A 288,358-nucleotide genomic window follows, 5' to 3' on the forward strand; every position below is an offset into this window, starting at 1 on the left:
AGGAAATGGCAGCCAAGCAGATCCTGCAGGGTGTCAACTGGGTGGAAGCCCACCGAGAGGGGGTACCGCCAGTCCAGGGGTCCAGGGCCTAAGGTGGTGGACCCAGACCAGCTAGTGCCCAATGCATAAATGACCCTGAGGGGAGTGCTTGCTCCCCCCCCCCGTCAAGGTGCCTGTAGCGAGGATACACCTGAAATGGGGGGCTAAGGAGGTTGGGGTGCACAATCACCTGCCTACCAAGGTGCTAATGGGTAATGACTTGGAGAACTGGCCGGATGGCACTCAGAGCGCCCTGGTCCTTACCCGGAGCCAGAGCCAGCAAGGGACGCAGGACCTCCTGAAGGGGGGAGGGGAGCGAAGCACCGAGGGTGGGACTCGACAGAGCTGGGCCGGAGCCTCTGTCCCAAGGTGGGGAAACTGAGGGGCACTGCCAACCAGGCCTGTAGCGTCAAACTCAGCAGCTGAATTCCAGAAGTAGCTGCAGGAGGATTCCTCCTTAGAGAATCTGAGGGCTCTTGCTGGCCAGAGCGGTACACAATCCCAGGGGAAGGACCGCCGGGAGACATTCCTGTGGGAGAAGGGATTCCTGTACCGGGAATGGGCTGGTTCGGGGCAAACTGAACCTTGGAAGGCCAGAAGGCAGTTGGTGGTCCCCCAGAGGTACCACCGCAGACTGTTGTACTTGGCCCACGATAGTCCCCTTTCAGGGCATCAGGGCCTCCGGCGCACCAGACAGAGGCTGCTGCAGAACTTTTATTGGCCCAGGGTCTTTGACGCTGTCCAACAGTATTACAGGTCCTGTGACTCCTGCCAGAGAGTGCTTTGAGCAGGAGATTGGACTAGATGACCTCTTCAGGTCTCTTCTAACCCTAATATTCTATAATTCTATGATTCTATAAACGTCCGGGATAAGTGTAAAGCAGCTCTGAATGGCCAGGATAAGTGTAAAGCAGCTCTGAATGCCCGGGATAAGTGTAAAACAGCTCTGAGACCTTTGCCCATCATAGAGGAGCCTTTCCAGAAGGTGGCTATGGACATAGTGGGGTCCCTCAGTAGGGCAACATGGTCAGGGAAGAAATACATTCTGGTGGTGGTAGATTTCACTATGCGCTACCCCGAGGCGGTGGCATTGTACTCTATCGAGGCAGACACCGTGGCAGATGCGCTGCTGACCATTTTCAGCAGAGTGGGGTTCCCCAAGGAGGCCCTTACAGACCATGGGTCCAACTTCATGTCAACCCTGCTCCAGTGCTTGTGGGAAAAGTGTAGGGTACGCCACACCTGGGCCTTGGCATATCACACTCAGTCCAAAGGGCTGGTGGAGAGGTTCAATGGGACCCTAAAGATTATGCTGAAAACATTTATGGACCAGCACCTGCAGGACTGGGACAAGTATTTACCCCACCTGTGGGAAAAGCTCGCAGAGCTCATGGGTTTGGCCAGGGGAAACCTAGCCAGGGCACAGAGGAAGCAGAAGGTCTGGTATGACCACTCAGCACGTGCCTGCTCCTATGCTACTGGGGATGAGGTGATGATGCTTCTCATCCCCATGAGGAAGAACAAGCTGCAAGCTGCCTGGGGTGGCCCCTTCAAGGTCATTAGACAAGTAAACAAGGTGAACTATGTAGTGGAAATGTCGAACTGGGAACACAGCCACCAGGTGTACCATGTCAACATGATGAAGCCATACTGGGACAGGGAGAAGTTGGTGCTGGCTGTGTGGGGGCATTGGGAGGAGAAGGGAGAGGATCCCCTGGTGGAACTCCTCCCTGAGGCGGCGTACTGATCCCTTGCTGGAATCAATTCCCTTCTCAGACAAGCTAATCCCTGCCCAGCAGGCTGAGATCAGAGGTGCTGCATTCATACTGGTAGCTGTTCTCCAACTGGCCTGGGCTCACTAACCTGGCTGTTCACCGGGTGGAGATGGGAGTCAACCTTCCCATCAGGTGTTCCCCATTCAGGGTCACTGGGAAAACAGCCCAGGACCTGGAGAGAGAGGTCGGAGACATGCTGGCTTTAGGGGTGATCCAGCAGTCCTCCAGTCCCTGGGCCTCTCCCATGGTGCTGGTCCCCAAGAAGGACGGGTAGATCCGCTTCTGTATGGACAATCGGAAGCTCAATGCCATCACCGTGTCCGATGTCTACCCCATGCCTAGGACTGATGAGAACCTAGACAAGTTGGAGGGCACCCGGTACCTCACTACCATGGATCTCACCAAAGGCTACTGGCAGGTGCCTTTGGACCCAGAGGCCAGGGCTAAGTCTGCCTTCACCACCCCAACAGGGCTCTACAAGTTCCTGGTCCTGCCTTTTGGCCTCAAGGGGGCACCTGCCACCTTCCAGCGCCTGGCGGACCAGTTACTAAGGGGGATGGAGGATTTTGCTCTAATGTATATTGATATATACATCAAAAGGCTCCTCTATGATGGGCAAAGGTCTCAGAGCTGCTTTACACTTATCCCGGGCATTCAGAGCTGCTTTACACTTATCCCGGACCTTTATAGAATCATAGAATCATAGAATATTAGGGTTGGAAGAGACCTCAAGAGGTCATCTAGTCCAAACTCCTCTCAAAGCACTCTCTGGCAGGAGTCACAGGACCTGCAATCTGTCTTTAGCCAGACTTGGGAAGAACATGTGTCCTGTGAAGAGGGTGCTGGATCACTCCAGGATGCAGGACTGACCATAAAATCTGAAAGTGCAGAGGTGTCATACATGGTCCAAAAGGTGGGGAGTGGCCACCTGAAGCTGGAGCCAGCCAAAGTGAAAGCAATCAAGGATTGGCCCGTTCCCCAGACTAAGAAGCAGGTCCAGGCTTTCATTCGGATGCAAGGGTACTACCAGAGGATTGTGCCACACTTTAGATCCCTAGCAGCTCCCCTCACAGAGCTTTGTAGGAAAGAAAAGCTGGACAAGGTGGTCTGGACCAAGCAGTGCCAGAGGGCTCTCTGTGCTCTGAAGGAGACACTCATCCAAATAGGGGTGGCTCCAGGCACCAGCGCACAAAGCGCATGCCTGGGGCGGCAAGCCATTGGGGGCGGCCTGCCGGTTGCTGTGAGGACGGCAGTCAGGCTGCCTTCGGCGGTGTGCCTGTGGGAGGTCTGCTGGTCCCGCGGTTTCGGCGGCAATTCGATGGCAGGTATGGCGTGCCGCCAAAAGCCACCTGACTGCCATGCTTGGGGCGGCAAAATACATAGAGCTGCCCCTGCATCCAAAGCCTGGTGCTGGTAAACCCAGATTTTAACAAACCCTTTCTGGTTTTCACCAAGGCCTCAGCGACCAGGCTGGGTGCGGTGCTGATGCAAACTGATACTAAGGGGGGAGAGATACCCCGTTGTGTACCTGAGCAAGAAGTTGCTGCCCCGGGAGCAGCGCTATGTGGCCACAGAGAAGAAATGCCTGGCCATAGTGTGGGCCCTTAAAAAGCTGCAGCCATATCTATTTGGGCGGTGCCTCACTGTGTACACTGACCATTCGCCAAGACGTGGCTGCACCAAATGAAAGGGGCTAAGGCCAACCTCCTGAGATGGAGCCTGCTCCTCCAGGATTATGACATGGAGGTGGTCCATGTGAGGGGGAGTGCCAATGTTATAGCCGATGCTTTATCACGGGGCAGGGGCCCTGAACTTCCCCAGGTCACTGGGTAAGTGACCCCACTCGGTTCAGACTTAAAGGGGGGAGAGATGTTACGAAGTGGGGTGTTTTTTTTGTTTTTTCCTTGTTTTTTTTCAATGCTTTGCATGCAGAGGGGTGAGACACTGTTTCCCTGGGTTAACGAGGTGATGAGAGAAGGAGTTTGTTGTTACAGAGGACCAGGATGGAACTTGGGACCCCGGCCAATGGCCTGGAGAATGGATACCCCAGTGACTGGTGATCTGGTGACTGGGAGGCCCAACTCAGGAGTCACAGCCAATTCTGGCCAGTGGGAGAACAATGGGCTGCTAAGAGAGGACCCCGGTGACCTGACCAACCGGTTCCATCCAGAGGGGTACAAAGGACAGCTGAGAGGAGAGGAGGCCCAAGCGACCCTGTTTACCTGGGTAGAAGACAATGGACAGAGGCGGGGCTTGGTGGCAGGTGATATCAGATGCCCAGCTGGAAAGCGGGGTGGAAGGGAGCTCAGGACTGGCAGGGCCGGCTCTACCATTTTTGCTGCCCCAAGCAAAAAAAAAAAGCCCCGACTGTGCTACCCTGAGAATGGACGGAATGCCGCCCCTTAGCATGTGCCGCCCCAGGCACGTGCTTCCTCTGCTGGTGCCTGGAGCCGGCCCTGGGGACTGGAGAGAGAGAGCAGGCAGAGCCCACCTGGATGCAGGAGAGACTTAGTGGGGAGGGATAGCTCAGTGGTTTGAGCATTAGCCTCCTAAACCTAGAGTTGTGAGTTCAATCCTTGAGGGGGGTGGTTTGGGGCAAAAATTTGTCTGGGGATTGGTTCTGCTTTGAGCAGCAGGTTAGACTAGATGACCTCCTGAGGTTTCTTCCAACTCTGATATTCTGGGATTCTAGTTGTACAGTGCTGAGGGAGGCCAGGCCTGAGAGTTTCCTGTGCTGTGTTCAGATGCTCAATAAACCCTCCTGTTTTATGCTAGCTGAGAGTCACTCTGGTCTAGAGAACAGGGATGCATTATTCCCTCTGGGTGTGGAGGCCCCAGGGGTCCAGAGCAAGTGGACTCCCCGAGGGAGCCCACGGCTAGAGACAGGTGTGCTAAGGCTCAGAGCGGTGCAGTCCCAGGAGGTGGAGAGGCTTAACCCCTGAGAAAAAGTGGACCCCCAAGAAGGGCGGTAACACTGAAGGGGGTTCCCCCCAGGGACCGTATGGGGCCAAGAGTGGGCACAACCTGTGAGTCCGTGACACTGCCCTATATCCCCAGCTCCCCCTTGCAACACACTGCCAATCATGCACTATACCCTCCCTCCCACCTCCCCAGAACACACTGCCCATCGTACCCTATATCCCCAGTTCTCCCTTTCTCCCCAGAACACACTGTCCATCATGCTATATACCCCCCGGCTTCTGCTCCTCCCCCGAACTTAATTCCCATCTTGCCCTGTATCCCCGGCTCCCCTCCCGCCCCTGGAGCACACTGCCCATCGTGCCCTATACCCCCAGCTCCACCCTCTCCCACCAGAACACACTTCCCATCATGCCCTATACCTCCCCCGCTCCCTCCTCCCCCCCAGAACACACTTCCCATCATGCCCTATACCCTGGGCTTCCCCCTTCCCCCAGAACACACTGCCCATCATGCCCTACGCCCCCTGCTCCCCCCACCCCCATGGAACACACTGCCCATCGTGCCCTATACCCCTAGGCTCCTCTCCCCCGGAACACACTGCCCATGGTGCCCTTTACTCTCCAGCTCCCCCCTCCCACTCTGAACATGCTGGCCATCCTGCTGTATACTCCCCACTCCCCCCGCCCCAGAACACACTTCCCATCCTGTCTTATACCGCTGGCTTGGCTAGCCCCCCTTCTTTCCCCAGGCTGGGTTATTGGATAACCATAGCTGCTCAAGCCCTGGTCTCTCCCTCTGCACATGGAGATCCCTGGGGGTCAGGGGCTCAATTCACAGTACCATCCCTGAGGACATGGGGCACCTGTCACCCCACCCCCCTCCAGCAGGCAGGCTTGGCAAGGCCAGGAGGGCCAATTTCGCTACCTAAAATGGGAGCTAATTCAGTTTGTTTTTCCCAGTTGCCATGATGATTGCAGCTGCAATTACTGCTGATTGCCTGGTGGTTGCCATGGTTATTTGGAACACCCAGAGATGCCCACATGCCGGATGGTGAGTCACCTCTGGGCTGAACTGGCCCCATCTCCTAGGAGGGGCTTCCCAGCAAGCCCCCAGCTGCTGGGCCAGGGCTGGTGACAAGGTTCACGCTGCAGAGCTGCCAAAGATCCGTGTGGCCCCATCCCACCCTGGCGGATGTTGGCACAATCAAACGTGTCCCTGTCCGCTGGGCACATGGTGCTCCCATCCAGCCTGCCTGGTCCAGCAGGCAGAGCCACACTGTCCGGAGAGAGGCCTGGATCAGTGGTCAAGCCCATGGGCTGGCAGCAAGGTGATGGAGGGGGACGGGCCTCTTGGCGGGAGCACTCCCTGCTCCACCCTAGGTCAGAGCTTCCACAGCCTCTGGGCACCTCCTGCTGGCTGTTGGAAGGGGGGTGGGCAACTTCTCTGTGAGTGGGGACAGCAGGGGCCCACCAGGGAGCGAGGGATGGGCATCTCCTGCTGGGTGCTGCCATGCTGCTGATGGTGGGGACAAAGAGGAAGGTCAAGGCCTGCAGCCACAAGATCTCAGGTTTCTACCCAGGGCCCACTGGGGAGAGGGATCCTAGCCGCTCAGAGTGGGGGAGAGCGGGATGCACCCCCACAATCCCACCTCATTGGGGCATCGTTCCCCTCACGATCCTTGAGACTCCTCCCACACCACTCCTTCCAGCCCCTCCACTCACCCACTGCCCCCCACTCCCACTGGCAGTTACTTGTCTGTACAGCTCCGAGCACACAGGGGCCTGATTCCTGACTGGGGACTTGGGGCTACCATACTAATGGTGAATAATCCATGCCCCTTAGAAAGTGCCTGTGAGTGTGGGCGGAGCTCCGGGGATGAGAATGATCCAACGTCTCCTCGAGAGCCACCAGTGACTCCATCTCCCTCCAGGCCATAGCTGGCACCAGCCCTGTCCGGCCAGCCTGGCACTTGGAGGTGGGGGTTGCCCCGGCCATCCTGTTTCAGCTTGTCATGGTCTATGGGAGTGCAGCCTCCAGCTGTTTCCAGTCCGCCCCTCTCCCCATTGTCACCACGGACTCCTTGGGTGCGGGGTCCTTCTAGATTCAATGCTCTCGCTGCTGAAATAAGGCAAGGAGTGGAGAGCAAGTGGCCCGGGCTCCATCCAGGGCAGATGGAGGGGATGGGGATGTGCAAAGGACCTTGGCAATGCACTGGCCCTTAGCGGAGGGCATCCGATGCCAAGGCAGCGCAGGGTCATGCTGGCTCCTGCTCACACGCACACAGCACCTGTGGGGAGCAGCACCTTCTACCACCAGGGGCTGGCCTGCAGACTAAGCCCCTCACCCCCAGACAAAGAGCCAGCCACATCTTCATCCCCTCCAGGTTAGTCCATCACAGCGCACAGGCCTGGGGGTTGAAGGCAAAGGGCACTGCACGCAACAGCCCCTATAACACTCCCCCAGCACCCTGCAGCCTCCTTACCACTTCTAGATGCTGCTCCTGCTTCCCCTGGCCCCCAGTAGGTGTCACAGACAGGGTCTGCTCCAGGCACCAGCGCACCAAGCAGGTGCTTGGGGTGGCCAACGGAATGGGGCGGCACGTCCAGCTCTTCGGCGGCAATTCAGCAGCGGGTCCCTCAGTCCCTCTCAGAGGGAAGGACATGCCACCGAATTGCCACCGAAGAATAGAATGAAGCGGCAGCGGTAGAACTGCCACTGAAGTGCCGCCAATCGCAGCTTTTTTTTTTTTTTTTTTTTTGGCCGCTTGGGGCGGCAAAAATGCTGGAGCCGGCCCTGGTCACAGAGAGCACCCTGCCATCTGTGGGGAGGTTGAGCTCCAAGCCAAGGGGACAGCATGGCCAGGCAGCCCAAGGAGCAGAATCCAGGGGGGGGCAGGCCCCGGCAGCGGGGTCAGACTGGGCTGAAGCCTGGCTGTGTGCAGAGAAGAGCCCAGGCAACCCCCCTCCCCTCCCCAGGGAGCTGTGGGGGAGGAAGGGAAGGTCACGTGGGGAGACTCCCTGCAATACAGACACCAGAATGTTCTAGCCAGGACTCCGTCGCAGGCCTAGAACAGCGGATCTGGGCAGTTGTGTCTCTGGTGTCCCTGCCTCCTCATGTCTGCTCCAGCAGCTAACAGACACTGGGGAAGTATCCAGCAATGTCAGGCGCCCGCTGATTAATTGGGAATTATGCTTGAGGTTACCAAGTAGTTCAGAGATTAATAACTGTGTATCTTGCCATGCCCAGGGTGTCTGATTAAACCTTTGATTAGAGGCTCCAATTACAGCATACTGCTGATTCTCCCATGCTTACCCAGCAGTTAATTACACACATAGGTGGTCTGCAGTTAATGTGATCACAGCTCTCAGTAGGGGGAAGGATGGCTCCCTTTCAGGACCAGCCAGAACATGCCCCGCAATCCTTCCACATTCTGCCTGCTGGGCAGCTCCGCCTTGCTACCTGGCTAGTGTCCATGAGGGGTGAAGCAGCGCCAGGTGCCTTGGCATGAGGCAGGGGCTGAGCAGTTGCTCAGCTCCTGCTCCATGCCCTGGGCCCCGCTGCGGAGATCAGGTCCATGCACAGCCTGCTGTGCTTCCCAGCGGCTGCAGAGGCCTTAGAAGCCTTAGGTGCAGCTGAACAATTAGAGTTGGAGCCAGAGAAAGAGGCTCTCCCTCCAGCTTCCCCCCAGAGAGGGATAGTGTGAGGAGAGAGCTGGATGCTGGGCGATCGGGTACCGGTTCGCTGCACATCTGCATGTAGTCAGGTTCAGAGGGAGATTGGACTGGCTGGGGTTGGTATCTCTCAGTCCCCCGCAGCCTCCTTCACTCCTACGCCACCTCCCTTTACATCCTCTGGGGATTCTGGAAGCTCCCAGAGGGGACTCACTCGGCTGCAGGGACCCTGGGGCAGGTTCTCTGGCCTGCAATACAGTCCCCAGGTTCTTTTCTGTCCCAACTAAAACTCTGAGTCTTCCTGCCTGGGGGCCAACAGCAGAGCCTGCTGAGCTCACTCTCCTTAGAATCATAGAATATTAGGGTTGGAAGAGACCTCAGGAGGTCATCTAGTCCAATCCCCTGCTCAAAGCAGGACCAATTCCCAACTAAATCATCCCAGCCAGGGCTTTGTCAAGCCGGGCCTTAAAAACCTCTAAGGATGGAGATTCCACCATCTCCCTAGGTAACGCATTCCAGTGCTTCACCACACTCCTAGTGAAATAGTGTTTCCTAATATCCAACCTAGACCTCCCCCACTGCAACTTCAGCCCATTGCTTCTTGCTCTGTCTTGTCCTTCTGCTCTGCTTACAGGTCCCTCTGTCTCCTCCCACACAGGGTCATGTGCCCACCAGATTTTTGCCAGGGTTTGCTGGCTAGGCTCCCTCCCTGTGCAGCAGCTCCTGAAGCTGGTGAGCTGCAAGCTGCAGCCATGGGGAGAGGCAGCAGCAAACAGCTGGGAGCTACAGGGAAGGGCTGCTGACTGTGAGGGGGGGCATGACTCAAGCTGTTCAGGGGGGAGCAAACTTTTAAATTGTGCCCCTTCCCCACTATCAGCAGGTACCAGTTGTTTCTGCATGATGCCATGCAGGATGCTTCTCAGAGGAACATGGACTGGCCAGATTGGATTAGAACTGAGGCCCATCCAGACCAGTATCCTAGCTCTGATAGTGAGTGGCCAGTGCCAGCCGCGGCAGAGGAACGTGTCAGAGCCCCGCAGTGTCAAATGGGGGATTATCTGCCCGCACAGCTGCAGGGTGCATTTGATTTAAACCATGATTTAAATCACTAGTCAGGAAGACTCGATTTAATCATGGATTTCTACATAAAAGTGCATTCTTGTTGGTTGTTATAACCTTAATACACATTCTTCACACCTCAGAGACAGATGTAGGTTTCATTTTTAGAAGGTACACACTATACATTTTTAAAGTGATTTATTTTGAAAACTTTTCAGATTAGTTTTACAGCTATATCAGAAAATGAATGATTATTTGGTTATTTCATTTACCAAAGGTACGTGAAACAGATATTTATGAAGTCATTGGGAGGTGAACTATCTCCAATTCAACAGGTTAATCATTAATATTTGGAGGATTTTTTGACATGCTGTATTAGGAGGAGAACATCACGAGACAGACATTTAAATTGTTTTATTTAACTAAAACAACAACGTTATGTATTCTGGATTTTTTCCTTCAACAGCAAACATATAATATTTTAACAAAACAATCATATGAATTTTTGAATTTAGTTAAACATTCAAGTTTTTTAAAATCAGGTTTGTTTTTGTTAAAATGTTTTTAACTAAAATAGTTAAATGAAATATTAAAAAAAAATTAAATCGACTATGTCAGCCAGGTCAACATGAAAAACTTAAAATATTGGCTTCTGCAGCTAACTCAGTCGTCTTCACCTTCATTTTCCTGTTTGTTCATAATCTGGAAAAGAAAAACAAGCTTTCCTGCTTTTTCAGGTCCAAACGATTTCTCAATTTTGAAAGAATTAGTCCAAAGGAAGAAAATATTATTTCTGCACCGGCTGAAGAAGCTACTGCTGTTAAAAGTGAGATTATGACTTCTACAGTCTCTGAATCCAAGTGCTTAAGTGACTTCCACCAGTTCACTGGTGTGACTTTTTTTAAAGCAGCCATATATTTCTTGAATGGTTCACCCTTAGCTCTGAAGTTTATTATAGTTGGCATTATGAAGGGATGGTTGCTGGATGTCCATGTCATAGCCAACTCCTCTTCTTCAGCAGTTAAGGTTTGACTCTGGTACTGACTATTGAGAATATTTGCAAGAAAATGAACCGGAGATAGTGCTTGTCCCATTCGTTTTTTTAATGCTTGTAATTTAACTCTGTCATTGCATATTTTTCTTTTTAATATCTCACTCTGTTCCTTCCAAATTTCAGCAGCATCAGCAATAAAACAGCTATTTCCCTGCATTTTGTTCAAGGCTACAGAAATAGGCTTCAGGGTACTCAGAATGTGTTCAACATTTCTCTTAAGCCCAATGTTGAGAACTTTGGCTGTGACAGTGCCATCTATTTTTTCATGATTTTGTTCACAAACTGTCATCAGATTAGGCCAGTTCTTGATATAGTGCTCAAAACAGTCCACTACTGAGTTCCATCACACGTCTCGTGGGAGAGTTAGCTTGGTTCTTCCCACTTTTTTCAGAGCAGCTGCTGCAAAGTGGTTGTTATGGAAGTATTTTGCAATTTCAACAACATTAGCCTTTATTTCTGGAACACTGAAGTCTTTGGCTAGGAGATGCATCAAATGAGCACTGCAACTGTATGTTATTAGCCTTGGGACTCTCTTCACTATCTTCTAAATAATTTATTTTAATCTTGTATACATTTGCAGCATTGTCTGTGACCAAGCTGCATAGTAGACATTTGAATTTTTTTTCACAGTTTGTTATAGCTTTTACTGCTACTTCTTGTAAGTATTCTGCTGTGTGTGCATTTCCTGATGTATCAGTTGTTTCTGTAAGGAAGACATTCCCTTCTTCTGTTGTCACACAAGCACATACAATAGGATCATTGTGGACATTGTTCCATCCATCAAGACTCAGGTTAACAATTTTACCCTCTAGACCTTTTGCACACTGCTCAATTTCTCTTTCATACACTTTATCCAGCAATTTGCCTGCAATTTCTGCTCTGTTGGGTGGAGTGTATCCTGCTCTTAATGACTGAACCATGTTAATGAAGTGTGGGTTCTCAATCATACGGAAAGGAGAGTTTGTTGCATAAACAAACTGGGCAATTTTTTCATCAATTACCTCTTTCTGCTGATTCTTATCACAAACTTATCTATGGTTGTTTCTGGATGATGGAGATATTTTTTTTCTTTTTGCTACAGGTGATATACTGTGGCTTTGTGACATACATGATGTGACTGAAACACTGTCATTGGCAGATAACTCTGAAACTATAGAAAATGATGGTGATTTTGAAGGTGAATAGTCTTCAGAATCCTGTATTTTGAGGATGGATTCTCCTAAACAAAATAAGTCAATGCAGTTATTTAATTATTATTACCACACTGCTCATTTAGTATTACTCACTGCATTCACTGACACTCAGTACTACTTTAAAGGTGAAATTGTAAAAGGAAGATCTGCCTATTTCAGCTATTTATTTTTTATCACAACTGCATCTAAAATTATAGTACCATAGAGTAACAACTGTATTTTTTGCTCAAACATGAGGATTCAAGAATAGTCCAGAAGGAAGACAGGCAGTTCTTAAGAAAGAAGTGTGAAATAAAAAAGTTTACTAACCTGAAGATCCTGCATATTCAGACATGTTCCTTTCAACATCTTCAACGCAGCTTCCTCCTGAGAAGGAACACTTCTCATGATGTTGTTTCATTCGGGCAAGCAGGCCTTGCATTTCTTTGTTGCATTGTTTGCATTTTGCACGCACGCCTGTCTTACCCACAGGTTGAGGGACTTCATTAAAATATTTCCAAACTGGGTCTCTTTTACAGCCTGCTGCCATTATAGGTTTTCCCTTCTAGTCAGGGCCGGCTCCAGGGTTTTGGCCGCCCCAAGCAGCCCCCCCCCAAAAAACCCCAAAAAAACCCAAAGCCGCGATCACAATCGCGATCTGCGGCGACAATTCGGCGGAAGGTCCTTCGCTCCGATCAGGAGTGAGGGACCGTCCGCCAAATTGCCACCAAATAGCTGGACCTGCCGCCCCTCTCCAGAGTGGCCGCCCCAAGCACCTGCTTGCCAAGCTGGTGCCTGGGGCCGGCCCTGCTTCTAGTGAGAGAATGGTATGGTAGATCTCAAATCAATGAAGGCTACACTCAGAAAGACCTCAAGACTTCTGGAATATGCTGCTCAAACAGTTCCACTCTTGTTTCTATTGCCTGTCCCTCCCTTCTCACATTTATCTCCAGACTTCTTCTCCTTACCCAGATCTATTCCGCCCCCAACAATCTTCTACTCATTGAACTTTTTGAAACTTTGCACTTTTAGAGATAGGTAAGGGATTAACTCTGTGTACACAATTTTGCAGAGGGACAATAGGGTTGAGGTCTGTTATTTCTCACCTCTATATATTATTTATTTATTTAAAAACATTTTTGCTGTTAACAAGCATGTTATCTCTGGAGACACAAATCCACAGTTTGAGAACTGCAAAACTAAGCATCTTTTTTGGTAAATTCTAGACTGAGCATTGAGTCCCATTGGGTAGATAGAAAGATTAACCTAAATAATCTATACAGAAGCCCCTGGAACCGCATAAGATTGGGTCCCTAATCCATGAACTAGTGGAAGTCATTTACAAAGCTTTTCTTAAACATTACATGAATATATTGTCTCATACTATAGAATTAGAATTCATAATCTCTATTCTATGATGAGATATCTTTGAGCTCTAATGTATCTTAATTAAAACTATCTTTAGATAGTTTTTTCCCTCAAAAAGCATTTTATCAAAAAATTCTGATTTAAATAAAAAAAATCCGATTTTTTAAAAAAAATCATTGATTTTTATCCACCCTGCACAGCTGTCTCATCCTGTCTAACAGCTAGAGATTGGCTCAGGCCCTGAGGTAGGGACTTCAGTGTCCCAGCCAGGATGTGTTGCCATCGGTTATGTGAAGCTGTGATGTCTGGTCAGAGAAATTTGCATTTATACAGTGTCTTTCATCCCAGTGGATCCCTCAAACCCACCTCTGGATTTCCCCATGGCCAGTCTGCCTCAGACACTGTTTGGCTAAACAACCAACAACAATCCAGGCTCTCCATGCACCCCACAAACTTAAGAGCTGCCAGACTAGGATCTCTTAGAACTGCCCTTTCTGCAGGAAAACGGTGGGTTAGAAACAGGTCTATAATTCCCCAGCACATGGCCAGCCCTGGCGTCACCCTCAGTGCCCTGATTCAGCTCCCCGATGATCAGCGCTGACAAGAGGGGGAGAAAGGACTTGAACTGGGGTGCTGAACTCAGGGCTCCCCAAAACATCTGTAACTGGGCTGAGATGGGGGGTGAGAGGCTCCAACGGACATGATGCCCTAAGGCCCCAAATTTCTCTTGACAGGCCTGACACCAGTGATACAGTTTATAGCAATATAGTTCTGTGCAAAGCAGACTCCACCTTCCTGTGTCTGGTGCTGGGATCTCCACAGCCACATCTGCACCCAGGGCCTCTTGGGCCTACTTTAAAATGCCCTCACGCTGCACTTGAGGAGACCAAGCTTATAAAAACAGGGTGGCCAATTCTCACGGGTTTACCACGAGCCTCGAGATAGTTGGGGATGTTCATAAAGCCCCAGCTCCTGGAGTCTCATGAATCTCAGCTTCCACTTTTCTCAAAAGTGTGTTTCTAACTTTCCTGGGGGTTGAGGAAAGCCGGAACAGGTGAGCGGAGTGCAATCTAAGGCTCAACCAGACGGTGAAGGAAAAGAGCACCGCATCTATTATGTTGTAAAACCCACCTGATTTTAAAGCCAACCCCCTCATTTTGAGAGCCTGGCTCCTGATTTCTGAATGCAAGGGGTGGGTCAGACTGCCGAAAGCACAGCTCCTTCTGCACCACTCTCCATTGGGTTTCTGCACCCAGCATGCGATGCTGGGAAAGGGAATTCCCTCCCAGCCTCAGTTAAAGGCACAGAGACCTTTCCCAGCCTCTGTCTCTCACTCGACAGGGTCCTGTAGTTCTAACAGATTACAAATAAAATGCTCACTAGACAGACAAATGAGCTGGCAAGGTGGGTGTCTTCCCCCTGTGAACCCTGGCCTCTCTCTCACTGGCTTCCATGGCACTTGGTGGTCAGTCCCTCACAGCTGGCTCTCAGGGCCCAAAATGCACTGGGAGCTGTCAGGGCTGAGCGCCTCTCAGGATCAGTCCCTAGAGGCACAGTCCAGTGAGGTGCCCAGCACCCTCGGCTTTGATTGGCTTCAGTGGCGGTGCAGGGCTCTCAGCACCAGGCAGGCCGGGACGATGGCTGGTGAGTGCCTCAGGACAGGAGCATGGAGGCTGCATCCATTGGTAATGCTTCCTATGAGCCTAAACAATCACCAGGAGAGAGGCTGTGATCACTTAGGGACACATGGAAGGTTCCCTCCAGAGGCCCCCCCCACCTCTCTCAAAACCTGTGGTATTAGAGACTGTGCCTTTAAGGGCTGAGCTTCCCAGACTCATCACAGAACACCACAGCCCAGCCTGTACTATTTCAACTGTCAGCACCTTGTTGGGCAGGTTCTGAGCCACAGGCCACCAGACACCTGGCCCGCCTGGCCACCAGCCAGCAGTGACTCCAAGCTCAGCTCAGCCCCTCCAGAGTCAGAAGTTATGCTGTCCATCTGCACAGCACCCATCCAGCTGTCCTATGTGTCCAAAACTCATGCCCTCAAGAAACCAGACAAGCAGATCACCTCCCTCTCCTGGCTCTGTTTGCAGTGACTACTGTCAGCCCAGATGAGCTGGGGCTGTCAACAACCTGGAGGATGCACTGAGGGCTCTGTCAGCCCTGCCAAATGAGCCAATTCCTTGGGGGGTAGCACTCCCACCCTATGGAAACACCACCCCCTGGGGGAAGCTGTGCCCGCCCCGAGATGCGCCCAGCTCTACTCACTACTATCCCAGGCTGTGTGCCTCTCAGGGAATAAAGCTTTGCCTGCTGCAGGGAGAGCCAGCATGCTAGCCACTGTGCCCTGGTACACCTGCAAGAGCCCTGTACTTGCTACTGGACAGGGGTCAGGCTAGCCAGCAGGACCTGCACATACATACACAGTGCTGGGCACCCCAGGGAACTCACTCACCGCTGTGCCAGAATCAGCTTATGCCAGAGCACTGACATGTGAGCCTCTCCTTTAGCAGCAAATGTGTCTCAGCAGATCACATGCAGGGGGTCCCATTGTAGTTGAACTTGGGCCTTGGAACATGATGGTCTGTGGTGATGTATTGCCAAGTGCACCCCTTGCTCTGGCAGCAGCCCCCATGATCCACTAAGGACTCGCAGAAAGGTCGCAGAATGAGCACAGAAGGGCTTTTGCAGCTCCAGTACTGTTTGGTAGCCCAAGTATTTCAATCCCCTTGTGATTCCTGCCATATTAGCAACCTTGATCGCATGCCCCCACGACACTACACATCACACCTGGCAACAGCAACCGATGTGGACTTCCCAGCCCCAGACAGAGTCCAACAGACCGGGCGCATCTCAGGTAGCCACTCTGTTTCCACGAGGAGCAGCGCTCTTTTCTCCCAGTCTAGTATTGCGGCCTCATGGCTTCTGCCCCAGGGGAAATGGAACATCTCCTTCCTTACTCTGCTCTGCTCCAAACAGCAGGTACTTCAGAGTGGCCCATGGCCTGTGTTACATGGGAGGTCAGACAAGGCGATCACAGGGATCCCCTCTGACCTTAGACTCTATCAACCTATAAAATGCAGCCATTGCTCCTTGGGCTAGGCCTCAAGACCCACTCACAGCTCAGCCAGCCCCTTGCCTCAGCCCTCTCCTCAAAGCATGAGATTTAAAAATAACCCTCACTGTTGGAGTTTGGGACTGAGCCAGGGCAATATGGTGCATGCCAACAGGTACGTCCGGAAGGAAACAATACCACAGCTTGGCAAACTGGCAGCTGCATTCACCATCTTAACCAAGATTTGGTCCTCACAAAGCTGCAGCTTAAAGGTCAAACGACAACTCTGCAACTCCCATGTTATTTCCCCCATAACATCTGACTGTGAAGGCTGGGACTCCACCAGAGGTGCCGCTGTCCCAATGCCTTTGCAAGCAAGTGTCTCAGGAGCATGCTAGCTCTTAAATGGAACAACCTGAAAACAAATGCTAAGATTCGTTAGAGTTCAACAATCCCTAAGGTTCTCCAGAAACGAAGGTGGAAACGTCTGGGCCATGTGATAAGAACGAAGCCAGAGTATCTGCCATGGCAGGTGAGAGGAAAGTGCCAAGGGCCAGCCAGGAGAACCCCCTCCATCAAACAGTACTCAGAGAGGGACAACTTATGGGAGTTAACACCACAGGAGATGTGCAGGGTGGCCCAGTACAGACGGGGCTGGCAGAGCCTCATTCGTGCCCTAAGCCATATCTGACGGCGTGGGAAGGATTCAGATTTAGTCTTTCTCTGTGAGTGAAATTCACCCTGCGCAAAGGGCCATTAAAAGGTCTATGAGGCATTGAAATCTTTCTTACCTGCAAAGTGGGGCTTCCGTGGGCCATCTGACAGAGGTGAATTCCAGGCTTAGTGCATAAGGATGCATTTTAAACCCAGGGAAGTCAAAGCACTCAGGTCATCTTTTCCAGCTTTTCTCTGCAGCCAGCAGGGTTGGGAACTACTGTCCCTTTTAAATGGAAGCTGAGGGTATGTCTAAACTACGGGATTACGTCGAATTTACAGAATTCGATTTTGGGCAACAGATTGTATAAAGTCGAGTGCATGTGGACACACTAAGCACATTAATTTGGCGGTGTGCGTCCATGTATCGACTTCTGGAGAGTTGCACTGTGGGTAGCTATCCCATATCTATCCCATAGTTCCTGCTGTCTCTGCTGCCCATTGGAATTCTGGGTTGAGATCCCAATGCCTGATGGGGCAAAATACATTGTCACTGGTGGTTCTGGGTACAGCCTCACCCCTCCCTCCATGAAAGAAACGGCAGACAACCGTTTTGCGCCTTTTTTCCTGGGTGAACTGTGCAGACGCCATACCATAGCATGGAGCCCGCTCAGCTCAAGACAGCAGTCATGAACATTGTAAACACCTCACGCATTATCGTGCAGTTTATGCTGAACCAGGACCTGAAAAACCAGGTGAGGAGGAGGCTGCGACTGCAGCGCGGCAACGAGAGTGATGAGGACATGAACACGGACACAGAACTATCTCAAACCGCGGGCCCCGGTGCTTTGGAGATCATGCTGTTAATGGGGCAGGTTCTAACCGTGGAACGCCAATTTTGGGCCCAGGAAACAAGCACAGACTGGTGGGACCGCATAGTGTTGCAGGTGTGGGATGATTCCCAGTGGCTGCGAAACTTTTGCATGCGTAAGGGCACTTTCATGGAACTTTGTGACTTGCTTTCCCCTGCCCTGAAGTGCAAGAATACCAAGATGAGAGCAGCCCTCACAGTTGAGAAGCGAGTGGCGATAGCCCTGTGGAAGCTTGCAACGCCAGACAGCTACCGGTCAGTCGGGAATCAATTTGGAGTGGGCAAATCTACTGTGGGGGCTGCTGTGATGCAAGTAGTCAAATCAATCACTGAGCTGCTGCTACCAAAGGTAGTGACTCTGGGAAATGTGCAGGTCATAGTGGATGGCTTTGCTGCACTGGGATTCCCTAATTGTGGTGGGGCGATAGATAGAACCCATATCCCTATCTTGGCAATGGAGCACCAGGGCAGCCAGTACATAAACTGCAAGGGGTACTTTTCAATGGTGCTGGAAGCACTGGTGGATCACAAGGGATGTTTCACCAACATCAACGTGGGATGGCCGGGAAGGGTTCATGACGCTCGCACCTTCAGGAACACTACTCTGTTTAAACGGCTGCAGCAAGGGATTTACTTCCCAGACCAGAAAATAACCATTGGGAATGTTGAAATGCCAATAGTTATCCTTGGGTACCCAGCCTATCCCTTAATGCCATGGCTCATGAACCCATGGCTCATGAAGCCATACACAGGCAGCCTGGACAGTAGTCAGGAGCTGTTCAACTACAGGCTGAGCAAGTGCAGAATGGTGGTAGAATGTGCATTTGGACGTTTAAAGGGTCGCTAGCGCACATTACTGACTCGCTCAGACTTCAGCCAAACCAATATTCCAATTGTTATTGCTGCTTGCTGTGTGCTCCGCAATCTCTGTGAGAGTAACAGGGAGACCTTTATGGTGGGATGGGAGGCTGAGGCAAATTGCCTAGCAGCTGATTACGCGCAGCCAGACACCAGGACAATTAGAAGAGCACACCAGGAAGTGCTGCGCATCAGAGAAGCTTTGAAAACCAGTTTCATTACTGGCCAGGCTACGGTGTGAAAGTTCTGTTGGTTTCTACTTGATGAAAACCCGCCCCCTTGATTGACTTGTTCTCTGTAAGCAACCCACCCACCCCCTTCGATCACAGCTTGCTTGCAAAGGAAATAAAGTCACTATCGTTTAAAAATCATGTATTCTTTATTAATTGATTATAAAAAGAGGGAGAGAACTGACAAGGTAGCCCGGGTGGGGTTTGGGAGGAGGGAAGGAAAAGGCCACTAAAAAAGTTCAATATAATGACAGCCTTTTGGTTGGCCTGTCCACTGGGGTGGAGTGGGAGGGTGCACGGAGCCTCCTCCCCCCTCCCCGTGTTCTTACACGTCTGTGTGAGGAGACTATAGAACATGGGGAGGGGGGAGGGCAGTTATACAAGGGCTGCAGCAACATTCTGTGATCCTGCTGCCATTCCTGAAGCTTCACCAGACGCTGGAGCATGTCCGTTTGCTCACGCAGCAGCAGCAGCGTTGCATCCCGCCACCTCTCATCTCGAGCGTCTCTCCTCTCCTCGCATTGGTCCCTCATGTCCTCACATTCACTGGCATCTTTCCTGTACTTTGATACCGCGTCCTTCCACTCATTCTGATGAGCTCTTTCATTGCGGGTCGATTCCATGATTTCAGAGAACATTTCATCTCACGTCCTTTTTTTCTGCCGCTTTATCTGAGATAGCCTTCGGGACGGAGGAGGGAGGCTTGAAAAATTTGCAGCTGCAGGAGGGAGGGAAAAAAGGGAGAGAAGTATTTAAAAAGATACATTTTACAGAGCAATGCTTATACTCTTTCACGGTGAACAACACTATTCACATTACATAGCACATGTGATTTCAGTACAAGGTCGCATTTTGCATCTTAATATTGAGTGCCTGCAGCTTTGGTGTTAGAGATCACAGACGCAGGTCCAGGCAACAGAATTTGGCTTGCACGCAGCCATGGTAAGCCATTGTCTTTCGGCTTCTGCAGCCTTCAGAAAAGCAGCGCCCTCCTTTCCCACATACCAAGCAAAGCCCGTTGAGTGCTGCGGTTTTCCTGTTAATGTGCAGCAGCAGAAACCAAACTAAGCCCCTCCCATCCAATTCTCTGGGATGATTGCTTTATCCCTCCCCCCACTGCATGGCTGGTATCAGGGAAGATCCCTGCAGAAACCAAACTAACCCCCCCCATCCAATTCTCTGGGATGATAGCTTTACCCCTCCCACACCGCATGGCTGGTATCAGGGAAGATCCCTGCTAGCCAAACGTGAAAAGCTCAGCACCAATCCCCCCCACCCCCCGCTTGGCTAACTGCAGGGAAGGATTTCTTTTCAGCCACAGGCAAACAGCCCAGTAGGAACGGCCACCTCTGTCCCCTTAATTAAATTCCCGTATTTCAACCAGGTTACCATGAACAATATCACTCTCCTGAGGATAACACTGCGAGATAAAGAACGGATGTTGCTTGAATGCCAGCAAACACTGGGACCATACGCTGCCAGGCTTTGTCATGCAATGATACCAGATTACTTGCTACTAGCATGGCGGGTCAAGTGTCCTACCATGGAGGACTGCACTGCCCAGAAACCTTCTGGAAAGGCTTTTGGAGTACCTCCAGGAGAGCTTCATGGAGATGTCCCTGGAGGATTTCTGCTCCATCCCCAGACACGTTAACAGACTTTTCCAGTAGCTGTACTGGCCGCAAATGCATCCCAAGCCCTCAGGGCAAATTAATCATTAAAAAAAGCTTGCTTTTAAACCATGTTTTATATTTACAAAGGTAACTCACCAGAGGTCCCTTCTATGGCTTCATGGTCTGAGATAATGCCCTGGGAGGGTTGGGAGGGTACTTCAGTCAGGCTGAGAAAAAGATCCTGGCTGTTGGGGAGAATGGAGTGCTGTGTGCTCTCCGCAAGCTCGTCGTCATCCTCCTCCTCATCTTCCCTGTCCACAGAATCCTCAGGCATGGCTGAGATTATCCCCTCCTCGGAATCCATGGTCAGGGGTGGGGTAGTGGTGGCGGCCCCCCCTAGAATTGCATGCAGCTCAGCGTAGAAGCGGCATGTCTGCGGCTCTGCCCCAGACCTTCCGTTTGCTTCTTTGGTTTTCTGGTAGGCTTGTCTGAGCTCCTTAACTTTCACGCGGCACTGTAGTGAGTCCCTATTGTGGCCTCTCTCCATCATGCCCTTGGAGATTTTTTCAAATATTTTGGCATTTCGTCTTTTGAACGTAGTTCTGCTAGCACAGAATCCTCTCCCCATACAGCGATCAGATCTAGTACCTCCTGTACAGTCCATGCTGGTGCTCGTTTTCGATTCTCGGACTGCATGGTTACCTGTGCTGATGAGCTCTGCGTGGTCACCTGTGCTCTCCACGCTGGGCAAACAGGAAATGAAATTCAAAAGTCTGTGGGGCTTTTCCTGCCTACCTGGCCAGTGCATCCGAGTTCAGATTGCTGTCCAGAGCGGTCACAATGGTGTACTGTGGGATAGCTCCCAGAGTTGAATTGCGGCCATACTAACCCTAATTCGAAATGGCAATATCGATTTTGGCACTACTCCCCTCGTCGGGGAGGAGTACAGAAATCGATTTTAAGAGCCCTTTATGTTGAAGTAAATGGCTTCGTTGTGTGGATGGGTGCAGGGTTAATTCGATTTAACGCTGCTAAATTCGAACTAAACTCATAGTGTAGACCAGGCCTGAGATTCTAGAGTTTTCACATGACTCTATGAGCTGGGGCTCTATGTAAATAAGCAAAGATCATGGCCAATAAGGTGGATAGAAAGCTGGCTAGATTGTTGGGCTCAACCGGTAGTGATCATCAGCTCGATGTCTAGTTGGCAGCCGGTATCAAGCAGAGTGCCCCAGGGGTCAGTCTTGGGGCAGGTTTTGTTCATCTTTATTAATGATCTGGATGATGGGATGAACTGCACCCTCAGCAAGTTCGCAGATGACACTAAGCTGGGGGAGAGGTAGATATGCTGGAGGGTAGAGATATGGTCCAGAGTGACCTAGACAAATTGGAGGATTGGGCCAAAAGAAATCTGATGAGGTTCAACAAGGACAAGTGCACTTAGGACGGAAGAATCCCATGCACCACTACAGGCTGGGGACTGACTGGCTAAACAGCAGTTCTGCAGAAAAGGATCTGGGGATTACAGTGGACGAGAAGCTGGATATGAATCAGCAGTGTGCCCTTGTTGCCAAGAAGGCCAACTGTATATTGGGCTATATTGGTAGGAGCATTGCCAGCAGATCAAGGGAAATGATTATTCCCCTCTATTCGGCACTAGTGAGGCCACACCTGAAGTATTGCGTCCAGCTTTGGTCCCCCCTTTACAGAAGGGATGTGGACAAATTGGAGAGAGTCCAGCAGAGGGCAACAAAAATGATTAGTGGGCTGGGGCATCTGACTTACGAGGAGAGGCCGAGGGAACTGGGGTTATTTAGTCTGCAGAAGAGAAGAGTGAGGGGGGATTTGATAGCAGCCTTCAACTACCTGAAGGGGGGTTCCAAAGAGGATGGAGCTAGGCTGTTCTCAGTGGTGGCAGATGTCAGGACAAGAAGCAATGGTCTCAAGTTGCAGTGTGGGAGGTCTAGGTTGGATATTAGGAAACACTATTTCACTAGGAGGGTGGTGAAGCACTGGAATGGGTTACCTGGGGAGGTGGTGGAGTCTCCATACTTGGAGGTTTTTAAGGCCCGGCTTGACAAAGCCCTGGCTGGGATGATTTAGTTGGTGTTGGTCCTGCTTTGAGCAGGGGATTGGACTAGATGACCTCCTGAGGTCTCTTCCAACCCTAATATTCTATGTTTCTATGAGACTGGGGATAAAATCATAAGGAGTTGACAACACGTCCCCTCCAGCTGATGGGCCATGCAGTACTCTGTGTTACTGTCTCTCATAATTTCATCTCGAGTCTCAGAATATTTGGTGATTTCCTTAAAGCCTCAGCTCCTGGAGTGATGTGAATACAAGTCACATCACCCCTCCTTGTGCCTCAGTTTCCCCATCTGTCAAAGGGGGCTAATGATACTGACCTCCTGTGTAAAGCACTTTGAGCTCTAGGGAGGAAAAGCACTATGTCCTATTACATTACACAATGAAGTGAGTTACCTTTGGGAAATGATTTTCTGTTGTCAAATGAAAGACACCATACAAGTGTAAACTATTACAATGAAGGGGCCAGTGCATCTGTATGCCACTGCTGTCCTCTGCTGGGTGGAATCCAAACTGCTCAGTTGTGACATAGGCCCAATGCTGCTAGCAGCTAGTTGAGATTCTCCTATAGCTCCAATGGCTTCTGGTGCAGGAGGATTGGAGTGCTCTCCCCACTGCCACTGTGATGTTCCAAGTGGCTGCGCGTGCAGTGGCGTGACAGCTGTGATCTCTGGAGATCATTTCTCCCAGGACATCCCACACCCACCCTGGACAGGTCGGGGAGTTTTCCTGGAAAATATGAAATCCAGCAGTTTGCCAAACTGAATCCCATGGACTTCAACCTGGATACAGGAAGGTAAAGTGCTGTGGGCGGTAGCATGGGATGGCACAGGGCCGTTCATTTCTATAATATTTCTACCATTTTTATGGGAGCATTTCCTTTGCTCCATGCCAATGCCTGGCATTATGGGGTAGCTGGGAGTGCAACGGGGGAGGCAGTGTGATCCAGTAGTCAGGAAACTAGGCTGGGAGAGACCAGCTGCACTAGCGGCTAATGCTGAGTGAATTTGGGCCTTGGCCTCCCTCCCTGCCACTTCTCCTCCTTGGCAAGGGGTGTTGAGCCCTACGGCTGGAAAGCGCCCCTGAGCCTCCTTGGTATTGCTCAGGCCAGTGTAGGTTGCTTAGCGATTGCAGCTCTTTTCCTCGTTGCCTCTAGCTGGGTCTGCAGAAGACGTTTTGCATCCTGACGCTGTCCCAAGCCTCCAGCAAACTCAGGAGCTGCCGGGACGGATTATTTTAATGCGTCAGAAGGTTGCCTCTGTGACGTTGCACTTTATATAATTTTATAAAAGTATGCTGATGAGTATAAACATAATGTAACTAAAATATGCTTTATGCAAAAGATTTTTTGTAAGGTATTATTACAAAGCTTATAATTTACTAAGTGCGGTTATTCTAAATGTATTACTTTTGTATTTAAAACTAGAAATATAAAATATAACTTTAATTATTGTAATTATGCAAAGTGTGGACCATTAATGGTCATTTAAAATTTTGATGGCTTTCATTAACCAGAACAATTAACTGTAGATGGCTCTGTTTTACTTGTAAGTCTTCCTGTATACGTTTGTGCTGGCAACTTACAGTGACACGTAATCATGTCACCTAAACTGAAATTCATCTTTAACCTGGTGCTTTTCCATTGAGGAGGAGGAGGGGTGGGAACCCAGAGAGGGACAAAGAATTTCCGCCTTATGCAAAAAATATATAAGTGGGTGGAACAAAACAAAAGAGGTGGCCATCATAAAAAATCCCCTAGCTATCACATAAGCTGAAACAAGGGCTGTACCAGGGGAAAGGATTGTGCCCAAACTAAAAAGGCGTCCAGACTGTAAAAAAACTTATTAAAACATCTCTAAGGGTAAAATTTTATCTTTATTCAGTTTTATTATTGTACTAGGCATAAACTTGCGTGGTTATTTTATTTTGCTTGGTAATTTACTTTGTTCTGTTTGTCACAACTTAAAACCACTTAAATCCTACTTTCTGTATTTAATAAAATCACTTTCTACTTATTAATTAACCCAAAGTATGTATTAATACCTGCGGGTGCAAACAGCTGAGCATATCTCTCTATCAGTGTTATAAAGGGTGAACAATTTATAAGCTTACCCTGTATAAGCTTTATACAGGGTAAAACAAATTTATTTGGGGTTTAAACCCCATTAAAAGTTAACCATCTATGGGTATGTCTACACTATGAAATTAGGTCGATTTTATAGAAGTTGATTTTTAGAAATCGATTTTATACAGTCGATTGCGTATGGCCACACTAAGCGCATTAAGTCAGCGGAGTGTGTCCTCACTACCATGGCTAGCATCGACTTACGGAGCAGTGCACTGTGGGTAGCTAGCACAGTTCCCGCAGTCTCCGCCACCCATTGGAATTCTGGGTTAAACTCCCAATGCCTGATGGGGAAAAAAACATTGTCGCGGGTGGTTTTGGGTACATGCCGTCAGTCGCCCCTCCTTCCATGAAAGCAACGGCAGACAATCATTTTGCGCCTTTTTTCCTGGGTTACCCGAGCAGACGCCATACCACAGCAAGCATGGAGCCCACTCAGCTCACCATCACTGCTGCTGTTGTGGGGGCTGCTGTGATCCAAGTAGCCAATGCAGTCATTGACATTCTGTTATCAAGGGTAGTGACTCTGGGAAATGTGCGGGCCTTTTTAGATTTTAGGTGCATCATATTCCTGTCCTTTGTCTCTGGTGAAGAAGTCTTACAGCCATACATTTCAGTCTGGTCGGCGCTGTAACACCCCATAGCATTTCTGTGGTTGACACATGTAACAGCTCCAGGGCTCTTGCTCTTTTGCCTTGGCCGAGATACCTTGCCCTACCCAGACTTCCAAGCATTCGACACAGAAACACCTGCAGCAGCTGGCATTGCTACACAGCAGCCGTTCCTTGCCTTCGCAGCAGACGGTGCAGTAGGACTGCTAACTGTCCTCATCAGACATGTAGCTTGGCCGGGGGTTCTGGGAATGTCTTCCCTGCCCGGCTCCTAGCAACCTCCAGGGCATGGTGTACGGCTCCACCACTTCTGCTGCAACTCTGCTCTCCTGCTCCTCTGTTCTCCTATTCCCCAGCGACAAGCCCAGGGGATCCCTTCTGGTCCTCCTGGGTGCTGCTGGCAGCAGACGGTGCAGTAGGACTGCTAACCATCCTCGTCCACTGCTTCCGCAGCAACTCTGCTCTCCTGCTCAGGGGATCCATTCATGAAGCCTGGACAGTAGTAAGGAGCAGTTCAACTATAGGCTGAGCAAGTGCAGAATGGTGGTAGAATGTGCCTTTGGACATTTAAAAGCTCGCTGGGGCTGTTGGTCAGACCTCAGAGCAACCAACATTCCCATTGTTATTGCTGTTCGCTGTGTACTCCATAATATCTGTGAGAGTAAGGGGGAGACGTTTATGGCGGGGTGGGAGGTTGAGGCAAATCGCCTGGCGTCAGATTTTGAGCAGCCAGACACTAGGGCGATTAGAAGAGCACAGCAAGGTGCACTGCGCATCAGAGAGGCTTTGAAAACCAGTTTCATGATTGGTCAGGCTTTGGTGTGACAGGTGTGTGTTTCTCCTTGATGCAAACCCACCCCCTTTGTTGATTTTAATTCTCTGTAAGCCAACCACCCTCCCCCCTTTGAAATAAAGTAACTATTGTTTTGAAACCATGCATTCTTTCTTAATTAATTTTTTAAAAATGAGATAACGGACAAGGTAGCCCGGGTGGGGTAGGGGAGGAGGGCAGGACAAGGCCACATTGCTTATTGTAGCCACACTAAAAATCAAACTGTTTGAATGACAGCCTTCTGTTGCTTGGGCCATTCTCTGGAGTGCAGTGGCTAGGTGCCTGGATCCTCCCCCGGCCTGCGTTCTTGGGCGTCTGGGTGAGGAGGCTATGGAACATGGGGAGGAGGGTAGGCGGTTATACAGTGGATGCAGCGAGGGTCTGTGCTCTTGTTGGCTTTCCTGCAGCTCCAACAGATGCTTCATCATGTCCGTTTGCTCCCCCATTAGCCTCAGCATCGCGTCCTGCCTCCGCTCTTCGCACTCACTTAATTCTTTCCTGGCCTCTACCACTGAATGCCTCCATGCATTAAGCTGTGCCCTATCAGTGCGGGAGGACTGCATGAGCTCGGAAAACATGTCATTGCGAGTGCGTTTTTTTCGCCTTCTAATCTGCGATAACCTCAGGGACAGATATCATAGGGGGAGCGTAGAAACATTCTACGCTCTACGATTCTGGGGGGGACTGCATGGTCACCTGTGCTGCTGAGTTCGCCATACTGATCAAACAGGAAATGAAATTCAAAAAGTTTCCGGGGCTTTTCCTGTGTACCTGGCTAGTGCATCGGAGTTCAAAGTGCTGTACAGAGCGGTCACAATGGAGCACTCTGGGATAGCTCCCAGAGGCCAATACCATCGATTTGCATCTGCACTACCCCAAATTCGACCCAGCAAAGTTGATTTTAGTGCTACTCCCCTCGACGGGGAGGAGTACAGAAGATAATTTTAAGAGCCCTTTAGGTCGACGGAACGGGGTTGGTTATGTGGACACATTCATTTTTAAATCGACCTAATGCGGATAACTTTGACCTAACCCCGTAGCGTAGACCAGACCTAAGTGTTAAAAACAAAAACACTTCTTAAGTTGCTTTCAGTTAAGTCTGCAGCTCTGGGGCACGTGGTTCAAACCCTGGGTCGGTGTTGGAGCAGACTGGCGTGTCTGGCTCAACAAAACAGGGTGCTAAAGTCCCAAGCTGGCAAAAAAGGCAGGGGCAAAAGTAGTCTTGGCACATCAGTTGGCAGCCCCAACGGGGTTTCTGTAATCCAACCCGTCACAGCCTCCTCTGCTCCAGACCAGGCACAGGGGATTTCTGCAGCTATCAACCGGCAGCATTTGGCCCAGAATGCCAGCAAGTGGCATGCAGCAATTTGAGCAGCTTTCAGCAAACTGCTGAATTTCATTATGGGAAACGTGTTCGGCACAGGCCAGCCTGCACGGGGCTGGGGGAAGAGAGTGCTGCTGATGCCAGGGGCAGAGCGGTCCACAGGAACCCAATTGGGTTGGTAGCCAAGTTGGCCCTAGACATGATGCTAGTGCCATGTCTCCAGCAGGGGTAGCTGGGGAAATACACCCCAGCCTGGCACATGGGAGATGTCTGTGTAGAACACAGCCAAGTCCAGATGCCAGGCACGAGGTACCTATGGTGTGGCTACCCACCGCCCATAACTGCAGAAGTCTGCCCCCCTTCCTGCCCAAAGCCAAAGCAGCTGGGGGGCAGGAGGAGTCACTAGCCCCACCCCTGCCCTTCCTTTCCTTCACCCCCCTGCCCATAAACATGGATGGAGAGCTCCCCAGGGCAGAAGGAACACAGACCCACCCATGGCCCACCGAACCCTCCAACAGGGAACCACATGGACCCCACTCCTGCTTTCCAGTCCCTACATGCCCACTAAGGGGCCAGGACAAAACTGATCAGCGTCCAGCTGTGTCTGAGCGGGGGGCTACTGCCCAGACTCAGGAGCAGGGCCGACGAGAGGGGGGGGAAGCCGGTACAAATTACCGGGGCGCAGCGGTCCGGAAGGGGGCCCGGCTTCCCCCCCCCTCGTCGGCCCTGTTTAGCCGGTCCGCCCTTGCTGGGGGGCCTGAAAAATTTTTTTCACCGGGGCCCGAACCCGCTCTCGGTGGCCCTGCCCAGGAGTACCAAAGTTAGTAGGTGTGGTGTGTTTCCAGGCAGTTAAGCGAGGCCACTAGGCCTGTGGCAAACAGTCAATGTCCCCCGCATCCCACTGGGGCCTCAACCTTGATCTAACAGGCCTGCTCTCCCCAACGCAGTGGTCAGAGCAGCCTCAGGGGTCAGTCCCTGCTGCATTTTGCCCACCTGGATCAGAGTCTGTAGCTCTGTGTCTCCATCACAAGGGCTGATGCTGATCCCTAGAGCATAGCATGGATCTGGGTTCCTAACCCTGCATAGGGAGCACCAGACACTGCTTGCCCAGAGCCCTGGAGCCCACTATCAATGCTGTTGTGAAAAAGGCAGAGGTGCTCAAACAATATGTTTCTTCTGTGTTTCTGACCATGTCAGACGATGCATCAGGATCACCGAATGAGGGTGAAATACTTCCTGCTCCAGCATCAATCAAGGAAGATGTGAAATGGCATCCACTAGAGGGAAATATCTTTAAATCTGCAGAGCCTGAGAATTTTCACCCAAGAGTTGTAAAGGAGTTGGCCAAGCAGCAAATTGACATGTCATGTTCATTTTTAATAAATCTTGGAAAACTAGAGAAGCTCCAAAGGACAAAGAAATCCAATCCAGTATCAATTCATAAAAAGGATAAATGGGATGACCTGGGTAACTATAAACTGGTTAATCTGGCATCACTCCTGGGCAAAATTATGGCATGGCTGGTGTTGGACTCAGTCAATAAAGGATGGTAATTTAATTAGTACCCGTCAACATCATTTCATGGAACCCTTCTCACCAAATGAACCTGACCTTGCTCTCTGATGACATTTCAGGGTCAGTTAATAAAGGTGACTGCATTGGCACCATATTCTTGGACTTCTGTAAGGTAGTCCCACATGATGTTCTCCTTAAAAAATTAGCCCTGTCCAGACTGAAAGGGCTTAAAAGCTGCTAGACCTCAAAACATGGATGGGGATTCATCCACTGGTGGGAGAGATTCTAGTGGGGTCCTCCAGCTTCTGTTCTCCTCCCAGTGCCATTCAATATCTTGCTCAATGCTCTGGAAGAATATATAAAACCCTTGCTGGTAAAGTGTGCCAGTGACACATGGACAGGCAGGGGATGTAGAGGGCTGACAGCTCGCCGATACAGAGTGATCGGGATTGCTTGGTGAGCCTCAAACATCATACAGCCCAATGCAAGGTCAGACATCTAGAATGTAGGTCACACACAGGCTGGGGTGGTAGCCAAGAAAGCGCTGCCCCTGGAAAGGGCTCAGGGGTTCTGGTGGCCACCGACTGAACACAAGCACTCAGTGCGGCGCTGTGGCTGAGGGCAGACGTGGTCCTTGGAGGTGGGAATGAGGGATACTGAGAAGCAGGGTGTCACAGACGAGTCTCTGAAAATGGGTGGCGTCAGAGGAGGTCTCTGCCCAGGCTGGAGTTTGCAGGGCTGCCTCTAGCAAGTGAGCACTGTGGGGATCATCAGATATGGCAGGAGACGCCTGGAGGAAGGCATCCTTGTCAGATAGCATCCGGCTCGCTTGTTTGAGCAGGGGCGAGGCCCAGTCCAATGCATATCCCATCAGAAGGCTTATAACGAGTCCTACTTTTGCTTGGCCGGTGGTGTGGGACTGGGGATGGAGGAGTGTAACGGGGTTGGGACTCACCACCTGGCGCCTCCTACTGGTTGTTTCTGGGAATTAGCTCTGTCCAGCAGAGCACCCCCTCCTGGTGGTGTCCCGTCCGTTGTCTCTCCCTCAGTAGCAGGGTAGCGCGGCCCAACGGCCAGAGTCCATATAACGCCCCTCAGTAGTAGGGTAGCGCAGCCCAATGGCCAGAATCCATATAACTCCCCTTAGCTGTGGGGTAGCGCGGCCCAACGGCCATAGTCCATATAACTCCCCTCAGCTGCGGGGTAGTGTGGCCCAACGGCCAGAGGCGTAGGGGGACCCGGGCCCTCCCTCTCCACTGGGTCCCGACCCAGGGCTCTCCTAATGGCAGGATTCCCCTTGCCGTTGGCTCGGCGGGGATTTGGCCGCAGCACAACGAACATCAGCGTTGCTCTAACGCGGCTCATCCCTAAAGTTCCCCTGGGTCACTTCCTACCCTCAATGTTGCAGTCTCCTCCAGAGACGTGGGTTCTGGTCTGTTCCCCTCTGGCGGGTCCTCCGTCTGAGATGCAGGGTTCAGGCCGGCTAGGCTGGCTCCTGGAGCCTGGAACGTGGGCTGTTTCTCCTCAGGAGCTGGCTGTGTGCGTCCTTCTCCTCCAGTGGTCAATCCCAACTGAGCAGCTTTGCAGGCTTTTATACCTAGCCTCCAGTTGGAGCATGCCCAGCAGAGCTTCCGGGGCGGAGCTCCCTCTGCCAGGAAGGAAGAATTAACCCCTGCTGTGCCAGTGCGGAGCTGCTCTGCCCCATCACAAGGAGGAACACATACAGCATTGGTTAATAACCCCCTGTATTTTTGGCAGTCCCCATCAAAACGTTCTGGGAGGGGGCCTGGGTCTGGGTACTTGGCCACAGTGCATGCCTGTAGTGCAGTGTTCTCGTCCTTCAACTTGGCTGCCTGCTCTCCTAGCAGCTGGTTCTCTGCGGCGTGCTGGACCTGCAGTGCCATATTTTCCTCATGGAGCTGGGTGGGGCCTGCATGGAGGTTGGCTCTCTGCTGTGAGCTGCGTGACTTGGGCTCAAATGTGGGAAGCTCCTCCTGAGAGAAGTCAGCCCGTTTAGGCATCTCCAGTGCCCTCTGGGGCATGCTGGGCAGGGAGTGACCCCCTGCCTCCATGTTCCCCCAGGCAGGCATTCACCGCAAGCCAAGGGGATCCAGGCAGACTGTCAGAATCCTGACAAGTGTAAGCGGGGGAATGGTCCCGCTATTGTGGGGAACTTTCCTGGCTTCTGCACTACCCCGGTGAAGTGGGCTAGCGAAAGGATCGGAGTCCTCGCTCCCACTTCCTTTACCCAGGGGCCTCCCTGCCCTTGAGGACTCCCCTTTCACTCTCCTGTCTGGCAGAGTCCTCATAAACCCCGACAAGGCTGGGCCCAGGATTCCCGGGGGGCTCGACCCCCAACCCTGCGGTGGTCACCCAGGACAGGGGCTAGGGTGTCCCCACTCCGGGGTACTCTCTCTGCACTGGGCACCTCCCTGACCCACTGATCATTTCATACAATTTAAAGCAAATACAAGTTGTTTAATTAACAATTAATTTTAAAAAAGAATAAGGAAAAATGGGAAAGGTTAAAGGAAAACACATCACCCTGCTCTGTGGCAGGGAACATTACAAACAGTGTCTCTGGAACGTCAGGGCAGTTCAGTCTGTTCCTTGTAGGTCCCAGGCCTGCTTCTCAGGCCCTGGCTGTGCTGCAGGGACACTGTGGGTTGGACACTTGCTCCGGTGGTGGCCACACGCTCTCAGGCTCTAGGTGGCAGGACCCTTCTTCCCAGTGTCGCCCCCGCCCGGTCGGGGTTATGATCCCCCTGCAAGTCTGGCCTGCAAGGCCTCTTGGCTGAGGCGTCTCCCTGTGCTGGGCCCACTGCCCAGGGTCCCCCTCACTCTCCCCAGCTGCTCACCGCACCCAGCTCCGGACGGCTCCAGCCCCGGCTCCAGCTCCGGCTCCAGCTCCACTCTGCCTCAGCCCGGCTGCTGCTGCTGCTCTGCCTCCAGCTCCCTGGGCTGCTTCTCTGGCCTCTCTGGCTCTGGTTGCTGCAGCTCTGCCCCCAGCACAGCTCTGCTCTGCAGGCTGCTTCTGTGACTCTGCTCCCAGCTCTGACCTGCTTCCTGGCTGCTTGTCTGGCCCCTCTGGCTCTGGTTGCTACAGCTCTGTTCCCAGGGCAGGGCTGCTCTCTCTGGGCTGTGCTCTGGCTTTGGGGCTGCAGCTCTGCTCCCCAGCTCAGCTCGGGCCCCTGCTCTCTCCTTAGCTCAGCCCCAATCTGTCTGACTCAGGCCATTCCAGTTCACATGGAGGACGGGACCCACCCTGGCCTCCTGACTCTCTGATTAGCCTGCCCGCCCTGTCAATCAGGCTGATCTGGAGCATTGGCCTCTCCCCATTGCCCCTGGGGACTGTCAGTCTCAGGCTCCTGATTTGCCATCGACCCTTCCCCTTTTAGTGCTGGGAGCTAGCAACCAAAACACCCCACTGAATGTTAGTAAGGGGGCAACAGTCCCCTTACACAAGGGCAGTTGGGAACAAGGGTCAGAGCAGGGTCAAACCAGAGGCTAAGAGAAGTATGTAGACAGGTTCCAGGCCAGGGTGAGGACCAAGGATCAGAGTCCAGGTGAGAAGGTGAGACCCAAATCAAGCCAAGGCCAAAGCCAGGAGTGCAAGAGCAGGGAGCAGGAATTATCGTGGTGGCTACCAGAGATCTGCTCTGTTGCCCGGACATTTCCTGGATCACCCCTTAGGTTTGTATAGGATGGGAGCCACTCAGGAGCTGTGAGGACCTTTTGAGGTGGAGCTTCCCTTGGGCTGTGTCTGCAGCAGATCACAGGTGGCAGTGCACAAAATGGTTATAGTGGCAGCATGGTGGCATTTGCTGCCTAGCAGCTCTTCACCCCTGAGACCCTCTGGCCCTGACAACCTAGTCATCTGAGCTGAAGGGGGGGTTAAAAAGGACTTTGATTGTCCTTGTGCCTTGCTGCCCTCCGTTCCCGCAGACACCTCTGTGTTCTCCCTAGGCACACCTTTCTGCTCCTCTCCCCATATGCTCCTGCTGTGCATGCTACCCTCAGTGCATGCCCCAGACAGCCTGGTACATGCCTGCCCCCGCCCTCCATGGGCACTGCAGCCACTTCCCAGCTCCGGCAGAGTGTGATTTTCACAGCAGGGAGTTGTCACCCAGTTATTTACAGAGTGCAAGACTCCACAGCCAGCTCGGCCTTCCCACCTGGCAGCAGTTGCGAGCTGCAGCTGGCACAGCTATTTATACCTCTGCAGAGCTAGGGGAGAGGGCCAGCACAGACAGGATAAGGGGGAGAGCATCCAAATGGCTGCCTACCCCGACGTGGGCGGGAGGTTTGAGGGAGGGGAGGTCTTCTCATCCCCTTCCAGGGCCCAGATGCTTCATGTCAGGGCTTTCAAGTTCATCTCCCTCCTCCAATAACTTTAATTCTTTATACAAAGTGAAACCCCTTCAACAGCAGAGACTCAGAAAGACCCACACCAGGCTATCCCATCATCCAGTGGCTAAGGCATGGTCCTCCCACATGGGCGATCCACGTTCTCCACACCTGACTGAGGGAGGATTGAAACAGGGCTTCCCTCACCCCAGACAGATGTTGCAATCTCTGGGCTAAAGGTTTTAAGGAGGCCCCACCCACCGTCTCTAGCCCTTCCATGGTTCCAGCCCAGAAAAATAAAAAATTCTGATTTTTTAGTCTGGTGAAAACAATTCAATGAACTTGACACAAATACCAAATAGCTTCAGGTCAACCGAAACTGTATTTTTCAGGGAATAAACTATTCGGTGATAAATTTTTGCCCAGGTCTGTTTGAAACATCGATCTAGTTATGCTGGGGAGAATGTCTCTTACACTCAGTGCAGAAGTGATCAAAAACTTTTTTTTTTCCAAAAAAAAATTGGGTTTGGGACCAAAATGAAAAATTCTATCGAAAATATGCATTTTGATCAAAATTTCCTGGATTTTTGACCAAAGACAGCTATATCATGGAAACAAAACCCAAAGTGTTTTCTGATGAAAAATGTTTTAGTTTTTGATGAAAATCAGAATTTTTACCAAAAACTATTGCTTAAAACCAAACATTTTTAGGTTTTGGTTCCATTTTTTGGTGGAAAAAAACAAAAGCGACACACCAGAAATTGATAAAACCAAATGTTTTCAAAATTTCCCATCAAATATAATTGGCATTTCTCACACAGTTCTGTTCTGCTACCTTTTGTTTAGTGTGTTCTGCCCCTTTCAGTCACTAGGAATTCTGTGGGCTGCCAAGACGGGCAGTAATTTCATGTTCGGGTCAGTGCAAACTGCTACAAAGGCAATCAGAACAATCAAGGGCCTGGAAAAACTGTGATGAAGCGAGATTGACATAATTGTGACAGTTCACTGTAGAAAGGAGCTGAGCAGATAAAACGATATACACTAAGGACTGATCTAGGGAGAGTCCCGAAGCAAAGGAATGGCAAGACTGGATCAGACCCGAGGTCCAGCCAGCCCACACACTTCAGAGGAAGGCATAAGAACCCTGCAGCAGCAGATGTGAGATGATCTGTTCCCATGAAGGTCTCATCCTGATCCTTCAGTTAGAGATGGGCTTAAACTGTGAAGGTTTTAACTCCCTTCTGACAGTGGCAGATGCTTCACAGGGATGAACAGTACAGGGCATTTAGCAAATGATTCATCGCCTGTCGTCCACTCCCAGCTTCTGGCAGTCAGAGGTTTAGGGACACCCAGAGCATGGGGTTGCATCCCTGACCATCTTGGCTAAGAGCTATTGCTGGATCTATCCTCCATGAACTTATCTATTTCTTTTTTTAACCCAGTTATACTTTTGGCCTTCAAAACATCGGCTGTTGTTGTTGTGACTGTGCACTGTGTGAAGAAATATTTCCTTATATTTGTTTTAAACCTGCTGCCTATTAATTTCATTGGGTGACCCCTGGTTCTAATATTATGTGAAGGAGTAAATGACACTTCCTTATTCACTTTCTCCACACCAGTCATGATTTTATAGACCTCTATCATATCCCACCGTAGTCGTCTCTTTTCCAAGCTGAACAGTCCCAGGCTTTTTAATCTCTCCTCATATGGAAGCTGTCCCCTATCCCTACTTATTTAGTTGCTTTCTCTGTCCTTTTTCCAATTCTATTATAGCTTTTTTGAGATGGCTTGACCACAACTGCACACAAAAGTGTGAGCAAACCATGAATTTATATCAGGGGTAGGCAAACTACGGCCCATGGGCTGCATCTGGCCCACGAGCTGTTTTAAGCCAGGCGGTGAGTTCCCGCTGGGGAGCCAGGTTGGGGGCCCCACCGTGCAGGTCGGCCCCACTCCGGCGCTGGCGCCAGATCGGGGGCTGCACCACACGGCTCAGCCCCACTTTGGCACTCTAGCCGGGGCGCCAGGTCGGGGGCCACACCAAGCGGCTCCCAGAAGCTGCTGCATGGCCCTGCTCTGAGGGTCAGGAGCCGCCCCACACCCAGGAGCCAAACAAGGGACTTGCCATTGTTTCCGGAAGATGCTTGAGGTAAGTGCCGCTCAGAGCCTGCATCCCTGAGCCTCTCCCCACACCCCAACCCCCTGCCCCAGCCCTGATCCCCCTCCTGCTCTCCAAACCCCTTGATCCCAGCATGAAGCACACTCCTGCACCCCAAACCTCTCATCCCCAGCCCCACCCGAAAGAACGCACCCTCAGCTGGAACCTGCACCCCTTCCCACACCCCTGCCCCAGTCCTGATCCCCCTCCAAACCCCTTGGTCCCAGTCCAGAGCACCCTCCCCAGAGCCTGCACCCCCAACCAGAGCCCTCACCCCCTCCTGCACCCCAATCCCAATTTTGTGAGCATTCATGGCCCGCCATACAATTTCTATTCCCCGATATGGCCCTCAGGCCAAAAAGTTTGCTCACTCCTGATTTATATAGTGGTACAGTAACTTCTCACTTAAAGTCGTCCTGGTTAACATTGTTTTGTTGTTACATTGCTGATCACTTAGAGAACATGCTCATTAAAAGTTGTGCAATGCTCCCTTATAACATTGTTTGGCAGCTGCCTGCTTTGTCCACTGCTTGCAAAAAGAACAGCCCGTTGGAGCGAGCTGGTGGGGGCTAGGAACCAGGGTGAACCAGCAGCCCCCTATCAGCTCCCCGCTCCCCTAAGTTCCCTGTGTGGCTGCCGCCCAACAGGCTATCAATTACCGGCAGTTCAGGTGTCCTTCCCCCCACGGCCATATGCTGCTCCTACCCTCTGCTTTGGAGCTGCTGCCGGGAGCCTCCTGCTTGCTGTGCCCAGGGGGGCTAATGTCAGGGTGTCCCCCTCCCCCCTGCTCCTGCCCCCCACTTACCCCATCTCCCTAGAGCGGGTGGGGAGGGGAGGACACAACAGGGCTCAGGACAGAGGGAGATGCTGGCAGCAGCTGCTATGTCAACTTGCTGATTTACTTAAAAAGTCAATGTACTTAGAATGGGGTCAGTGTACTTAAAGGGACAATGCACATTTCTCTCACACAGGGTATGTGTCTGTCTGCCATGCTGTCTCCCCACCCGCCATTTGTGCTGCCTTGTAGAGTGTGAGGCTACATTAACAACAATGTGTTAAACCTTTAGGGCTCAGGCGAGTATTAGTTCAGCATTTAGCAGTAAGAAATTCCCTGGGAAATATCCCACCCTCTGACTTTACCACCTCAAGCAAGCTTCACAATCATCATTGCTATGTACAGTATTAAATTGTTTGTTTAAAACTTATACTGTGCATATATCTATCTATATTTATATTCTTTTGTCTGGTGAAAAAAAATTCCCTGGAACCTAACCCCCCCATTTACATTAATTCTTATGGGGAAATTGGATTTGCTTAATATCATTTTGCTTAAAGTTGCATTTTTCAAGAACATAAGTGCTGCTACCCCATGGGAATGTCACATCTAGGTTTCTACATGCAAGAGCAGGTTCAACTTTGAATGCAAGTCAAGAGTTTCAGATGGTTCAATTCAATGCACATAGTACCCAACACTGCACTGTGAACTCCCTTTTTGGTAGGCGTAGGCATAGATGGCTTCCATTTGGGGTTGCCTCAACACCTGAGAGCCACTATCACATCACATCCCAGATAGCTGGGGAGCTGGTTGGGGGGGGGGCGCGGGGGAGAGAAAAGGAACTGCTGTCCAGCTGCTGATTTAGGATGAAAATGCCCAACCCCCCAAGGAGGGGCTCTGAGATGTTGTAAAAGGTGACACAGGACAGAGCCTTAAACAGGAGCAAATGCCAGATCAGGTGGTACAGGATTGGTCATATGGGTTACACACTCAGTGACAAAGAAGCTTGGCTGGAGTAGGGAGAGGGAATGGTACAGATGGAAAGATCGCAGCCCATGGAGGCCACACACAGTTTCATGGGCATGTTAACATAGCGAAGCAAATTCACCCCTCATTGCTCACAGTGAGATGTTCCTCCCAGACTGCTGCCTGGGGACAGATCGGGCCAGAGCAGCAGTGGGGTGGACAACAGGGGGACAGCTTTGGGAATTAAAAAAAGGATTAGTGACATGGTGCTGAAATATTTAGAGATTAACAAAGAGCCTAAATCTCAGTCAATGCAGGTTCCTTGGGGCCATGCTGCCTTCTGCAAGGTGATCCACCAACGGCACCTGCTTCCCAAGCACTGACTGGAACATGGCAGTGCTGGGCTCAGATCAGAGAGGACTGCAGCTGATTCCTTCTGGCAGTGGGCAGTCCCATGAATACATTTGTGGGTAGGAATCAGTTGATCCCAAATTGCTGGGAGCCAGAATACAGACACCGCTGGGTGATGCACAGGCTAAATGTCAGAAGGCAATCCTGAAATTGTAAAGGGACTTGGCACAAAGATACAATACTCAGTCAGGGGTGTCTTATAGCAGACATGCATCAAGGAGTGCCCATCAAAGGCATGAGCAGGAGCTGCAGGAAGCGGGGTTTGAAGTAAATATAGTACAGCCCATTCCTGAAATAAAATTTGACAAGATCAATTAAGAAACAGGAAATGACTCAATCTTACAGGTTCTTGAGTAAGTCATTCTACATGGGTGGGCAACTGAAAAGGCCCTGCCCCCTCCGAGCATATTGAAGGGATGGAGATGAAATTGCTAGATTCTGCACAAAGGACACCATGTCTCAGCAGCAGCCAGCACGAGGTTTGCTAAGCAGCATCCACGCTGAGCACTGAGAAGTGTCAGAGCAGAGCTTGAGGTGTCTGGCACTGACCAGGTACAAATGCAGCTATCGAAGATAAGGGGCCACATCCTCAGCTGGTGTGAACCAGCACGGCTCCATTAAAGTCCATGGACTGACACCAATGGACCCAGCTGAGGATCTGGACAAGGCACCCAAGTGTGAAGTCTGCAATCAGTCCAGGAAACAGGATGCAAAAGAGCCCCAGAACCTGAGTGAGATTCCTGCTCGCCCTTGGTCCAGGGCTGGTGGAGATCAGTGTGAGTTAGAAAGGGAGCATCATCTCTCCATAGGGGAGAATGCTGCACATCTCACATGTCAAACCCCTACCCCACTGCCAGTGGGAGAGCATGTTCAAGTGCAGAGAAACTGCCTTAGTTCCCTCTCCCCACCCCCCGAGGAAGAGTCCTGTGTGACGAACAGAGACGTCAAACTGAAACCAAGGCGCACACTGGCCCTCTGTTGCCTGGGGACACCCAGAATCTGCTGACAGACGTCACCAATCCCAGCCCAGCCCCTGAGAATGGAAATGACTGGGATCAGCAAACAGGCCCAGCCACACTAAGGAGCAAGGTAGCTACAGACTCAATTACCCGGCCCCAATCAGCTGAGATTATGAGTGTCATCAACTGAGTAGCTCTGCTCCAAAGAGGTGAAAGTCCCCAATGGCACAGTCAGCTGAAACAGGGGTTCAAGATGGTGACTGGAGCACTGACTGTGAGTAGAACATTCCTCATGTTTTACTGAATAATGTCAATTGTCGTCATTCCGCAGCTTTAACTACAACAAAGTCCATCGGTTCCCTCTGAAGAAGGGATCACAACTGACAGAAAGGGCTCAGATTTCAAAGTTTTAAAATATTTCTCTAAAAAACCTAAGGGAATTCCCTGAGGAACAAACTGTGTTACAATTCAGTTAAGGTTGTAACTTGATCTCAGTTAAATTAAAATAACAAACCATCTCTTCAGTTGGTGTAAATCAGCATAACACTAGTCAATGGAGCTACACCAGTTTACCCCAGCTGAGGATTTGGGTCAGGAAGGGGGATGGATCACTTGATGACTGCCTGTTCTGTTCATTCCCTCTGGGGCACCTGGCTGGTATCACTGTTGGAAGACAGGATACTGGGCTAGATGGACCTTTGGTATGACCCAGTATGGCCACTCTTATGTTCTTAAGGCTGTGATTTCATGTATATATACATACCTAAAAATCATCCCAAATGTCTGAAATCCTGGGAATTCAAAGTGAAGGTTAAAATTACAAAATAACTGTTTGAACACCAAGAAATTCATCATTACATTACTTCTCCTTAACTCCTTCCTCAGTCTACATACATATCTATCACTCACTCTCCTGATGGGCCATTGACCTGGGAACAGATTCTCCTCCCCCATTTACTTCAAGAATCTTGTTTCTGTGTACAGTCCAGTGGTACCTCTGTAGCCCCTCCCCTGAAGTGTGACTTTAAGTCCCCCATCTCTCTCCCTAGTGCTTTTCTGGCACCTGGTGCCTCCACTTAAGGTGACTCAGTGTGCGCACAGGAGTGGGGCAGGGTCCTCTCCAGGCTCCCACCAGGCTTGCTGGTCTGGGATTCCCTGTGGGGGTCTCAGGAGCCAGCACCCACCTGGATCCAGTCACTGCAGGGCTGCAACTGCCTGATATAGGGACTAGATCTCACAGCTGTGAAAGAATGCCCTCCAGGGGAGTGGAAGTGTAGCAGGGACGCCTGGAACTGGGCTGTCTTTCCCCCAGCTTCCAAACCAAAACTGCTTCTCCGTGTCAGTTCTCCCCTCGCTGGGGCTGAGCAGCTCTGGCTCCATGGCCTGGGTAATACAGGGGGTCATGCTACATGATCGCAATGATCCCTTCCTGCCTTGGAATCTATGAATCTGCCTACCAGCCTCAGAAGGGGTTTCTAGTTCCTTCTGTCTCCAACTCTGACTCCACGCATGCTGAGAGATGGTATCAGAGGCCTCTGGCAGCCATCTTAGTTGTAGTCCTTTCAGTAGGCCCCTCTAAAGGTTGATGTCTGGAGCTCCAAGAGCTGGCAAATTCCAAGCACAGGTTACACTGTATCACAGTCAAACCAACACCTCTGCCTTAGCCACCTTTCAAAACACACACTGATTGGATTTATCACTTTCTTGCAAACTCCTGATGCTATTAAAATAGCAGATAATTGAACAGGGGGGTGGGGTCAGAGTTAAGGTCATTTGTAGAAAAATCAAACATTTCCTGACTTCCAGAAATTCTTTCTACACAATTAGTTTCCATAACAGTCCATTGCAGGTTTTCCTGTCCTTTCCTCCCAAGCAGCCTGTTGGTTCCTATATTCCTCATCCCTAGATCTCAAAGCACTTTACAAAGGAATGCGAGTATCATCATCTACTTTTTACAGCTGGGGAAACAGAGACTCAGAAAGGTGAAATGACTTGCCTGAAGTCCCACAGCAGATCACTGATCAGAACATAGGTCTCCTGAATCCTAGACCCATGCTCTGTTAACTGGACCACACTGCCCCAGAGTGATAGTTGCCATGGTCAGACAGAACACAGGGCTAGAAGATCCATGGCTCTGCTCCTGTATGTTTTTAAATGTAAACATTAACTTTGGGGTGTTCAGGGTTACAGAAGTTTGCTTGACAGCACTCTAATAATGTTGGGATAATTTAACTGATACCTATTTACAGGTTGTATCTTGACACTTTATTTTATTTTTGCCAGGGAATAAATACCCCTGGCTCTATGTAAAGCTGAGCGCACCATCATAACCAATGATCTCTTTGACAAATGTCAGATTGCTCACCTTGCAATTCTTGCTGTGTTGGTAGGTTGCATAAACCACGTGGTAAAGTTTCCATTCCCTGACTGGACAATTTTTGTGGTGACAATGTGAACAGTAAATTTTCCAATCCTCTGTTGAAGTTGAAATTGGTTCGGGTGATTCTGGCTCTAATCCAGCAAAGCATTACACACATGTTTAACTTTGCACACTGTAAGCTGTCCCATTTAAGCCAATATTCACAGTACAGAAAGATAAGTATGTGAGTAAAAGTCTTTGCAGCATCAGGGCCTTTTGGAGCACATGGGGCCGAAAGCTGATGAAAGTCGGAGAGAGAAGAAAACTAGGAAAAAAGTAACAAGCCATGACAGCTATTATTTAACTAACAGGTTTTACCGAACAGACAGCACTGACTATTAGTCACAGCTTCGCCCCTGCCAAATTATTGGGAAAGATACATACCAACGTTGGGTTTTAAGTATTATTAGGTGGCCATCTTGGTCTGGGATAAGAACAAGGGGACCTCCATGTTGAGACAGGTTCTTGTTCCCCTACGCTGAGCAAAAGGCGGGAAAATATAAAGAGCGGGAATATGTTGTTGCTAAGCAACAGGTTCCTATAAAGACAGATAAGGGGAGGGGCCAAGAGCTCTTGAGCCTTTGGGGGCTCGGGTGTCCAATGCTCTCTCTCTCTCTGCACGGTGTGGCACACCCTGTCAAACTGGTTACTGGCCTGCAGTAACCACTCACTAAATGTTTTGGGATTTGTGTGTTATTTTCTTTTGGGAAGCAGACCTGCATGCGCAGACTTGGTCCGGTTAGTTAGCTCAGACTTACAACCTTAGACGATGCAGCGAGGGATAGGGAGGGGTCTGAGATAGGGTTACATACTTGTCTTCTACGCCTGTGATCCACCATTGGCGTTCATCGTTGATCTCGTTGATCCAGATTCTGCAGCCTCTCTGTCATCAGCTCCTGGAAAACGTAGAAGAACACCTTTGCTTTATCGAGTGTATGTGCATGCGTGTGTTTTCTATACCAAATCTCCAGAGTCCATCATCCATTCCGCCCCCCCTTTCCTTCCTTCTCCTTTAGTAAATAAAGTGTTGTTGTGAGTTTATATTCGAGTGGTGGGTCCTTTTGTTCCAGCTCTGATAGATGGACTTAAGGGGGAACCCAGTGGGATGGGATATACTGTAAGGCTCCCCAAAGTCTTCTGGTCAGGAAAAAAAATCCTTACAACTATAACAAGGTTATATGGTAGGTAACGTTTTCCAAAACATTAATAGTGATGATACAAACCCAAGGGACTCAGAGCTATGCTCTGATTTGGGGGCTGAAAGCGTTTTCTTAGCAAGCCCAGTTCATATTTTTATGTACTGTAGAGCACCATTTAAAGGGAGAGGACCAGAGATTTGCCCCCTTTGCCTGACCATCGTCTTCCTCTCTCAGGCACCCCCTCCACCACTAGCATCCTGACCCCCATAGTCGATGAGACCCAACTTGCATCCCCACATCAGTGGGCTGCCAAGAGGCCTCGTCACAGCAGTATGTGTCCTTGTCTCTAGTTCAAACGTTCCCATGGCATGAACGATGCAGGTAACAGTGGGCAGAGGGGTCCCAGCTTTACCCGAACAGCAGAGTGGTGGCGAAGGGGGGAGAATGGAGGAACGGACAGAGCGAAACAGACCAGGGATCTACGTGACCCAGGAATCTGTGTCTGAGCGGAGAGGACCCTCTGCTAGGATAGTGCGTTATGTCTGTCTCTGGTAGCTGTAAATAGTTGGTTAGTAGATAAGGTGCCAGCAGATGGCACTCAGTGTAGATCATGGGTTTTGCAGGAGCATTAACTCTTGTCATTGTGCACTGTAAATGGGTTCTTGTGTGCAGCTCTTTACATCAGCTCTCACACCAGTCGCTGCCAGACGAAGGTGCAAGACCCCCCACAGTATCCCATGGTGGATAAACTTTCATAGAATCATAGAATATCAGAGTTGGAAGGGACCTCAAGAGGTCATCTAGTCCAACCCCCTGCTCAAAGCAGGACCAATTCCCAGCTAAATCATCCCAGCCAGGGCTTTGTCAAGCCGGGCCTTAAAAACCTCTAAGGAAGGAGACTCCACCACTTCCTAGGTAACGCTCTTTCCAGTCTTTCTTTCAGCGGCACTGCTATGGGTACGCACATGGCCGCACAGTATGCCAACATTTTTATGGCTTCCTCAGCTCTCGTCCCCTAACTTGCTCTACATTGAGGACATCTTCATCATCTGGACCCATGGAAAAGAAGTTCTTGAGGAATTCCTCCATGATTTCAACAATTTCCATCCCACCATCAACTTCAGCCTGGACCAGTCCACACAAGAGATCCACTTCCTGGACACTACAGTGCTAATAAGTGATGGCCACATAAACACCACCCTATACTGGAAACCTACTGACCGCTGTACTTACCTACATGCCTCCAGCTTTCATCCAGACCACACGATCCATTGTCTACTGCCAAGCTCTAAGATACAACCGCATTTGCTCCAACCCCTCAGACAGAGACAAACACCTACAAGATCTCTATCAAGCATTCTTTCAACTACAATACCCATCTGCTGAAGTGAAGAAACAGATCGACAACTCTGTCCACGTATCTATTCATGGGACACCATCATAGGACCTAATCACATCAGCCACACTATCAGAGTCTCATTCACCTGCACATCTACCAATGTGATATATGCCATCATGTGCCAGAAATGCCCCTCTGCCATGTACATTGGCCAAACTGGACAGTCTCTACGCAAAAGAATAAATGGACACAAATCAGACGTCAAGAATTATAACATTCAAAAACCAGTCGGAGAACACTTCAACCTCCCTGGTCACTCAATTACAGTTCTCAAAGTTGCAATACTCCAACAAAAAAACTTCAAAACCAGACTCCAATGAGAAACTGCAGAATTGGAATTTGCAAACTGGACACCATTAAATTAGGCTTGAATAAAGACTGGGAGTGGATCCTCTTCTGGAACACTGTCCTCCGACAGTGTCTCTTTGTCCATTCACACCCCCTTCCAGTGGGGGGTAATCAACAGCCCCACACCTTCAAGCCCAATCCCTATAGTCCAGGATCTGGCGTGGTTCCCTATAGTCCAGGATCTGGCGTGGTTCCCTGCGGCCTATGGCTGGGTGTATGGCCCAATAGAACAAAAAGGGCGGGGGACTCAGGCCCACCCACTACTCTGAGTCCCGGTCCAGAGGCCCTCTGGCGACAGTCTCGCTGTCCTCCTTCTCCTTCCTCCTCTGGCTACTCCTCTGGACCGCTTCCCCAATGGCCCTTCTCTGTGCTAGGCCTCCTCCTTCTAGACCTGCCGGCTAGCAGGCTATGGAGTAGGGCCTTCTCCCACTCTCTAAATCTGGCCTGCACTGCACTGTCCATGGTGCTGGCCTCCCAGCTCTGGAGACAGACCTTCCCCTCTGAAGGCCTGGGACAGACCGACTGCTCTCACTCTGAACAGCCTTTTATATGGCTGAGCTGGGCCCTGATTGGCTGGCCCCAATCTGTCCTCTGATTGGCTCCCTACTGTATTTTTCACTACATGCATCCAATGAAGTGGGTTTTAGCCCACGAAAGCTTATGCTCAAATAAATTGCTCAAAGTCTCTAAGGTGCCACAAGTATTCCTCATTCTTTTTGCTGATACAGACTAACATGGCTACCACTCTGAAACCTGTTTCCAGCCTTTGTGAGTCCAAGGTTGGTTTGCCCCATGAAGCAGCCAAACTTTAGGGATTGAGATGGGGGGAGATTGGATTTTTTAATCCTTGCTATTATAACTCTAGATGTTCTCATTATCCATTGAAATGGCCAGGCCTTTTTAAGCATCCTGCTAAGCTCTTGGCCTCAGAGACATCTTGTGGCAGTGAGTTGCACAGGTTAGTTGTGTGTTGTGTGGAAAAACTGTCCTTTTCCCCTTTTTAAATGTGCTGACTTTCCTTGGAACACAACAGCAGTCAGTTAGGAGGCAGGCAGAAGAGGAGTGCCTGTTCAGTTCCACTTGTTCAGTGTGTAGCTCTTTGTCGTGTCTGCTCTCACTCCTCTCTTCTAAACGGAGCCATCCCAGTCTTTCCTGTCTCTCTTAACATGGGCATGGTTCCAGCCTTGGAGCATTTTCACTGCCCATCTCGGTACCCCCTGTATTCCTGATACATCAAGACTCCACCCCTTGTGAATTATGACCCCCTCCCTTAGTGAATGCAGTGAGGCTACAACTAGGATTTCACTTTTCACCATTACATATGTACTGTAGGGTGGATGTGGATGTGTATTTATAGGCTTGGAAGGATAAGATTTTTATCTGTAAATGTCGGTAAAGGTCAATTTTACACTGCACTCATAAACTGATGAAAAATATTTCCATCTATAATAACTGAAATTTACAGATAGGCAAAGTAAGAAACAGGCTGCTCCAGAACTTGTTACAGTTTGATTTAAGGAGATTTATTTTGTTTATTTTAGCCTGTGATGTCAACAGTTTGTGTTTTACAGGTTGTAAAAGCTTTAACTTTTGGGATCTCAATATCTACTGTCATTAGATAATTATTGTCTGACCTCGTTTCCTTGGCTGACCACCGCCACATAATTTCCCGCAACTGTAAAAATGCTTTAAACCCATAATTGTGCACAACTGTGAAAATGTAAATCAATTAAAACCTAAAAAAGCTTAAAAATAAACATTGATATTATCTGGTGAAATTATATTAAAAAAAACACAAATTCTGACAAGTCTATGTGTATATTGCCTCATATATATGTATATACATATATATGAGGCAAACCCCGTGTCTGAGATTTTCAAAGCTAGCTATCGAAACTGGATGTTTAAATTCACAGCACACAATGCGCACATGCACACACAAACACATTGCTGGCCCTGATTTTTTCTCTCACTGCAGTTTCACACCAATGTCTCTCCACTGACTTTACAGGATTTACTCCTGGTTTAAGCGAGAGGAGAATCCATCCCTCTGTGTTTCCAGTGATAAGGCTGTAGAAGAAAATGTAGGCTACTGTGTTATTTAAGGAATAGCATGTGCTCTCCTATCCTATAAGATCAGAACATATAGTTTCACACATATATTGCATTGCCACTTGGGGAGTAATGCAGCCACCCCAAATCCCTTACACCTCCCCATCCCCCATCCATCAGCCCTTATAAGCATATTCACAATCGCTGTCCAAAACAAATCAAGCCTGGCTCTGAAGGCAGGAATGAGTTAATGTTATCTGATAGTCCCTGGGATTATTACTAATCATATTTAGTGCTTGTCTTCTCTCGCTCCATACACTTTCTGCTCAGTGGATAAGCACTGCTTGAGGCGGGGGCTGCCACACAGAAAGAGGAAGTGGCATCCTCAAGGTCCCATTGCAAGACATGATAAGAGCCAAGAATAGAAGCCGGTTCCCTGACTCACAGCCTGGTGCCCTATCCCCTGGCTGTCTTTGCCTCCATACTGGCACTGCTTGTTTGCTTACCCTCTTCTTTCTTTAGCCCTGTTGAAATCTCTGCTCCCAAGGCAGGATCAGACTTTGCATAAGGTGCTAGCTCTGAGGCATAGCAAGGCAGTCTGCATGGGGAGAAGTTAGTGTGACATGACTGAGGCCAAAGAGGCCTCCTGTCTGTTCTTTCATCTCTCCCTGTTAGAAGTACATACTTGGGGACAGGGAGCATAGAACAAGTGGGACAGGCCCTTCAGGCACTCGTGGTGATGGCATCCAATATCCCAAACAAAGGAAGGCTACATCCGTGTGGACAACGGGAAGCTAGAACACAGGAACTCACTGTGCATAGACTGCCCAGATGAGGAAACACTCAAATCCCCACTTCTTAAGGTATGTCTACATTACAAGCACTACAGTAGCACAGCTACAGTATTACAGGTACACCAGGGTAGCATATGCACCTGCTAGAGCAAGAGAAGGGGGTTTTCTAGCACTATAATAAACTTACCCCTAGGGAAAGATATTGATAGAAGAATTCTCCCATCAGCCTAGCAGCATCTATACCAGGACCCAGATCAGCTTGACTGCACCTCTCTAGAGTGTAGCTAAATTAACCTAAAATGTGGACAATACCTTAAACTCTAAGCCCCACAACTAAACCATACCTGCCTCTGGAGATTTATACCTGCCTCTGGAGATTTCCATTACTTGCATCTGAAGAAGTGAGGTTCTTACCCACGAAAGCTTATGCTCCCAATACTTCTGTTAGTCTTAAAGGTGCCACAGGACCCTCTGTTGCTTTTAACTAAACCATAGTAACTGCTGAGCTTGCATTTCATCACCGAACTAAAGTTCACTACTCGTTACATCAGCATGACCTACTCACACCAGGGCATGCCCAGCACAACCCCTAGACCTTGCATGACTACAGTAATGATAATCATCTGTTCTGATGTACAGGCGAGTCGCATCATAAGTGCATTCAACTATACGTGCTCGGCAAAAATAAGAAAAACAACAAGATACCTGTAAATAGTGCGGGCGATTCCACACAATGAGTGTATGCCCCGGAGTGAGCGTGAGATGGGAGACATGAATCTGCTGTTCCCTCGGTCGGTCTCAGTTCCCGCGTGCCTCTCATAGTGTCAGCATCTCGCCGCGCTGAGTGTGATTCTAGTGTTTAAAGATACGTATTTTTCATACAACATGGCCCCTAAACGCAAGCCAACTACTTCATCTGGTGCTCAACCGAAGAAACAGCGATCTGTTCCAATGCTGGAGGAAAAATTGGCTGTGTTGGACTTATTGAGAGACGGTACGTCGGTCTCCAACGTGGCACGTAAATATGGCCGCAACAAATCTAGCATCCGTGCCATCAAGATGAGAGAGAGAGAAATTCGTCAAGCCGTGGCATCAAGTGCTCCAATAACTGCTAAGGTGATGAGCCAGGTGCGTGATAAGACTTTAGTGAAGACTGAAAAGGCATTAAACTTATGGCTGGAAGACATGAATCATAAACGTGTGCCTATCGATGGCAACACGTTGCGAGAAAAGGCTCTTAGCCTCTACGCGCTGTTCAAACCTCATGCCGAAGAGGGACAGCCTTCTGATGAGAAGGAATTCAAAGCCAGCCAAGGTTGGCTTAACAGTTTTAGAAACCGCTTCAACCTCAAAAACGTGCAGACTGCTGGTGAAGCTGCATCTGCCAATGAAGAGGCAGCAAAAGCCTACCCCGAACAATTAAAGAAAATCATAGAAGAAAAGGGTTATCTTCCGGAACAATGCTGACGAGACTGGGCTCTTCTGGAAAAAAATGCCCAACTGCACTTACATTTCGAAATCAGAAAAACAAGCCCCTGGCTTCAAAGCAGCTAAAGACCGTGTGACTGTGTTGTTTTGTGGCAATGCAGCTGGGCATTTAATAAAGCCGGGCTTGCTCTACAGGGCTGCAAATCCCCATGCCCTAAAAGGCAAGAACAAAAATATCCTGCCTGTGTTCTGGCAATCAAATAAAAAGGCTTGGGTGACGGCAGCATTATTTCTGGATTGGTTCCACAAGTGTTTCATTCCAGAGGTCAAGCGGTACCATGAAGAGAAAGGACTTGACTTTAAAGGGTTGCTGATTGTAGACAATGTTCCTGCCACCCTGCGGCACTCCGGTTTGCACACAACGACGTTGAAGTCGTCTTTCTCCCCCCCAATACCACCTCAATCCTCCAACCTCTCGAACAAGGCGTGATTTGCTCTTTCAAGGCCACGTACACAAGGCTTACGTTCTCACGGATACGTAGCACTATGGATGCTGATCCCAATCTTAATGTGATGGAGTGTTGGAAGTCCTTCAACATTGCCAATTGCATCACTTATATTAAACAGGCAATGGAAGCAATCAAGCCTGAAACAGTCAATGCATGTTGGCAAAACCTATGGAAAGAATGTGTGAATGATTTTAAGGTTTCCCGACCATTGACAAAGAAGTGAAACGCATTGTTTAGGTGGCCAGGCAAGTGGGTGGTGATGGCTTCGTTGACATCCTTGAGGAAGAAATTGAAGAATTAATTGAGAGCCATAGAGAAACATTGACTAACGAAGAGTTAGAGGAACTGATAAAATCGTCTACAGAAGACAAAGATGATGATGACGAACAGGAAGAGCCAGGAAGTTGGAATCTTCATAAATTTGCTGAAGTGTTCCAAGCAGCGAAACACTTGAATGATTTAATTTCTGAATATGATCCCTCTATGGAACAAAGCCTCAAAATCACACGTAGTATTACGGACGATTTGAGACTGTATCAAGAAATGTTTGAGCAACTCAAGAGACAATAGCGACAGTTACTGATCACCATGTTTTTCAAAGAAAAACAGCCAGCAGCAGATGAGCCTACGCAATCAACTTCTTGAGCTGAACCAGAGCCAACCACTTCGTCTGTGACTCGCTCTCCATCACCCAAGCTCCGTTTCCTGGATCGATATCAAGCCCTGACGACCCCCTGTAATTAAAAATACAGTACTGTAAAATTATATTTTGCATATGTACTCTTTATTATATACTGTACATTACTGTATACATTATACATTTATACATATTACTGTACAGGTTGTATACACAAAACCATGTACAGTATATTGTACTTTATGGGCGATTTAAGTGATTTTCAAGGGTAATTTTGACTATACGCGATTTTCGCCTTACACGCTGACTTTAGAACCTAACCTCCACATAAGATGTGACTCCACTGTATACAATCCAAACATAAACAAAGGCCAGCTAAAGCAACAAAATTCAGAAAGTGGAATTCTGAGGAAACAATATTCTAATTTATGTCAATGAGTCTAGACAGAGCTAGGTTTTCCCCATCTTACCTACAGGAGGAGCAGAGAGTTCCATTCCTCTAAATCTTCTAGCCTTGGGGCTGACATGGAAGATGGTGGGAAGTTAGAACCCAGGGGAGTTCCCTCTGAAGCACCAGGGTAGGCTGCAGGCCAGCTGGGCCCATTTTGCTTTGGGTTTTGGTGGTTTTTGAGGAGCTAGGGCAGAGCTGTTTGAGACAAGGGCTTTGGAATGGGGCGTTTCCAGGCAGAAGCCAAGACAAATGCGAGGGTGGTTTCTCTAGGCTGTGAGACATAGGGGCAGCATCCATGGGCTGACGGGTAACACAGCCTTCCTCCCTGAGAGCCCATAGGAACCCTAGCCCAGGCTGCTATTGTAGGTGTCCATGAGCCACCACTAACCTACACTATTCCACGTCTCGCAGTACAAATGAGAGCAGGTTTGCTGCCCAGAAAATGCTGTGTGAAGATGGATTTCCCCTCCTCATAAGTAGTACCTCAGTATAAAGCAGGCTTGGTACCGCTGTGTGGATTTCAGTCTGCTGCAGAGCCCAGAGTCTGTTATTCACACAACTTTATTCCTGCAACAGGCATCCATTTGGGGGAACCTTGGCTCTTTCCACATAACATAACAAGCACAATGGGGCTGTAGTCCTGACTGGGATCCCGGGACACTACTGACATAAATAACAAACAAGGCCTAAGGATGATTAAATACAGGCCCTAATTTAACAACAGGGAGCTATTCAGCATAAACTAGTGATTAGACCCCAGGGATGACTTTCAGATTCCAATCCCAGCTCTGGCAGTGAGGTAAGGTCCAGCCTTCACTGCTCAGTGCCTCAGTTTCCCTTTCTGTAAAACTAATCTGCCTCCTGGGGGTGTAAGTCAGATCACATTTGTAAGGCACTTTGCCGCTACGCAGGGCTGGTGAATGTTTCAGCACCAGAACAAGTGCCCTAGTGACACTGAAGGCAGGCTGGCGCTGCAGGTGTAGGCTGCCCCCAAAGCTCACCTGCTACAGGTCAAACTGGATGATCAGCGTAGTCCTTTCTGACCCTATGGAGCACCTTGGGTAATCTGCAGTGTCTGTGGGCCCCCCAGTGGAGTTCTGCACCCTGGGAGGGCTCTTCTCCATGGTCCGCACCTCCCGCCCCATTACAGGTGCTGGCAGGCCAGTGACGCCCCCACGCTGCCCTCCCCAGCCAGCTGACCCGTGGCTGCCCAGAGGGAGCTGGGGGCCCCCTGTCTAGGCAGCACCCGCTCCCCCATCAGTGGGAGGAGTCTAAAGTTTGCATGTGACGTCAGCGGGTCCTGGCCCCGCCCCGGGGCGGGCCCCTATCAGTCCAGTCCCTGTAACTTTCCCACGCCGAACTCTAGGGAGATGCTCCAGGTGCCCGGAGCCGGGAGCGCGCTTGGCTCTGTCTGCCCCGCCCGGCCCCCTCAGGAGCCCGCCGCCAAGTGACGTCCGGCTCCCCCAGCCCAGGCACGGCGGGGCGGGCGGCACGGGAGACCTGAGAGTCTGGGGCAGGGCTGAAGGACCCGGTAACTTCCCGCGGCTGGAGCAGGCTTGCAGGTGAGTCCGAGGGGTCGCGGGCGCGGGGCTAGGCTCGGGCGGCGAACTCGCCCGATTTGAAGGGAGGGGGCGCGCCGTGCATGCTGTGTGGCCCCCTCCCCGCAGTCAGCGCTGTGTGGAGCCAGGGGCTGTAATTCGGACAGGTGCTCGGCTGCCGGTCCTTCGCGCTGAGAGAGTGACTCTGGTATGAGTCTTTCCCTCCCCCCGGCCAGGGGACAGCAGCGCCCATGGCGCGGGAGGCAGGAAGGCTGCAAGAGGCTCGCTGCGCCTCCCGGGGGACGGTGGCGGGGCAGAGACGAGGAGCTGGAAGCGGCTGGAGCCGAGCACGGGGGGTGCCCGGACAAAGTTACCCGGGGAGGGAGCCTGTGGCGGTGCCTGGGCACTTTGCAGGAGAGCTGCCGCCGCCCCCCCCCCCCCCCCCCCCAGTCGTTAGCGGCTCCTTTTCATGCAGCTCGCTGCAGGCGCCCGGTGCAGCATGTGCGGGGGAGGGGGAATGCTCTGTTCTGCTCCGTTCTGGCCAGGAGCTGGCACCGGGCGGGAGCCATCGGGGAATAGTGCCCACAGGCCAGCACCCCGGGCTGTCAGGCGGGGCTACCCCGCAGCCGGAGCGGCGGAGTCCACCTGGCCAGGATCCGGGGGGCTGAGGACTGATCTGCGCCCAGCTCGGGCTGTTTTGCCTTCCATCCCCTCCCCCTAGCTCACCCCCTTGCGAGAGACGTGGCGCTAATTTCCATGACAACCGCTAATGTCACAAATAAAGGGAAGGCGTGGGGGGGCTGGGCTCCAGCGGGTGTTCAAGTTTTGCCAGGCAGAATGGGGGGGAGGGGGCACGCCCTGGGCGAGGGGTCTGTGTGCGTGGGCCGCGTGCTGTGCCAGCGCCGGTGTGGGGGTGGGTGCAGCATGCCTGTATCTGGGGCCATGCCCGCCTGCGCCTGCAGGGGTGTGTCTGCCTTGCTCAGCCTGCGCGGGCAGGGGGCTCGCAGGCTGCCCTCCTGGGGTGGGCAGGTGGTACCTGTGGGATCGTGCCGCTGGCAGAGCATGCAGAGCTGGAGGGGGGGCGGCGTGGAGCCATCGCTGGGCAGGAGGGGAGTATGTTATAACAAGTAGATTCTCTTCCCCTCCCCCCCACCTCCAGCAGGTGCAGCGACAGGGGGTGCTGCCCATAGTTGGTTTCCATCCACTCCAGCAGAGCCTTGCACATGCTCAGGGCTGTGACGTTAGCCACGTGTGCTGTGTTTGGCTCCTGGGTGGGGATGCACATGTGATGGCTATGTATGTAAGAAGGGGGAGGGGTTGGAGTTCTGCATCCCCCTTTCTCCCCATGACTTCCTAGCTGGAGCTATCTCACAAAGCCAGATGCCCTCACCCCTTCCTTGACCTTCGTTCGTAGGGTGTCAGGCCCTGGCTCCTGCCTCAGACCCTCAGTGGGGTTGGGTGAGATTGTTCCATCCTGCCCTCTGCATGTGGCTCTGGCTGGGCTCTGGCCTTCTGCAGAGTCATCTGGGCAAAGGCTGGAGGGTAGGGCCGGGGCAACCCTGTGGTCCTCTGCCCCCTAGCCTTTAACACAGTCTGTCAGACCTCTCTACCTCCGATGGGCTCTGACCCCCGCTGCCTCAGATCCCTCCTGCATCCTGATGCCTTCCCTTGGTCTGAGCTCCCTGCTGTAGCCCCTGGGCCAAGTGGCAAGCCAAGGGCTTGCACTGAAGTGGGGTCTGTCTTGAGGCCAGAACTCACCATCACCTGGGGCTGGAATTAAGGAATGGAAAACATACAGAGAGAGGGAATGAGGCCAAGTAATAACCTCCCATTGCCACTTGGCTTATGGATGACCTAATGCTACCTGGGACTTTGGGGGGCATGTCTGAGCTGCCCAGGATGCTGCAGAGCCAGTGCTAGTCTCCCCTCTTGCTTCCTGGGGCACCGTGTCCCAGTTCGTCTCTCACTGGGAGCAGCTGGTGGGTGGGGCTGGTGAATTCTCTCGGAGTACTGTGAGTGGTTGTTATTGGGAGCCAGCGATGGTTTGGATGTATTGTTCCTGTCAGAGTTCATGGGCTGGGTTTTCCCTCCCAGTAGCCCCAGCACTGTGCTAGACTGCAGGGAGCGGGAGTGCTCACTGAAGTCAGAGGCTGGCTGGCTGGGGCTGGTCTGTTGCTCAGCACAAGCCTTGCCCTGGTTTGGGACAGCTGCTGGAGGGGTTTGCAGAACTCCATGGGCAAAGGCAGTTGGTTTCAGGTGTGAGAGCAGGAGTCAGACTCCCTGGTACCTTGCTGAAGAGCCATCAGTGCCTACAGGCTGGGCCCCAGCCTCTGTGCTTCAGCCAATCACAGACCCATGGGCTTAGACAGGACCGTAAGGATCATCTAGTTTACCCCCCTGCCAAGATGTAGGATTTGTTGTGACTAAAAGCATCCTTGGCCCCCTTAAAATGCCTCCTAATGCACCTAGGAGGCACCGCAGTGTTACTCAGATTCCCCAAATGTCTCTGTCCCTTTAACTCCTTTTCCAGCATGTGACTCATGAGTGTCATGTGGCAGTGAGTTTCATAGGTTATCAGCTGAGCCTCCCTCCTGTTCTCCTGTTATGGATTAGGGAGGAACCATGTCATTTCCACTAGATCCTGCGGGATCCTTGCAAACCTCAGCCAAGTCCACTCGGAATAATTTGCAGTTCCAGATGCACTGACCCTAGCAACCCCCAACTCTTTTATATGTAATGTCCCCTCCCCTCTATCACCCTGACTCCCCCCTATCCCCACTGCCTTATCCTGATCTGTTCTCAACGTTCACCTTTACAAGGACAGGATGTGAGTGCAGGGTTTGAAGTGTGAACAAACCACTGATTTATAAAACAGCACTCCCCCTTCCCCATTCTTTTAATACAGCCCAGCAGCCGACTTTCCTTTTTTCTGCTGTCGTGATTGATGTTGAGGCTATTAGATTCAATAAAGGCTCTTTCGTAGGGTTTCTTTATGATCTGCAGCCATCTCACTTGAGCTCTGTTCTCCTCAGATCTCACAAGCTAAGTAGGGTTGGTCCCTGCTTGATACTTGGTTGGGAGAGCTCTGATGGGTTCCCTGCATGGAGCTCTGCCAATGCCCCTTTAGTCCCAACCTGCAGCCCCCTGCTATGCCAGCCCTGTGCTTCTATCCCATCCCAGCTCTGCCAGTGCCACTCAATCCCAACTTAGCACCCCTGTGGTCTCCATCTTACTCCTTGAACCCCCATGAACCATCCCTTTTAGGCTGTTTTGGGGACTGATATCACAGCCCCATTATTTAGGTCCATCTCGGGGGCCTGATCAGTGGCTGTTGCTCTTCCCTCTGGGTTCAGTCCCTCTCTAGTCTGACAGTGTCAGAAGAGAAGCCACTATTTCTGGAGAGGTAGCCCAAGTGTCGCCCGGAGCGAGCTGTCTCCTCCCGGATACATGTGCCCTTGAGTGAGCAAAATTGCCCTGCTTGCTGCTCCATTCTCTGGCAGCCACTTGCCTAGTTGGAAATGGAAGCAGAGCTCCAGAAAGCTCTAGGCAGAGGTGGCTGCTTATTAATCTCCAAGGTTGGGCTCAGACTGTAATGGCAGGCTGGATGGTGAAAAACGAGTCCGGTGGGGGTGAGAGCGTAACAGGCCGGGGCTATGTGTATGGGCTGTGGACAGGTGAGGGCTGGGAAGCTAATTTAAAGCCGCAGTACAGCAGCAGGGATGTTTATGTTGAATTGGGCTCCTTGGCTTGTGAAAGCTGCGTCATCTCCTCATGCCATCCACGCCCTGCCTCCCACTTCCCCAGCTATTGTCTTATGCTGTTGCGTCTTGTCTTAAATTAGATGCTAAGCAATTGGGGGCAGGGGCTTTGTGTGTGTGTGTGTGCATAGCATCCCTTCCCCAGTCTGGTTGGGGGTCTGCTGTAACAGACCGAAGAACATCAACAAACTCCTAACTTGCCTGCTCCCCTTGCCACCCCCAGGACTCTGCTGGCATCACCAGGGTGCAGATCTCTGCCACTCAGTGCCTGTGACCAGAATTATGCTCCTGCGGTGTTGGCTGCAGCTGCCCCACGGTGAATCCCCTGGCTCCTTTGAATTAGCTCTGCCTCCCCTGCTCTCCGTGACACTGCCCTGTGTGGTCTTATCTGTGTGTTCACACAGTGAGCTTCCTACAGAGCCTTAACAAGGATGTTAGCAAAACTGGACCTGCGCCCAACCCCACACAGCCCCTTTTCCCCAGCTAGGCACATGGATGGCCTGGGGCAGCAACCCACATCCATGGGGCCTGGTCGTGCTCACTGAAGTCAATGGGAGTGGAGAGCATGTGACCCCTTTTAGGGGGTGCTCAGGATGTGCAGAATCAGGCCCAGCCAAGCCATGTGAGGTGTTACTGGATGCTGTGGAATGCTGCTGTAATATCCGAGTTACCCTGCCCTGGCTCCCCTGAGCCCGTGATTATAGAAACCCAAAAGCTGTCGCGTTTCCTTGGCACAGCCTCTTCCTTTAGAATGCCAAGTGCTGCCTATTGTTCCTGGTTCCATTCTCCTCAAACAGCTGCCAGGTTCTTTCCTGGCTAGTGCCCGTTCTGCCTGGCTGAGACAGTCAGACCTAGCTGGCGATGTTCTCCTTTGCTGTGCGAGGGCCTGGCTCTACATTCACTCTTCGCCTGGCTTCTGCCTCTCTTCCTCCCCCCTGTCCCTAAAGCTGCCATTGGTGGGGCAGTGACTCTGTGCCAATTCCCTCCATATCCAAGTGCATGGGAATGCCACCTGATTTGTGGCTGTGCAAGCCCAACCTAATGTGCATGAGACTGCCCCCTGGTGGAGCAGACTGGAAATGCAGCATCCACTTAAGTAATATTAAAAACTTGAGGTCTTTGCTTTATTGCTTTTGAATTCAAGTAGTACAATGACCGACACAGCCAGGAAATACCCCTGGTGTGTCTCACTATTCTCTGAGTGGTAGCCGTGTTAGCCTGTATCAGCAAAAACAACGAGGCACCTTAGAGACTAACAATTTTATTTGGGCATAAGCTTTCGTGGACCCACTTCATCAGATACAGATGTTGTTTTCACTATTCTCTTGAATTTTACACGTCCCCCACCTTTTTAATATGGTGCAGATTGTGTTGACAATATTCACCTGCAGCGACAAAATTGTTAGGGTGTGTGCATGCGGAGAACAGTGGTGGTGTGAAGGTGGAGGGGAATTTGAGATTTTGGGATAAGCACGTTAGTTGGCCGTTTCTGCTGAACGTGTGAACTAGTAGACATTATGTTTCAGAGTTAATATCTGGTGAGCCAAAGGGGCATATGCAAACAGCTATCGCTTGGGGCTCTCTGCAAACTCTGGCAGACACCATAAGGCTGGGTCGTGTTTTAAGGGTTTTCTTTGTGACTATAAGGATTTTTTTTAAAGCAAAATGAATCAATTCTGGAACATGATTCAGTTGCAAACCTAGGTGCTGACTCTGTGGGTGCTGTGGGACTGGAGCACCCACAGGGAAAAATTAGCAGGTGCTCTGCACCCACCACCTCCTCCTTCCCCCAGCGTGCCACATCCCTGCTCTTCCCCCTCCCATCACTGCCTGCCTGCCACCTAACAGCTGTTCGGCAGTGCTTAGGACTTTCTGGGAGGGAGGGGGAGGAGTGGGGACTCGGCACACTTGGGGGAGGAGGCAGTAAAGAGGTGGGGTAGGGGCAGGGCCGGGGGTGGGGTTGAGCACCCATGGGGCAGAGGTGAAGTCAGCGCCTATGGTTGCAAAGAGTGGCTTCCAGAGCAAATTCTGTGGTCTGGGGATGCACAGGGCCCTGAAAACTAGGTTCAGATTTCCCAGTGATTTTTTTCCCCCCCCTCCTTCATTTTTGTTGTCAATGACAGTTTTAAAAGGAGGTCAGATTACTCAGGAGTCAAAAATATTTCAGTCACCAGTTCTTGTGAATTTTATTGTATGTCCCATGTTATTTGTTTTCCTTATAGCCCCAGCTCCTAGAGTCATGTTATCTCTCTGGAAAAAGTTCCTTTCATTCCCTGGCCCCCCTTGGGTGTTGTTCGTCCTTGTCTCTTCGCTATGCCACCTCAGCTGATTCTGGGTTCCATCTCAACTCCTGGGCTGGTTCTAGCATCTAGCCCCAGCTCTGAGTAGCCCCTGCTGGACCCACATGGGCTCCAGAGGAATGGTGGGGCCTTGCACTCATGGGGAAGGATAGCCCAGTGGTTAGGGTGCTCACTGGGACTTAAGACCTGGGTTTAGTTCCTGTGTCCACTGCAGACTCTGTGTGAGCTTGGGCCAGTTGTGTCGTCTCTCTCCCATGGGGACAACCCCCCCTGCCAGGGGGCTGTGGCGATACAGATGAGACAGACGGTGAGGTGCCCACCTACTAGAGTGATGGAGGCCAGAGAAGTCCCAAAGCCAGATGAGGATTACCAGGCTGCATTGTCTTGCTCCCGCTGCTGTCCCCCTCTCACTAGACTTGTGTCTTTCAGCACCTTGGCCCAGCTCAGTTCTGCCCTGTCCTGCTCTTGTCCAGTCCAGATACTCCCACGCACACCTGTTCTCTTCTGGCTCATGGCCTGCGTCCTCCCATGCCTGGGTGGGGCTCCCTTGGTGTTGCCCTGGAAGGTCGCTGCCCCAGTTCCGCCACTGCCTGGCTCCTGCAGCTTGGGCCCTGGCAAGCAGATGGTTGCCGAATCTGGGCCGCTGCTGGTGCTGCCCCTGTGACTAACCAGAGAAGGCATGCTCTGTGTGCCGGCTCAGCCCACCAGAGTGCCTGGAAAGTGGACTGGTGTTGCGCTCCCCTGCCAGGGCACGAGGGTGAGTCACTAATTCTGGCTTCCCTACTCCTTATTAGACCCATAAAGTAGCAAAGCATTTCATTACGGGCCTGCGAGCACCAGGCAATGCGAGCGAGTGCTCCATGCACGGCTCCCTCCGGTGCCATTCCAACACACTGCATCTCGCACACACCCTGCCATGTGCCCAAGCCCCTGGGGCCCCACCTCCGTGCCTAATGCCATCCCTGCTCTCCAGGGGTGTTAATGAGGCACATCCACATAACCCCCATGGAATGTGGCAGGGAGAAAAGAATCTTCTCCCCCACCCGTCCGTTCCCCCCCCCCCCCCAGCACAGGGCTCCAATGCCTTCCACACGCAGGCAGCTCAGGGCTCTGCCACCTTGCTCTTCTCTTCGTTCCTGAGGGTGGACAGGTGAATGCCAGGCAGGCCCTGATTCCCCAGAAAGGATGAGAGGGGTCCATGGGATGCTGAATGTAGCAGGCAGAAGCCAGATGGGCTGGCTTGTACTTACGGAGCAGGAAGATCCTGAGAGGGCTTGGGGCAGGCTGAGAAGAATGTGGGGGGGTGGGGGGGAAGAGAAAAGCAATTGGCCCAGGCTGAGGGGGCCCATCCTGGGTCCAGCTTTTGCTGGCGCATTGGCTGCCAACATGGCCAACACCAGGGAATTTGAGGGCTGAACACCTGAGTCTTTATGGCTTGAGCTAGAGCCAGACTCTGTAACAGCCCCACTTCCTGCATGACGTGTAACCTCCCCTCCCCATTCATCGGCCAGTGAAACCCACTGTCCCTTCCTGGGGGAGCCAGATGAGGGTATAGGCAGGGGCTGGGCAGTCTGGGCAGATTGCAAGGTGCCAGGCCGGCAGGCTTCCAGGGGACACAGCCTCCCATCCTGGGCAGGGTGCAGGGCAAGTGCCTCCTGCTCCCTGCATACCACAGCTTCCCCCAGTGCTGGGCACAGCCTTCCCCATGGCAGCTCCCTCCAGCAGGGGAGGGCAGGGCAGGATGCATGTGAATTCCAGGCCTTGCAGCTGCGCTGGGGCTTGTCCTGCTGCTTCTGAGCCTGTCTGTGAGGTGCAGCTCCCTGCCAGCCTGGCACTATGTGTCCTTTCCCCTCCTGCCCACAAGCTGTCAGCGCCCCTCCCCCAACCAGTCAACCCCTGGTGTCCCTGCTTTTCCATTGCAGGCTGTCTGTACCCCTCCTCCCCCAGCACCTGCTGAGAATGGGGCACCGAGGTAGTTTAAACTGTTTAATGGGCGCAAATCTGGTACTTCTTAGTCACTGACAAAGCAAAGGAAAAGGAAAGCTCCTCCTGCACAGTTCTGCCAGTGCCCCTCACTCCTGCCCTGCAGCCACCTGCTGGCCCAGCCCTGGGCTCGTCCCTGAGCTCTGCTGATGCCCTTCATTCCTTTCTAGCAGCTTCCCTGTTATCTGAGGCCTGGGCTCCCTGGTGTACACCCTGCCAACTGTGCCTTGGTTTGGGATGTGCCGAGATGGAACAGCAAGATCTCCTTGAGCCCCCTTTGCTTCCCAGGACAGGAGTGAGTGAGGCCATGGCCCCTGCTCCCCCAGCACCACATTCCTCCCTGTGGCCTGTCAGGGATTCACAGGACTCATGCTCTCTCTTGGCCCCGTGTGGTCCCTGGGAGGAACCCCCTTCAGTGTGACAGCCCTTCTCAGGGGACCACTGTTTCTTGGGGGTTAAGCCGTAGGCTCCTCTGCCTCCTGGAAATGCATCTCTCTGAGCCCTCAGCATGCCTGTTTTTTGCCGTGGGCCCCCTCAGGGAGTCCACTTGCTCTCGACCCCTGGGGCCTCAATGCCCAGAGGGAATAATGCAACCCTGTTCTCTAGACTGGAGCAACTCTCAGCCAGCGTAAAACAGGAGGGTTTATTGAGCATCTGAACCCAGCACAGGAAACTCTCTGGGCCCTCAGGCCTAGGGGCCATCAGGCCTAGCATCCCTCAGCACAGTACATCTAGGTCTGTCCTGCATCCAGGTGGGCTCTGCCCGCTCTCTCTCTCCAGTCCCGAGCCCTGTGCTTTCCAGCTGGGCATCTGATATCACTTCCCCCCAAGCCTTGCCTCTGTCCACTGTCTTCTATCCAGGTAAACAGGGTTGCCTGGGCCTCCTCTCAGCCATCCTTTGTACCCCTCTGACCAGCTGGTTCCAGCCAGGTCACTGGGGTCCTTTCTTAGCAGCCCATTGTCCTCCCACTGGCAGAACCAGCTGTGACTCCCAAGCGGGCCTCCTGGTCACTGGGATATTCATTCTCCCAGCCTTTGGCTGGGGTCCCAAGTACTGTTGCCGGTCCTCTGTAACAACAAACTCCCTCTCCCATCCCCTCGTTAAAGCAGTAACATGCAGGGAAACTGCGTCCCACCTCCTCTGCATGCAAACCATTGAAAGCCAAGAAACCCCCCCACTTCATCACAGCAGGAACAGAGAGGAACCGAAGGGACTCAGCTACCCCAGAGAGGAACCTGTGGCTGGTTCACGTGGCTGCACCTTCCATTCAGTCCCAGCCTCCTCACTCCACATTGGTCAGATCTTCTTCTGGATTCCCCACCTGCCCCAGAGAGTGGGAGCCTTACTGGGGAGCTTGGATCCTGCCCTAGCTAGATCCTGCACTGGATCCTTCCAGGAGCTGGAATCGCAGTTGGATTCCCACAAGTCATGGAGCCCCAGCAGAGCGGGATATGCCCTGTGAGTCTGGGTGAGCCAGGCTAGCTACCCTAGTGCCCTTTGGGGTGCCCCCGGAGGGCTGAGGGGGGACACTGCACATGCCCTCCCAGCCAGCTGCCTGTGGGGTGGTGATGTGGGCACCTGCAAACCCAGATAAGCTCCCGGCGCCCCTGACTTCCCCAAATCTGTGCTGGGGCTGGGACGGGTGAGGAGGCTTGGCCCAGCCCTGACCCTGCAAGCCCAACCCCATCCCTGCTGGGCCTGCTGCAGCCCAGCTTGGCCCTCTGAGTGGGAGTAGGGGGTTCTGGCCTCTCGCTGCTGCTCTCCCTCAGCACGAGGAGCCGGAGTGCAGGCACAAAGCCCTGTCCCCGTGGGAGAGGGGGCTGCCTGGCGCTGCCTGGATACTGCAAACAGCCCTGCCTGGGGAATTGGAGCCTCCCTGCAAGCCCTCCTCTCTGCCTTCCCTTTTCAACCCCTCCCCATCCAGCAGCCCTCACCTTCCCTCTCCTGTACCACTGGGGGGAGTCGCAGCTCCCTGGGCCAGTCATGCATGTGCCCAACCCCCTCCCCTGCAGTCTTGCTAGCTTCCCCCCCATGGCTTTGCTCTGGTGACCCACAATGCTGCTCCCCCCCAACAGCGTCTAGGGGTAAGACCCAGCTGCACTGCCTCTACAGCAGGCTGGCTGGCCAGGCCCTTTGTGCTCTGAGTCAGCCCCTGGCTCTCGGCATAGATGGGGACCAGTGCCCCACCCTCTCCCACCTCATTCTCTGTGGCACCTGGCTCTAGCTAGAGGAAGTTGGTGGGAATCTGTCTTGCAGTGCCCTCTGGTGCCTTGGTGCCACTCCCTGCGCCACCCAGATGCCCCGCCTGGGCACTGAGATGCTCACACTGCCTCACTCAGCCCAGGACTCTGGGCAGCGGCAGCTGAGGGGCGTAAGGCTTCCAGGCAGCAGGGATCTGTGCCTGGGGCCCTCCATGGGCAGGGTGGGGCGCAATGGACTTGGAGACTATCTTGCGCATTATGACCAGGGCTCTCTGCCACCAAGCCCATCTTGCTGCAGGGAAAGGCCCTGGGGCCTCTCCTGGAGCCCTGACACCGGCACCTCTCTGCCTGGCCTTTAACCATGCCACCCTACTCCCTTGCCCCAGCACCGGGTAGCCCGGGTGCCCTGCCACAGAATGGGGCAACCATTGGCTTGGCCTTGTGGGGGGTACTGATCTGGGTCGACTGCCACAGCAGTGCCTGCAGCTGTGCCTCTACCCCCTGCAGCCCAGCTGGGCGGTGGGGAGCCTCCTAGCCATGTAGCCACAGGGCAACACAGGCTGGGAACCAGAGCCCTTGAGAGAACCACAGGATCTGTCTGTGTCCAGCAGCCTCTGTAATGAATCCTGCAGCCCAGAGACCACCCCGTCCTCCCCCCCTACTCAGGCAGTGTGTTAGACCCTCCTCCTGCCCCTCTCCTGCCAACAGAGCATCTCAGACCCTGCCCCCCCCCTCCCAGTTAACAGGGTTTTCAGACTGGCCTCGCCCCTTCCTCACGGACTTGCCTTTATCCTGCTTGTACAACTCCCATTTCCATAGCAATAGGCTCAGCGCCTGGTACCCAGAGCAGCGAGCTCTGTACACTTCCCCTCCCTCCCCCCATGCCTCCACCTAATAGGTGTAGAGACCCCAGCCCAGACCCTCTGCTTCTCTCAGTTCTTGGGCCTGCTGTGTGCAGGAGAGGGGGAAGCGAGAGCACAAGGGACCCTACCCCCTTGATTAGGAGCTTTTCCCAGTGAGAGTCCCTGTCCCCAGGGGCACTCAGATTGTGCAGGGTGTGGGGTGGGCGCTGCCTCTGGACGTTGTGCATGCAGCCCTCTGCGGTGCCGCATGGCCATCCCCAGGGCAGGGTTTGGGCACGCTGCCCCTGGGGCTCACATTGGGCATGGCCATTCCAAGACCAGGGGAGGGATTGAGCACGTTGCCCCGGGGTTCATACTGGGCATGGCCGTCCACAGGGCAGGGCTTAGGCATGCTGCCCCTGGGGCTCGTACTGGGCAGAGCCATCAGCAGGGCTGGGCTCGGGCACGCCGCCCATCCCAGCAACTGGGGCAGGGCAAAATGCCCACCTAACCCTGGGCATATGATCCTGCTGCACTGTGGGCCGTTGCAACGGCTCTGCATGTAGGTGTCGGGTGGCAGCCCTCTTGCGGTGCGGGGAGCAGGGTGGAACCACAGTGTGTTGAGGGGCAGCAGAGAACTGGGGGGCTCGTGTTGGCACTGATCCCGTTGCACCACATTGGGGGGGAGCAGTGCTGCAGGGAGGGGGTAGGGGGCTCTGGTGGGTGGCGCTCTCCCCTCAGGTGGGGCTGACCCTGTTGCTGAGCAGCAGGGGGTTGCTGTTTTCCAAAACTGTGGTGTACAGGCCACATTCAATCTGGGTGATGGCGTGAATCCTGAATTCCCCCTGCCCATTGGATATGGGCTCCCCTGCCCTTCCTGGCCTGAGCTGCTGTGCTGTGTGGCTGCTGACAGTGGTATGTCCCGCCCCAGCAGTGGCTGCATTTCTGCAGCAGGCAAAGTGGTTCTTGTACAGAGAGGCTCAGTCCAGTCCCCTTGCTGATCTGCTGGGCTTTGCTGTTGGTTTCAATAGAAGCAGGAGGCAGCCCAAGCCTGGGACCCCATCCCCCTCCTCGCTCCGGTGGTGTGAGGTAGATGATAGACTGGGGGGAGGGGATCAGGTTGACCATGGCTGGAGGCAGCCCTGGGGCAGCTGCAGCCCAGCAGTAACTGCATCAACCCCCAGCTTGTGCCTCAGGGCCACAGGACAAGGGCCCCCTGCCACCAATGCATCCAGGGCTCTGGGCTGGGAATCACTGCGCCAGGAGCCTTAGGACCAGTCAGGCTGCAGGGCTGTCCCTGCCCTCCCCCTCCCCCAGCACCTCCAGAGACCCATGATGCCTGAAATCTCATTGCGTCTGTACTGCACTGTTGGTCACTTCCCTGGAGTGCAGTCCCCGTCCAATGTGCCAGCTCCGGGGTCCCGACACAGCCTGGGAACAGCTAATGGAACTGCCGCCTCACCCAGTGCAGGCCACTCTGCCCATCCTTGAGCCAGTGCTCACCGTACAGTACCCAGTGCCCATTCCAGGGGCTCGGGAATCTAGGCCTGTCCTTCCCCCCTGGGGCTGCCCCCCTGTGCCCAATCCAGGGGCTCATGAATCCAGGTCCAGTTTATATTATCCATGTTTTAAATGACTAGTTGCTGGAGCTGGACAGTCAGAGGGAAACCATGGCCTGGATTTCAGAGTCCCTCTGGACTGTAGCCCGCTCCTGGCCGGGCTGGGTCTCCTGGTGTCTGTGCAGCACCTGGCACCGTGGGGGTCTGGATCCTGGCAGGGCTCTGGTCACTCCTGCAATGTGCATATGTAAGGGTCCCCCCCGACTCAGAACTCTGGGGTACAGATGTGAGGACCCACATGAAAGACACCCCCCCCCAAGCTGATATCTTAACAGCTTAGATTAAAACTTTTCCAAGGCACAAACCCCTTTCCTTGTCCTTGGACTGGTATTGCTGCCACCACCAAGTGATTTACACAAAATATTCATGGAAGAGTCACTTGGAATTCCTATTCCCTCTAAATATACCCCCACCTTCACCCCATTTCCTGGGGAAGCTTGAGAATAATATACCAACCAATTGCCTTAGCAATGTGAGCACAGACCAGACCCTTTGTCTTCAGGACCCTGAAATCAATCAGGTCCTTAAAAGAATAACTTTGCTTTATAAATAGATAAATAAAAGAACCACACCTGCAAAATCAGGATGGAAGGTAACTTTACAGGGTAATAAAAAGATTAAAACCGAGAAGATTCCCCTCTGGGCTCAGCTTCACAGTTACAAAAAAAGGATTAAAACTACCCCTGTAGCATAGGAAAATACATACAAGCCAAAACAAAAGATAACCTAAAGCATTTCCTTGCCCTACTCAGTTTCTGTGGTTTTTAGATGGATTATTCCAGGTATATTTTCAGGAGATGTTGTACCTGCTTGGCTTCTCTCTCTGGAGAGAGAACAACAACACACTTTCAAATCTGGGGGGGAAAGATATCTTCTTTCCTCATTGGTCCTTCTGGTCAGGTGCCAACTAGGTTATTTGAACTCCTTAACCCCTTACAGGTAAGGCAATCCAGTACAGCGGCCAAGGAGGTATTTTATGCTACTGCATACATAAAGGTTGCTACCCTTCCCTCTATATTCATGACAGCATGTGACACAGCGAGAGCTGTAGCCAGTGCCTGCGTCCCAATCCCCTTGCAGCTCTGATCCCAGCCCAGCAGCAGCTCCTGGGCCCTCTACGACACAACCCAGCCCTGCCCTGCCGTGGGGCACAGTGACACGGCCCTGCTGTAGGGCCCTGCTATGGGGCACAACGGCACAGCCCAGCAGTAGGGCACTGTGCTGTGGTTTCACTCTAGGGACCAGAGGGAGTGGCCTGGAGATCCAGAGGCTGTGGAGCTCCTGGGGAGAAGAACTGATTTGGATAAGTTTCAGTCTTGCCCCTTCTGGGCCTTCCCGCCTCGTCTGTCCCTCGTTAGCCAGGGTGTTGCTGGTTTTAATCCCACATTCTCCCCAGGGCACTCAGGGAACAGCATTGTGGGAGGGTGCCCGCTGTATGCTGAGTTACCTACGCAGACTCCTATGTGGGGCAGTTGGCGCACGGTGAACAAAGACACACGGCCAGCTGCTCCTTCAGCTGTAATCCCAGAGGGGCTGCAGTCACCATAGGCCTTAGAATAGAGCCTGGGGTGCATCGGCCCCCTGGGGGTCTGTGTGGGTGACGCATCCCCCTCTGCGCCTCAGATGGAGGTGGCACAAATGCTGCCAGTTGCTTCAGTGGGATTCCTGCAGGCCCTGTCTGTGTAGTGCCAGGCAGGATCAGTGATGGGAGGCCAGGCAGGACCAAAAAACGGCATTAGGGGGTGCTGAATCCACTGGGCTGGGGCCAGGGCCGGCTCTGGCTTTTTTGCCGCCCCAGGCAAAAAAGCTGCCGGCTGCCCCCCTGCCCCTGCAGGGGGGGGGGAGGGCGGCCAGAGCGCCGGGGGGAGGGCAGCGAGCCCGGCCGTGGCCCCGCTCTCCCCGGGGGCCGGAGCGCCGCGCCGCCCCCCTCCAGGTGCCGCCCCAAGCACTAGCTTGGTGGGCTGGTGCCTGGAGCCGGCCCTGGCTGGGGCCCCCTGACAGCACTGGTAGTGGGGCCTGGCATGCTCTGGAGGCCAAAAGTCTAATCCAGGGCAGCTGGGGGGTGGAGGGTGAGGGCTGCAGAAGGCAGCGAAGCCAGAGAGCATGGGACCGGGGGTACTTCAGGGGTGTGGTATGGGTGGGAAGCTGAGAGGTCGGAGTGTGGGGGAGCAGCACTGTGCTTAAAGGGTACCATAGAAGCTTGCGTGACCAACATTCAGAGAGCAGAGGCTCATGTTGCTGGATCTGCCTGGGACACGAATCCCAGGGCTGAGAATGGAACTACAGCCACTGCCCCAAAGCTGCATTAATGCCCACTCACGGGGAGTGGCAGTGTACAGCGCCCTTCCGGATCGCTGAATGCAGCCAGCCTCAAAACCGGCGCCAGGCCAGCCCTCACTTGGCAGCACTTGCTCCACCTCCGGCCCTGAGGAGGCTGCTTTCAGAACAATCTGACTGTGTGTGGATTTTAGAGCACTGGGAAAGATCAGTCCTTAATGAAAAAGCTTTGCTCCTGAGCGAAAGAAGCCCTGTGACACCCCCCGGCCCCCATGCACACACAGATGGAACTGGCACAACTGACAAGCTCAGAAATCTGCAGAGGGCAGGACTTGAACTTCCTGCCAACATGTAGGGGCTGAGCATGGCTGTTGCCATGAGCTACTCTGTGACTCTAAGGCAGCTGTGTCCTTTGCCCCCTGCTGACCAGCAGTCCTCCTGTCCGCACTCCAACCACTCTCCTTGGCTTGTTCCGCAGGCGTGAGCTGCCTGGGGGAATCTAACTCTCACCCCACAGCACATTGGAAATGTTGCTTTCCCAAGGGGCAGGAGGTGCCAGACGCCAGCTGTGATCAATAGGAGGCAGGATCAGGGCAATAGTTTGAGCCCCAGGTGGGTGCAAAAAATGTTATAAAAACCGTAAACACTTTGCTGTAATGTGATAATTTCAGGTGTGTCTTAGAAACCCCGGGCTCAACTTTAGCCTGGATTTGGACCACCTGCCACGAGCACTGCTGAGGCACAGCACATTTCTAGGCAATCAGAGTTTGGATATGGATTTTTGAGAATTCAAAAAAATCAATTGTTACGCAGTAAGTTTAGTCTGAGCCTTAATTGTAATGATGCTAGCACCAAGAAGAGGAAATGGAGTGCACAGTGCTGAGAGAGATCAACAAGGCAGCAAAGTCTGACAAAATGGGAACAAAGAGGATCTCAGCTACCCACTTAGCAACTGGGGAAATGGAACCAAGATTAGGAAAACCATTTCTCAACATGTTAAGTAGTCACTTCGTGGACTAGCTAAAGCACACAGAGAGTGGCTGATTTCGCTAACACAGAGGAGTTAATTCAAGAAGTGACAGTAGCAGAGCCACTAAGTTACAGTGACCACACAACAGAATTAGATTTGACACCCTAAGGGGTGAGGAAGACACCAAAAAGTGACCTTGACGCTGAGCTTCAGAAAGGGAAATGTCAATGAAATAAGGCGGCTAATGCAAAGGGAGTAAATCCTTAGCGATGGCATGAATGCTACTTAAACCTGAGACTCCATCCTTGCAGCCATGTGTGTCCCTCAGTATGTCTAGAATCAGGAAGGCAAGGAGTAAAGCAACAGGGCCAAGTGGCAGGTTCACACAAAACTCCCTCAAAATACAGGAAATCTAACTCTGCCTCTTTGCCTTCCAGCACCGGACCCGGCAATGCCGTTTGGCTGCGTCACCCTGGGAGACAAGAAAGATTACAACCAGCCATCTGAGGTGACTGACAGATATGACCTGGGACAGGTCATCAAAACGTGAGTCTGGACCGGATGCTACCCGCCGTCTCCCCCGCACCTCCTGCTGTGCTCTCTCTGTCATTTACACTCTCCCATCCTTTCTGCAATGTGTGGGAAGTGGGTGGTATTCCTTTATGGCTCACCTAGATTGAGAGACTGGAATAGTAGATCATCTATAACAGTATCACTGGGGAGACAGAGGTAGCGGATTTACTAAGTGTAAAGGGGGCTAAAATGTAGGACCGGCTGTGCAGCTTACCAGCCCCTACTAACCCCATAGAGAAAGTCCAGGCAAAGAACGCACGTTACAACAAAGCTTAAACTTGTTCTTCATAATAATTTTAAAAACAATACTAGCTGCCTATTTAATTTTAAACAGCAAAAAAAAAAAAAAAAAAATCCACCTTCTATTTCTTATAAGGAGTCTTGAAGTTTAAATCTCCTCAGTGTAACAGATATGCTTGCTTTGATTTGCTTAGCTCTTGAAGTCCAGGGGCTCTGGGCTGCTGGCCTCATGCTCCCTAGGGACAGCTGTCTGCCATTAGGGAATTTTTTCCCAAGAACCCCTTGTAACATTTCACGATCCCCCCCGGGGTTCACAAACCGCAGTTTGGGAACCGCTGCTTTAAGGGCCATCCCCAAGGAGTTCAGCATTGCAGATGACAACAGGGAGTCTGGAGAATGCTGTATTAACCTTCATTGCACCACAATCCCCTTCTGACAACAAAAATTACTGCATGACCCTGGATGGGGGCCAGAGTCCAAGCCCCATCACTCTGGATGGAGTGGGGCCTGAGCCCCGCCACCCCAGCATGGGGAGTCAAAGCCCCAGCCCTGCCGCCCCAGGCTGAAGCCCTTGGAGTTAGGCTTCAGTCCCAGGCTGCAGTAAATCTAATGCTGGCTCTGGTGACCCCATTAAATGGGGTCAGGACCCACTTTGGGGTCCCAACTCACAATATGACAACCACTGCAGCATCTGTACAGTTACTTACATTTAGAAGACAATAAATGAAGGGTTATTTGGATTTCTTTCCAATGGGAAGGGTAAGATATAAAATGGAGCTGGATCGAGGCTCTGCTGTGACTGGGATTTCACAGGGTGGTTATCAGAGAGCACAAGGTCTCTGTGTTACTAGAAAATATAAGGAGAAACCCTCTCTCCCCTGGGCATTATTACAGGGAAGGTAACATCTAACTGTAACCAGCAGCTGCTAAATCTCTATGTTGTGAAGTGTGAGGGTCCTGCATTGTTTGAGAGATTCAGCTGGCCTGCCATGGCAATACACACACCCCTGCAGCGTTAAAGAACTGCGGAGCTCCGGACTGATACGCAAACGAGTGGAACTTTGGGACAAGGAAGCTGATGGCATCGGGAAACAAATGACGATGCTGGAAGAGAGCGAGTGATTTGGAAATTGTGCAAAGCTCACCCAACATCTTTGGCAACATGGCCAAAGGGAGAGGCAGAATTTCCACTCTTTGAGGGCGCTGGAGTTCCAGCCAAGGAGCCCCCGAGAGAGCCAGCAGTGAAATGAATGGGGTGTCTAGAACCAGTGTGATTTCAAGATTATCCTTCACCATCACTACATGCAGATCAGTGTCCTTGGCCTCGAATAGAGGCAGTCTTGGCCTCGTTAGCCAATGAGAAGCATTTCTTCAGGACTGACCTCATTCAAGCCTGCCTACAAATGGAGGCTGGAGGCAGTGCCGAGAAGAAACTCACAATTATCACACACAAGGGCTTATTTCAGTCTAACCGGCTGGTGTTTGCAATAATGGCTGCACCTGCTGTTTGGCAGGGAGCCCTGGAGCAGGTGCCACAGGGCACGGCTGGCACTCCATCTCATGAGGATGGGAGCGTGGGGGCCCCCCAAAGCTCCGTGTGATGCTGGCTGAGCAGAGGCTGACAGAAATGGAACCTTTCCAAGATTCAGCTGCATGGCATGGACACATCTGACAGGGAGCCAGCTGCAGCAGAGTCAGTCAAGACATTGGACACAGCAGACCCTAGCAAGGGCTGACCAGTTAACGGCCTTTCCCGACTGGTGGTTGGGTGGAGCTAGCAACTGCTTGACCCCGCTGCAGCCAGTGCTCGTGGTTGCTCAGCACCTTCCCTGCCTGCAACTGCATTTGGTCCTACCCCCTGCCCTGTCCAGCCCAGTTCCTGCCCCAGGGCCAGCCCACAACATTTTGGCACCTGAGGTGGGGAGCTCAAATGACACCCCCTGGCTTGGGCCGAAACTCCGAAAGGTCTCAATTCTGCCTTCTTCCTGTTCTACTCCTCTCATAGTACTGCTCTGCTACCTACCCCAATAAAGAAGAACTAACAACTTAAAATGGCATGTTCAAAAATTTTAAGTAACACTTACATTTGCTGTTCAGGCATTTGAAAGTTAATTTTTCTTGTCTGCATAGTAAACACTGGCATTTTTATCTGTTTGAATAATCAAAGTGGTGCTTTCCGTGCCTTCTTGGTTGCAAAGATTTGAACTGCCTCCTGAAGGTCCACGGTCTGGGCCAGCTTATGCTCTATTGAGATGGTTGCAAGGCCAACCAGCCTCTCCCGTGTCATTGTGGAGCGTAGATGTGTTTTTTATTAACTTCAGCTTGGAGAAGCTGCGTTCGCCACTGGCAACTGTTACAGGAAGTGTTAGAAGTATACGCAGTGCAACAAAAGCATTTGGAAAGAGGGTGGTCATCTTATTTGTGCACATATATTCCAGAACAGCCTTTGGAGTTGATCCTGCTGAAATGTATTTTGAAAGAACTTTCAGTTAATCACCTAAATCACTTGCATCAATACCGTGCATGTCATCATGTGTCAACACTCTCTCTAGTGCCCTGCATTGCTCGTGTAGGTCTTCTTCACATATTGTGAGGAGTTTTGGAATATCATACAACATCCCAAATATACTGCTGTGTTCCTTGAGCTGCATGAAAGATTCTTCAACTGACTGTATTGCACAATCTAGCAACTGGTTAAAGAATTCAACTTTTGAATTGTTGTTTGGAGTCTCTTATAGGATTATCCTGTGCCTCATAATCAAAATGTCTTCTTTGGTGACTCTTGAATGGGTGGGAAAATAGCTTCAGTGTGAAGTTCCTCTGCCAACTTCTGTGCACTCTTCAGAACGTTTTGAAATCCCTCATCTGACCGGTAAGACTGTAGGTATGACTTTGCTTTGTCCAGTTGTTCCATTGCTCCAGATATATCAAGGTCAACACCTTGGAGTCTCTTGCTTACAACATTTATTTCAAACAGTATGTCATGCCACAACACTAAGTCACACAGAAATTTGAAGTTATGTATGTTTCTGATGATTCCATTTCCCTCTGCCACTGTTCTCCCACGAACAGTTCCTATCATAGCATTATCCTCCATAATGGCAACTATGGCATCATCTTCCCAATTTGGTGTTTGATAGGCTTTATCGCCTCCACTTGACTTTCCCATCGTGTGGTACTCAGTGGTTTCAGAGTCAGAGAGGATGTTCTCAGATGTTGCTTCAAAATTTGCCATCGATGAGTTGATGCAGAGAAAAATACATAGATGCTTTGAAATTACATTAAAAAATTCAGCAGCCTCACAAGAAGCTGATGCTGCATCACTGACCACCAAGTTCAATGAATGAGAACTGCATGGGATAAAAAAAGCTCGAGGGTTTAACTCTCGGATCCGTGTCTGCACTCCTCTGTTCTTTCCTCTCATGTTGGACCATTATCGTAGCCCTGACCTCTCATGTCCGCTATCACAATTCCCATATCTTCCAGCTTTTTAAGAAGCACATTTGTTATACCAGTTCCTGTAGTATCATCAGTGTCAATAAATTCTAGAAAATGCTCTCTGACAGTCACCATTGCAGGGACACTTTCACTAGGTTCTGTTGTTACAAAATGCACCATTAAAGTCATTTGTTAGGTGTGCAGTCCAGAATAACAGAGTAATAGCTTGCTGACTTCAGATCTGCCACAATCGTCTGTTTGACTTTTGTTGCTGTCAAGGCTACTTCCCCACTCTGAACTTTAGGGTACAAATGTGGGGGCCTGCATGAAACCTTTAAGCTTAACTACCAGCTTAGATCTGGTCTGCTGCCACCACTCCCAAAGTGCTAATTCCCTTCCCTGGGTAGCTTGGAGAGACTCTTCACCAATTCCCTGGTGAATACAGATCCAAAACCCTTGGATCTTAAAACAAGGAGAAATTAACCATCCCCCCTCCTTTCTCCCACCAACTCCTGGTGGATCAAGATCCAACCCCCTTGGATCAAAAAACAAGGAAAAATCAATCAGGTTCTTAAAAAGAAGGCTTTTAATTAAAGAAAAAGGTAAAAATCATCTGTGTAAAATCAGGATGGAAACTAACTTTACGGGTTTCAGAGTAGCAGCCGTGTTAGTCTGTATCCGCAAAAAGAACAGGAGTACTTGTGGCACCTTAGAGACTAACAAATTTATTAGAGCATAAGCTTTCGTGGACTACAGCCCACTTCTTCGGATGCATATAGCGTGGAATAAATATTGAAATATTGAGGATAGATATTTTTTTATATATATATATATATATATATATATATATATATATATATATATATATATATATATATATATATATATATATATATATATATATATATATACACACACACACACAGAGCATAAACAGGTGGGAGTTGTCTACTCCCACCTGTTTATGCTCTCTGTATGTATGTATATATACATTTTTCCAGTCCTTTGTTCCTGTACAACCCAATGTGGCTGAAACATTAGACTGGAAGAGTTTGCAACAAAAAGAGTATGCAGCATTCTGGGTTTTTGAGTACTGTGATAAACTCAGGACAGACAGCTGCAAGGGGGGTGGGTAGAAAACAGTCTTGGAGGATTAAAAGGCCCTTCTTCCTATCAACTGAGGAGGGGTAACTACAGGTCAATCAGATTCAGCTGAGAAGGGGCTACCAGAGAATCAATTAGGATCAGCTGAGAGGGAGTTACCTGAGGTAATTAGGATCAGCTCATTCCAACTAAGTGCTGGCTGAGTCCTTTTTAAACCCTGTTGTGAGAAGATGGGAGAGAGGAGGAGTCCTGCTGCCAATAGGTCAGGAGCAGCAAGACAGAGAGCCTCACGAGAGGGAGAAAAACAAGCTAAAAAGACTGGTGGAGAGAAGGAATGGACTTCCCTTGTGCCACCAAGAGGGACTATTTTACCCAAGCCTGTCTCACCAAGGTAAAAAGCAGACGAGGCTGGTGAGCCCGAGAAGGTACCTTGTCACACGTGGTGTCGGGTGGGATATGTGAGTGAGACTTTGTGGAAAACCATCTCAGGGAAGGGTAAATCATCCCCCATTAAAAAAGACAAAAAAAAGGAGGATGTAGTGAAGGCTTTAGTGCAGGCCTCCGGGGCCCAACAAGAGGCTACCCGGGTGCAGATAGCTACCCATTAGGAGTCAGTGCAAATACAGCAGGAGACAAATCAACTACTGATGAGCCAGGCGGCTCAGGATTGAGCCACCCTGCATGAGGTTGTGAACCAAGTAAAGGCCCTGACCACTCTGACGCACGGCCCCTATGGGACCCGGCCCCTGAGGGTGAGCAGCTACTTACAGAAGACGACGACGTAGAGGCATATCTCCTCGCGTTCGAGAGAACGGCCCGCGGGAGGCCTGGCCCCAAGATCAGTGGGCCAGTATCCTGGCTCCTTTTCTGTGTGGGGAGGCACAGAAAGCATATTTTGACATGACAACAGAAGCAGCTAGCGATTACTCCCAGCTAAAGGGGGAGATCCTGGCGAGATCTGGTGTGATGACAGCTATAAGGGCACAGCGGTTCCTTGAGTGGAAATACCAAGACAGCAACGCGCCGAGGTCCCAGCTGTTTGACCTGATTCCTAGCTAGGAAGTGGCTGTGCCCCGAGACCCATTGCCCGGAGAAAATTGTGGAAATCATAGTTTTGGACAGATACGTGAGAGGGCTACCACCAGACATATGAGGATGGGTCAGTCAAAATGATCCCTCCTCCTATGATGAGCTAGTTGCCCTCGTAGAGAGCAGCCCAAGAACTTTCTCAGACCACCGGGGAAGGAAGGCGCCAGAACAGGAGGCAAGTCTCTGTTGAGGGCCCAAGTTTCCGTAGCCCCGGGCAGAACTATGGGGGGGAGGAAAGAGGCTGAAGGGCGGCCGGAGATCTCGGAGGATCTGGGGACTGGGGGGGGGGGAGAGACTGGGGGCGGGGGGAAGGCCTAACAGCCCGAATAATAGGGGGCTGCCCTATGTTATGGGTAGGGTACCGATGTTATGCATGTGGAGAAATAGGACATATAGCTGCCCAATGCCTGAACCTAGAAGAGCCCATGCAATGCGACCTGGGAGATCTAGAAGGACCATGCAACCTAATAAATCTAGTAGGGGTTGTGATGGTCCCTCATAGATATATTAGGCCAGTTAAAATGAATGGCATAGAGACCACCGCGTTAGTTGACTCAGGAAGTGCTGTCACGCTGGTCTCGGGAAAGTTGGTCGGGCAAGACCAGCTATCCCGGGCCAAGCGCACAGGAATATCTTGTGTACATGGGGATGTCAATTATTACCCGACCATCCCGGTAAAAATAGAAGTCCTGGGAAACCCCACTAAGGTGACAGTGGGGGTGGTCCTGAAATTCCCCTACCCAGTCCTCATAGGACAAGACTTCCCAGGGTTTGGCGGTCTACTTCCCAGAGAGGAGTCAGACGAAAGTAATAACCCTGAGAGCAATGGGATGACCTCGATAGTTAGCACCCGCGGCCCCTCCCCCCCCCAGTCTTCCATGAATTTGCCCCGGATTTATTCTCTCCCGCTGGGAAAACCAGGAAGACTCTAAGAGAAAGGAGGGCAGATAAGAGGAGGGGAATGAGAATCTTGGCCCAGAAGCCTATACTAGTAGGGGAAAGAGTTGGCCCAACTGACAAGGGGGCTATACAGGGGGTCAATGAACCAGCAGCCGGACCCATTTCCCCAGGGACCTCCCTGGAGAGGGAAATAGAACCCCCTGAGTTTGGGCAAATTGGGCCTTCACTGGAGAATTTCTGACAGAATCAGGCCAATGATCCAATATACAACAATATTCTCAAAGAAGTAGCTGAAGTGAATGGGATCCCTGTGGAAGGGAGAGCCCAGGGCTCAGGGCCATATCATATGATAAAGAAGGATCTGCTATACAGAGTAGTCTGGGTCCAAGAGCAAGTTGTGGAACAGCTCTTAGTACCGCAGAAGCATCAGAGGGGCGTGATGGAGCGAGCCCACAGCCATCTGTTCGGGGCACATCTAGGGGTAGATAAAACCCTTGATCGAATTCTGAAGAGGTTTTTTTGTCGGACCGCCGCATAAATTCTGGGCCAATGTTGTGCCTCCTGTCCGGAATGCCAATTACATGGCCCTCGGCCACACTTAAGGGCACCTTTGGTACCTCGGCCAATTATTGAAGTCCCATTTGAGCGAATAGCGATGGACCTAGTAGGGCCACTAGAGAAATCAGCCTGAGGCCATCAGCACATACTGGTTGTGCTAGATTATGCCACCCGATACCCTGAGGCTGTTCCCCTACGGAACACTATGTCTAAGACCATAGCTAAGGAATTAATCCAAATTTTTGCTAGTGTGGGAATACCCAAAGAGATCCTGACAGATCAAGGAACCCTCTTTGTATCTAAATTAATGAAGGATTTATGTGCAGTGCTCCACATACGGACCGTAAGGACATCAGTCTATCATCCGCAGACTGATGGCCTTGTCGAACGTTTTAATAGAACATTAAAGAACATGATTCGAAAGGTCGTGAGCCAGGACAGGAAGAACTGGGACACCCTGCTGCCTTACCTAATGTTCGCTATAAGGGAGGTTCCTCAGACTTCAACTGGATTTTCCCCATTTGAGCTGTTATATGGTCGCCACCCCCGTGGCATACTGGACATTGCCAAAAAGGGTTGGGAAGAACAGCCAAACCCAGGGAGAAACATCATCGAGCATGTGTTGCAGATGAAAGACAGGATAGCCCAAGTTGCCCCCATAGTGCGGGAATACATGGAGAGGGCGCAAGGGGCCCAAGAGACATGCTACAATCGCCAAGCAACGATCCGAAAATTCCAGGTGGGAGATCGGGTAATGGTGCTCGTACCCACAGCGGAGAGCAAGCTCCTGGCCAGATGGCAGGGGCCGTATGAGATAATAGAAGCCATTGGAGAGGTCGACTATAAGGTCCGACAGCCTGGTCGCCAGAAGCTGGAACAAATCTATCATATAAACCTGTTGAAACCTTGGCAAGACAGAGAAGCTCATGTGGTCAGTCTAGGATCACCTCCCCCCGAAAGCAACCGTCCTGGCCAAGTGGGAATATCCCCGGAATTGACCCCCTGGCCAACGAATTGAAGTGATCAACATGATCAAACGCAAACAGGACATATTCTCAGAAAAGCCAGGCAGGACTACCGGAGTTCACCATCACATCCTCACAGAGCCTGGAGTGAAGGTGAATGTCAAGCCATACTGGATCCCGGAGGCGAAAAGAAAAGAGATCCTGACAGAAGTCAGGAAAATGCTGAACTTAAGAGTCATTGAAGAGTCTCATAGCCAATGGTCCTAGTACCTAAACCGGATGGCAGTATGAGATTCTTCCGGAAACTGAATGAAATGTCCCAATTTGATGCATACCCTATACCCCGGATAGATGAGCTAATTGACCGAATGGGAAAAGCATGATTTTTGTCCACCCTTGACCTGACCAAGGGTTATTGGCAAATTCCCTTGGCCAAGGCCGACAAAGAGAAGACAGCCTTTTCAACACCAGAGGGACTGTATCAGTACACTGTCCTCCCTTTTGGTTTACATGGGGCGCCTGCAAATTTCCAACGACTCATGGACAAACTGTTGCATCTACATGGCAAGTATACGTCTGCCTATCTCGACGACGTCATTATATGTAGCCCAGACTGGGAGACGCACTTGGGGAAGGTGGAAGCAGTCCTGGACACCCTGAGGAAGACAGGGCTGACTGCAAATCCCTCCAAATGCGCAATTGGGCTAGCAGAAGCCAAATACCTCGGGTATATAGTGGGGAGGGGCGTGGTGAAGCCCCAACTCAACAAGTTAGAAGCAATACAGAATTGGCCCCGACCAGTCCAGAAGAAACAGGTCAGAGCATTCCTGGGACTGGTTGAATACTACAGGCGGTTCATCCCCCCCCACTTTGCCTCCAGGGCGTGCCCCTTAACAGACCCAGGGCAGGCTTTAGGCCAATTCAGCCGATTCCCCTGAATCGGGCCCCGGGCCCTTGCTGCCGCCGGTACGCCGTACTGGGGCGGCCTGGCTTCCATAGGAGGCAATTTAAAGGGCAGGGGCTGGAGCCCCAGGCCCTTTAAATTGCCACCAGAGCCCCACTTCTGGAGCCCTGGGGTAGGACTGCGGGGCTCTGGGGGCTATTTAAAAAGTCAGGGGCTCCCTTTGCTTCTACTGCCCCAGCCCTTTTAAATAGCCACCGGAGCCCCGCTGCTTCCCCAGGGCTCCGGCAGCTATTTAAAGGGCCGGGGCGGTAGAAGCAGGGGAGCCCCTGCTGCACCCCCTGCTCTGCCCGTACCAGCCCTCCACCCCCTGCCCTGCCCGCAGCCAGCCCCGCACCCCTTGCCCTGCCTCCAGCCAGACCCTACCTCCAGCCAGTCCCTGCCCTGCCTCCAGCCAGCAATGTACGTAATATATAATTCCACAGTTATGGAAAGTAAAGACTACATGGAAGAAATTAAAGGTGTTTTTTTTTTTTTGTTTTTTTTTTTTTTGTTTTTTTTTTACATGTTGGCTTTTTTTTTTTTTTTCCAAGTCATCCCTGCCGGGGCCCCCGCCAAAAATGTTTGAATTGGGCCCTGCACTTCCTAAAGCCGGCCCTGAACAGACCTAACAAAAGCCCGTGGCCCAGACATAGTAAGATGGTCTAGCATAGCTGAGGAGGCTTTTGCAGATCTGCAGACCGTCCTCTGCACCGACCCAGTGCTGGTAGCTCCAGCCTGGGAGAAAGAGTTTATCTTACAAACCGATGCCTCTGAGGTTGGGTTGGGAGCAGTTCTTTCACAAATGGTCGGAGAAGAGGAACATCCAGTCCTGTTCCTCAGTAGGAAACTCCTGCCCAGGGAATGTAAATATGCCGTAGTAGAAAAGGAATGCCTGGCGGTAAAGTGGGCCATAGAAAGCCTTCGCTACTACCTACTCGGGCGGAGGTTTATCCTCGTCACAGACCATGCCCCTCTGAAGTGGATGCACCAAAACAAAGAGAGAAATGCAAGAGTAACAAGGTGGTTGCTGTCGCTACAACCCTTCCACTTCAGAGTACAACATAGGTCTAGAATCAAGCATGGCAATGCGGGTGGCCTTTCAAGGGTACACTGTTTGTTTGTCGACCCAAGTAGCCCAAACCTGTAATGTTGAGCGTGGGGGGGTGGGGATATGTGATAAACTCAGGACAGACAGCTGCAAGGGGTGGGGAGGGGGGGTAGAAAACCATCTCAGAGGGTTAAAAGTCCTTCCTCCCTATCAACTGAGGAGGGGTAACTACAGGTCAATCAGGTTCAGCTGAGAAGGGGCTACCAGAGAATCAATTAGGATCAGCTGAGAGGGAGTTACCTGAGGTAAATTAGGATCAGCTGATTCCAACTAAGGGCTGCCTGAGACCTTTTTAAACCCTCCCCTGTTGGGAGGAGAGGGGAGAGAGAAGGAGTCCTGCTGCCAGTAGGTCAGGAGCAGCAAGACAGCGAGCCTCTCCAGCAGGAGAGGCTGCATTCCCTCCCATAAGGGAGAAAAACAAGCTAAAAAGACTGGTGGAGAGAAGGAACAGACTTCCCCTGTGCCACCAAGAGGGACTATTTTACCCAAGCCTGTCTTGCCAAGGCAAAAAGCAGACGAGGCTGGTGAACCCGAGAAGGTGCCTTGTCACAGTACATAAGCCATGGCCTCTCCACTTTGTCACCATTGGGGATTTCGTGCCAATAATGTGTTGGATGGAAACTTCATGTTCCCCAAAGACAATGAAAACAAGCTTTTTCACTTGCTGTGGCCCTTGCAATACAAGGAAGTCCCTCAGGCTACTGCTCAAGTGCGTCCACAGTCCTGGATCATCTAGACGTAAGGAACTAAACTCAGCAGCAGCTGTTTCTTGCGCCTCCACCACACTCTTCTCTGATCTACACTTTTCTTCAGGAATGTGCATGGTTACATCCATTTGAGATGGAGATATGGATGCTGCAGTAGCTGCCAAGTCACCTGCACTCTGACTAACTGGAAGATCAGGCATCTCCTAACCACTCACATCCTCATTGGGGCTGGAAGGCTCACCTTGAACATTTATCTATGTATCTCAGGAGAGCTCCTTCCTGCTTAGATAGAAAAGCTTCCTTTGCTTGCTTGCTTTTTCTGAATGCTGCCCCAGAGGGGTGTGTTCTGTGCCAGCTATAGTGGCTCTTAACACTCAGTTGAAGGGGACAAATAAGCAGGCTGGTAGCAGGGCCTGAGTGAGGGAAGATATCAGCATCTTAAGGGCCTAACTGGCTCCTACTACTTCAGTTGACTGCCTGTTCTTCTCAAGTGGGTTCAGGGAAGCAGAAGGAAACAGGAAGCTCTCTGAGAAGCTGGTGTTAATCAGTCCAGGCTCCTGGGGGGGGGGGGGGGGGGCTAGAGAGGTACATAAGAGGCTCCTCCTCCTCTCTCTCTCTCCCTGCAGCTCCTGCTGCTTTCTGTTATTCGCTCTCACCTTTTCTTCTGCCTGCCTGTTGTATCTCTTGTGCCCTCCTTCCTCCAGCAAAGCACTCCACCATCTCTGTGCATCTAGAGCAGAGAGAATATATATGCACCAGCAGCAGACACAATTTTCTACACTCTGGGTTCTAGGAGCACCCTCCCCGCCCCCAGTCTGGCACCTGAGCTCCGTTCGCCTCATGGTAAGGCCAGCCCTGGCCTGCCCTTCTCTGTATTTGACACCCCTGGCTCTGGCCTCCGGCTCCTCTCCCCGGCCACATCTCCAGCTCGCCTATCAGCTTTGTTTTTTGGCTTCTGAACCCTGGCTCCAACCTATGTCTCTACTTTCAACTATGTCCCTGAGCATCCTGTGGTCCTAATTCTTCATGCCAGCCTATCTCCGCTCTAACCCCCAGGCCTGGCCATCCCTATGGCTCTGACCATAAGGCCCAATCACCCACGTCCTGGGCATGATCCTTACAGTGACATGGACAAAGCTGGTTTGCGTAAATCACAAGCACTTAAGTAGGGCTATTGATTAATTGCAGTTAACTCTCGCAATAAACTCAATAAAATTAACTGCGATTAAAAAAGAAAGAATCGTGATTAATCATAGTCTTAATCGCGCTGTTAAACAGTAGAATACCAATTAAAATTTATTAAATATTTTGGATCTTTTTCTACATTTTCATATATATTTGATTTCAATTACAACGCAGAATAAAAGTGTATATTTTTTATTATAAATATTTGCACTGTAAAAATGATAAAATAAATACACCTCTACCCTGATATAACATGAATTCGGATATAACGCAGTAAAGCAGCGCTTCGGGGGGGGCGGGGCTGAGCACTCCGGTGGATCAAAGCAAGTTCGATATAACGTGGTTTCACCTATAATGCAGTAAGATTTTTTTGGCTCCCGAGGGCAGCGTTATAGCGGGGTAGAGGTGTAGTATTTTTTCAATTCACCTCATTCAAGTACTGTAGTGCAATCCCTTTGTCCTGAAAGTGCAACTTACAAATGTAGATTTTTTTTGTTTGTTTTGTTTTGAGTGCAGTTATGTAACAAACAATGTAAACCTTCAGAGTCTACAAATCCACTCAGCTCTACTTCTCTTTCAGCCAATCGCTAAGACAAGCAAGTTTGTTTACATTTATGGGGGATAATGCTGCTCTCTTCTTATTTACAGTGTCACCAGAAAGTGAGAATAGGCATTTGCATGGCACCTTTGTAGCCGGCATTTACGTGTCAGATATGTTAAACATTTGTATGCCTCTTTATGCTTCAGCAACATTCCAGAGGACATGTTCCATACTGATGACGCTCATTAAAAAAATAATGCATTAATTAAATTTGTGATTGAAGTCCTTGGGGAAGAATTTGTATGTCCCCTGCTCTGTTTTACCTGCATTCTGCCATATATTTCATGTTATAGCAGTCTCGGATGATGACCCAGCTTGTTGTCAAGGCTGGGAGATTGTGAGTGACAACAGAACTCAGTTCATATGTGTCAAGGTTCCTTCCCCACTCTGAACTTTAGGGTACAGATGTAGGGACCTGCATGAAAACCTCTAAGCTTCTCTACCAGCTTAGATCTGCTTTTGCTGCCACCACTCCCAATGTGCTAATTCCCTTCCCTGGATAGCCTTGAGAGACTTCTTCACCAATTTCCTGGTGAACACTGATCCAAACCTTTGGATCTTAACACAAGGAGAATTTAACTATCCCCCCCCTCCTTTCCCCCACCAGTTCCTGGTGAGTCCAGATCCAACCCCTTAGATCTTAAAACAAGGAAAAATCAATCAGGTTCTTAAAAAGAAGGCTTTTAATTAAAGAAAAGACAAAAATCATCTCTGTAAAATCAGGATGGAAAATAACTTTACAGGGTAATCAAATTCAAGGAGCCCAGAGGAACCCCCTCTAGCCTTAGGTTCAAAGTTATAGCAAATGGAGATAAACACTCTAGCAAAAGGAATATTTACAAGTTGAGAAAACAAAGATAAAACTAACATGCCTTGCCTGGCTGTTACTTACAAGTTTGAAATATGAGAGACTTGTTCAGAAAGATTGGGAGAGCATGGATTGATGTCTGGTCCCTCTTAGTCCCAAGAGCGAACAACCCCCATAACAAAGAGCACAAACAAAAGCCTCCCCCCCCCCCCCGAGATTTGAAAGTATCTTGTCCCCTTATTGGTCCTTTGGGTCAGGTGTTAGCCAGGTTACCTGAGCTTCTTAACCCTTTACAGGTAAAAGGATTTTGGTGTCTCTGGCCAGGAGGGATTATAGTATCGTACACAGGAGGGGTGTTACCCGTCCCTTTTAGTTATGACAACATCCAAAGAGTTTCAGTTGTTTGTCAAAAGAACAAACATGCCACATTCGCTCCTTTCCAGCCTGCCACAAATGGATTAGTGGAAAGGTTTGTCTAGACATTCTAGTAAGTGACCCATGCTATGACTGGGGTGAAAGTAAGTCAGGACACTTACCGGTATGAGACCGGGGGGGCCTCTGGCCCCCCGGAAGGGGCGGGGCCGTGGGCAGAAGGGGTGGGGCTGGGGGGGTCAGCATCCCCCCAACCAGCCCTTCCAGGCCACCTCGCCTGCGCTGCCCGGGGCTCCCGTGTTGATTTAAAGGTCCTCTAGGGCTCCAGACGCCGCTACTGTGCTAGCGGCAGCAGCGTCCGAAGCTCTGGGCCCTTTTAAATCACCAGCCCCAGGGCAATTGCTCCCTTTGCGCACACACACACACACACCCCCGCCCGTTGGCGGCTGCATGGGGGGCAAAAGGGGCATGGACATTAAAAAAGGGGCATGGACATTAAAGTGCTGCAGGGTCCTTTGCCGCGGCAGCACTTTACTGTTGCTGCCCCTTCCCTCCCCCCACCCCCCGGAACATTAGAGCATTGCTGCAGCAGCGCTTTAACGTCCCTGCCCCTTTTGCCTCCCCTGTCGGCAGACCTACCAGTATGGACTCTACCAGCAGAGCCGCCGACAGGGGGAAGGGGCAGTGACGTTAAAGCATTGCCTCTTAAAGTAGCAGCGCTTTAAGGACGGTCCTTTGCCACGGCAGCAGTTTGAGGATCCTTAAAGCACTGCTGCAGCAAAGGGCAGCGCTTTAAGTTTGCTGCCCCTTTTCTCCCCACCAGCAGGGCCACCAACAGGGGAAGCAAAAGGGGCAGGGACATTAAAGCGCTGCCACTGCAGCGCTTTAATGTGGGCTGGGTATGGGCCGGTGTGGGTTCTTACTGGTACGCCGTACCGGCTCACTTTCACCCCTGGCTATGATCCGTAAGGGTAGCTTACAACACAAGACTGCATATTTTCTATTTGCCTATAGGAATGCACCTCATGCTGCTACAAATCAGACCCCAACAAGGATGTTTTGGGGACATAATTTAAGATAACACCTGGACTTCTTGGCCTGAGCTATAGAGTGAGTTCACAAGAAACAGTGTGATCAGATGGTCACACCTGACTGCACAGCTTCCACGTGGGAGAAAAAGTAGTAGTAAGAGATGATCAAGATAATTGGTGGAAAACTGGAGTGATTGTGTCACAAACTGGTCCCCTGCCTTAACGGGTAGAAGTGACACCAAACATGTCCTGGAGAAGACACAGAAACGCTTTTGAGCACAGGTTCAGCAGGATGTTTTACACCCGTGACACCTGTTGAAAATACTGAGCCTACAATACAACCACAGACAGTGACTTGTGATCGCACCAGTGAGCCTGCAGGTGACCCTGGCTCTACAGAGCAGGGAGATGTTGCTGAGACAGCTGCACAAGAAATACAGTTGCTGTTCCAGATCCTGCTGTGCTGCCTGTCTTTCTGATGCTGGGTCCTGGAAGAGTGCTGTTCACTGCCTTAATGAACTGATGATTTGCCTAAAGCAGTGGCTGGGTTGTCATGTCCTTAATATTGACATCTAGACAAAAGATAAGGTCCAGGCTGTGCCCAGCTGGGTGGGCTCACCAGAGATGAGGACAGTCGTTTGTGGGGGGTTTGTCTTTGCAGCCTTTTTGACATGAATGTTGAAATCTCCCAGAATGACCACCATTGTCAGTGAGTTCCTTCGTGAACCCTTTCGTCTTTAGTCTGTAAATGAGCATAACATCTGTGTTAGCTTTGGCTCTTGTTTCTAGTGTTAGATTAATGAATTTGAATGACCTTGTCTTATCTGAGGCACCTTTCTTGGATTTGATGTTTGTAGAGGAGATGGATGCAGTGCTGTTTGCCTTCTTGTCCTGTCTGGGTCTGTGATGTACCAAGTCTTCTGGGGGTGTGAGGGTGACATACCAGGGTAAAGTGCAGATGAGTTGGGGGCTGTGTCACCCCTGCCCTGCAACCTTGGGTGCCTCACAATGCCTTGCTGAAGTAGGAATCTGGACTGCTCACAAACAGCCTAACAGCATACAAGCCACACCCTGAGTGTCTGTATGTAACTGCAGCCCACCAACCGCACTTGGGTTATATTCCAGCTCTTACCATCCTGGGTTATATTGCAGAGTGACCCCAACATACCCCCAGTCCCGGATTTCCCCCAGAAATATATGTCCTGTACCACCCAGCCCTCTCCTGGACTGTACAAATATTTTAAATTTATTATTCCTTTAAGGGAATAATATGCCAGCTCAAATAGTTATTCAGACACTTCAATTTAAACACACTGGATTAGATAAAGCAGTAAAACAAAGTGATTAACTACAACAAAAGAGATTTTAAGTGAGTACAGGTAATGAGGCATAAAAGTCAGAAATGGTTACAAAAAAATAAAGATAAGACATTTACTAATGCCTAATTTAACAAACTATCATAGGTTCAAGCAAAGTTTCTCACCACATGCTCCAGCTATTTTACTGACCAAACTCTCAGGTCAGGACCCCTCCCCAGAGTCCAAAGCCTGCTTCCTTTGTCTCTTCAGGTATAGAGAATGTGATAGGAAAGGAGTGTTTGTCCCTCCTTCTTATGGTTTTTGCACCTGTTTGAACTTCTTTGTCTTACCTTCCTGCTTGATGACTCTGTTTACTGGTTCAATGCAAATTAAGTAGAGCACACATTCCTTTGTTTAGGACAGGCCTGTTTGCAGACTTCTCTTGGCCCAGGGCTATGGGGATTGGAACCTGTGTTAACATTCTACTGTATGGTTTTGCTATAACTTCACATACAATGTTGCCACACATATTTTACCAGGACAATACTGCCCAGCAATTACAACTTTTCAAATGATACCTTAAAAGGCTTCCTTTATATGAAGATTAAAGGGTGTGAATTCAGGGGTGTGTTCTGTCCTGAGAGGTTAGGTGGGCTAGCACAGGGCTCCCGGCATCATCCAGCCTTGAAGATGCAGGCTAGATCAGGGGATTCATAACTGGCAAGGTCATGGGTGTTGGAGATGGAGCTTGCGTTGATTGGTGTCAATATTAGTTCAGGTAGCTCTGTGTGCCTGCTTTGGGCCCATGCCTAGCTAATGTTCCCAGGCAGTGGAGAGGTGGTAGATGGCTGGAATCTGATTTCTTAGGTCTGCTCTGCTGGTTCCTGGGACAGTTCCTCCCAACATGGGCTGGGATAGGTGAAGTATCGGGCTGTGCCATTGGACACTCGAAGTGTGAGTCTGACTCGCTGGGGTGGTTGGATACCTTTTGGTGCTAAGGCCTGGTTGAGTCCTGGGAGTAGGTGGAACTGGAGCAGTCAGTCCTGGGAGTAGTGGTGGGTGTGCTGCAAGCATGATGCTAGGCAAAGTCCATTCCAAGCAGAGGAGGGGAGTTAATGGCATTAGACACCCATTTCCTTGCTGCCCTTAACTGGCTTTCCGGGGTGCAGGGGAGATGGTACTTCCAATGTAACATGTGAGTTTCATCTGTAAAAAAAAAAAAAAAAAGCCTGGAGAAGCAGGACTGAGGTCCAGAGCTCCTTCCCCGTAAGAAAGGCAGTGTCCTATGGGAGCCTCAGCCCAGGTGGGGGCTCCTATGCCGGATGGAGGAGTTGCAGCCTCACTTTTACATTGCATCAATTCTGTCTGGTGCTGGAATTTCCCCAAGTGCAAGGAGGCTCCTCCCACCACGGCGGGGCAAGTGTGCTGCTGAGAGCCACAACAACCGCAGGTGCAACGTGGAGGTGGCACCCAAGCAACCTTAACTCTTCCCCCCCACCAAGTGCATCCTCCTACCTGCCCTGCATCCCGTAGTGTATGCCCCTTGCAGCATTGGTTGGGTAGCTGGTGGCACACAGATAGCTCTTTGATGCTAGGTTTGATGCATGCTACCAAACTGACCTCTGCTCTGACAGCATGATTTGGGCATCAAGGTAGCAGTTAGGGAAGCCGATCCTTGCATCTCCCTCCCAGAAGGTAACACATAGGGCTTCTTGCCAGCACTATCCCCACATGGGGCAATCTGGGACAGTCCTAACAGGGCCCATGCTGATTCGTTCCTCAGGGAGGAATTCTGTGAAATATTCAGGGCCAAAGAGAAGACGACGGGAAAGCTCTACACGTGCAAGAAGTTCCTGAAGAGAGATGGACGGAAGGTGCGGAAGGCAGCCAAGAATGAGATCATCATCCTGAAAATGTGAGTCACTGTACCTTCCCATCCTGGGGTTTGAGCCTGAAGTTCTCAGCATTAACAGCATGAGTCCCTGCTGGGGATAACTCTGTTAGCTAGCAGCTGTAGTAGACTCTTCTGTGGACCAGCCAACAGAGGGGGACAAATGTACCAGTGGGAGCTAGGTCTGCTGAAGCCATGACATGACCTGACCAGGCTCCACTAACCCGGTCTCCTCCTAACGGGCCCCCTGCTCAGGGCATTCCTGCTGACAACAGGCCTTTTCTACATGTAACTGCATTTTTCCATCTGTGGGCCCCCAATGTCGCCTGCTTTGATGCTGGGAAGGCTGGGTAGGGCAGCCCCATAACACCTTTTGTTATGCCTCTGATCCCTTGGGCTAGGCTGACCTAGCACTGCATCTCACTCACAAGCTGACCTCTATGTGTGACCAGTGCCAACTTATAGAAAAGCCCTTCCTTCTTGGGACATGCCCACAGTACCCTTTGCCAGTCAATGGGTACTCTTTGCCTCCCCCACTGCAGGCAGTATAGTGGGGACTGAGAGGGGAGACAGGATATGTGCTACAGCAGGGAGATGAGGCTAGACACAGAGGGTAGCCTGAGTTTCCCCTATCCCCACAGCCCTGCCCATGTGGCTGTGTGGTCAGGCGTATCCAATGTCCCCCTCCCTTAGGTGCTGGCAGTCAGCTTCATCCTCACGCCTGCTTGTTCTGGACGTGCAATGCATGTTGCTCAGCCCCAGCTCCCCAGCAGGCATGGTGCCAGACTCCGGGTTGGGTTAAGGTGGGCACAGAGGGGAGGTCTGGCCTAGGCGTCTGGCCAGTTCGAGGCAGAGTCCAGCTGGTGTAACAGCCCCCAGGCCAGCCTGACTCCGAGGTGGGGGCACCAGGGGGTCCTGGCAGAGCTTGGGGTTGCGGCAGGATCCCTGGTCCCCACCCACCAGTCTCTGTCCTGCTGCTGGGTGGGTGGGGCCAGTTGTTGACACCTTCAACCAATCAGGCAGCTTCTGTGCCTCCAGCTCTTCCCCCTCCTCCGATGGGAGACCCTGAGGGACTGGGGGGGAGCCAGAGCAGCTGGCGGAGCCAGCCACAGATGAGTGAGGGATCTTGCCCAGTCTGTGTGGTGCTAGGTGCGCTCCCTGCCCTGTCCACTGTCGTACCCAGCTCTCCCGTGGCTCGGCCTGCCTTCTGACCTGCACGGCTCTCACAAGAGCCTCCAGCGCCCGCCCTGCCCTAGTGGGAGCAGAGTAGGGAGCAGAGTCTGTGTCCTGGCACAGGCAAGTACCCCAGGGATGTGGTGCTGCGCTGGGCAGAGTCCGCTAACCCCGTGTTCTCTCGCTCTGTGCCCCCAGGGTGAAGCACCCCAATATCCTGCAGCTGGTGGACGTGTACGTCACCCGCAAAGAGTACTTCATCTTCCTTGAACTGTAAGTCAGTTCTGCCTGGTACCTGGCAACTGCAAGATTGGCCCCAGCTGGCTCTGACAGGGCCCCTGCCTCTCCCCAGAGAGACCCTGGCTCTGGGGTCCCAGAGGGAGCTTGCTATGGCTGTAACCCCTCCACTGCTGCTCCCCAGGCACGTGTCTGGGGCAGCCACACCAGACGCCCCCTGGATAATTCCCAGAAGCCCCTTTCTCCTTCTGGGAGGCTGTCTCCATGCAGACCTGCCCCACAAAGCTGGCCTGTGTCCCCTTCTGGGCCTGCTCTTGCCCCATGGCCAGATGCTTCACTCGTTAGCAGGTCAGTCTAGAGGCAGCTCCTGCTTAGAACTGCAGCTCAGCTCTGGGCCAAGGATTGGCCATGTGCCACAGCCAGGGCAGCTTATGGCCGGCAGCACAGGACTTGCTGATCTCCATGTATAAAGGGCTGGAGCCCTCAATTAATCCAGGTCTGGGATCCTTCATTATCCCACGGGCAATACAGGAGAAAGAACCATGCTGGGAAGGTCAGAGGATCTATGGTGACTCACTCTGGAGGCTGATTCGTGCTCCTCGCCAGATTCAGCTACAGCCTGCCGTGGGGAGCTGTCAGGAATGGTCAAGTCCCTGCTGTGAGCGTGCTTCCTGGGTGGGCAAGGATTGGCCAACTTCACTGAAACTCTTGAAAGCAGGCACTTGGGCGTTTCAGCTGAGCACCCAGAAATGCAAGGGCTGCTCCATAGCATTACCTGTAGCGCTAAGATCTGGCACTCTGATGAGACACGTGCGGTGTCCTGCCTCTGGCTGGGCTGGATCCCTGGATGGCTCCTCTTCCCTTGCCATGCCTCCTGCCTTTCCTAACTAAGCCCGGGACCCAGCTGCCTCTGCAGCCTGGGGCAGCTGCTATTGATGGATGGGGAAGGTTCTGAGACCCTGCAGCATCTGGGGTGCTCATGCAGATCTTGGGGTGCTCTAGCCATAGAATGGGGGGTGTTGGGTACAAGGCCTGTCCCTCAGGGCAAAAGCCTGACCCTGCTGCTCTCTCAGGTATGGGCTTTTTCTCCCACTGCAGGGCCACAGGCCGGGAGGTGTTTGACTGGATCCTGGATCAGGGTTATTACTCTGAGCGGGACACCAGCAATGTCATCCGACAAGTGCTGGAGGCCGTCGCTTACCTGCATTCGCTCAAGATTGTGCACAGGAACCTCAAGGTCAGTCATCCGGCTCCCCCACTGGCCTGCATGCCCCGGGATGGTCTGTTACCTGCAGGCCCCATCTGCCCTCACAGTCCCCAGCCATCATGAGCAATCGAGCTCTAACGGGGGTCCCCACTCTCATTCCTCTCCAGGGGATGCGGCTCTGGGGGCGCACCTCACTGTGCTCCCCAGTAGGTGCTGCTTGGCCCCATAGCCTGGCTCCCTCCTGCAGGCTGGTTGGTGGCTCCCCGGCCTGGTGTAGCTTCTCTATATGGCAAATGACCTGTTCTCTGAGCCATTCTCCCCTGAGGCAGGACGGGGTACTGGCTGACCCACAGAGCCCTGTGGGAGAGATACCCCCTTGGTGCCCAGGGATCATTGACACCCACACACACAGCAGTGTGCCCATTCCTGGGATGGGTTGTGCTCTCTCCTTCCACTCCTGCCCTTCTCTTGGCATGCGGACCTGCAGCTGGAGAACCTGGTGTATTACAACCGCTTGAAGAACTCCAAGATTGTGATCAGTGACTTCCACCTGGCAAAGCTAGAGAACGGCCTCATCAAGGAGCCCTGTGGCACCCCAGAGTATCTAGGTAAGAAACAGTGAGGTGGGCATCAGGGGGCATTTGGCAAGGGGCAGCAAGGGACAGGCTAGACAAGAGAGGGCACAAAAATTAAATATTTTTTCTCAAAAACTAAGGGTGAGCCACAGAGTGAGAAGCTGCCCCAGAGCCCATTCCAGTGGCTCAGTAATCCAAGCCGGTCCTCCTCCCTCACCCCCCCGGCCCAGGGGCTGCCCCCAGAGCCCATTCCAGGGGCTCAGGAATAGTTAAAGGCTGGATTGTGCCCTGAAGCATGAGGGCAGAGATCTCTTCCAGCCTTTTGCTTCTCCCACCTAAGAGCAGAATTTCTGACCTGGGACTGGTGGCTAAATAGGATCCATGCACATTCTCCTGAGCTGCTCCTCACTTGCCTGCCCCCTTCCTTCTCCACAACCCTCCTACCAGCGTGTTCAGCCCAGGATTGCTCCAGCCAGGCCTCCTTTCACACGCCATCCTGTTTCCTCTGCAGCTGTTCTGGCCCTTTCACCCTCCTCCAGGGGAGAAGTCACTGGCTCTGCATGCACACAAGGCCCTTCTGGGCATGGCGCTGGCAGGGGCTTTCTCCCTGCAAAGATCTGAGCTCCCTCTCCTTGACGGAAGAGGTTCCCACAGTTCACAGAGAGCGTGGGCACAGTAACCCGGGAGCACTGATGGGCAGCTCAGAAATGGGGCAGCTGCCCACAAAGAGGAGCAAGGCCAGAGCACTGGGGGTGATCAGGCAAATTCACTCAGGTTGTAACACCTGCAGAGAGCTTCCCCCACTGGGAGAGAGGCTCACACCGGATTCTCCAGGGACCAAGAGACACAGGAGGGTTTTTGGTTAAATAGCCTGAGTTACACTGGACTCAGAGCCTTCCTCCTGACTCCACTAACGGGTAGGACCTCTGGTCTATGGCAGACCCTGATCCCTAGCTAGGGCTGGAAGGACTTTGGCTCACTGAGGCCCCACACGACTGTGGGCTTGTTCTGAGCAAAGGATGTTATGAACTGGGTAGCACAAGAAAATCCCATGATGGCGTTTGAAGGGCCGCTCACCTGCCCAAGCCCATGCTGGAGCTTGAGGACTGCTAGTAAGCTTAAGTATCGGAGGGGTAGCCGTGTTAGTCTGAATCTGTAAAAAGCAACAGAGGGTCCTGTGGCACCTTTAAGACTAACAGAAGTATTGGGAGCATAAGCTTTCGTGGGTAAGAACCTCACTTCTTCAGTGAGCTCGAGTGTAGGTTCTTTTCCTCTCTGTGATGCTTTTCCCTCAAGAATCAATGGGCTTGCTTCACAAGGGCCAGGTGGTAACGTCACCATGGCAGTTATACTGTGTACCAGCTTGGGGAGAAGAGTGAGGCAGGCCTGCTGAGGCAGCCTGTCTCTTGCTGGGGAAGTCACCATGTAGGCAGAGAGCCAAACAGCTTGGAAATACCCCAGTGAGAAGGGAGAGATGTGGGTCTCCGCCCAAGAGAGGCAACGGCTGGGGAAGCCAGGAGCTGAGGCTGGGTGCCCGTGCTAGCCCACAGAGGGGGAGTCCAGGCACAGTCTTGTGGCCAGAGAGACTCTTCCCGGGCCAGGAGATTCGCTACCAGCTGCAGTGCGGACGTGTCCCATTTTGGGCCTTACCTTGCAGGCAGAAGGGAGCAGGGAAATGAGACATAGCCCTAGCAAGCCAGATCCTAACTGGCACTTGTACCACTGCTGCCATGGGAACGTCCAAGGTGGGGGCTGCTGTGCATAATGGGCTGAGCACCCGCTGGCAGCACTGCACAGGGCACCAGGACCTGTGGAGAGCCCAAGACGGAGCTCCTGCCACTGCCTGGGCATGGGGCTCACCTTGCTGTTGGGCCGTTGCAGCTCCGGAGGTGGTGGGACGCCAGCGGTATGGACGGCCTGTGGACTGTTGGGCTATCGGTGTCATCATGTACATCTTGTAAGTATGGGGAGGGGAATGCAGAGTGGGGTCCTGGAATTCTGAGCCTGGCTTGCAGGGGTTGGGGGCTGGCTGAGGATGGGGCTGGCTAGAGACTGGGCCAGGGAGCAGAAGATGGGCTTGTGGGTGGGATTGTGGTTGGAGAGATGAGTATGGGGTAGAGCCAGAGGCTGGGCCAGGAAGCTGATATTGGGGGGGATAGGGACGATGGACACAGACTGGGCTGTAGAGTCAAGGACATGGTGGAAGGGTGACAGCCAGAGGCCACATCCAGGAAACTAGCTGAGAGTGTGAGCCAACAACCAGGGCCTGGGCCTGGACTCTGGGGAAGAGGGCCGGAGACCAAGGGGGCCCTGAGGAAGAGGGCCGGAGACCAAGGGTTCCCAGACCCCAGGGAAGGGAGCGGGAGGGGCCCCGGGGAAGGGTGCTGGAGACCAAGGGGTCCCAGGGAAGGCATCCAGAGGGGCCCCGGGGAAGGGGGCCAGACACTCAGTGCCCTGGTCCCAGTGTCCCTTACGCAGCGGCCCAGCCTGCCCACAAGGCGGCAGTGATGGGGTAAGTGGAGCCGCAGTGTAGTCAGCGCTGGGCCAGGCCAGGCGTACTCACTGCCCTGACGTTCTCATCCCATGCAGGCTGTCGGGGAACCCACCCTTTTATGAGGAGGTGGAAGAGGACGACTATGAGAACCACGACAAGAATCTATTCCGCAAGATTCTGGCCGGCGACTACGAATTTGACCCGCCTTACTGGGATGACATCTCCCAGGCGGGTGAGGCTCGCTCGCCTGGGGGCACCGCTGGGCACCTGGCTCCAGAACCAGCACGATGTTCGCTCCGAGTCCCACTCACAAACCCACCCCTGAGAGCCAATGGAACGGAGGAGCCCATGTGGGCGAGACTCACCCTCACGCAGCCCCTGCAGAGCCCCCACTGCACGGACCCCACACACTCCCACCCTCCCTTGAGAGACCGCTCAGTGGGAGAGACAAAAACAATAGTTCCTGCCAGTCCTGCTCTATGGCAACCCCAACCCAGTCCTTGTCACTTCCCCCTCACCCCTCCTGTCCTGTTCTACTTAATCCCAAACTGTCCTCATCCCTCCCGTGCCAGCCCTGTTCTGTGGAACCCCAACCCTGTCTCCCTCCCCCTCGCCCCGCCCCAGCCCTGTTGTACGGGATCCCAACCTAGTCCTCGTCCCATCCCCACCAGCCCTGTTGTATGGGATCCCAACCCTGTCCTCATTCTGCCTCCGCCAGTTCCGTTCTATAGGACCCCAACTCCATCCTCGTCTCCTCCCCCCAGCAGCCCCGCTCCACAGGACCCCAACTCGATCCTTGTCCCACCACCCCACCAGTCCTGTTATGTGTGACCCTGGCCAAACCCATCTTCATCCCACCAGCACCACCAGTCATGTTCTATGGGACCCCAGCCCTGTCCTCATCCGCATCCTTGTCCTGCCTCCGCCAGCCCTGTTCTATGGGACCCCAACTCTATCCTCATCCTGACCCGCCAGTCATGTTCTGTGGGACCCCGACCTCGTCCTCGTCCCACCCCGGCCAGTGCTCTTCTACAGGATCCTAACCCCATCCTTGTGACCCCACCCCTCACCAGTCCTGTTCTGTGGGACGCCGGCTAAGCCCATCCTCATCCCACCCCCGCCATCCCTGTTATATGGGACCCCCAACACCATCCTCATTCTGCCCCCCCCCCCCCCCGCCGGTGCTGTTCTATGGGACCCCAGCCAACCCCATCTTCATCCCACCACCACCAGTCATGTTCTACGGGTTTCCAACCCCGTCCTCGTCCTGCCCCCACTAGCCCTGTTCTATGGGACCCCAACCTGTCCTCATCCCAACCCGCCAGTGCCACTCTACGGGATCCCAACCCCATCCTCATCTTGCCCCTGCCAGCCCTGTTCTACATGGATCCCAACCTTATCCTCTTCCCCTCCCCCCACCCCACGCCAGTCCTGTTGGACGGGGCTCCAACTCTGCTTCGTCCTGCCCCCACCAGCCCTGTTCTATGGGACCCCAACCCCGTCCTCCCCCAACCGCCAGGCCTTTTCTACAGGGTTCCAGCCCCGTCCTCATCCCACCCCCACCAGTTATGTCCTACCAAGCCCCAACCCCGTCCTCGTCCCCCCCACCAGTCCTGTTCTCTGGGACATCGGCCAGCCCCATCCTCATCCCATGCCCACCAGTCATGTTCTACAGGAACCCAGCCTGTCCTCATACCGCCTCCATTAGCCCTGTTCTGTGGGACCCCAACCCCATCCTCGTCCCGCCCTCACCAGTCCTGTTCTCAGGGACCAGGGGTGAAAGTAACTTAAAGGACTTACCAGTACGCTGGAGTCCTGAGCGGGGGCGTGGCCTCAACCGGAAGAGGTATGGCCTCAACCAGAGGAGGTGGGGCCCTTCAATATTTAAAGGCCCTGGGCCTCTGGCTGTGGCTGGGAGCCCCAGGGCCTTTAAATCACCCTGGAGCTACCAGCTGAAGAGGCGGCTGCGAGCCCTGGGGCCCAAGGGTGAATTAAAGGGCCCAGAGCTCCGGCCACCACGGGGAGTCCCAGGCCCTGTAAAGCGCCGCCCTAGCCCTGCTGCTGGGCTTGTGCAGGGATTTAAAGGGCCTGGTGCTCCTGCCACTGCGGGTTGCCCCGGGCCCTTTAAAGTGCCGCCGGAGCTCTGGCAGCGGGGCTCAGGCTGCACTTTAAAGGGTCCGGGGCTCCCCATGGCGGCTGGAGCCCCGGGCCCTTTAAATCCCCTCCGGGGCTCCGGCAGCCGGGCTCGGGCGGGGATTTAAAGAGCCCAGTGCTCCGGCCACTGCAGGGAGCCTTGGGCCCTTTAAAGCACCACCTGAGCCCCGCTGCCAGAGCTCCAGCAGCGCTTTAAAGGGCCCAGGGCTCCCCCCAGCAGCTAGAGCATACCGGCCTGTACTGGCTAACTTTCACCTCTGTCTCATCCCGCCCTCATCCCGCCCCCACCCTTCCCGTTCTGGGGACCACAACTCCATCCTTGTCCCACCCCCACCAGTCATGTCCTACCAGGCCCCAACCACGTCCTTGTCCCCACCACCAGTCCCATTCTATGGGGATCCCCACCCTGTCCTCATCCCTCTGCCAGTCCTGTTCTACGGGACCCCAACCTTGTCCTCATCCCACCTTCGCCCGCCCTGTTCTATAGGGACCCCAACCCTGTCCTCATCCCACTCCCACCAGTCTCGTTCTGTAGTACCCAACCCCGTCCTTGTCCTGCCTCCGCCAGCCCTGTTCTACAGGATTCCAATCCCATCCTTGTTGTGTCCCTGCCAGTCCTGTTCTGTGGGATCCCAGCTAACCCTGTCCTCCTCCCACCTCCACCACTCCTGTTCTACAGGACCCCAACCCTGTCCTCATCCTATCCCCCCCCAGTCCTGTTCTACGGGGCCCCAACCCCATCCTCGTCCCATCCCCGTAAGCCCGTTCCATAGGGATCCCAACCCCATCCTCCTCCCACCCCTGTCAGTCCTATACTACGGGATCCCAACCCCGTCCTCTTCCCCCCCACCAGCCCTGTTCTACGGGGCCCCAACCCTGTCCTCATCCCACCTCCGCCAGCCCTGTTCTACGGGGCCCCAACCCTGTCCTCATCCCACCTCCGCCAGCCCTGTTCCATAGGGACCCCAACCCCATCCTCGTCTCGCCCCCGCCAGTCCTGTTCTGTGGGATCCCCACCCCATCCTCATCCCACCTCCACCAGTTCTGTTCTACACGACCCCAACCCCATCCTCGTCCTCCCCCCGCCAATCCTGTTCTGTGGGATCCCAACCCCATCCTCATCCCACTCCCGCCAGTACTGTTCCACAGGATCACAACCTCATCTTTATCCCACCCCTGCCATTCCTGTTGTCATGACCCCAGCCCCATCATCGTTCCGCCTCCACCAGTCCTATTGTATGGGATCCCAACCCTGTCCTCGTTTCCCCCCCCGGCCAGGCCTGTTCTATGGGGCCCCAATCCCATCCTCGTCCCCACCAGCCCTGTTCTACAGGGTCCTAACCCCATCCTCTTCCCGTCCCTGCCAGTCCTGTTCTACGTGGACGCCATCCCCTCCCCCTTCTCAGCCAATCCTATGGGGGTTGGTGGCTGTCCAGGGAGTGCTGTCCCTGGATTGGGGGGCGTGTGGGAGGCAGGGCACGGTGGGACGGGGCCTGCTCCAGGAGTGAAAGCCCAGTCCTCATCCCGGCTGCCCTGGGGGAGAGGAGTTGGATAAGAGCAGTCCGAGCAGTCTGTGCGAGCCTGGCCCCTGGCGAGAGCAGTGACCAGCCATGGTGGGCGCATGCTCCCTGCCCTGCACAGACCTTTCCTGGCGACCGGTCAGTAGAGCCCCACGTCACCCCTTCCTCCAGCAGAGCAGCTAGCTGTGGGGGGGCTTTCGTTCCCCTCCATTCCACGCCAGACCCAGCTCCTCTGGGGATGAGAACAGGAAGCTTGAGCGTCCACTACCCGCCACCATCCCCTTTCAGGCCATGCCCTGGTGCATGGCCAGCCTGAGCACTAAGCGCCTTCTTCCCACTTGCTGTCTCCGCAGCTAAGGAGCTGGTGACCCGTCTGATGGAGGTTGACCAAGACCAGAGGATCACAGCTGAAGAAGCCATCTCCCACGAGTGGTAAGGCCGCGCTGGTGACTCCAAGCGAGGGGCCTTCTCCTGGCAGGAGGACCCTGGAGGGATAGAGGGGACACTGGCTAGTATCGTGGGAGTTGGGAGGGACATGAGAGCCCAGCTCCACTTACTGGTGCCAGGGGAGGGGCTGGGTGCAGGCTGGGTGGGTGGAGCACCCCATGGACCCCCTGGCTTAGGGGTGGAAGCAGAGTGCAGGTGCATGGTGCCAGGAGGGCAGCTGCAGGAAGCTGGTCATTGACGTGTGTTTCCACTTCCAGGATTTCTGGCAACGCTGCCTCAGATAAGAACATCAAAGATGGTGTCTGCGCTCAGATCGAGAAGAACTTTGCCAGAGCGAAGTGGAAGGTACATGGCCCTCACCCTGTGCTGCGGCTCAGGTGCTCCACCGGAGCAGAGTCCCTCCCACCCATGGGGAGCCCTGAGCAGAGCAGAGAGGAGATCTCATCCTCAGGGCCGGTGCTACCATTAAGGTGAACTAGGCGGTTGCCTAGGGCGCCAAGATTTGGGGGCGCCAAAAAGCGGTGCCCCCAATTTTTTTTTTTTTTTACAGCGTTCCTCCCCAAGTGCGCAGTCGCCGCTCCACTTCTCCCACCTCCCAGGCTTGCAGTGCCAATCAGCTGTTTGGCGCCACAAGCCTGGGAGGAGAATTAGAATGGGAGCGGCATGCTCGGGGAGGAGGCGGAGCAGCGGTGAACTGGGGTGGGGAGGTGCTGCACGGCTCCCCGGGCTGGGGTGGGTGGGGAGCTGCCGCAGGGGTGCCTCAGGGTGGAGGGCGGAGCTGCCGCAGGGCTCCCCACCCCAGCTCACCTCTGCTACGCCCCCTCCCCGAGCACGCCGTCACTGCTCCACTTCTCCTGCCTCCCAGGCTTGCGGCGCCAATCAGCTGTTTGGCGCCACAAACTTGGGAGGGGAGGAGAATTAAAGCGGGGGCGGCGTGCTCGGGGAGGAGGCGGAGCAGAGGTGAGCTGGGGTGGGGAGCTGCCGCACTGTTCCCTGGGGAGGGTGCCTTAGGGCAGGGGGAGGAGCTGCCGCGGAGGGGTGCCTCAGGGTGGGGAGCTGCTGCAGGACTGGGGGAGGGGGGGAGGAGCGCAAGGTGGAAGTTTTGCCTAGAGCGCGAAACTTCCTTGCACCGGCCCTGCTCAGCCTCTCCCTGCACTGTGTTCTCCCCAGTCAGGATAGGAAGGGTGATATGGGGATAGGGAACTGGCCTGGGATTGCACAGATCAGTGGTCTAAGCCACCGATTCCCTGGGCCAGTCACTGAACCTACCCTGGGTCTCAGTCCCGCTCTGGACCAGAGGGTTTGGTGTGGTGAGAGGATCTTGCAACGACGGGTGCAGAGAAGACAGGAGGGCCAGGTGAGTACTGAGACAGAGAGATCTCTGGTGTCCCGCTCTTAGGCAGGGCTAAGAAACCAGCCTGTCAGCAGGCAAAGCTGCTTCCGCTGAGGCCCCAGCCCCAGTGCTGTGGCTGTCTGGGGAGCTGCCAGGAAGGGATCCATCAGGTGAAGGGCCCCAGAGGAAGGCAGGGGATTAGTATGCCCAGAGGGGGCTTGAACTGGGCGTTTCCAGACCTAGTTGCCACTGGGTTTCTTTCTTTTTTAACCTTCACTCTGTATTTCCTGGCTTTGTAATGCTCAGGTCTCACACAAACCCTCCGATAGCAAGGTCCTGTAATAGCCAACATTGGACACTGCTTCAGTTTCCCTAGAGTGTCATTGCGGTGACCTAGCCCTCTGGAGAAGTCTGAAAGAGCCACCACTTCCAGGGTAATCAGAGTCTGTCCATTGCCCCTTAGGGCGGCAGCCTACGGAGAATCTGTGTGCACTCCCTGCTGAGCGTATGCGGGGCCCTAACAACTGGGCTGTCAGACCCCTTAGTCCAAACTGCCCTGGGTCCATCTCAGAACCTCTCCCTATGCTCCCACCCACCCCTGGCTGGCCAGGGCTGCTGTCCTTGGGATCTTCTCCAGTCTGCCTGGACCACAGGCCTGCACCTCTCCTCCACCTGGGAGGGTGAGCCGGGTTTGGCCCAGCTGAGCCCCAGCCTCCTTAAAGGGCCAGCTCACCCTAGGACACCTCCCCAACCAGAGCATTGACCCTGAAAGGAGGCTCCTCAAAGTCCCCTAAGGGCTTCACTGTTGCTATTGATTTGCATGGTTGGAGCCCTGATACTGTGGTGATGGGTGTGGTATGCAAGACCAAGGCAAACAGGCATTATGACAACATATGATTCTGGGGTAACTGCAGCATCCCCATAATGTCTGTTCCCTTTGAGGCCTGGTCTACACTTAAAATGTAGCAGTGCTCAGAGGTGTGAAAAAATTCACCCCCAAGGGCTGTAGCAAAGCCAACCCAACCTCCAGAGTAGACCCTTTGTTTAACCTGGCTACCACTGTCTGGGGAGGCAGGTTCCCTGCAGCAGGGGTAAAACCCTTTCCAGCGATGGAGGAAGTGTCTACACTAGGGCAATCAGCAGCAGTGCTGCAGCTGGAGCATTTGTGGTGTATCCCCTGAGTCACTGATCATATAGCTTGGCTCTCACCCCTACACGCTGCACTTGTTTGGGGAGATGCAGGGTTGGGAAGGCCAGGGACAGGCAGAGGGGCACGGAGCAGTGGGCAGGATGGAGGGGGAGGTGGGAGCTCAGTACGAGGGCAGAGGGCTGTTGCGATGGTGAAAGGCCACCCATGCCGTAGTGACCGACGGGATTCCTCCCGTCCCCGCAGAAAGCCGTGCGAGTGACCACACTCATGAAGCGACTCCGTGCACCTGAGCAGGCTGAGCTGGCAAAGCCAACCCTGCCAGCTGCCGCCACGCCGGACAGTGCCGCCTCGCCGGCCCCCACCGCCACCCCGCAGCCTACGGCCGCTGCCGCACCTGACAACACCGCCCCGACGGTGGGAGCCCCATCTACGTGTAATGGAGAAGAAGCCACTGCCCCCAGTGCTACCCCCGAGGCCTGGACCGAGGAGACCGGCTGAGCAGGAGGGACAGGGTGGGGAAGCACTGGATCTCTCATTGTACATAGTTGCTGGCATGGTATCCAAATCTCCCCTGGCTCTCTGTCTGTCCCTGCTGTGTGCCTATCTGTCTGACTCTGTCTACCCCCAGCTGGGCCGCTGCAGAGAGCTTCTATTTAATATGTTCCTGAGCCTGGAGCGACCCGATAGGCCCAGGTGGACAGACAGAGGCAGAAGCAGAGCCCCTTGCATGGAGTTTTCTCTCTCTCCTTTGCTTTGCTTTTCTCTGTCTCCTTTGGTGGCTTTGTTGGTTTCCTTTCCTCACTGGAGGCGGCTCTCTCAGTCTGCCCACTTACTCACCCACCTGATCCCCCATCGCTGGGCCAAGTGAGGGGAAACTGGCACATCAGGATCAAACACAACCACCCTCCGGAGTTCCAGATCCAATTGTTTCCATACCCAGCACGTGTGTGTGTGTGTGTGTGTGTGTGTGTGTTTACAGACAGCTGCATGTATGTGCTGTGTGTCTATTGCAGTGTGTGTGTCTCCAGACATGGGGCATTTGTGTGGGTGTCCATATGAATTAGTGCGTGTCTGGGTGTCTGTGATTATGCATCGGTGTGTGTGTGTGTGTGTGTGTGTATGGGTCTCTGGGTGGGTGGGTATGTCCATATGTGTATCCATGGGTGAACAAGTGTGCGTGTATTGGGTGCATTCACCTGGGAGTGGGGAGAGAAGCAATCCCGAGCCATTTAGAGAAGGATTTGAGCATCAGTCTGGAGAGCAGCAGCTGAGCTGAGCCGGCTGGAGGGATGGGGTGACAGGGAGGTGAGGAGGGCTAGAGATTCAAGTGGCCTAGGGCAGGGAAGCTGCACTTAGATCCCAGATAAAGCTTCCCATGCAATTGCTGGCACCGGTGGGACTCCCTCTCCCATGCCCACAGGTTCCTGTTGAATCATAGAAGATTAGAGTTGGAAGAGACTTCAGGAGGTCATCTAGTCCAACCCCCTGCTCAAAGCAGGACCAACCCCAGCTAAATCATCACAGCCAGGGCTTTGTCAAGCCGGGCCTTAAAAACCTCTAAGGATGGAGATTCCACCACCTCCCTAGGTAACCCATTCCAGTGCTTCACTACCCTCATTGGCTTGCTTGGAGATTTGGGAGATGTGCAGAGAGCCAGTAGCCTGGGTGTCCCTCCTCCCTGCTGTAACGGTGGCATCTGGCCCTGTGGACTGCAGACCTGCCTTCCTCCCTGTGGGTAAGGGAGATGCCTGAGCACCAGTGCTGCCTCACCCTGGCCAGTAGGCACTGGGGATGTCCTGTATCTCCCTAGTCTGCATCCACAGCAGGCTCCAGGAGGGGCTGGATCCACGTGGGGGTGAGACACACCAGCCCTGCACTCTGCTGCTTTAGAGCCTGAACCCAAGGCAGATACAGACCAGACTCCACTCACAGTAGCATCCTCCCAGCGTGACAGTTTTGGTCTCACTGCTGCTCCTGCAGGCTCACTGGTGTCACTGACAGCAATGGCCCTGCTGCCAGGAGCTGTGGGCATCAGGGATGACTGTGGTGGCTCAGTGTGTGGAGGAGCCCAGCATTTCTGCATCACAGTCCCTGCTGGAGCGGCCCTGGGAGGAACAAGGGGGCTGCTGAGAACGTCCAAGGGGCTGCAGACCCCTCACAAGAGGTGCCTCTCTAACTGTCCAGTGGCCATCACAAACCCCTCATGGCCAGGGGCTAGAACCGCAGCCCTGCTGAGAGCTGGCCCCCCAGTCGCCTGTGTGTGCTGATCCAAAGGGGTGCGGGAGCCCTGGGTTGGCCTGTTGGAACAAGGGGGAGCAGGGAGGGGTTGGGGGTTGACTCATCGCCAAAGCACTGTCCTATGCCTCTTCCTACAACAATAGTTTTGCCGTTGTGTTTGCAGCCCATGTGTGACAGCACGCAGCATGTCTATGGGAGCAGTATGGTGTATGCATGAGACTTACGCAGCAGAGCTCTGGTCCTGGCTTTGGCCGTGTGAGATTCAGCCCTTGCTGGGTGTATTTATGGAGGATCTGGGGGTGGGAGTGCTGTATGTACATATATACTCTTACTGTGTGGATGTGCAAACATGATAACCCCCATGTGCTCTGTTCAGCACTGTGTAGTCTTGTTTCCTCCCAGAGGCTAAACCTGGGGCACATAGAGAATCTGTACTGTGGAGGCTTAAGCATGGGCCCATCCAGTCCAAGCAGGGCTTTCTTGACTGTAGCTCTGGACGGTGGCCCCTTGCAGAGTTGTGTTCCCTTGCCCCAACCCTGAGCTGACAGTTTGCAGAACTAAGGCCGGCCTTAGGGAAAATGGCGCCCTGGTGAACTTGTATTTTGGCACCCTGGTCTCTCCTGCCTCCTCTGGCCCCTAACCCATCCTCCCTGGCCCCCACTGCCTCCCCCAGCCCCTCCCCCATCACCCCTGGATCAGCCACTGGCAGAGCACATTTTACCATTTTAGGATGGGGATGAACACTGATTGAACAGTAAGGTTGTCAATCAGGGTGGCGTGATACGAATGTGGCCGCTGAAACAGAGTGGATCCAAGGTGATGAGATGTTCAGTGCCTGGCTCATTGAGCCCAGGGCTGGCTCCAGCTTTTTTGCCACCCCAAGTGGTGAAGGGGCGGGGGGGGAATGCTTGGAGCGGCAGCACTTTGGTGGCAGCTCTACCGTGCCGCTTCATTCTTCGGCGGCAATTCGGCAGCAGGTCCTTCGCTCCAAGAGGGAGTGAGGGACCCGCCGCTGAATTGCCGCCAAAGACCCAGATGTGCCGCCCCTTTCAATTGGCCACCCCAAGCACCGGCTTTCTTCGCTGGTGGCTGGAGCCGGCCCTGATTGAGCCACTCTTCTGCTCCCACCCCCAATTGCACTTCTCCCTCATTGCCTCAAGCTCCCTTCTGTGGCCTCGCACCCCAGCCCTGCCCAACTCCTTGCCTCTTACCCACGGCACGCACCCATAATGCTGGCCCTGTGCAGAACTGTAGCTGCAGGGGACTTTGGGGCACATGGTCCGCTCCAGTCTCCAGCCCCATAATAGTGCCTAGCCCATGGAGCCAGCTCTGCCCAAGGAGACTTGCTCTGGGTTTGCTTTGTGCTGGGCTGTCTGGGGATATGGCAGTGGAAACTGATTGGTTTTAGCTGCTGGTAGGTTGAGTCCGGGGTCCTACTCTAGCAGAAGAGAAGATTTTCCTTGTTTCCTGAGTCATTTCCCATTGACAAAAATGTGTTTTACAGCAAAATGTTCTAGAGCACTCTGCATTTGTGAAGGTTCTAGATCAAACTCGAGGAGAGCTCCTGGCAGCTCTAGGGCATCTCAGGCATCCAGCTTGTGAAGGTCTTGTTCTAGATCACACCACATGCTTGCCAATAAGTGGTCTAGATTGCCACCACCCTGTTGAGGTTCCAGAGTATCCAATGTGAAACCTCATAGGGGCTATAGAGTGCTCCTGAAATATTACATTCTGGTGGAATGCACAGTCCAGAGCTTGGATCAGGATCTGCTCCCCCTCCACCCCCGTCCCCAGTTTAGGGTGCAGACTGATCTAGTGCTCTAGTGAATGAGCCATTGGGTGGCTGGTTAGATGCCCCTCCACCATAAAAACAACAAGGAGTCTGGTGGCACCTTAAAGACTAACAGATTTATTTGGGCATGAGCTTTCGTGAGTAAAAACCTCACTTCTTCGGATGCACCATGTGGTCACAACAGTGGGAGCCTGAACAACCCCTCCCCATGCTCTAGCTCAAGGCCTAGAAGTAGACTTTTGGAGGCATTTGCCTGCCTGTTCCTAGGTGCAGGGTGCTTGCAGCACTGGCTATCAGTTCTTCAGAGGGTAGGAGTGAGCAGTCCAGATGAGAGCCCTGTGAGGTCTGCTCACTTGACCAGAGTGCCTCAGCTACCCCCCAGGGTCAGGCCTGGCCCATCAGCCCCCTGTGCTCCCTTCCCCTGGCCCCAAACTAAACGCTGTGAAGGGCCTGCGGGGTTGACCTGCCATCAATGGGGCCTTCTCCACAGCTGCCTGCCCCAGGGCCCTCCCAGCCTGCGGCTTTCTGGTCTATGGTCCACCACTCTAGCTTTACTTTCCCCTTCTCCTTGATTCGCAGCTGCATGTTTGTAGGGTTGAGTTCCATCTATGAAACTTTTATTTCCACCACGACCACCCAGAAGTTCCTGTGTGATCGCTGCACTGTACTACTGGCAAATAAAGACCTTCTGAGGACAAACCGAGAAAGCACCAGCCACACCTGCTCTGTCTCTTTGTCTGCCCTGCCGATGAGCTCTGCCCTTCTAGAGGCCAGTTCACCCACCAGGCTGGTGTCAGGAGCAGATCCCCCAGCCAGCTGACATGCATGCCTCTGTGCCTCAGAGGTGAGCTGGGGAAAGACTGGGTGGGACACAGATTCTCTGGGGGCTGGAAGGAACAAGGGGTGGAGTAGGTAGAGGTGCAGCTAAGAGGAGGTTAATCACCGAGTCTTGGGGATCTCCCCCCCCCCCCTCTAAAATCCAGCTCATCTGATCTCTGCTGTCCTGTGGGCAGGCACAGTGGAGCTCCCTCTGGTTGCTATGGCCCTAAACTTGTCTGGCTGCAGCACAGTCTGCTCCAAAAGGGGTTGGGAAATTGCTGGGAGCAAGCCTCAGAGCACCAGCATGTTTGGTATGGCAGCAACTCCCCAGACATTCTTCCCACAGCCCTGGGCCATGGCATGACCCTGGAGAGGGGATCCCATCTAATAGCCACTGCATGCTCCAGGGAGCAGATCCCCTAGCCATCACTGATCTCATGCAATGGGGCCCACAGTCCTTGTGAATGGGCAAGGAAATGGGATCAAAAAGGAGGATCGTGATCCAATCATCGGCCCACTCGCAAGCTGATGGTTCAGATGTTTCGCAGAATCCTTTGCACTGCTCCCCACGATGCTTCATTGGAAAGTCTGTGGGAAGCAGGATGGTTTGTTGGGTTCTCCTGGCATCTAAGGAGACAATGGCCCCCAATGATTGAGACAGCATGCTACAGCAGGAGCCGACTGTGGACAGATGCAGGGAGGCGCTCAGGTGATGTTGGAAGACTTGGAAAAGCTGACGGCTGAGGTCCCATCGATGGATAGGGCGAGCCCCGCACAGGCAGGGCAAGTACACCTTTTAAGCCCTGTCTTTGGGAGAATGCTAATATGGCAAGTAATGCCTGATTCTGCACAGGGCAAGCGGTTGAGATGATACATGGATGGAAGGAGGTCGACCTCTGAAGCTCTCCTAATCCCGTGACCCCATCCTTCTGCTCCATGCACAGCCCAGTATAACTCCCCTCGGGTCCACTGGAATTGCTATTCACTGCATCGTGCCTGTAAGCATGTCCATTTGTACATGTGCTCTTCAGAGGACAAGGCACACACAGGCAGCACCTGGCTGCCAGGTTCAGGTAAGGGCACATTCATAGTCTGCTGCCCTTTGAGCCAAGACTGGGCTCTGCCTGGCTAAGCAGTTTTGAGTATGATTGGAACATGGATGGATGACTTCTGAGAAAATCCCAGGAACTAGTGCAGGGTGGCTCAGTAGGGAGTTCCTACCAAGCCCCACTTCAGTACCTAATAGAACCACATTCAGGCAGTGACCTCTGTTAGAGATGTAAAGCTAAAGTCCTGATCATCTGCGGTCGTTATAGATCCCACAGCACTGTTCACAGGAAGAAGGATATAAACAGGGCTGTGCTGGCAAACTTCAAATTAGGTAGCTTCATTCTACCTCCCCCAAACTCCCCCCCCCCCCCCCGAGTTTCAATGGGATACGGTATTCTGCTCTTCCTATCTCACTGTTTTATAGTTTTGCTGTGTGCTGTTCAACAACAGCTATGTTCCACCCAAGATGGCTGCATTCCAGTACTGGGTGAAGTGATTCCTGCATATTCCATTCACCATACTCAAGTTCCATCCATGGTTCTGGAGTAGCTAGCTGTTCCTGCTAAAATGTTAAGTAATTAAACCATTAACTCTGAAACTTAATAATGACACCACAGATGACAGTGATGTAAGAGCCCATAGAACAGACCCATGCAGCCAGTCCCACCAAGTCACATTGGAAACTTTTCTTCCCAGACAGAAATGCCATAAACTTGATGAATTAAGATGAAGTTGCCCAGTACTTGCTGGAGAAGCCACAGAAGTGGCAGGAGTGTGCAGCAGCCCATACTGGTTCAGTTCAGCCCCTGAGGCTAACCAGGCCAAACGTAGCCTCAGCAGGCTCCATACTCATGTGATACATTGCATTTAGCATGCAGGTCTAACAGCTTCACCAGCATTCTGCTCACCAATGCATCCCCTCTCCTGCAAGCATCTTCTCTGCTTTCCTCCCTTGGTAGCACATCCCAGAGCCCCCGCCACACTGATCCCCCTCCCACAGTAAGGTCCGCTAATTCTGTCTTTGCTGCAGTGGCGTTATGATGTAATAAAGTGGCTCAAAGTCTGGGATTCTGCTTGCCTTCTTGCTGTGCCTGGATGACCAGCCTCAACCTCCCTGGCTATTGCACTTTGTTTTCTCTCTGCTTTGCTGTCTTCATGAAAGTGAAGACAAAATAGCACACTCAACAGCCCATGCTGAGACATCCATTACTCTCTGCATATCTCATGCTATTTGGGTTCCGGCCCTGTCCTCTTTGCCTTGTGCCCCTGATCCTTCAATCAGCTCCACTCGTGCAGACCCATGGGCCAATGAACTGGGGTCCATGTTAGCAGATCCAACTGCAGGACTGATGCTTTAGGCTGTTAGGTCAGCAAGTTAGGGCCTGCACACTTATGGGACTGTTAAACAAATGGTACATCATTACAAATGTAAGATTTTGGTGGGTGAGTAAGGGTCAGCTGGGATTTAAGGTGCCCACAAAGCGAAGGGAGTCCTTGTGAGCACATGATTATATGCTATGACGATTGGCAGTGGGACAGTTGGAGTTGATAACTAAATCACCATCAGAGGGGTAGCCGTGTTAGTCTGAATCTGTAAACAGCAACAGAGGGTCCTGTGGCACCTTTAAGACTAACAGAAGTATTAGAGCATAAGCTTTTGTGGGTGAATGCCCACTTCATCAGACGCAAGTAAATGGAAATTTCCAGAGGCAGGTATAAATCAGTATGGAGATAACGAGATTAGTTCAATAAGGGAGAGTGAGGTGCTCTGCTAGCAGTTGAGGTGTGAACACCAATGATGCTCAGGCCACGTTTGCCACGTTTTCCTCACAAGGTGGTGGGCTGGAAACAGGACTGTTTAATGGAAGGTGAGACTCTGCACCCAGACTCCTAACAGGAGACAAGCCATGTTTCATCCTCCAGGCCCCACCCCTTGAGTCTGCAGGCCCTGCCCCAACCCACATGCTCCACCCCATGAGCATGCAGGCCCCACACCATAAGTCTTCTGGCCCCGCCCCACCCCACGAGCATACAGGCCCTGCCTTAAACATTGTGCCCCTGAGTGTGCGAGCCCCGGTCCACCCGTCAACTGTGCGCTCCGGCCGGTCAGGTTGGGGCGGCGCTAGAAGCCCGCGCTCCCATTAGCCCCGCCCAAGAGAGCCCGCTGGGGCCAGGTGGAGGAGAAACTCGGGGAAGCTGGCCCCGCCCCCTCCTCCTCCGCCATGTAGCGCGGCGGGTCGGGTCCCGCGCCTTTCCCAGTTTCGTCATTTCCGGCTCATGCCGGAAGCCGCCTCGGAAGGAACTAAATTTGAACGGGTAACACGGTGCAAACCGCACTGACCTCCTGCTCCGGGACCGAGCCCCCCGGGACGGACCCGCCCCCGGACCGAGCCCAGCCTCCGCCCGCGCCCCCTGATCGTGGGCCTTCTCGCAACGAGGGAGGCTGGGGCACAGCCGGGGGCGGGGCGGGAGCTGGCCCGAATGTCCCTACCCCCGGGCTGCCCGCCGTTTCCCCGGCGCCCTGTCCCTGAGAGAGGCCGCCGCCTATAACCCGCGTGTCCGCCCAGCCAGGCGGGCCCCGGCCCGTGCAGCCCCCAGCCTGTGCTCGGCGCGAGTCCCCGGCTCGTTCCCTGCTGCGGCCCTCAGCGTGACAGCTGCTGTGACCCCGAAGGGACGCTGGGATCGGACCCCGGCTCGCGCTGGGAGCTAGCGTCGCTCTTCCAGGCTGGCTGCAGTCCGGGGGGCATGTAGCCACTAGCACAAAGTCGAGATTCTGACCCATCTGGGTGTATCGCAGGGGTGGGCAAACTTTTTGGCCTGGGGGCTGTATCGGTTTTTGGAAATTATATGGAGGGCCGGTTAGGGGAGGTGGTTGTGGCCCGCCCCCCCATATCCTATCTGCTTCCCCCTGGGACTCCTGCCCTATCCAACCCCCCTGTTCCCTGATAGTCCCTCTAGGACCCCTGCTCTATCCAACCACCCCTTCTCCCTGTCCCCTAACTGCCCCTGGAATCCCTGCCCCTTACTGCCCCCTGCTACCCCATCCAACCCCTCCCCCCTTCCTGACTGCCCCCTGGGACCCATGCCCCCGTTCACCCCCCTATCCACACCCCTGCCCCCTGACCACCACCCCGAACTCTCCTGCCCTCTATCCAGCCCCCCCCCCCCCCCGCCCCCTTACCATGCTGCCTGGAGCACTGGTGGCTGGCGCCTCTACAGCTGGGCCACGCTGCCACCAGCACGCAGCTCAGAGCACCGGGTCAGGATGCCCCAGGAGCTCACAGTCCCGCCGCCCAGAGCATTGTGTCCGCGGCAGAGTGAGCGAGCTGAGGCTGTGGGGGAGGGGCCGGGCAGGACGGTCCTGTGGGCTAGATGTGGTCCGCGGGATGTAGTTTGCCCACCTCTGGTGTATCAGGTTGGGCACAAACACGTTGTGTGGGCTGGATGCATCCCGGGGACCATATGTTTGACACCCGTGCAACACCTTCTTAATCCCCACCCATGCCCAGCCATGAGTACACTGAATAGCAACATGCCATGCATGCCCTGCGTATTATACTCTACAGTGCCCTCTGTACATTCCCTCTGGCCTGTCTGTAGCTCATAGTGGGTCCCCCCGTGCTATCCTAAATGTTGGGTTATGCCCTGTGTACAGCATTCTGGCCCCTATGCCAGGCAAAGATCCAAACTTGTGAGGCTGTGTTTGGTGTTCGTTCGGGAGACAGCCCCCCTGAGGCTGGTGTGTTCGTCTCCCCTTGCATAGGCCAAGGAGAGGTGCTTCCCTGGTTGTGCTGTGGCAGTCTCCTGGATGTTGGAACCATAGAGGATGCCTATCCGTGCCCACTGTACCATCTGCTCAGATTTCTTTGACAATCACAAGGATGTGGCAGCTATCCACTGCGGGCACACTTTCCATCAGGAGTGGTGAGTAGACATGAACAGCATGACAGGTAGTGGTAAAAACATGCATCTCCTTTAACTGCTGAGTTGATATGTCTTATGATGTCAGTGTCTCTGGAGAAACAGAGGAAGTGCATCTCCAGTTTTTTGTTCTTGTGATAATGTCTTGTCTTTTTGCATTTCAGTCTCTGAACTCTTCAGCCTCCTCTTCTCTAATCATGCTGTTTGCAAATGTTATAGTTAAGGGGGATAAGGATGAAGACAGACATTTAAAAACCATGCACCTTGTGCCTGGCTGACCCTTCTTGCTTTTTGGGGGGGTGGGTTGACAGATGGTTAGTTGGCCATCATTGTAATGCAGGCTTCTAAAAGTTGGGCTTTTCCTGTTTTGGAGAGATGCAGAACTAAAATAACAGGAGGTTCTGTGGGTTGGCATTGAGCTGCATGGTATAGTTGAGTGTTGGGAGCACTGGGCAGGGGGGCTGCAGATCAGCATTGAAGTGCCTTGGCAGAGTTGTAGTAGGGCTAAGGACTGTAGTAGGGGAAGGGGGTGCAGTTCTGCCAATGCAATGCAAAACTGAGCAATGTGGGAAATCCTGCACAGTTCTTGACTAGTTAGTGCTGACTGGAGCTAGACAGATTGAGTGCCTTATACTCAAAAGCAGTAAAAAGTACTTAATTTGTCTTAATATATGTTGTTGTATTTTGTAACATGGAATCTTTGATTGAAGGCTCTCTGAGTGCTTTTTGAATATTAAAGTCACACAATGCCACTGTGAGGTGGGTAGATATCTCACCTCCCCATTTTAGTGATTAGGAAACTGAGGCAGAGCAAAAGTTAACTTGACCAAGCTCACAGTAAGCCAGTATCGGATTTGGGAATAGGAATCAAATCCTAGTCCTGTGCTTTTAACGCTCTGAGACTAAAGGAAATGGGGATTAGGCCCGTCAATATACAGACTACAAGATACTTTTTTTTGCCGGTCTTGATTCTTAGGTATTAAATTGAAACTCATTTTTTCATTAAAATGGAGAAATGCCAAACACACTAAATGTGTCTGTATGCCACAGGCTCTCCCCTTTTGAGCCATGTGTTAAAGGAGCTTTTTTCGTGGTGACCCAAACTAAGATTCTGTACCAGGGCCTAGTGTCACTTGTTGGCTTATATGATTCTCCCTGGGAAGTCTTATTTCTGAGTTTCTCTTGACTGCCAGACAAATAACTCTGGTAACTGAATATCCTCTTTCCTCTTAGCAGCTTCCTTCCCTTGTAGAAAACACCTCTGCTGTTCAAGTCTTTCGTGTCTCCTTTCTTCCTTCCACCTTTTCGTGTTTTGTCTGTTCCCTCTGTCTTCCACGATTCCCACTCTTTCCCCTAAACGTCCTTGTCACAGTGACCCTTCTTCTGGCTAAGGGTGTGGTGCTTGGGCTTCCTTTGTTGATTTTTCACTTTGTTGGAGGAATGTGCTAGTGTGAAATGGGGCTGCAACTTGCAATGCTCTTGAACTCTGATGCAGTGCTGCTCCCTCCCCCTTCATGCTTCTCCCTTCCCCATCTGTGGTCTTGGTTTCCTTTCCCTCTCCATCAGAAATGACGCCATTGTGTTGCTCCTGCACAAAGTGCTTGTCCATGTGCTCCAGCAGGAGCAAGCTAAAGATGAAACATAGCTCAGTGGTTTGAGCATTGGCCTGCTAAACCCAGGGTTGTGAGTTCAATCCTTGAGGGAACCATTTAGGGATCTGGGGCAAAAATCTGTCTGGGGATTGGTCCTGCTGTGAGCAGGGGGTTGGACTAGATGACCTCCTGAGGTCCCTTCCAACCCTGACATTCTATGTTTCTAATCAATTCCATGCTTTTGCTGGAGTTCCTTTGCAAGTGTATTTGAGCTGGAGGTATGTGCTCTTCCTATGGGATCAACTCAGTGTGTGGGGGGAGGGGGGCAGAGGGGACATGTGTATATCAGGGCGCACTCATCCACACCAAAATGAATCAATCTGGGGATGGTCACTGACTTCAATGAAAGGAACATTCATTGTATATTTTTTTCTCTTTCTCCCTCAGTCTCATCCAGTGGTTTGATACTGCACCGAGTCGGACTTGTCCGCAGTGTAGAATCCAGGTAAATCCTTAATCCTGAACTGTATTTCTGCATCCCAATGCTGTCTACCAGCACTGTCAGAGCTCAGGCCTGAGGGCACAGTGGTGGCTCACAGAGGCATTGACGGCATGCAGAGATTGGCTGTCATTTCTCAGTCACTATCAGACTGTGCTGGGCGTCACTACTTACATTCTAGCAGAGAGGCTAAGGCCTTGGCTACACTTGCAGATGTACAGTGCTGTGAGTTAAACCTGACTACGTGCAGCTGAGTAGGGCAAGCGCTGCAGTCTGTCCACACTGACAGCTGCCCAGCGCACTGTCGTGGCCACATTTGCAGCAATTGCAGCGCTATTGGGAGCGGAGCATTATGGGCAGCTATCCCACAGAGCACCTCTTCCCATTCTGGCGCCGTGGGTTGTGGGAAGGGGGCGTGGGTCCGGGGCATTCTGGGTCCTGTCCCAAAGCCCCGTGATGCATCGCTTCGCATCCCAGAAATCCCTTTGTTTCTGCTCACCTTTGGCGCCATCTTTCAACGGTTTCTGTGCAGCGTGATCGGTCTGCAGGAAATGGAGCCTGAACTGCTGAGGTGTATGCTGACTTATCTCACCAGCACGTCATGTTTGGCTGTCGAACTATTCCTTAAGATACAAAGTGAGAGTGAGGAGTCCGATGATGCTATCGAGCCGCGTAATGCTTATGACACAAAATTGCTTGTGGCATTCACGGACATGTTCAGCACCGTGGAACACCGCTTTTGGGCTCGGGAAACGAGCACCGAGTGGTGGGATCACATCATCATGGAAGTCTGGGATGACGAGCAGTGATTGCAGAACTTTCGGATGAGAAAAGCCACTTTCGTGGGACTGTGTGAGGAGCTCACCCCCACCCTGCGGCGCAAGGACATGAGATTGTGAGCTGTCCTGCCAGTGGAGAAGCGGGTGGCTATTGCAATCAGGAAGCTGACAACTCCAGACACCTACCGGTCGGTCGCAAACCAGTTTGGAGTGGGAAAGTCGACTGTTGGAATCGTGTTGATGAAAGTTTGCAAGGCCATTAATCGCATCCTACGCAGAAGAACCGTGACTCTGGGTAACGTGCAGGAAATAGTGGATGGCTTTACACAAATGGTGTTCCCTAACTGTGGAGGGGCGATAGATGGGACGCACATTCCTATTCTGGCACCACCCCACCTAGGATCCGAGTACGTTAATCGGAAGGGGTATTTCTCTATTGTTCTCCAGGCGCTTGTGGATCACCGTGGGCGTTTCATTGACATTAACACAGGCTGGCCCGGAAAGGTGCATGACGCACGCATCTTTCAGAACACTTGGCTGTTCAGGAAGATGCAGGCCCGGGACTTATTTCCCAGAGCGGAAGATCACGGTAGGGGAAGTTGAAATCCCCTTTGTGATCCTTGGAGATCCCGCTTACCCGTTAATGCCGTGGCTCATGAAACCCTACACAGGGAGCCTTGACAGCAGCAAGGAACGGTTCAACTACAGGCTGAGCTGGAGCCGAATGACTGTGGAGTGTGCCTTCGGCCGTTTAAAGGGCCGCTGGCGATCTCTGTATGGGAAGCTGAACTTGGCCGAAAACAGCATCCCCGCGGTTATATCCGCGTGCTGTGCCCTCCATAATATTTGTGAAGGGAAGGGTGAAAGCTTCACTCAGGCATGGACCTCCGAGGTTGAACACCTGGAGGCTGAATTTGCACAGCCAGAGATCAGGGCTATTACAGGGTCCCAGCGCGGGGCTGCAAGGATTAGGGATGCCTTGAGGGAGCAATTTGAGGCTGAAAACCAGCAGTGATATCTGGTGCCCTGCACAGGAGTGAAGTGCAGTAGTTCCAATCTTTAGGAATCAGTGTCTGCTAAGCAGACTTGCAGTGCCTGTTTATTTCCTGGGCTAAGGAGTCTTTTACTTTATGCAATAATAAAGAATGTTTTCAAAGCCAAAAAATCCATTTACTGAAAAGGAACAAGGGGGTGGAGCGGGGAACGGTACAATCACAGATTTGCGTATGTCCTGTCTGGTGTGATGTGCAGTGAGTGCTGCACTTCAGGATAGCTATACTGCATGGTGATGGGGGTTGAGTGCAGAGGGTAAGGGTCGTGGTTCTCAGGGCTGGGTGGTGAAGATACTGGTGTTGGAGGCAGCGGGTGGCATGAAGAACATGGAAGTTGGGGAAAGTGGGTTGGAGGTGACAGTGGGGCACAACGGAAAGAGTTTTGGGACAAGGGCTGTAGGAGGGAGGTGGCGTTTGCGTTTGCGGTACTGCTCCTCTTTCTGCATGGCTACGAGCTCCTTGATAGCGTCTGCTTGGCGCTACAGGATGCTTATGAGCCGATCCGTGCTTTGCTGATGATGCTCCGTGCTTTGCCGCCGGTGCGCTGCGTTTTCCTGGCGGATCCTGCTTTCTCTCTCCCTCCAGTTCTGTGCTTTCTCATTCTCTTTAATAGATTGCCGCATCACTTCTTGCAGCATGTCTTCTTTGCTTTTTCGCGGTCTCTTCCTGAGTCTTTGCAGTCTCTGAGCAGGCGATAAGAGGGACGGCTGAGGTCTCAAGGTTGATGCTGCTGTATAGGCAAAATGCAACATTTAACAGAGGCAGCATTGTTTATACCAGACAGAGTAATGATTCCCCCGGCACTTAAGGAGTAGAAAACACACAGGGTCTACACAATAGCATAATTTTCCCGTCTAAAACAGAGCGCACACATCCCACGGGAGCCTCAAAATGGTGAGTAAGGGGGACTGATTGTTTCAGAGCTGCGCTGTCCTCTGGGTTTTTGTGCCTTGGGGAGAGCCAACAGCTTCAGGGGGCACCTACACTGAACACTGTCCCAACATTTTCCACAGGAGTTCGTCTTGGACAATACCTCCCTGCTGAGGGTGACCTGGGAAGCAAGGGAGGGTCTTCTACTGCAATGCGGCTTCCGCCCTGACCCATATGCAGCTTGCCTGTGTGCAGCAATGGTCCCCCGGTCCCTCACGGCACAGTGGCGTGGAAACGTTAGCCTGGCTGGGACAAGGACCATGGTGGCTCTCCCGATAAACCTGCGCAAGCGCATTGCACACGTTGTGGATGAGACATTTGAGGAGATTACCGAGGCCGATTACCGCGATGTGATAAACCACATCAATGCACTATTCCGCATCTAGGCATGCATGCCTAACCCTCCTCTCCCAAAGAGCCCGCACCGAAAAAATTCCTTCCCGAAAAAAAAAAAAAAACCCACTTACCAGGAACCTGCTCTTCTGTTTGTCCTCCACCAAGTACCGGCCGCTGCGACTGGCTACCTTCCTCCTGGCTCAAGAAGAGCTCCTGGCTGCATGGCTCCAGGGATTCCGGGGTGTCTCCATCCGGCCCACCACCATCACTCCCGTTTTCCTTCTCCTTCCCCTCCCCCCCACACCGGCTCTGAAGTGTCCATGGTGGTGCTCGGAGTGGAGGTGGGGTTAACCCCAAGTATCACATCCAGCTCTTCGTAGAATCGGCAGGTTGCGGGGGGGGCACCCGAGCGGCCGTTTGCGTCGCGGGCTTTGCGATAGGCACTCCGCAGCTCCTTGACTTTAATCCTGCACTGCAGGGCGTCCCGGTCATGGCCCCTTTCCATCATGTCCTTTGATACCTTCCCGAAGGTATTGTAATTCCTACGTCTGGAGCGCAGCTGGGACTGGACAGCTTCCTCCCTGCAAACACTGATGAGGTCCAGCAACTCGCCATTGCTACATGCTGGGGCTCGCTTGGCGCGTGGAGGCATGGTCACCTGGAAAGATTTGCTGATAGCACGCCACGCCACGCCGGGCTGAGCAAACAGGAAGGGGATTTTTAAAATTCCCGGGGAATGTAAAGGGTGGGTCACATGGTTGGTTACCTGAGGCCAGGGCAGTAGAGTTTGAACTGATGACCAGAGTGGCTAGAACAAGCATTGTGGGATACTGCCGAATAATTCTGGAGGCCATTCACAGCGCATTGGGCGGCCACACTGGTGCTGCAGCGCTGCAGCGGCAGCACTGCACTTGCTATTCCTCTCGGAAAGGTGGAGTACATGCAGCGCTGCAACCACGGAGCTACAGCGCTGCAAATGTCTTGCCAGTGTGGACAGGGAGTGAGTTAGAGCGCTGGGGGCGGCTTTACAGCACTGTAACTCGCAAGTGTAGCCAAGGCCTAAGGAGTGAATGGGCCATGGAGACTGAAATCTTCCCTCTAAGCCTCTCCAGGCCAGATTGGGGCACATTGGGAAGCATGTTTTGCTACTTCCAGACCTTCAGGGCTTTTACTGTGGCAAAACTTCACTAGCGCTAAATTGTCCTCCTGGAAAAGAAAAGAGGTGGGGGGAGCTAGGAAATAATCTAGGCCTGAGATAATTTTTATTAAAGTTAATGTTTAAAATTAAATATACACAAGTTAAGAGGGAAGGTACTGTACATCTGGGGTCAGTACTTCCTAGTTTCCCCAGCTGAGATCAGGACACTGCACATACACATAGTGAGAGACTGTACCTGCTCTGGAGCAGTCTGCCTAAAGAGGGAAAAAAGACAGAGGGTGGGAGACAGGAAGGAGTTTCTCCCTTCTACAGATTAGGAACCAAGGCACAGAGATTCAGTGACTCACTCAAAGGTCACCCAGGGAGTCTGGGCAGAACCAGGAACTGAACCCAGCTCTTCTGAATCCCACCCAGTCCAGTGCCTGAACCCCAAGACCATATTTCTTACATTAGTCTAGTTCTTGTGCCTCACGTTACAGTAATAGTCAAGGTTGGGGGTCTTGGCCTGTGCTAGGCTTTATTGGCTATACTCTGAGCTGAGTTACACGGAGGCGTCAGTTCGCAGCCAGCATGTTAATTTTATAGGTGTGCTCCTGTCTTTTTCTTTCCTTTCAAGGTCTTGGCCCTTGTTTCTTCCCTGACTTGTTGATTCTCTGTATTCTTCACCACCTCTTGCATCTCTGGGTTACCATGGAGTTCTCGCGAAATAACATCTTATGTAGCAGTAACTATGCAATTAGCTGGTGTCATGACTGCATATAATACTTAAAACACAAAGCTGTAACGGCATGGGGGGAGGTGGGGAGAGCTATTGCACTCAATTACAGCACCCTTTGCATACAGAGAGCAGCACATACTTCTGTGTTTGGATTTGGCACTGGGTGAGCTCAGCATCAGCTGCTGGGCCTGAGCTGCCAGAGAACAAGCTGCTCTTGACTCAGAAATGCCTGAATCTTTCTGTCAAAATTCCAGGATCTTGCCTGGAGTGACAACTGTAAATCTCAAGTTTGTTGCTTGGGTGACAGATCCAGGATCTCACCATAGAGATATCAAGCGTGTGAACTGACTCCCACCAGCTATACCACACATTACTATCTTGTGATGGGACAGTAACCTTCTCCCATTGTAGCTGTCTGCCTAGAAGAAAAGGCTCTCTCTGCATTTTCACATTCCTCTTTCATGTCTCATCTAGGTCAGCAAAAGACACATCATCAATAAGCTGTTCTTTGATGTTGCCCTGGAGGAGCAGACATCACTGGATGCAGAAAGCATACAGGTATTCTGACTCAGTTCTCTTAACAGCAGCCTGGAGCCACAGTCTGTCCCAACAGCTTCTTTCAGTCACTGGTGGGATCTCTAAAAAGTCCTGGGCTTCAAAGCTGGATCTTGCTGTTCTTTCTCCTGTTTGCCTCTCTGCTTTCTGTCCCTGTCCTCACCACTGAGCTCAGCTCAGCTCAGCTCTTCCTGCAGAACACCTTCACGTGGTGCTTCACAATGGTCCCTGCTTGTCTCTCAAATGAGGAAGCCATTTCCACCGCTTCGCTCCTTCCCTCTCACTTCTCATCTTCCCTGAAGCCTTTCCCATATGTTATAACTGTTCAAACTCTTTTTGTTCTTGAGGCTCCTTGATTGTCGGGAAGGCTGGGATACAAAGCTTTCCTGCAGCCTGGGGTGGAGAGAGTCCCAAGTTCTATCGAGCCAGTTGGCAAACCCTAGAGAACCTGGGCATAGGAGGATGATCCTCTAACTCTCTTGGGGAAGGGCCTATTAAAGGTACACTCAATTTGTTCACTTTATCCATTTAACAGCCCTCTGTGTTTAGGTGAGTGTCACGGACTCACAGGTCGTGCCCACTCTTGGCCGCATACAGTCCCTGCGGGGGGGAAACCCCCGTCAGTGTGACAGCCCTTCTCGGGGGTCCACTCTCGGTGGTTAAGCCCCTCCGCCTCCTGGAACCACACCTCTTTGAGCCTTAGCATGCCTGTCTCTCGCTGTGGGCCCCCTCAGGGAGTCCACTCACTCTGGACCCCAGGGGCCTCCACTCCCAGAGGGAATAATGCAACCCTGTTCTCTAGATTGGAGTGACTCTCAGCCAGCGTAAAACAGAAGGGTTTATTGAGCGTCTGAACACGGCATAGGAAATTCTCAGGGCCCTCAGGCTGGCCTTCCTCAGCACAGTACATCTAAGTCTCTCCTGCATCCAGGTGGGCTCTGCCTGTTCGCTCTCTCCAGTCCCGAGCCCCCGTGCTTTCCACCTGGGCGTCTGATATCACCTCCCCCAAGCTCCACCTCTGTCCATTTTCTTCTATTCAGGTAAACAGGGTCGCCTGGGCCTCCTCTCCTTTCAGCCGTCCTTTGTTCCCCTCTGTCTGGAACCGGCTGGCCAGGTCACTGGGGTCCTCTCTTCGCAGCCCATTGTCCTCCCACTGGCCAAAACTGGCTGTGACTCCCAAGCTGGGCCTCACGGTGACCAGCCGCTGAGGTATCCATTCTCCAGGCCATTGGCTGGGATCCCAAGTTCCGTCGCTGGTCCTCTGTAACAACAAACTCCTTCTCCCATCACCTTGTTAAACCAGTAACACCCAGGGAAACTGCGTCCCACCCCCATGGTATTGAAAAAAACAAGAAAACCCCCCACTTCGTCACATCTCCCTCCCCCCCGCTTCAACTCGAGTTCAGGGCCCCCGTCCTGTGATAAAGCATCGGCTATAACATTGGCACTCCCCCTCACATGGACCATCTCCATGTCATAACCCTGGAGGAGCAGGCTCCATCTCAGCAGCTTGGCATTAGCTCCTTTCATTTGGTGCAGCCACGTCAGAGGTGAATGGTCAGTGTACACAGTGAAGCGCTGCCCAAATAGATATGGCTGCAGCTTTTTAAGGGCCCACACCATAGCCAGGCATTCCTTTTCTATGGCCGCATAGTGCTGCTCCCAGCGCAGCAACTTCTTGCTCAAGTACACAGTGGGATGTCTCTTGCAAACGTAGTATCAGTTTGCATCAGCACTGCACCCAGTCCGGTGTCTGAGGCATCAGTGAACACCAGGAAGGGTTTGTTAAAATCCGGGTTTACCAGCACCGGGCTTTGGATGAGTGCCCCCTTTAGCACACAGAGAGCCCTTTGGCACTGCCCGATCCAGACCACCTTGTCCGGCTTTCCCTTCCTACAAAGCTCCATGAGGGGAGCTGCCAGGTTGCTAAAGTGTTGCACAAACCTCCAGTAGTACCCTGCCATGCCAATGAAAGCCTGGACCTTGGCTTTGCATACCCTCCTCATCCCCCCCCTTCTTAGTCTGGTCGCTCCCCACCTTGTGGCCCAGGTATGATACCTCTGCAATCCCCACCTTGCACTTTCCAGCTTTTATGGTCAGTTCTGCATCCTGGAGGTAACCCAGCACCCTCTTCACCTGGGACCACATGTTCTTCCCAGGTCTGGCTAAAGACACAGATATCATCAATATACGCTAGATCAAAGTCCTCCATCCCCTTAGTAACTGGTCCACCAGGCGCTGGAAGGTGGCAGGTCCCCCTTGAGGCCAGAAGGCAGGACCAGTAACTCAAAGAGTCCTATTGGGATGGTGAAGGCAGACTTAACCCTGGCCTCTGGGTCCAAAGGAACCTGTAAGTAGCCTTTGGTGAGATCCATGGTAGCGAGGTACCGGGCACCCCACAACGTGTCTAGGATCTCATCGGTCCTAGGCATGGGTTAGGCATCAGACACGGTGATGGCATTGAGCTTCTGGTTCTGTGTCGACTATCGGATCAATCCATCCTTCTTGGAGACCAGCACCACAGGAGAGGCCAGGGGCTGGAGGATGGCTGGATCACCCCTAAAGCCAGCATGTCTCCATTCTCTCTCTCCAGGTCCTGGGCTGTTTTCCCAGTGAACCTGAATGGTGAACACCTGATGGGAAGGTTGGCTCCCATTTCTACCTGGTGAACAGCCAGGTTAGTGAGCCCAGGCCAGTCAGAGAACAGCTGCCAGTATGAATGCAGCACATCTCTGATCTCAGCCTGCTGGGCAGGGGTTAGCTGGATTGAGAGGGGAATTCATTCCAGCGAGGGGTCAGCCCCTTTTATCATGTCCTTTCTTTCCTCTTGGCTTTGCGTACCCTCCCCATCCCCCCCTTCAGAGTCAGGTGAGCATTACCTCATCGCAATCCCAAACTGACCAAAGGAAGGGGGTGACTCCCTTGAGGGTCTAACAGATTCTTTTATTGCTGCCTAAGCCAGTGTCCATTGTTCCTGTGAGGCTGGGCTGGGTTTGTCCCATCCATGTCCTGACGAGGTGTGAACTGCCTCTCTGCTCTTGGAGAGTTTTTGCATGGGCTTGTTCTAAGCCATGAGGATAAATTTTCAGCCTCATAACTATAAACCTTATTATAACAATTACTATAAAATCACTATAACGACCATGCTCAGTGTATTATGAGCCTTCCGAAGACACCAAACATGACAAACTTTGCATTGGATACCACACAATCATTTTATAAAGATGAATGTGGGGGTGTAGGGTGTTCCCCCAAGGTACAAAGCATCACACCCCTGTCTCAATACCATCCATTTGGCTGAATGCCTATATGGCCTTCAGACCCAGCAGAGGGGTTAGACAGTGGAGCCTGTGGGGTCAATCTAGATTAGATCACAAGCCTTCTCAAAGGCTATGAGGTAGGCATCAATATCCCCCCATCCTTAAACTGGGGCAGCAGTTTGGGGTCTAGATTTCCCACAAAACTGGTGTCTCAGGGCCCTTTCCCATTTACCCTCCCCCACCCCCGGCAGGCCCTCTTGGCCCCCTTCTCCTCCAACTCGTGCTTTTGCTGTTCTGCACGGTCCGCCAGCCTCCACTCCTCCAGCTCCTTTGTTTTCAGTTCCAGCCTCAGGAGCTCCTCCTGGGAGAAACCTGACTGGGGCCCCCCTGTGCTGACGGGGGAGTCAGGTCTGATAGACTCCTGACTGCTACACGAACTGCCCCCATGGCTACTCCCCGGCTCTCCAGGGGCGCCCCTGGAATCTGGAGCCTGTTCCTGAGACTGGTCATTCTCTACAAGCTGAGCCATCAGCTGCTCTTTAGTGAGCCTCCCCACGCTCAGCCCTCTCTCCCTGCACAGACATGCCAGCTCCCTCTTACGGAGCTGCTTATAGGCCATTTCCGCACTGGTTCCTTCAATTCCCTCATTTTATCGCTTGCAGCCACTCACTGCAAAGCCAACAATCTACAGGGTGCGTCCACAAACCGTCCTCTGCTACCATGGATTCACAGGTTGTGCCCACTCTTGGCCCCGTATGGTCCCTGAGGGGAACTCCCTTCAGTGTGACAGCCCTTCTTGGGGGTCCACTCTCTCTCAGGGGTTAAGCCCTTCTGCTTCCTGGAACCGCACCTCTCTGAGTCTTAGCACACCTGTCTCTCGCCGTGGGCCCCCTCAGGGAGTCCACTTGCTCTGGACTCCTGGGGCCTCCACTCCCAGAGGGAATAATGCAACCCTGTTCTCTAGATTGGAGTGACTCTCAGCCAGTGTAAAACAGGAGAGTTTATTGAGTGTCTGAACATAGCATAGGAAACTCTCAGGGCCCTCAGGCATGGCCTCCCTCAGCACAGTACATCCAAGTCTCTCCTGCATCCAGGTGGGCTCTGTCTGCTCTCTCTCTCCAGTCCCGAGCCCCTGTGCTTTCCAGCTGGCCATCTGATATCACCTCCCCCAAGCCCTGCCTCTGTCCATTGTCTTCTGTCCAGGTAAACTGGGTCACCTGAGCCTCCTCTACTCTCAGCCATCCTTTCTTCCCCTCTGGCTGGAATTGGCTGGTCAGATCACTGGGGTCTTCTCTTCGCAGCCCATTGTCCTCCCACTGGCCAGAACCGGCTGTGACTCCTAAGCTGGGCCTCCAGGTCACCAGTCATTGGGGTATCAATTCTCCAGGGCATTGGCTGGGGTCCCAAGTTCTCTCACTGGTTCTCTGTAACAACAAACTCCCTCAACCATCACCTCGTTAAACCAGTAACACCCAAGGAAACTGTGTCCCACCCCCTCGACATGCAAACCATTGAAAAAAAACAAGAAACCCCCCCACTTTGTCACAGTGAGTCACAGTTTCCATGTATACTCAGGCATTTTTTCCCTGTTACTGTGTGCAAGACCCATAAATGAGGGTGGAGTGATTCATAGGTTCCAAGGTCAGAAAAGACCATTGTGATCATGTAGTGTGACTTCCTGTGTCACAGAGACCAAAGAACTTCCCCAGAATAATTCTTAGAGCAGCTCTTTGAGAAAAACATCTAATCTTGATTTAAAACTTATCACTGACTCCACCATGGCCTTGGGTAAATTGTTGAAATGGTTAATTATTTTCACCATTAAAAATTTATACCTTATTTACAGTCAGACTCTGTTGAGCTTCAACTTCCAGCCATTGGATCGTGTTAGACCTTTACTAGATTGAAGAGCCCATTATTAAATATTTGTTCTCTGTGTAAGTACTGATAGACTGATCAAGTTACTCCTTAATCTTTTCTTTGTTAAGCTAAAGAGATGGAGCTCCTTGCATCTATATAAGGCAAGTTTTCTAATCCTTTTCATGTCTCTTCTCCGGGCTCTCTCCAATTTACCAACATCCTTCTTGAATCCAGAACCGTAGCAGCAGTTGCACCAGTGCCAAATACAGAAATAAAATAACCTCTGTGCTCCTACTTGAGATTCTTCTGTTTTATGCATCCAAGAATCACATTAGCCCTTTTGACCACTGTGTTGAACTGGGAGCTCATGTTCAGCTGATTATCACCACTACCCCCAAATCTTTTTTTAGAGTCACTGCTTCCCAGGATAGAGTCCCCCATCCTGCGAGCATGGCCTACATTCTTTGTTCCTAGATGTATACATTTACATTTAGCCACATTAAAATGCACACTGTTTACCAAGCAATCCAGATCACTCTGTGTCAGTGATCTGTCCTCATCACTATTTACCACTCCCCCAATTTTTGTGTCATCTGTAACCATTTTCAGTGACGATTTTATGTTTTCTTCTAGGTCGTTAATAAAAATGTTAAATAACATAGTGCCAAGATCCAGTCCTTGCAGGACTCTCCTGGAAACACACCTGTTAGATGATGATACCCTGTTTACAGTTACATTTGGAGACCTATCAGTTAACCAGTTTTTAATCCATTTAATGTGTGCCATGTTAATTTTATGTTCTAGTTCATCAAAATGTCATGCCTTACAGAAGTTGTTTCCATCAATGCTGTTACCTTTATCAACCAAATTTATAATCTTGTCAAAAAAAAATCAAGTTAGTTTGACAGGATCTGTTTTCCATAAACTGAGGTTGATTGGCATTTAATTATACTTCCCTCCTTTAATTCCTTATTAATCTAATCCCGTTATCAGCTGCTCTGTTACGTTGTCCAGGAACAATGTCAGACTGACAGGTGTATAATTACCCAGGCCATCCCATTTACCCTTTTAAAAAATTGGCACCTTAGCTTTCTTCCAGTCTTCTGGAATTTCCGTAGAGTTCCAAGACTTATTGAAAATCAACATTAACAGTTCAGTAAGCTCCTCAGCCAACTCTTTCAAAACTCTTGGATGCAAATTATCTGTGCCTGCTGATTTAAAAATGTCTAACTTTAGTAGCTATTTAACATCCTCCTGAGATTCTAGTGGAATGGAAAGAGCATTATCAAATGGTATGACTACCTCATCTGATTTTTTTTCTCAGAACCCCACATTTGACATGGGAGCAGGTATGGTATGCCAACCTACTTTTAACTCATTGAAATTGACCAGAAATGCCTTTAAACAAAGCAGCATAGGGAAATCTGTAGCTTTATGCTTTCTCTCTTAAAATGAGCATCAAAGTAAAACTGACACACTGGTAACTGCAGGAAAACTGCTTTGATTAGGGATGTATGTAAACTAATCTCTTGATGATAGCAGTGTGTATGGTATTTAGCTTTGGAAAACTCTGAATGCAAAGAGTTAAATCAGGATATTATGGTGCTCTGTCTTCAAGTCAGTAGTTTAGCATTGGCAAAGTCCTACTTCTGCATGTCTGAGTCAACTGTTTAAAAAGAAGAAAATCGTCTTGACCTTGGTATAATGGGATTCTTATACCCTCTTGTGTTTAAAATCAGCATATGCAGCGATTACCATAATTAACATCGTCATGGCAACTGCTGTGTATTTCATGTGTGTGGGGTGGGGGAGGAATGCAAGACATAACATAGGTAAGTGTCATCTTCAGAAACAGCTAACATATATTGTGGGCTATAATGCATGTGCACAAAAGATGAAGACCTCCTATAAAACATGTCTAATTACCCATAGCTACCTAAAACTATGACTTGGAGCAGATAAATTCTGCCTTTATGCTTGCAAGAACTGGTTTGAATGCATGCTAAATAGATGAGTGGCACTCTCACTGTGGGCTGGCTAGAAAAAAGATCTCTCTAGAAAAGCAATTTTTCTTGCCACTGACTGTTTTTTCTCTCTCATGTTTCTTAAACACTTTTGCAGCTCTTTCTGGGGTCGCATTCTCTTTCCACCTAGTTTTCTCTTCCTGCTTGATTCTTCAGTGAAGTCTTGCTCCTGTGCTTCTAGGTATCGATGTGAGGGCACTCTTCCTGCCCTAGACACAGATACTTGAGATGAATGTGCTATGCCCATACAGAATGAATCTTGCAACTACAGGAGCAAGTCATTGGCTCCCCAGCATGCATCTTTGCTAATTAGCAGGAAGCAGGGCCCTTTAGTACCAGGAGAGAACTGCATGTCTTTGTATGCAAATAGTTAAATTTGTTCACATAGTGTTTAAACTCAGTTTACTGTTTATATTAACAGGGCACAGGGGAAAGCTGAGCAATACCATCACACTGAATGCTTCCTGTTGCCCTGCGATGTTTTCAAAATAGTTTAAATGTGTAATGTTGATCTTCTGGAAGAAGGTTAGCTTGCAGTGCTTATGTGTATGACCAGTAGTTCTCAAACTTTTGTACTGGTGACCCCTTTCACATAGCAAGCCTCTGAGTGTAACCCCCCCCTTATACATTAAAAACATTTTTTATATATATATTTAACACCATTATAAATGCTGGATGCAAATCGGGGTTTGGGGTGGAGGCTGACAGCACACGACCCCCCATGTAATAACCTTGTGACCCCCGAGGGGTCCCGACCCCCAGTCTGAGAACCCCTGTGTATGACTATCATGTACAGAATCGTAAACCGTCGGTACTGGGTGATGGAAAAAGCCTTCTTGGTTACGCAGTTTCATCTTTGGGTCAATGCAGGAGGAGCCAAGATGGCAGGGTTTCCTTTTTCCTTTGGAGACTATTCTAAAGCCCAACATATCTCATTTATCCTGTTGTTTAGCCTAAATTTTCCTAGTCTTATCCCATTATTCTTAGGTCTTGTCTTTATGGGGAACTTGACCAGAATAGTTCCCCAAGTGGACCTTCTATTTTAGAATAAGTCACTTTATTCTGGAATAATTAGTGCACTATTTGAGCACACTAATTATTCCAAAATAAGGCCCACATGGGGAGCTATTCTGCAATAGTTAATTCTGGTCAATTTCCCTGTGCAGACAAGCCCTTAATTATAGCCATGTGCCTCACAGTAACTAGCCTCTTTCCATCCAGGGTATTTATGCCTTTCAAATAGGTATAAACTGTAAATCCTGTGGTTTCTGCTTCCCTGTCCCTTAGCTGTCACTTAGCCAAATGTCAGTCTCGTCCCTCCAGCTCCCTGATTATTTTTGTTGCTGTTCTCTGAATTCCTCCATTTGTCAATATCTTTCTGGCAAACAGATGAGAGAATTGAACACAATATTCCAGGTATCATGTAGAGAGAGAGACTATTACCTCTGACAGGATGCCTCTGCATATGCACCTTCTGCATTGTGTTGGCATTTCTTTCTGTCTAGTTATATTGCAACTCCTGTCCAGCTTGCTGTCTACTGTCCCCTGCAGGTCTCTCAACATTACTGTTTTTCAGGTTTCTTTCTCCCATTAAGTATGTTTCAGATTTTTCCCCAGATCTATTGGTTTCACTTAATTATTCTCTGCCCACTTTTCCAACCCCTTGTAGGTCCCCATTGTATCCTCACTGGGTTTACAGCATCTACCAATTTAGTATTTGTTAATTAAATTAACATGCTATTTTCTCCCTTCTCCAGATTGCTAATGAAGGTATTTAATAAGATGTGATCTTCCCCGGATCCCTATGGTACTTGCCAAACACCACCTCCCCTGACTTGATACTGGTCAGTTTATGGTTGCCCTTTATTTAGGGTGCTGCAAGCCAATTGTCAGTTCACATAAGCATCCATATCCAAGCTGATATGAATGAACACTGAATATGGTTTTGTTAGACACTTGCTCACCCACTTCATTTTCTGTCTAGCTGGGCATGTTCAAATCTACCCATTGTTCTGTGTCTAGGGCCCAATTTCATTACATCTATTGCATTCCCTTCAACCACTGAACTCATAATTCTAGTTAAAAATAATCAGCAATCTAGTTCTGTCTGTCAAGATCCTTGCCTTATTGCCTTGTTTAGTTAAGATGTTATGAAAATTTTTTCTCTGACTTCAAATGTTTTCCCTGAGAGGCTTTCCAGAGTTGTTCAACCCAGTAAAAATGACTGACACTGTGAGAAACGAGAGAGTGACAAGGATAAGATAAGACTGGGATGTTCTCTGTGGCAGTCTTGTTCTTCCCCTGAAGCACTACCAGTTTGAGGTGCTCCCCGTGTGTCCTGCAGTAGCACTTGGGAATGTTGCATATAACAAGGGCATTCCTCACTATTTTGTTCTGCTCTCAGCACCTGGTCATGTAACTCACTAGGAGAAAGCATTTAGGAATCCTAGAACTCTCCTCTAAGATTAGGTGAAGGTTACTGGGTGGTGCTGCTCCTCATCTGGTTCTTTGTGTTGCATTTCAGAATGAACTGGACAAGGTGAAAGCACAGCTCTCCATGAAAGGTGAGTTCAGAAAGGAAACAGAAGAGTGTTTTGGCCAGCAGTAAGGGCGCAGAGAGAAGGAACATGGGATTGGCAGGCTCTGGGCTTTCTCAAGCTACTGTTTTGTTTTGTGCTGAGGCTTTCAGGTCAGTTTGCAGCAGAAAAGTTGAGGCATTTGTATATGAGGGTGCTCTCTGAGCCTACAGTACAAGTGGGGTCTGAATGAAACCGGTCGGACAGAGCAAACTGGGGATCATGAGTCTTAAGCTTGCTGGGCCAGTAAGTAGAGTAGAGAGACCTGTAGACTTTGTTCAATGCTAGGGCTATTATGTGACACAGAATCATAGACTATCAGGGTTGGAAGGGACCTCAGGAGGTCATCTAGTCGAACCCCCTGCACAAAGCAGGACCAATCCCCAGACAGATTTTTGCCCTAGATGCCTAAATGGCCTCCTCAAGGATTGAACTCACAACCCTGGGTTTAGCAGGCCAGTGCTCAAACCATTGAGCTATCCCTCCCCCCCCTTACTGTAATTATGTCCCTTGCAAGATTGTCCCAGCTGACATACTACTGACGGCTCAGTGTAGCGCTTATTCCAGGTGGGAATCAGCAGCAAGCAAAGATTGTTTCATTGAGTTAGGCGTGTTTATCAGGAGACCCACAGCTGCCAAATGTCACTAGCTCATTTCTTCAAGCGTAAAGTGGCACAAGAGGGCTTAATAATTGGGGCCCAAACGGAAATGGGAGAAATTTGGCACTTATTCAGCTACTGCGATGCTGCATCCCCAAAAAAGCAGGCACAATTTGATGTGTGCGTTTCTATTTTCCCATTGCTTTAAAGAGCTCGGGCTCTTTAATTTTAGAGCCTGTTTGATGGAGGCAGGAAAGCGAAAACCCTGGGGATGTTGTCAATGTGTTTTAAGCATTGTCTGTAGGCAGCCTGTCATCAGAACATGAGTCATGAGCAGCCAAAGGAAAATGTCAGTCAGTTGGAGTGACAGAAATCCTGAGACATGAGTTTTCAATAAGCAAAAAAAACCTTTAAAGGGAGCTTGGAGTGGAGAGAGTTTCAGCCATTTCCAAAGAGCCCGCTTTCCTATTGGGTCCTCTCCCTCTCACATGTGCAAGGCAGACAGAAATAGTTGACTAGATCTATTTATTAGCCTGATAAAAGTTAGAAAATCTATCAGATGCCTATATCAAGGCCCCTCCTTGCAAGCAGTCCGGGGCAGTGACATAGTGAGTAACTGAGCCCCGCCTTCTGGGGAAGAGTGCTGGGACTCCTACCAGAATGCTCTCCAAAGGAATTGCTTTGCAGATTTGCTTTTTTATGTTAGCTAGGAGGTCCTGGACTTTAAGGTCTCCCGGCTGGGAAGGAGAAGCTTTCTTCTGTCCCGTGTCTTGACTGCGTGTCTATTCCTCCTGCCCTGCTAGCCTCAGGGACTCTGCTTGCAGTGCCTCCAGCTTCGATTCCTCCTTTTTCAGGAATCTGCCTCCGCTTGTAGCTTTCCCCAGCAGCAGAATGAAAGTATCCTTGTCAGTTTCACAGCTGCCACAGGGGGTTCTAAAGAGCAGATGTGTACCTGAGAAGAGTCTTGTACAGACCTGAGACCAGTAGCTGAGGTGCTGGATCTGTCTGCAGAGCCCAGGAGGCATTGCTGCACCCTGGTCACATTGGAACATTTTCTTCACATCACAAATACCAGAAATGAAACATTTGTTGGTCCTGAAAGCTTCAGTCCTGCAGAGCTAGCCTCCTGCCACCGCACCAGGGGAAGTCCTGCCTGAAAGTGTGTGCAGTGGGATGCATCCCTCTCACCCCCCCAAAGTATGCTGCTCCTGGATAGGTACAACCACCCAAACAAGTGTGGGAAAACACTTTACTTACAAACCAACCTACTTACCCAGCCACTTCCTATGGCCATCTTGTGGCTATCACTGATTTGTTTGTGTGAGGGTGCGCACACGCACACCAGTTTCTCCCTCTCTTTCCCCTGGTCCCAGCTGGGCATCTTCTGCCTCCTTTCCCAGGGAGGCCATAATCCTGTTTGCCAGCTCAGTTGTTTTTTTGGGATGGCGGCAATGTCACAAAGCCAGCAATGCCTCAGGCCTTGGCAGGGATTGAAGCTGCAGGGCTGCCAAGGTGAGCAAGCCCTTGAGCCCCTTTCCAGTAATGGTCAGCTACTACCAGAGAGCTGATGGAAACCGGGAGGATGAGTGGATTTAAACAGTGCTCAAAAATAGTGCTGCTTTGCTGTCCATGACTGACCATAGTCGCACTGCGAGAGGTGGGGACCACTGCCTTATACAGCTGCAAAACAGGAGCTTTCCAGTGATGTAAAATGTTCTCTGCTGGCTCTGTCAGCTCAGGATACTGGTCAGTCTGACCACCAGCTGGCTTTCCTGCTTCCCTCCAGAACACATTTCAGTTCCAGCAGGATCTGTGCACCTCTGTATCTCATGTGGCTGAAGGCAGGCTGTAACAGGGTGCTGGCTAGGATAAATAAACCAGGCCCCTGTTAGCCCTGTTCCAGAGGAAGAAGGGTATTAGTTGGGCTGGCTGAAGGGCCACGCCCTAATTACCAGAGTGGATCCACCTGCAGGTCTGGGTAGCCAGCCTGCCCTATAAAGCTGGCTAAGAGACAGGAAGCAGGGGGGAGACAGGAAAGGGAGGAGCATGGGTTCTAGATCTCTGCTGGCTGGGAAGCTAGTAGTCTCCCAGAGTGTTGGTCCCTGTAAATATCTGTAAATAAACCGTGGTGGGAACGGACACAAACAATAAAAGGACACGGGTGCTGCACTTCAGTTGGTCTCTGACTGCGTTTGTGGAGGGGTCAGGAAAGGGCGCTGCTACACAGGCTTTATTGCTGGCAGCCAAGGCATCAGAATTGGGGATATTAGTGTGGGGGAGGGGCGATCAGAACAACAGGATTTTAAGGCCTTGTGATGTGCAAGGACTGGAAATGTTCCAGAGTGATAAATCTGCCTTAATCAAGTATCACGTGGCCTTTCAGAGCCCCAGTGTGTTCTGCAGAGCTGTGCTTTAATGCTGCTTCGCTTGTGTGTTTGGGATCTCGCACCCTGAGACACACAGACTGTGGTGAGGGTGAGTGACAGCAGCATAACTGCACAGCAGTGTAATTGCTCTGCACGTAGGCACTGTGTTCCTGTGCACAGCAGCAGCTGTCAAGCCTATCTAAGCATGTACCCTGCACACACGACTTCTCGCTGGGAGAGCAGCGTCGAGGCAGCTCACCAGAGCTTTGTAGTTTTATAAATGTTCTGTTCGGCCTGCAAGGATGCCAGCTCCTTGCACCCAAGCTTGCCTTTCTTGATTAGTAAAGAAATGTTTGAAGTCTACTGGTGCTGGGTGCAGGGATTGCTTAGCACAGGTCCTGTCTGACACATTGCATTCAGTGGGGAGGGGGTCTGATGGGAAATGACTAAGTCTCTGAGAGTTTCTCAATCTGAATTTATGTATCCTGTCTGTCACTCTGGCTGCATATCTGCCCTCAGACCCATGGGTCTCAGGGCTGCCCAGGGCAAGGCATTCCAAGTGCTATGTGAGCATTTCCTTTCAGAGAAGGAGAAGCGAGACTGCCAGTCTATCATAGACACACTGAGGGAGACTGTGGATGTTCACAACGCCACCATCGAGTCGCTCCAGAAAGCCCTGTGTGAGACAGAGATGCTGTGTTCCACTCTCAAGGTACCTTCCTCCATGGGCAGTGTACATCTGATCTGCCCCATTTCTGGCTAGGGTTACAGTCTCACTGGCTCGTCCTCTGGGTCACACTGTCCTCAGGCCTGTGCAGAGAGGACAGGTGGCTCTGCGCTTGGAAGTCTAAGTTCTGTTCCTGGCTCTGAAACCAGCTTCCTGTGTGGGCCCCATCTCTCCAGATGTGAAGTGGAAGAAGAGCAATGGGGCTGCGTTCCCATTTAAGACACTCCTTTAACCTTGTCTGAGCTCCTTGACGAGGTGGTGCTATAGAAGAGCCAAGGGGGCAAAGGGGTAAGGTTCTCTAGGGCAGCAGTGCTATTTCAAGGCGATGTCTTTCAGTTCTAACACACATCACCCTGGGACAGTAATTTCCTGAGGTACCTCCCTTGGACCCGTGCACCTTGGAAGAGGTGAGATATTGGGGAAACAATACACTTATTGAATGAATCTAAAGCAGTTGGAGTACTTGACGTGTTAAGACATTGGGTCTTCTCTGTGCTTAGCCTAAGCGATTTGTGGCTGGGGTGGCTTGTTAGAATCCTGCTTAAAAACAGCATTCCGCTCAAGGCCAGGGAATGAGGGTCTGGCTTGTTGATGCAGTGTCAGTATTGATCTTCCATCGCATCAGTGTGAATGCTCTCTTAGGGAGCGAGACCCTGTTGAGGACTGACACTAGTACCCTGCATTAAATCTTTCTGTAGGCCTGGTGGGGTTCAGTGTGAATTAGTTAATGTTAATTAGTGATTTCTGCCTCCACCCAGGCAAGTTAATTGAAATGTACAGAGAGAAAGTTACAAGCTTAGGCTGGGTTGGACCAACCATTGTGCTGCTGTCAAACCTGTTCTGTAGTCAAGCCACTAACAGGAAATAATCTGTTTGTGTGTGTATATGTATGTGTGTGTCTTTATGTATATAATCATAACTCATGAGTGAATAAACCAGGACAGGGATGGGATGGCCACTTCCCTGTGATGCCCCCCCAGGGAAACTGATCTAACTTAATCATAGTGATTGGTCTTAGCTGCTGCTTAATTGAGATGATAGTGCCATAAATTCCACGTATTGGGGGTGCACTTTGTCTGCCACTGAGTAAGATGTGCTTCACCAATTGTGAGTGTGGAGCTGCATTCTTAATGCACCTAGGTTAAATAGAAGAAAAAAGGTGAAACTGTGAAAATCACTCTTCACCTCAAGGATACCTTATCCCTTTTTCCCTGGCTTTCATGTTTTTCAGTAGTTTTATAGGCGTTGGGGTGTTCCAATGAACAGAATTTCTCTGTGAGGCTTATTAGCATTTCCTGGTCATGCAAACACTTCAGTTGCTGTAAAACTCTAAATCGGGGTGTGCTGTTGCAGCTGATACAAATGAGCCCTTCCCAAGATGATTTTGCTTTAGGTGATTGGGTTTGCTGCTAGGTTTCCACCCTCTTCCCCCACCTCCTGGGCTTTCCCTACCCCAGATTCAAGGGGAGACTCATAACCTATCTTTCCTCTGACTGTAATTACTCTCTGACATGTGTGAAAGCCCCTCCAGTGTAATCTGGGAACATTGGAAGAAAAGGCATCATGCTCATTGCATCTTCTCCTCTTGAAAGTGTGTGAGATCTCCCAGCAGAGTTCTGTGCACTGTTTCTCCTCAGGCTGTTTAAAGCATAAGGCTTGGAGCCTCTGCTATGCTGTTGCAGGCCTTTCTAGCCATGGCAGAGGCCAAATTCACCAGCTTCAAGACGGACCTTTCTTCCGCTAGCACCGCATCAGTTACTGATGAACCTGCTTGGTGCCTCGGGACTACAGTTGGATGCCAGAGGGGCAAATATGGTCGCATTGACAGTTCTGGCCAGCGAGTCTGAGAACCGTGTATCATGCCAGTTTAGAGCAGTGCGAGGGAAGTGGAAACAGTAGTGCAAATGTGGTGGAGAGAGCTGGCCAGGAGCGGCAAAAGGTGGCACTGGTATGAGAAAGGTAACCATCCTAGCCAGGCAAGGTGAGACCTTGCAGAGGGACAGTGGCATCTCAGGCCTCCTTTTTTATGTAGTAACGTGGTGAGCCAGTGGGAGAGTCTGAGACTGAATGCATATTAAACCCCTCCAGCTTCTGCCGAGAGGAGAGGACACTGTCTTTGGCCAATCTTCTCTCTGGAATCAAATCAAACAGTGTCTCATTGAAAAGCAGTCAGGAACCTTTGAAGCTGATACGTTAAACTGTCCAGGCAGATCAAAGCTTAGGGAATGAATACAGGTGAACTGAAAGTTTGTTTAAAAAGCCATCTGATCCCCATGGGAGCCCCTTATACACAGTAATATTCAGTTGATCCTGCACAGGCCATGTCCTACTGCCAGTCATTTTGAGAATACCAGAAAACCAGGCAGCACCTTCAGACAGCTCCAGATGCCCCTCCAGTGTAATCTGATGGAGATGGACCATGTTGGGTTTGTCTTGGTAAAGTGTCTGAGAACTCCCAGCAAAGCCCCATGCAGGATTACTTCTCACATCTGGTAACAGATGGCAGTTCAGCAAAATGGGAGGGTTAGTGCAGAGGGAACAGGGAGTGTCTGAATGGGGAGAAGGCTGCAGTAACTGGAGACTTCCCTATGGGGCTTTGTCGCTTTCTGAACACGGAAGGAGAGGGTCACATATGACTCTCCACAAATAATCCTAGTGGGAGCAATGGAATCGGGCAGTTCATGTACTGAAGTATCTGATGGCCAGCATTGAGAATTTGCCATGTGTTGGGAGCTGAGTGAGAACCTATGGGCACCTTGCTCCTGGGCTGTTAAAGATGGTGAGAGCTTTGAGGAGCCTGACTGCTGAGCAGGTTGTGCAGGTATTTCAATGCACACGTGCTAGCTATATGTCTCCATAGGAGTCCCTATCTCCCATTCTAACTGCACAAATGTGCCTATCTCTGTCTCAGAAACAAATGACGTACCTGGAGCAGCAGCAGGAAGAAACCAAAGGTGCAAAAGAGGAGGCCCGAAGGCTGAGAAATAAACTGAAAACCATGGAGAGGTTAGATACAGGGCCTCTGCTGTGTATGTATATGTGGGCTAGGGCAAGCATGCTGTTCAGTGGTCCGAGACACTTACTTTCTTAGAGGTCTTGCGCAATAGTTCTGAATGCTACCAATGCAGAGCTACTTGGGTTCAGCCTCAGTTCCTGGTGCAGATGGAAATGTCACTGCTGTTGCACTGTTGAGCTGGGGTTTGGGAACCTCCTGCATCAGTGCTGGTGTGTCCTCATTGGTCCTGACCTGTCCAAACTCATCACCACCTCTTCCCTCCCCGGCACCTCCAGGCAGTTATTTGCTCCCTAAACATAACATTTGGCACTTAGCTAGAGCTTTTCATCCCTAGCACTGGGAGCTTGGCTTACAGGTGGGGTAACCAAGGCATGTAGATATTGATGTGAATTGCCCAGGGACAATGACAAGGAATAGAGCACAGGAGTTCTGACTCTCAGCCTGGTGCTCAATCCACTATAGCACAACTGCCTCCCCCCCAGCCCTTTGCTAAGCCATTGCTGCCCCACTGTTCCTCCCAAATAGCCCAGCTCACTGAGGGGCAGCTAGTGGGCAGCTGTAGCTTCCATCCCAGTGTGTCACTGCAGTGGGGGATCAGCACACTAGTGGCCCAGGTAATGACCCAGCACTCCAGCTCCTTTCCCAGCTCCACTCTTCATGGCTGTGTGGGAACCTGACAGGATGTGTCTGTTTCAGGATTGAGATGCTCCTGCAGAGCCAGCGCCCGGAAGTGGAGGAGATGATCCATGATATGGGAATAGGGCAGGCAGCAGTGGAACAGCTTGCAGTCTACTGCATCTCACTGAAAAAGTAGGTGCTGAAAACTTGGTAGTAGACTTGTTTGTTCCATCTCTTTGATATGTATATATAGAGCTCCCCCTGCAGGGTACTGGAGAAAAGTAAAATGGTTTAGCTGCTGTGACTGCCTGTTTGTTACTACACTGGGCTTTGACTGACAGAATCAAGGCAACTTAGATTGGAGGCTGCCACTCGGAAATTCTTCCACTGATACTGTGGACATATGCATTGCTATACGAACAGCTTTCAGAGCAGTTCAGTGCACCTAGGTGGTGATTATTGGATGGCAGTTGAGGGAACAAACCATTGACATACTCCTGGGATGGTGGCACAATCCCTGAATTTCTCATTTATGCGGCACATAGTACTTGATAGCAGTGCTGCTATGGCTCCGATTGTTCAGCTTCCAAGTTTTTGCCATACTTCTCTGCGCTGGCTCCAGCTCCTACACAGAGATCCTTCTGCTCATGCATCTTCGCCACATCTTCGCCAGCTCCAATCTAATGGCATTTCAGTGATCACGATTTTATATGGCGCTGCCAGGCAGAATGATTGCACCTGCATTGTAATCAGTAATGAGCTTGCATGGCAAATATCCCTAAGTGCCTCTGAACTTCACTTCTTAACCCTACATGCACCCCTTCAGAAAGAAGGCTGCATGGCCCCCCAGATCACATCCCCTTTCCATTTTGCAGTCAGGGACTTTCGTTTTTGCCCCTTCCAGTCACTTGAGCGCAGTCTCCATCTAAGCCTGTTCTCTGACCCGCCCAGTGCTGTGCTGGTGATTGCCATGCTGCAGTTTAGTGTTTGTTTATCCAGCGTTGGCTTCTCCCCAGTGGGGACTCTTGTATAAACAGCCTTGCACCTAAAGTAGTTCTTTGAGTGATTGCTCATGTGTATGCCACAATAGGTGTGCGTGCTCACCACATGCACCAGTGCCGGAAGTTTTCCCCCAGCAGTACCCGTAGGAGAGCGCCCCTAGCAACCCCTGGTGTGGCGCCTCTATGGCACGGTATAAGGAGCGCTACGCGCTCACCTCGCCCTCAGTTCCTTCTTGCCGCCAGTGAAGGTGCATCAGAACTGCTCTGCCCCAGCTTGTCTGCAGCTTTCCTCTAGAACTCTTGTTCGTTCATAGTAGTAATACCTGTAGGTGAAGTAGTTCAGATTAGTGTTAGTTTAGTTTAGTGTGCCCCAGGCTTTAAGTCGTGCGACACTTGCAGGCGGTCGATGCCAGTGAGTGACCCGCACATGGACTGTTTACGCTGTCTGGGGGAAACCCATCTCAGTGATCGCGGCAAGATTTGCAGATCTTTCAAGCCTCGGACCAAGAAAGAAAGTGACATTCAGCTCCGAGCCATTCTGATGGAGTCTGTGTTGACCCTGACTCCGGTGCGCTGCTCCGAGTTGGCACTGGGTACCGCAGCGTCGGTGCGTGGCGACACTTCAGTGACTTCCACGAGTCAGCACCTCTCCCCGCCTGCAGGGCACGCCAAGAAGGCTAAGAAGAGGTCTTCTCTGCCGAGGCACCGGAGCAAGACTGGGGGAGAGAGTAGACCCATGTTGGGCAGTTCTCGGACCCTGTTGGCCTCCAGGCCTCTGACTCCGCCACTGTTGGCTCCCCGGTCCAGACGCAAGCCACCGCTTGGATCGCCGCAGTCGCCTCCTGGTCAGTACCATTCACGGTTGAGGGAATGTTCCTAACGCCGTTTGCTGCTCAGCGACCGTCCCGTGCATAGTCCACGCCGGTCACCGTCGACACCCACCAGGTTGTCTGACTGGGTTCCGACTGACAGAGGTTCCAGGCACCGCTCCACCTTGAGGGACCGTAGACCTTGCGAAAGGAGCAGGCCCTGTCAAGACCAAGACAGACTGCACTTGAGGTCCTCATCTCCAAGAGGCTACCGTAGCCCGTCGCAATTCAGGTGTCGACGCCGTTTCCATTCTTCATCTCGCTCCAGGACACCACCGTGGCACCGCTCCCGCAGTCCCAAGTGTCGATCTCCGGCGCCTCACCAGCACGGATCCGCCCTCCAGAGCCGATCGCGAAGCAGCTGCTACTGGCGGTACCATTCCTCTACATCGGGATTACGGTCTCATGGTCGGCACCGTTCCAGACACCACCGCTTCTCCCAGTCCAGGGACAGCGGCCTCCCTTCGTAGTTATCAGTTGATGGGACAGGCTAGTCAGGCTGAACAGCCTGCTCCGCTGGTGCCACTGCACTGAGCTCCTTGGCCGGCACCATAGTACCAATGGGTCCTGTGGCCCCCAACGCAGCTCCCGGTAGGGGCTTGCTCAGTGGCCGGAGCCTCAGAACGACCATCAGCCTCCCTTTCCCAGCCTCCCAGAAAGGAGTCAGTGGGACATGCATCTTCGGTTCCGTGCCCAGAGGGCGACCAAGTGGTAGGACCTCCGGTACCAGTGGGTACGAAGAGTACCACACCTGCATCCTCATCCTCCCCTGATGAGGCGATTACGGCTCCTCCTCCCTCTGTTCTGCAGGAGGACTCTAAGGCCCACCAGGAACTATTGAAAAGGGGTGGCATCAAGCCTCAACCTTCAGGCTGAAGAGGTGGAGGAACCCTCAGACTCCCTCTTCAATGTCCTATCGGCCTCGATACCGGGCAGGGTGGCCCTTCCACTCCACGAAGGGGTGGCAAACCCCAGCTTTCTTGCCCCCCATCTCTAAGTGGACAGAACGGAAGTACTTTGTGCCCGCCAAGGGGCATGAATACCTGTACACCCACCCTGCCTCCAACTCCCTGGTGGTCGAGTCGGTCAACCACAGGGAGAGGCAGGGCCAACCAGCCCCTACTCTGAAAAATAAACATTCAAGGAGGCTGGACTTATTTGGGGGAGAGGTTTATTCATCCTCGAGTTTCCAGTTAAGGGTGGTGAACCATCAGGCTCTCCTGAGTCTGTATGAGTTCAATTTGTGGGGCTCTCTACCCAAATTCGAGGACTCCCTCCAGGAGCATTACAGGAAGGAGTTCAAAGCTCTGATGGAGGAGGGTACAGCGGCTGCCAGGGAAACCCTGCAGGCAGCGTCAGATGCTGTGGATACAGTTGCAAGGTCCATGGCCTCTGCAGTGTCCATGAGAAGAGTATCGTGGCTCCTGCTGTCTGGGCTGTCCAGTGAGGTGCAGAACTCCTTGCAGGACCTCCCGTTTGATGGCAAGGCCCTCTTTGCAGAACAGATGGACGTGAAGTTGGATGGCCTGAAAGATTCCCACACTACGCTCAAGACACTTTGGTCTCTATGTCCCAGCTCCGGCTAGGCCCAAGTTTAAGCCTCAGCAGGCTCCCACCCAGGCCACCCAATCTAAATACGAGCCCCTTTATAAAAAGTCACGGGACTATAAGAAATGCCCACAGAGGCAGTCCCGGTCTGCGCCTTCCCCCCCACCCCCCCGGGTCCTCCAAGGGTAAACAGGCGGGGAAGTGTCAGTTTTGACGAGACATCCGGAGGAGACCTACCAGTTCACACCAGGGATCCACCCACGATAAAGCTTTCCTTCTCCAACCAGTTGTGTGCTTTTCTCCCAGAGTGGTCATGGCTGACTTCGTACCGTTGGGTGCTCAACACCGTATCCCAGGGCTACACCCTCCAGTTTTCCTCTACCCCACCCAACCACCCTCTGTCCCCATCTCTTCTGGGGGACCCCTCTCACGAGGCCCTGCTAGAGCAGGAGGTGGGGCAGCTCCTTGGCTTAGGAGCGGTAGAAGTGGTGCCAGCGGAGTTCAAACACAAGGGGTACTACTCCCTCTATTTCCTTATCCCGAAAGCCAAAGGGGGACTCAGGCCCATCCTGGACCTCTGAGGCCTGAACCAGTACATGGTAAAGCTCAAGTTTCACATGGTCTCTCTGGCCTCAATCATCCCTTCCCTGGATCCCAGGGACGGGTACGCTGCCCTCGATCTGCAGGACGCATACTTCCACATTCATATATTTGAGGGGCACAGGCGCTTCCTCCGTTTCACAGTTGGGCAGGAGCACTACCAATTTACGGTCCTCCCGTTTGGCCTGTCCACTGCTCCCAGGGTATTCAGAAAGTGCATGTCTATTGTGGTGGCCTACCTCAGACATCGTGGGGTCCAGATCTTCCCCTATTTGGATCACTGACTGGTCAAGGGCATCTCCTGTTCGCAGGTGCGGGATCACGTGGCACTCTTGTTCACGTGCGCCACACCAGGGCCATGTTAGTCCGGGTACAGCGCATAGAGTTTATTGGGGCAGTCCTGGATGCGACGTTGGCCAGTGCCTCCCTCCCATCGGACAAATTCGAGACCCTGAAAGGGCTCATCGACACAGTCACAAAGTTTCCCATGACGACAGCCAGAGCGTGTTTCCAGCTCCTGGGTCACATGTCGGTGTGCACATATGTGGTTCGCAATGCCAGACTCAGGATGAGGCCTCTCCAGCTCTGGTTGGTCTCGGTGTTCTCCCAGGCCAGGGACAGGATGGACAAGGTCCGCACTGTGCCCGAGCCAATGATCGCCTCCCTACAATTGTGGTCCTCACTGGGGAACATGCTCCCCGGGGTCCCATTCAGGGGAAGGCCACCGACGGTGGAGCTAGTGTCCGACGCATCAGACCTGGGGTGGGGAGCCCATGTGCGGGACGATCAGACCCAAGGTCTGTGGTCTGTGCAGAACCTTGCTCTGTATATAAACGTCAAGCAGCTCAGGGCGATCCGGCTGGCGTGCATGGCCTTCCGCTCGCACCTGGAGGGCAGAGTGGTCAGGGTTCTCACGGACAACACGGCCTCAATGCTTTACATCAAAAGGGAAGGCAGGGCCCGCTCCTCTGCCAGGAAGCCCTCAGGCTGTGTGACTTCTGTATCGCCCACGATATTTGCCTACAGGCCTACCACTTACCGGACGCCCGGAACTCATGGGCGGATCGCCTGAGCCGAGACTTCTCCTCTCAGCACAAGTGGTCTTTACACCCAGAGGTGGTGCACAGACTTTTCCAAGAGTGGGGAACTCCTCAGGTGGACCTGTTCACGACCCGGCAGAACTGCCGGTGTCCCCGGTTCCGCTCCAAGCGGGGACTGGGAGTGGGTGCTATCTCCAATGCCTTCCTACTATCCTGTTCAGGCCAGCTTCCCTATGTCTTCCCCCCGATCCCACTGATTGGTCAGGTCCTGGAAAAATTAAAGACAGACAGGGCCCAGGTCCTCCTGATTGCCCCGGTGTGGCCCAGGCAACATTGGTACGGGACCCTCATGAGCCTGGCAGTCGCCCCGCCGTTGCCGACCTGCCCAGACCTGCTCTCCCAGGACCTGCTCTCCTCCACCCCAACCTAGCTGCTCTCCACCTCACAGCGTAGCTGCTCAATGGTTAGGCCAGGAGAAAAGGACGTTCTCAGAAGGGGTTCAGGCATCCTCTTGGAAAGCAGGCGACCCTCCACGCATCGAGCCTGCTTGGCAAAGGGGTCTTGGTTTTCCCGATGGGCGTCTGAACGAGGTATTTCCCCCATGACTGCCCCGATCCAGCTCATTTTAGACTACCTCCTTCACCTTAGAGCCCAGGGCCTGGCGCCCTCGTCCTTCAAGGTGCACTTGGTGACCATATCGGCCTTCCACCCACAGGGGCACACGGTATTCTCTCATGCTATGACAGGCCGATTCCTTAAGGGATTGGATCGTCTCTTCCCGTACATTAGTCACCCCTTTGAGCTGTTAGCTACATGCTCCTGGTCGCACTTCTCATGGAAGGTAGCCTTCCTGGTGGCGATCACGTCTGCTAGACGGGTCTCAGAACTCAGGGCCCTGACCTCCGAGCCCCCGTACACGGTGTTTCATACGGATAAGGTCCAGCTCCGCCCACATCCTTCATTACTCCTGAAGGTGGTCTCTGCCTACCACATGGGTCAGGACATTTTCCTGCCAGTCCTCTGCCCCAAGCCCCATGCGTCCAGTGAGGAACGCCATCTCCACGCACTTCACGTGAGACAGGCTCTGGCCTTTTACCTGGAACGGACTTAGCCTTTCAGGAAGTCTTCGCAGCTGTTCATCACCTTGGCTGAACGCATGAGGGGTTTGGTTGACCGATCTCCACTCAGAGGCTCTCCAACTGGATCACCTCGTGAATCCATACCTGTTATGACCTTACGGGAATCCCTCCGCCGTCTATTGTGAGGGCACTCAACTAGGGCGCAAACTTCGTCGGCTGCCTTTTTAGCCCATGTCCCCATTCAGGACATTTGCAGGGCTGTCACATGGTCTTCAGTTCACATGTTCATCTCGCAGTATGCGATCGTCTCCCAAACCAGGGAAGATGCCGAGTTTGGCAAGGCTGTGCTCTGTCCCGAGAGTTTGTGAACTCCTACCCACCTCCAACAGATATAGCTTGGAATCACCTATTGTGGAATACCCATGAGCAATCACTCGCAGAAGAAAAGAGTTACCTTTTCTGTAACTGGTGTTCTTCAAGATGTGTTGCTCGTGTCTGTTCCACATCCCGCCCTTCTTCCCCTCTGTCGGAGTTGTCTGGCAAGAAAGAACTGAGGGTGGGGGGAGCACGCAGCATAGAGGTGCCACTCAAGGGGTTGCTAGGGGTGCTCCCCTACAGGTACTGCTAGGGGGAAAACTTCTGGTACCGGTGCATGTGGCAAGTACGCACACCTATTGTGGAATAGACATGAGCAACACATCTTGAACACCAGTTACGGAAAAGGTAACTCTCTTTTCTGCAGCCGTGGAGCTGTGAATCGGGTATCTGCAGGCAGCATGTGATCACTGACTCCAGTTAAGAACTCTATCTCAAAGCCCAGAGTGATTGTAGTTTGGGCTCTTTCCAGGGAGTATGAAAATTTGAAAGAGGCTCAGAAGGCGTCTAGTGAGTTGACTGAGAAGCTGAAAAAGGAGCTGTTTTCTGCCAATAATAAGGTAAGGAAAGTGCAGGGAGTTGCACATCAAAGGTGTCTGGGTGATCTCTGTTCTGTACGTGATGTGACAAAGTTCCTCCTCTATCTTGGTGGGTCCTGCACTTATTGGCAGATTTTCTTGCCTCAGAGATTCACCATGTGGGTTGGGGAACAGCCCAGAGACCTTCCCCTCTGGGAGAATCCACAGTCCAGGTCAACTGGGAGGTTTGGGGGGAACCCGGGCCCGCCCTCTACTCCAGGTTCCAGCCCAGGGCCCTGTGGACTGCAGCTGTCTATAGAGCCTCCTGTAACAGCTGCATGACAGCTACAACTCCCTGGGCTACTTCCCCATGGCCTCCTCCCCCATGGCCTCCTCCAAACACCTTCCTTATTCTCACCACAGGACCTTCCTCCTGGTGTCTGATAACACTTGTGCTCCTCAGTCCTCCAGCAGCACACCTTCTCACTCTCAGCTCCTTGCACCTCTTGCTCCCAGCTCCTCACACTCGCACCACAAACTGAAGTGATCTCCTTTTTAAAACCCAGGTGCCCTGATTAGCCAGCCTTAATTGATTCTAGCAGCTTCTTCTTAATTGGCTCCAGGTGTCCTAATTAGCCTGCCTGCCTTAACTGGTTCTAGCAGCTTCCTGATTACTCTAGTGCAGCCCCTGCTCTGGTCACTCAGGGATCAGAAAACTACTCATCCAGTGACCAGTATATTTGCCCTCTACCAGACTCCTGTACCCCACTGGTCTGGGTCTGTCACATAGTCCAACGATAGCCTCTGCCCTTTGCTCACAGTAAGCGCTGCTCCTGCCAGCCAGCTGTATCAGTTACTCTAGCCACTGCTTGGTAAACTGAAAAATTCGTCTGGTGCTTCCTTGTGCTTGGAGCACGTGTTTGAAGAGCCTCACTGATTGGTCAATCTGTTATCCTAAGCTGTTAAAGAACCAGGTAAATCTCTCTTCTTTACAAGTCCAGAGCTTGTAACAGAACAAATGCTATAACTAACCTCTGATGAAATGTTCTGCCCTCTTGTGTATAGGGCATTTGTACCCTGCAGCAAGCTACCATCCCTTCCCTATATAGCTCACTGTCTGAAATAGGTGCTGTTGCAAGGTGTGCTTGGGGGCTAAAGTGACATTGGTAATGTTAATTTGCTGTTGGGTATCCAAGCAGCCATGGTCTTCCCAGCCCTAGTGATTTGGCAGGTCCTGTCCTGGCCAGTGGCATCCCTTGATAATTTGGTTGAGGTTTGTAGCTGCTGACCCAGACTGGAGGTGGGATTGAGTAGCGACTTGAAACTTGTACCCGACTGATGAAGAGGCACAGGAGGAGTGCATTGCCAAATAGGAATCCCTCAGCCCTCCATTGTCAGCAGACCAGATGTATTGTGATTTTGAGTGGCAGGGATTGAATACAAGCTGCCCTTGCCTAGGAGTAGCCAGGGGTATGTCACCATACCACTGAAGTCCCATAATGTCATAGTCCAAGGTCCTAGAACAGAACTACTTTCCTGAATTAGTGAAGTTGCAGTGACTGGCATGTTTGTGTTGTACTAATGCTGATGCAGCAAAACTGCTGTCCCTGTGGGAGTGGTGAGGCCCCATCATCACCGTCCTCCAAGGTGGCAGTCCTGATTCCCTTTGATCTGATGTGTCTCAAATCTTTTGGAAACTCAAATGATTGAACCAAAGTGCAGCTGCTGCCACCCATGTGTTAAACCATCGAAAAGCTGTCACCATTGGGCCTGAAACCTCAGGAAATCACCTGTGAAACTTCTCTGCTGGAGGCTGGGTCTGAGATAAACCACCATGGGATTCCCAATGCAGGCGGCTTGAGGGAATGAACAGGCATGGCTTGCTTACTCAGGAGTACGCCAGCAATCTAGGCCAGTGGTTTTCAAACTTTTTTCCTCGTGACGCAGTTGAAGAAAAATTGATACCTATGACCAAACATAATTATATTTAACTAGTGTTTTCATAAAATCATAATATTGCAATACATTCCAGCTTAACCCACTTTACATAACTAACACTAGACACTAGCCTTAGTAAGGGAGGTGGCCCAGGGTAGGGCTGAGGGTGGGATGTGGGGGTGAGGGGTTCAAGGTGCAGTAAGGGAGGTGGCCCAGGGTTGGGGCAGAGGGTTGGGATGCGGGGGGGAGGGCTCTGGCTGGGGGTGCGGGCTCTTCGGCCAGGGAAGAGGAGTTTGGGGTGCAGGCAGTTAACTCTGGGGGAGGGACCTGCGCCTCTGCCCCTCTCTCTCTCTCTCCGTCTCTCGGCCGGCAGCACAGAGCTCCGGGGGAAGAGGCCCGTCTCCTGGCCTAGCATGGAGCTCCAGGGCCAGGGGAGAGGCCTGCAGCCCCAGCCCTGCAAGCCCCAACTTGCTCCCCTCCCCAGTTCCCCCCAACACCCTACCTTTCTCCTCTCCAGGTCCCTGCTGCGGGGCCCTTTAGAGCTGCTGCGTGGCAACGATCGTTATAATTTAAATCAGCAGCGCCTGACATTGCACAACCCAGTACTAGTTCGCGACCTGTACTTTGAAAAACACTGATCTAGGTGATCTAGAGTGGCTGCCCTGTGTCTCCACTATGGCGAGTTAAATTCTCAAACAGTAGGGCCTGAAAGTTGACTGGGAAAGATAGCTTGTGCTTACTGTATACCTGATATGTGGTTGGGATCTTTGCCTACCACTGCACTGTTGAACTGTTCTTACTCTGCAGCTGCAGAAAACATTCTTGGAGTTGGAGAAGATGGAGGAGGAGTTAAAAAGCACCCAGAAGGATCTGAGTAATGCAGACAAGGAGATTATGGTGAGATCCTCCACTCCTCAGCCTACAGTAGCTGGTAGCAGTCCATGGCCTACCGCTGCAGAGCCAGGACTTGTGCCAGCTCTAGCTGGACACCTAGCTCACTGTCCATACCTATTCTGTTGCCTCTCTCCTGATCCTCTCCCCTGTGATGCAGCCTGTGTGCTTTCCTGGGCAGGAGGATGCAAACTTCCTCTGGCACAGACTTCCCATTTCCTCATCTGTGCTCTTTTGTTGTTGTTTTTTCTTTTCTTCAGAGTTTGAAGAAGAAGATTGGAATCCTGCAGGAGACCCTGAAGGAGCCGTCTGTAACCAGCGAAACGCTCAGCCGACTGGTCTTCGAAAGGTTAGATGGATGTATTCCCTGGGAATCAGTGTAGTGCACATAGAGGCATACTGGGTGCTCTACAGACAAGGATAGGGATGAGATCTTGGCTCCAAAGAGCCTTCCGCCTAAATCGGAACAGAAAGCTTGGGTGTGGGATGCAGCAGAAAGCAGTAGCTGAGGGTGACGTGGGGCAGGCATTGTGGTAGCCTTGTTCCCTTCAGGTGGCTCTGCACATTCACATTCCATACTGCACTGTCTGTGATGCCTGACCTTGGAACCTTCTTCTAGCAGCGTCATCTAGAGCTCTCCCGCATCTCGTCCATCCTCTGTGTCACTGACATCCTAACGGCAAGACTGGATGGGGTGGAGCGCATTCGCCACCTCACTTCCTTCCAACTCTGGGCCTGCATGGATGTGAACCTGGCCTGGCTCTTTGGAGCCTGAGTCATTCTCTTTTAGAGAGCTAGTGTTAGCTTTGTACTATAGTGAGTGTGTTTCACAGGTCTGGTGGACTCAAAGAAGCAGAGGAGGTTGGGATTTAGGAGGTGCATTTCCTGCCCAGCTGGCTTCTCAGCATCTGACAATCACATGTGTTCCCTGGGAGAAGGGTGCTCGCTTTCTGGGTGTTTGACTTGTCAGACCTTCGCTCTCAGAGCCCTCAAGGACAGGGAGACTTGTTTGTAGCTCCTCCTTGTCAAGGAAGCTCTCCATGCTAGACCCTTTGGATCCCATCACTCCTCAGATCCAGGGTCTAAGAAACCGGCTTTTGCTCCTCTCATTTTCAGTGGCTCCCTTTGATCGAACCTTCCAAGAGGCCACAGACCGTCGGGGCCAGATTGGGTTCCTGCAGCTCCCTCAGTCAAGCCTCCGAGGCTATGCATGTCCATACCGAAGACCACGCAGTGAGATCCAACTGCCCTAATTCTGGAAGAGAGTTCGAGAGACAGTTCGGCCATCCTCACTGGTCCCGTACCTAGTGCCTTGTAGATACCCAACCCCCATGGCACTCCTCCTGCTGCAAGACCAGGGTCAGTTCTGAACTCCACTTCCAGATCCAGGAAGATGGATTCGATGATTGTGTCAGAATCAGGGCCATTGATGCTTTCATTTCCGTCTGTCCCATCACCGAAGGGAAAGAGGCATAGGGACAAAATGGCCACTGCATCAAACTTTCAGATCCGTCTGATTCTCCCAAGACCACTACAGTTCCAAAGCTGTGGCTTCAGTCGTGTGATAGGAAGAAGAGATCAGAGGGCGCTGCTGGTTCTTCCTGTGAACACGTTATGCTTCCTCCTCCTAGGACCCTTATAGGGTCACCACAAAGAACTGGATCTCCATACTCTCCTCAAGATCAGCAGTTATCCCTGGTACATTCTATGTCTGATATGTCTGGATCTTTACCAGGAGGGAAATAGAGGAAGAATGCAGACACCTGTGGCTTAATTCATACTACCCTATAATCCACCTCCAGCAGGCATGTTCCTGAACCCTAGTTGCTGGGGGAACTGGTTGTCCTATGGCCCATCGCCTTATGGGGGGCTACCTCAGGACTTTTGCTATTATCATCTGTGTAGGCAGAGAGGTAATTTTTCTTCTGCAAAGGATCTGAGAGTCCAGAGGTCCTCAGACTGACACTACAGATGGTGAGGCTGGAAATGCTGTCTGAGGAGGAAGATGAAGAGGTAGCTCCCTTCTTTGAGTAGTAGCATTTGGAAACAGATTATTAACCTGATTTATCACCAGATGAATGTGGGGGTGGCTTCAGCCTCCTCTCCTGAGGATGCTACACAGTTCCACAATTTAATGGATTGTATGGTATCCACTGTAAATTTTCCTGCAGTGGCTGTGGAAGAGACTTCTCACTTTGTGTTTGATATCCTTGAATGCTACTTCAAGGAGTAGAATATCCCTATCTATCTTAGTTGGTTTGTTACAGCTGGCTAAATCCCTGTGGACTTTGTCTGCTGTTTGTCAGCCTGTTTCTGAGAAAGCTGACAAGTTGTATCAGATACCCTCTGAGGGGCACTCCTACTTCCATACCCATCCTATCCCTAAGGGCAGGGCTAAGTCAACCTAAGTTACGCAACTCAGAATATGTGAATAGCTGGAGTCGACATACCGTAGGTCAACTTATTGCAGTGGGTTGACAGGAGAGCAATCAGCAATTGACTTAGCAGGTCTTCACTAGATCCGCTAAATCAACTGCATATCGATCTCCCAGTAAGTGGAGACAAGCCCTAATTTCCTGGTGGTGACTGCTGCCAGTCGCACGGCAAGATCTGGACAGCCACACTCCACTGCAGCCAACAAGGAAGGGGAAAGGATTGAGTCGTTGGGGGGAGAAGTTCTGTCCATCGTCCCTCAGTATTAGGGCGGCAAATTATCAGGCAGTCATGGCCCACTTACAGGAGAAGATGACACTGTTTTTACAAGTCTTACCTGATGACAGAATAAGGTTAGCAAATGCCATTTTAATGGAGGGCCAAAATGTAGCCACGCACTCCCTCTGGGCCTCCTTTGACTCTTCAAATTCTGCTCCCAGAGTACTTGCTTCTCCTGGGGCCATTAGGAGGCATGCATGGCTTCGTTCATCTCCTCTAGCTCTGGACACGAGGAGTAAGCTGGAGGATCTCCCCTTCAAAGAGGAGGGTCTTTTCAGAGAAAAAACAGCTGAACTGCTGGAAATCTAAAGGATGCGAGATTGACAGCTGTTTTCTGGGTTTGATTCCCTTCTGGGCCTTCTTTCCAGTGTGGGACATGTTAAAAGAACAGGCTGACCTAGAGGCGGATTGAGCAGACAGGCTTCTTTATTGCGGTACTTGTTCCCCTTGACCCAATTGTCGAGTAAGCACTGGATTAGTTACAGCACACTCTTTTTATCTACATTAGTATGTAAATTCCTACATTTACTACAACACCCCCAAAACCCTTATGGAGTAATATGAACACCCATACAATGTATATTGATAACTCTATACTGAATATAATTATTCCCGCCCCGATTACTGTTTACAGCATTAGCATATTCTATAGATAATGTTTACTTTGAAGATACACTCTTCACTATAATTGCAGTCATGAACTCCCTGGATCAGCAGTTTGTAGGGCAGGGAGCAAGGGGCCATAACCCCGAATTCGCCTGTGTAGCTGGGAAAGGAAGGGAGGGGGAGATAACGCTACTTTACCCAAAAGGTATTCTTTAGATCCCCACATTCCTCAGGCAGCTGTGACTTATCAAACCCTTGACAAGGAGAAGGGAAGGGAGAGTGGTGGCCCTAAATCTATCAAGCACAGAAAGATGCCTGCATTTCATCTATCAAGCGCAGAAGCGGTGCTTGCCCGTGCCTTTACTCCTTAATACCATTTCTGTTCACCAGCAGTTTCCTAGTTTTCTGCTTAACCCTTACATATCCCAACAGGACATAGTCCCATGCCAACCGTATTTTTCATCGAATCAGAGACGTCAACCATGGCAACAGCCGGCAGCCTTCCAGAGTCAGCCTAGAAAGAGGCCTTTCAAATCAAGGTCTAGCTCTAACCAACCTGCTTCCTCATCCATGTCTTCAGCTCAGAACAAGTCTGGGTTTTGACGAGATGATTGAGAGTTAAGAACCAATCTACCTCCTTTTTTGGAGACAGGCTACACTACTTTCTCAATGCATGGAGGCAAATTACATCAGACCCCAATGGGTGCTAGAGAAAACAGAAAGGGGCTATGCCATATAATTCAAAAAATTGCCTCCCCCCACCCCTTTCCCCTACATTTCCCTCTTAAGGGTCCCCTCTCATGAGACTATTCTTCTTGCAGAAGTAGAAAAGTTGCATCTGATAGGAGCAGTCAAGGAGATCCCTGTATGTGTGAGGGGTCAGGGCGCTTATTCCTGTTACTTTCTGGTACAAAAAAGGATTGGAGGTGGGAGGGTCATCCAGTACCCCCCTGAAGGGATCTGAACAAGTACATTTTTGGAAGCTTCAGTTCTATATATTGACTTCAGCCTCCATAATCCCTTCTCTGTAGGTCATGGATTGGTTCACAGCTCTTGACTTAAAGGATGCATGTTTTCATATATTAATTCATAATAGTCATCACAAATACTTTTGTTTTGTGGTAGCCAGACACCACTTCCAGTATGGGGCGATAGAATTATAGAACATCAGGGTTGGAAAGGACCTCAGGAGGTCATCTACTCCAACCCCCTGCTCAAAGAAGGACCAATCCCCAACTAAATCATCCCAGCCAGGGCTTTGACAAGCCTGACCTTAAAAAGCTCTAAGGAAGGAGATTCCATCACCTCCCTAGGTAACCCATTCCAGTGCTTCACCACCCGCCTAGTGAAAAAGTTTTTCCTAATATCCAACCTAAACCTCCCCCACTGCAACTTGAGACCATTACTCCTTGTTCTGTCATCTGGTACCACTGAGAACAATCTAGATCCATCCTCTTTGGAACCCCCTTTCAGGTAATTGAAAGCAGCTATCAAATCTGCCCTCATTCTTCTCTTCTGCAGACTAAGTAATGCCAGTTCCCTCAGCCTCTCCTCGTAAATCATGTGCTCCAGCCCCCTAATCATTTTTGTTGCCCTCTGCTGGACTCTTTCCAATTTTTCCACATCCTTCTTGTAGTGTGGGGCCCAAAACTGGACACAGTACTCCAGATGAGGCCTCACCAATGTCGAATAGAGGGGAATGATCACGTCCCTCAATCTGCTAGCAATGCTCCTACTTATACAGCCCAAAATGCCGTTAGCCTTCTTGGCAACAAGGGCACACTGTTGACTCTCATCCAGCTTCTCGTCCACTGTAACCTCTAGGTCCTTTTCTGCAGAACTGCTGCCTAGCCACTCGGTCCCTAGTCTGTAGCAGTGCATGGGATTTTTCCGTCCTAAGTGCAGGACTCTGCACTTGACCTTGTTGAACCTCATCAGATTTCTTTTGGCCCAATCCTCTAATTTGTCTAGGTCCCTCTGTATCCTATCCCTACCCTCTAGCGTATCTACCACTCCTCCCAGTTTACTGTCATCTGCATACTTGCTGAGGGTGCAGTCCACGCCATCCTCCAGATCACTAATTAAGATATTGAACAAAACCAGCCCCAGGACCGACCCTTGGGGCACTCCGCTTGATATGGGCTGCCAACTAGACATGGAGCCATTGATCACTAGCCGTTGAGCCTGATGATATAGCCAGCTTTCTATCCACCTTATAGTCCATTCATCCAGCCCATACTTCTTTAACTTGCTGGCATTGGGTGCTTCCATTTGGCCTCTCCATAGTGTCCAGAGATTTTACAAAGAGCCTCTCTGTGGTAGCAGTTCACCTGGGAATCAAAGTATTTTTGTTTACCCCTTCTTGGACAATTAGCTACTGAAGATTATTGTGTATGTGAGGACCTGTTACGCCATATTGCTCTGACAACCAGTCCCCTTTCAGACCTTGGGCTTCTTCTCAACCACCCAAAGTCAATTCTATGCTCTGTAGAAGCTCCATACCAGACTCTGTGGAAGAGCCTTGCTACTGGAGGACAGATGTCTTCAGATGAGCCAGTATCTATTAAAAATTCAACAGGATCCTACTCAGAGTAAAATTATTTTGGGGTCTCATTGGTCTTGTGGCAGCCACTACTTATGTGACTCCGTTTGTGTATCTGAGAATGAGACCTGTGCAGTACTGAATGTCTACAGACCAACTTGGGACAGACTTCATATGTGAATCTCCATGCCTCAGAACATTGTAGTCGCTCTAGAATGGTGGTCAGTCAGAATGTGTGTGCTCAGTGGTAGACTGGATCCATCTTTGATGGGAACTTCAGATGCATCAAACATGGTTTGAGGGGGCACATCTGAATCATTTGACAGTTAGAGGGTGTAGTAGAGAGAGTCTGGAGCACTGAGCTTGGTGCAAGATCTGAGGCCTGAACCACAGGCTGTGAACCAAAGTCAGGCCATGTATTAAAGCAGATGGTTACAAGTTTGCTGTCCAGTATGTGAACGTGGCGAAGCTTTTGCTAGTGTACTAGGCACTAGATATTTACATAAATATATTCTAGCTAGTACAGATACATCCCAATCTAGTGTAAGATAAAATGGTTTGACAAATTAATGATTAGGGATGTTCTGTCCAAAATATCAGGAACCAGGGGAGGTAACAAAAGGATGTCATGAAACTTGTAAGGTGGTACATAAATTGTGTATCCCAGTTGTTAATCTATAAATGTCGGGCTGAGACAATCTTACCGTAACCCTTTGTCCGGCATCAGGGATAGCAGAAAGTCACATTGCTGACTGAGCTGGTCCCTTGTAATGGGCATATGTGCGTTAGTGTGTACCTGTAGTATCTATGGGGAACTTGTACCATGCTTCATTGATAATAAACCTGGCCAAGTGCCTTTGCCGCCGGACTGAGTCTGTGATATTTCTGGATAGTTCTATCAAGGTCTGCTGGATCACCTACCTGCACAGAGCTGGGACAGTGAATGGAGAGAAAACACACACGGAAACGAGCTGACAACAGAGGGCACTGGTCTTATCGGGAAAGAAGTCTGCAAATCAACATGTTGGAATTGAGAGATTTGGTCCTCGCATCATTCCTCCCTTGCCTACAGGGCAGGGTTGTACACATGGTGATGGACCATACAGCAATATCAACAAGTAGGGGGATGCTCACTCCGCTCTCTTGTGTGTAGAGGCTATAAGTGTATGGGATTGGCGTGTCCTTCACGATGTCTATTCTGTGGCCCTGCATCTGGCAGAGGAAAGCAATGTAGTCCCAGACTTTCTCAACAGAGGCAGCTCTCAGATGCATGAACAGTCCCTAAGGACCAGGTGGTTTGGACCATATTCTTCTTCAAGTGATTGCTCGTGTATTCCACAATAGGTGTACGTGCTCGCCACGTGCATCGGTGCTGGAAGTTTTTCCCCTAGCAGTACCCATAGGGGAGCGCCCCTAGCGACCCCTGGAGTGGCACCTCTATGGCGTGGTATAAGGGGCTCTGCGCGCTCCCCTCGCCCTCAGTTCCTTCTTGCCGCCAGTGAGGGTGCATCAGAACTGCTCTGCTCCAGCTTGTCTGCAGCTTTCCTCTTGAACTCTTGTTCGTTCATAGTAGTAGTACCTGTAGGTGAAGTAGTTTAGATTAGTGTTAGTTTAGTTTAGTGCGCCCATGTCAGGGAATGCCCCAGGCTTTAAGTCGTCCAACACTTGCAGGCGGCCGATGCCAGTGAGTGACCCGCACGCGGACTGTTTACGCTGTCTGGGGGAAACCCATCTCAGCGATCGCTGCAAGATTTCCAGATCTTTCAAGCCTTGGACCAAGAAAGAAAGGAACATTCGGGTCCGAGCCATTCTGATGGAGTGGGCGTTGACCCCAACTCCGGTGCACCGCTCCGAGTCTACACCGGGCACCACAGTGCATGGCAACCCTTTGGTGCCTTCCACCGGTTGGCACCACTCCCCGTCCATGGGGCACGCCAAGAAGGCTAAAAAGAGGTCGTCTCCACCAAGACACTGGAGCAAGACGGGAGGAGAGACTAGACCCACATTGAGCAGTTCTCAGTCCCTGTCAGCCTCCAGGCCTCCGACTCAGGTTGAGCTGAGTAGCCCAGCCCATTTGGCACAGGCTTCCCCAGATGTCCGGGTGCCTTCCATGCCAGGGGCCCGGGACGTTATGTCTCTGCTGGTACCAGGGGTACAGTCACCATTGGCTCCCCGGTCCAGAGGCAAGCCACCGCTTGGATCTCTGCAGTCGCCTCCTGGTCGGTACCATTCGCGGTCGAGGGAACGTTCCCAACGCCGTTCACAACCCAGCAACCGTCCCGTGTGTAGTCCATGCCGGTCACCATCGACCCCCCACCAGGTTGTCTGCCTGGGTTCCAACTGCCAGGGGTTCCAGGCACCGCTCCGCTTTGAGGGACCGCAGACCATGCGAAGGGAGCGGGCCCCGTCGAGACCAAGACAAACAGCACCAGAAATCCTCATCTCCGAGAGGCTACCGTAGCCCGTTGCGATACGGGCGTCGACGCCGTTCCTGTTCTTCGTCTCGCTCCGGGACCGTGCCGTGGCATCGCTCCCGCAGTCCCGGGTGTTGATCGCCAGCACCTCGCCGTCACGGATCTGCCCACCTGAGCTGATCGCGGAGCAGCTGCTACCGGTGGTACTGTTCCTCCATGTCGGGATCACAGTCTCATGGTCAGCACCATTCCCAATGCCACTACTCCTCCCGGTCCAGGGACAGCGGCAGGTCGTACACCAGCCTGGCCTCCTTTCATAGTCGTCAGTCGATGGGACAAGCTAGTCAGGTTGAACAGCCTGCTCCGTCAGTGCCACAGCAAGTGCAGTGACACCGGGCTCCTTGGCCGCCACCGTGGTACCAATGGGCCCCATGGCCCCCCCGGTGAGGGCTCGCTCGGTGGCCGGAACCTTGGAATGATCATTGGCCTCCCTTTCCCAGCCTCCCAGAAAGGAGTCAGTGGGGCATGCATCTTTGGTTCCATGCCCGGAGGGCGACCAAATGGTGGGACCTCCGGTACCGGTGGGTACGCAGAGTACCACGCCTGCATCCTCACCCTCCCTTGATGAGGCGACTTACAGCCCCTCCTCCCTCTCTTCTGCAGGAGGACTCTAAAGCCCACCAGGAACTGTTGAAAAGGGTGGCATCAAGTCTCAACCTTCAGGCCGAGGAGGTGGAGGAACCCTCGGACTCCCTCTTCAATGTCCTATCCGCCTCGGTACTGGGCAGGGTGGCCCTCCCATTCCACGAAGGGGTAGCAAAAATTTCAAATGCCTTGTGGCAAGCCCCAGCTTTCTTGCCCCCCCATCTCTAAGAGGGCAGAATGGAAGTACTTTATGCCCGCCAAGGGGCATGAATATCTGTACCTCCTCCAACTCCCTGGTGGTCGAGTCGGTCAACCACAGGGAGAGGCAGGGCCAACTAGCCCCTACTCCAAAAAATAAAGACTCAAGGAGGCTGGATTTATTTGGGAGAAAGGTTTATTCATCCTCAAGTTTCCAGTAAGGGTGGCGAACCATCAGGCTCTTCTGGGTCTGTATGAGTTCAATTTGTGGGGCGCTCTACCCAAATTTGAGGACTCCCTCCAGGAGCATGACAAGGAGGAGTTCAAAGCTCTGATGGAGGAGGGTACAGCAGCTGCCAGGGGAACCCTGCAGGCAGCGTCAGATGCTGTGGATACAGCTGCAAGGTCCATGGCCTCTGCAGTGTCCATGAGAAGGGCATTGTGGCTCCTGCTGCCTGGGCTGTCCAGTGAGGTGCAGAACTCCTTGCAGGACCTCCCGTTCGATGGCAAGGCCCTCTTTGCGGAACAGATGGATGTGAAGTTTCGCGGCGCGGAAGACTCCCGCACTATGCTTAAGACACTTAGCCTCTATGTCCCGGCTCCGGCTAGGTCCAAATTTAAGCCTCAGCAGGCTCCCACCCAGGCCACCCACTCTAAATATGAGCCCCCTTATAAAAAGTCTTGGAACTATAAGAAATGTTGGCAGAGGCAGTCCCAGTCTGTCCCCCAGCTTGGGTCCTCCAAGGGTAAACAGGCGGGGAAACGTCAGTTTTGATGGGACGCCTGGGGGTGACCTACCAGTTCACACTAGGGATCCACCCACAATAAAGCTTCCCTTCTCCAACCGGTTGTGTGCTTTTCTCTCGGAGTGGTCGTGGCTGACTTCGGGCTGTTGGGTCACCAACACCGTCTCCTTGGGCTACACCCTTCAGTTTACCTCCATCCCACCCAACCACCCTCCTCCCCCGTCCCTCCTGGGGGGACCCTTCTCATGAGGCCCTGCTAGAGCAAGAGGTGGGGCAGTTCCTTGGCTTAGAGGCCGTGGATGTGGTGCCAGTGGAGTTCAAATGCAAGCAGTACTATTCCCTTATCCCGAAAGCCAAAGGGGGACTCAGGCCCATCCTGGACCTCTGAGGCCTGAACCAGTACATGGTAAAGCTCAAGTTTCACATGGTCTCTCTGGCCTCCATCATCCCCTCCCTGGATCCCAGGGACTGGTATGCCGCCCTCGATCTGCAGGACGCATACTTCCACATTCATATATTTGAGGGGCATAGGCGCTTCCTCTGTTTCACGGTTGGGCAAGAGCACTACCAATTTACGGTCCTCCCATTTGGACTGTCTACTGCTTCCATGGTATTCACAAAGTGCATGTCGGTGGTGGCGGCCTACCTTAGACATCATGGGGTCCAGATCTTCCCCTATCTAGACCACTGGCTGGTGCAGGATCACGTGGCACTCCTCCGATCCACATGCGCCACTCTGGGCCTGTTGGTGAATGACACCCATGTCCACGTTAATCCCGGTACAGTGCATAGAGTTTATCGGGGCAGTCCTGGACGTGACATCGGCCAGCGCCTCCCTCCCACCGGACAGATTGAAGACCCTGAACGGGCTCGTTGATAGTCACAAGGTTCCCCGTGACCTCAGCCAGAGCGTGTCTCCAGCTCCTGGGTCACATGTCGGCATGCACATGTGGTTCGCCACCCCAGACTCAGGATGCGGCCCCTCCAGCTCTTGTTGGCCTCAATGTTCTCCCAGGCCAGAGACAGGATGGACAAGGTCCTCACTGTGCCCAAGCCCATGATTGCCTCCCTATAATGGTAGTCCTCCTTGGGTAATATGCTTCCCGGGGTCTTGTCCAGGGGCAGGCCCCTGTCAGTAGATCTGATGTCCGACGCATCAGACCTGGGGTGGGGAGCCTATGTGGGGGACGTTCAGATCCTGTGGTCCGCGCAGGACCTTGCCCTGCATATAAACATTAAGGAGCTCAGGGCGGTCCGGCTGAGGTGCGTGGCCTTCCGTTTGCACCTGGAGGTCAGGGTTCTCACGGACAACACGGCCTCGATGTTTTACATCAACAGGCAAGGCGGGGCCCGCTCCTCTGCCAGGAAGCCCTCAGGTTGTGGGGTTTCTGTATAGCCCATGACATTTGCCTACAGGCCTACCACGTACTGGGCACCCAGAACTCGCGGGCGGATCGCCTGAGCCAAGACTTCTCCTATCAGCATAAGTGGTCTCTACACCCAGAGGTGATGCTCAGACTTTTCCAAAAGTGGGGAACTCCCCAGGTGGACCTGTTCGCGACCCGGCAGAACTACCGGTGTCCCCAGTTCTGCTCCATGGGGGGAGGGGTATGGGCACTATCTCCGATGCCTTCCTCCTATCCTGGTGAGGCCAGCTTCTCTGTGCCTTCCCCCCCAACCCCACTGATCGGCAAAGTCCTGGAAAAGATAAAGACGGACAGGGCCCGGATCCTTCTGATTGCCCTGGCATGGCCCATGCAACATTGGTACGGGACCCTCATGAGCCTGCTGGTCACCCCACCGTGGCCATTGCCATCCCGCCTGGACCTGCTGGACCAGGGCCATCTCCTCCACCCCAATCTAGTGGCACTTCACCTCACGGCGTGGCTACTCAATGATTAGGCCAGGAGGAAAGGACATGCTCGGAAGGCGTTCAGTGCGTCCTCTTGGAAAGCAAGCAACCCTCCATGCGTCGAGCCTACTTGGCAAAGTGGTCTCGGTTTTCCTGGTGGGTGGCTGAGCAGGGCATCTCCCCCGTGGCTGCCCCAATCCAGCTCATTTTAGACTACCTCCTTCACCTTAGAGCCCAGGGCCTGGTGCCCTCATCCGTCAAGGTGCACTTGGCGGCCATATCGGCTTTTCACCCGCCGGGGCAGGGGCACACAGTATTCTCCCATGCTATGACTGGCCAATTCCTTAAGGGGTTGGATCGTCTCTTCCCGTAGGTTAGGCCTCCAGTCCCGCAGTGGGACCTGAACTTGGTGCTGGCCCAGTTGACGGGTTCCCCCCATTGAGCCACTAGCTACATGCTCCTGGTCGCACCTCTCATGGAAGGTAGCCTTCCTGGTGGTGATCACATCTACTAGACGGGTCTCGGAACTCAGGGCCCTGACCTCTGAGCCCTCCGCCCCCGCTGTCAATTGTGAGGGCACACTCTACTACAGTGCAAGACTCGTCGGCTGCCTTTTTAGCCCATGTCCCCATTCAGGACATTTGCAGGGCTGCCACATGGTTTTCAGTTCACATGTTCACCTCGCATTATGCGATCGTCTACCAAACTGGGGAAGATGCCGGGTTCAGCAGGGCTGTGCTCAGTCCCGAGAGTTTGTGAACTCCTACCCACCTCCAGCAGATATAGCTTGGAATCACCTATTGTGGAATACACTTGAGCAATCACTTGAGGAAGCAAAGACAGTTACCTTTTCTGTAACTGGTGTTCTTCGAGATGTTACTCATTTCTATTCCACATCCCACCCTCCTTCCCCTCTGTCAGAGTTGTCTGGCAAGAAGGAACTGAGGGTGGGGGGAGTGCTCAGCGCCCCTTATACCGTACCATAGAGGAGCCACGCTAGGGGCGCTCCCCTACGGGTACTGCTAGGGGGAAAACTTCCAGCACCAGGGCACATGGTGAGCACGCACACCCATTGTGGAATAGACATAAGCAACTCATCTCAAAGAACACCAGTTACGGAAAAGGTAACTGTCTTTTCTCCAGTGGGGTTGACTGGAGGTAGACCTGTTCATAATTAGTTCCAACAAAGAGAGTCACCTCTTCCACTGCAGAGTGAGCAGGGACAGTCTATCCTTGTCATATGCTTTCCTTTTGCACAGGGAAAGGGTTTGATGTGTGCCTTGCCATTGATCCAGAAAGTTAGTGAAAAAGATGGTAGGGCAGGGCAAGGATAATTCTCATTGCCCCAGCCTGACACCATCAACAGTGGTTTACTTATCTTCTGCAACTTGTCTGGCCAAGTCTTTCTGTGTCTTCCTCTGCCTCCAGACCTACTATCTCAGCAGGAGGACAAGATCTTTCACCCAGACCCGCTGTCTCTTCACTTGACAGCATGGGTGCTCGAACTTTGCTCTTGAGCAGTCATGTTCTTCATCTGTTCAGGGCAGGCTAATTAACTGTAGAAAACAGCCCACTAGAGCGATTAGCGTTTAAAGAGGACCAGATTTTAAGCATAGAAAACAAGAAAACTTGATCTGTATCTGCTTTCATTCCTTGTGTTCTGGAATATTTAATGTACTTAAAGTCTGGGGCTTATCTAACTCATTGTTAAAAGTCCCTTTGGTAGCCAATTCTGTGTATCATACTTTATTTAGTAGTGGATTGCTGTTTCTTCATTCGGTCAAAAGGTTTATGAAAAGTTTATTAAATTTATGCTGTCTGTTCTTGGAATCTCAATTTGGTGTTGGCCATGCCCCTTGAACCCTGGGCGGAGTGTTCTTTCTAGCATTTATCTATCAGAACAGCTTTTGCTATTGCCATCATGTCAGCTAGGAAAGTGAGTGAATTGAATGGCCTTGTGGCTGATCCACCTTTCACTCCTTTTCATAAGGACAAGGTAGATCTCAGACCTGATCCCAGGTTCTTACCTAAGGTGGTGTCTGATTTTCATAGGCAGTGTTATTGTAGCAGTGTTGGTGCTAGAATATTAGAGAGACAAATTGGGTGAGGTAATATGTTTTGTAGACTTACTTTGCTGATGAGAGAGACAAGCTTTCAAGCTTACAGAGAACTCTTCTTCAGGTCAAAAGAGCTCTGCATGAACTTCTCTCTCACCAACAGAAGGTATTATCTCACCGACATTGTCTCTCTGATTTTCATGTCAGTCAGACAAGTAATTTGCCCTCCCCCCACCCACCCAAACTGCACTCTAATAAGGGGGAATCATCCTACACACTGTATGCGCCAGACGGGCTCTCGCCTACTACTTAGAACGAAAAATTGTCATAAATTGTCTAGATTGTTTGTGCCGTATGCTAAACACCACATGGGTTATATGGTTTCTTCTTTGAGTGATTGCTCATGGGTATTCCACAATAGGTGTGCGTGCTCGCCACATGCACCAGTGCTGGAAGTTTTTCCCCTAGCAGTGCTCCCCCCACCCTCAGTTCCTTCTTGCCGCCAGTAAAGGTGCGTCGGAGCTTCGCTGTAGCTTGTCCCCAGAACTGTTCGTTGGTTTAGTATATGTAGTTAGTTTAGTTTGGTTAGTCAGTGAGCCCGGGCCGGGGCATGCCCTGAGCCCTGGGATTTAAGTCGTGCGATTCTTGTCGGCGTTCTATGCCAAAGAGCGACCTGCACACAGACTGTTTGCACTGTCTGGGAGAGAACCACACCAGCGAAAGGTGCAAAATTTACAAATCGTTTAAGCCCTGGACCAAAAGGGAAAGAGACATTAGGCTCCGGGCCATTCTGATGGAGTCGGCACTGACCCTGTCCCCGGCACACAACAACGAGCCGGTACCGGGCACCACAGTTTCAGTACGCGGCGATCAGCCGGTGCCTTCGATCAGTCAGCACTGCTCCCCATCCACGGGACATGCCAAGAGGACCAAGACTCCCTCCTCGCAACGGCACCGAAGGAAGTCTCAGAAAGAGGCTAGGCCCATGTCGGGAAGTCCTCGATCCCCATCGGGCCCCAGGCCTCCAACTCGCGTAGAGCGGAGTAGCCCGGCCTCTTTGGAACAGGCCTCTCCAGATGTCTGGATGCCTTCCACACCCAAAACCCTCCAGCCGGCCCAGGAGGTCATGTCCATGCCTGTGCTCGGAGCCCCGCCCATGTCGGCCCCGCACTCCAGAGGCAAGCCGCCGCTGGTATCTCTGCAGTCACCTCTTCCCATACTCTAGACCCCCGGTTCCAGAGTGGGACTTAAACCTGGTCTTAGCTCGTCTTACGGGGGCCCCCATTTGAGCCATTGGCCACGTGCTCCTGGTCTCACCTTTCATGGAAGGTGGCATTTCTGGTTGCTATTACGTCAGCTAGACGAGTCTTGGAGCTCAGGGCCCTGACCTCTGAACCCCCGTACACGGTTTTTCACAAGGACAAGGTCCAGCTCCGCCCACACCCCGTGTTCCTCCCTAAGGTGGTCTCCGCATACCATATGAGTCAGGAAATTTGCAGAGCTTCAACCCGCGCTTCGGTACACACTGTAACCAGGCACTATGGTTTGGACTTGATCTCTAGGGCAGATGCTGGATTTGATAAAGCGGTGCTTCAGTCTCTGTTCGGTTAGGACTCTGCTCCCATCTCCAGGTGAGTTTGAGCACTGCTCCTCAGTCTGTCCCATAGGTGGCAATATGCAGAGCCACTCGAAAAAATGAACTTAACTTACTTGTAACCGGCATCCCTCGAGATGGCTCTGCATGCTTACTCTTCCCACCTGCCTCCCCCTCTCTGTCAGAGTCCTTGTTTGTTCTGTCTCTGGCTTTGCAGTGGAAGGAACACAGGTGATGAGGACTCTCCACCCCCTTTACTGCCTTGTCCTCAGTGTGTCGGGATGGTGTGGGAGAGCCCTGCTAGAAGGAGGCAGTGCAGTCCCCATAAGTGTGAATGTGCAGAACCATCTAAAAAAACTCTGGTTTTGTTGTTTTTGTTTTTGTATCTTTCTCATCCCCTCTCACTTATACTAGGTTGATGGGAGGACATGGTTTGTAGGTATCTGGAAGCATGTGTTCGGAGAGGGACTCAGGTGTGATTTGGAAAGCTCTGAGGGAACAAAATGAAGGGGTAGGTTATAAGTGAAACTCCAGTTTTGTTCCTAGTGGCTGCTGTTATAACCCAACATTAGAGAAGTGTCATTGTAACTACTCTGGATTTGTTAGATCTATCAACTTTGGGATCTTAGTTAAGAACATTGGGGTGAAAGGCTGTGCTGAAAAGGAGTTCCCAGCAGGCTAGCTTGTATATTAGGCTTGAACGTGATGTGGTGATGCTGGAATGCCTTTGAGCTTACATTGTTTGGAAGGTACTGTAACTTCCCCACCTCTGGATGGCAGGTGGGGTGAACTAGATTGAGCAGCAGCATTCGAGGTGCACTCCTATAAGGAGTATGTGGTACAGTTTCCTCAAACAGGGCTCAGACCCTTTGGATGGAAAGGGCTTTGGGTGAAATAATCTTGACCCAAGTGCCTTCAATTTAGGCTTGGAAAGATTTGATTTTTATCAGTAAATGTCGACGAACATCCATTTCACTGTACATACACAAACTGATGCCAACATATTTCCATCAATGGTAATGGTAATTTACAGCTAGGCAAAGAAAAATGCTGCTTGAGAACTAATGATTGATGTAAGGCTGTTTACTTCGTAGATTTTGATGTGATGTTGGCCGTTTTGTGTTTTAACCGTTACAAATCTTTAACTTTTTGAATCTCTGCATCTGTTGTCATTAAATTGTCTAACACACACACACCCAATAATTTCCTGAAACTGAACATTTAAATTGAGAATTTTAAAAAGCATAAAAATAAACATTATCTATTGAAATTATAACAAAAAATAGAATTCTGCCAAGCCTGCTGAAATTGAAGGGAAGAAGCTTACATGAATGTGTGCAGTTCTGTGATGCAACGAATGCTAGCTCTGGGCTGTGTCATCTGAGACCGCAGTTTCTGTGTTTGTTCAATGGGGTACCCATCCTGAGCAGGGGTTCTGGCACCATGACAAGATATAAATATTTACAACCGCTGCTCCTGAGAGACAGTGTAGCTTGGAGCATTAAGGTCTCTCTCTTGTCTGTCTGGTGGACGGTATGTAACTTGATGGTGATGGCTGACATGTCTGAAATGGCCTTGCAGCCCTGCTCCTGTGGAACTGCTGAGCCCAAAGCTCCACCGCCTGGCCCATAGCCACAAGATCGACCTGGACGCCACCTTTGATGTCGAGACGCCTGAGCATCAGCCTCAGAAATCAATCACAGCCCCTGCAAAAAAACCCAAGCTGGATAAAAAGCCGTGAGTTCTCCCCTTTCTCCAGTCCTAGGTGGGACCAAGAGGACCAAGCTTCAGTCCCTCTAATGCTCACGTTTTTGCTGAGCTTCAGGATCTCTACCCATTTGATTAATTGCAGCAGGAGACATTAATCTTTGTTTGGCCTTCCATCCAGCAGCTCCTCTCCCCTGCAAACTCTCTGCTAATGGCTGCAATCCTCTGAAGCAGTGAACCTACAGCAGATAGATGTCTGACTCACTGATCTGATTTCTTACAGGCCTCCTGTGACAAACTTAGCAAAAAAAGTTTTGAAGGAAACAGTGGAGGTAAAGTAACCAATTGCTGGCCTCTTAGATCCCCCTGCTATTCTCAATCTGGTAATAGACTTAAGAAATTGACCAGAATATCCCTCCGCTTGGGCTGTACAACCATCATGCTCTGATCTTAGTACTGCAATACATGCTCCAAGGTGCATCGCCTAGACCAGTGTTTTTCAAAATATGGGTCCCGACCTAGTATTGGGTCGCAGAATGTCAGGCACTGCTGATTCAAATTATAATGATTGTTGCCGTGCAGCAGCTCTAAAGGGCCATACAGCAGGGACCTGGAGAGGAAAGAGGTAGGTGGTGGGTGGGAACTGGGGAGAGGAGCAAGTTGGGTCTTGCAGGGCTGCTGCAGGCCTCTCCCCCAGCCCTGGAGCTCGCTGCTGTCAGCCAGGAGAGAGGGACCCTTCCCATGGAGCTCCATGCAGAGGAAGAGAGAGGCCCTTCCCCTGGTGCTCTGTGCTCCGTGCTGCCTGCTGGCAGGGGGAGAGAGAGGCCCTTCCCCCGGAGCTAGCTGCTGCCTGCCAGCAGGAAGAGAGGCCCTTCCCCTGGAGCTAGCTGCTGCCAATGGGCAGAGGGCTGTGAGGAGTCCTCCAGCCCCAGCCCTGGGGCAGCCTGCCTGCACCCCAAACTCCTCATCCCTGGCCCCACCTTAGAGCCCTCACCCCCAAACCCCACCCTCTCCCCTACCCAGGGCCACTTCCCACACTCCTTGCCATAGGCTTACTAAGGCTAGTGTCTAGTGTTAGTTATGTAAAGTGGGTTAAGCTGGAATGTATTGCAATATTATGATTTTATGAAAACTCTAGTTAAAAGATATAATTATGTTGGGTCACGGGCATCAACAATGTTCTTCAACTGGGTCACGAGGGAAAAAGTCTGAAAACCACTGGCGTAGACGGTGTTCATACAAATGCTCTAACACAGCTGCCTAAGTCCAAGGGCTATTCTAGGTTTGCCGGCCATCCGTTCTTAATAGTTTCTGGGCATTTCTACAGTGCACTCAGTTGGCACACACACTATTGCTATTGCCAATGACACCAGTGGTGTTAAACTCTAAGGATCATGGCGGCAAACACTTTGAAGAGAGCTGGTCTTACTAGCCACATGAAACACAAACACTTGCTCCCAAGCTTTGTTCTTAATAGCAAGAAACCATAGACATTGATACTGACTAGCTGAGAAGCTGCAGTTCCATGGTCCACATTAAAAGGGTAAACCATGGGGTACATGAGCAATAATTCCTAAGCTGCTTGGTAAGGTTTTCAGTGATATCTGTTTCTGTAAATGAAATTCAGGGAGTAAAGCTGCTCATGCTCTCTTTCCTGGGACAGAGCTGGGCAGGTGAGCAAGAGGATGACCCTCTAGAAGAATTCTTTCCTGCATTCATCAGGAACTCGGTTCTTTCCAGGAAGCCACCTGTGAGCAGCCTGCTGGGGCCACACAAGAACACAGGAGCTGTGAGTATGTGCCCTGGCCAATCAGAGCAAGGATGCTGCTCCCTGCCCTCCAGTGGTGGAGGCTTGTCAAGGGTCAGTCATAGGCATCCTAGCCCCCTGAGTGATCTAAGAGGGAGTGAATGAAAACGAGACTCTTGCTTTCCCTATGTGTTTGTGGATGTGAGAAATGTGGCTAGAGACTTCCCTTTAGAGCCCCCTGTCTTCCCTCATGCACTGTGAAGCTAGTCAAATGGCCATCGCCCTTCACTGAGATCCTGTCCACCATCATTCCTCTAGCTCTCGGCAGCTTGTGTGTCTCCCCCACGTTTCCCACTAAAGGTCCTATTTCTTTAAGGGAGGTTCTGTCTGTTGTGTAAGCTTCCATCAGAATATGGCCAAGTTCTTCAAAAGTGACTTTGGGCACCCAACTTGGAGACCCTCAAAGGGTCCTGATCGTGAGAGGGCAGTTGCTCAGCATTTCCTGAAACTCTGGCTTCTTTATTGTCTCAGGTCAGGCACCTTAGTTGCTAGTCTGCTTTGACCAAAGCATTCTGTACATAAGGTGCCTGGAACTGTCCCTCCCTTCCAGTACACTGCAAACTTCCAGATTGGGTGAAGTACCTAGCATCACCCAAGAGGCAGACCTTGCGTGGTGTTATATCTTTTCTCTCTTCTCTTCTAGGTGAGAATGGGGTATGATGGCTTAGGAGGTAGAACTAAGTTCATACAGCCCGTATCCTTCCCCACCATCTGCGCTGTGGAAATAAGCGGGCAGGACGTTCTGCTTTGCTTCTCTCTCATTTGGGGCGAGTATGTGGGGTGATTAATGCATGGGCTTCACTTGGGAATGGGCTGGGGACTCTTTAAGGGAGAACGTGGTGGAACTTGTTTAAGTGAGCACTTTGCCCACAGAAAAGACTTATTTTAATTAGTCTGTTTTCTATGCACCAAGTTAAACTGCACACCAAACATGGCCCAGGTGGGAGAGCAAAATATCTAACTACATGTCTGATTAAAGACACTGTTCTGGTGTGTAGTCCCACTACACAGCTCTGTCCTCCAGGCACTGGGGGAGGAGGAAGGGAGACAAATCGGTTGATGGGAATTCTTGAGGGAAACTTACAAGATTCTGATCAATCTGGGAACTTGTGGCTCAGATACTGTGCTGCTGTGGGTCTTGTATGTACGTGGGCACAGGTCCTGGGGCTGTATTTGACCTGTATGTGAATCATGTCATTCACAAGGAATGGGGGATCTGAGTCATCTGATCACTATGTAATAATTGGCAGCTCTTGGACTGTCACTTGTGTGGCCATGTTCTCTGGGCAGGTCTGAGACCCTTCCACATGGTCCTGATTTAAAAGTTAACCTATCCTATCCTGGAGCTGGTAATAAATCACCCTACTCCCCATTTTCAGACTTGTTTTCCCTGACAGTTTTCCCTTCAGACAAACCCAATGGAGATCCGTCCCTTAGCTGTAAAGAGCAGGAAGAGGAACGTCTCCAGGCCAGCATCCACAACTGCAGCAGCTTCCTCCTCTGGCACCAGCCAGGCAAAACTGGACAGCTTCCTTCAGTAAATCTGAAGGCTTTCCTGATCACTTAGGCATGCGTGGGCAGAAGCCGTGGAGCTTACCTACATCTCTGCAGAACCAAGGCACTGGGACCAACACACAGTGTCAGAACTCTCCCATGGGCTGAAACTGCCCTTTCGTAGTTCGCTGTTGATCCAGTCCAGGCTGACTACACCGTGAGCATGGCGAGGCAGGATGTGCCATGTGCTGCCAGCTGTCCTGGGAGATGGGGCTCCTGGCACTGAGCAACCTGCCTGCCTTTGCCTGACGTACAAGGTCTCTGGTTTGTGCTCAAGAGCTCAGGACTCCCTGTGGGTGGGGTGTGTGGATCCCTCAACTCTGCTTGGTTTGACTCATCTCGGCCTCACTCCTAAGCAATGCAGTAAAGTGTGGGACAAATCAGACTTAGAAATCTCCTGGCTGCTGATTGGTTCGGGCCTGGCCTTACGAGGCTGCATTTCCCCCAGGAGCCTTTGTTGGCAGAGAATAAACAATGAATTTCCTCGCCCTGCTTCCCTGGTCTCTAAGGCTTTGGCACTTCTGGTGGCAACGGGCCCCTTGGGGGACACAGCACTCTAGCTTGGTTTCAGGAGTATCGTATCCCTGAAGATGAGGAAGGGGATCCAGTGTCTGTTAGCCTGTAGCATCCAGAGCTGATTTCCACGCCAGGGATGGGCAGTCTCCCCATGCTGGATGTTTCATCTCCAACTGTCCTGGCTAGTAGTGGCATGGCAATCCTCTCCCTATCCTGGAGTCTTTGGGCCAGAGCGTGCCTGGTGCAACCCCACCTGAAAGGAGGAGTCTGCCTCAGGCACGAATCTGGTTTTTAATCTGACACCTTACACCTAGTCATGGCAGCTGGGGACTTAGCCTAGCAGGAGACTGCTTTGGAAGGGACAAGGCCAGAATCCATGGCAGACAACCATTCTGTGTTGCTGTCTCTGCCATCCCAGCAGGTAGCCAGCCTGCCGATTGTCCATAGAGCAAAACTGTGTGTGATTTGTTGCTGTACAGTGGGCATGCGATAGGCACTGTACTGTTTTATCTGACCTCCAAGCAGCTGCTTGGCATGCACAGGTTTGATGAGGAGGCGGGTCTGTAATGAGGCAGTGGGGAATGGGGTGATCTTAGCGTTTCTAGCTCAGCAGCACCAGGAGCAGGTGGCCTTTCCCAGCTCGCCACTTCTGTAGGGCTTTATTTTCCAGAATCAAGAACTTCATGTCTCTGTACCAGGCTCTTAAAGGGGCAGGCATCTATGATTTTCTGGATGCTCTGCGAACTTTGGTTTGGAACTTATATTTTTATATATTTAATCAATTTTTTTAAATGATATGATGAGTTTAGAAATGCTCCTCTGAGACGGATCCCTCCCTACTGCTGCTTGAGTGTTAAATGCAAAATACCAGCCCAGTTACACTTACTGGGAAAGAAATATGATGGGGCTGCTGATTGCTAGAGGAGGGCTTTATTCTGCTGTCATTGGCCTTAAACTCAGTCTGACGTCTCACATTTCCCAAGTGGTTCTGTTCCAGATCTTGCCCTGATACAATGGAGCCCTCTTCAAATTGTGCTGTTTATAATGAATTGGCTAGTGAGCATGGCTTGTTAGAGAGCTGGCCGGACAGATCCAGCATTGGTACAGGCTTATCTGGAAACCAAAATGAATGGATTAAAGGCAGAGCACTAACTCCACTGATTTCAGCATCAGCAGCTGTTTGTGTCAGTGCCCAGCCCGTGCTGTGTGGGTGCCCTAATTCCTGTATGTCCCTGAGAATGTGTGCCTTTATTAAATAAATGTGGTGTACAATATGGAGCTAGCTGATTTGTAACCTGAGGTGGCCGCTGCTGTCTCTTCTCAGCGAAGGTCTCACTTCTTCCATTGCACTCAGGGAGCCAGGCTCTCACTGGGGAACAGAATTTGAAAGTAGCTGAGACACTCTTGCACATTCCTCTGAGCTAGCTGGTGCAGGCCACTGATGGAGGCAGGGACCTGGGTTATATAGGCCTCTGCTCTGAGCCAGTCTGGGTCCTGTGGGGCCTATTAAAGTATTGCAGCTGCTGTGCCCTGGTATCTTATTCCCTGGTATCTGTGGTAGAAGGGCACTGGGCAGGGCATGAAGCTGGCAGCTGAGAAGCTGCAGTGGTGGAGCCATGGTAGATACATGGCCAGAGGCCAGGCTCAGAGCTGTCGGTCGTTCCATCTCCAGAGTGTGGGCTGGCACCCTTGGGTGGAGCTGGAGCTCTGCATGGGGGCTTTCCAGCATCTATCCTTACATGTGGCGTGGAGGTGATCAGTCCCTTGGCTGTCACAGGAGCATTGGGCTGGAATCCTGGATGGCTCCCTAATTTTCCCTCCCTCCAGCAGCTCTGATCGATGGGCTGGGCCCTCAGTGAGGGGAGCACTGGGGCAGTGAGGGAGAGATGACCAGTGGGGGAGTTTGGCTGGAGGGAAGGTGGGAAAGTATTATAGAGTCATAGACTTGAGTGCAGAAGGGACCCTTATGATAGTCTAGTCTGACTTGCACAACGCAGGCCACAGAATCTCACCCACCCTCTCCCGCAATAAATCCCTAACCTATGTTTGAGCATTGAAGTCCTCAAATCATGGTTTAAAGACTTCAAGATGCAGAGAATCCTCCAGTAAGTTACCTGTGCCCCACGCTGCAGAGGAAGGCGAAAAACCCCCAGGGCCTCTGCCAACCTGTCCTGGCGATCAGCTAAACCCTGAGCATGTGGGCAAGACTCACCAGCCAGACACCCAGGAAAGGATTCTCTGTAATAACTCAGATCCCACTGCATCTACCATCCCATCACAGGCCATTGGGCATATTTACCGCTAATAGTCAAAGATCAATTAATTGCCAAAATTAGGCTATCCCATCATACCATCCCCTCCATGAACTTGCCAAGCTTAGTCTTGAAGCCAGATATGTCTTTTACCCCCACTGCTCCTCTTGGAAGGTGTGACGTTATTGACATAAATTGGGACCGTATAGATCATTGTTGCAACCAAGGTCCTGTAGTGGCACCCAAATCTGGTATAATGGGGGTCAAATGGGGTGTCTAGGACAAGGTTATGGTTTACTGGTTATGATTATGCTGTCTATATGTGTGTATCAGTTTTGTAGTTGAAGTTATGAGTATTGGCTCTATACTGTCTGTATGGCAAACTTATGCTATGCTTCTGGGTAACATCCCAGACAAGCTGAGATGAGCTCTGCCTAGCCTGCTTGATGGCCCATTAAGGACCATCAGCTATACAATGGACCCATTGAGAGAAGGCAGATACGCCTTGTAACTCAGCAAAGTATGCAGGGACTGGCCCATGTGATTCCAGACTCCATTTTGCTGTAATTTTCCACAGTAAGAACAAAGAGGTGTTCTTACACCTGGAAAAGACTATATAAGGCTGATGCCTCATCTCCATCTTGTCTTCAATCCTGCTTCTTACCTCTGGAGGAACTTTGCTACAAGCTGAAGCTCTGGAATGTATTCCAGAGACTTGATTTGAACCTGCAGTTTATTCCATCGCTGCTGCAAGCCTGAACCAAGAACTTTGCCATTACTGTATGTAATTGATTCCATTTAACCAATTCTAACTCTCATCTCTATCTTTTTCCTTTTATGAATAAACCTTTAGATTTTAGATTCTAAAGGATTGGCAGCAGCGTGATTTGTGGGTAAGATCTGACTTGTATATTGACCTGGGTCTGGGGCTTGGTCCTTTGGGATCAGGAGAACCTTTTTCTTTTACTGGGGTATTGGTTTTCATAACCATTTGTCCCCATAACGTGTGGCACTGGTGGTAATACTGGGAAACTGGAGTGTCTAAGGAGATTGCTTGTGAGACTTGCGGTTAGCCAGTGGGATGAGACCGAAGTCCTCCTAGTCTGGCTGGTTTGGTTTGCCTTAGAGGTGGAAAAACCCCAGCCTTGGGCTGTAACTGCCCTGTTTGAGCAATTTTGTCCTGAGTTGGCGCTCTCAGTTGGGTTCCGCCAGAACCGCATTGTCACAGAAGGCTGTTCCAGAACTTCACTCTGATGGTTAGAAACCTTCGTCTAATTTCAAGTCTAAACTTCCTGATGGCCAGTTTATATCAATTTGTTCTTGTGTCCACATTGGTAGTGAGCTTAAATAATTCCTCTCCCTCCTTGATATTTATCCCTCTGATATATTTATAAAGAGCAATCATATCTCCCCTCAGCCTTCTTTTGGTTAGGCTAAACAAGCCAAGCTCTTTGAGTTTCCTTTCATAAGATAGGTTTTCCATTCCTCGGCTCATCATAGTAGTCCTTCTCTGTACTTGTTCCAGTTTGAATTCATCCTTCTTAAACGTGGGAGACCAGAACTACACACAATATTCCAGATGAGGTCTCACCAGTGCCTTCTATAACGGTACTAACACCTCCTTATCTCTACTGGAAATACCTCGCCTGATGCATCCCAAGCCCGCATTAGGGGTCGCATAGAAGTGTGAGGAGGCCTGGGGGCACATGGAAGTTAAGTGCTGCAGGGTATCAAGGTGGGGAGCAAACCAGCTCTCTTTGGAGAAGGATGGTGGCTAGTCAGGTGCTGAGTAGCTGCTCTCTCGAGTCTGGCTATGGAGGAGGATGAGTAGCTACTGGGAGCACAGGGATGGAGCCAGGGAGCAGGTCTGGGACAGGAGTTTATCTACAAGGCAGGGGGATTGGGTGGCCCGACACTAAAGCTTTCTAGCGCAGTGCAGCCAGCACTGAGGCACTCACCCCACAGTAGCAGGCATCTGACAACCAGGCATTCCAGGAATTGAAACTGACTCTGCACCAGCTTGGAAACGGTCCTGAGGGGAGTCAGGATGCCTGGCTCCATCCCCTTTTCCTCAGCTTGCAGGCAGCTCCTGGTGCTGGGAAGGAGGCCCTCGGAGGCTTGATAGACCTGGCCTTTAGCTCAGCACTGAATTACAGGTAAATTAAAGCCAGGTGAGGGCAGGTTAGCTTGACCCTGTGTTGGTGCTACTGTGGGCATGTCAACACAACATTAAGTCAGGTGGGTCGACCTACTGCCACCACAGTAATGAAATCAGCTGTTCATGTCCACACTACCCTTGTTCTGTTGGTGGTAAATGTCCTCATCAGGAGCACTTGCACCAACTGAGGTGGAGCACTAACAGCAGGAGCCTCGCCACCCACGAGCTGACAGCTGGAGCCCCACCACCACCTCATAGCCCGGCGGGGCTTGTGCTGTCAGCCCTGGGCTGGCAGGGCTCGGGCTCTCAGCCGCTAGGGGCTGACAGCCAGAACGGTCAATGCAGCCTCTACACTGACACTAAGTCAACCTAACTATGCTGACCTAATCGCTATGCCTCTTACAGAAGTGGAGTTTTAGGTTTCAGGGTAGCAGCCGTGTTAGTCTGTATCCTCAAAAAGAACAGGAGTACTTGTGGCACCTTAGAGACTAACAAAATTTATTAGAGCATAAGCTTTCGTGGGCTACAACCCACTTCTTCGGATGCATATAGAGTGAAACATATATTGAGGAGATATATGTATACACACACATACAGAGAGCATGAACAGGTGGGAGTTGTCTTACCAATTCTGAGAGGCCAATTAAGTAAGAGAAAAAAAAAACTTTTGAAGTGATAATCAAGCTAGCTCAGTACAGACAGTTTGATAAGAAGCAAGTGTGAGAATACTTACAAGGGGAGATAGATTCAATGTTTGTAATGGCTCAGCCATTCCCAGTCCTTATTTAATCCTGAGTTGATTGTGTCTAGTTTGCATATCAATTCCAGCTCAGCAGTCTCTCGTTGGAGTCTGTTTTTGAAGTTTTTCTGTTTTAAGATAGCCACCCGCAGATCTGTCATAGAATGACCAGACAGGTTAAAGGAAGCGTTGTTCTAAGTCGGCGCTTCCTTAGCTCTCGTCCCCTAACGCCCCTACTCTACTTGCGCTACATTGATGACATCTTCATCATCTGGACCCATGGAAAAGAAGCCCTTGAGGAATTCCACCATGATTTCAATAATTTCCATCCCACCATCAACCTCAGCCTAGATCCCAATCCACACAAGCAGTCCATTTCCTGGACACTACTGTGCTAATAAGCAATGGTCACATAAATACCACCCTATACCGGAAACCTACTGACTGCTACACTTACCTACATGCCTCCAGCTTCCATCCAGGACACACCACACGGTCCATTGTCTACAGCCAAGCTCTAAGATATAACCACATTTGCTCTAATTCCTCAGATAGAGACAAGCACCTACAAGATCTCTATCAAGCATTCTTAAAACTACAATACCCACCTGCTGAAGTGAAAAAACAGATTGACAGAGCCAGACGAGTACCCAGAAGTCACCTCCTACAAGACAGGGCCAACAAAGAAAATAACAGAACACCACTAGCTGTCACCTTCAGCCCCCAACTAAAACCTCTCCAGCGCATCATCAGAGATCTACAACCTATCCTGAAAGATGATCCTTTACTCTCTCAGATCTTGGGAGACAGACCTGTCCTCGCTTATAGACAACCCCCCAACCTAAAGCAAATACTCATCAGTAACCACACATCACTGAACAAAAACACTGACCCAGGAACCTATCCTTGTAACAAAGCCCGATGCCAACTCTGTCCACATATCTATTCAAGTGACGACATCATAGGGCCTAATCACATCAGCCATACCATCAGGGGCTCGTTCACCTGCACATCTACCAATGTGATATATGCCATCATGTGCCAGCAATGCCCCTCTGCCATGGCATTGGCCAAACCGGACAGTCTCTACGCAAAAGAATTAATGGACACAAATCTGACATCAGGAATCATAATACTCAAAAACCAGTGGGAGAACACTTTAACCTGTCTGGTCATTCTATGACAGATCTGCGGGTGGCTATCTTAAAACAGAAAAACTTCAAACATTGAATCTATCTCCCCTTGTAAGTATTCTCACACTTGCTTCTTATCAAACTGTCTGTACTGAGCTAGCTTGATTATCACTTCAAAAGTTTTTTTTTTTCTCTTACTTAATTGGCCTCTCAGAGTTGGTAAGACAACTCCCACCTGTTCATGCTCTCTGTATGTGTGTGTATACATATATCTCCTCAATATATGTTTCACTCTATATGCATCCGAAGAAGTGGGTTGTAGCCCACGAAAGCTTATGCTCTAATAAATTTGTTAGTCTCTAAGGTGCCACAAGTACTCCTGTTCTTTTTGTGGAGTTTTAGGTTGTTGTAGCACATATAGCACAGCAGGAGGCACACTGTAGCATAGACGCTGACAGAGCTAGGTCAAGGTAAGCTGCCTTACACTGACCTAACTCTAGCCTAGACCAGGCCTTTGCATGGGAAGGGGAGGTCAGGTTCTTCTGCGCCAACCTTTTCAGCACAGTGCTGCTCTGGCTGCCAGTTCCTGGCCTAATGTCTGGGACAGGCAGGTGGGTATTGCCTCCTGGATGACCAAGGAGGGCCACTTCAGTTAGGTGTGCTAGAGGACAGATGATCTAGTGGTTTCATTAACCGATGATCTAGTGGTTTCATTAATAGCTTTTAAAGCCAAAAGGGACCATTGTGACCTACTCTGACTGGCAGAGCACAGGCCCAAGAACCGCACCCAGAGCCTTCTCCATCAAACCCATGACAGCTGTTTATGCTAGAGCAGTTCTCTTGGCAAGACATGCAGTCCTGACTTGGACTGGAGAATCCACCAGGCCTCTGGCTAAACTGGTTAGGATGCTAGCCTGCTATTGGGTAGAACTGGAGTAATTCCCAGCTCTACCCCAGACTTTCTGTGTGGCCTTGTGCAAGTGACTTTAGTCTTTTTGTGTCTCAGCTTCCTATCTGCACAAGGAGACTACTTCAGCTCCGTAGGGTGTACCAGGGCTCAGAGCTTCTGCTCTGTGGGGTGCGTTGGGGCTCGGGGCTTCTGCTCTGTGGGGTGTGCTGAGGCTCACAGCTTCAGCGCTGCGGGTTTGAAAATACTTACCAGAGCTCGACTCTGGCTGAATTTAAGCCCTGGCTGTGTAAATATCTAGAAACAAAGAACGTAAGTCATTTTTACAGGTGGGGGACTCTGTCCTGGGAAGCAGTGACTCTGAAAAGGATTTGGGGGGGGGGGGGATGGATAATCAGCTGAATGTGAACTCCCTGTGTGATGCTCTGGCCAAAAGAGAGAATATGATCCTGGGATGTGTACACAGATGAATCTCAAGTAGGAGAGGTTATTTTACTGCTGTATTTTGGCACTGGTGCAACCGCTGCTGGAATCTTGTGTCCAGTTCTGGTGTGTACAATTCAAGAAGGATGTTGATAAATTGGAGAAGGGTCAGCAAAGAGCCATGAGAAGCATTAAAGGATTGGAAAATCTGCCTCTTAGCAATAGACTCAAGGAGCTCAATCTATTAACATGTGAATCTTCACAGGTCACAAACCTGTTATTGCTCAATCTTGGGTGGCTGAACACCACTTGTCCCTCTAAAAAGTTAGACACTGACCACTCGGGGGGGGGGGGGGGGTCGCATAACTAGTTAGCATGCTAGAGTCTTGTTCATTATCGCCATTAACCAGACAAATCGCTCCACCAACTAAGAACAGCCATGCACCACCACCCACAGAATCGAGAAAGAGCTATCAATCTGTCAGTCCTTTCTGTGTCCAGGCCGGGTGAGTCAATTAAGCTGCAGGCTCCACTCCTAGTGGTGCCCTTCTGTCAATTTCTTTAAGGTTCAGCTTTGCAACCACACACACCCCCCCCTCCCCTGGAACCCAAAGACTTAGGTTTCCAATAAACTACCCAGCGGGTCATGGGAATAACGCCGCTGGATCTCTAGTCGGCATTGTTATGGTCGGAACTACGATGGTATCTGATAGTCTTCAAACCTGCGACTTTCGTTCTTGATTAATGAAAATATTCTTGGCAAATGCTTTCACTTTGGTCCATCTTGTGCCGGTCCGAATACAAATGCCCCCGGCCATCCCTCTTAATCATGGCCCCAGTTCCAAAAACCAACAAAATAGAACCGGAGTCCTATTCCATTATTCCTAGCTGGAGTGTTCCAGCGACCAGCCTGCTTTGAACACTCTAATTTTTTCAAAGTAAACGCTTCGGACCCCCAGTACACTCAGTTAAGAGCCTCAAGGGAGCGCCAAGAGGCAGGGGCTGGGACAGGCGATAGCTCGCCTCGCGGCGGACCGCCAGCTAGATCCCAAGATCCAACTGTGAGCTTTTTAATTGCAGCAACTTTAATATACACTATTGGAGCTGGAATTACCATGGCTGCCGGCACCAGACTTGCCCTCCAATGAACCCTCGTTAAAGGATTTAAAGTGTACTCATTCCAATTACAGGGCCTTGAAAGAGTCCTGTATTATTATTTTTCGTGACTACCTCCCTGGGTCGGGAGTGGGTAATTTGCGCACCTGCTGCCTCCCTTGGATGTAGTAGCTATTTCTCATGCTCCATCTCTGGAATCGAACCCTGATTCCCTGTTACCCATGGTCACCATGGTAGGCACAGGAAGTAGCATCGAAAGTTGATAGGGCAGACATTCGCATGCATCGTCGCTACCATGGGGGCATGAGATTGGCCTGAAGTTATCTAGAGTCACATGGAAACGTCACATTAAAGCCATTTTGAATCTATCCTGACCACTTCGAACATATTGGTTTGTGAAAATTACAAAGCAAAAGACATTACTGATCATTGCAGGTGACAAATTTCTTGGAGAATCTTCATTTTATATCGGTTGCGATTCTGTGGTGGTCATTTAAGATAAAGCGCTCCATGAAAATTACAGAGAAAGTGGATGTTAAAAATTTCTCATGCAATGTACATCTTAAAGCCTTTAGGATTTTATGCTCATGATTAGGAAGAGATTGGTTTGTGAAAATTAGAAAAAAAGAGATAATCATTACTGATCAGTTTTTGTGACAAATTCATCTAATCAGAACACTAACCCTAGGGCGGGGAGCCCTCCTTATAGAACATTAGGGTAACTCCAAGTGGTCTGCCCATTGGAATCCTAGGGCTGGGAGCTCTATCCATAGAAGCACTAACCCTAATGCCAAGTTACCTACCCAAAGGAACCCTAATCCAAAATCCATAGGCCTACCCATAGGACCCCGAACATTAGAGCGGAGAGCCCTCCCGATATAAACCCTGACCATAGGGCGGGGAGCTTTTCCAATAGCGACTGACTGTTACTCCAAGTGCCATACCCAAAGGAAACCTAATCCTAGAGCGGAGAGTTGAACCCATAGGAACCCTATCCATAGGGCAGCAATTCCTACCCGTTGGAACTCTAACCCTAACACCTAACACCCTTATCCATACAAACCTTAACCCTCATTCCAAGTTGTCAAGCCAAATCGAAACTCCAAGTGGCCTATCTATAAAAAACTCTAATCCTGGAGCTGGAAGCCCTAAGCATAACATTCCTAATGCTATGACGGGGAAAGTTATTAACGATCAGTTCTTGTGACAAATTCATCTAATAGGAGCACTAATCCTAGGGCGCCGAGCCCTACTTATAGAACAATAGGTTAACTCCATCCATAGGTGCACTAACCCTAACTCCAAATTGCCTGCAGAAATCGAAACTATCAGTGGCCTATTCATAAATACTCTAACACTATGGCTGGAAGCCCTTCCCATAGCATCCCTAACCCTACAACAGGGAAAGTCATTACTGATCAGTTCTTGTGACAAATTTATCTAATAGGAACACTAACCATAGGGCTGGGTATCATACTTATAAAAATAGGTTAACCCCAAGAGGCGTACCCATTGGAATCCTAGGGGGGTGTTCTATCTGTAGGGATACTAGGCCTGGGGGAGGGAGCCCCACCCATAGGAGTACTAACCCTAACTCCAAGTTGCCTGCAGAAATCAAAACTATGTTTGGCCTATCCATAAAAACTCTAACCTTAGTGCTGGAAACCCTACCCATAACATCCCTAACCCTACGTCAGGGAAAGTTATTACTGATCAGTTTTTGTGACAAATTCATCTAATAGGAACACTAATCCTAGGGCAGGGAGCCCTATTTATTGAACATTAGGTTAACTCCAAGTGGCCTACCCACTGGAATCCTAGGGGGAGCTCTATCCATAGGAGCCCTAAGCCTGGGTTGGTGAGCTCTACCCATAGGAATCCTAATCCTAATTCCAAGTGGCGTACCAATAGGAACCCTAATCAAAGGGTGGGGAGCCCTACCGATAAGAACCCTTACCCTAAACCCGAGTGGCCTACCCAGTGGAACTCTTACACTATGGTCCGGAGTCCTACCCATGGGATCCCTAACCCTAGGGCAGGGAGCCGAACCAATAGGAAACCTAACCTGTTGTCGCTGAGCCCTACCCATAAAAACCCTAAACCTAGGGCCGGGAGTCCTAACCACAGGAACCCTAACCCTAATTCCAAGTGGCCTACCCATACAAACCTTGATCCTAGGGTGGGGAGCCCTACCCATAGGGCCCCTGACTGTAACTCCAAGTGGCCTACCTATTGAAAAACTAATCTTATCTTCAATTTGCTTACCCATAGGCAGCCAAATCCTAGCTCAGAGAGACCTACACATAGGAACTGTAACTCTAACTCCAAGTTGCCTACCCATAGGAAACCTAAACTAGGCAGGGATCTCTACCTATAGGAACTCTTACCCTAAACTCGAGTGGCTTACCCTGAGGAATGCTAACACTAGGGTTGGGAGTCCTACCCATGGGATCCCTAACCCTAGCGCAGGGAGCCGAACCCATAGGAAATCTAACCCTAGGTCGGGGAGCTCTACCCATAGGAACCCTAAGCCTAGGGCGGGGAGCTTGTTCCATAGGAGCAGTAACCCTAACGCCAAGTTGCCTACCCAAAGGAACCCTAATCCAAAATCCACGTGGCCTACCCATAGGAACCCTAACCTTAGGGCGGGGCTCCCCAGCAATAAGGACCCCGACCGTAACGCCAAGTGGCTGACCCATTCGAACCCAAACTCTAGGGTGGGAAGCCCTTTGCATAGGTACTCTAACCCTAGGGCAGGGAACCCTAAGACTGGGACGGGGAGTCCTACCCATACGAGCACTAACATTAACTACAACTTGCCTACCCGAATCAAAACTCCAAGTGGCCATAAAAACTCTAACCCTAGGTCTGGCCTATCCATAGGATCCCTTACCCAGCCAGGAACAAACAGAACTGTCTCACAGCCCTGAAATTGCATGTTTTGGGAAAGCTGAAGAAACCATGGAAGGCTGGGTTGGACAGGCAAAGAAGGCACCAGGACCAGAGGTTCCCGAACGGAGCACCCCCACCTCCCCCCCCCCCCCCCCCCCAAGGAGCCAGGACTTAAAACCCGCCCTGTGAGCAGGAGCACTCTGGAGAGCACAGCAGATCCTTGTATGGCCTGGGCCCAGGACAGCACTCCTGTCCACCTTCCCCCAACCTTCTTCTGACGTTACACCCAGACTTGGGCAGTCTTGGGTTATGCGTGTGTCAGTATGAAAGTGGGTTAGAGCTTGGGGCTGTGACAGACCCAGACCAGTGGGGTACAGGAGTCTGGTAGAGGGCAAATATACTGGTCACTGGATGAATAGTATTCTGTTCCCTGAGTAACCAGAGCAGGGGCTGCACTAGAGTAATCAGGAAACTGCTAGAACCAGTTAAGGCAGGCAGGCTAATTAGGACACCTGGAGCCAATTAAGAAGAAGCTGATAGAATCAATTAAGGCAGGCTAATCAGGGCACCTGGGTTTTAAAAAGGAGCTCACTTCAGCTTGTGGTGCGAGTGTGAGGAGCTGGGAGCAAGAGGCGCGAGGAGCTGAGAGTGAGAGGGTGTGCTGCTGGAGGACTGAAGAGCAGAAGAGTTATCAGACACCAGGAGGAAGGTCCTGTGGTGAGAATAAGGAAGGTGTTTGGAGGAGGCCATGGGGAAGTAGCCCAGGGAGTTTAGCTGTCATGCAGCTGTTACAGGAGGCACTATAGACAGCTGCAGTCCACAGGGCTCTGGGCTGGAACCCAGAGTAGAGGGCAGGCCTGGGTTCCCCCCAAACCTCCCAATTGACCTAGACTGTGGGTTCTTCCAGAGGGGAAGGTCTCTGGGCTGTTTCCCAACCCACATGGTGAATCTCTGAGGCAAGAAAATCCGCCAATAAGCGCAGGACCCACCAAGATAGAGGAGGAACTTTGTCACACTGGTGTCGAGTGGGATCTTGGGGTGCACAGCGCGGCAGAAGAAGGAGGGTGATTTAAACAAAAAACAAAACAAAAAAAAGGAGAGGGTTTATTTTTTTCACCACAATGGATGACGTAGTGAGGGCACTGATACAAGCTCCGGCGGCCCAGCAGGAGGCTACCCGTGTCCAGGCAGCCGCCCAACAGGAGGTAGTGAGGCTGCAGCAAGAGACTAATTGCCTGCTGATGGACCAGGCTGCTCAAGACCGAGCTATGTTGTGGGAATTGGTAAACCAGGTAAAGTCCCTTACAGAGCTGAATCGCGGCCATGATGGGATGCGGCTCATAGAGGCCAGCCATTGGCTGCAGAAAATAACACGGGAGGATGATGTAGAGGCATATCTTCTGGCCTTTGAGAGGACAGCGCTATGGGAGGCCTGGCCTCGAGATCAGTGGTCTGGCATGTTTGCCCCATTCCTGTGTCGGGAGGCCCAGAAGGCCTACCATGATCTGCCTGAAGAGGCTGCGGCAGACTACCCCCAGCCGAAAGCAGAGATCCTGGCCAGATCTGGGGTAACGACAGCAGTGCGGGCCCAGCAGTATCACGGTTGGAGGTACCAGGAAGACAAAACCCTGCGATCCCAATTGTATGACCTCATCCATCTCGCACGAAAGTGGTTGCAAACAGAGTCCCTGAGTCCGGAAGAGATACTAGCGGTTCTGGTCATCGACCGATACATGAGGGGACTACCACCATACCTTCGTGCCTGGGTAAGCCAGAACGAACCCTCCACCTATGATGAGGTTGTCACCCTGGTAGAGAGGCGAAGGACAGTGAGGGAGCTGACCCGACCAGTTAAGGAAAAGGCACCCCGGGTTAAACTAGCCGTACCAAGTCCTAAGTTCGGGTGACTGGGCCACCAGGAGGGCCCAGGTGGAAAAAGAGAGAGGCTGAAGGCCCATTAGAGGCCACAAAGAGTCGAAACACTGAGAGAGAAGAGGATCGTGATGTTAGACTGCCCAAACCAAGAGACCGGGGAACGCCTACAGCTCCATACAGATGTTATGCCTGCGGGGAGTGGGGACACATAGCTGCACATTGTCCCAATGCTGAGGAGCCTACGCAGTGTAACCTGGGGAACTGGTCAGATCCATGCTCCCTAATCCACCTTGTGGGGGTCTCACTAACCCCACATATGTATACCAGACCAGTGAAACTAAATGGGGTAGGGACCACGGCACTGGTTGATACGGGGAGTGCTATCGCGCTTATCTCACGGAAGCTCGTGAAGCGTAATCAGCTGCTGCAAGCTAAACGTACGGGGATAATATGTGTCCATGGGACAGTTAGTTACTACCCCACCATCCCAGTAAAAATTGAGATCCAAGGGAACACTACTGAGGTAGCAGGAGGTGTAGTCCCTAAACTCCCATACCCGGTGCTCATAGGAAGGGACTTCCCAGGGTTTGGAAACTTACTCCCAGTAGGGGGATTGGAGAAAGATGGGGATCCTAAAATTGATGAGGCATCCACAGCAGACTGTCAACCCCCAATCTTCTCTGAAATATCCCCAGATTTGTTCTCCACTCCCAGACAGGGTAGAAAGACAAAAAGGGAAAGAAGGGCAGCTAAGGCCTTGGGAACCCGAATACTGACCCACAGCCAGAGGGTCGCTCTTGTAGGTAGGTGGACCCGCGCAGCTGAAAAGGAGGCCATGCAGGAGGGAGAAGCACCTGAGTCTGACCCCCACCCTAATGCTTCTGAACCAGTAGAGGCAACAGAGACTGGGCCCCTAGATCTTGGGTAGATTAGCCCCAGGAGAGGAAATTTTGGACGGGACCAGGCAAAAGACCCAAGGTATGACAACATTAGGAAGGAGGAGACTGAAATAGATGGGGTCCCCGTGGAAGGAAAAACCCAGGGACCAGGACCCTACTTCATAATGATGAAGGATTCATAGATTCATAGATTCTAGGACTGGAAGGGACCTCGAGAGGTCATCGAGTCCAGTCCCCTGCCCGCATGGCAGGACCAAATACTGTCTAGACCATCCCTGATAGACATTTATCTAACCTACTCTTAAATATCTCCAGAGATGGAGATTCCACAACCTCCCTAGGCAATTTATTCCAGTGTTTAACCACCCTGACAGTTAGAAACTTTTTCCTAATGTCCAACCTAGACCTCCCTTGCTGCAGTTTAAATCCATTGCTTCTGGTTCTATCCTTAGAGGCTAAGGTGAACAAGTTTTCTCCCTCCTCCTTATGACACCCTTTTAAATACCTGAAAACTGCTATCATGTCCCCTCTCAGTCTTCTCTTTTCCAAACTAAACAAACCCAATTCTTTCAGCCTTCCTTCATAGGTCATGTTCTCAAGACCTTTAATCATTCTTGTTGCTCTTCTCTGGACCCTTTCCAATTTCTCCACATCTTTTTTAAAATGCGGCGCCCAGAACTGGACACAATACTCCAGCTGAGGCCTAACCAGAGCAGAGTAGAGCGGAAGAATGACTTCTCGTGTCTTGCTCACAACACACCTGTTAATACGTCCCAGGATCATGTTTGCTTTTTTTGCAACAGCATCACACTGTTGACTCATATTTAGCTTGTGGTCCACTATAACCCCTAGATACCTTTCTGCCGTACTCCTTCCTAGACAGTCTCTTCCCATTCTGTATGTGTGAAACTGATTGTTCCTTCCTAAGTGGAGCACTTTGCATTTGTCTTTGTTAAACTTCATCCTGTTTAACTCAGACCATTTCTCCAATTTGTCCAGATCATTTTGAATTGTGACCCTGTCCTCCAAAGCAGTTGCAATCCCTCCCAGTTTGGTATCATCCACAAACTTAATAAGCGTACTTTCTATGCCAATATCTAAGTCGTTGATGAAGATATTGAACAGAGCTGGTCCCAAAACAGACCCCTGCGGTACCCCACTCGTTACGCCTTTCCAGCAGGATTGGGAACCATTAATAACAACTCTCTGAGTACGGTTATCCAGCCAGTTATGCACCCACCTTATAGTAGCCCCATCTAAATTGTATTTGCTTAGTTTATCGATAAGAATATCATGCGAGACTGTAACAAATGCCTTACTAAAGTCTAGGTATACCACATCCACAGCTTCACCCTTATCCACGAGGCTCGTTATCCTATCAAAGAAAGCTATCAGATTGGTTTGACATGATTTGTTCTTCACAAATCCATGCTGGCTGTTCCCTATCACCTTTCCACCTTCCAAGTGTTTGCAGATGATTTCCTTAATTACTTGCTCCATTATCTTCCCTGGCACAGAAGTTAAACTAACTGGTCTGTAGTTTCCTGGGTTGTTTTTATTTCCCTTTTTATAGATGGGCACTATATTTGCCCTTTTCCAGTCTTCTGGAATCTCTCCCATCTCCCATGACTTTCCAAAGATAATAGCTAGAGGCTCAGATACCTCCTCTATTAGCTCCTTGAGTATTCTAGGATGCATTTCATCAGGCCTGGGTGACTTGCAGGCATCTAACTTTTCTAAGTGATTTTTAACTTGTTCTTTTTTAATTTTATCCGCTAAACCTACCCCCTTCCCATTAGTATTCACTATGTTAGGCATTCCTTCAGACTTCTCGGTGAAGACTGAAATAAAGAAGTCATTAAGCATCTCTGCCATTTCCAAGTTTCCTGTTACTGTTTCCCCCTCTTCACTAAGCAGTGGGCCTACCCTGTCTTTGGTCTTCCTCTTGCTTCTAATGTATTGATAAAAAGTCTTCTTGTTTCCTTTTATTCCCGTAGCGAGTTTGAGCTCATTTTGTGCCTTTGCCTTTCTAATCTTGCCCCTGCATTCCTGTGTTGTTTGCCTATATTCATCCTTTGTAATCTGTCCTAGTTTCCATTTTTTTATATGACTCCCTTTTATTTTTTAGATCGTGCAAGATCTCGTGGTTAAGCCAAGGTGGTCTTTTGCCACATTTTCTATCTTTCCTAACCAGCGGAATAGCTTGCTTTTGGGCCCTTAATAGTGTCCCTTTGAAAAACTGCCAACTCTCCTCAGTTGTTTTTCCCCTCAGTCTTCATTCCCATGGGACCTTACCTATCAGCTCTCTGAGCTTACCAAAATCTGCCTTCCTGAAATCCATTGTCTCTATTTTGCTGTTCTCCCTTCTACCCTTCCTTAGAATTGCAAACTCTATGATTTCATGATCACTTTCACCCAGGCTGCCTTCTACTTTCAAATTCTCAACGAGTTCCTCCCTATTTGTTAAAATCAAGTCTAGAACAGCTTCCCCCCTAGTAGCTTTTTCAACCTTCTGAAATCAAAAGTTGTCTGCAATGCAGTCCAAGAATTTGTTGGATAGTCTGTGTCCCGCTGTGTTATTTTCCCAACATATATCCGGATAGTTGAAGTCCCCCATCACCACCAAATCTTGGGCTTTGGATGATTTTGTTAGTTGCTTGAAAAAAGCCTCATCCACCTCTTCCACCTGGTTAGGTGGCCTGTAGTAGACTCCTAGCATGACATCTCCCTTGTTTTTTGCCCCTTTTAGCCTAACCCAGAGACTCTCAACACTTCCGTCTCCTATGTCCATCTCTACCTCAGTCCAAGTGTGTACATTTTTAATATATAAGGCAACACCTCCTCCCTTTTTTCCCTGTCTATCCTTCCTGAGCAAGCTGTACCCATCCACACCAACATTCCAATCATGTGTATTATCCCACCAAGTTTCAGTGATGCCAACAATGTCATAGTTGTATTTATTTATTAGCACTTCCAGTTCTTCCTGCTTATTCCCCATACTTCTCGCTTTGTATATAGGCATCTAAGATACTGGTTTGATCTTTCCTCCCAGTTTGTCCTGACCCTCCTTTCTCTCTGCCAATATAGCCCACACTCCCTCTCGTTTCTGACCCATCTCCCCGGTCTCCATGTTCCCCACTTACCTGTGGGCTTTGCTCACCTGTCCCCGTCGAACCTAGTTTAAAGCCCTCCTCACTAGGTTAGCCAGTCTGTGTCCGAATAGGGTCTTTCCTCTCCTCGAAAGGTGAACGCCATCTCTGCCTAGCAGTCCTTCCTCGAATAGCATCCCGTGGTCTAGGAAGCCAAAGCCCTCCTGGCGACACCATCTTCGCAGCCAGGCATTCACCTCCATGATGCATCTGTCTCTGCCCGGGCCCCTACCTTTGACAGGAAGAATTGAAGAGAATACCACCTGCGCTCCAAACTCCTTCACCCGTACTCCCAGAGCCCTGTAGTCACTCTTGATCCGCTCAGTGTCACACCGCGCAGTATCATTTGTGCCCACATGGATGAGTAGCATGGGGTAGTAGTCAGAGGGCTGGATAATCCTCGACAATGCCTCCGTAACGTCTCGGATACGGGCTCCCGGCAGGCAGCATACCTCCCGAGATGAAATGTCAGGGCGACAGATGGGCGCCTCCGTCCCCCTCAGCAGAGAGTCTCCGACCACCACTACCCTACGTTTCCTATTCGCAGTGTTGGCAGCAGACCTCCCAGCCTTAGGGGTACGAGGCTTCTCCTCCTTTACTGTAGGGAGTGATTCCTTCTTTCCTGTATCAAGAAGAGCATAACGGTTACCTATTACCACGGCAGGAGGGTTCGGAGCAGGGGTGGAGCACTGCCTGCTGCTAGAAGTAACCAGCTGCCAGTGTCCACCCTGAACCATCTCCTCCTCCACCAGTGGTGTATCAGCAGTCCTGCATACTGGGACAGCTACCTCAGCTGTCTCCACATGGACACTGTCGAGGAATTGCTCGTGGATTTGGATGCTCCTCAACCTAGCCACCTCCTCCTGTAGCTCTCCCACCTGCTGCCTGAGAGATTCCACCAGCAGGCATCTCTCACATTGGATGGTCCCCCCAGCCTGGATATCAGTAAGTGGAAATTGCAAGTTACAGTCTTTGCAAAACCACACCAGGATCTGGGTAGAAGCATCCATGCTCAGGCACTCTGTCTGGCTACAGGCACAGGTGGAGGAGACAGAAGCAGTGCTGGCACAGGTGTTGCGGGTCTTCCTAACCATCGTAAGCCTCCTTCTGTCAAACTCCCGTCTACAGCCCCCTGTCAGCCCAAAAGGGTGCTGTATTGCTCCTCCTTCACCTGGAGAACTCCCTTGCGAAACTCCCTGTTAGCAGCCCCTGTTCGCAAATCTCTTATACCGGGTTGCACCAGTACAGGGGCAGAAGGTACAGCAGATCCTAGTATCTCAAAAACACCAGAACGCTGTATTAAGTCTTGCTCATAATCATCTTTTTGGGGGACATTTGGGCATAGAGAAGACCCTGGTACGAGTCCTACAACAGTTCTTCTGGCCTGGAATACATGAAGAAGTGCGGAGGTACTGTGCCTCCTGCCCGGAGTGTCTGCTGCACAGTTCCCGTCCCCACTTGAGGGCACCTTTAATACCCCTTGCCATCATAGAGGTCCCCTTCGAGCGAATAGCCATGGACCTAGTGGGACCCCTGGAGAAGACGGCTCGGGGCCACCAATATATACTTGTTGTTTTGGACTATGCTACTCGCTACCCAGAAGCCGTCCCCCTGCGGAACACGGCCTCTAAAACTATAGCCAAAGAGCTGGTGGGGATCTTTGCCCGAATGGGGCTACCGAAGGAGATATTAACCGACCGAGGAACCTCATTTATGTCGAAGCTAATGAAGGACCGCTGTACGCTGCTCCATATACATACCCTGAGAACTTCGGTCTACCATCCACAGACTGATGGGTTGGTAGAAAGGTTTAACCGAACCCTCGAGGCTATGATAAGGAAGGTGGTAAGTTGGGATGGGAAGGATTGAGACCCCCTACTACCCTACCTTATGTTCGCTATCCAGGAGGTACCACAGGCCTCAACTGGGTTTTCCCCCTTCGAGTTATTATACGGGCGTCACCCCCGTGGCATAGTAGATATCACCAAAGAGATCTGGGAAGAGGAACCCAATGAAGGGAGAAATATAATAGAGCATGTAATGCAGATGCGAGACTGGATAGCCCGGGTTACCCCTATTGTACGGGAATATTTGGAGAAGGCACAGGAGGTCCAGCGAACCCATTACAATCGCCAGGCAAAAGTGCAACAGTTCCAACCAGGGGATCGGGTTATGGTGTTGGTACCCACAGCAGAAAGCAAGCTTCTGGCCCAATGGCAGGGGCCCTATGAGGTGGTTGAACCCATGGGGGAAGTAACCTACAAGGTTCAGCAGCCAGGACGCAGAAAACAAGAACAGATTTATCACGATTTATCACGTGTGCACTGTCTGGCATCCCAAGCTGCCCAACCCCTGGCATTGAGCAGGGGGGAGGGATATGTAACAGACCCAGACCAGTGGGGTACAGGAGTCTGGTAGAGAGCAAATATACTGGTCACTGGATGAGTAGTTTTCTGTTCCCTGAGTAACCAGACCTATTGGGATCCAGGAAGTGGGCGGACACCTGGAGCCAATTAAGAAGAAGCTGCTAGAATCAATTAAGGCTGGCTAATCAGGGCACCTGGGTTTTTAAAAAGGAGCTCACTTCAACTTGTGGTGCGAGTGTGAGGAGCTGGGAGCAAGAGGTGCAAGGAGCTGAGAGTGTGCTGCTGGAGGATTGACGAGCAGAAGAGTTATCAGGCACCAGGAGGAAGGGCCTGTGGTGAGAATAAGGAAGATGTTTGGAGGAGGCCATGGGGAAGTAGCCCAGGGAGTTTAGCTGTCATGCAGCTGTTACAGGAGGCACTATAGACAGCTGCAGTCCACGGGGCTCTGGGCTGGAACCCAGAGTAGAGGGCGGGCCCGGGTTCCCCCCAAACCTCCCAATTGACCTAGACTGTGGGTTCTTCCAGAGGGGAAGGTCTCTGGGCTGTTTCCCAACCCACATGGTGAATCTCTGAGGCAAGAAAATCTGCCAATAAGCGCAGGACCCACCAAGATAGAGGAGGAACTTTTTCACAGGGCATTAACCTTTCTTTCTTCCCCTGAGTGACGTGGGAGTGTTCCCAGCACTCTCTGCTGTTATTTTATTTTATAAATAAAGCTTTAAAATTTAGACCCTTGGTGTGCTTCGTCATCTCCTCCCTGAAAAGATCCTGAGGCATGAGCCTGATCAACTGATCCCTTCAGGCAGATTGGTAACAACAATCTGTCACAGTTTTGGTGGAGCATTGGGGAGGCGGGGAGCCCTGCACACCAACTCTTCTGCCCTTGATAGTTCATGTTTGCTCTGCTCGGCACTGTTGGTATTTCATGTTGAGGATTTATGATTACAGATGTGTCCCACCCTCAGCTGTAGCATAACTGAGATCCAGAGGGGGTTTAGCATTCCGTTCTCCACCCTGGTCGGCGGGGGAAGGGTGCTGGTGGGTCAACCCCTGGTTGGAGAAGGGCTGGGTGCTAGGAGGAGGACTTAGAGATCCTTGCTCCAAGAGAGAATCCTCGGTCTGTACACCCTCAGTCATAGAAGGGCTGAGTGGAAGAGGAGAACTTAGAGTTTCTCACTCTGCCCCTGGGAGGGGTTTTGCATTTGCTGTATGGGCCCACGGTGGTAGAAGGCCAAGCAATATGGAGGGTGGCTTAACGTCTCTCCCTCTGGCCCAGTGGGGTAACATTGGAAGCCCCAGTGCTGGCGTGAGCAATGTGAAATATTAAGTGATTAACAGACCTTACGAGTTGTACTGACGGATTGTGACATCATGTTTGGGAAACAGAGGGGTACAGCTGCGGACTTGGGAGTCCCGCAGTCGTGGGCAATGGCATCAGCGATGGGTTCAAGCCTAGACGTATGGGCATTCGGGAGCGTGGACACGGTAGTCCAGCTGTCCGGTCAGCTGGGGTCACGGGAGGCAGGTGGACCTGACGCCCGAGCCACCGGGGAGGCAGCAAAGAGGGACCCTGCTGCCTCTTTCAAAAGGGGGGTGAAGACCTCTCCTGGCTGGAGAGGGCTCTTGCCAAGGTGGGATACAATCCCTGGGGTTCTGTGACAGAGCTTCAGAGCAGTGTGCATTCTTGGCAGTAGGGTGACCAGACAGCAAATGTGAAAAATCGGGACGGGGGTGGGGGGTAATAGGCGTTTATATAAGAAAAAGACCCCAAAATCCGGACTGTCCCTATAAAATTGGGACAGCTGGTCACCCTACTTGGCAGGATTTGTTAAAGACCTGTATGCCAAGTATGAAAAGCAGAAGGGCAAAAACCTAGGGGCAGCTTTGGGATTAATTTGGACTGCAGCAGCCATGTGGTATCAAATGTTGTTGGACAAAAAGAGAAGTTGGGAAGAAGGGAAGAGGTGTGTACCCGACAGCTGGGAGGAAAATTGAGCAACTGAATGTGCAGATCACTAACCAAGTGGCAATGCAGGCCTATGCCCAGGACAAGGTGCAGGCCTTGAGACAGGACTTCCAGGTGGAAAAGGTGGAACGCACCTGCCTGGAAGCACTGGCTAAGCAAGTACTGGTCCTTCAGGGACTCATCAAAGATTTGACCATTTGTGCTTAGCATACGCTGCAGCAGTAGTGTGCTCGACATGAAAAGGAGATTGAACAGTTAAAACATCAGCTAGCCATGTGTTCTGTCCAGGTGGCGAGCCTCACGGGGATGATGCGGGTGACCCTTGTGAGGGCTTTGATCTCTCCCTTTGTGAGGATCCTCAATTTTGGGCGGAACCTCATTGCACCCTTATAGCGGCCCTCATTAAGACCGAGGAGAGGTCCAGCGGGTGAAGGGGGAGAAGGGGGAAGAAGGCCCCCAACTACGAGGAGCGCACCGCATGAGGTGATTATGAAGAGGAAAGGGATCAGGAGGGGTGGGGGCTAGTTAAGGAGCACACCCTCCTTGCTGAATTGGTAGTGAAACAAAGCCTGTGCCCGTGGAAAGGAATGGTTCGGTGAGAAAAAAAAAAACAGGATTGGGCCCAGACAAGTAGGCAGGCAACAGTTAAAGAAATTGAATAAGAGAGAGTGAGAAATTAACTCTGAAGAGGCTGGAGGGAATTAAGCAGTGGAACTGTAAAAATGTTAAAAAGGAAAGGTGTTATGAAAAGAAAATTCTTGGTTTCTTTGCAGCCATTCTGAAGGAAAAATGGGCCCTTTTCCAAAGGAATGTCTGTAAATAATCCAGGCAAAGAGGTGATCCAATTGAAATCATTTGACTATGAACAAGTTAGTCAAATGTGCTAAAAGAACACTCCTGGTGTGTACAATCTTTGTTTTGTGGGTTTAAGATGAATTGGTGTTGTTTTAAATAATACCACTAAAATCCATTTGAATCTTCCATTCAAAATTGCAAAAACAAGAAACACTTTTGCCAGACACAGATAACTAGTGTTGTTTAACTTTGGTATTTGGCATTTAACCCTTAAGGGGTAACTCTATGCTTTACAAAATTTAAAATGTTTTTAAATAAAGACCAAAGTCATGGCTGCAGCAGAGCAGTCAAAGCCAGGAGAATGGGAAAAGATTTTAAATCTGTTTTTTGGTAACAAAATAGCAGCTAAGACCTGTAATAAAAGAGAGAAAGATCGTGCCCCACACTGAGCCTTGAGGTGGCTCCGTGTAATCAAATTGTCACTTTGCCAAAGGGAGCCACAATAGGTTTTGTTTTCTTTTTCAAATCACTGTGTGTTTTGGAAACAGGAGTTAAAAGTAATCAAAACTAGGGTGAAAGTTGATTGTGTCCCTTTTAAGACAGAGTCTCTGAGCTGCTGATAACTTTGAATCCAAATGCAAGCTAGAAAGTGTCTGTGTTAATACAAATTACCTAACTGATAAAGGTAAAAGCCATTGAAATCTGGCCAGCCTATAAAACAAATACAGGAAAATATGGGGGTAATTCCTCTGTTTTGCCTGCAATCAGCAAAGGTATTTGTAAAGAAAGAAATATTTTAAGCAATAATCTGCCACCCCCAAAGGGGTAGAAACATGTTCTTTTTGTCTTTCAGAAAATCAGGACAAGCTGATACCAGCTGAAGAGCAACCCAGAATACCATGAATCTACTGTCACAATAGGAATTGTGTTTTGTGTTCTATGTTGTGTCTTGTATTGTTTATCTCATTGCTAGCACCGTTGTGCAGTAATTGCTGCAGGGAAACATCCTTAGGTAGCAGACAACATATTGGGAGAAATTGGTTTTGGAGCAGGGATTATACATAGTGTAGACCCCAGGTAATTAACTATAAATTAAGCTCTCTGTCCCAGCTACAGGACAGCCTAATACAGAAATAAATGGAAATGAAAAACCATACTGCTATAGCTATGGGACGTACTGAAATGCAGATACTTGCTTTGTTCACCTTGGAACACACAAAATGTTTTGGGTAATATTAGGAAACACTAAGGTTTTAATACACTTGCTAAAGTAAAGAAAAAAATCACTGATTGATACTTATCAGTATGAATGGATGCAATATGATTCTAACATCGTAAGGCCAGTCCTTTTAATTGAGGGAAATTGTTGTTAAAATTGCACATCAACAGGCTCTGGAAGCAAAGATATGGAAAGTTAGCCCACTCCCCATATTGCACATGGGATCTTTCTGGCTACCCCGGATCTTGAGCCAGGGGGCTGGGGAGGGAGGGAAGTGATTGGACACCAGAGGTGGTACGGAGGGGATTCCTCAAAAATGGGTGTGCTTGTCCTTGCCTGTGGCTCCAGAGCCCAAGACATTTTACTAGGATCCTGTATGTGGGATGAATTGGATAATGAGACCAAAGTACTGTATAATGGGCAATGGGTATGTGTTAATTCCTGGGAAGAAGTGTTTTGGGAGGATGGAAATGTTAGCAACCCACTAGTAGACAAATGTAAATGTAATGCAAGTACTGTGTTTACCAATAATCACATTTATTGTTTGCCACAACCTAAAAGTCTCACCTTTGCCCAGCTGAGGAAGGAGCTATGTGAAACCCATGAAGTTGTAGAGGCCGCTTTAGATAAGTAAAAGGCCAAGTGTAAAGGGATCGTCATTAAAGACATCTGAGGATGGCAAATTGAAAACAAGGTAATGTTGCAAAAACAGGGAAAAGCCCACATCCCGGACGTTAAGTGGGTGAGTCCATACTCCATTGTGAGTCGCCTCTTCCCGGTAGTGTACCAGCTTCAGCTATCTGGCAAATTGAAATGGGCGCATGCCAATCAGCTCAAAACATATGTTTCTGGTCATAGCATTGTGGGCCTTGGTTGTGGACCAGCCACCTGCCTGAACCATCCAGGTTTCCAGCTGGCCGTGGGATTATCTGAATAATCATAATTATGAGGAAGAGAGATACCTCCAAAGACTCTCCCTAGATCGAGCTGCTGATGGGGCCCAAGCCATAGTGTGGTGGGAGGCTGGTGGAGAGGAGCCTTGGAAACTGCATAGTCACAGCAATATACCTGATACCTTCAGGCAGATTGGAAACAAAAATCTGTCACACAAGTGGCCTATCCATGGGATCCCTAACCCGAGGGGTGGGAGCCCTCCCCATAGGAACCCTAGCCCAAACTCCAAGTGGCCTACCATTAGGAACCCTAATCCCAGGTCCAAATGACTTTCCCATAGCAAGCCTAACCGTAACTCCAAGTGGCCTACCCATAGGATCCCTAACCCTGGGGTGAGGACCCCTACCCACAGGAATCCTAACCCTAAGGCTGTGAGCCCTACCAGTAGGAAGGGCAACCCTATGGAGGGGAGACCTACCCATAGGAAGCCTAACCCTAACTCGAAGTGTCATATCCATAGGAACCGTAACTCTAACTCCAAGGGGCCTACTCATAGGAATCCTTCTGTAGGACAGAGATCCCTACCAAAAACCCTCACCCTAAGTCTACATGGCTTACCCAGAGGAAGTGGTGGGGAGAGGGGGTTGCACTTTAGTGTGAAGAGATTATGTTCCTTCTGGTGAGCAATCTCCTGAAATTCCATGGAGAGAAATTTTATTTTATTGCATTTTATGATGGGGGTGGGAATGGCTGAATTAATGTGAAATTAATTGGTCATAGTCTCCAAAATTAATGTGGAATTTATCTGTTACCAACTTCTTATAATTTCTTACATTTGCAGAAATTCCTCAGCTCTGCAGGGTGAGCTAAAGACTGAGTTCAGGCCCCTTGTTTGAATTTCCTAACATTTCTGGCTTATATTTCTGTGCTGTTATTTAAGCATGAGGAGAAAAATTATGCTAACTTATTTACTAAAGGCATTTTCATTGTCCCTTCCCAGTGTTTAAGAAAGAAGCTGGCAGCTGTTTACTCTCCTGGAGGCAATTAGCTCTGAGCAAGGAGCTTTGTCTCAGATTAAAAGACTTTCCCATCATTGAGAAATGTATGAACCTGTAGCTCTGGTACTACAGCCATTGCTTAGGGGCTTTGGATTTCCTAACCCCCAAAACTACACTTTCATTGTAGTAATTACTCTTTACAAATGATAAATAAGTAATATGGTCTCTGTTCGAAGAGGAGACTTCTTGCTGTGCAGTAGGGCTGCTAATGAGCCAGCTGAATGTTCACAGTGGAAAGTCAACAGGTCTGTTCTTTAATTACAGGTTCACAGTTTGGGGCTTCCATGGCTAGGCCAGCTCCACTGTTCTCCTCATGCTTCCTTTCCCCATGCAGCCTTGCATGCATTACCTGAGCTGATGTGGGGTGGGCTCAGAGCCACTGCTTTCATCCTCCCTTCTCCCTATCGGGTGGGTATACCCCTGGAGTACTTGGAGCAGGCAAGCCTCATACTCCCCCAGAGGTGACACAAGGGGGGGGCACATGGGGTCACAAGCACCCCCAGATTTCTCAGACCGCCTCTTGTGGGGATACCCAGCAGCAAGGAGACAGCGTCTTCTCCTGGCAGCAGCACTCACCATGTGTCCGTGCAGCACAGGGAGGGGGGAAGCAGCAGAGTATCAGGCTGAGCTTCCCCTTCTACATGGGGCTGCTTCTCCTTTCCTCCTGCTGATGTTCCAATGGTTCCCGCTACCTGCTTTGCAGACTGCCTGCTGAGGTGAGTCAGGGGGTGGAGGAGAGGTAACATGTGGGATGGTCATGTATCCCCCCCAGAACCTTTAAATTTTGGCCCCCAGTACCCACTGTTATGTGTTGCCTCTGTGCTCCCCCTGAATTGTGATAGGCCCTTGCATAGGTGCATAAGGGAAGGGAAGCTCCTAGCGGCACCCTCCCCACATACCCATATAATGGCCAGCTGCAATCTGGGCTGTAATGTTTGCAAAGCTCTTTAACAACCTCAAATGAAAGTGGCTCTAGAAGGGCAGAGTATCCCTCCCATCTACATTGTTCCAGTGTACACAATGAGGGATTAGATGGCTCCCACAAGACCTTAAACACATTGAATTTAATTCACATTTAGACTGGCTTTGAAGGTAATTGAAGTATTTCATGTTCTAATGTCATAAACAGCAGTTGTAGTAGGATTTTGTTTGTATTCTATATAATTTAACATAAAAAATAATAATGTAGCGTGTATTAAATGTATGATTTGATCATATCCTGCAAGCCACCCTTTTTGAGTAGCAAAAAGGAATGGCCTAATGGGCCACTGGTAATAATACATCAACCAGAATTTGTGTCTGTACTGATTTCAAGGCAGTGACAGACTTTTGACGGTCACCAATTTGTTGTAAAGTTTAGCATTTTAAAATAAGTAAAAAAATGCCATAATTGTTTTCTTTTACATTGCAATTTGATGTTCCTGTTCAAAATGTTCTGTGTAAATTAATTTTGTTGTGTGTGTGAATAAAAAAATGTGTGTGTTAAGAAATAAGTGTAAAGGCCATCACTGAACCAAATGGTCAAGGAAAGAACCAGAGACAGACGCAAGGGCGCCAAGAGGCTGCAACACGCCCCATTGAAATGTCAAAGGAGGGCAAATTAACGACTCTAAAAATAAGACAGGCACCTATCAATAAAAACAAAATAGCTGTAATCAAAACATGCATAAAATAACTCCCTAAAAAAACTAATAAAAAAAACAATGGAAAAAAACAAGCACTCAAACAACAATTAATTACAGTATGACGGTGCAAAACTCATTGGTCCCAATTAAAAAAAAAACCCACTATAAAAACAGAGTGCCTTGCCATAAAACTTTAGGTTCATCCTGCCAAGACTTCCCCGGAGTATCGTGTCGCGAGTGACAGAACCCGGCTTCTCCCTACACGTGATGAACCTAGCTAGCCACTAGATGGATCTGGACTAGTAACTATAACATCGACTAGAGGGATAGTGTGTGTGTGGTGTGATTGAATGCATATGCTAATTATTGTATCTTCAATAAATGCAGCGTATTGCCTTTTCCCCTGAAAAAAATCCTGTGTGCTTCTTATAAGCATAACATTTTTGGTGGAGAATTGCGAAAGGGGGAAGACATGCACTTTGATTGTCGAACATACTGCTAAATATTGCTAAAAGGTATACCATACACAAAGTGATCAGTCATTCAGGTGTGCACACCCCCGGTCGTAGAAGTGCCGGGCCATAAAGGGGAGGGGTAGAGTCCTCGCTCCTACCCATCTGTTGAGGGAAAAATGCATAGGTGAATATACCCTTGGTCATAAAAGCCCCAAAGGTAGGGAGCTTAGCATTTCCCCCTCCTGCTCTGTTAGGCAGAGTTCTTTTTATTGGGTATAGACTTTTGTATTTTGTAAGTCCCAGCATGAGCATGGGCACGGAAAAGTTATAAAGGTAAAAAAAACCTCAAAAATATATTCAGGCGATATTTTCTATGTAAAACCCAACTCTGAAGGATATAGGAGTGTGGGCAAATAGTGGTAGCACATGTTTAAGAAATGTTTGTTAGGATATAGATATTCAGGCAAAGTCCTATACTTTAAGAATGTAGGTGTATTCGTATCACTTAGCTAGTTATAGAGGTACAAAACAAGAATCAAAATCAGTCTGCCTGTTTATAGGCCTTCTCTCACTATGATTGTCAAGGCTGTATCCCCACTTTGAACTTTAGGGTACAAATGTAGGGGCCTGCATGAAAACTTCTAAGCTTAACTACCAGTTTAGCTCTGGTTCCTCTGCCACCATTTCAATGGATTCCCTCCCTGGGAAGCCTTGAAAAACCTTCACCAATTCCCTGGTGAATACAGATCCAAACCCCTTGGATCTTAAAACAAGGAGAAATTAATCATCCCCCCTCCTTCCTCCCACCAACTCCTGGTGAATACAGTTCCAACCCCCCTGGGATCTTAAAACAAGGAAAAATCAATCAGGTTCTTAAAAAGAAGGCTTTTAATTAAAGAAAAAAGTAAAAATCATCTCTGTAAAATCAGTATGGAAATTAACCTTACAGGGTAATCAAACTTAAAGAGCTCAGAGGACTCCCCTCTAGTCTCAGGTTCAAAGTACAGCAAACAAAGATAAACACTCTAGTAAAAGGTACATTTACAAGTTGAGAAAACAAAGGAAAACTAACACGCCTTGCCTGGCTATTTACTTACAAGTTTGAAATAGGAGAGACTTGTTTAGAAAGATGTGGAGAACCTGGATTGATGTCTGGTCCCTCTCAGTCCCGAGAACGAACACTTCCCAAACAAAGAACACAAACAAAAGCCTTTCCCCCCCAAGATTTGAAAGTATCTTGTCCCCTTATTGGTCCTTTAGGTCAGATGCCAGCCAGGTTACCTGAGCTTCTTAACCCTTTACAGGGAAAAGGATCTTGGAGTCTCTGGCCAGGAGGGATTTTATAGTATTGTACACAGGACACCTGTTACCCTTCCCTTTATAGTTATGACAATGATAGTCTAAGGCCTTGTTCTTAGGCTAAGGCCTTTGGCTAAACAGCAGGGGCAGCCATAAGCTGGGAAGCGAATGGTCACGTCCTTACCAGTTACACTGAAATAAGGCAGTTTTGGGCTGTTAAAAAGGTGATCCAATCTATCCCCTCCACCGAAAGGGGAGAGCCTAGAAGATTTAAAGAAAACTAGCCCCGGCTGCTGGAGCTTCGGTGGGGATTTAAAGGGTCTGGGGCTCCCCACAGCGGCTGGAACCCTGAGCCCTTTAAAGCACTGCCGTGGAAGCCGGTCCAGTCCGGCACAGCATACTGGCTCTTGCCGGTATGCCGTACCAGACCGTACCGGCTTACTTTCACCTCTGCTTATCAATAGCTGGGGTGTGAAATCCTCATTTCTTTGTTGTTCTATCACTGTAGTCCCCATTTCCCTATTATTTGTCTGTATAATCTATCTGTGATTGTTTCTGTCTGCTGTATAATTAATTTTGTTGGGTGTAAACCAATTAAGGTGATGGGATATAATTGGTTAGATAATCATGTTACAATATGTTAGGATTGGTTAGTTAAATTTCAGTAAAATGATTGGTTAAGGTATAGCTAAGCAGAACTCAAGTTTTACTATATAGTCTGCAGTCAATCAGGAAGAATGGGGTGGGTGGGAAATTGGAATGTTTTGCTAATGCGGGGAATGGGAACAGAGAATGGGAACAAGGACCCAGGCAAAGGCTCTGTCGCATCAGAGCTGGGAAGGGGGACCCTGAGGAAGGAAATTGGAATAATTGTTTGCTGGAAGTTCACCCCAATAAACATCAAATTGTTTGCATCTTTGGGTATTGCTGTTCTCTGTTCATGCAAGAAGGACCAGGGAAGTGAGAGGGTGAAGGAATAAGCCCTCTAACAATATTTAAAAGGAAGCAATCCAAAGATGATACTTTGCTCAAGAGATTACTCCTTTTAAACAGATCTTGCTCTGTTAAACCAAACTCTGAAGGATATAGGAGTTTGGGTAGTGTAGTATTTTTTGTGAGTGATATTGTGGTGATTTCACGATTTTAAAAGAAATGTTTAAGGAAAGGAACCAGGAGAATGGGGGTTAGTTAAGGAGCCCACCCTCCTTGCTAAATTGGTAGTGGAACAAAGTCTGTGTCCATGAAAAGGGACAATTCAGTGAGGAAAGCAGGATCAGGCCCAGACAAGCAGGCAGGCAACAAATAAAAAAAAATTGGAAAACAGGTGGAAGCCCTAAGGGCTTAGTGGTAAAAATAAAAAAGTAAGTACAGGCATGGGGATTTCAGCTCCCTGGGACAATACTTAAAATGGTAAAATCTAAGTTAATAAAGGTGTCATTTTAAAACATAAGCAAGTAATTAAAAAAAAAAAGTAAGAAGTTAACGCTGCAAAGGCTGGAGGGAATTAAGCAGTTGAAGTTAAAAAGGAAGTGTTATAAAAAAAAGAATTCGTGGTTTCTTTGCAGCCATTCTGAAGAAAAAAAATGGGCCCTTTTCCAAAGGAATCTCTGTAAATAGGCCAAGCAAAAAGACAATCTGATTTAAATCATTTGACTATGAACAATTTAGTCAAATTCATTAAAAGAACATAAAGGGTGCATTTTCCCCAGAACATATTCTATGTATATTGTAGAAGGGGTTTAAAAAAAATATAAAAACATTACAAACTTGGTCTGCTGTATTAAAAAAACAAAACAAACTCAAACACTAATGGAAAAAGTTTTGGCACTAATTCAGGAAACGGGGTTCAAAGTAGCCTTAGACAAGGCTCAGTTGGTGCTCAGGTTGCGTACCTGGGCATAGTCGTTGGACAAGAAGGCAGACAGGTAAATCAGAGGAAGGTAAGGGCACTGGTAGAAATGCCAGCCCCTACCAATGCCCACTCTTTAAGAATACTACTAGGAGAACTAAATTTTCTTAAAACACACATTTAAAAATATGCTGGAATAACTCACCCATTGTGGAAACTGCTAAAAAACCAAAACAAAAACAAAATGGGAATGGGGACAAGAGCAGGACTCCGCTTTAACCCTGTGTGACAGACCCAGACCAGTGGGGTACAGGAGTCTGGTCCTATTGGGATCCAGGATGTGGGCAGGCGAAGCTAAAGGATCCCCACCCCAGCCTAAGGGGGGGTCCACAGGGCCTGGAGACCAAAAAATTACTGGGGACAACTAATAAAAGAACAGATACAGGAGTGAGGTCAAAGGGTCAAAAGAAGGGAACCAGACGGGGACACCGAGCAGAGAACCCCGGACAGCGCCCGCTGCTCCTCGAAGGCATCAAGGGAGTCAGTGGACGCCGCCCAGAGGAACTCTGCCCGGATACGTGAACGAACAGAGGACCGGAAATAGGCCCCACAGTCACAGGGGACTCCATCGGCCAACCTCCTCACTCTGGTTTTATAAATGGCCAGTTTTGCTAGGGCCAGGAGGAGGTTGACCAGGAGGTCCCGTGACTTCGTGGGGCGACGGATAGGGAGTGCATAAATAAAAAGGTGAGGGGAAAAGTGCAACCAAAAACATAACAAAATATCCTGGAGGAGCCAGAATAGGGGCTGCAGCCTGGCGCTCTCTAGGTAAACATGAGCCAGGGTTTCCCTCACACCGCAAAAGGGGCAGGAGTCTGGGATAGGGGTAAACCGCGTCAAGTACACGCCCGTGCTCACGGCTCCGTGAAGGAGCCGCCAACTGATGTCCCCGGTGGGCTTCGGGATCAGAGTAGAATAAAGGCTGGCCCACCGGGGCTCCTCACCCTCCAGAGGTGGCAGGAGGTCCCACCACTTAGTATCGGGGCGGGACGAGAGGGTAAGGACATGAAGAACATGGAGCACGAGCTTGTATAGATGTTTCCTTGGTGCGGTCCAGAACAGAACAGGCTGCAGATCGTGCAGCCGGCTCATGGCGAAGGGATGTGGGGGGAGGCCGATTGGGTCTACGGGGCAGGGGCCCGATGAAAAGGTCTGGAGGGCTTGGAGTGGAGGGTGGGCGGGGTGTGCCCTGTCGCAGGACCCAGTCGAGATTGCCACCTGCTGCTCGGGACTAAGTGGCCCTCACCTCCTGAAGCACGCGCCGGGGAGTACGAGGTCTGGAGAGCCCCATGCGCTGAACAAGCGTCAGGGGATCCAGCCAGTCTCCCTGGTCGTAGTCCAGGAGGTCTCCGACTTTGGTGACTTCTGCCAGGATCAACCTCTGGCGCACCATGGGGGACTCTGCCACCTGCACACGGAGCTGGGAGTTGTGTAGCAGGGTCTCCGCGAGGAGATTTGCCCCCACGGTGGCCGCCACGGACCTGGTCACTGAGAACAGTTTCCAGGTCCGGAAGAGGTCCTGGTAGAAGACCGGCAGCCCTGAGAGGTCTTGCGGAAGACCTCTCGGATGGAGACAAAAGAGCTGCCGGTCATATCGGAGCCCTTGGAAGCGGCGCAAGAAGGCGTGCACCAATACGCTCCATGTCGGACTACCTGTACCATAAAGGAGTCTCTGCAGGGCCTGGAGGCGGAAGACGTGGACCTGAGCATGCAAACACTTCAGGCCCTGCCCTCCCTCCTCCAGGGGTAAATGGAGAACCCCCGCAGAGACCCAGTGCAGTCCTGGCCAAAAGAACTCCAGAATCAACGTCCAGAGGTTGGCCAGGAAACCTGGGGCCGGAACTAGGGTGTTGAGCCGGTACCAGAGCATGGACAGGACCAGTTGATTGAGCACCAGTGCTCTCCCTTGAAGGGAGAGACACCGGAGCAGTCCTGTCCATTTCCGGAGCCGCTCCGACACCCTGCCCTCTAAACCTAGCCAGTTCTCCAGCGGAGACGGATGCGTGGAGACAGAGCAGCGGACCCGCGCTTCACCAGACGGCCTGAAGCGTGGGTGGGAGGGAGCTCGCCTGCCACCCATCCCCTACCACCAGGCCAGATCTCTTGACCCAGTTGACCCGGGCGGAGGAGGCTGCCGAATAGATGGTCTGGCAAGCCTCCACCCGCACCAAGTCGTCCGGGTCCTGGACCACGAGAAGCACGTCGTCGGCGTACGCCGACAGGACCAGCCGCAGCTCCGGCTTCCACAGCACCAACCCTGTCAACCTCCTACGGAGGAGGCAGAGGAAAGGCTCGATCGCCAGAGCATACAGCTGGCCCGAGAGGGGGCACCCTTGACGTACTCCTCGCCCGAAGCGGACCGGTTCGGTCAGGGTCCAGTTGAGCCTGACCAAACACTCTGCGGAGGCGTACAGCACCTGGAGAAAACCCACAAACTGGGGCCCGAAGCCAAACGCTCGCAGCGTGCCCAGGAGATACCCGTGGTCCACCCTGTCGAACGCCTTCTCCTGATCCAGGGACAGGAGGGTGAACGACAGACCATCCCTACACCCGAGTTCCAAGAGGTCCCAGACCAGATACAAGTTGCGAAGATGGTGCGGCCCGGGACGGTGTAGGTCTGGTCTGGGTGGATCACGTCCGCCAGCACGGACCCTAGCCGCAGCAAGATAGCCTTCGCTATGACTTTATAGTCCGTGCTAAGGAGCGAGATGGGACGCCAATTCCTTAAATCGCGGAGGTCCCCCTTCTTTGGCAATAAAGCGAGCACGGCTCGCCTGCATGAAAGAGGGAGGACCCCGCCCTGCAAGGACTCAGCCCAGACGGTGACAAGGTCCGGGCCAAGGACGTCCCAAAACACGCGGTAAAACTCCACGGTCAGCCCGTTCATGCCCGGAGATTTATTGGTGGGCATGTGACAGAGGGCTTCCGAAAACTCAGCCAGAGTGAGAGGCAGCTCCAGCCGGTCTCGGTCGCTCGCACTGACCGTCGGGAGTTCATCCCAGAGCATTCTGCAAGCGTTAGGATCGGTCGGATCCGGGGAGAAAAGGTGTGTGTAGAAGGCCCTGGACCTCCCGCACATCTCCGCCAGATCCGTGAGGGGGGTACCGTCCTCTGCTAGAAGGCAGGTAACGTGCTTCTTGGCCCCCCTCTTTTTCTCCAGGGCGTAGAAGAAGCGGGAGCCGCGATCCATCTCCCGAAGGAGGCGGATGCGGGATCGAACAAAGGCACCTCGGGCCCCGATGGTCCTCGAGTGTCCGGAGCTCCTCCCGCTTCTCCCGGCACGCTCCGCAGAGGGATGGATCACCGGGGCTGGCAGCCAGACGACTCTCCAGCTCTAAGACCTCCAGTTCCAACTGCCCTATTGCCGCATCCCTCCGTCGGCTGGCGCCCCGGGTGTAGTCACAGCAGAAGAGCTGGGCGCGCACCTTCCCTAAGTCCCACCACCGCCACGCTGAGGGAAAGGCATGCCGCTGCTCTCGCCAGGCCAGCCAGCACTCCCGGAAGGACGCCATGAAGCCCACATCCTCCAACAAGCTATTATTAAAGTGCCAATAGGCCGGCCCCGGCCTTTCCGCGCAGAGAGAGGCTGTCATGGTGGCTAAATGATGATCTGAAAAAGGGGCCGGCCGGATGCTGGAGGAGTGGGCCCATGAAAGATGGAAGCGTGACAAATAGATGCGGTCCAACCGGACTGGCGCGACCGATGGACCTCCACCCGGACAAAAGTGAACATCGAAACGTCATCTGGGTGGTGGTCGCGCCAGACGTCCGCCAGTTAGTGATGTTCGACGATCTCCCAGAGGATGTCCGCGGCGGCCGGGTGCTGCTCGGTCCCCGAGCGGTCCGGTTCCTCAAGGGTGGCGTTAAAGTCCCTGCCCAGGATCCAAGGTGCTGAGGAAGGCAGATGCCTGCTGATAAAAACGTAACCTCTCCGGGCCCAATGTCGGGGCGTAAACGTTGATGAGATTAACTACAAGCCCCTCCATGCGGACCCGGAGGTGCAGCAGGCGGCCAGGCACAACCTCGGTGACCCCCAGCACCTCGGGCCGTAGGTTGGGGGAGAACAGGGTCGCCACTCCAGCCGTACCAACTGTGAAGTGGCTAAAATAGACCCCGTCCCCCCACTCCAGCCGCCAGCTAGCTTCAGCAGCCGGATCCGTATGGGTCTCCTGCAAGAAAAATCACAGAGTACCTCCCCTCCCGAAGGAAGGAGAGCACCTGGCTCCTGCGGAGACCCATCCTACAGCCCCGGGTGTTTAATGTTGCGAAGATGATCGGTGCCATGAGGAGAGCTGCGGGGGGATCCTCGCTAGCAGAGACACCCACGGCCTCCGTCGGGCCGCGCAACAATCTGTGACCTACCCCATAAGCGATTAAGGAGTCACGGAAGAGGCGGACCCATTGGTAGGCCGCGGCGGCCTGCCTCCCGGTCCTCTTACCCTCCCCCATGAGGGCCCTCGTGGCCCGGAGGATCTGATGGAAATCCCCCCATCGCTGGAGTGCAAGCTGTACCTTGTTGCGGGAGCCACGGACGTCCTCAAAGAAGTCCCGTAGCTCCTTTCTCAGCGTATGGGGGGGTGGGGTTATTGATCTATTGCTATCCCCCAGCAGGACCCCTGTCACAGCCCCGTGGCCCACCGAGACGGGCAAACGGGGGCAGACCCTCGACGTGGTGGTCCGATGGGCTGGCGCCACGTGGCCCGCCTCAGACACTGGCTCAATGGGGGGCGGCAGAGGGAAAATAGCAGCCCCTGGTGGGTCGGGACAGGGAAAAACAAAGGCCGCTCCTTGGGGGTCATCCTCTGGGATATGGAAGGAGACAACCCCAGAGGCGGCAATAGCATCATGGGAAGTGGAGGGGACAGGGACGGGATCGGTGACAGGGGCAGGGTCGGAGTCAGGAATAGGGACCGGGGAAGGGGCGATAGTGGGATCGGGGGCCTCAGCAGCCAGGCCACGTCTTCCCTAGCCGGCAATGGGGGACAAAACCCACCCGGGGGCAAAGCGGAAGGCTCAGCATCGGTTCCCCCCTTCCTGGTCTTCCGGGGGGCTACCGCATCAGATGGAAGGAGCGGAGCTCGAGCCTTCCGCTTACCCCGCTTCCCCTGTACTAAGGACCAGCCCTCCATGGCATCATCCGGGGGCTGGCTAACAGGAGTTGGGTCAGGGAGCAAGAGCGAAGGCTTAGGGACTCAGGGAGGCAATGGTGGGGCAGCATGTAGGAGGGAGGATTCTCTCTGGGGCATGCCCTCTTCTATGCCCGGCGATATCCCTACCTCACCCTCCTCCACAGGCCCCGCCAGATCACAGGCGGCAGAGGCGGGGCCCTCTCGCTCGTCTAGGCGCACTGGGGGAGATACCCCTTGGGCCCGAGCGGGAGCATTGGTGGGCCGGAAGGGAGGAGGGGCGGCTTCGGGCGCCGGGCAGCTAGGGGTGCCGGCGATGACAGGGCCGGCGCCCTGCCGGGGCTCAGGGGTCCCGGATGTCCCTCCGTGCCAGGCCAAAGGGCAGTCCCTCCAGACGTGTCCCATCTTCCGGCAGAGGTAGCACCGGGCCTCCCCCGTTGAATAATGTACCCGGTAGCGGGCCCCCTGGTAGGGGACCAAGAAGGACCCCTCGAGCGCCTCACCGTCACGTGCCGCCGGCGGCAGTTGTAACTGGACCTGCCGGCGGAACGAGAGGACGTGATGGAGGGCGGGGTCTTTGCAGCCCAATGGTAGAGGGCTGACCACAGAGATCGGCCTCCCCAGGGTAGAGAGGGCAGGTAACAGGGCGGCATTTGGAAGGAAGGGAGGGAGGGACAGAAGTCAGGACCAGTCGGGCGCCCAGGTCTTCTAGCGGCTCCAGGGGGACATACACGCCCCCCACCGCCAGGCCCTTCTCCACTGCCTCCTGGGCGGCGGCCTCTGATGCTAGGAAGAAGACGACCTTTCCGTACATCTTGGAGGCCGCCACAATGGCTGTGGGCCCCATCGCCAACGCCCGCACGTAGGTCTCCACGTGGGGCGAGGTGGGTACCAGGAGGCAACGGACACCATGCTTCCTGGTCAAGGTGGGGAAGGGGCCCCGGCTGCTATAGATGGTAGCAGAGGCGGTGGATGGGGGAGATGACGTAGCGGCAGGCGGGGGGTCTGCCGCCACTTGGGCGTATGCCCTGGGAGCTGGGGGTGGGACACCCTTAGAGCTGGTGGAGGGAACAGCAGGGAGGGACGCCGCGGCTTGTTGCGGGGCCGTGGCAGTGGGGGCACCCCCTGCCATGGAGGGCCTGGCTTTTTTAGCGGGGCCTTTACCCTTCTTCGTGCCCTGGCCCTTCCTGCCGACTGGGGGGACTCCCCCAGAGTCAGAGGAGGTGAGGGACGTGGCCGCAGCGGAGGTCACCTCGTTACCCACCGCTGCCGGCGCTCGAGCAGGGATGGTAGTAGGTGGCTCGGCAGCAGCGGTTGAGGTAGAGGCTAGGGGGGATGATGGTGGGGCGGGTGGAGGAGGGGCAGCAGGGTCTGCCCAAGGGGTCTCACTCTCCTCGTCCCCTGCCATAATGAGGATGGGGGGAGAGCAAATACTGGAGCGGGGGTAGGGAAAGGGGAAGCAGGTTGACCACTCCTCCCCGCTAGGCTGTAGGCAGGGGAGGAGGTCGCCAAAAAAGGGGGGGTGGATGGGGAGGTTATCAAGGGCTAAGGGTCAGTCACTGACTCAGGGAAGGTTTCTGGTTCCTCTTGTTGCACCAAGGAAGGGAGGAAATAACAGCATGGGGGGGGGGTGCAGTGAGATAGAATTAAACTAAAACGGGGAGTGTTACAAGCGCATAGGAGGGGACATGGGCGCACGAGGGGAGGGGCTAATCAGGGCAAGGGGACCGCAGGGGGAAGGGAGTAACCAGGCGGGAAATGGGGCAGAGGAACCACGGGGCTAGCTTCGAAGGCTGGGGCGGGTCAAACAAAGGCTGCAGAGGGAAAGGGCGGGGCAGGCAAACAAACTGGAGCTAGCGAGGGGCTGGGGCAAGGGGGAGGGGCAAAAGGCAGCAAGGGGCAAATGGGTAGGCAGCAGGGGCAAAGCTGGAGGCTTGTTGCAGGGGGGAGGGGGTCAGTCAAAAGGGGGGGGTACGTGCATCCACGTGCGCTTGCAACAAAAAGAAAGTCTTTGGAAGCTGGCTGCTGTATCAGGCCCAATGGTAGCAACAGGGCGTAGCAAGCCTAGGTGAGCAGCTGAAATCCCAGAGGCAGGAGCTTGAGGTAGATGGTAAGTAGCCAGTGAGGGTGGTGGAGGGGACAATGACGATGGTGGGGGGGGGGGGGGGTCGGAGGGGACACAGACGGCCCAGGGGGCAGGCTCCACGCCACACCTCCTGTGTCCCACAAACACAGTCTAGACCCCCACCACAAGAGCACAGTTCAAAAGTTACTCAGTCTGTGAGAACCCCCTCCACGGTGGTATGTTCTTACGCGCTCCTCTACTGGCAAATGGTCCTCTTCTCCTTCTCCTCGGGGCTTCAGCAGCAAACACAGCAGCTTTAGGCGGCAGTCTGGTGGCCAGCAGGAAGGATTCCTCTCAGGTGGTGGTCGATGGTGGTGGTGTCCTCAGCAGCAGGAGCAATGGCTGGCTCCCTCCCTCCCCTCCTCCGGGGAGTGGGCCAGCAGGGCCCCCGCACAAGGGGGTGTGACTGAGCAGCAACAACCAAGCAGGGGGGGGGGGGGGGGGGGGGGGGAGGCGGTCTAGTAGCCGGCCAGCCAGTAAGCAGGTAGCAGAGATGCAGGGGAGGGGGGGTTAGTCCAGCCAGGGGAGTAGCTGGAGTAGCAGCAACAGACAGCAGTTGTAGGGAAAACCCAGGGCCTAGAAGCAGGAGGAGCAGTTTTCTACCTTCCTCCCTCCAGGCCAGTGAGGTACAGGAGTCTGTTTGAAGGGAAACACCCTGGTCACTGGCTGAACAGTTGTCTGTTCCCTGAGTGACCAGAGCAGGGACTGCACCAGAGTAATCAGGAACCTGCTAGAACCAGTTAAGGCAGGCAGGCTAATTAGGACACCTGGAGCCAATTAAGAAGAAGCTGCTAGAATCAATTAAGGCTGGCTAATCAGGGCACCTGGGTTTTTAAAAAGGAGCTCACTTCAATTTGTGGTGTGAGTGTGAGGAGCTGGGAGCAAGAGGTGCAGGGAGCTGAGAGTGTGTGCTGCTGGAGGACTGAGGAGCACAAGTGTTATCAGACACCAGGAGGAAGGTCCTGTGGTGAGAATAAGGAAGGTGTTTGGAGGAGGCCATGGGGAAGTAGCTCAGGGAGTTGTAGCTGTCATGCAGCTGTTACAGGAGGCACTATAGACAGCTGCAGTCCACAGGGCCCTGGGCTGGAACCCGGAGTAGAGAGTGGGCCCAGGTTACGCCCAAACCTCCCAATTGACCTGGACTGTGGGTTCTTCTAGAGGGGAAGGTCTCTGGGCTGTTCCCCAACCCACATGGTGAATCTCTGAGGCAAGAAAATCCGCCAATAAGCGCAGGACCCACCAAGATAGAGGAGGAACTTTGTCACACTTGCTAAAACAAAAGACACTGACAGCTCCAGCCCTGCATTTCTCTAATAAATCACGGCATTTTGTTATTCATTTGGCAGCTAATAACATGACCTTGGCTGCCACACTATTACAAAATATTAAAAATGGAAACTGACAAGAATGTCCAGAGGTCACTCTAAAGCAAAGAATTGCCTTGGTAGTGGCACACCCATTTGAAGAATTAAATACTGTTCGTCAAAAAAAGCATGTCTGGTTTACTAATGGAAGTGCAATGGTAGTAAAAAAAAAAAAAAAAGGTGTGTAAAATATGCTGCCATTAACTTAGAAGAGAAAGTCATTCAGGGACATTTAGACCATGAATCGGCTCAGTATGCCAAGCTCCACACAATTTATCAGGTTTTAAGGCAATATGAAAATTCCCCATGGCCCATGTATATTTTTGCTGACAGTAATATTTGTGTGAAAGAAAATACAGTTTTGGATACATGATTGGTATAAAAACAGGTGAAAAGCAGCAAATAAAAAGAATATTGCATGTTCAAAAAAATGGAAATAGATTTACTAGTGGGTAACAAAAAACCCTAAACAGTTAAAGGTGCAACATGAAAGGGCACACAGTAAAGTAACGGGTATAAAAACCACCTAAAATAACTGGATAAATACAATAGCCCAACAGCATGATATAGCAGTTGCAACCAAAGGTCAAAAAGAGAATGTCTATGCTGACACATCTAAGCCAACAGATGGCACTACAAACCACCCTAACCAAGTTCCAAAAAAAAAAAAAAAAAAAAAAAAAAAAAAAAGCTACTTAATGTAGTTTGTGCATAAAAGAGTGGAAAACTTTAAAAAGGCTAAAGGAAATAGCAAAATGGAAGTGTATGAAAAATAATGTTAAAACATGGGTGCAAAATTGTGTGTGGTGCGCTCAGGACAAGGATCGTCATCAGAACTGGCAACCCATAATGTACCAATGAAGGCTTGGGCCGTGGCACAAGGTTCAAATTGATTTTATTAATAAATTGCCAAAAAGTAAGAAAGAATTCCAGTATTTATTGGTGATAATTGATTTCTTTTCAGGATAGGTGGAGGCATTTCCTACTAAAAATAATAGCAACAGGGTAGTGGCCAAAAAGTTTTTTAATAAGGTAGTATGTAAATGTGGCACCCCCGAAATAATAAATTCTAATAACAAAAAAGCCTTTGTAAGAAAAAATCTTTACAACAATAATACAAGCCTTGGAAATTAAACAAAAGCTCCTATACCATACTGGCCTCAGTCCTCAGGCCAAGTAGAGCACATAGATCGCACTATTAAGGAAGCACTCTGAAAGCACAGGAAAAATCTGGCCAAATAAATTGCCTCTAAATTTGGCTGCCATCCACAGCAGTAATAAACTAAAAAAAAAAAATCCTACCCTTTCAAATCCTCTTTGGGCATCCAATGTGCCTAATAATTAATCCTAGTTACCTGGTTCAGGGTTAGGGTGACCAGCTGTCCCGATTTTATCGGGACTGTCCCGATATTGGCTTGTTTGTCAGCATGGCGGCGCAAGCCTGGGAGGGAGGGTGGCGTTTCCTGGAGCTGGTGAGTCAGCTCCAGCACCGGGCGGGCAAGGGGGCTGCTCCCCCAGGAGGGAAACGAGGGGGCTCCTGCCCAGGCCGCTGCACAGTCAAGGAGAGCAGCTGGTGCTGGGGGAACACGGAGCAGAGACCAAGCAGCAGTTACAGGATGGTTTGGCTGCTGCCGCCATCCAGGGGATTGAGCGAGCTCTGGAAAAGTGCTGGGGCTGGGCAGGAAAGTGCCTCTGCCGGCCCAGGGCCTTCGGATCTCGCAGCCCCGGGAACCCGCTCCCCTGGTGTAGTGATGCTGCAGGAGGGAACCGTATTAACATGGTGATTAGCCCTGTGTTCTCTGCTCCAGCCTGGACCTTCTCTGGGGGCAGAGCTCGGAGTCAGGTAGCAAATGGGAGGGAAACTGCTCAGACCGGCTTCACCGGGACCATGAAGCAGCCCTTTTCCGCACCCACACGTTCGTGCTCTGGACCAGTCCCTGGGAGGACCCCTTCGGTGTGCCAGGGTCACCAGGGCAAGCCCCTTGGCTTCACCGCCGCCTTCAGGGCCCGGGGCCGGGAGCGCAGTGCGGAGGCTGCTCCAGCCCTGCAGCCCGCGGGGCAGTGTGATGGGTCGGAGGCGGACACACTCCTGCCGGGAGGGGCCGGGCCCGGCTACCTGGTTCGCCCCCTGCCCGGGTCCCCGAGCTCCCCGCGGCTGGAGAGGGGCTGTCCGGGGCTGCGGGGGCGAGTGTCCCAGCCCTGGCGGGGTGGAGCGGAGCAGCCCCTGCTACGGGGCTGGGGCGATGGAGCCCGGGAACGGCTGGGCAGGGAGCTGCAGGAGGGGCCCGGAGCGCGGCTCGGCTGGGGGGTGCTCCGGACGTTTTTGTTTTTTTTTCCCTCTCCGCCGCCGGCTTTTTTCTTCTCTGCCCCCCTCCCCCGCGGCCTTTTTTTTTCTCCCCCCCCCCCCCCCCCCCCCCCCCGCGTCCTGATATTTAATCTGTGGCATCTGGTCACCCTATTCAGGGTAAAAAAAAAAAAAAAAAAGCTCTAATATAACCCAGCATAATTATTTTCAATCGCTCAAACAGTTACAACCCCCCCCCCCCCAAAAAAGCAACCCCCTCTCCAGTATAGAGTTAATCAGGCCATCAAACACATAAACAACAAAATTCAAAAACAAAGGCCTACAAAGGCAGCCTTGTGGAAAACAGGGGCCCAAGTCATATACCGTAAAATGGGAAAAAGGGATCACTTACTCCATAGTGGACTACCTTAGCCCATTGGTATACTGCATTTAAAAAAGTAAAAAACTAAAATGGGTACATGTTTCACAAATTAAATCATTTACATAAATAATAATGTTTGAATTCTTTGCAGAAAAGAACATCCCGAAACCTGAGCATGAAGCGCTGCTTAACCACCACAATTTTAATCCACAAAATATAAGACTCCAGTGTAAGGTCTGGCTTTACCTGCTTCTGGAAACTTTCAATGCCCAAATAATTAAAGCAATCATAAAAAAAAAATGCAGCCCTCCGTATAAACCAATATTTAAGAAATAATTCACTCCCCACCAACCAATAAAATGGTATAATAAAAATACTAGCCAACTCTTAAAACCCTTAAAAAATACCAATATGTATGCCTGGGAAGGGGAAGTGGGACTTAAGGTTCACCTTACAAAAATGCCGAAATAGGGGTTAAAATAAAGGGTCCCTATGGCGATACCACCTAAAGTTCCATCTACCCACAGTTACCATATCAATAAAATAAAACAGGAACAATACTAACAGTTATTGTGGAATACTGTCCAATACCCCGTAGTAAATTGAACCTATGGTTTCCGAACACATGCACCAAAAGCTGGACCAAAAAATATGCATTCAAAAAAATAAAAAAAAAGTCTTGTTAAATCCACTATTAGTAAAAATAAAAATTGGTATAAATTAGACTCAGCTAAACGTGTCTAAATTAAAACCTAAATGTTCACTCTACTCCCTTCCTATTATAACGGCCTAAATTAAAACACATCAACACTCCAATGGCCAAGCAAAACAAGATGTAGTAGACACCATATTAAAAAAAGTTAAATTTGGAGCAAAAATTATAAACACTGTAGATCTGAAGGTAATTAAAAATAAGTTAAGTTTCTTGTCACAACTGCAAAATAGTCTCATTCACAAGCAGGCAGATAATACTGTGAATTTGGTACAAATGGGAAACCTAAAAGCAACATAAAATGTGTGGCGGTGGCTAAACACCACCTCCTAACTGCTGTATAGACAACAAACAAAATTAAAAAATAAAACTGCCTTGGCCATAGGATGTACTGAGATGCAAATTCTTAGGTTAGCATCACTTAAACACAAAATGTTTTGAGTAATATCTGGGAATGTTCAGGTATTAACGCAACTTTTAAAACAATAAAAAGGTCCTTGTTTAACACCTACAAATATAAATAAATGCAACATGTTTCCAGCATGGTTAAGCCTAATTTATTATTAGGAGAAATTATTATTAAAATTGCTCACCAATAATCTATAAAAACAAAAATATAAAAAGTGAGCCCTCTCCCAAAATTGACCATGGGATGCTTTTGGCTACCCTGAGTTATGGGTCAGTGGGCTAAAAAAAAAAAAAAAAAGTAATTAAATACCCAAGGGTATACAAAATAGAGCCCTCAAAAATGGGTGTGCTTGTTCCTACCTGTCACCACATAACCATGCAGCAAGGACATGTCATTGGGAAAGTGTGTGGGACGAACTAGAAAATGTGATGTGTGTTTTTTACAACGGACAATGTGTATGTGTTACATCCTAAAAAACAGTATTTTGGGAAAATACAAGTATCAGCCAACCCCCAATAAATAAATGTAAATGTAATGCCCATGTATTATATACTAGCAATCACACGTACTATTTACCAAAAATAAAAAAAGCACAAAGCACTATAACCGCCACCCCGGTTAATTTCTCTGTTCCCCTTAGCCTAAATTTGCGCGATCTAACTAATCACTTATTGTCAAAAATCAAGGTGACAACATTTTTACAACAAAGGATATAAAAAAGCATGTCATTCAAATATTATATGCAAATAAAAACATACTAAAAATGGCTAAATCTAAAAAAAAAACCTAACAGCCTATCACTGGTATGACGTTTTTACAGGCTGGTCCCCAACCTTTAAGGGCATATTGTCTATTATATTTCACCCATTAATTTGGGTGCACTTGAGTTGCATGCACACAAACTCTGTGAACTCATGCACAAGCCCTGATTTCACTGCATCCATAGCTCTCCTTACAGCTGCAGCTCAAATAGTGGTTCTTATCATTTGCAAAAGCTACTGCTGCATATGTGCAAAACTGAATCTGCAAATAGTTCTATAACTCATAGTCCTGAAACCGCCCCCAAATAATATTAAAAGGCTTAGCATCAGTGAGAACAAGCCTACCTGGCCATTTTAGACGGTAAAGGTCAGTAATTTGAGTAATATGGGAGTGAAAAAGGATTGTAAAGGTAATTTTAAATTGGGGAAAAATATTCCCCCCTTTGCATCTGAAGGGATTTTATTCAATCTTCAAAAATAAAATAAACACCTCTGTCATGTGACCAAACCTAGAACATTTTAGCCCCAGGGAAATTATTTCAGAAGATTATAGGACTGTGAAAATAAGGGGGTTTCAGAGAATGTTTGAGGACAGAAGGGACAATACTACTCATCTAGTATGATTTCCTGTATAACACAGGTCAGAGAACCTCACCCTAGCATTTCAATGACTTGTGGTTGAACTAAAGCATCTCTTTTAAAAAGACATCCAAGCTTAAAGATGTCAAATGATTGGAGAATCCACCACAGCCCTTGGTGAACTGTTCCCTTGATTGATTACCCTCACACTGAAAAACTGCATCTTTTGTCCAGTTTACTGACTATATCCATTTATAATGAAAGCCTCCGGCAATCTTAGCAATAGAGGTAACTATAATATGTGCAAGATGGGTGAATAAACATTGCTCTGAGCTTACCTATTGCATTTCTGTCCTTTGTATTTTATTATGTAACCTTTTATTATTATGGAGGTGCACCAGCAGCTCCATAGTGAAAGTTGCGCTGGAGGTTTCCCTTTAATGTGGAATAATGACAGTCTTATAGTGTCATTACAAAGATTCCTTTGGAGAAGTGGAATCTGTCCTGCTTTGGACCCTTTAATTTTGAGTGTGATTGTCATTTCTTGGCTCCCATTTCCTGGTAAATTACTGTATGTCCTGGCCTCACAGACTATAGGTTAAGGACTCCCTAATGTGCAATGGTTTAAGGCCTTGGCTACACTGGCAATTCACAGCGCTGCACTTGCTGCGCTCAGGGGTGTGAAAGAACATCTCCCCCCCCCCCCCCCCCCCGAGCGCAGCGAGTGCAGCACTGTAAAGCGCCAGTGTAATCAGCGCCTACAGCGCTGCACGCTATTCCCCTCGGAGAGGTGGAGTACTTGCAGTGCTGTGAGAGAACTCTCGCAGCACTGGCGGCGTGACTACACTCGCGCTTCACAGCGCTGCCATGTACTTGTGAAACCGCAAGTGTAGCCAAGGCCTAAGTTTCTCTTCATAAGTTTCTCTTCATAACAACTTGTAATTGCCAGTGGCTTTCACTACATCCTCCTTTCCCTCATCACTAGTTTGTATCTCCAGTACATTTTGGGAGTACCTTCTTCTTAGCTATCCTTCATTGCAGAGAAAGTAGCTCAGCAGCTCACCTGCTTTCTCCTCCTTTCTTCTGAGCTTTGGTTCCAATGTTTCATCCCTCTTGATTGATTTCAACAATCAAATTCCAGAATAATTATGCAACAAATCAAACTGCAGCAATTCTTCATTTCCGGGAATGAAGCATCCAGGGAGACAAGACGGACAGAGACCTTGTTGAGACATGACACACAAATTTCCAGAGAGAAGTCCTGAAGCTCTGAGCTGCCTAAGAGCTTTCTAAAATGTAAGGTTTTCATCTTGCTTAATAGGTAAGCTAAGCTTAGTGTTAATCAATAAATTTGCCTTTTAAGATAACTGGAATTGCATATGGTAGCTGTTAGTCAGGGCTTACCCACTGTTAGAAGACTCTTACTTCAGAGGTAATGGTCTGAGCAACATGGTCAAGTGTGAAAATGGTCCTATAACATCCCCAAATGGTGCTGAGAAGAAGGTGATGGGAGTTACTGTTGGCAGTTAAGGAGAACGTGAAGGTTGCTTGGCTTGGTTACAGTGGCCATAACTGGCAACTGGTGATGTGTATTGGCAGTAGTAGTAGCTAACCTCATTTAGTAGCAGTTACTAGCCATTAAGGGCAGTTTCTAGTGGTTTGTGGCAATTAACACTTGGTGGTTCATATAGGCAGGTGGCTGTTGTAGAGATCTGGTGACACTTCCTGGAAGCTGGTGAGAACTGGAGCAATGGGGGACAGGAAGACAGTTGGGTCTAGCACCCCTACAATGGAAATATTGTGGGGGATGATCTGTGTTTCTGCCCCACCTGTCATTTCCCGTAAACTGCATGCGCGCATGGCAGGAAGAAGCAAGAGCGGGTCCCAGGGGGCTGGAATTGGGTCTGGGAGCAGGTAAGAACTACTCACCCTACTCTCCCTTTACACCCTGACTGTCCCCTGCTCCCTATGTAAAGCACCCACCCCACTCTTCCCCCTTCCCATCTCTGACTGTCCCTCATTCCTCATGCAGAGAGCCCACCCCACTCTCCTTCACATCCCTGACACCCCAACATCCCCTCTGTCCCTGACACCCACCCCACTCCCCCATCCCTGACACGGCCACAGCCTCCTGCTCCCCACCCTGCTCCCTTTCCTATTCCTGACACCCCAATTGTCCCCCATTCCCTACACAGAGCACCCACCTCACTCCCCCTACTACCCCTAACATCCTTACTGCCCTGCCCCCATGCAGAGCACCCATCCTGCTCCCTCTACTACCCGACACCCCAACTGCCCCACCCCCAGGCAGAGCACACATCCCATGCCCTCGCCTACCCCGATACCCCAACTCCCCTGCTCCCCACACTGCCCCCTATTCAAAGTGAGTTTCTGCTGTCTCTGATGAGAATTGGTGGTAGCTGGTGGCAGTGAATGGCAGTTGGTGGAATTTGGCATAGTCAGCAGCAGCTGCAGGCATTTACTTGCAGTTGGAGGAATATTGTGTCATTAATGGCTGCTGGGGCATCTGATGATGTTTGAGAGATTTGATGCTTGTTAGGGCACTTGGTAAGATTTGCAATGATTCATAGATTTTAAGGCCAGAAAGGACCATTCTGACTTTCCGTATAGCACAGGCCAGAGAACTTCACCCAGGCGTCCCTGCATCCAGTCTCTAACGCCTGGTTAAGCTGGAGCATTTGGTGACAGTTCCTGGAAGCTGATGACCTTTGGCAGGAGATTCTGGCAGTGTTGATTGTTGTAGCCGTCCTGGTGAAGGGATATGATCATTTGTGTGCAGACAGCACTGAATGTGCCGTTGACCCTTCCTAGTGATGAAAATCAGTTGTCCACGCTGATTCTTTTAGCTATGCCAGCTGCCTCCAGTTCCATTGTCCATGACATGTGGTTAACACATCCTCAGACCCTAGCAATCCTAAACAAAATTGTCTGTGGCTGAACTCCTTTCTCTCTCAGAGGTAGCAAACAATGGTATCAGACTTCTTCTGTCATTAGGGCTATTCAGATGGGTCTTCCCTTTTCTCACTGCTCTTGTTCAAATGTATAGGGGCCCCTTCAGAGGGCTAGTGAAGAAATCTGGGCTGTGGTGCCTTCACCTCAACCAACCCACCTCATGCAGTTAACTCAAATGTGTAGTGCCTAACAGAGTTTACGGCATGGATGGGAACTAGCCTTCTACTCTCAATCCTGATAAGATTTAGGCAATTCTGATAGAGTAGAACCAGAATAAGTGTTTTTTATATTAATGCCCCATATATAAGGATGCCTGTCATTTGTCTCTCAAGCTTATAGCCTGTGAGTCTTGTTGGATCCTCAGCTATTCCTGGATCTTCAGAGGCAGTAGTTACCACGTGTACTTTGTACCATTTGCACATTGGAAGTAAGGTTGAAGCCATTTTTGGGGGGATATGATCCTTGCCATGGTTCTCCTTATCTTTGTTCCCTCTGGTCTTGATACTGTAACTGGCTCTACTTAAAACTATTTCTTACACCCATTTGAAAATTACCGCTAAAGCGCAAACTGTGGACTGGCTTGTGTAGTAATATGAGGCCCTGAAACATAAACCCTTGCTATCAGAGGCTTGGTATGAGGCCTGAGGCCTGAACTAAAGTAATGGTCAAGATTTTGCTAACATAAAGCAAAGTTAAGCTGTGAACCAGAGGCAGGTCCTGCTCACAGAAGTTGGCAAGAAGAAGGCTGCTAATTGCATGTATACACATATCTAAAAGGTATCAAGTGCTAATAGGATGAACATGTGCAAATACTCACCAGCAACCACACATCACTGAACAAAACTACTAACCCAGGAACCTATCCTTGTAACAAACCCCGATGCCAACTCTGTCCACATATCTATTCAAGTGACATCATCATAGGACCTAATCACATCAGCCATACCATCAGGGGCTCGTTCACCTGCACATCTACCAATGTGATATATGCCATCATGTGCCAGCAATGCCCCTCTGCCATGTACATTGGCCAAACCGGACAGTCTCTACGCAAAAGAATTAATGGACACAAATCTGACATCAGGAATCAAAATACTCAAAAACCAGTGGGAGAACACTTTAACCTGTCTGGTCATTCAGTGACAGACCTGCGGGTGGCTATATTACAACAGAAAAACTTCAAAAACAGACTCCAAAGAGAGACTGCAGAGCTAGAATTGATATGCAAACTAGACACAATCAACTCCGGTTTGAATAAGGACTGGGAATGGCTGAGCCATTACAAACGTTGACTCTATCTCCCCTTGTAAGTACTCTCACACTTCTTATCACACTGTCTGTACTCGGCTAGCTTGATTATCACTTCAAAAGTTTTTTTTCTCTTAATTAATTGGCCTCTCAGAGTTGGTAAGACAACTCCCACCTGTTTATGCTCTCTGTATGTGTGTGTATATATCTCCTCATTATATGTTCCATTCTATATGCATCCGAAGAAGTGGGCTGTAGTCCACGAAAGCTTATGCTCTAATAAATTTGTTAGTCTCTAAGGTGCCACAAGTACTCCTGTTCTTCTTTTTGCGGATACAGACTAACACGGCTGTTACTCTGAAAAATGTGCCAGGGTGGCACCAGAACATTCTGGTACGAACACATTACACAGAGATAATGAGGAACAGGCTGACCCATCCTAAAGACAGGGTCAAAAGGATAATATTGTGGGGATGTATCATCCCTACACCAACCTAATGAAAACTTCCATGAGGAGGTAAGGGTCACGATGGGACACTTGCCAGGTAAACAAACATGGCCTTATGTAAGGCCCCCTGGTGGTCTAGGATTATATAAGATGATCATGGCCTTATGTAAGACCCCCTGGTGGTCTAGGATTATATAAGATGATCATGGCCTTATGTAAGGCCCCCTGGTGGTCTAGGATTATATAAGATGAGGTAAACAAATCATGGCCTTATGTAAGGAACGGTTGAACCAATCGGTGTGGGGCTATACATGTGATAAACACATGATTCTCCTTCTTGTCCAATCCGTAGATGTGTGATTATAGCCTAATTGTGTTATGTAATGTTGAGAAAAACTATAAAAGAAAGCTTGCAATAAACAGAATTCGGATTCAGCTTGCAACCACATTGGTCGTGCGTTTTATCTGCTCCGCATGGAACCCCACAAATGGTGACCCTGACGTGATTCGGCTTGGACATCAAGGCAGCTAGGACTTTGCCCAGAGTAAGCTAGCAGAAATCATACTAGACACAGCCGCCAGTGGAGCAGGGATCAATGTTCTCAGACAGTAGACCCAACAGGTGTTGTCTCAGAAGCTGAGCAGATCCAACCAAAAAAAGGATCTAAGTGGTCAGACTCTATGTCATCTCTCATGAAGAAACTGGAACAATTGAATTTAGATATTGAAGAGGCTCTCAGTGCTGGCTCTTCTCCTTCCAGCACTTCTTCTTCCAAAAAGCGCAAACAGCCGTGCCCTGTTAAGGTGGAAACAGGCCTTCTTCACAAAGATCATCAGAGAAAGGGAATCTGTGGGAATAAGAGGGCAGGCTACCAAAATTTAAATGGTTTGCCAAGCTCAGTGTCAACTGGAGCATGACCAAAAACTGAACATGGTTTGAGAAAAGGCGGAGGTGGCAGCCGCAGCAGGAGGTACCGGAGGATACCGGCTCCTGGTCGTCCGAGAGAGACGTTCGTGAGCTCACAGCCGACTGAAGCGTTCGGTGAGAAAAGGCGGAGGTGGCAGCCGCAGCAGGAGGTACCGGAGGATACCAGCTCCTGGTCGTCCGAGAGAGACGTTCGTGAGCTCACAGGTGAGCGGCTGCATTTAATAAAATGGGCTCTGCTTTGTCTGCAGAGGAGGAGATGGTGCATGATTTTTTTATTACGCATCGCTAAAAAGCGGGGAGAGAAGCTTCCCTCTGACATGTTGTCCCGTTTGTTGAAATGGGGGCAGAGACGTGGGTTTTTTGTTACTCCTGATACTGTCTTTGATAAGGCAGTCTGGGAAAGTCTAGGCTCTGACCTCTGGGAGTCGGTCTCTCACGGCAACAAGAAGGCCGTGTCATCGAGCCAAATATGGTGCAAATCTAAGAAACTGATAGAGACAATTGCGGCAGAAGCCGAGGTCCAGTCGGCCATTAATAACCTCTTTCGGCCAAAAGAGGAGCCGCCTTATGTGTTGCCGGTGGGAGCCCGTGAGTTCTTTGGGGGTGAGGACACTATCATACCACTCAACCCCAGTGCACCCGAAGCTGATCCTAGTATCGTCCCGTTACCGGACGACCCCGCAAATAAAATGGAGGTCTCAAGCCCAGAAGGGGATAAGTTACAAGAATTTCGGGCGGAAATGTACAAACAGGGACTTCAGCTACAGGACATGCTGAATCAGTTGTCCCATTTGGCCGGTGAGAGCCATCCCCCGCAGTCCCACACATTGCGAGCCCTAAACCAGCCCGGCTTTCCTGTCACCAATGATGTTTGTACCCCAGAGTTCCGGGCGGAGTTCCCGGGGCAGGGTAAGCAGTTGCAGAATAGGTTGGAAAGAATGGCGGACATATAGGAAAAAAACACCGGATAAGATCCCTCCGGCAGATGCTACCCGAACACCATGCCGCCACGCAGAAGCCAAACAACGACCCCGCGGCACCGGACTTGCACTTGTTGTTTGCTACAACCTAGACACCTGATAATGCTGTGCTTCTGTTTGTTCAGACTCCTTATTATAGGAGCAGGGGTCTTTGTATGTCCAAACTCTGTACCTTTTGTTAACCCACGACAAAATGTTTGGATCACCTGGGCGAACCAGACTGGCCAAGAAGCCCTTTTTGCTTGTCCATGGCCACCCCATCGGATCCCTTTAGAACATGTCTTATTGGCTATCCTTATTTACACCCCAATGGTTTTCATGGGTATTTATGTAATGTTATGTTTTTTAATAGTTCTCCATATATTTCGCAGTTGTTAAATGTCACCTGTCGTCAGTTTTATAGGTTCAAAAAAAGTAGTCAGGTGGCTAGTAATTGTCCTAATGTTAGTTGGACCCTCCTATAGGCCTTATTTAAGAAAAAGGGGGGAGGTGTGGGGATGTATCATCCCTACACCAACCTAATGAAAACTTCCATGAGGAGGTAAGGGTCACGATGGGACACTTGCCAGGTAAACAAACATGGCCTTATGTAAGGCCCCCTGGTGGTCTAGGATTATATAAGATGATCATGGCCTTATGTAAGACCCCCTGGTGGTCTAGGATTATATAAGATGATCATGGCCTTATGTAAGGCCCCCTGGTGGTCTAGGATTATATAAGATGATCATGGCCTTATGTAAGACCCCCTGGTGGTCTAGGATTATATAAGATGATCATGGCCTTATGTAAGGCCCCCTGGTGGTCTAGGATTATATAAGATGAGGTAAACAAATCATGGCCTTATGTAAGGAACGGTTGAACCAATTGGTGTGGGGCTATACATGTGATAAACACATGATTCTCCTTCTTGTCCAATCCGTAGATGTGTGATTATAGCCTAATTGTGTTATGTAATGTTGAGAAAAACTATAAAAGAAAGCTTGCAATAAACAGAATTCGGATTCAGCTTGCAACCACATTGGTCGTGTGCTTTATCTGCTCCGCATGGGACCCCACATAATATGATGGATAGAGTTGTTTGTTTGAATCAACATGTACCAGGAGAGAGTCAGCACCATAATGCGTAGAGGGGTTGTACCTCAATGCATCAGGAGTGATGTGTAACTTGTTTGTACCTATGTATAAGAATGCATCCCTGAGTGGATGTCTTTGTTTGGCCTAAGGGGCAGTGGGAAATCCCACCACTGACTGAGCCAGTCCATTGTCAGGGAGCACATATGTACTAGCAGAACTGTAGACATTTGATCTGGGGAGCTAGAGACTGTGTTTTGTTTGGCAATAAACCTGGCTGGGTGCCTTTGTACCTTATCGGAGTCTGTGGTCATTGGGTGGTTTGCTCAAGATCTGCTGTGCCAGCTATTTGTGCAGAGCTGGGACAGCACACAGGGAGAACACACATGCATGCAGCCGACTGTTATCAACATTGAACAGAGCAGAGCACAACACAGGTGACGCCTGACAACAGCTGGTAAAGCAGTTTCACACAGCCAGCAAATTACACCTGCGTTCTGTGATGTGTACTGGCTGCTGAGTAATTTCTATGTTGCCCCCGGTCAGGACCCCTACAATTTTTTGGTCAGGACCCCTACAATTACAACACCGTGAAATTTAAGATTTCAATATCTGAAACCATGAAATGTACAGTTTTAAAAATCCTAGGACCCTGAAATTGACCAAAATGGACAGTGATGGGGCCTATTCATCACATGTCCTTTCTGAGTCATAGCAGCCATTATTGGAGGCTGTCTGTAGTGTTTTCAGGAAGGCTCCACAAGTGGGAGATAAGCTTCTCCGAAGGCCTACTGTTTTTCCCTAATCGCACATTACCCTGAATAGGCCATTCCCCACATGGCTATCTAGATTGAAAGTATCTTGTCTAGTGGGCGTTACCCAGGTGTAACTACATTTGAAATACAGATACATAGTCAATATTCCTAACTTCTGATACAAAAATGATACATGCATACAAATGGGATTATCCAATTCAGCAAATCATAACATTTCCAATGACACCTCACATGATTTATCTTGCATAAAATACATCATAATTATGTCAATTATATCATAATATCTCTATGAAGAATATGGGGTGCAGTGTCATTGTATGATCTTACCCATCTTGTCTCTCTAATATCTTGGGACCGACACAGCTACAACAACACTGTATACTTTCCCACTATGTCTGCCAGAGTCCGTAATTTTTTGATTATCAAGGACCAGGGCTGAGGGGATTGCTGAATGGGTAGAAAAATGTGGTGGGAGAATCTGTATTCAGAGCATGCTGGAAGGTCTTTCATGTTTTTACACAAATCCAGGAAGTATGGATTGTATTGATATAGTACATTGCACCCAGAGTGGGAGCATTTTTAAGAAAGACAAAAAATAGAGTCTCTTACTACTGGTTGGTGGCAGTAATAGCTGGCGACTGTAACAGTAATTGGCAGCTGGTGATAGTTACCTGCAGAGGGGGAGTTTACTGGCAGACAGTTTACATCTGGTAGCAGTTACTGGCAGCTGATGACAGTGGGTGACAAATGGTGAGAGAAATTATTAGTGACATTTGGTGAACGAGACTGTTATTGCAGCTGGTAATAGTGGGCAAGAGTTCCATGGCATTTATAGCAGTGGGTAGCAGTTATGAATGTTTGGTTACAACTGATAGCAGATAATGACAGCAGTAGATGGAGACAGCTGGTGATAACAGTCATGGGCTTTTGGTGACAGACTGGCAATTGGTAACAATCGTGGTTGATGACAGTAATAGTTTGACTGTTGGTGGCAGTTACTTGCAATTGGTGATAACTGCTGACAGTTAGTATTGCTGGCTGCAGCTGGTGAAATATAGGGCAAAGTTTTATAGTTAAGAATGAAAATGAATCCAGAGAAAAACAATTTTACCAATTATTGTATTATTTTAATAATAATAAACTATACCAAAACACTCCACAGCATATACCTCTGCCCCTGGGGAGGGATGAGAAAATAACACATGAAAGAAATTAGTCATGTTGCTACTGTCAACCAGTGCCTGGTGTGGGTCACAGCTGAGAATGCCAAATTCAGGACAAACTGACAAAGATAACCACCCTGTTGCCGGCCCAAAGGGCCCGAGGGGGGCAACAGCGGGGTTCGTTCCCCGGTGTGCTTCGCACTAATGAACACACCGAGGTGGAGAAGCAATCCAAGTTTATTCAAGAGCTCTGAATAGGCACTAAGAGACCAGCATGTCTCAAATCAAGCGCCGCACATACAAGCAAGTTTTCCCTTTTATATTCCAAGCTGTTTCTGTGCAGGCTTTGTCTGTTTTTCCCCCCTTACCCCTCCCTGCCTGAGCAGTTACAGCAGACACACATTGTGGCTTATTAGAACATTTCCCGTCCGTATGCTTATTTTTGACCTTGTAGGTATATGCGCACGCAGTCTTTCCCTCCCCCTTTGCCCCCGCATATTACTAAAAGTTTTGCTAGTGTGAACGAAACTGCAGCTGTCTGCTAGAAAAGCTGACCATTACATTTCTGCTACAGCATGTAAGCTGTTAGCATGGAGGTAGGTCAAAGTTCACAAGATGGAGTTACTGTGGCTCACCTAGACCCAGAACAGGGGAGTTTCATCGGCACTTATGGCCTTCCACTTCCCCGAGTTACCTGGTAGCTATGCCTAGTGACACCAACAATCCCTCCTTTGAGAACACTTAACAAACCTTTGGCATAGTTTTCTCGTACTCTAAAGACAAAATGTGATTAAGCTCCATGCAATTGGGATCATTAATGAGAGAATATAAAGGAACGTCTGGGGAATGGGAGGTACAAATCTTACATATGAGCACTTTACAGCAAGCGAGCAAAAGGAAAAGGACAAAACATATTACAACACCTGTGAGTAAGGTGCGAACAATGCCTCCCCCTAGTCCTCCTAGACTAGGTAACCAACCCCAAAGGGAATCAAAAATAGTGGGTTCCCCTTTATGGGCCTTTTTCAAGGCCTGTTCAGCTGACAAGATATGCTTGTTAATATTCTGTGAAAACTTTGGGACATAGGTACAACCTTTTTCTCCAATAAGGGCACAGACCCTGCCCCGTGAGGCTAACACATAATTTAGGGCCTGGCGGTTTTGTAGAGCCAGCAATCGAAGCTGATACAGCTCAGAACTTATGCTTTTTTCTATGGCCAGGGTATCATTGGCAAACTGAGTGAGAAATTTAGAAAGTCTCCTGTAGAGTTGGGTTAGCCGTCCCACCCCATAAGTAGGGAGGAATATTATTCCAAACCTGTCTCCTTCTCCGATGGGTTCAATGGTAGCTCTCAAGGACCGATAGTACCTAGGGTGACCTGAGGGAGCCTGGGTTAGAACATGGAGGGGAGTAGCGAGATAGCCTTTGTAACAGCTACCATGCCAACCATGAGGAAGCCATTTATAGGCACTAGTACCACAAACCCAAAATGCTTCACCATAACTAGCCTTTCCATTGTTACCTTGTAGGTCCCGTAGGGTGGCTTGTGGGGAAAGGGCAAAAAATGCAGCGCCGGTTTGCCAACCGGTGGCATTTAGTACAGGAATAGTGAGACTGATACCAGGACCAATATAAAATCTACACCTACTAATGCCTGCAAACCAAGTAGGATTACTTGTACTGGCTTGCTGATAACATATGAGACCAGTGGGTGGAGAACGTAGACGAATAGGCTGGGGCTTAAGAGTGCTACTATAGTGGGAATTCCAAGAGCCATTGTGTAAGCCATAAGGAGCTTCTGCAGTACAGTTAGATCGCAAACTTAAATTGTCAGAGGTGCTGCTACTAGTAACCATCCACCTTCGACAAAAGTCTGACCAATTTTGGGGAACTACTCTCCAGGGCAATCCCGCTGAATGGTGGGGAGTCTGGGCACATATTCAACAGTTGGAGAGATTGAACTCACGGGCAAAGGCAATTTTTAGGGCCTTGTATGTGTTGGTAGCCATGTCTGCAGGGATGGCTCCCCATCCTGCATGCGATGTGGATGAAACAGTAGGTAACAGAAGGAGTGCTTCTGTGACAAAAAGGAATGTTGTGAAAGACCCTAAACCTGAACCCATATTGTGATTACAACAACCCAAATGCCCAGAAGATAAGAATTATTGATACCAAGCAAATCAAAAAATAAAAGGACCAGGACCATAGGTTAGGTCGGCCTACTGTGAATAGATAAAACCAATGCTCAGAGTTTTCACGGAGAATGCGCTGTGGCTGTTCAGATAGATCACCAGGCATTCCCAGTGACCTTTACTGTCTTTTTTGAATAACAGCTTAAGTCCCAAATCGTCGCTGGCAGTCTTCTCTGCAGGCTGGACAGTCCACTGTTCAGGAGTGGGTACTGCTTTTAGTCGAGAGTGATGAATCCAGTTCTTGTGTCCTTCGACCTTTGCTGCCGTGTGGGAGACAAGCAGGACGGTGTGGGATCCCTTCCACTTCTCTTGGAGAGGTTTGTCCTTCCGGGTCCGAACGAGAACGGAGTCACCAGGCTGTAAGGAGTGGACCAGGGCATCCAGCAGAAGAGGCTGTGAATCTTTGGTGTATCGGTGAAGAGAAGAAAGAACAGAAGACAGAGAGCACATGTACTGAGACAAGAAACCACACCCCATTTCCCACTCTCCAGCCAGAACCGGTGTACCGTTCAGAGGCCATGCCCTTCCAAACATAATCTCGAAGGGACTAAGCCCTAACCTACCCTTGGGGAGAGCACAAATGCGGAGTAACACAAGGGGCAAAGCATCAGACCTAAGAGAGGCCTCCTGACAGACCTCTGAGAGGAGTTGCTTGAGTGTCTGATTTGTGCATTCCACTACCCCACTGGCTTGTGGTCGCCATGGTGTGTGGAGCTTCCAGGGGATTTGCAGAGCACTTGATATCTTTTGAACAACTTGAGATGTGAAGTGTGTTCCGTTATCAGATTCCATCCACTGGGGGATGCCGAAGCGAGGAATGATTTCCTTGACAAACTTAAGAGCCACTGTTTTGGCAGTGTTGTTACGACATGGAAAGGCCTCAGGCCATACACTGAATCGATCCACCAGGACGAGGAGGTACCTGTACCCTTGGGTCCTGGGAAACTCAGTAAAGTCTATTTGCCACACCAATCCTGGGCCTGGGGTAGGTTCCAGAGTGGCTGGCAACACTGCTACTCCTGGTCGAGGGTTGTTCTTTTGGCAGATTAAACATTCAGCCTGTACCTGTGATGCTAGGGGTTTAAGTCCAGAGGTTAGAAAATATTTATTCATAAGCTGGGTAAGAGCCTCTCTGCTTGCATGGGTGGTTTGATGCAGTTTCTGGAACACTGGTCGGATGAGGCCCTTGGGCAGGAGGATTTTTCCCTCTATGGAATAAAGCCATCCCTCCTTTTCCTGGAGACCGAGCCTGTCAGCCAGGTTTCTGTCATCATGGGAGTACTGAGGAGCTGCAAGCTCACCTACTGATGGGATTAGGGCATGCATTTGGGCATTCTCCTCTGTTGGTGATTTTAGGGTAGCAGCGCGCTTGGCTTCCCTGTCTGCTCTGGCATTGTCCTTAGTTACATTTTGATCTTCCCTTTGATGGGCTTTGCAATGCACCACTGCTACTGCTGAGGGGAGTTGTACTGCTTCTAACAGCTGGAGAATTTGAGACCCATGCTTAACTGGAGAACCTTGGGCTGTTAGCATCCCTTTTTGCTTTCACAGACCAGCGTGAGCATGCAATACCCCAAAAGCATACTTGGAGTCAGTAAAGATATTAACCCGTTTGTCTTTTGCCAGCTCGAGTGCACGAGTCACGGCCACTAGTTCAGTAAGTTGGGCAGATGTCCCAGCAGGTAAACTCTTAGCTTCCATGGTATCATGGAGAGACACAACAGCATAACCAGCCCTCCTTTGCCCATCTACAACAGTACTACTGCCATCAGTATACTATTCCAAGTCAGCATTTGGGAGTGGTTGATCTTTTAAATCTGGGCGGCTGGAGAATTGTGCATCTATGATTTCCAGACAGTCATGTTCCTACTTTTCTGTTTCTGGTAGCAGGGTAGCTGGATTAAGGGAGGGACAGGTTTGCAGGGTAACTTCAGGGTTCTCTAACAGCTTCGCCTGGTACTGAGCAACCCGAGCCTGGGTGAGCCAAAGACCACCCTTAGTGTCCAGCAGGGCTTGGACCATATGGGGAATATACACTTGCACAGTTCCTCCCAGTGTCAGTTTTTCAGCTTCCCCAAACACTAGGGCAGTGGCTGCGACCGCCCTCAAGCATGCTGGCCACCCCTTTGCAACTTGATTCAGTTGTTTAGAGAAATATGTCACAGGACGTTTCCAGGCACCTAATAACTGAGTAAGCACTCCCAGGACCATCCGTTTCCTTTCATGCACATACAGTTGGAATGGCTTAGAGAGATCTGGCAGACCCAGGGCTGGGGCTTCCATCAGCTTCCTTTTTAAGATTTTAAATGCCCTGTCCGCTTCTGGGGACCAGTGAAAGGGGTCATGATCTGCTCCCTTAACACATTCATACAGAGGTTTAGCCCACAATCCAAACTCTGGGATCCATATTCTGCAAAAGCCTGCCATGCCCAAAAATGCTCTAAGCCGTTTAAGGTTGCTAGGGATAGGAACTTGGCAGATAGCTTCCTTTTTTGTCATTTGAGAGCTGCCTTTCTCCCTGCCTTATGTGAAATCCCAGATACTGTACTTCAGAGAGTGCAATTTGAGCCTTGCTTCGAGCTACTCTGTATCCTCGGAGTCCAACAAAGTTCAGGAGACTCACAGTAGCTTTGAGACAAGGGATTAGACCCACAGCAGCAATTAACAAGTCATCTACATATTGCAGGAGCAGGGCTTTGTCCTCATTGTCCCACTCCTTCAAGTCTCTGGCCAGAGCCTGGCCAAACAGAGTGAGGGAATTTTTAAATCCCTGGGCCAATACTGTCCAGCAAAGCTGCTTTTTAACCCTTCTGTTGTCCTCCCACTCGAAGGAGAATATCTCCTGAGATTAGGTGTTGACTGGAATTGTGAAAAAAGCGTCTTTTAAATCTAGGACCGAGAAATGGGTATACTGCCCCCCTAAAGAGCCCAGCAGTGTATACAGGTTTGGAACCAGGGGGTGCAGAGTCTTAACCCATTCATTGACTGCCCTGAGATCCTGTACCAGCCGATACGTGCCATTGGGCTTTTGTATGGGCAGAATGGGGGTGTTCCAAGCTGACTGGCATTCTCGTAGTACACCGTTCTCTAGGAACCAATCTATAGTCTCTTGCAGTCCCTCTCTGGCTTCCCTCTTAATCGGATACTGTTTGATTCGCACTGTGCTTTTTCCTGGGAGGAGCTGAATATGAACAGGGGTTTGACGGGTTGCTTTCCCTGGGACCCCTGATGCCCAGACAAGGGAATACACCTGGTCCTCCCACTGGCTCCACTCTGGGGCTTGCATAGCTGAGGGTTCAACTGCAAGGGTCATTATCCAAGCATTCTCAGGGGGTAAGGTGAGGATTATATCATCTTGAGTGAAATGCAGGGTGGCACCTAAGCGACAAAGCAGGTCCCGTCCTAGTAGTGGTGTTGGACAATTAGGGAGGTAAACCAGCTTGTGAGATACAGTTTTGTTTCCCAAGGCACATTCCGCTGGGGCATACACTGGGCACTTAGTTCCTTTCCCTGTGGCACCCACCACAGTGAGGGAGTCTGCCACTGGCAGCTGAAGGGGTTGATTTACAGCAGTCCTTGCTGCTCCAAAGTCTACTAAAAAGTCTATTTCTAAATTTTCCACCCTCATTTTTACTCGGGGTTCCGGGGGCAGGATGGTCCATTGCCCCTGACACCCCTAGTCTTGATCCTCCGCTGCCATTATAGGGGTACCTTCCCTTTCAGGGCACTCATTTTTTCCATGTCCCTCCTTTCGGCATTTGGCACACTGATTGTGACCCAGGCGCCTGTCCTGGGGACCGGGGCGCCCACAACCACGACCTCTCATTCCCCGGCCCCTTTCACCTTTTTGTGACCTTCCTCTGGCACCGTCCTGCACCGCTGCTACCATCATTTTTACTTGCCTTTCCCCCCCCCTTTTTAAGGGTATAAGCCCTATTTGCAGTCTCCAAAATTTAAGCCATAGACATTCCCATTAAATTCTTCTTTTTTTGCAATTTCCTTTTAATATTAGGGGCCGCACGGCTGGTAAAGATACCTTTTATAATTGCCTTAGTTGCCTGATCATCTGGGTCTGCATTAGTAGTTTGCCTGATGCTATCCCGAATACGCTGCAGGAAAACCACTGGACTCTCTTTTGATTCCTGGATTAACTCATAAGGCTTTGCCCAATTGTTATGTCTGACAGCTGAGTGCCGGAGGCCAAACATAAGCAGTTCCTTATAGGAGTTAAGCATTCTCAAATCCCTCTCCTCATTTGGGTTCCACTGGGGGTCCGCTGTAGGGACAGCGATCTCAGGCAGGGGCTTGCCTTTTCTGTCCTCATTATGCCTTTTCTGTGCCTCCTCCCTAGCCTTAGCTATAACCTGATTCTGCTCCACCTCAGACAACAAGGTTCTCATAAGTATATTGCAATCATCCCAGTCAGGCTTATGGCTAGCTAGACACCCTTCAAAGATTGAAATGAACTTGCTTGCGTTGAGAATCCCCCTGCTTCTGCCTTAAAGGCAGCTAGGTACATTGGGTTAAAAGGAACATGAGAATACACTGGCACAATCTGGGCTGCACAATCCTGTGTTCCTGGATGGGCTACCACATTCTCAGTAATCAACGGATACAATCCCACTGAGGGGGTACTCTCTGGAGCCTGTGGGGGTGCTGGAGCCGAAGGGGATACCGATTCTGCCATTACAACTGTGGGGGGGTTCTGAGGATTAGCAGCAGGTAGTATCGAGTCTGTCGGAGTCAAATGACACTTGTACAAAATATCAGTCCTATTTCTTAACATCATAAACGTATATGCATAGAGATGTTCATTCCATTTACCTGTTCTCTGACAAAACAAAAGTAACAGAAGGATTGTGTTGTAATTAAGTGATCCTTCCGGTGGCCACCTTTCCTGGCACTCTAGTTGATACTGAGGCCAGTCTACTGTACAGAATCTTTTTAATTTACTTCTAATTAACGGATCCAATTCAACCTCTTTCCAGTTCACCAGAATGCATTCTAAGAGCGTACACCTTGCCCTGCCTAGAGTACTCTGTCCCTGCCCCATACTCTAGGGAGACACTGGGCGTCCCTAGGTCAAAACAGGTAAAGTCCCCACTGGACTGTTCCTACCTTATCCAAGGGTCCGGTTCCTCACCGTCACCCCCAACTGCTTCTCCACTACTCAAGCACGTTGCACCGTTGTGCCCTCCGGGGTCGATCACACCACGTCTCAGCCGAGGCCCCCGATGAAGTCACTGGTGCGCGCTGGGCGTCGGTCGTCGCCGTAATCCGTTGGCCTCCAGGAGGGATCCAGGCAAGGCTAAATTTCAGCCTCGAGCCCACCCAGGGACGCCAAAACTGTTGCCAGCCCAAGGGGGGCAACAGCGGGGTTTGTTGCCCGGTGTGCTTCACACTAATGAACACACCGAGGTGGAGAAGCAATCCAAGTTTATTCAAGAGCTCTGAATAGGCACTAGGAGACCAGCAGGTCTCAAATCAAGCACCGCACATACAAACAAGTTTTCCCTTTTATATTCCAAGCTGTTTCTGTGCAGGCTTTGTCTGTTTTTCCCCCCTTACCCCTCCCTGCCCGAGCAGTTACAGCAGACACACATTGTGGCTTATTAGAACATTTCCCGTCCGTATGCTTATTTTTGACCTTGTAGGTATATGCGCAAGCAGTCTTTCCCTCCCCCTTTCCCCCCGCATTACTACTAAAAGTTTTGCTAGTGTGAATGAAACTGCAGCTGTCTGCTAGAAAAGCTGACCATTACATTTATGCTACAGCATGTAAGCAGTTAACATGAAGGTAGGTCAAAGTTCACAAGATGGAGTTACTATGGCTCACCTAGACCCAGAACAGGGGAGTTTCATCGGCACTTATGGCCTTCCACTTCCCCCCCGAGTTACCTGGTAGCTATGCCTAGTGACACCAACAACCCCAAACTGGTGGTTATTCTAATATTAGATTCACCATGCCAGTAACGGTATGTCTTCACTACCAGTGTTAAAGTGCTGCGGCGGAAGCGCTTTAACGTGGCTGTGTAATCGCAGTGCACTATAAAAAACCACTCCCACGAGGGGAGTACCTACCAGCGCAGCTCCCAGTGCTGGTGCACTGTCTACACTGCCACTTTACAGCGCTGAAAAAACACCCTCCTGAACGATGCAAAGTTTCAGCACTGTAAAGTGGCAGTGTACACAAGGCCTAACAAAATGACCTTCTGTAGCACCACACTGGTTACCAAGAGGCCAAAATATAGTGCCCTTAGGCAATCCAACCCTTATCACCACCCAGACATCTGGTCTTTATGATGAGAGGTTACTGAAAACCAGATTCATCATATAAAAGCTCTTCCAATCGCAAAGGATCAGCCACTTCTCCAGGTCAATAAGTAGGTCCCTACCAAATTCATGGTCCATTTTGGTCAATTTCATGTTAATAGGATTTTAAAATGAGTAAATTTCATTATTTCAGCTATTTAAATCTTAAATTTCATGGTGTCGTAATTATAGGGGTCCTGACCCAAAAAGGAGTTGTGGGTGTCGCAAGGTTACTGTAAGTGGTTGTGTTACTGCTACCCTTACTTCTGCGCTGCTGCTGGGGGTGGCAGTGCTGCCTTCAGAGCTGGGCAGCTGGAGAGTGGAGGCTACTGGCCAGGAGCCCAGCTCTGAAAGTAAGAGCAGCCACTAGCAGCAGCACAGAAGTAAGGATGACATGGTATGGTATGGTATTGCGACCCTTACTTCTGTGCTGCTGCTGACAGGGCGCTGTCTTCAGAGTTGGGCCCTTGGCCAGCAGCTGCCACTCTCTGGCCACCCAGCTCTGAAGGCAGCAGTGCAGAAGTAAGGGTGGCAATACCGTGACCCACCACCCTAAAATAACCTTGTGACCCCCCTGCAACTCCCTTTTGGGTCAGGACCCCCAATTTGAGAAACACTGGTCTCCCCTGTGAAATCTGCATAGTATAGGGTAAAAGCACACAAAAGACCAGATTTCACGGGGGAGACCAGATTTCACGATCCATGACGCGTTTTTTATGGATGTGAATTTCATAGGGCCCTATATATAACTCAGATCTTACCCAAAAACACGGATGTAGCCAATCTTTTAGTAACTGAAAGCTAAAGGTTTAATGATATAAAAAGAAGAGAGTATTAAACGGTTAAGAAATCATATACATCAGGGATTCTCAACCTTTTTCTTTTTGAGGGCCCTCCCAACATGCTATAAAAACTCCATGGCCCACCCATGCCACAACAACTGTTTTTCTGCATATAAAAGCCAGGCCTGGCATTAGGGGGTAGCAAACAGGGCAATTGCCAGGGGCCCCATGCCACAGAAACCCCCGCAAAGTGAAGTTGGTCAGGCTTCGGCTTCAGCCCCAGGTGGCGGGGCTCAAGGCCCCGGGGCTTCTGCCCCACATAGCATGAATTTCGACTTTCCGCCCTGGGTCCCAGCAAGTCTAATGCCAGCCCTGCTTGGCAGACCCCATGAAACTTTTAGGGGGGGAGGGATAGTTCAGTGGTTTGAGCCTGCTAAACCCAGGGTTGTGAGTTCAATCCTTGAGGGGGCCATTTAGGGAACTGGGATAAAAATCTGTCTGGGGATTGGTCCTGTTTTGAGCAGGGAGTTGGACTCAATGACCTCCTGAGGTCCCTTCCAACCCTAATATTCTATGATTCTATGATTCATTCTATGAAACCTGCTTGTGGCCCACCAGGGGGCCCTGGGCCCCTGGTTGAGAACCGCTGATATATATTACAATGGATTTTCAGAATTTGCAGGTTAGGATAATAGCAGTGATGTTAAATCTGCTAGCTTGTAATAAGTCTCTCTGGTTTATCCAAGCAGTTTGGGGGTCATTCAGATCATTGTTCAAAGCTTCCTTAGAAAATCACAGTCCAGAGATGAGAAGCAGGAATGAAGAAAAAGCAGTGATGTCACAGCTTGCCATTTATAGCTCAGCTCATGTGCATGGAAAGTTACTGGTAAAAGATGGAGTCTTAGGGTATGTCTACACTACCTGCTGGATCGGCGGGCAGCGATCGATCCATCGGTTGTTCGATTTATTGCATTTAGCCTAGATGCGATAAATCGATCCCCGAGCTCTCTCCCATCGACTCCTGTACTCCATGGCCATGAGAGGGGAGCGGCAGCAGTCGACTCACTGCAGTGAATGCCCCACGGTAAGTCGATCTAAGTACATCGACTTCAGCTATGTTATTCATGTAGCTGAAGTTGCATAACTTCGATCGATTTCCCGCCCCCCCCAGTGTAGACCAGGCCTTAGATCACATGTCCTTACATGCTTTGCTGAATCATAGGGGTATTCATTGAGTAAGTGCTCCTTGACAAGTTTTTGGGAGGGACCCTGGAATAGTTGACTGTCCTTAATGGGTCATCAAGCAGGCTGGCTAGTGTTGATGCAAATCTGTCGGACTTGGGGGGTGTCACCCAGGAACACAACACATGTTGGAGATACAACTACATAGCAAATATTCATAACTTCAGATACAAAGGTGACACATTCATAGAAACAGGACTATCAAATTTAGCAGATTATAACTTTTCCACTGACCTGCTTTGTATTAGATTTAGTGCAATTGTGCAACAATGGTAGCAATGATATAAATGGTCATCTTCCTTTTTGAATAGCATCACAGCTTCTGTAAGGTGCTCAGATAGTACAGTGATAAGCATGGAGTAAAAACCTATATAGAAATTACCAAATGAACAACAGAGCTTACAGATACATTCATATAAAATGCAGCTTTCCTGTGAAAAATGACACTGCTGGGCTCCATGTTCATTGTGTCTTAATTTTCTCCATATAAAAACTTATCCTAAGTACCAATAAAGACATGTTCTTATTTTATCTGTCAGCCCTGCACCTCCTGGTCTCTTAGAATCCTGGTGGGTTGCTGAACTATGGTCTCTGTTGGGGATAGGTGACCCAAGCCCATTAGGGTCTCCCTGACTTCAGCTCAAGTTGATGGGGAGGAGAACTGAGTTCTGCAGGGACACCATGGATTTAGCCCATACAGAGTTTGGGGAATTAGCCCAGCAAGTTTTTCTGGGCTCCAGCTTGTGAGGGTGGGGGAAAATTGGTCTTTGCACAGCCCACCCTTTGCAGTCCTAATAGACCTCTTCCTCTCAAAGACTCAAAGAAATCAAGTGGGTATGGACTCCCATTAGCTGGGCTGCCTGAATGCTTATGTGGGGGCTGGCTTGGACTCCCATTTCCCAGGAAGTATGTATGCTTGTGGGGTAGGATGAGTTGGGTGCACGTTCCTATTGGCCAAACATGGGCATAAATAGTGAAGGTGCAGGTTGGTGCACACAACCTCACTAGGTTTAAATAATATCAAGACTCGTAATATCTTGCCTTTACTAAATCCTCTGAGATTAATGAGAATGGTAAAATAACATTATTAATAAAATATGACATAACTTGAAAACCCCCCAAAGTGTATTATACACTACATCGATTCCTTAATGGAGGTGCAGCCCCGAGGCACCTGAAGTGGCATTGGCAGCAGGGCAGCCCTGGAGTCACCCAATGGGAGGTGGCAGAAAGAAGGCCAGCAGTGGGGAAACCTGGAGTAGTCCAAGAGAGGTCAACAGCAGGGTGGCCCAGAATCATAAAAGCATAGAAATGTACAGCTGGAAGGGACCTCACAGAAAGTCATCAAGTCCAGCCCCTTGTGAGAAGCAGGACCAAGTAAACCTAGACCATCCTGACAGGTGTTTCTCCAGCCTGTTCTTAAAAACTTCCAGTGATGGGGATCCCACAGCCTCCCTTGGAAACCTATTTCAAAGCTTAACTATCATATTGTTAGAAAGGGTTGGAGAGGATTCAGAGAAGAGCTACAAGAATGATTAAAAGATTAGAAAATCTGCCTTATAGTGATAGACTCAAAGAGCTCAATCTATTTATCTTAACAAAGAGCAGAATAAGAGGTAACTTGATTACAGTCTCCATGGGGAATACATATTTTACACCTGTGGGGGATTCTGCGTGACTGTGCCCCCTTAGAAAACGGCCCTCCTGCAGAATTCCTGTGCTTCCCTGCAGAAAATGGCAGGGAAGCAAAGGGAAGCTGTGCTGGTGGGGTGGGGGATGACCATGGGTGCAGTGTTTTCAGGGGGGATTGCCCCTCCCCCAAACAGAGGTGAGGCATGGGGGGGCACACGGGATTACATGTCACTGCACCCCCTCATTTCTGCAAGCGCAGAGCTGCCCAGCTGAAGGAGGCTGTGTGTCTCAGCTCTGCTGACTCTGCAGCTGAACATCACCGCCTCGATCCTAGTGCCAGTTGTGCTCCCCTTCTGTGTGCTGGAAGCCTTCCTATTTTCTGTGCAACAGTGAGTGTCCTTGGTGGGGCTGGAGAAGGGGGAGGTGTGGGAAATGAGTGAAAGGAGGGTGGGGGTGGGGAGAAGAGGCAGTGGGGAAGGAAGGGGGATGGAATAGGGTAGGGGGAGGGGAATGTGGGAGTAAGGGAAGGGGGATGGAGAAGGAAAGGGGATAGGAGAATCATGGGGAGAAGTGGGATCCCGGCATGCGGCGTTCCCTAGGCAGCAGCTGTGGCTCCCCTGTTAAGCAGGCCCATTGGACCCTCACTCTGACAAGCCTTACCCCCCTCCACCTGGACCCCTTCAACGAGCCCCCCACATCCAGGACCCCACCCCACTGCTCCCCAACCAGCTGCACCTGGACTCCCACCCCATCAAGTCCCACTCCCCCAGCATCTGGACCCCCAATTGAGCCCCCCTCCTTGCTGAGCTCCATCTCCCCACACCCAGAACCCCTCCGCTGAGCCCCAACCACCTTCACTTGGATCCCCTGCAGATTCCCATTGCCCCTGCACCCGGAACCCTCCAATGAGCCACTGTGCATCCAGATCTCCCACTGAGCCACCTGCACACAGGTTGCCCCACACAGAACCCTCTCACCCCATACCTGGATCCCCCCACACTATGGCCCTCCACACTTGGATCCTGCTGGGCTAAGCCTGCCCACCCCCACCTGGTGCACGTGGCACAAAGGGGCAGGGCCCCAGGATGTTTCTGGCCCAGCCCTTGCATTGTGTTAGGGTGAGGTGCAGCCTCACTGTCGAGTCACTGTACAGGGAGAGGTGGGGGCTTCAGGGTGATAGCCCACCTCAGTGCAGCCAGTGGCCTGTGCTCCCCACTACCATGCTGGAGCCACATTTATTTATTGACAAATAAAATTTGAAGAATTTTGCAGAATTTTAAAATATTGTGGGCATAATTCTCTTAGCAATAATATTTAATTATGGGCTCTTCAATCTAACAGAGAAAGGTATTGGAAATAAGGTGTAAATTTTTCACAGTGAGAGTAATTAACTATTGAAATAATTTACAAAGGGTCATGGTAGATTCTCCATCACTAACATTTTTTAAATAGAGTGGAAATTTTTCTAAGACGTCCTCTAGGAATTATTTTGGGGAAGTTCTATGGCCTGTGTTATACAGGAGGTGAGACTAGATGATCACAATGGTCCCTTCTGGCATTAGATTCAGATTCATGGAATCCATGAACATTTTTTCTAATATCTAAACTATCTCTCCTGTTACAGATTAATTACTTCTTGTTCTACCTCCACCAGACATGGAAAACAACTGATCCCTGTCCTCTTTATAATGGACCTTATATGTGAAGACTGTTATCAGATGCCCCCTCAATCTTCTTTTCTCAAGACTAAATACGTCCAGTTTTTTTAACCTTTCCTAATAGGTCAGGTTTTCTAAACTTTTTATTTTTGTTGCTCTTTTCTGGACTCTCTCCAAATTGTCTACATCTTTCCTAAAATGCAATGCCCAAAACTGGACACAGTATTCCAGCTGAGACCTCACCAGTATCAAATAGAGCGGGACAATACCACCTATGTCTTACATATGACACTCCTGTTAATACACCCCAGACATTACTTTTTTCATAACTGTACAACATTGTTGATTTGTATTCGTGATCCACTATAACCCTCAGATCCTTTTTGGTACTACCACATAGCCAGTTATTCCCCATTTTGTAGTTGTGCATTTGATTTTTCCTTCCTAACTGAAGGCCTTTGTACTTGTCTCTATTGAAGTCCATCTTGTAGATTTCAGACAAATTCTCTAATTTGGCAAGCTTGTTGTGGTGCGGACAGACCAGATCAGGCCAGGGCCATAGACCAATTAACTTGTGTGCAAATATCAAAGAAATGTTAAGTATAATAGTAGGCATAGACTAATTCACTGGTGTTAATAGAGATCAAAGGAAATGTTGACTGTACAGTGCGAACTCTAGGTAGATGGGCAGAGCAGAAGCTCCCATTGGCCAAGAACAGTAACTGGCTTGGTCACCCATGGGCCAAGATGAAAACGACAAGGGGGCAACCGGGCAGGGCTTCTATTGGTGGAGCGCTGCGTGACTGGGACGGGCAGGGCTTCCCTGGGTGAACATGTGCAAGGTCAGGGGTGGGTGGGCCAGAGGGGCGCCTATTGGCCAGCCCGTGCGCATGCCCGAGGAGCTGAGGCTTCAGGGCCGGGCCGGGTCGAGACTGACTGGCGCTCCCGTCCCATTGGCTCGCAGCGGGCCCGAGCTGTGATTGGCCAGTCAGTGCCCAGGATAGGCGGGTCGTCCAGGCCGTGCGCGTATCCGAGGCGCTCCCTGTGACGGAAGGAGTCGGGCGCGCACACGGCTGGCGCATGCTCCGTGGCGGGGCAGGAGGCGGTGGAGGCGCTGGGCTGATGGCGGCGGAGGCGGCGCTGCGCTGAGGGAGCCTGTCCGGACCCGACGGCCCGTTCGCCGCGCTGCTATGGGCAATGAGGCTAGCCTGGAGGGCGGGGGAGCCGAGGGGAGGCTCCCGCCTGGCCCCGCCGCCGGGCACCCGTCGCCAATCGGAGCTGCCAAGCCGCCTTCAGCACCAGGCGCCGGCGGACAGCTCCCCGGGAGGGCAGCGGCCCCAGCGTCCGCCGACAGGTGAGCTAGTCCGGCCCAGGGTGAGACGGCGGGGGGCGGCCTGCGGGGGATCCAGGGCCGAGGTGGGGAGCCTGCAGGGAGAGCGGGGGTTTCGGGCGGAGGAGGGGGTAGCCTGTGAAGAGAAGAGGGGCATCTAGAATGGAGGAGTAGGCGGCCTAGAACAGAGGGTCGGGGGGGTAGTGTTAAAAGAGGATGGAGGGCTGAGTGGAGTTTAGGGGCAGCCTGAGGGGAGGAGGAGGATCTAAGCGGGAGGGGATTGCAATCTGCAGGGAGGAGGGGGAGACAAGGGGGGCAATGTGCAAGGAAGGGGGCTAGGGTGGAGGGTAGGGGCAACTTGTGGAGAGGAGGTGGACATTTAGGACAAAGATTGGGTCAGTGTGCAGGGTGGAGAAGGCTGTAAGGGAGTGAGGTGCAGCCTGTGGGAAGGGGGATGTTTAGAGGTGTGTGGCCTAGAAAGTGGTATGGGGAGAAGGCAGGATGTCGCCTTTAGAATGGGTTTGGGTACAGGCTACATATTGGATATGGGGGGAAGAAGGTGCATCCTGAACAGATTATGGCTAAGGGAGAGGTGGGGGGTACAGTGTGAGTGCAAGGGTTGTGCAGTGTAGCCTTCAGAGAGATTGAGGTGAAGGTAGGAAGTAGGGGAAGTAGGATAGATGATGGGGTGAAACCTGCTGTGGAGGTTAGGAGAGGAGGGTTACAGTCTGTGTGCCAGTGGCAGAGAGAATCAGGGCGAGGGTGTAACTGATGTAGGGGAGAACTAGGGAAAAAGGTGTGGGCTGCTGCTTATAAGGTGAGTGGGGGAGAAGATGATGGTGCAATCTGCAGGGGACACTGAGGGAGTGGGTCAGATGGGTGCAGGGGTGAAAGTAAAATTGAACTTTTACCGGTACGGGGGCCGGCTCCACCCCCCCAGAAGGGGCGGGGCCTCGGGCAGAAGGGGCAGGGCTGGGGCTCAGCGTCCCACAGCCAGCCCGTCCGCGCTGTCTGGCCCGTGCTGCCCAGGGCTCCAGTGGTGATTTAAAGGGCCCAGGGCTCTGGCCACTGCCCTAGGCCCTTTTAAATCGCTGGCCCGGGGCAGCTGCACCTTCCCCCCACCCCGTTGGCGGCCCGGAGTGGGGGCAAAAGGGCAGCACTTTAAAGTCAGCTGTACAGGCCGGTACTGGCAGCCACTTTTTACCAGTACGCTGTACTGGCCCATACCGCCTTACTTTCACCACTGGATGGGCGGCCTGTTTGTGGGGAAGGGCGGGCCTAGGGAAGGGGGGGAAGTGGTGCTCTGTGTTCAAGGTGCGAGGGTGGGTCACAGGCCCTGGGGAAAGCTAGGAGAGAAGGCGGAGGGGCTAATTATGGTTGGGGAGCTAGGAGAACGTAGGAGGACAAACCTACCTTCCTTGGAGGACAAGGGAAGAGTGCCAGAGTGCAGCCTGGTGTCAGGGAGAGGACGGGGGTTGAATTGATGAATAGGGTGAGCCAGAAAGAATATCTCCCTGATTGCATCCCCTGTGTTTGTGCCTGGGTCTCCAACCTTTTTTTGCTCAATTTATTGCAATGCCAGTTTGTGGAACATCAGTGACAGTGATTACATCTTACATGTACCCCAAATATAGCTCCCCTAACTGTAGCTGATTTGTGACATAAAAGAGAAAGGTGGTTAGGTAACTTAAATAAAGTACATGTATGTAGAGAAATAATTGATGTAAAAGCTTACTGTGATATATACAATGCCATCTTGTCTACTAAAAATCACAAAATAGGAGTGAAATGTTTTGAGAGCATATGTTGGAGAGGGGAATAGGATTGAATGTATTCCTTAAAAAAAAAAACCCTAAAAGTAACTGATGATTTAAAATGTCTTATCCTCATCTATGAATTTAAAAGGACTTGCAGTCTGGCCAGTTGTTGTGGTGTTTGGAATTCAGAAAATATAAAAGGATGTTGTGGTTAGAAATCCAAATAGGAAGCTGTTCACAGTTAAGCTTGTACTTAGATTTGAACTTAAAATAGGACTAAAATTACTGTTCTCGCACTTTAATGATTGAATTCAGTCTCCAAATTTGGCTCAATAACTCTTCAGAGGACAATTAAATTTTCTGTATAATTTTCTCTGTAAAATCTTTACTAACTGTTGAAGAGCAAACCTTTTAAAATGCTCCTTTTGAAATTTTGCCCTATTTTCCTCATGTCTTTGAGTTCCTCTAGCTAAGCAATCATAGACCCTTAATTCTTGACCTTCTCTCTCTCTCAGTGATAACATAGATGTAGTGTGTTTTTGAAATTTTAAAATGAAAATGCAGCTATCACCCTTATTCAGGCCACCCTCAGATTTACACTAAAATTAGCCAATGGAACTGCTCAGGTCTCCCAGCTATTTCTATTCTCTGATGCTGCCAGTCAGCCTCTCCTATGCATCAACTGGGCTCTTCCTCCGTGATTCCGGGGGCTGGTTGAGTGTCAGAGGGTATGGAGGGGTGGGCTTTGGGGGACAATGGAAGGGGTGAATGGGATGTTTGTAGTGTGGGTGGTGGCAGAATGAATCAGACTTTGAGGGCAGTGAGTAGGGCTTTGGAATGACTGTAGGCTAACAGGAGTGTCTGGGTGGCCTGGAGAGGGAGTGCCTAATTTCTTTTCACTGACTCTCTGTCTCTTGAAGGATTCCCCTAATGCTGCTGCCTACATTTCCAGGTAATGTCACCTCAGGAAGCCAAGTGCCTTAGCGCTTTGCATGACACTGCTGCTATGATGGCTGTAGAGCAGTGTTGCAAAGCTCTTCAGCTACTGCTGCCTCAGTGCAGAAGCACCGGTCTCCTTCCAGCCGAAGGTCACTAACACAGTCCTGTTCCTCCACTCTATGGCTTCCCCACAAAAGCTGATAAAACCCCACTTTCTAGCCTGTTGGAAATTCCAATATTTTGGAATCTGATGAACCTGAATGTGGATGAAAAGGCAAAATATCAAAACTTTTTCTGAACAAAAGGTTCTGAAAAATCGAGATTAGCTTTTTTTTCCCCGCTTTCCCAGTGGAAAATCCTTGTTTAAAATTTTTTTGTCCATATCTGTTTGCCACATGTCCCTGACTATATCTGCTCTATTTATGTGACTGCCCCCTAAAAGAGCTGACCACCCTTGGAATAGGAAGCGATGTGGGATGCAGGGGCCTGGGAATTAAGGGCAGATTGGGGGCCTGGGAGGTAGGTGGAGGAGGGGAGCTGTGGTATCAAAGGAGACACACTGTACCTTCCAGCTATCTGTATAGCCCTGATCACCCCTCTGCCTCCCCACATCCCTACACACCCCTTCACCCCGTTCTTGATTCTCCCTACATACCATGCGGAACTGAAGTGCTAAGCACTGCAGCCATATAAATGGGAGATGGGGTGGAGCGTTGATGTCAGGGGTGGGGAGAGCATGAAGAAAAAGTGGGGCTTCTACTCCACCCCACTCTGCGATGATGGGGGAGATGGACTTTGAGGAAGTCCCTGGGATTTGTCAGTGTCGCTCTTCTCAGGGCTCGTCTTTACTGCACCATTAGCAGAAGCAATAACTTGCCCCTAATCTAACTCCCATACACACACAAAAATCTCTATTTCCAATTAAGTTGTGCTTTAAGCTTGAGCTAGCTGGTTAATAGCTCAAGTGCTGTTGATGTTCAAGTTAGAATAATGCAGTAGAGATGAAGAAGTTATAACTCATCAGCTGTTAATCCAGTCACTTCAGTGTAGCTCAGGTGTTATTTTGTAGTGTGATCACTATCAGGGTACATCTAGAATGGAGTTGGAGGTGTAATTTCCAGCATGGGTAGACATATGCGTGCTAGCTCTGCCATGATGGTGGGAGTGGTAGGATGGGCTAGCCATCCAAGTACATACTTTGAGTTTCAGGTGTGGGATCATACTGCTTCTTATGCCATTGCAGCTATGTTTCTATTTTTATTTCAGTAACTCTGATTGAGTTAGCATTGGTTACCTGAACTGAAAGTTACACCTCCAGCACAGATGTATACATCCAGGCTCCTCCCAGCTCAAACCAACTTCTCTCATATTCCTTTCACATGCAATCCAAATTCCTCTATACCTTTTACCCTGCACACATTGTCCCCTTCTCCACTGCCTTGAAAAACCCTGTACTCCTCCATGCTTCCTATTGCCCTACGTGTTCAAATATTAACTGTTGATATGTGTAGGTGTTTAAAAGCTGAATGTGGTAGGAAAATAGGGGGCATGTTATAGGGAGCAGGGATAATATTTAGGTTTCTTAACTCAAAGTTAACAAAGCTTTTGGAGGGGGAGTTTGAAAAAGAAAGGCCTTGACAGAAAGTAATTTTTGTAAACTGCAGGAATACACATGGAAAATATGTTAGATCTAGCAAAACAATCTAGTGCTGGTGAATACAATATACAGTAGAACTTCAGAGTTACGAACACCAGAATTACAAACTGACCAGTTAACCACACACCTCATTTGGAAATGGAATTACACAGTCAGGCAGCGGCAGAGACAAAAAAATAAAAAATAAAGCAAGTATAGTACAGTACTCTGTTAAACATAAACTATTAAAAAAATAAAGGGAAAGCAACATTTTTCTTCTGCATAGTAAAGTTGATAAGCTGTATTAAGTCAGTGTTCAGTTGTGAACTTTTGAAAGAACAACCATAACATTTTATTCAGAGTTATGAATAACCTCCATTCCTGAGATGTTCGTAACTCTGAGGTTCTAGCGTATTCATACTGATAGATTCCAGGTCTGGAAAGGACCATTGTGATCCTCTAGTCTGACTTCCTATATAACACAGGCCATACAGCTTCCTCAAAATAATTCCTCAAGCATTCAATCTTGATTTAAAATGTGTCAGTGGTGGAGAATCCACTATCACCCTCGGTAAATTGTTCAAATAGTTAATTACTCTCACGTTAAAAATTCATGCCTTATTTCCAGTGGAAACCTCAATCTTTAAAAACCTGGTGGAAGGGAACTTGAGAAATCCAAAGAGACAAAACAAGCAAAATGGAACATGCAATCTTTAAACATTGTCTCTAAATTAAAACATCTGAAGCCATAGACGAGTCAATTTAAGCAGTAGGATGCACTGTTCCGAAGTGTAATTTTTGCTACTTGCTTTATAGTATATAAGCTACTAGGTTGGATTGGGATATTAATTTTGATATTTAGATTGTTAGAAATTATGCATTGTGTTGTCAACTAATTTGTGCTAGACTTCAGAAGGCAGTAAGAGGGTGCTAAAGAAAAATAGCGTTCTAAAAGTAATATGTGAACTCGTGACAATGTTTTATAACATTAACACTAAAAATAATATATTTTTAGTCTTTTTGGTGATGATCAGTTTTATATTAAAGGTTCCAGCTAGACCCAAGCTGTCAAATGTTTAAGCTACTGTGTAATCACTAGGCGCTTGCTGCAAATTCAAACTGTCTGAATAGTTCAGTGAGGCTGAGGACTACTTATAGGAATAAAGGTTTAGAGGATTGAACTGTAACTCACGTGAGTAGTCTTTGAATGAGTAGTCCCATTTAGTTCAATAGGAGTACTCATAAATCAATAAAGCAATATAAATCATTGATACTAGCAGAACCTGGAATAAGAGTCCTGACTCCCAGGCCCCCTGCTCTAGCCACTTGACCACACCTAACCATGCCTGGCACTCATGATCAGGACATGTTCACTGGGGAATGCCTGACTCCAAGACACAGTGTCGTCTATTCTCTTTATGATCATCTTCCTCTCAAGACTAACGACATATACAGTGAGCTGAACTGCAAACCCTGCTTATGAGGCTCCTGGGTCATCTGTCGCTGGTGGATATAGGGAAATAATGCCCAGTGGATGGCAGTCTCCTCTGCAGGCTGGGCTTTCTCTCTGAGCTGGTTCGCAAAGTAACTTGTGAAGAGATAAGGGTTTGTGGGCGTCATGTCAATTGCTTTAGAAATGTATATAAAATATTTTACTGTTTTTTTCCTCATAAAATTGGGAAGAAAGTAACCAAGTTATAAATGTTTAGGAAGCAAAAGCATAATAGTAAAATGTGAAGGTTGGAGCCAAATATAATCTGAAATGTTTTAAAATAATACAGAGAGCACATGTGGAAGGATGAAACTTCGGGCTAAATTCTGATCTTATTTACACTGATGTAAATCTGGCCTAAATCCATTTATATTAGTTACAGTGCTGTAAATCAGCTGAGATCAATATTAAGTGCAAATTGTAAGAGGGAGAGTATGGTACAAGTGAGACTGAAGGAAGCTGTTCTCCAAGATAAGGGATACAACCTACATTTGGGAAAGCACAGTTTACATCTATGCTTATGATCTCTTAGCTTAATTATGGCTACTGTAGGTTATTCCACTTCCACCTGGATAAACTTAATATTTGATTTTAGAGTTAAACTGAAAAAATAAGAGGTTCTTACATTTAGATTTTTGCCGCCTTTCTCTTATTAGGCCTCCACAGTAAGTTCTTCAAGGTATGTGCTAATTTTCTTAGTTAAGACTGTCTTTTTATGTATATGTAACTTAATTGGCAAACAAATCTTGGTGGTTTTAAGCCTTTTTGGTATTTGATGCTGATTGGATCAGAATGTTGCATTTAAAGAGACACTCATCAACATAAAAGTGAAATTTTGTACAGAAATGATGTGCAGCAGTCTGGCCAGCTCCTGTGCCAACTGCTCCTCACCCAGCATAGGTAGTGTGTCTGGGGCAGGATGGCATGTGCCTGCACTCTGCCAGTTTTCCACTGGAATGTGGTCCCTTGGGAAACATAGCCAAGTAGTGTAAAGTGAGAACAGGTCTTTGGCTGCTGTAATTTATGATTTACACTGGGGCAGCTTGAGAATCAAGGAGCCATAACCAGCTCTCCTTTGTCAAGTGGATCTAGCACAATAGACAATCAGGGCCATTATTTTTGAACAATCAGCATTTTGCTCTTTTATAGACTTCTGTTTTTCTATTTTCTCTTAGTATAAGGTGTGTCACGGACTCACAGATCGTGCCCACTCTTGGCCCCGTGCAGGGTGCCCCTTTCAGTGAGACAGCCCTTCTCGGGGGTCCACTCTCTCTCGGGGTCAGGCCCCTCCACCTCTTGGAGCCGCACCTCTCTGAGCCTTAGCACACCTGTTTCTCCCTGAGAGGGCCCACAGCGAGTCCACTCGCTCTGGACCCCCTGGGCTTCCACCCCCGAAGGGGTTGATGCAACCCTGTTCTCTAGACTGGAGTGACTCTTAGCCAGCGTAAAACAGGGGGGTTTATTGAGAGTGGAACACAGCACAGGAAACTCTCAGGACCTCAGGCCTGGCCCCCCTCAGCCAGCACACCCCCATCTCCCTGCATCCAGGTGGGCTCTGCCTGCTTCCCCTCCCCAGCCCAGAGCCCCCCTGCTCCCAGCTGGGCATCTGCTATCCTGGGCCCCAAGCCCCGCCTCTGTCCATTGTCTTCTCTCCAGGTAAACAGAGTCATAAACTGGGGCCTCCTCTCCTCGCTTCTGTCCTCTGGCTGGAACCGGCTGGTTAGGTCACTGGGTCCTCTCACTGCAGCCCATTGTTCTCCCACTGGCCAGAACCGGCTGCAACTCCTGAGCTGGGGTCCCAAGTTCCCTCTCCGGTCCTCTGCAACAACAAACTCCCTCTCCCCTCACCTTGTTAAACCAGTAACACCCAGGGAAACTGAGTCCCACCCCCTCCGCATGCAAACCATTGAAACCCCACAGAAAACAAGAAAACCCCCCACTTCGTCACAAGGTGTTGCAAAAGTCAGTTGTGAGGAGATAGTTGGGTGAGTGCTGACTATCAGCTCAGCAGGAATGGCCAGGCAATTAGTATTCCTGGAAACTAAAGCCAGTGCTGCAGTGTGAATTCATCAACTGATGTTGGAAAAGTGCTAAGCCCTTTCCTGGCAGTCTGCTGTGTACTTCTCATGATGTTTTCCATGAAACAATGTGGTGATACCCCCAAGATTCTTCTTAGAAGACAAAGAGTAACCCAATTATATGTGTGTAACCCAAGTATACAGAAAAGGTTTAAAGTATGTGAAATTTACTTTGATCTCATCCTGCAGGGTACTGAGTGTCTTAAATTGCCAGAGTTGAAGGAATTCAGCACCCTCTAAGATTGTTTCATTATATCTCCAGTGGCCTTGATATATGAAAGTTTGCCATTTTTGTTATGTATTGCATTTTCAGATTTGGATGTAATCATCGAATCCTCTAAAACTTGGTTTACATACATGTTGTTTGTTATGATATTTCAGCACACCAAGAAGACCGGCTCAATCGGATCTCCCAGTTGGAGAGAGATCAGCTTCCCCATCCCTTAAACAGTCTGCCCAGACCCATGAAAGCACAAGAGAGATGCTGAGCCATAGTCACGCCAGCCAACAAGCAGATGGACCTAGGAGGACACTCCAGGTGGACACCAGAATTCAAAGATCAGGACGATCTCCCTCTGTATCACCAGATCGAGGCAGCACCCCTACCTCACCTTATTCTGTCCCACAAATCGCACCCCTTCCAAGCAGCACTCTCTGTCCTATATGCAAGACAACAGAACTCACCTCCTCTCCTAATCAGCCAAACTTCAACACTTGTACACAGTGTCACAACAAGGTCTGCAACCAGTGTGGATTCAACCCCAACCCCCATCTCACGGAGGTAATTGCTTCTTTTATTTCTCAGATTTTCAGCCTGAGATTTTTGACTCAGGAGGTAGCAAGTAAGATTGCTCTAACACCAGATCACCTTTGGTGTTTTTAGGAATCATGGGAAACAGTCAGGTTGGTGTTCTCAGGAAACGTCATGTGCTGCCAAATAGTTCAAATTTCAGGCTGTCTTGCATGCTCTAAGCCTTGAGGTTGCATCCTCATCTTCCACGTTCATGACAGGTTAGCATCCTTGTCCTTTAACAGTGACACTGCTGGCTAATCAGTGGATGGTTGTAGTGATCTGAGGACTGTAGAGAAAGAATGGGAAGCTTATATAAGGGAAAAGCTTACCAGGGGTTCTCAAACTGGGGGTCGGGACCCCTCAGGGGGTCGCAAGGTTATTACATGGAGGGTCGCGAGCTGTCAGCTTCCACCCCAAACCCCGCTTTGCCTCCAGCATTTATAATGCTGTTAAATTTATAAAAGTGTTTTTAATTTATAACTGGGGTCGCACTCAGAGACTTGTTATGTGAAAGGGGTCACCAGTAAAAAAAAGTTTGAGAGCCACTGGCTTAGACCTTCATGGAGGTACAGTTTCCATCTAGATTCCTCCCCCCACCACCGAGGCCATGGATTTCCTGACCCAGGTTAGTTCCACTTGCATAGAAATGTCATAGCTGTGAGGGTTGTACCATAGTGGGATCTTCATGAGGTGGTGACCGGTGGCAGAACAAGTATTTGAATGCTGAATATTTCAGATTCTGAGTGATACAGGTGATAGTTTTTGGCTGTGAATGCCTGACAGAATTGGAAGCAGATATTTTCTTCTGACTAGGTGGGAGATAAGTGAGAATAATCATTTGCAAGTTAATGTCTACTTGTAAGGTGTTTCAACCAAGGTGTCTGATGTGGGCTGTGTAAAATTGTAAGCATGAGATTCCCGGGGGCAGATTTGACAGTGTTTGAAATAGTTGAGTGATGTAATGCTGAGGACATGCAGGTGTGTGGGACTCTTTGAAACACCTGATCACTCTTATTTACATTTGTGACTTTAATTATGGGTACATGTAAATTCCTAGCTGAAAGATCAAGGTAGATGTACTTTTGTAGCTATTAAGGAGATGTATAATTGAGACTATTAGTATCCGTAAAACTTTCCCATGTAATAAAAAATACCTTAAATCCTAAGATTTTATTAAAATGTTCAAAAGTGCTTATGTGAGTTAGGAACCCAAATCCAAGGGAAGTTGGGCTCCTAAGTCACATAAGTTCTTTTGAAAATTGTCCCTGTAATTTCAGTGATCTGCCAGTGACTCCTCTGGATTCCCACTTCACTAACAGAAATTTCAGTTTCTAAATGTTGTTGTCTCATATAAAGCCTCATTGCTGTCAATATTTGTTCTTTGGAAAAGGAAAGGTTAGGAGGACTACTATCCCTTGCATAGCAAGGTATATGATACTTATGCCAGCTGCATGTTTCTTTATAATCATTAGTTAGGCTCACAATAGAGGTCTTTCTATGGAATGGGGGAGTAGGCAGATACCGGACACAGTGTTGGTATATAATACTCTAAATACTTTTTATTGATAACAATATAAACCCCACTTGCTCCACATTCATACCTCGATCAGAATGAAGTCCCGATGGCCAGTCGAAATTCAGTCCGATCACAAGGTGTGGAGAGCGGGCACTCCGCACACCTGCTTTTTCAGGGTTCTGGATGATGTCTGACTCCAAATTTCAGAAATGTCAGGCAACTATTTATAGACCAGTCCGTTGCGTCATCAGCTCGTTGTCTCTGTTTCCTAAGCCTTTCACCCATAACTCTGGGAAAATTGTTCCAGGCAGGCCGCCATAATCCAAGACATTCCATTTCCTCTTATGGACATGACAAACTTCCTTAACACCAACCAGTCCTTTACTGCTTATAACCTTAAATCCTCACTTCAGTTGCCAACGCATACCTCACGTACTCATGTCAAGCACACAGCATTCATACTAGGCCTCAATGGCCTATAGCGTATTACAGCATATACTACTATATATCCCAGGGGTCGGCAACCTTTCAGAAGTGGTGTGCCGAGTCTTCATTTATTCGCTCTAATTTAAGGTTTCGTGTGCCAGTAATACATTTTAATGTTTTTAGAAGGTCTCTTTCTAGAAGTCTATAATATATAACTAAACTACTGTTGTATGTAAAGTAAATAAGGTTTTTAAAATGTTTAAGAAGCTTCATTTAAAATGCAGAGCCCCCCGGACTGGTGGCCAGGACCCGAGCAGTGTGAGTGCCACTGAAAATCAGCTCGTTTGCCACCTTTGGCACGCGTGCCATAGGTTGCCTACCTCTGATATATTCCAACAGTCCCTCTTTTGATACATGATTAATAACATTGATTATTGTATCACTTTTATAATTTTGCAAGCAGCTCAGCTTTATATATTTCCTGATTCAAAATTCCTTATTGTTTTCTTATTTGACAATACAAACACAGCATGACAAAGGTTAATAGAATCATTAACATGAACAATATAACAATAGGATGCAATGCCAGGAGGGCTGTGGCCCTGGGAGACCATCCTTTAAAGACATCGTACCAATGGTGGACTGTCAATTCTTCCCTTGTTTTCCCAGTATTTGACCATTAGGCAACAAGATACTTACCTTTCCTAGCTGGGCAGATTTAGACAAATCCTTTGCATATTACTTTATTCTTTCACTTTTATCAACCAATTCCTCCTATTGTTCCCAATGTACCCCTAGATCAAAGGATCAGTCCACATCTTTTGATTCCCAGATGATTTCCTTTTTTAAAAATAAGGGTCCCCGATAAAAAGTCCCTTCAATAATAACCTCCATTACATTAAATTTGCATGACTCAGTTGGACCTTTTTCTGTCATATTTCTCCAAAATATATATTTTTCAGTGGTTACCACACAAATACACCCATTGCCTAAATCAAACACTCTTGTGTCATTAGGGGCTAAATACTGTATTATACATTGTCCACTTGAATGGTTTAGATAACATCCCTCTAAAGGAGCAAGTTAGCTGTGGGCACACCCATTTATTTTGCCCCCAGTCCTCACAATGTTTTGTGAATTCCACCAATTTATAGCCCCCGCCCCCTTCCTGGATCAGATGTGTTCCACTTATTTCTATTTGCCTTAATAATCTTCGGCAGCACCCAGGCCACTGCTGCTCTTTCTCCCCCCCTTCCCCTGTATTATGTAATAGCATCCTGCCCTTCCAATCCCCTCTTAGAGTGGTTTGATTCCAATTAAACCCAACATGTTTCTTCCATCCTATAATTTGTTGTTTCCATATATGGGAGTCTTTGAACCATTCAAAGGGCCATTGCCCTTACTCAGTAGATTGACTATCCTCTCTATATACTGTATCCCATAAGCTTGCATCTGTACACATCGTATTGCTAGTGCAGTTTTGTTATTAATTTCTCACATTGAGAGACATTTCCAAGGCTTGTATATGTTTTAATTGGAGCACTACATTCCTTTTTCCTTGCTCCGATAACACTGGTCTACAATTTTTGAGAAGTCGTCTGCTTCAGAGATAAAATGTGCTATTTATTATGTATTTTGATGTGCTGAATTCAAATATGATAATTAAAACAACTGAGTGGCTAGTGTTTCTAAGATATTTAAGTTTTTACATTTTATGTCTATGTCTATTGTGTAGATAGTAGAGTTTTAATCATAAATTGTAAACCTAGGTCTTTTCATGTGTTTATGGTTGCTTTACATGATAATATTTCACCTGTCCTGTTTATGTAACACTTTAAAAATCAGCAAAAGGGTTATATAAATAAAATGTATTATGAAACAAAAGGCAAAAAACTATTCTGTACATAGTTTAGTCCTATTCAGTGTCTACTTGGCGCTTCTTGGCTTGTCTCTTGTATTCATTAAATGGAGCATCTCTTGTCACTGTCCAGCAATAGTCTGCAAGCATTGATGGGCTCCATTTGCCCTGATAGCGTTTCTCCATTGTTGCAATGTCCTGGTGAAATCGCTCGCCGTGCTTATCGCTCACTGCTCCGCAGTTTGGTGGAAAAAAATCTAGATGAGAGTGCAAAAAATGTATCTTTAGTGACATGTTGCAACCAAGGCTTTTGTATGCCTTGAGGAGGTTTTCCACCAACAACCTGTAGTTGTCTGCCTTGTTGTTTCGGAGAGAATTTATTGCCACTAACTGGAAGGCTTTCTATGCCATCTTTTCCTTGCCACGCAGTGCATGGTCAAATGCATCATCTCGAAGAAGTTCACGAATCTGAGGACCAACAAAGACACCTTCCTTTATCTTAGCTTCACTTAACCTTGGAAATTTTCCACGGAGGTACTTGAAAGCTGCTTGTGTTTTGTCAATGGCCTTGACAAAGTTCTTCATCAGACCCAGCTTGATGTGTAAGGGTGGTAACAAAATCTTCCTTGATTCAACAAATGGTGGATGCTGAACACTTTTCCTCCCAGGCTCCAATGACTGTCGGAGTGGCCAATCTTTCTTGATGTAGTGGGAATCTCTTGCACGACTATCCCATTCGCAGAGAAAACAGCAGTATTTTTTGTATCCAGTCTGCAGACCAAGCAAGAGAGCAACAACCTTCAAATCACCACAAAGCTGCCACTGATGTTGGTCATAGTTTATGTACCTCAAAAGTTGTTTCATGTTGTCATAGGTTTCCTTCATATGGACTGCATGACCAACTGGAATTGATGGCAAACATTGCCATTAGGCAGTAAAACAGCTTTAAGACTCATCTTCGATGAATCAATGAATAGTCTCCACTCATCTGGATCGTGAACGATGTTGAGGGCTGCCATCACACCATCGATGTTGTTGCAGGCTACAAGATCACCTTCCATGAAGAAGAATGGAACAAGATCCTTTTGACGGTCACGGAACATGGAAACCCTAACATCACCTGCCAGGAGATTCCACTGCTGTAGTCTGGAGCCCAACAGCTCTGCCTTACTCTTGGGTAATTCCAAATCCCTGACAAGGTCATTCAGTTCACCTTGTGTTATGAGGTGTGGTTCAGAGGAGGAGGATGGGAGAAAATGTGCGTCCTGTGACATTGATGGTTCAGGACCAGAAGTTTCATCCTCTTCCTCTTCCTCGTCTGACTCAAGTGAGAATGATTCTGGTGCATCAGGAACTGGCAGTCCTTCTCCGTGGGGTACTGGGCGTATAGCTGATGGAATGTTTGGATAATGCACATCCACTTTTTCTTCTTTGACACACCTTTCCCAACTGGAGGCACCATGCAGAAGTAACAATTGCTGGTATGATCTGTTGGCTCTCTCCAAATCATTGCCACTGCAAAAGGCATAGATTTCCTTTTCCTGTTCAACCACTGGCGAAGATTTGTTGCACAAGTGTTGCAGCATATGTGTGGGGGTCACCTCTTGTCCTGATCTCCAATTTTGCAGCCAAAATAAAGGTGATAGGCTTTCTTAACCATAGTGGTTATACTGCGCTTTTGTGATGCAAAAGACTTCACCACAAACATAGCAGAAGTTACCTGCACTGTTCACACAAGTACGAGGCATCTCTGCTCACTTTGGCTAAACAGAAATGTGTCCCTTTGCAAAATCAAACACTGACAAATAAGAGAGCACGACACTGTATGATTTCTAGAGCTGATATAGGGCAATTTGTTCAGCAGAGTGATGTAAGCTTCGTTATGATTACATCATCCATGACTTCTAGGAATAACATGATGCAATTCATATCATGTATGACGCAATACCAGCTTCAGATTGAATTATTCATTGTTTTGCCTAAAAAGCAAGTACTGTCCAAACCCAGTCATAGATTTATTCATAGATCCAGTCAAAGATGTATTTTAGTCATTTCTGGTTTAAATTGAGATCCCTTCCCTTTATAATTCACTTATCCTCCACCATTCCCAAGTCAAGGGTCGTATATACTGATCCAATAGCATATCTTGAAAACTAGAGCCAATCAACAATTTTAAGCATCATTTTCGTTCTCAGTGACCCAGAATTAGTAAAGTTTGACTACATTTATTTCAGAAGCATTTTGGCTATAGAGCAGTGTAATATGCCAAATTTTTTTTATATGCATCTGTATGACTCCGAAAATCTCACACAAAGTTGACATTTTCCCTCATAACGTCTCAATATCAAACATTCAACACCCCGTCCCCAGCACCAATGACACCCACAAGATATTCTCCTATACCTCTCTTACTACTTTTAGCTCCCTCTCCCCATTGTTGTTGCCAGGCTAGTAATAGAAGCAAGGCATATGACATACACTCTCTGAATGCTGTGCACTCACATTTAATTGCAATTCCTCCAGCCAGATGGTTTGGCCCACAATAGTTGGGGCTTCAATTACTTCCCCCCCTTCTATATGGATGTTCTTGGTGTGGTTTTATTTACTGGTGTTTGATTAAGAAACACAAAATACTGACCATATCCCCAAAAGTATATTCCTCTATCAATTCTCCTGAAACAGCTTAATTTTACCATTATGGAAGAATTTACCATAACGTCATACATCCACGCTTTGAGAGACGTTGACTTATTCCAGGGGTTGGCAACCTTTTAGAAGTGGTGTGCCGAGTCTTCATTTATTCACTCTAATTTAAGGTTTTGTGTGCCAGTCAACATTTTAACGTTTTTGGAAGGTCTCTTTCTATAAGTCTATAATATATAACTAAACTATTGTTGTATGTAAAGTAAATAAGGTTTTTTAAATGTTTAAGAAGTTTCCTTTAAAATTAAATTAAAATGCAGAGCCCCCCGACCGGTGGCCAGGACCCGGGCAGTGTGAGTGCCACTGAAAATCAGCCCGTGTGCCGCTTTCAGCACGTGTGCCATAGGTTGCCTACCCCTGACTTATTCCATCCGACATGGACATTAATCCATTCTTTTTCGTGAATCACATCCAGGGTAATTACATTAAATTCCAAAAAGTGCAATTCAGGACGTTTATATTTGGGTTATTTTCATTATAACTAAATTTAAACATCAACCAGCCACCCTTTTTATAATATAAAAATACCTCCCTTGCTTCTCCACGTCCTTTGGTTTTTAATATTCCCATGTCAAATTCTTACCATTTCCCTACCATATTTCAAATTTCACCTCAAAAGGTTTCCCCTCATATCTGGTTTTGTTTGGTCCCATTTTCCCCATTGTGTCCCATGGGTAGTTGAACATATTTTCCTCTTTAATCCATACCTGCACATTAGAGGTGCTCCCATGTGTGTATCCTTGTACCCGTAAGCTTCCCCAAATACTCACAATTCATAAAAACCAGAAGCCATATCCCCACCCTTCAGGGTGCCATCGACTTTCCCATTTTCCCCTAATCATTGGAATTTCTGATAGTGTTAGAACTTTTACTTTAAAATCAATCTTCATTCCTTGAAAACTTTTCTTTTGTCTAGTTCCACTTTTGCACCCCTCTTGTGTTGAGGTCTTGGCCATTATTCTGAAGAATATTGTCCAGTGCCTCTGACTATACTACCCCAAGCGCCTTTGCTAAGCCTTTGCTAAACTCTTCTGTCTTTGCTTGAGCTCTGGTATTCTTCTACCTAAAATGTAATTCACACAGCACAATCTTTCAACCAGACAAATAATACAAAGTAAAGCAAGCATAAGTAGCAAGCCAATTGCAAAAATGTTAGTACTGTGTCCACACTCCCAATCCAGGATCTGGTTGGGATATCCTCCTGTGCAGTTGGACATTTCCCTTTTATCTCTGTAAAACAAATGAAAAGGTTATCTAATCTTTGGGCCATAACTTTAATTGCTAGGTGTGTACCCATTTCCCCTTTTCGTCCTTATTAATTTGCACTACAATGGAGGAAATTTTATTCATAATTGAAAATGGTCCAACCCATTTTGATTCCAAAATATGATCTTTTGGTGTCAACCTCAGATACATCACCTTATCCCCAGTGTTTCACAATTTTGTATCCTGAGTGGCCTATGAGTCCACATATTCTTTTTCTTTCCAAATTGCATCTGAATTCCATTTTCTTAAGTTCAGTCAGTAACACTTTAACCCATTGGGTAACTGACACTTCCTCTACTTCCCCTTCTCCTGGGTATAGTAGAGGGCTCCACAGTCTATAGGCCTTCCATAAAGAATTTGGTATGGCTGGTACCCTGTACCTAACCAGTCACTACTTTGAATTGCCGCCAACACCAATGGTAATTTCTCATCCTTTACTTGCCTCTTGTACTACCTTTTACAGAGCCTACTTAATTGTTTGATTCATTCTCTCTATGATCCTGATGATTGAGGATGGTAAGGAATGTGTAACTGCTGCTTTGTTCCTAAAGCCTTCAATAAACTTTTAACTACTTCCCCCACAAAATGCTGCCTGTTATCCGAATCAATCACTCCCGGAGTTCCATACCTGCTAAAAACAACTTCCCATAGTCTCTGCAGTATGGTTCCGGGTATGAATCGCCTCCACCCATCCGGAAAAGGAATCTACCACCACCAACAGATACTGATTTCCCCTGGAAGTTTTCAGCACCTTATCAATATAGTCCATTTGTATTCTATTCCATGGCCCTACAATTCTCTGATGTAATAATGGCCCTGCATTAGGTGTTTTATTGCTGTTTGTCATGAATGTTATACAATTTTTAACAAATCTCTCTACATCCTCCCGTACTCTAGGCCAAATTCTGATTTGTTTTACCTTAAAAAAATGTGTTCTTTATTCCTTGATGTGCCATGGAGTGGCAGACATTAATGATTTCTTCCCTTTGGGTTTTTCGGGTAGCCACTTTACCTCTCCTGTCTTTTTGTTCACTGCATACCCCCTTTACACTCCAGTTTTCCCATTTCTCCTCTGGCTTAATCTCCTGCACTATAGCCTGCGCTCTAGTAACTATCGCAACTCCCAAAGGCTCCTTTGCTGCTGTTTTGGCCAAGGCATCAGCCTTATCATTCCAAAATTTCTCGCTCCCCTCTCGCTTTTGATGGCCTCTTCTAATACGTTGTACCTTCAGTTTCCCTGGATTCCTTTTTAATCAATAATAAATTTGCTTCCAGTCCTCCTTTTGGACTAATCCTATACAACAATCCTTCTACTACAAAATCTGAATCCATATAAATGTTTAAGGCAATCCACTGTTCCATTCTTCTGTTCTAACAAATCACTAAGGGCCAGGGTGGATTTAATTTAAATCAAATTGATTTAAATCACTAGTGAGGAAGACTCGATTTAATCATGGATTTCTACAGAAAAGTGCATTCTTGTTGGTTGTTATAACCTTAATACACATTCTTCACAACTCAGAGATAGATGTAGGTTTCATTTTTAGAAGGTACACACTATACATTTTTAAAGTGCTTTATTTTGAAAACTTTTCAGATTAGTTTCACAGCTGTATCAGAAAATGAATGATTGGTAATTTCATTTACCAAAGGTAATTGAAGCAGATATTTATGAAGTCATTGGGAGGTGAACTATCTCCAGTTCAACAGGTTAATCATTAATATTTGGAGGTTTTTCTTGCTATGTTGTATTAGGAGGCGAACATCATGAGACAGACATTTAAATTGTTTTATTTAACTAAAACAACAGTGTTATGTATTCTGGATTTTTTTATTCAACAGCAAACATATAATATTTTAACAAAACAAGCAGATGAATTTTTGAATTTAGTTGAACATTCAAGTTTTTTAAAATCAGGTTTGTTTTTGTTAAAATTGTTTTAACTAAAATAGTTAAATGAAATATTAAAAAAAAAATTAGATCGACTGTGTCAGCCAGGTCAATGTGAGAAACTTAAAATATTGGCTTCTGCAGCTAACTGAGTCGTCTTCACCTTCATTTTCCTGTTTGTTCATAATCTGGAAAAGAAAAACAAGCTATCCTGCTTTTTCAGGTCCCAAACAATTTCTCAATTTGGAATGAATTGGTCCAAAGGAAAAGAATATTCTTTCTACATGGGCAGAAGAAGCTACTGCTGTTTAAAAGTGAGATTATCACTTCAACAGTCTCTGAACCGAAGTGCTTAAGTGACATCCACCAGTTCACTGGTGTGACTTTCTTTAAAACATCATCAGCAAACATATATTTCTCACCCTTAGCTCTGAAGTTTATTATAGTTGGCATTATGGAGGGATGATTGCTGGATGTCCATATCTTCTTCAGCACTTAAGGTTTGACCTTGGTACTGAGTATTGAGAATATTTGCAAGAAAATGAGCTGGAGATAGTGCTTCTCCCATTTGTTTTTTTAATGCTTATAATTTAACTCTGTCATTGCATATTTCTCTTTTTACGATCTCACTCAGTTCCTTCCAAATTTCAACAGCGTCAGCAATAAAACAGCTATTTCCCTGCATTTTGTTCAAGGCTACAGAAACAGGCTTCAGGGTACACAGCATGTGTTCAACATTTCTCTTAAGCCCAATGTTGAGAACTTTGGCTGTGACAGTGCCATCTATTTTTTTTTTCACAATTTTGTTCACAAACTGTCATCAGATTAGGCCAGTTCTTGATATGGTGTGCAAAAAAGTCCACTACTAAGTTCCATCGCACATCTTGTGGCAGAGTTTGCTTGGTTCCTCCCACTTTTTTCAGAGCAGCTGCTGCAAAGTGGCTGTTATGGAAGTATTTTGCAGTTTCAACAACATTAGCCTTTATTTTTGGAACACTGAAGTCTTTGGCTAGGAGGTGCATTAAATGAGCACTGCAACCATATGTTATTATCTTGGGACTCTCTTCTAAATAATTTCTTCTCATCTTGGATACATTTGCAGCATTGTTTGTGACCAAGCTGTGTACTAGACGTCTGAATTATTTTTCTCAGTTTGTTATAGCTTTTACTGCTACTTCTTGTAAGTATTCTGCTTTGTGTGCATTTCCTGATGTATCAGTTGTTTCTGTAAGGAAGACATTCCCTTCTTCTGTTGACATACAACAGGATCATTGTGGACATTGCTCCACTCATCAAGACTCAGGGTTAAGAATTTTACCCTTTTGCACACTGCTCAATTTCTCTTTCATACACTTTATCCAGCAATTTGCCTGTGACATCTTTTCTGTTGGGTGGACTGTATCCTGGTCTTAATGATTGAACCACGTTAATAAAGTGTGGGTCCTCAGTCATATGGAAAGGTGAGTTTGTTGTATAAACAAACCAGGCAATTTTTTCATCTATTACCTCTTTTTGTAATCTGCTGGTTCTTATCACAAATTTATCTATGGTTGTTTCTAGATGATGGAGATTGTTTTTCTTTTTGCTACAGGTGATATACTGTGGCTCTGTGATATACATGATGTGACTGAAACACTATCATTGGCAGATAACTCTGAAACTATAGAAAATGATGGTGATCTTGAAGGTGGATAGTCCAGAATCCTGTATGTTGAGGATGGATTCTTCTAAACAAAATAAGTCAATGCAGTTATTTAATTGTTATTATCATACTGCTCATTTAGTATTACTCATTGCATTCACTGACAGTACTACTTTCAAAGTAAAATTGTAAAGGGAAGATCTTCCTATTTCAGCTATTTATTTTTTTATCACATCTACATCTAAAATGATGGTACTATAGAGTAACAACTATATTTTTTGCTCAAACATGAGAATTCAAGAATAGTCCAGAAGGAAGACAGGCAGTCCTTAAGAAAGAAGTATGAAATAAAGAAGTTTACCAACCTGAAGATGCTGCATGTTCAGACATGTTTCATCATCTTCAACGCAGCTTCCTCCTGAGCAGGAACACTTCTCATGATGTTGTTTCATTCGGGCAAGCAGGCCTTGCATTTCTTTGTTGCACTGTTTGCATTTTGCATGCATGCCTGTCTTTACCCACAGGGAGAGGAACTTCATTAAAATATTCCCAAACTGGGTCTCTTTTTCGGTCTGTTGCCATTATAGGTTTTCCCTTCTAGTAAGAGAATGGTATGGAAGATCTCAAATCAATGAAGGCTACACTCAGACCTCAAGACTTCTGGAATATGCAGCTCAAACAGTTTTACTTTTGTTTCTACTGCCTGTCTCTCCCTTCTCACATTTATCTTCAGACTTCTTCTCCTTGTCCAGATCTGTTCTGCCCCCAACAATCTTATATTCATTGAACTTTTTGAAACTTTGCACTTTTAGAGAGAGGTAAGGAATTGACTCTGTGTACACAAAGGTGCAGAGGGACAATAGGGTTGAGGTCTGTTATTTCTCACCTCTGTATATTATTTATTTAAAAACATTTTTTGCTGTTAACAAGCATGTTATCTCTGAAGATACAAATCCACAGTTTGAGAACTGCAAAACTAAGCATTTCTGATGGTATCTTCTAGACTGAGTCCCATTGGGTAGATAGAAAGATTAACCTAAATAATCTATACAGAAGCCCCTGGGACCTCATAAGATTGGATCCCTAATCCATGAACTATTCGAACTCATTCACAAAACTTCTTAAACATTACATGAATATATTGTCTCATACTATAGAATTAGCATTTGTAATCCCTATTCCACGATGAGACATTATAACTCAAAGATATATCTTAATTAAAACTATCTTTAGATTGATTTTTTTTCCTCAAACAGCATTTTATTAAAAAAATCTGATTTAAATAAAAAAATCCATTTTTTTAAATCATTGATTTTTATCCACCCTGCTTTGTAGTTAATACATTTGTTTGTTTATTCTACCTGAAGCAGTGCGTTTGGTTTGAAGCATGTCAGAAACTCCCCTTGGGATAACAACCCCAGTGCATATCAATTTCTTTGTTAAACTGACGAACTCCTATAAGCTTGCAGTGTCCAGTGGGCATAACTGGACACTGCAAGACGGAGGTTCCTAGGGTTGTGTCTGGGACCAGAGATATTGGCTGGTGTCATTTGATTGCACAATCCAAGGAGCAACTTACATGCTAGAGGCTGTGCATGAACAGCCCAGGAGTGGGGTTCTCAGAGCAGAACAGGGTAAGGCCGGCTCCCAGAGTCAAGTATTGGAGTAACCTAGCAGGTCACCGGTCCAGATTACACTAGAGGGGAACGTCACATGGGGGTCCTCTAGTCTTGGCAGATTCATCAGTGATTTCACCATTTGTTGATCCACTTGAATTCCCTGTTCTCCCAGGGTTACCCCTAAATAAGCTACCTTCCTTTGTACTGATTGGGCTTTCTCTCTATTAACCTTAAAGCCCATCTTCTGAATAAGTTTTAGCACCTCTCTAGTGCGTTCACTTACCTCCCCCTCAGTATCTCCCCAAACCAATATATCATCCACATATAAGGTGACATTCTCCCAGTCCTCTTAAATAACTGGTCCAACATCTCCACCATGTGTTGGTGCGCAATGTCCGGGGCATTATGCAATCCCTGGGGTATTCTTTTAAACCGATATTGTTGTCTTTTAAATGCAAAGCAGGCCCAGGAATCAGGGTGCAATGGAATGGCAAAGAAACAGTTTTCCAAGTCTATTACAGAGAACCATTTAAGGATCCCCTGTATCCTTGCCATCACTTGAGGCAAATCTGCTACTATCGGTGCCATAGGGGAAGTGGCTTTGTTCATTTGTCTAAAATCCACTGTCAATCTCCAGTCTCCTGAGGCCTTTAATCTGGGCCAAATTGGGCGTTGTATGCCAAATTTCCCTTTTCAATTACTCCCTGTTGTTCTAATGATTCAATTATCTTTCCAACACCTGCCTCCACTTGTATGGGGGTATTTATACTGTTTCAGTGGTGGTACTTTATCCCCCACAATTTTAACACATGCCTCAATTCTACCACATTCTGGTTTATTTTTAATCTATACATCAGGGAACTCTTTTACCCACATATCCTGCCGATCTAGATTACCGTATATACTCGTTCATAAGTCAAATATTTTTGGTTAAAAAGTGAACCATCAAAGAGCGGGGGTCGGCTTATAAACGGGTCTATACCAAAATTTGATGATTTAAAACTCTATGGAATCATTGAATTGAATATCTAATACATTGTCATTTTGTTTACCTGGAGCGTCTGCAGGTATGGAGCCCCTTGGCTCCCTGTGGCGTGGTTCGCCGTTCCCAGCCAATGGGAGCTGCAGGAAGTGGCACACCACTTCCCACAGCTCCCATTGGCTGGGAACGGCAAACCGCAGACACTGGGAGCTGAGGGGCTCCGTGCCTGTGAACGCTCCAGGTAAACAAAACATCCAAGCCTGCTAGCGGCTTACCCTAATGGGCCAGGAGCCAAAGTTTGTCAACCCCTGAAATATGGGCTTATGAAAGGGTCATACAGTTTTTGCTATTTTTACCTAACCATCTTGGGGGGGTTGGCTTATAAATGAACAGGCTAATGAATGAGTATATATGGTAATTTCCGCTTTTGCAACACATATTCTCAGAATGTATCCCACTGTCAGAGCACCCTCCGTCCAGCCGTGCGCTTGCCATAAGATTTCATTGGTTAAGTCCAAAACCAGCCGATTTTCCTTTAGAAAAGGAGTCTCTACTATTACTGGATTGGCCGCTTGATCTATCTGCAGCATTCGTTTTCATTGTCTCCCAGAGCATGTGCTCCTGTTTTCAACTATACATAAAATATGGCTTTGGAGAGTTGCAGATCATCCATATGTACTAGATGACCAGCCCAGCGAAGTTGCATCTGTATGATTAGGGATTCAATGCTAGTCATGTAGCACTGGTCCAGGACTTTTAATATTTGGTGTCCTGTCCAACCACTTGATGTTACAGATGAGACTCAAACAACACATACTTAATGCAGTTTGTGACAAAGAGAGGCTCGGATGAAGCACCATTTTCCAGCACTTGAGCTAGCATGCTGTCATGGAATAAGTGCATGATGGTGATGAATTTGTGTGGGCATCTAACTTTGTGCAGGCATCTAACTTTGTGCAAGATCTGCCAGAGACCCTTGTGACTAACAGTGTTAAAGATTTTTGTCAGGTCTACAAACACCATACAGCACTTTTCCTGAATTTGGTGGTGCTTTGGCACAGCATTGTGATGCAACTAGTGGCAGTCTCTCCTCCTCCTTGTCCAAGGGGCCTGGGCCTCTGACAGATTATTTGTTGGCTGCCCCGCCCTGACCCAGGGCCTGGGCTAACCCAAACTGACCCAGCCCCTGCATGAGGGTCTGAGCTCTAAACTGCTGATTGTGTGCTCAGCCCCTGCATAAGGGCCTGAGCTCTAAACTGCTGATTGTGTGCTCAGCCCCTGCACTGTACAGAGAATTGTACAGCTCAGCATAAATTCATGAAATTCGCCCCCTCCCTCCATGTGGAGAGGAATATATACAGGTTTCTGCACCAAGTTATGATTCCCACATGCATTGGTTTTAGACAAAGCAAAAATAAATTTATTAACTACAAAAGATAAATTTTAAGTGATTATAAGGAGTAGCAAACAGATCAAAGCTGGTTACCTAGCAAATAAACAAAAATGCAATCTGAGCTTAATATACTAAAGAGATTGGATATAGGTAGCAAATTCTCACCCTAAATGATGATTTAAGCTGGCTGAAGGCTCTTAAGGGGCAAGCTTCACTTGCTTGCAGCTTAAAAACTCCAGGTATTCCTTTCACAGGCTAGAAATCCCTCTAGCCTGGGTCCAGCACTTCCCCCCAGTTCAGTCCTTGTTCCTCAGGTGTTTCCAAGAGTCTCCTTTGGGCAGGAAGTCAGTGAAGAACCACAGTGATGTCACTCCTCTGCTTTAAATAGCTTTTGCATATGGTGGAAACCCTTTTGTCTCAAAGCTTGGTTCCCACGCCTTTCAGTGGAAAAACACTGGTATTCCAAGATGGAGTCCAGCACCAGGTGATCTAGTCCCATGCCCCTGTAGTGTCATAGCACCCAGGACTCAAAGGCTATTTGAGTGTCCTCAGTAAGGCTCCCTGGTGGGAGATTAGCTTCTTCTAAGACCTTTTGTTCCCCCAATGGTCCGTTGACTTGAATGGGCTGTTCCCAGCCAGCCATCTAGACTGACAGTCTTTTGCCTAGTGGGCATTCCCCAGGTGTGAATGCATTTTTAATAGATACATAGACAATATTCCTAATTTCAGATACCAAAATGATACATGCATACAAATAGGATAATCATATTCAATAAGTCATAATCTTTACAATGATATCTCACATGACCTATCTTATATAAAATACATCATAGTTATGCCATAATCATATCATATAATAATATCTCTATGAAGAATATGGGGCTTAATGTCACAGTATTGTTTGTACTTTCTGACTGGATGACCTCTGAAGCCCCAAAAGAACATCAAGATGGCTGCACAAAACACTTCCAACATCATTTTTTATGTCACTACGTATTTCCATGAACATCTGGGTGTGAATACATTTTCACATGAGTTTTCATGACGCTTTCACTTCCAGGCTCTAGGAAGGCAGAGAAGCCATAAACTTTGATACTCCTTCTCCTCGCATTCAAAATTCCATGGCAGGATTACATTACCAACATGAAAATAAGAAGAAAGAGTCAGGTTGATAATTCTTCTAAGCAAAAAGAAGCCAAGAACAGAATTTGTGCTTTTCTTTAGCACCTGCCCTATTGTGTGAATGTCTGAAACAGCAGGAGCAACAAGGTGGGAACTGCAGTAGTTGTTTGACATGCCACCTGGGTGTTAATCAGTTTTCAGTTACTTACAACCACAGTGAAAGTATAAAAGAGCTGTTTTCTTGATTTACCCATGTGTGTATGTCTCTTATACCGGCACATAGATTAAATATACATAGGGATATAGGAATTGTTGTATTGGATCAGAACAGTGGTCCATCTAGCCCGCTATCTTGTCATTGACAGGGATCGATACTAGATGTTTCAGAGGAAGGTGCAAGAAGTCCTACAGTAGGGAAGTATGGAATAATTGGATCATATGGAAAGCTTTTTCTTAATCCCATAGTTAAAGGCTGGTTTATGCCATAAAGCAGGACAGTTTATATTCCTTCCAGAATTCTTGTTTCACTCTTCCTTTATTTTAACCATTACAATTTTATCCGTGTAGTCTTATTATGCATACAAATGTGGAATCATTTTTTGAATCCTACCAAGCAATTGGCCTCAGTGCTATCGTGGGACAATGAGATTCATGGGTTAATTGTGTTGTATGAAAAATGTTTCTTTTTATCAGTTTTATATATGCGACTATCAATTTCATTGACTGTACTTTTGTTCTTGTATTCTGAGACAGTAGTTCCAAGTCTACACTGTCTATACTATTCATTATTTTGTATATCTTATCATATCCCCCCATATTCATTTCCTCTCTTAAGTATGCCATCTCAATATTTTCAATCTCTCTTCCTGTGGCTGTTTTTTCAGGCCTTTATTCATTCTCGTCATCTGTCTCTGAACCTGCTCTACTTCTGCTATAAAGTTTTCCTTATATCTTAAATGGAAATTTGGTGCACAAAGCTTTTAATGTAGAATTAAGGCAAGAATTGTAATGTGCAAAAGTTAGCAAATGGTAAGGTTCCAATAGCAAAATTAAGTCATCTACCTTGTTCACATGTCATAAGTAGTATTTTGGAATACTGTATATGCTGTTAAATGCCATGTGGCAGTGTTGATGTTGCTATAGGAATTTTAACTTCCCAGTAAAACTTAAATTTTTCCTGGTTTCCATATGTTTTTCTGCAAATCTTTCTAGACCTTTTCTGGTAATATCAGAACTCCTCTGCAGGTGAATGGCTAAGTTTCAAGACTGTACAGCAGGTTAGGAAATCCTCTTTCTGTACATCTTTTATTTAGCATTAGTACTGGTACTCCTGTGGCTGTTTGATTTATTGACATTGCAAAATCTTCAACTACTTGGATTTGCTTTTACTTTTGTATATGAGGGATAATCCCTGGGCCCTGCTACCTTCTGCATTCTTGTTGAATTTTAGGATTTGCAGCAAATTGCTAATTTGAGGCATTAATAATTTTTCCATGTTCTCTGAAATTTTTTCTTGGGGTCTGTTGAATCATTTCTCCTCCCTTCCCAGTTATGAGGGTTTTTAAAATCTTGGTGTGTTCTATTATCTATTGTCTGAGGCTCAAATTCACATGCATAAAGGTTTTGCTGAATTGGTGCCTAAATGCTTGTCTGATGCTGGAATATGATCGATTTTGCTCTGAAACTCTTTGAGGTTATGGAAATTCTTTGCTGTCTGTCTCACATTTCTGTTATGATTTTAAAGCTTTTAATTTGGAAAATTGGGTTCAAATCCACTGAACAGATTTATTATTTTCTGCATGCAAGGAGCATATTTTGGGTTTATTTATTTCACTTTGTCTTTACCAGGATCTCACTTATCCTGAATACTTTTTGAGTTTCCTCTCTTTACTGCCTCATAGAGTGTGATGGCTTCTAGATACAGACAGCTTTCCAGATTTAACTCTGAGCTGCACATTTCTGACTTTTTATTTTTGTATTGAAGAGGTAGATATTTATAGTATATTACATACAAAAATCTATGTTACAAGAATGCTAGGGTTGTAAAGTCAAGCAGAGTTTAAGAAATGCCAGAATTAAGATCAACCTCTTGTACATATACGTTATTATAATCTTTAATTGCACCATTGTTCCTACAAGGCACTGCCTAATTCGATGTGCGGGATGGGCAGTGCTCAGGGAGGGAGAAAGATGTTATAACGTTCCTTTTTATCTTCATCATTCAGTTTGTGGCCCACACCATCCAAACCCTGCACTGAATTTGCAATTATTAATTTACTCTTGTAGTTTTCTGTGGAGCTCATTACCACAGTGGTGGAGTATCTCACAAATATCAATGAAATTATGTGCACAACACCTCTGCAAGGTAGACCAGGAGCCACATCTACAGAGAAGTTAAGGCCAAAAGTATATAGGAAGATCCAATAATTTTAGGTGCCCATGATGGGGTGACCAGCCCCTTTATAAATGTAGTGGTTCCTAGTGGTCAGCTCATCCCTGTCATGTGCCAAGGCCCTTTAAGAGTTTGGGTTGATCAGATACACAAAGACACACGAGATCTGAGGAGAGAGGAAATATGTAATAAGTAGCGTTTGGAAGGAATACTTACTGTATTGATGAGGAGCATTGTAGAGTGGTGGGGCAAGGCTCTCCTCTCCTAGCCAACTGAGATGAACTTTGGGGAAGGGGATTAACATATATGCCCCCCCCACGCACCCTGGTAGCAAGGGAAGCATCGGCAGGAGAAGATTGGCTTGCTGAACCCTCCAAGCTGGAGGACTAATTGGAAAAAAGGGTCCAGCTGAAGATGAAGCTAAAGTCCTGCAGCTGGCTTGAACCACCGCCCCACCTCCATGTCGGACAGTTGGGGGGACAGTCCTGTCTGAAAGAGGGAGATATTGCTAGGTTGAGCCATAACCCCAGCTCCACAAGGAGGGCTGAGGGAAACTCTAGCCTTAAGGAAGGAAACCATAAGGACAGTTTGGAATGGACGCTAAGACATCTTGGAGTCATTGTGGATAGTTCTCTGAAATCATCCACTCAATGTGCAGCAGCAGTCAAAAAAGCAAACAATGTTGGGAATCATCAAGAAAGGGATAGATAATAAGACAGAAAATATCACAGTGCCTCTATATAAATCCATAGTACGCCCACACCTTGAATAGTGCGTGCAGATGTGGTCGCCACATCTCAAAAAAGATATATTGGAATTGGAAAAGATTCAGAAAAGGGCAACAAAATGATTAGGGGTATGGAATGGCTTCCGTGTGAGGAGAGATTAATAAGACTGGGACTTTTCAGTTTGGAAAAGAGGGGACTAAGGGGGGATATGATAGAGGTCTATAAAATCATGAGTGGTATAGAGAAAGTACCATATTTTCCGGCGTATAAGACGACTGGGCGTATAAGACGACCCCCAACTTTTCCAGTTAAAATATAGAGTTTGGGATATATTCGCCATATAAGACTACCCCTCTTCCAACGCACACCAAATAAAAATTAAAAAAACATCAGATTTGATTTCAATATGGTAATTTTAATTCAAATGCTTATGACATGCAGGTACTTAGCAGGAAAACTGTCACTTATAAACATAAGGCTGTTTGTCATCAAACATGTAAACATAAAACAGTGCAAGTGGATTAAACTTTTCCTAATTCACTCTAAAGCTGAAAGGAAGGATAAGACAATAAACCCATGGGAGCTGCCATGCTGTTTGTTTTCTAAGCTGTCAACCAAACTGGAACTGATGATGATAGGAGGAAGATAACAAACAATAGAGAGAGAGCAAGTGCCGGGCAAGTCCCTGGCGAGTTAGCAACACCCATCATAACTGCAAGCTACGGTATTTTTACAGGTTTTGCTGGCATGACAGTTTCCCTTTAAAAGCCTTCAAAATCCTCCTGTTCGTCATCTGATATCATAAGTACATCAATGACCTCTTGTGATACATTTGTAAGGCAGTTATCGTATGGATCGAATTCCGTATCAGATGGTGTGGTCTCAGCTTCGGCTTCCTCTTCATCTTGCCACAAGTAGTCGTCCTCCATACCATCTAATGAATTTGATATGCCACACTTCTTGAAAGACTTGATTACTGTTTCTGCATCAATATCATTCCAGGCTTTTATGACAAACTTGCACAAAACATCCAACTGTGGAGCATGCATGTTTCCTCCTTTTGTGAATGACTTTTCGCCGCTAACCATCCATTCATTCCACTGTTCTCGAATGCGATCTTTAAATGGCTTGTTTAGGCACACATCCAGTGGCTGTACCAACGATGTCAATCCTGCAGGAATAACTGCCGCATCTGTGTTTAGTCTTGCAAGCCTTTGCTTGGTGCTGGGAGTTAAATGAGCCCTGAACATATCCCACACCAGTAGACTACATTTTTGAATAAGTCCACCTGGTCGCCTGCTCCATACATTATAAAGCCATAGCTTTACCCCTTCTTCATCCATCCAGCCTTTCTCATTCATATGTACAAAACAACCAACAGGGAACTTGAATTTCGGCATTGTTTTTCTTTTAAAAATAATCATTGGTCTCAGTTTGGCGCCATCAGCTGTGCATCCTAGTACCACTGTAAAACTGGACTTCTCATGTCCTGTTGTTTTAATTAAAATTGTTTTTTCACCTTTTTGATGGACAGTTTTATTTCCAACCATATCAAAATTCATTGGAGTTTCATCCATATTTCCAATACTACTTAATGCATAGCCATGTTTAGTGCGCTGTTGTATTACGTATCGATGGAAACTATTTACTTTGCTATCAAGATCTGCAGGTAATTTTTGGGCAATTTTCGTCTTTTGCCTTAGTACCATATTATGCCTTCCCATGAATCTAGTACACCAGGATACAGTGGCCTTAAATCTGTTGCTGTGATCTGGGTTAGATTTGGCCCACTGAAGTGCAAACAAACGTATTTTATTTCGTGTCACTACATAACTGTTTTGGCGATGCTCATTCACCATGTCTGCTATATGTTTTTCGAGTTCTGACCAACGTGGGGTGCCTCTTCTTAATGCACACTTACCCCTTGGCATACTCTTTAATGCTTTTTCATTTGCTTTCCAGTCCCGAACCATCTTTTCTGTTACTCCATATTGTCTTGCAGCAGCGCAATTATTATGTTCCATGGCAAAGTTTACAACTTTAAGTTTGAAACTGGCTTCATATTTCTTTCTTCTTGCTGGTGGAGCCATGATGGGGTTTTGACTGTTGGACATTTGTATAATGTACTGTATGTACTGGTGCTATACTGTATGAACAGGTACAGATACTGGTGCTGTACTGTATGTGGTACCAGTATACAACAACCAGCCAATCATGGCAAGCGATGTACCTTACCGGCGATTGGCTGGTTGTTGTATACAAAGCCTGCTTGGATTGGTCAGCTCTCCCTGCCTGCCCAGCCCTCCCTGTCTCCAAGACTATCAGAGCTGTAGCGCAAACACACCTCTTTCACCTGTCTGGCCCGCCCTTGTATCCTATTACCTCCTTCTCTGCCTCTCAGATCTCGCACATGTGCGCCTGCGCCGCTTCACTGCAGTCCTCAGGAGCGAGATCTGAGAGGCAGAGAAGGAGGTACAGTAATAGGATACAAGGGCGGGCCAGACGGGTGAAAGAGGCGTGTTTTTCTGGGCACAGCGCCGCTCTCTCTTTTTTCCATACCCCGGGCGTCCCGGACGCCTGCAGCTTGCTCCGCCCTTCACTTACACCTTCCCAGTGAGGCGCCCCCTCACCTCATCATCAGGCGGGGATGCGGCCGCGGCCGTTTTTGAGCTCCCCCCACCATATGCAGCGACCGCAGATTCTCCAGTCTGGCTCGGAAGTTTCAGCACCCGCCCTATAAGACGACACCCGGCCTATAAGACGTCCCCCGACTTTTGAGAAGATTTTCCTGGGTTAAAAAGTCGTCTTATACGCCGGAAAATATGGTAAATAAGGAAGTGTTGTTTACTCCTCACAAGGGACCACCGAATGAAATTAATAGGTAGCAGGTTTAAAACAAACACAAGAAAATATTTTTTCACGCAATGCACTGTCAACGTCTGGAACTTCTTGCCAGAGGGTCTTGTGAAGGCCAGTACTATAATGGGGTTCAAAAGGGAGCTAGCTAGATTCATGGAAGATAGGTCCATCAATGGCTACTAGCCAGGATGGGCAGGAATGGTGTCCCTAGCCTCTGTTTGCCAGAAGCTGGGATTGGGTGACAGGTTTCCATCAAGTGATCCATGCCCTATCTGTTCATTCCCTTTGGGGCACCTGCCATTGGCCACTGTCACAGGATAGGATACTGGGCTAGATGGATTTTTTGGTCTGACCCAGTATGGCCATTCTTATGTTCTTATGTAATATAGTTTGGTGGGTGCCAGTGAAGCCAAGGAAGGCCTGAAAGCAAGGGAATATGAGTAATAGACCATGAAAAGCCACCCGTGAAACCAGGATGTCAGAAGGAGAGGACCATAGGGTGAACCAGAGGAACAGTCTCCACGAGCAGCACAGTAGGAAGCAGGCCAAGGAAGCAGTGAAGGGTTGGAAGTGGTTGGTACCAACCACTATATGAAGTGCTCTGGCCTGGAGCCCAGAGAGAGGCGGGGGTCCTGGCTTCCTCTACCAAACCCAGCAGAAGAGTTTATTAAGGCCTTGCATTGGACTTCTTTGCACTCTGAAGGGGGAAAGCACTACTAACAACCTAGTTGGAGGGCTGAGGTTGTGACTGAGGGCCAATCAGCAAGCTCGATGGCGAAGTGGCCATCAGAGAGAAGGAGGGAAACTCAGGCAAGCTTGTTGCAAGGAGGCACTGAAGACTGGAAATGACCAGTTAACAGTGCCCAATTTGCTTGATTTTTCAGAGGTGCCGAGTAAAAGTAATAGAGGTCAAGGAAGATGAGAAAGGAAGACAGCCTCTGGGATTTGCCAGGAAAAAGTAGTTAGAAAGCTTGGTGACTGCAGTTTTATTGAAATGGAGCTGGCGGAAGCCTGACTAGAGATGTTCCAGGATGGAATTGCAGGAGAGAAACTCAAGACTGTGGTGGAAAACGACTCATTTAACGAGTGACAGAACTGACAGAAAGAAGGAAAATAGAGCAGTAGTGGGAGACACAGGTAGGGCCAAGGGTCAGACTTTGAGTATGAGGAAAGTAGGGGATGCAGTCTAAAAAGTCTGGGAAGTTAGAGGAGAGAGTGGTAGTGGGAGGGAACAGATGAGAAACCTTAGTGTTGGTGATAAGGGAAAGAAGGGAGGTATTCTCACCATAGATGGCAAGAGAGATGCTTTTCTGTTGGATATGTATTTGGTGTAAATTGAACCATGATTCACTTTGGCACAGGGACTGCAGAAGGCTAATGTACTAGTTACCTCAAAGGGGGCAGACAGCAGGTGATTCCTTACCCTTACAACAGCCACCAGAATGCCATATTTCAGATGCATCCTCTTAAGGGTGAGCAACTATGTTGTCCTATGATCCAGGAAATTCAAGGAGATACTGCACCTTAGTGAGGTCCAGTGCCTCCTGGAGCTCTCAGCGTGGTAACATAGAGCTCTCTGTTAATAGCAGTGCTGTGGTTGAAGACCTGCAGAATCAACATGTTCATTTCCATGGCAGTAACAATGCTGAGTTCTGAGTTTTCTGTACAATCTGTGACAAAGTTCCTCCTCTATCTTGGTGGGTCCTGCGCTTATTGGCGGATTTTCCTGCCTCAGAGATTCACCATGTGGGTTGGGGAACAGCCCAGAGATCTTCCCCTCTGGAAGAACCCACAGTCCAGGTCAATTGGGAGGTTTGCGGGGAACCCAGGCCCGCCCTCTACTCCGGGTTCCAGCCAAGTGCCCTGTGGAATGCAGCTGTCTAAAGTGCCTCCTGTAACTGCTGCATGACAGCTACAACTCCCTGGGCTACTTCCCCATGGCCTCCTCCAAACACCTTCCTTATTCTCACCACAGAACCTTCCTCCTGGTGTCTGATAACACTTGTGCTCCTCAGTCCTCCAGCAGCACACCCTCTCATTCTCAGCTTCTTGCTGCCAGCTCCTCGCACTCTCTCCACAAACTGAAGTGAGCTCCTTTTAAAACCCAGGTGCCCTGATTAGCCAGCCTTAATTGATTCTATCAGCTTCTTCTTAATTGGCTCCAGGTGTCCTAATTAGCCTGCCTGCCTTAACTGGTTCTAGCAGGTTCCTGATTACTCTAGTGCAGCCCCTTCTCTGGTCACCCAGGGAACAGACAACTGTTCAGCCAGTGACCAGGGTGTTTCCCTTCAAACAGACTCCTGTACCTCACTGGCCTGGAGGAAGAGAGGTAGAGAGCTGCTCCTCCTGCTGCTGCTACTACTACTACTAGGCCCTGGGTTCTCCCTACAACTGCCGTCTGTTGCGGCTGCTGTTCCAGCTACTCCCCTGGCTGGACTAACCTCCCAGCATCTCTGCTACCTGCTTGCTGGCTGGCCGGCTGCTAGACCGCCCCCCCACCCTTGGTTGTTGCTGCTCCAGTCACAGCCCCTTGCGGGGGGGGGGGGGGAGGCTGCTTGCCCACTCCCCGGAGGAGGGGAGGGAGGGAGCCAGCCATTGCTCCTGCTGCTGAGGACACCACCACCATCGACCACCACCTGAGAGGAATCCTTCCTGCTGGCCACCAGACTGCCGCCTAAAGCTGCTGTGTTTGCTGCTGGGAGCTGCTGAAGCCCCGAGGAGAAGGAGAAGAGGACCATTTGCCAGTAGAGGAGCGCGTAAGAACATACCACCGTGGAGGGGGTTCTCACGGACTGAGTAACTTTTGAACTGTGCTCTTGTGGTGGGGGTCTAGACTGTGTTTGTGGGACACAGGGGGTGTGGTGTGGAGCCCCCTGGTCCGTCTGTGTCCCCCCCAACCCCCACCACCACCATCGTCATTGCCCCATCCACCACCCCCACTGGCTACTTACCATCTACCTCAAGCTCCTGCCTCTGGGATTTCAGCTGCTCACCTAGGCTTGCTACGCCCTGTTGCCACCATTGGGCCTGATACAGCAGCCAGCTTCCAAGGACTTTCTTTTTGTTGCAAGCGCACCTGGGTGCACGTATCCCCTCCCTTTTTGACTGACCTCCTCCCCCCTGCAACAAGCCCCCAGCTTTGTCCCTGCTGCCTACCCATTTGCCCCTTGCTGCCTTTTGCCCCTCCCCCTTGCCCCAGCCCCTCGCTAGCTCCAGTTTGTTTGCCGGCCCCGCCCTTTCCCTCTGCAGCCTTTGTTTGACCCGCCCCAGCCTCCAAAGCTAGCCCTGTGGTTCCTCTACCCCATTTCCCACCTGGTTACTCCCTTCCCCCTGCGGTCCCTTTGCCCTGATTTGCCCCTCCCCTCGTGCGCCCATGTCCCCTCCTATGCGCTTGTAACACTCCCCGTTTTAGTTTAATTCTATCTCACTGCACCCCCCCCCCAATGCTGTTATTTCCTCCCTTCCTTGGTGCAACAAGAGGAGCCGGAAACCTTCCCTGAATCAGTGACTGACCCCTAGCCCTTGATAGCCCCCCCCTTTTTTGGCGCCCTCCTCCCCTGGCTACAGCCTAGCGGGGAGGAGTGGTCGACCTGCTTCCCCTTTCCCTACCCCCCTCCAGTGTTTGCTCTCCCCCCGTCCTCATTATGGCAGGGGACGAGGAGAGTGAGACCCCTCGGACAGACCCTGTTGCCCCTCCTCCACCCGCCCCACCATCATCCCCCCCTAGCCTCTACCTCAACCGCCGCTTCCGAGCCACTTACTACCATCCCTGCTGGAGCGCCAGCAGCGGTGGGTAACGAGGTGACCTCCGCTGCTGCCACGTCCCTCGCCCCCTCTGACTCTGGGGGAGTCCTCCCAGCCGGCAGGAAGGGCCAGGGCACGAAGAAGGGTAAAGGCCCCACTAAAAAAGCCAGGCCCTCCATGGCAGGCGGTGCCCCCACTGCCACGGCCCCGCAACAAGCCGCGGCGTCCCTCCCTGCTGTTCCCTCCACCAGCTCTATGGATGTCCCACCCCCAGCTCCCAGGGCATACGCCCAGGTGGCGGCGGCCCCCCCACCTGCGGCTATGTCATCTCCCCATCCACCGCCTCTGCTACCATCTATAGCGGCCGGGGCCCCTTCCCCACCTTGACCAGGAAGCATGGTGTCCGTTGCCTCCTGGTACCAACCCCGCCCCACGTGGAGACCTACGTGCAGGCGTTGGCGAGGGTGGTGGGGCCCACATCCATTGTGGCGGCCTCCAAGATGTACGGAAAGGTTGTCTTCTTCCTAGCATCGGAGGCCGCCGCCCAGGAGGCAGTGGAGAAGGGCCTGGCGGTGGGGGGCGTGTATGTCCCCCTGGAGCCGCTAGAAGACCTGGGCGCCCGACTGGTCCTGACTTCTGTCCCTCCCTTCCTTCCAAATGCCGCCCTGTTACCTGCCCTCTCTACCCTGGGGAGGCCGATCTCTGTGGTCAGCCCTCTACCATTGGGCTGCAAAGACCCCGCCCTCCGTCACGTCCTCTCGTTCCGCCGGCAGGTCCAGTTACAACTGCCGCCGGCGGCACGTGACGGTGAGGCGCTCGAGGGGTCCTTCTTGGTCCCCTACCAGGGGGCCCGCTACCGGGTACATTATTCAACGGGGGAGGCCCGGTGCTACCTCTGCTGGGCGATGGGACACGTCCGGAGGGACTGCCCTTTGGCCCGGCACGGAGGGACATCCGGGACCCCCGAACACCGGCAGGGCGCCGGCCCCATCATCGCCGGCTCCCCTAGCTGCCCGGCGCCCGAAGCCGCCCCTCCTCCTTTCCAGCCCACCAATGCTCCCGATCGGGCCCAAGGGGTATCTCCCCCAGTGCGCCTAGACGAGCGAGAGGGCCCCGCCTCTGCCGCCTGCGATCTGGCGGGGCCTGTGGAGGAGGGTGAGGTAGGGATATCGCCGGGCATAGAAGAGGGCATGCTCCAGAGAGAATTCTCCTTCCTACATGCTGCCCCACCATTGCCTCCCCGAGTCCCTAAGCTTTCGCTCTTGCTCCCTTGACCCAACTCCTGTTAGCCAGCCCCCAGATGATGCCATGGAGGGCTGGTCCTTAGTACAGGGGAAGCGGGGCAAGCGGAAGGCTCGAGCTCCACTCCTTCCATCTGATGCGGTAGCCCCCCAGAAGACCAGAAAGGGGGGAACCGATGCTGAGCCTTCCGCTTTGCCCCCGGGTGGGTTTTGTCCACCATTGCCGGCTAGGGAAGACGTGGCAGCATCGGAGGAAATCACTACCCCTCCTCCGGTGTCCCTTCCTATAGAAACCCCTGATGGAGCCCCTCTCGCCCCCTTAAAATCTGAAGCCCCTGCACGCACCAAGGTGAGCGTCACTTCGGGTGCAGGAGGGGAGAGCCCTGGGGTGGTGGAAGGTGATCTCCCTTCCATTTATGAGGAGATCGAGGCCCTGGGTCTGACCCCGGTTACCCAGGGGGAGGACGACCCTCTGCCAGCACGCCTCGATCTGAGCGACCTCGCCTCGGCCCCCCTTTCCCCGTATTCCGTCCCCTTACCCACTGCTTCCACTCCTGCCTCCGAGGAGCCCCTGGATTCTTCCACCATCCCAGCCACAGATGGCATCCCGCTAGCGGCCGCCGAACTCTTGAGGCGACAGCCAGTGCCACGCAACCGGGACCCGAGTCGCCAGGGGACTCCCTCATGGCTGAGGGACAGCCGACCTCCTTTCCGGGTGGGGGCCCCATCATTGATTCTCCACCTACGGATGCCGTGGCCTTACCATCTGCCTTGGAGCACGAGTCCGGCATCGCCGAGGGCCCACCTCCCTCCCTGCAAATCCCTGAGCCCCTTTGTGGGGTGCCACCCCCCCACCCAGTGGCCTGGCTGCTGAGGCCCCCGATCCCACTATCGCCCCTTCCCCTGTCCCTATTCCTGACTCCGACCCTGCCCCTGTCACCAACCCCAGCCCTGTCCCCTCCACTTCCCATGATGCTATTGCCGCCTCTGGGGTTGTCTCCTTTCATATCCCAGAGGATGACCCCCAAGGAGCGGCCTTTGTTTTTCCCTTTCCCGACCCACCAGGGGCTGCTATTTTCCCTCCGCCGCCCCGCATTGAGCCAGGCTCTGAGGCGGGCCACGTGGCGCCAGCCCATCGGACGCCACGTCGAGGGTCTGCCCCCTGCTTGCCCGTCTCGGTGGGCCACGGGGCTGTGACAGGGGCCCCGCTGGGGGATAGCCATAGATCAATAACCCCACCCCCCCATACGCTGAGAGAGGAGCTACGGGACTTCTTTGAGGACGTCCGTGGCTCCCGCAACAAGGTACAGCTTGCACTCCAGCGATGGGGGGATTTCCATCAGATCCTCCGGGCCACGAGGGCCCTCATGGGGGAGGGTAAGAGGACCAGGAGGCAGGCCGCCGCGGCCTACCAACGGGTCCGCCTCTTCCATGACTCCTTAATCGCTTATGGGGTAGGTCACAGATTGTTGCGCGGCCCGACGGAGGCCGTGGGTGTCTCTGCTAGCGAGGATCCCCCCCAGCCCTCCTCATGGCACCGATCATCTTCGCAACATTAAACACCCGGGGCTGTAGGATGGGTCTCCGCAGGAGCCAGGTGCTCTCCTTCCTTCGGGAGGGGGGGTACTCTGTGATTTTCCTGCAGGAGACCCATACGGATCCGGCCGCTGAAGTTAGCTGGTGGCTGGAGTGGGGGGACAGGGTCTATTTTAGCCACCTCACAGTTGGTACGGCTGGAGTGGCGACCCTGTTCTCCCCCGACCTACGGCCCGAGGTGCTGGGGGTCACCGAGGCTGTGCCGGGCCGCCTGCTGCACCTCTGGGTCCGCATGGAGGGGCTTGTAGTTAATCTCGTCAACGTTTACGCCCCGACATTGGGCCCGGAGAGGTTGCGTTTTTATCAGCAGGCGTCCGCCTTCCTCGGCACCTTGGATCCTCGCGAGTGCCTGGTCCTGGGCGGGGACTTTAACGCCACCCTTGAGGAACGGGACCGCTCGGGGACCGAGCAGCACCAGGCCGCCGCGGACGTCCTCCGGGAGATCGTCGAACATCACTCCCTGGTGGACGTCTGGCGCGACCACCACCCGGATGACGTTTCGACATTCACTTTTGTCCGGGTGGAGGTCCATCGGTCGTACCACTCCCAGTTGGACCGCATCTATATGTCACGCTTCCATCTTTCCCGGGCCCACTCCTCCAGCGTCCGGCCGGCCCCTTTTTCAGATCACCATCTAGCCACCGTGACAGCCTCTCTCTGCGCGGAGAGGCCGGGGCCGGCCTATTGGCACTTTAATAATAGCTTGTTGGAGGATGTGGGCTTCGTGGCGTCCTTCCGGGAGTTCTGGCTACCCTGGCGAGGGCAGCGGCATGCCTTTCCCTCGGCGCGACGGTGGTGGGACCTGGGGAGGGTGCGCGTCCGGCTCTTCTGCCGTGACTACACCCGGGGCGCCAGCCGACGGAGGGATGCGGCGATAGGGCAGTTGGAACGGGAGGTCTTAGAGCTGGAGAGGTGTCTGGCTGCCAGCCCCGGTGATCCATCCCTCTGCGGCGCGTGCTGGGAGAAGCGGGAAGAGCTGCGGACCCTCGAGGACCATCGGGCCCGAGGTGCCTTTGTTCAATCCCGCATCCGTTCCCGCTTCTACGCCCTGGAGAAAAAGAGGGGGGGCTAAAAAGCACGTCACCTGCCTTCTAGCAGAGGACGGCACCCCCCTCACGGATCCGGCGGAAATGTGCGGGAGGGCCAGGGCCTTCTACGCAGGCCTTTTCTCCCCGGATCCAACCGATCCTAACGCTTGCAGAATGCTCTGGGATGAACTCCCGATGGTCAGCGCGGGCGACCGAGACCGGCTGGAGCTGCCTCTCACTCTGGCCGAGTTCTCGGAAGCCCTCCGCCGCATGCCCACCAATAAATCTCCGGGCATGGATGGGCTGACTGTGGAGTTCTACCACATGTTTTGGGACGTCCTCGGCCCGGACCTTGTCACCGTCTGGGCCGAGTCCTTGCAGGGCGGGGTCCTCCCTCTTTCGTGCAGGCGAGCCGTGCTGACCTTATTGCCGAAGAAGGGGGACCTCCGCGATTTACGGAATTGGCGTCCCATCTCGCTCCTCAGCACGGACTATAAAATCGTAGCGAAGGCCATCTCGCTGCGGCTAGGGTCCGTGTTGGAGGACGTGATCCACCCAGACCAGACCTACACCATCCCGGGCTGCACCATCTTCGACAACTTGTATCTAGTCCGGGACCTCTTGGAACTCGGGTGTAGGGATGGTCTGTCGTTCGCCCTCCTGTCCCTGGATCAGGAGAAGGCGTTCGACAGGGTGGACCACGGGTATATCCTGGGCACGCTGCAAGCATTTGGCTTCGGACCCCAGTTTGTGGGTTTTCTCCAGGTGCTGTATGCCTCCGCAGAGTGTTTGGTCAGGCTGAACTGGATCCTGACCGAACCGGTCATCTTCGGGCGAGGAGTACGTCAAGGGTGCCCCCTCTTGGGCCAGCTGTACGCTCTGGCGATCGAGCCCTTCCTCTGTCTCCTCCGTAGGAGGTTGGCGGGGTTGGTGCTGCGGGAGCCATAGCTGCGGCTGGTCCTTTCGGCGTACGCCGACGACGTGCTCTTCGTGGTCCAGGACCCGGGCGACTTGGTGCGGGTAGAGGCTTGCCAGACCATCTATTCGGCGGCCTCCTCCGCCCGGGTCAACTGGGTCAAGAGCTCTGGCCTGGTGGTAGGGGACGGGTGGCAGGCGAGTTCCCTCCCACCCGTGCTTTAGGCCGTCCGGTGGAGCGCAGGTCCGCTGCTTTATCTCGGCGTTTACCTTTCTGCCACGCACCCGTCTCCGCTGGAGAACTGGCTAGGTTTAGAGGGCAGGGTGTCGGAGCGGCTCCGGAAATGGACAGGACTGCTCCGGTGTCTCTCCCTTCAAGGGAGAGCACTGGTGCTCAATCAACTGGTCCTGTCCATGCTGTGGTACCGGCTCAATACCCTGGTCTCGGCCCCGGGTTTCCTGGCCAACCTCCGGACGTCGATTCTGGAGTTCTCTTGGCCAGGACTGCATCTACCCCTGGAGGAGGGAGGGCAGGGCCTGAAGTGTTTGTATGCTCAGGTCCATGTCTTCCGCCTCCAGGCCCTGCAGAGGCTCCTTTATGGTACAGGTAGTCCGGCGTGGAGCGTATTGGCGCACGCCTTCCTGCGCCGCTTCCGAGGGCTCAGATATGACTGGCAGCTCTTTTGTCTCCATCCAAGAGGTCTTCCGTGAGACCTCTCCGGGCTGCCGGTCTTCTACCAGGACCTCCTCCGAACTGGAAACTGTTCTCAGTGACCAGGTCTGTGGCAGCCACCGTGGGGGCAGATCTCCTCGCGGAGCCCCTGCTACACAACCCCCAGCTCCGTGTGCAAGTGGCGGAGTCCCCCATGGTGCGCCAGAGGTTGGTCCTGGCAGAAGTCACCAAAGTCGGAGACCTCCTGGACTATGACCAGGGAGATTGGCTGGATCCCCTGACGATCGCTCAGCACAAATGAACTTTACTAAAATAAGACAGGAGATCTACATTAAACACTTCACCTCTCTACAAAGGAAAAAGGACCGTAAGCTGTCTAAAATCCTACCTGCCACATGGGGCCACAACAGGGGTATCCCTAACTCACCCACCAATATCGTCAATTTATCCAGCTACACACTCAACCCAGCAGAAGAGTCTGTCCTATCTCGGGGACTCTCTTTTTGCCCCAGCACCCCCACGAACATGATACAGTTCTGCGGTGATCTGGAAGCCTACTTTCGCCGCCTCCGACTCAAAGAATACTTTCAAGATAACACTGAACAGCGCACTGATACACAGATACCTTCCTTTGTTGTTGGTGGGAGGAAGAACTCCACATGGACTCCTCCTGAGGGTCGAAATGACAGTCTGGACCTATACATAGAATGCTTCCGCCGACGTGCACAGGCAGAAATTGTGGAAAAACAACATCGGTTGCCTCATAACCTAAGTCGTGCAGAACGCAATGCCATCCACAGCCTCAGAAAGCACCCTGACATTATCATCAAAGAGGCTGATAAAGGAGGTGCTGTTGTCATCATGAACAGGTCTGACTACCAGCAGGAGGCTGCCAGACAACTCTCCAATACCAAATTCTACAGGCCACTTTCCTCAGATCCCACTGAGGAATACACTAAGAAACTGCACCATCTACTCAGGACACTCCCTACACTAACACAGGAACAAATCAACATACCCTTAGAGCCCTGACCGGGGTTATTCTATCTACTACCTAAGATCCACAAACCTGGAAATCCTGGACACCCCATCATCTCGGGCATTGGCACTCTCACTGAAGGACTGTCTGGATATGTGGACTCCCTACTCAGACCCTACACCACCAGCACTCCCAGCTATCTCCGTGACACCACAGATTTCCTGAGAAAACTACAATGCATTGGTGACCTCCCAGAAAACACCATCCTAGCCACCATGGATGTAGAGGCTCTCTACACAAACATCCCACACACAGATGGAATACGAGCTGGCAGGAACAGTATCCCTGATGATGACACAGCACAACTTATTCCTGAGCTCTGTGATTTTATCCTCACGCCCAATTATTTCAAACTTGGTGACAATATATACCTCCAGACCAGTGGCACCGCTATGGGCACCCGTATGGCCCCACAATATGCCAACATTTTTATGGCTGACCTGGAACAACGCTTCCTCAGCTCTCGTCCACTCATGCCCCTTCTCTACCTACGCTATATTGATGACATCTTCATCATTTGGACCCATGGGAAGGAGACCCTGGAAGAATTCCACCATGATTTCAACAGCTTCCACCCCACCATCAACCTCAGCCTGGACCAATCTACACGGGAGGTCCACTTCCTAGACACCACCGTACAAATAAGCGATGGCCACATTAACACCACCCTATACCGAAAACCCACCGACCGCTATGCCTATCTTCATGCCTCTAGCTTCCACCCCGGTCACACCACACGATCCATCGTCTTCAGCCAAGCACTGAGGTACAATCGCATCTGCTCCAACCCCTCAGACAGAGACCAACACCTACAAGATCTTCACCAAGCATTCTCAAAACTATGATACCCACACAAGGAAATAAAGAAACAAATCAACAGAGCCAGATGTGTACCCAGAAGCCTCCTGCTACAAGACAGGCCCAAAAGAGAAACCAACAGATCTCCATTGGCCATCACCTACAGTCCTCAGCTTAAACCTCTCCAATGCATCATCAGTGATCTACAACCCATCCTGGACAATGATCCCTCACTTTCACAGACCTTGGGAGGCAGGCCAGTCCTCGCCCACAGACAACTCGCCAACCTTAAGCATATTCTCACCAGCAACCACGCACCGCACCATAACAACTCTAACTCAGGAACCAACCCATGCAACAAACCTCAATGCCAACTCTGCCCACATATCTACACCAGCAACACCATCACAGGACCTAACCAGATCAGCTACAACATCACCGGCTCATTCACCTGCACATCCACCAATGTTATATATGCCATCATATGCCAGCAATGCCCCTCTGCTATGTACATTGGCCAAACTGGACAGTCACTACGCAAGAGGATAAATGGACACAAGTCAGATATCCGGAATGGCAATATACAAAAACCTGTAGGAGAACACTTCAACCTCCCTGGCCACACAATAGCAGATGTAAAGGTAGCCATCTTACAGCAAAAAAACTTCAGGACCAGACTCCAAAGAGAAACTGCTGAGCTCCAGTTCATTTGCAAATTTGACACATCAGATCAGGATTAAACAAAGACTGTGAATGGCTATCCAACTACAGAAGCAGTTTCTCCTCCCTTGGTGTTCACACCTCAACTGCTAGCAGAGCACCTCACCCTCCCTGATTGCACTAACCTCATTATCTCCATACTGATTTATACCTGCCTCTGGAGATTTCCATTACTTGCATCTGAAGAAGTGAGGTTCTTACCCACGAAAGCTTATGCTCCCAATACTTCTGTTAGTCTTAAAGGTGCCACAGGACCCTCTGTTGCTTTCTAGTGCTTTAGTGTCTGATATTGTTTCTGAGAATCAGTGTTTTTGTGAATCACTTATTACCTGATCTAAAGTCCATTGAGTTCACTGGGCTTTGGATAAGTTCGTAATGCAGGCCTATTCACATCTCCAACACCTATGAGTCTTCAATTCCTACTTTGTATATATCCTGGTGAAATCCTGGCCTCACTGAAGTCAGTGGAAAAACTGTCCTTGACTTCAGTGGGACCAGGATTTCATGCAGAGTTTGGAGTCAAATATACCTGAAAATTATTTTGTGGTGAAACAGAAGACAGATCCATTTTTTTTGTAACTTGTGTATCCGGGATCGGGAGGTAGGGCGGAATCCCTAATTCCCGCCTCCATTTACTTTGAAATGCTTCCATGCTTTGTGTCCTTAGTTAAACAAGCACATATTGACATGGTCATCTGACAGAGTGCCCGTTTTTTCCTATGCATTTTTGCAAGTCTGGCAATTTCAATACTGATATTGCACTGGGGCCTCCCATCCAAGTACTGCCCAGGCCTTACCCTATATAGCTTATGAGATCAGAGGGCTGGAGATGGGAGTAGTGGAGAAAAGGCTATGAATGTATTATCTGATTTATAGGGAATTAATGTATATGCTTTTATAAGAGGCCCCATCTCTTCTCTCCCTGTTCCCCAACCACAGCAGGTCACTCTGCATTGTGTACCATTAAAAAATAAACAACAGTTTTAGAAAACCTTCATGCTTCAGGGATTAAACCAGCCTCTATCTGTTGGGGATCAGGAGAAAAATTTCCCTGGAGCAGTTTATCTCAGAACTGTCTGTTGCAAGGTTTCTGCACCTTCCCATGAAGTATCTGGTACCAGCTGCTCTTGGTGACAGGTTACTGGACTAAACAGACTACTGGCCTGATCCAGTCTGGGACTCCTCTGTTCTTGTGTCTTCCAGCTCTGAATAATTCCATGTTTGAAGCAGCCCTCTACAATTTGGATGGATGCCATGAAGGAGTTCTAGGTTATATTCATGCATTTTCTATTCTTACTGTACAGCATTGCTCACAAGGTTCTCCTCTGCCCTTGTGACCTTACACGCTATTCATTTTCCCAGCTGTGAAGCAGATTTTAATCTGAGATGCCTGGCATGCACACTGTATTTTAACTTGAAAAAGCTATTACTTTACTCATGCAGAAATATTTAAAGAATATTGAATTTTTTCCTCTTCAGAGCGGGTGTCAGGCTGAAAAATACAGGGGTTCAAAATGCAAATCTCTCCCCTTAATGGGCCACAGTAAACTTTTAAAGAATATTATATAACTGGCCTTCAGAAGAGAGGATATAAGAACCTCATAAGGGACAAATTATATATTCATATAACACACACAACAACTGATGATTGGTTTTATGTCCTCTAACATTAGAGTTTATAGCTCTCGTACCTTTTAATCCTATCAGATGTAACTGTGGATGTACTTGCTATCCATATAGATGTCTAATTCTTTTTAAAATCCTACTAAATGCTTGGCTTCAATAACATCTTGTGGCAATGAGTTCCACACGATAATTATGGCTTGTGTTTTTAAAAAAGCTACCTTATGTAGAAGTGCTGCCTATTTGGTCTGGCTGTGGGCCAGTCACTGCCTCAGTTTCTTCTCACTCGGGTTGAATCTCCTGACCTTCCAGCCTGGTTTGGTTGCTGCAGTGACTTGGCTTTCCACCCAAGTCATAAAAGGAAAAAGTCCACCCCTTCCAGGATATCCAAGTCCAAAACAAATAGAGTCTTCTATCCCCAATTTCAAACTGGGCAGAGCCCATCCTTCCTGACATTCAGTCTGTCTTCCCTCTTCACACTTCAAAGGCTGCTCAGCCCACTGTCTGGGCTTTGCTCTCACCCCTCCAGCTCTTCTGTGCTCCTTTTGAGTCTCTTCCTACTTGCTACTGAGCAGCAACTCCCAGGGCTTCCTCCCTGGAGTCTCCCTGCTCTCCCCATGCTTCTGTTTTATCTCCACCCCAGAGGCATGATTGAGCCACATGATCTACCTGTTATGGGACTTTGCTCATTTGCTCCCCTTGGGAGGTGAGCTAACTATGGCACAAGTGGGGCTAGATCCCCATCTCCCTGTAAAGGGACAGTCATAGATTCATAGATTCATAGATTCTAGGACTGGAAGGGACCTCGAGAGGTCATCGAGTCCAGTCCCCTGCCCGCACGGCAGGACCAAATACTGCCTAGACCATCCCTAATAGACATTTATCTAACCTACTCTTAAATATCTCCAGAGACGGAGATTCCACAACCTCCCTAGGCAATTTGTTCCAGTGTTTAACCACCCTGACAGTTAGGAACTTTTTCCTAATGTCCAATCTAGACCTCCCTTGCTGCAGTTTAAACCCATTGTTTCTGGTTCTATCCTTAGAGGCTAAGGTGAACAAGTTCTCTCCCTCCTCCTTATGACACCCTTTTATATACCTGAAAACTGCTATCATGTCCCCTCTCAGTCTTCTCTTTTCCAAACTAAACAAACCCAATTCTTTCAGCCTTCCTTCATAGGTCATGTTCTCAAGACCTTTAATCATTCTTGTTGCTCTTCTTTGGACCCTTTCCAGTTTCTCCACATCTTTTTTAAAATGCGGCGCCCAGAACTGGACACAATACTCCAGCTGAGGCCTAACCAGAGCAGAGTAGAGCGGAAGAATGACTTCTCGTGTCTTGCTCACAACACACCTGTTAATGCATCCCAGAATCATGTTTGCTTTTTTTGCAACAGCATCACACTGTTGACTCATATTTAGCTTGTGGTCCACTATAACCCCTAGATCCCTTTCTGCCGTACTCCTTCCTAGACAGTCTTTTCCCATTCTGTATGTGTGAAACTGATTTTTTCTTCCTAAGTGGAGCACTTTGCATTTGTCTTTGTTAAACTTCATCCTGTTTAACTCAGACCATTTCTCCAATTTGTCCAGATCATTTTGAATTATGACCCTGTCCTCCAAAGTAGTTGCAATCCCTCCCAGTTTGGTATCATCCGCAAACTTAATAAGCGTACTTTCTATGCCAATATCTAAGTCGTTGATGAAGATATTGAACAGAGCCGGTCCCAAAACAGACCCCTGCGGTACCCCACTCGTTACGCCTTTCCAGCAGGATTGGGAACCATTAATAACAACTCTGAGTACGATTATCCAGCCAGTTATGCACCCACCTTATAGTAGCCCCATCTAATTTGTATGCAGTCATCCTGTGACACCTTGTATTCTTAAATTTGCTGCCTTTCCGGTCCATTGAAAGCTTGCCAGAAGCAAAGCATCTCATGTAGCAAGCCCCTTGCTAGTCCTGTAACAGTTAATTGAAGTTCAACTAAAAATGGCCGCACAGGCTTTTAAATGCCACAACAAAATAAGCAATTTGTCACATGCTTCAATCTTGCTGCACCATCATTTATTAGGCTCTGCCATTGGTGTTTTGGGTTAGGACATGGATGCTCCTCTCCTGTCCACCTTCACCCAGCACTTCCCCTTAGAAGAAGCAGGCAAGCCTTCTTATCTTGGTAAGTCCTGATTGGCTACTGCCTCCTCCCAGCCTTCTGGGGCTTAGACTAGATGACACTTGTGATCCCTTCTAACTCTATGATTCTAGCCCCTGGAGGACCAAGTCTCGTTGATTCTACTAGTACCAGAGCCTGAGTGACTTCTCTAGGCAGTGCTCAAAGGTCTAAACTCACTGCCTCTCTTTTCCCAGGTGATATTTTTCCTTCACGCAGGTATGTTAGGATGGTGAAGCCTTCAGTGGAGGTTGGAGGGGGGGCAGAGAGGATTTTGTACACCTATCATGACCCCCCCCTTTTTTTTGTTATGAGAGAGGACCACCTAACTTGCCTTCTCTAAATCGTTCATTATTTTTGTGCATCTCTATCACTTCACCTCTTACTGGTCTTTTCCTTAAACGAAATATTCCAATTCTCTGTCATCTCTTCTCATTTGGAAGTGTTTCCATGACACTAATAATTTTTGCAGTCTCTGGCTTGGGCCTTAATGGGGTGACCAGAGGTAAAAACTCACTATTGATTTATAGAATGGCATATTTCACTAATATTCCCTAAACTTTAAATACAAATTACTTGTTTGCCTTTTTGACCACTACTGCATGCTGTCAGGGTTCCCTCCCCACTCTGAACTTTGGGGTACAGATATGGGGACCCGCATGTAAGACTGCCTAATCTTATTTCTACCATTTTAGATTAAAACTTTCCCAAGGCACAAATCCTTTCCTTGTCCTTGGATGGTATTGCTGCCACCACCAAGTGATTTTGACAAAAATCCAGGAAAAAGGGCCACTTGGAGTCCCTGTTTCCCCCAATCCCCTACACCCCTTTCCTGGGGAGGCTTGAGAATAATATACTAACCAGTTGGTTACAAAGTGAGCACAGACCAACCCCCTGGGTTTTTAGGACACTGAAAATCAATCAGACTCTTAAAAGAAGAATTTTATTAAAAAAAAAAAAAATAAAAGAATCACACCTGTAAAATCAGGATCGAAGGTAACTTTGAAAATAAAAATAAATAAAAAGATTTAAAACATAGAGGATTCCTCTCTGACTTTGCTTTCCAGTTACAAAAGAGGAATGAAATTACCTCTAAGCATAGGAAAAATTCACAAGCTAAAACAAAAGATAACCTAACGCACTTCCTTGCCTTACTTACAATTTTTGTAATTTTAAATGGATCATTTCAGGTATCTTTTCAGAAGATGGTTTACCTGCTTGATTTCTTCCCCCCCCCCCACCTCTCTAGAGAGGGAACAACAAAGAGAGACCAAACAAAACCTCTCCCCCTCCTCCCACCCGATTTGAAAGTATCTTCTTTCCTTATTGGTCCTTTTGGTTAGGTGCCAACCAGGTTATTTGAGCTTCTTAACCCCTTACAGGTAAAGTGATTCTATACCTCTGGCCAGGAGAGATTTTATGTTACTGCATACATAAAGGTTGTTACCCTTCCCTTTACATTTATGACATGCCTCCCAAATCACAGACGGGGCTGGATAGCCTGATTCACACTGGCTGAGATTTCTTCCTGGAGTTCTAGGAGAAAACTGAGTTAATAAGACACATGCACCTTTAGATATACTACTGATTATATAAAAACTAACAATATTTCCCACATTTCAAGGATGATTTTAACCAGTTGATTCTGGGAAACTTTCACAGGAGGGTGCATCAACCACTTTGTTAGAAGCGCCTGAAATGTGTTGTATTTCAAAATAAAAATCTTGGAGAGCTAAACTCCACTGAAGAAGATTTTTCTTATTTTCCTTGATGGTATGAAGCCACTTCAGCGCAGCATGGTCAATTTGCAGGTGGAAACACCGTCCCCAAATGTATGGGCATAGCTTTTCCAGAGCGTATACAATGGCGTAACATTCCTTTTTGGTGATTGACCAGTGGCTTTCCCTCTCAGACAGTTTTTTGCTGAGAAACACGACAGGATGGAATTCTTGATCTGATCCTTCCTGCATTAAAACTGCTCCCATGCCACTCGGATGCATCTGTGGTTACTAGGAAAGGTTTGTCAAAGTTTGTGGCCCTTAGCACAGGGTCAGACATGAGTATCACTTTAAGCTGGTTAAAGGCCTTCTGACACTCATCAGTCCACTGAACTGCATTTGCCTGTTTCTTTTTGGTTAGATCTGTCAGTGGGGCAGCGATTTGGCTGTAGTGCAGTACAAATTGCCTGTAATAACTGGCCAAGCCTGAGAAGGATTGGACCCGTTTCTTTGACTTTGGGACAGGCCACTTTTGGATAGCATTCACTTTGGCCTGTAGGGGGTTGATAGTTCCTTGACCCACCTGGTGTCCAAGGTAAGTCACTCTGTTTAGGCTTATTTGACATTTTTTAGCCTGAAGTTAGTCCTGCCTCCCTTATGTGTTCAAAGACTTTTTGTAGATGCTCCAGGTGTTTTCTGCCATGAATCAGAAAAGATGGTCACATCATCAAGGTAGGCAACTGCAGATTCTCCCAATCCCGCTAGGAGACTATCTACAAGTTTCTGGAAGGTGGCGGGTGCATTTCGCAGCCGGAAAGGGAGCACATTAAATTCATACAGCCCTACATGGGTGATGAAGGCTTAATTTTTTTTTTGGCGGATTCATCTAGCGGTACTTGCTAGTACCCCTTGGTTAAGTCTAAGTTAGAGATGAACTAAAAATAAAATAAAAATAAAATAATGGAGATATCCCATCTCCTAGAACTGGAAGGGACCTTGAAAGGTCATCGAGTCCAGCCCCCTGCCTTCCTTAGCAGGACCAAGTACTGTTTTTGCCCCAGATCCCCAAGTGGCCCCCTCAAGGATTGAACTCACAACCCTGGGTTTAGCAGGCCAATGCTCAAACCACTGAGCTATCCCTCCCCCCAAACTGGGCACGTCCCACTTTTTCCAATAGCTCATCTGTGCATGGCATTGGATAGTTGTCTGGGTGAGTCACAGTATTTAGCTTATGGTAGTCCACGCAAAAGCATATTTCCCTATCTGGTTTGGGAATTAGAACCACTGGAGATGCCCATGCACTTTTAGAAAGGCGGATTACCCCCATCTGTAGCATGTCCTGGATCTCCCGCTCTATAGCAGTTTTGGCTTGAGGAGACACCCAGTAAGGTTGAGCTCTAATTGGGCGAGCATTACCTATGTCAATGGAGTGGTATGCCCGTTCGGTCCATCGTGAGGTGGCTGAGAACATCGGTGCGAAGCTAGTGCACAGCTCCTTGATCTGCTGTCGCAGCATACGTCTGAGGGTCATTGAGAGGTTCACCTCTTCCATGCCACTGTCACTTTTTCCTTCATAGTAGACCCCTTCAGACCACTCAGCGTCATCTCCTCCCTGGGCTGTAAACTGACAAACCTTTAATTCTCTGTAATAAAAGGGCTTTAGAGAATTAACATGGTACACTTTAGGCTTTAGGTTTGAGGTGGGGGATGCTATGAGATAGTTAACAGCTCCCAGGTGCTCTTGGATCGTAAATGGCCCATCCCACGATGCTTCCATCTTATGGGCCTGGAGCACCTTCAGGACCATGACCTGGTCCACCACTTTGAAGGAACGCTCTCTGGCATGTTTATCATACCAGGCCTTTTGCTCTTCCTGAGCATCTTTTAGGTTTTCTCTATCAAGGGCTAAAGAGTTTTGGAGGGTGTTTTGTAGGTTGTTTACAAAGTCCAGAATGTTAGTTCCTGGAGAAGGCGTAAACCCGTTCCATTGCTGCTTCACCAACTGTAATGGCCCCTTAACCTCGTGGCCATACACAAGTTCAAATGGTGAAACCCCTAAACTGGGATATGGTACAGTTCTGTAGGCAAAGAGCAACTGCTGCAACACTAGGTCCCAATCAGTGGAGTGTTCATTTACAAATTTACATATCATGGCCCCCAAAGTTCCATTAGACTTCTCCAGGAGGCCATTTGTTTGATGGTGGTAAGGGGTGGCAACCAAGTGATTCACCCCATAGGCTTCCCAAAGGCTTTTCATGGTCCCTGCCAGGAAATTAGTTCACGAATCCATAAGGATGTTGGCGAGCCAACCTACCCTGGCAAAAATGTCTGTTAATGCCTGGCACACACTTTTAGCCCTGGTGTTGCTTAAAGCTACTGCTTCCGGCCATCGGGTGGCAAAATCCATGAAAGTCAGTATGTACTGCTCTCCTCTGGGTGTCTTTTTTTGGAAAAGGACCCAGAACATCCACAGCTGCTCACTGAAATGGAATCTCAATTATGGGGAGTGGCTGGAAGGGGACTTTGACCTGGTCTTGTGGATTCCCCACTCTTTGGCACACCTCACAAGACCGGACATAGGTAGAAACGTCCTTGCCCATTCCTTTCCAGTGAAATGACCTCCCCAAACGGTCTTTGGTCCTGTTCACCCCAGCATGGCCACTAGGATGATTGTGGGCTAAGGTCAAGAGCTTTACCCGGTACTTAGTGGGAACTACTGACTGTCTTTCAGGATGCCAGTCTTCCTGGTGCCCACCCGAAAGAGTTTCCTTGTATAAAAGTCCTCTTTCTACAATAAACCGGGATCGATTAGAAGAGCTGAGAAGTGGTGGGTTGCTCTGTGCTGCCATCCAAACTCCCTGGAGGCTGTCATCTGCTTCCTGCTTGGCCTGGAATTGTTCCCTTAATGCTGGAGACATCAGTTCCTCATTGGATTGTGGACTTGGGCTTGGTCCCTCTGGAAGCAATGTAGGTGATGGGGCTGTTTCCGTTGACTGTGAACCGCTCTCCGCTGGTCCACTATGTTGTATTTCAGGCTCTGGATGAGCCTCTTGTGATGGTTTATTTGCTGCTGGCAGTGCAGGCTCATTACTTGGGTCTCTGGGTTGATGAATTTGGGGTCCACTAAGGATTGTTGGATAGCTGACACCTGTGCTCCAGTGTCCCTCCACGCAGTAACCTTCTTCTCGCCCAAAATCACAGTTTCACTTCACTCTGAGGGTATCTGGGAGGCATCTGGGCCTGGGGACCTTTGGTGTGATTCTGGTGTAATGAACTGCAATCTGTTGGGGTTCTTGGGGCAGTTGGCCTTCACATGCCCCAGTTCATTACATTTAAAACATCGTCCAGCTGACTGGTCATTGGGGCGAGGTGGGTTGCCGGAGTCTGGTGTGGTGGGATGATAAGGGGATTGGGGTTTTCCTTGAGATGTAGGTGGGGCCTTGGGCTGCCCCTGGTGGTAGGGTGTTGTTTCGGGTTGCCCCTTCTGATATCCGCTCCAACTGCTACTAGCTTTTTTCTTTTCCGCCACCTCCACCCATTTGGTTCCGATCTCCCCCGCCTCAATCCAGTTTTGGGCTTCCCATCTAGGATGTACCTTTCTATTTCCTCAGGAACACCCTCTAAGAACTACTCCATTTGCATTAGGAAAGACAGATCTTCCAGAGATTGAACAATTGCTCCTGATATCCAAGCATCCCAATTTTTTACAATGTGGTAGGCATGTCGGGAAAATGCCACATCTGTTTTCCACCTTAGGGCTCTGAACTGCCGACAGGTATGCTCGGGCATTAGCCCCATTCTAATTCTGGCCTTTTTTAAAAAAAAAGTTCGTAGCTGTTCATGCGTTCTTTAGGCTTTCAGCTGCCACCTCTGCTAAGAGTCCACTGAGTTGCGGCTTCAGCTCCACCCTGTACTGGTCTGTAGAGATGCTGTACCCAAGGCAGGCCCTTTTGAAATTTTCTAAGAAGGCCTCTGTATCCATTGCCTACCTTGTATGTGGGGAACTTTTTAGAATGGGGAGCGGTACCTGGAGAAGGATTGTTAGGGTTATCTGGTACACCCAGTTTTGTCCTTTCCAGATCTAAGCGCTTCAGCTCTAACTACGTATCCAAGCATTTTGCCTCCTTCCTTTCCTCCGCTTCCAACTCCAAGCGCTTTAAGGCCATTTGTCTTTCATGTTTTTTCTGTCTTGCTTCAGCTTCCAATCTGGCTAATTCTAGTTTCTTTTGGACCTCACTTTCCGTCATCCTATCCTTCCTGCGCTTAGCCTAGTCTAACCCGAGAACTAGATAGGAAAAAAAAAACCCAGCTTGTGAATTCCCGTGCAGGAACTTAGCTACTCTGCCGTCAGGCAAAGAAAAAAAAAACGCCAGCTGCTCTCAGCTTAAAAAAAAGTGTCCTAAAAAAAAAAATCTCTGATTTTCAAGCAGCCAAAAGAAAAAATGTGTCCTTTTAAAATCCTGAGGTCTGTGCTTCTGGTTCAAAATGATCCCACTGCGCTGCCACCATGTCAGTGTTCCCTCCCCATTCTGAACTCTGGGGTACAGATGTGGGCATCTGCATGAAAGACCCCCTAAGCTTATTTCTACCAGCTTAGGTTAAAACTTCCCCAAGGCACAAATCCTTTCCTTGGATGGTATTGTTGCCACCACCAAGTGATTTTGACAAAAATCCAGGAAAAAGGGTCACTTGGAGTCCCTGTTTCCCCAAATATTCCCCCAATCCCCTTCAGCCCCTTTCCTGGGGGGGCTTGAGAATAACCAACTAACCAGTTGGTTACAAAGTGAGCACAGACCAAACCTCTGGGTTTTTAGGACGCTGAAAATCAATCCGATTCTTAAAAGAAGAATTTTATTTAAACAACAACAAAAAAAAAGTAAAAGAATCACACCTGTAAAATCAGGATGGAAGGTAACTTTACAGGGTAAATAAAAAGATTTAAAACACAGAGGATTCCTCTCTGACTTTGCTTTCCAGTTACAAAAGAGGAATGAAATTACCTCTTAGCATAGGGAAAATTCACAAGCTAAAACAAAAGATAATCTAATGCATTTCCTTGTATTTACTTACAATTTTTGTAATTTTAGATGGATCATTTCAGGTATCTTTTCAGAAGATGGTTTACCTGCTTGGTCTCTCTCTCTTTCTAGAGAAGGAACAATAAAGAGAGCCTAAACAAAACCTCCCCCCACACCCCGGTTTGAAAGTATCTTCTTTCCTTATTAGTCCGTTTGGTTAGGTGCTAACCAGGTTATTTTAGCTTCTTAACCCCTTACAGGTAAAGTGATTCTGTACCTTTGGCCAGGAGGGATTTTATGTTACTGCATACATAAAGGTTGTTACCCTTACCTATATATTTATGACACATACTGAGACTAGGTTTAATTAGGTTGTCAACAATGACACGCAAGTATTTTTCCAAACAGATTATCGTTCATTTAGAACCCAGCAGTGTGGCTGAATAATTCAAATTGTTCCTTCCAGTGAACATCACCTTTGCTTCTCTACGTTTAGTTTTATTTATAAAGCTGGTCAAACAAATAAAACATTTATTTGAAGAAAAATGTCAAAAATCTGTTGGCTAAATTATTCACAGTGACTAATGCAGCAAGTATTACTCATGTTCCTCTTTAGACAAACTCACCAAGATTATTTTTTTATCCACAAATTTTGGTTCTGATGTTGCAAGGAAGCAGGACCAAGGAGAAGTTCTTGAGATATTTTAAAAGTCACAGTAAACAACAAAAAGGTCCAGTTGAAACATTAAACTCTCAGCAAAGGCTGTGGGATTGTGGGTTTGCTTGTAGGAGTGTGACCATGGGGTGGAGAGAGAAGTAATTAAAGCAGCTGGAAGCAGAGGCAAACACTTCCGATGGATACAGATCAGTGTGCTTTCTTCCTGGTATTTCCTTTTGCTTGTTAAATTTCACACACAGCAAGATGAGCAGTGATTCTGGCTAACTCTACTTTTATTTCTCTCCAGTACTTTATAGTCATTTTGTTATAGAGATGGATACATCTAGAGAGCCTTATCTAAGGTCATAGCAAACTACTGCCCTTGAACCTTGGCATCTCTCTCTCAGCCCATATTAAAAAATGCCATAAAAAATTAAAAATGGGGAAAGAGGTGGCTGGGAAGTGGCATTTTTGAACCATGAAAAATTTCAGGTTTTCAAAAAACAAAACCAGCATCCTGATTTGGGATAAAAACTCAAATGTTTTGGGACAGCACCTGGGACAAACAGGTTCAGGGTGAAGAAAGTAGGAATATTGGGAGTGGGAGGGGGGGTCTGTGGGCATGCCTACACCTCCAATGAACTCCTCTTAGCTCAGAGCCCTTTGTGTATCAGCTACTGCTCACTATCTCCTCCATGGCACTTGTGACATTTGAAAGGAGAGCCTGGTCCTGAAGGGCTGTCAGGAGGGCATCCCCTATTGTGTTCCTCTGATGACCACTCCTGCTGGCAAATAATCTGCGGTTCCCTGGCTAAGAGTCTTTCTGACAAACCATGGATGGTTTGTTGGGGCCAGACTTATGGTGGGAGAGAGAGACAATGATGCGGCACCTAAGAGGCATTTATGGATTTTACCATGAGACAATGGAAAGGGGAGTCAGAAGGGGAGGGCACGAATAGTCTCTCCAAAGCTTATAGGAGGAGCAGGGCTGAGGGGAGAGAGAGCAGTGTGAACCAATGGGAATATGGGGAGCCACAGGAATCACCCAGTGAAGTCCCACAACAGTGTCCTCACTGCTTGTTGGGAAATAGGTTCTCTACTCCACAGTAGTTCCCCATTACCGGAGCTTCTGAGCTCTGTTCTGCCCCTGAGCTTGCACCCCTGCTCTGCCTCTATGTTCAATGTGCTCTTTTGACACAGG

General features: G+C 49.8%; 2 protein-coding genes and 1 long non-coding RNA gene across 9 annotated transcripts; 2 read left to right on the plus strand and 1 right to left on the minus strand.

The window, feature by feature from the left end:
• Positions 1–18,945: 18,945 nt before the first annotated feature.
• Positions 18,946–47,420, minus strand: LOC128841064 (uncharacterized). Its single transcript, XR_008445764.1, has 3 exons — positions 47,312–47,420; positions 41,687–41,770; positions 18,946–19,449 (listed from the first exon to the last, which is right to left on the minus strand). It is a non-coding gene; the product is annotated as an uncharacterized LOC128841064 (long non-coding RNA).
• Positions 47,421–50,982: 3,562 nt separating this feature from the next.
• On the plus strand, positions 50,983–102,964 carry CAMKV (CaM kinase like vesicle associated). Its single transcript, XM_054035780.1, has 11 exons — positions 50,983–51,193; positions 67,558–67,666; positions 85,824–85,955; positions 87,303–87,377; positions 88,440–88,578; positions 89,036–89,156; positions 91,005–91,080; positions 91,713–91,849; positions 95,645–95,723; positions 95,996–96,083; positions 98,465–102,964. The coding sequence occupies exons 2-11, from the start codon at positions 67,572–67,574 to the stop codon at positions 98,717–98,719; spliced, it is 1,197 nt and encodes a 398-aa protein (XP_053891755.1). The 5' UTR covers positions 50,983–51,193; positions 67,558–67,571; the 3' UTR covers positions 98,720–102,964.
• A 3,397-nt stretch (positions 102,965–106,361) lies between these two features.
• TRAIP (TRAF interacting protein) lies at positions 106,362–164,788 on the plus strand. 7 transcript variants are annotated; one of them, XM_054035380.1, is made up of 16 exons: positions 106,362–106,436; positions 107,884–108,044; positions 110,081–110,138; positions 115,581–115,664; positions 125,330–125,369; positions 128,931–129,058; positions 131,985–132,079; positions 132,786–132,899; positions 139,692–139,779; positions 142,483–142,572; positions 142,827–142,915; positions 159,514–159,669; positions 159,923–159,971; positions 161,303–161,428; positions 162,090–162,140; positions 162,856–164,788. In XM_054035380.1, exons 2-16 carry the CDS (start codon positions 107,947–107,949, stop codon positions 162,985–162,987), a joined length of 1,398 nt encoding a protein of 465 aa, XP_053891355.1. In that variant the 5' UTR covers positions 106,362–106,436; positions 107,884–107,946; the 3' UTR covers positions 162,988–164,788. The 7 variants fall into 7 exon arrangements, with proteins under 7 accessions (XP_053891355.1, XP_053891358.1, XP_053891354.1 ...); XM_054035379.1 differs by lacking the exon at positions 106,362–106,436 and adding an exon at positions 106,595–106,919; XM_054035381.1 differs by lacking the exon at positions 106,362–106,436 and adding an exon at positions 122,106–122,130 and having other exon boundaries at positions 107,906–108,044.
• Positions 164,789–288,358: the final 123,570 nt, after the last annotated feature.

This window comes from Malaclemys terrapin, chromosome 7 (genome assembly GCF_027887155.1).
Source record: "Malaclemys terrapin pileata isolate rMalTer1 chromosome 7, rMalTer1.hap1, whole genome shotgun sequence".
NCBI classification, from domain to species: domain Eukaryota; kingdom Metazoa; phylum Chordata; order Testudines; family Emydidae; genus Malaclemys; species Malaclemys terrapin.

Coding starts and splice junctions, on each gene's coding strand:
- TRAIP (XM_054035380.1), top strand. CDS start 107,947: ATGCCTATCCGTGCCCACTGTACCATCTGCTCAGATTTCTTTGACAAT. Junction 132,080..132,785: donor AAACTGAAAACCATGGAGAG/GTTAGATACAGG, acceptor TGTCTGTTTCAG/GATTGAGATGCTCCTGCAGA. Junction 132,900..139,691: donor TACTGCATCTCACTGAAAAA/GTAGGTGCTGAA, acceptor GGCTCTTTCCAG/GGAGTATGAAAATTTGAAAG.
- CAMKV (XM_054035780.1), top strand. CDS start 67,572: ATGCCGTTTGGCTGCGTCACCCTGGGAGACAAGAAAGATTACAACCAG. Junction 87,378..88,439: donor TACTTCATCTTCCTTGAACT/GTAAGTCAGTTC, acceptor CTCCCACTGCAG/GGCCACAGGCCGGGAGGTGT. Junction 88,579..89,035: donor TTGTGCACAGGAACCTCAAG/GTCAGTCATCCG, acceptor GCGGACCTGCAG/CTGGAGAACCTGGTGTATTA.